The 227995-nt window shown below is 42.1% G+C and overlaps 3 protein-coding genes across 9 annotated transcripts; 2 read left to right on the top strand and 1 right to left on the bottom strand.

Moving 5' to 3' along the window:
* The first annotated feature begins 1229 nt into the window (after window positions 1-1229).
* cep112 (centrosomal protein 112) lies at window positions 1230-158343 on the top strand. Of its 5 annotated transcripts, XM_029123329.2 has the most exons (27): window positions 1230-1355; window positions 2126-2231; window positions 2351-2541; window positions 5241-5404; window positions 15660-15744; window positions 16428-16505; window positions 19564-19611; window positions 19737-19808; window positions 29146-29232; window positions 38329-38428; window positions 38936-39054; window positions 39597-39740; window positions 50212-50366; window positions 50859-50988; window positions 51527-51619; window positions 51831-51890; window positions 56710-56789; window positions 69782-69917; window positions 74764-74871; window positions 80819-81001; window positions 90915-91145; window positions 112173-112235; window positions 120191-120340; window positions 141954-142043; window positions 154727-154828; window positions 157333-157397; window positions 157953-158343. In XM_029123329.2, the coding sequence occupies exons 2-27, from the start codon at window positions 2132-2134 to the stop codon at window positions 157954-157956; spliced, it is 2838 nt and encodes a 945-aa protein (XP_028979162.2). In that variant the 5' UTR covers window positions 1230-1355; window positions 2126-2131; the 3' UTR covers window positions 157957-158343. The 5 variants fall into 5 exon arrangements, with proteins under 5 accessions (XP_028979162.2, XP_028979163.2, XP_028979164.2 ...); XM_029123330.2 differs by lacking the exon at window positions 16428-16505; XM_029123331.2 differs by lacking the exons at window positions 141954-142043; window positions 154727-154828; window positions 157333-157397; window positions 157953-158343 and adding an exon at window positions 120646-121311.
* LOC105026130 lies at window positions 34882-37281 on the bottom strand. 2 transcript variants are annotated; one of them, XM_010897384.3, is made up of 4 exons: window positions 37200-37281; window positions 36549-36583; window positions 35680-36449; window positions 34882-35543 (listed from the first exon to the last, which is right to left on the bottom strand). In XM_010897384.3, exons 1-4 carry the CDS (start codon window positions 37253-37255, stop codon window positions 35463-35465), a joined length of 942 nt encoding a protein of 313 aa, XP_010895686.2. In that variant the 5' UTR covers window positions 37256-37281; the 3' UTR covers window positions 34882-35462. The 2 variants fall into 2 exon arrangements, with proteins under 2 accessions (XP_010895686.2, XP_010895684.2); XM_010897382.3 differs by having other exon boundaries at window positions 34882-36449.
* Window positions 158344-178551: 20208 nt separating the features above from the next.
* Window positions 178552-198481, top strand: axin2 (axin 2 (conductin, axil)). Of its 2 annotated transcripts, XM_010897381.5 has the most exons (11): window positions 178552-178976; window positions 179175-179326; window positions 180522-181465; window positions 183936-184058; window positions 186914-187016; window positions 188690-188830; window positions 188951-189642; window positions 189857-190081; window positions 190187-190300; window positions 191134-191325; window positions 196742-198481. In XM_010897381.5, exons 3-11 carry the CDS (start codon window positions 180636-180638, stop codon window positions 196866-196868), a joined length of 2547 nt encoding a protein of 848 aa, XP_010895683.1. In that variant the 5' UTR covers window positions 178552-178976; window positions 179175-179326; window positions 180522-180635; the 3' UTR covers window positions 196869-198481. The 2 variants fall into 2 exon arrangements, with proteins under 2 accessions (XP_010895683.1, XP_010895682.1); XM_010897380.5 differs by lacking the exon at window positions 179175-179326.
* Window positions 198482-227995: the final 29514 nt, after the last annotated feature.

The following is a 227995-nucleotide window of genomic DNA, read 5'->3' on the forward strand; positions in this document are numbered from 1 at the left end:
GGGGTGAGGCGGAGATGACGTAGTCGTAGTACGCAGTCTGGAGGAGTCGCCTGGTGCCGACATTGATGACGTATTGTACTGTACTGATGTCGAACAGCAGTCAGCAGAGAATCGAGTATGGACGGAGGTAGCAAGGCAAAAGCTTGCTACATGTGAAGCTCACCCCAATACTGTAATATGCGTTTCTCTATCAGAATAAAAGTGCCCTCTTGAAAGTGTTGCGCACATAGTGGAATTATGCCATATTTGATCTAAGTAATGCTATCAGGTTGGAATGTTGTCACACATGTCACTTTATATCATGCACATCTGGCACTTATATCATACCTGTCCCATTTTACATTGCACTACGGTTGTATAGTTGTATAGTTATTATTATTGACATGTGTTTTTGTATAGTGTTATTATAATTACTGTTACTTTTTAACTTTTAACTGCACTGTCGGGAGTAGGAAAATCAAGCATTTCATTGCCGTAACTTGTTGTTGCAAATGACAAATAAACCTTTTGAACTTGAACTTGTTGTTATATAATTTTAACATAATACATTAATTGTATCTTATCTTACCCACCCTAACGAAAGTGTTGTAAATATGGATATAGTAGAATTATGCCATATGTGATCAATTAATGCTACCAGGTTGGAATGTTGTTATATAATTTAAACAAAATTACGAACCAAAGGAAAGAAACCTTGTGAAATTTCACTGTGGATGTACAAGACTTCAGAATTGCATTAGGTGCATACTAACAATAGGTGGTATAGCCGGATCTCTGATGGGGTATCAGTCTATTCAGTGCCACCCACAGATTACAATTCTGTACACAAATATGAACTTTATAGTTTACATTTTTGGTATCTAAAATCTAAAACAGTGGGAAATCAGACAAACATTTAGTCTATTATACATTAAATATGTATACAAGTGTGACTGAGTAGACTGATTTCCCATTTTCTTGAGACTGGATCCCTAAGCGAAGTAAAGCTATACAATCTTTTGTGCAATATCATTATGCCCCTAATTAAATGCATTATGCCCATAAAAAAATATACAAATGTTTTGATGAATTTGTATGAAGGCATTAAACATTTTTGCAAGATTTACTCCTAATTAGACATATTTTAAATCATTTGCCTCGCTTCCAATGGGGTACCTTTATTTTGAAAGCATAATGAAAATTCCACTTATCTATTGTAGACAAGTTCACAGTGGTCTAGCTGAGTAGGGCGGCTGACTCGGTTGGTTCCAACTCAACTCAGTGCATCCTCAGTTTTGGGAACCACTGTAGTCCTGGTAGTCTGTCCCCGCCTCTCCTGTATAGCAGAAGTTTGAATCGTTGGGATATAAAAACAGGTAATAAGATATAACAACCGAACATTTTAATAGTATGTTATAATGTTTGCAGTAATGCAGAATATTGCAGTTATCTAACTCGCTAATCAAATTCATACAATGCGCCAGTGATTACTAAGCGCGCTTCCACTTGTTGGCAGTCTGGAGGAGCATCTGCTGAGGAACTGAAGCTAACGCTAACGTTTTAGCGAACTTAGCGAACTAGCTAGCTTGCCAATCAGCTGTGGTCTACTAGAGCTACCGCTTGCAGTGTAGTTGCTAGCTTACTAACGTGGATAGGTAACATTATAAGTAACATTATTGGCTAAATAATTATGTTGAGTTTGGTAGGATAACTATTTAGTCCTAACTATTTATGCAAGTCAAGTGTCAACCGTTAGCCACACCGTTTTAGTTGCCTAGTTTGGTGTCTCATCCATACATTTCAGTTAGTATATTAAGAGAGAGCTCAAGATTCAGTAAACATGGTACTAGCTCGCCATCTCTAATGTTTATGTTTTCAAATGGTGTTACAGTATTCCACCCCAAATTCCCTGTTTTATAATGATATTTCCACAATGAGGTCTGTTCAGCTGGAATGAAATGGGTGTCCTCAAATAGGACTGTAGCAAGAGTTGTCATTTCTAAAAGGTGAAACCAAGATAACATACAGAACAGAACATACAGAAATTCCCTTAAAATAAAAGCTGCAAATCTACTCTTTAACCATAGTAGATACTTTATTGTAGATGAGGCCAAATCAAACGTATCTTCTTATTCCTGATGTGCAGGAAGCCATGAACAATGACGAGGAAACAATGGAGAAACTGGACTCAGAGTTTGACCATCACCTAGTTGACATGAAACCATATGTTCTTAAACTCCCCCAGAAGATAGGTAGGCACATTGTAAAATAAGTTACTGTAACTAAAAAGCTATTCTATACTTTTTAATTGATGTGTGTTAATCGTAACAAATGCAGTCATTTACAATTACTTCTCCCGATTGTATTTTAGAGCGCCAGCGATGTGCCCTGTGGATCAAAAAGTTATGTGACCCAGGTGTGTCCGGCATGGGCCCGATGGGACGGAAGAACCGCAACATGTATTCCCGTCTACTCCTGCACATGCTCAGAAGAGGGGTCCTGGAGGGCCCCTTCTGCCACAAGCCAGAGTCAGGCAGGCTCAAGACTCTACCAACATATATGGTAAACAGTCCTATATCATACTAACAAGAACTGACTTTGTCCTACTGCCAAATTGTAACCAATAACATAACTTGTAGATTACTGAAATTTACTGAGTCTAATATTTGAGCAGGAGTTGTCCATTAGGCCATCTATTTTTTGCATCTAGAAAATTTATATTGAGCGAAGAACAGCCTTGTGGTCTTCTGAAATACATCTAGGTTTTGGTAGTATGTAGATTGCAACACCACCGAACTGTCACTACTCCCTAGGGTTGCACGATATAGAAAATAACTGCGATATTTTGTTTTTCTGCAATATATATTGTGATATGAAAAAATACACTAAGTCTGTTGGACATTTGTCTGTTGTTGCTGTCTAATATTCCACTCTTGACAGGTCTGTTTCAACTTGTGCCTTGCATTTCCCATACAGCTCTGGGATGGCAACTTGAGAAAAAAAGTTGCATGTTGACATTACATACTGCTGTCAAGCGACCGGCTCATGTTTTTAAAACACTCTTTGGTAACCGTGTTAATTGGTACCATGTCTTTGGCGACGTGAAATGTTATTGAATCTGTGATTTCTCTCTGCCGCTTCGAACCTTTCTCGTATGGTGTAATTGTGGCAAATGCATCTGAAATAGATTTTTGCTTTGGACGGCATAGAGATGCTTTGCACTCGTCATACGAAGATTTGTACTGCCGCTTTAAATGATTGAACAAATTAGTCATGTGGCATGGTGTTGTGGCAAAAATTGCAAGGCACTCTCGACAAAGTACCTGTTTTTGGTCATCATCATCCTGTCTAGCCAAAATATTTCCATGTAATTGACGATGCATTTCTTTTTGCAACCAAATTCTCCATTTCGGTATTTTTTGCCTGTTCCTCGCTCATCATTTCGTCACGCGCAAGCAGAGCCTGCTTGTCAACTAAATGCAGCAACGAACTAAGTTAAAAATAATAATAAACTGTGTATCCAATAAACCATAAATCAGAGTAAATTACCTTATATCAGACAGATATAATGCTAGTTTTCCATTTGAAAAAAAAAATATTGTAGACTGATATATGTTTACCTTACTAAATCGCACGTTCTGCGATGTAACTATTGTGGATGCGTACATCGCAATGTCGATGCTGAAACGATATATCGTGCAGCCCTACTACTCCCTCAAAGATCTAGTCCCCTCAAACTCAACTCTGCTCCTTGAAATCAGTTCCACTCACATTAAAAACCCCTAATCAGACTTGTTTAGACCTGGGACACTAGGTGGGTGCAATTATTGAAACAATGAACAGAAAACAAGCAGGCTCCAAATCTTGTAGGGTAAGTTGAATACCCCTGGTCTATTCTATAGCAGCTTGGATTCAACATGCTGTTTATTTCACTGGCTGTCCACAGGTTGCAAAACAACTAATTATCAACCCCTTGGCGGCTTGATTCAGGCGGAATTATTCAGGGCTACAACAAAATTGACATCGCTGGGGTCCCACTTTTAAGTGAACCATTGATGGGTTACATATCCTACATTTAGACCTTTCAAAACTACAATAATGTACAACAAATTGAGATGGCAGCGGTACAATTTAGGTAATTGCTGTTATCAAAATAGTGATATGTGAAAAATAGGGTGGACTGTATCTTAGGTTGTAGTGAATAGTTCAGTTTAACATCCACCATGGCACGTGGGTCAGAATGTGAGAATAACAGACAGGAGCTTGGCACAAGAGTACCTTAATTTATTCATATGCACAGACAGCAACTTTACGCAAGAAGATTCTCAGTTCACAACCTAAGGCCATCAGTTTTGTCTCAGTTGTAGTTATCTAAGGAGATATCAGGGGCAAAACAAATGTGTATAAATCAGTTAATATAGTTCAACAGATGGAAAATTAGGCCGAACTGTCTACTCAGCAAAATGTCAGACTCAAAGAAAACAAAAGGGAGCACATGGTAAACCTCTAAATTGACTAATGGAAATTCTAACAGACCAACATAAAATTCTATTCACATTAGTGATGGGATGTAGGACTCCGATGCATCAAAAGGCAAGGCATTGGCATATTGACCTGCACTAAGTGATATCTTTAGCCTATTGTCTGTACTATTCCCCACCGCAAACTCCAGAATGTTGTGGTTCTAACCTTGTGTAAAAGAGAGCAGCAGTATGATTCAGATCATTGTAGGTCTTAATATAAGGCCAAGTTATATTGCTTAGCCTGATCACTCAAACTCTACAGCAGTGCTTCTCAAAACGTTTTCCTCTGCAATAACCAAAATGTTGCGTTTTAAACCGTCCTTTTGTTTCACGTGTCCATGCAATAGGGTGGGCCTTGTTTTGAAACCAGATAAACAATACAAGGGGTCTTTTTGTACACATCCTTTCAGAATTTATACATAATTTTCTGTAGTATTTTTTTCAAAAGTATCTGTATTTTGATTGCAATATTTTTGCTGGTAATGTAATAGATTATAGCTCTTTATTTTGATTCCAGACCCTGATGTATTCTCTATACTGCAAGTGCTGTTTCTAATTCAAATGTGTTTATTTAAATGCTATTTTATTTGATATTACCTAGCATGCCCTGCCCTGAATGAAAACACATGTGGTTTCATCAGGATTCTTTCATAATGTAATTCTAAATCCGAATGGCTGTTACTTATGTTTTTTACTGTTTAGATGGTTTAAATTCTCTGCCCATCTCCTTATTGCCAGTCCATCTACTTTGATGAGCCTTTGTGTGGCCGGGGCTTGGACCAGAGCACTGCAGGCCTGCCTGACTGGGTGAACGGGGAGCTTAGCCGGAGTGACGACTCATTGAGTAGCCTGCACAGAGAGAGGATGAGCTCCTCACCCACAGCTTACTCCGACACAAACCGGTATGATATTACCCCTTGCCAAAAACTATGGCTGTGGTTTTCCACTTCAGTTACAAGAGTTTTTTTGTTGTCAGGTATCTGACTACAAAAGAGATTTTTTTAATTTTTTTATCTAAAACGTATTCTAAATAATTTATTACCAGGTAGTTTCAAGATGCACTTTTGCACAATATAATGTCCTCTCAGTTGAAGAATGAACTGATTCATTGCATTGATGTACAGTACAGGACAAAAGTTTGGACACCTTCTCATTCAATGCGTTTTCTTTATTTTCATGACTATTTACATTGTAGATTCTCACTGAAGGCATCAAAACTATGAATGAACACATGGAATTATGTACTTAACAAAAAAGTGTGAAATAACTGAAAACATGTCTTATATTTTAGATTCCTCAAAGTAGCCACCCTTTGCTTTTTGATAGCGCTGCAAACCCTTGGTGTTCTCTCAATGAGCTTCATGAGGTAGTCACCTGAAATGGTTTTCATTTCACAGGTGTGCCTTGTCAGGGTTAATTAGTGGAATTTCTTCCCTTATTAATGGGGTTGGGACCATCAGTTGTGTTGTGCAGAAGTCAGGTTGATACACAGCCGACAGCCCTATTGGACAACTGTTCTAATTCATATTATGGCAAGAATCAATCAGCTAAGTAAAGAGAAACGAGTGGCCATCATTACTTTAACAAATGAAGGTCAGTCAGTCCGGAAAATTGCAAAAACTTTGAATGTGTCCCCAAGTGCAGTCTCAAAAACCATCAAGCGCAACAACGAAACTGGCTCACATGAGGACCGCCCCAGGAAAGGAAGACCAAGAGTCACCTCTGCTGCTGAGGATAAGTTTATCCGAGTCACCAGCCTTAGAAATCGCAGGTTAACAGCAGCTCAGATTAGAGACCAGCTGAATGCCACACAGATTTCTAGCAGCACATCTAGACACATCTCTAGAACAACTGTTAAGAGGAGACTGCGTGAATCAGGCCTTCATGGTCAAGTAGCTGCTAGGAAACCACTGCTAAGGAGAGGCAACAAGCAGAAGAGATTTGTTTGGGCCAAGAAACACAAGGAATGGACATTAGACCAGTGGAAATCTGTGCTTTGGTCTGATGAGTCCAAATATGAGATCTGTGGTTCCAACCGCCGTGTCTTTGTGCGACGCAGAAAAGGTGAACAGATGGCTACATGCCTGGTACCCACCGTGAAGCATGAAGGAGGAGGTGTGATGGTGTGGGGGTGCTTTGCTGGTGACACTGTTGAGGATTAATTCAAAATTGAAGGCATACTGAACCAGCATGGCTACCACAGCAACCTGCAGCGACATGTCATCCCATCTGGTTTGCCTTTAGTTGGACCATCATTTATTTTTCAACACGACAATGACCCCAAAGACACCTCCAAGCTGTGTAAGGGTTATTTGACCAAGAAGGAGAGTGATGGAGTGCTGCGCCAGATGACCTGGCGTCCACAGTCACCGGACCTGAACCCAATCGAGATGGTTTGGGGTGAGCTGGACTGCAGAGTAAAGGCAAAAGGGCCAACAAGTACTAAGCATCTCTGGGAACTCCTTCAAGACAGTTGGAAAACCATTAAAGGTGACTACCTCTTGAAGCTCATCAAGAGAATGCCAGGAGTGTGCAAAGAGTTAATCAGAGCAAAGGGTGGCTACTTTGAAGAAACTAGAATATAAGACATGTTTTCAGTTATTTCACACTTTTTTGTTAAGTACATAATTCCTCATGTGTTCATTCATAGTTTTGATGCCTTCAGTGAGAATCTACAATGTAAATAGTCATGAAAATAAAGGAAACGCATTGAATGAGAAGGTGTCCAAACTTTTGGCCTGTACTGTAGTTATTGTGGAATTTGCAAAAATAAAGATCAACAGGTTTTTGAGTCATCAGTCAGGGCTTTATGGTAGAATGGGTAGATGGTACCCACTCCTGAGTAATCCGCATACAATACCTTAAGGACTTTATGAGCATGAGGAAGCCATAATCAAACTATTAGGCCTGAATGCCAAGCCCTATGTCTGGTGTAAGTTATCGTTCATCACCTTGCTTTTACCATTTCTACATTGAAGCATGGTGGTGAGAACATTATGCTTTAGGGATGTTTGTCAGGGACTGGGAGACTTTTCAGCATCGAGGGAAGGATGAATGGAGAAAAATACTGAGAGGTCCTAAAACAAAATCTGATTCAGACTGCGTAGGACCGCAGACTGTGGCAAAGATTTAATCTTTTAGCACAACAACAACTCTACAAAGAGAATGGGAGAAACAAAGCTAGTAGCAGCATACCCAAGAAGACTTGAAGCTGTGATTGCTACCAAAAGCACTTCTACAATATATTGAATTAACACTTATGTACATGAGACTTTGTGAGGTATTGAAGGGATCTGAATGCTTTCTGTGTGCATTGTAATTATGAAAAGTTCTCCAATCATCCACTCTTGATGGTATGTGTTGATGCTGCTGCAGGACAACTTTGTACTCATCCCCAGTTGTCTTTCCTGGGTATTAGGACATTGACTGTTGTCTTTAGCTTTAATGATGTGATCGCAGTAATGGTTGTGGGATTTTCAACCAATTAATGACAACACCATAGCAGAAGCATAAATTAGTGAGTGGCTGGAGATGGAAGTTAGTGTAAGGGGAAACCATAGAAATAGAAACCCAGGGATTGTATTTCAATGGGGGAAATATAATAATGATACACACTGTTCATAGTAATCATTTAGAAAAATCTCACTAAAAAGTAAAGATTTTATTAGCTCATGTTTAATTGATGCTATTGACTCATCCAATGCTATATTTTCATCCAAAGAAAAATAAGACATGTCAAAAACCCCATCTCAAACTGAACTTTTAATAAATGGAGTATGCTTTTATTCTTCTATGAGGGATCAGCTGGCCAGTCAGAGGCTTAGAGAAGCATGAGCTTGCCAATGAATTGCTAAACATTTTCATGACATCATTATGTTGTTGCGGTATTCTCACACCATTCCAATGCAGAAATGCTGCTTTTCAACATTACTAATACAATTTAGAATTAAAAAAATGTCACTCCTGGTGTATGTAATTATCTGTCATATTTCAGAACATTTCAGGAAATATTGGGCAGGTAGTTTAATGGGGAATAACGAGGAATGTCTATTGATGTGTCTTAGTTCAAAAGTCGCTTCAAGTAATTGTTGGACTTTTTCTTTATGCATTCTTATGCAGGAAGAGAAGGGATGAGCTAGCATCAGAGGGTTATATTGCTCTTGCACCCCTAAAGCACTTTCATAGAACTTTGTGAAATAACTATTTAATTGAAAAATAAATGTTCTATCATTGTGAAAACTCTAAACTGGGCATTGTTTGTTTGATTGTTTTATATGCCAAACACAATTTGTGATGAATGTTAGGTGCGGGTTTTAACTTTTGTTTTCTCCTCCGAAGATGGTTCTTGGGCTTGTGCAGAATTGTCATATGATGCTGCATTTGCTCTAGCTCGTCCCTGCTCTCCATGAGTTAGAGTCGCTTACATAGACAGTCCAACAATTACTTAAAGCGATTTATGAAGTCATACAAATCGTAGATATTCATAGTTATTCCCATTTAATATTCATTGAGGATGAGGGAGGGATGGAATGAAGGAAAGAGAAAAATAAGTCTCTGTAATGCTTGGTTGATTAATGGTTTTTGTCTGGGCCCTAGGTAAATATAGGGACAGTGGTGAGTTTCTTAGGGAATTATCATTAATCATATACTCAATGGAATAACTAGTTGCTCCTTTGTCAGATGCTTACAATAAAGCAACATACATTTAAGCCAACAACCAACAACTCAGGAAGATTGATAATGGTTCTTTATGTTCTGAGGTCTGCATTTTTTTTTAAATAGTTTTTCTCTTAGCAAATGTATTAGTATAAATCATATAGTATTCCTGCTGAGGTGGCTTGGGCATCTGTTCCGGATGCTTCCTGAATGCCTTCCCGTTAAGGTGTTCCGGGCCCGTCCCACCGGGAGGAGACCCCAGGGAAGACCTAGGACACGCTGGAGGGACTATGTCTCCCGGCTGGCCTGGGAACGCCTCGGTGTCCCCCCGGAAGAGCTAGAGGAAGTGTCTAGGGAGAGGGAAGTCTGGGCATCTCTGCTTAGACTGCTGCCCCCGCGACCCGGCCCCGGATAAGCGGAAGAAGATGAATGAAAAAAACAAAAAACATAATATTCCCTTATAATAAAAAACAAATATATATAGCTATGTTATTTGTGTTGTTTATTTTATTAATCTCATATATTTTGTCAACAAATTGCCTTTTGACCAATTCACCAATGATAAAATGATTGGCCGATACCGATATCCGAAATTCATGTGCCGCAATCGGCTGATACCAGTGTTTTGTCCTTTCTGTACATGTGGACCCTGGCATGAATTAAATAAAATTGCTTCTGATAATGCTTCTAATTTCAACAAAAAGTAAATTCAATTATATAAGTTATCTTTCAATGTATTTTAATAAGAAAATACTCTACAAAATGTGACTGAATGAACACTTTCACTTTTCTAATTGTACATTATAAAATCCCTGGATATAAATGTATTAAATAAGATAGGTAAGGCATTTAACTCTCAAATTTGGTTTAACAATTGCCATTGTTGGTCTTTGGATAGCGAGTAATTTGCTAGGAAGTAATTTGTTCAAACTATCTGTGTTTCTGAAGGTCTTTAAGTGCTCTGACATACTTTGCAGCTTTATAAGCACTTAATTATTTTAGGTAGTTCACTTTTTGGACCACCAGCAAATGTGCAAGTTAGATTTAAAATCTAACAGTCTCTCATTTTGATTTTGGCAGCCAACACCCAAAACAATAGAACAAAAAATATAATCGATTGCTTCCGGTTGAATACTTGTTTCGCTGGAAATGTATCTTTCAGTGATCCACCCCAGGAAGGCTACGATACTGCATACAGTTTGGTCCGAAAATAATTGGACAATGACAAGTGTTGTTATTTTGGCTGTATACCAAAATGTATTCCAGTTAAATAAAGTTCAATAATGAAAATGGCCTTAACGTGCAGTCTCTCTGCTATAATTCCAGAGTATTCACTTCCATATTGGAAAAAGGGTTTAGGAAATACAGCTTTTTTTTCAAGGGATCAAAAGTAATTGGACAATTGACTCAAAAGCTGTTACATGGACAGGGCTGGGCTATTTCTTTATTTCTTCATCAATTAAACAGATAAAAGGTCTGGAGTTGATTCCAGGTGTAGCAAAGGAGTTCTCAATGCAAGTGAAACAGGCCATCCTTACGCTACAAAAAAAAAAATATACATTCCATCAGTGAGATAGCAGGAACATTAGGAGTGGCCAAATCAACAGTTTGGTACAAACCCGATTCTAAAAAAGTTGTGACACTGTACAATTGTGAATAAAAACCGAATGCAATGATGTGGAAGTTTCAAATTTCAATATTTTATTCAGAATACAACATAGATTACATATTAAATGTTTACACTGAGAAAATGTATCACTTTAAGGGAAAAATAAGTTGATTTTAAATTTAATGGCATCAACACATCTCAAAAAAGTTGGGACAAGGCCATGTTTACCACTGTGTTGCATCCCCTCTTCTTTTTATAACAGACTGCAAACGTCTGGGGACTGAGGAGACAAGTTGCTCAAGTTTATGAATAGGAATGTTGTCCCATTCTTGTCTAATACAGGCTTCTAGATGGTCAACTGTCTTAGGTCTTCTTTGTCGCACCTTCCTCTTTATGATGCGCCAAATGTTTTCCATGGGTGAAAGATCTGGACTGCAGGCTGGCCATTTCAGTACCCGGATCCTTCCTCTATGCAGCCATGACATTGTAATTGATGCAGTATGTGGTCTGGCATTGTCATATTGGAAAATGCAAGGTCTTCCCTGAAAGAGACGGATGGGAGCATATGTTGTTCTAGAACTTGGATATAACTGTCAGCATTGATGGTGCCTTTCCAGATGTGTAGGCTGCCCATGCCACACGCACTCATGCAACCCCATACCATCAGAGATGCAGGCTTCTGAACTGAGTGCTGATAGCAACTTGGGGTTTCCTTGTCCTCATTAGTCCGAATGACATGGCGTCCCAGATTTCCAAAATGAACTTTGATTCGTCTGACCACAGAACACTTTTCCACTTTGCCAAAGTCCATTTTAAATGATCCTAGGCCCAGAGAAAACGCCTGCGCTTCTGGATCCTGTTTAGATACAGCTTCTTTTATGACCTTTGTTGAAAGCAAAGCTTAAAGGACAATTCTTCAAAAATCTTTGGATGGTAGTGACTGACATATCCACTCCTACCTTCAGGAGAGGGTTCCTGATCTGTTGGACAATTTATATGTGGTTTTATTATGATGAGTGGTCATCCACTGTTAGAGGGCCTTCCTTGTCATACCAATTTCCTTTTTGTTAGCAAACCTCTATATCCAGAATTCATAGCGATATCCAGCTCTTCTTGTAATGAGCAAGTTAGAATCTGAAAAGGAGTAGCTAGGTAGCGAATCTGTAAGAACTATTTCCGTCCCAAGGGTTGGACCCATCAGGCAGTACTTTTTAAAAAGCCAGAGAAAATGTGTCAACCTTGCTATACCGCAATGTTGTGGCTGATAGGCACACTATTGAAACAAGTCCAGTGGCTCTATGAAAGTAGGACAAACATATCTATCCAGGTGTCGCATTTGCACTAATGTGAACGAGCAATCTACAAAACACAATAGGTTACAATACTTGCTAGAAAACATGACTACTTTACATTTTTTACTTGTTGACTGAGTATGCTAAAAACTAGGACATTTACACATCTGACTGGTATTAGTTCAGAATTTTGCCACTAGCTGGCGCCAATCACCTGCAGATCCCTGCTTGTTCTATTTATCTCCCTCAACTGGAGTACCACAGTGTCTGTGGATTCAGAAAAGCAGCCAAATGCTTTGATGTGTTTTCTATGTGCCAACTCCAAGCACTCATTTCAAGGTAGCTTGAGAATAACCTTATGGCAACTTAGCATGTGTGGAAGGGTTGGGTTGGTAACTGAAGAAAAGGGACATTTTTGAGAGGGATGGTGAGAATGTGGGGTTTTGCAGCAGATGTCTCCACCCCCTCTGTGTTTCTTTGCTCTCTCGGTCTCTTCTCTTGTTTTTCCACTTTCTTTTTACTTCCTCTGATTTCTGTCTACCATCTGTGTTAGTTCCACACATGAGAACTCTAACCACTTCCACTCCATCTCCCAAAGCCAAGTGTGACAATAACATTGAACTTGCAGCAGCAGACATCAAACAGCTTTTTTTAAACGACCTGTTTAGCTAGCCGTCACAGGTCTTTCCATCCAAGGCCAGACTCTCTCCGTTGACCTTGACTTTTGCCTCCAGGTGGTTTCCAGTTAAGGGAAACCACATCTTGTATGTGCCCCAGGTTTGAGCTGCTTTCTTTGGGGCGCCTGAGGGTGAGACTTTGGCCCCTGCACCTGTAGGTCATGGACAGAGTGTATCGATGTCAGGCTGTTTTAATCAGACTGGCTGCAACACACACATATGCACCCTCTGTCTATCCTAGCTCCAACCTGACTGGATGACACAGCTTTGATCTCTGGGCCTCAGACTCTAGACACATCTGATTCAATTATCCTCTTCCACCTGTTGACTTTGAGGCCCCAGATCGCACTGCTCACTTGGCCCTCGGTCTGTCTTTCACAGTTATTTGTGCGTGCGCGTGTGTGTGTGTGTGTACTTGAGGGGAAGAAGGACTGCAAACTTTCACACAAGCTACTTTTAGCCGATGGAAATGGAGACAAATGTATAATACACAGCTTTTTGGCTTGGATATGTTCATCCCTATTTGACACTTGCTAAGAACATCCAGCTTATGCATCTCTCCCTTTGGAACTGGCTGTAGAGGCATTGAGAGCTCCCTCTTTTGGCTGTGATGCTGAATTGCACTTGTGTTGGTCCACCTCATTTTTGCCCGACCGCGTAGGCGGAGCTGGCCTAGAAGAGTGCATGTCTCTTACTGATTGACTACCCATTTTTAAATAGCGAAGTGGTTAGTGACACGGACTACAGAACAATAGGTCCCGTGTTTGACTCCCGTCACAGTCAAAATACATTATGGCTTAAGATTTGTTCAGGACAGACAAAAGCTTTGCTAGCTAAACCTTCAGTAACTACGTAATAGGAAGCCTAAAATAAAAATGTTCTGGTGAATTTTAGGGTTTGTTCAGGATAGACAAAAACTTTGCTGACTACACGATTATCTCGTCTTTTCACTTGATGAAAAAGTCAGTTATCGTCACCTATATTGATAGATACTGTATCAATGTAATTCACAAATGGCTAATTATCTGTTCAAACCCCCAGTGGCAAAATACATTTTTTTCAGGATAAGCAAAAACTTCACTGGCTACAACCTTCAGTAGCTATGTTATATGAAGCCTAAAATGAAACCGTTTACTGTTATATTGTGACTCTGGATTTTTTCGAATTATGCATTAGGATTTGTTCAGAATAGACAAACTTTGCAGACTACACGATTTTCTCGTCTCTTCACTTGACGAAAAAGTCAGTTTTCGTCACCTATATTGATAGATATTGTGTCAATGGCATTTACGAATGGCAAATAAGCTGTTAAAACAGCCAGTGGCGAAAGCCTTACAGTTCATAGTGGCTATTTTTGGTGGAGGTAAACTGGATAAGAAACATTACTCAGTTTAACACAATGGTTAATGGTGTTTAACGAAATATTCAAACTTAGTGTGATGTTAATGCATGACATGACAATTATATAATATCAAGAGGCTGTACCGACACTCAGCAAATGTATTACTCTGTGGTGTAGTGGTTAAAGACACTGGGGTTTGAATCTCGGGAGGGCAACAACGATGAACACATTTTATTGGGGGCCAGCTGAACGAGGCTTGCCTGTTTTTTTGTTTCTCATGGCAGGTATGTTTTGTTAGAAAGGCAATAATCTTCAAGGATCTGTCACTGTCTTCTGACTGAGTGTTACGGACAGAAGGAAGAAAAGAGCGTAAGTTACTATCATTAAAAGTGCCCTAGAGAAAAAAAATATCAAAGCACACCTTAGTATATTACTGGTTGTTTTTATCTGGTCCTCTCCGCACTTTACTAATTGTGCAGATTTATTCAATCATCTTTAAGTCGGCGTAATTGCCTCCATTGTATGTACTTAATTAGCTGCTGGGACTAATTAATGAAGCGTAGCCTGTTGGAATCAGCAGCAGAGGTTTCCTTTGTTGTTTGTTCTAATTGAGCGCCTGTTCCTTAGGCAAGCGAGCACTCAAAAATCAGAGGTACTCTTTGGACATGTCTAAAAAGAACACTCCCTTTTCTTGTATTTTGCAGAACGTTCCCGTGGCTTGTCCAAATGTGTTACCATGCTAGCTCTGTCAGAATCAGCAAGGTTTCTGTTGACGTCCACTCTGTTGCTGGCTGCTGGGCTGTAGAGAAAATATAATTGACTTTGGTTGACAGAAGTCCCTTTCATACTTTCCAGGACTGTCAAACATGTCTGTTCTATAACGTTCTGTCACATTACATCCTATTGAACAGGGTACCCAGGCATGCACATAACACTTAGGTGCTTGTTGAGAAACTGCTTGAAGAAGTCCAGCCCCCAGACTATATGTATTTGTCCTGCTATTCTCAGATTTCTTTAGCGTATCAAGAAGAGATTGTTTTAACGTCAGTGTGAAGCCACACTGTCTGATTTGAGTATGGAAATACGTTGACAAAACAGGAACATTTATCTTATGGATCAGATGAAATGTAGTCCAGAGTGAAATCAATGGCAGGTGTAGATCACAGTGAATACAAACACGTGCACATTGCAAACTTACCAGGGTTTACTGAAACTGTTCATTGTTTGGTTTTTGAGAGGATACAACAATTAAATAGTAAAACTCTCAGTTAAAAGCAAGACTCCCCAAGTAGACCATACCTGAGATTTGATGACTTCTGCATTAGACGTGTAAATCTGTGAAGCAGTTATCCATAATGTAACCACTGAAACATGAATGTAAATCTGTGAAGCAGTTATCCATAATGTAACCACTGAAACATGAATGTAAATCTGTGAAGCAGTTATCCATAATTTCATAATTACCATTTCTCTTTTCCCACTATTTTTTTTTTAACATTCCTCCATGTCCCTCTTTTCCCTTTTCTCTTGTTCTTTGTTTTTTCTTTCAATTTCTCACTCTCTATCGCCTTCTATTTACAGGAGAAGACAGCTGTATGAGAAGTCTCCATCTCATCCCCTGTCCTCCAGTCCAGGACAAAGTTCCTCCAAACATGATAACAAAGAGGTCAGCAACACTAAAACTATCTAAACCGTTTGGCAAATTCTCTAACCTACCTATTTCTTTTTGTAATTTCTGTATTTTACATTACATCTGCTAAGACTCCAAAGGCAACCCCACCTACCACCTGATTCCAATCATGTTCAAATAATGCCTCTGCTTCTAATAAGGGAAATATTAGAGGTTTCCCTTTGTTCTATAACTCACGATTGCCAAACCTCAACCTCAAGCTAAATCATAATCCTAAAACAACAGTACCCTGGAAATGCAGTGCATATACTGAAAATGTTTACAAAACTGAATCTGAATGAACTGCATCACCCACTAGACTTTCTCATAAAATGGACTCGATGCTCAGACGATGTTCATAAAGCATTCACATTCATTATATAACATTGTATCAGGAGGGGGAGGCCCCAGAACACTGAGTAAAAAAGCAGAGGGAGAGCATTGTGACCTGACCCCTGGGCAGGAATTTCGACTGCATGGTTACTGAGCAGCCAAACATCTGGCATGGGAGGGAGAGGAGGGAGAGTGGAGGTGGGAGAGGAAGAAAGGGTTGGAGAGGATAGTAGAGGAGTGATGGAGAACCATTTGGGTGGGGCAGGCTGTTATTAATATAGAGAAACCTACTGAACAGCATGTGTACTGTTGTTCCCCACTCAGTTACATGTTCTCTGGTCACATAGGTGGTTGGGAGCAGGAAGACTGTGGTGCCCCTTGATGACTGTGAGCTGGAGGCCCGCCTCAATACCTGGAACCTGGGGGTATTTCTGTCACAGCATATCTAAACTAGATGGGCCTTTTAGGCTTCACACCAGGCTGGGGATCACTTGACTCGTGTTTAAACCAAGCTGACTGAGCCAGTGGAGAGGGAGGAGCAGGTGGGGCGAAGGTGGAGCAGAAAGGGTTGGAGGAAGATGACATGGGTGAGGTGGAGGAGAGAAGAGACAGTGAGATGGAGGAGACAGGACATCTCTCCTGTGTCCTGGGGTCCATGTCTTGGGAGACATGAGCAGCATGCTGCCATGCTTCCTCTCTCTTCCCACTCCACCCTCCCTCTTCCTGATGATGATGAAGGGACTCTTTCTCTGTGCTTTTATCTTTTCGCCAGAGCGGAGTGGAGTCTGCCAAGAAGAGTAACTGCCATGTGGGCAATTCTCGATCCTCGCTTATGCTTTAGGATTTGTTAAGGACAGACAAAAACTTGGCTACAAGTTTCAGTATCTACGTTATAGTAAGCCTAAAATAGAACTGTTTACAGTTATATTGTGACTATTTCTGGTGGCTTTTCGAAGTACGCATCTGTGCATGCTTTTTGGGGTAATATAGACCAAAACCCCTTGTGCCGTGAAAAAGGAGAGGTTTCCCCGATTCTCTTGTCTTTTTACTAGACGAAAAAGTCAGTTATCGTCACCTGTATGGATAGTTATTGTATCAATGTCATTCGTGAATTAGAGAAAAACAAGCGTGGTTGTGCCATGAAATGAAATAGCTTTGGCATTGTTAAGTTCAATTTCAGTCTTGCTAGCAATTGTTCAGTTCTTCAAAACAAATTATGCATTAGGATTTGTTCAGGATATACAAAAACCTTGCTGGCTTCAAACTTCAGTTGCTACAATATATAGTAAGCATAAATTAAAACTGTTTACGGTTATATTGCAACTATTTCTGGTGGATGTTCGAAGTACGCAATTTTATGACACGGTAGCAGCCACACAAGCCACTACCTTTATCTCTGGGAGCCCTTTTGCACCTCCTCTCTTAATCCTCTGTCAGGAGAAGGAGTGGCAATCTGTATACTTCATCTTTAAAGAACAAACTGGTCAGTGTCCCTTCTCTCTTTAATTTCTAAAACACTACACTGTGGTCTCTCTGGGGTTGTACATAAAAATATAAAAAATATACCCTACTTTCCTGCCAAATTGAACATACAAGTCCAATGCACTCAATTAGGCGCTAAATTTACATGCAATTATTTTGATTAATTTTGCATAGATCGTTTTGTATTTTGATGTGGTGTTGTAGGACCTATGTAGCTTTCCAAAATTTTTCATAAAATGTGCAAAAAAATAGTTTTGTTTAATTTCTTTACTGCTTTTTAAATGCATTTACTCTTTTGTATGTAAAAAAAAAAAAGCATATATTTTTTTTTTATTATCTGGGAAAACAATTATTTTTTTGCCCTTATTGTCCACTTTCCCACAGCCTACAGTGCTTTCCTTTACCATTGTAGATCACCCAAACCCCCAAACCACCTTGTTCCATAGACTATTGAATATCGAATATATTTTTATTGTTTTTCAGCTCTGACTGATAATTTTGAAGGACATTATTTGTAAGGGAACCTGATGGGGGTGACTCCTTAGGTTTTGTTTTTTAGCATAACTTGTGGGTGTCTTACAGCAAAGCTAAACACTACAGACTCTCTTGATTCGAATGGAGTTAATTATGTGCTCGTATCAGACAGTTTCGTTAATTTGCCCAGTTTCTTCTTTTTGTATTTATTCAAAGAAATAGTTACAAAATTATGGATGGTATTGAAAAACATCCCTTTGCTGAATCCTGGGGTACGGTATACCGCCCAAATCAATTTTACTCATTGCAGTTCCATTGTCTGTCTAATATGGGTTGACTTTAGGAAGTGATTACAGAAAACAGTTGTTTGTTTGGCTGGCGGTAGGTCTTTGATGTGGAGTGGCTCTCCTTTCTTCCCCTCCTCTCTACTGTGTGTGCGTCTGCCTGATCCATCTATTCTGGTCAGGTTGGGCAGACATCACAAGCACACAGGCACACACTGTAGTCTTGAAGCAGCCTATGATTCAGCGCTGAAGTCTAGCCTGGCTGTGCCCTGCAAACCTTGGCCTCCATTGGCTGGATTTCTTTGAAGGTACCCAGGTTATTACAAAAACAAGTGTGTCTGTCCGTTTATCTGTTGTGTGCTCATAAGGCAGAGGTTTGTCCCAGCCGCAAGCCAAGCCTTTATTATTGACTGATTGGTCATCCTGGTGTGTCGTGCCTCGCTGGATTGCCACTATTTCTAACTGAAATGGAATTAGGTTCAGACCGTTTTGGGATCTGGCTCTGGGCCATAAACAGGCCTCAGTCCTCCATTCATTTGAGATTTTTGAATGGGCATACCGACTTAAGCCTCAGTGCCCTGAAGTTTCAGTTGTCATTCCTGTTACCATTTCCTCTCCAGCCTTATGCAATCGAAAGGAACAGAGCAGGTGTTTGATGAGGGATTGTACGTAAACATCTTTGTCCTCGGGTCGATAGATGAGCCACAGAGCTTACAGAGTAACAGTTGACAAAAGGGCTGACTCTGGCAGAAAGAAGAGCCAAGTGGAAATGGGCCTAGCTGAATACAAACACAGGCAGGCTTGCAATTGCACAAGGTATTCACTTTCTCTAAACAGTGGGAGTTAATGGAAGAAACTAACCATGTGCTAAGTGCAGCCCTTTGAAATCTGTAGTCCTGCATTGTTTATGACAAATCGAGGGTGGAGGTTTGTGGGTGTTTTGTGTGTGCACTTGCTTCCCTACTTTTTCATGACTGAAACATTGCCACAATACATGCAAATTTAGTCTGGATTTTTGTCCTGACATATTTTAGGCTTAAGAGTTGGGTTTGGTTTGGAATTAAAGTAACTTTGTAAGTGTTGGGTAAGGGATTGGTTTTGGGATAAAGGTTCAGGAAAGAAAGTTTTTGAATACATAAAGTTATTCCTCAGAAGTTCTGAATACATCTTTTGGGGGGGGGGCAAACCCAGGCAACAGAAAAAACTAAGTAAATGGCTTTTTTCACATTTCGTTCTCTTGCAGATTGAGAACCCGAGATATTTGAGAGAGAATCCTATTCCCCTTTCTCCGGTAAGTGTAATGGAGGATTTCTTGTGAATTAAGGGCAGCTACAGTACCGTTGGGTGAGTTGAACATTTGATCACCTATAACTGATAGATCACTTACTCATCCATTCTTTTATTTCTATATTGTAGATTTTCCTCAAATCCAGCCTGCAGAATAGCACTCTGACTGATGAAATCCCAGTTGCAAGACAGGAGAAAGAGGTAGGCACTAATACCGCATTTCCACTGGTGCTTTACCACGGTACCAGGGCTACACCAGTGATTTATGCTAATGTTGGCTCTAGATTTTCTTGTTTCGACTGTACATTTGGTACCATGGACTTAAGGAGGGGCTCATGGGGGGGGGGAGGAGTAAACTATCAATGCGGTTTTCCGGTTATGAAAAATAAAAGGCAAACATTTTCTGGTTGTAAAATAAAATAAACAACACCATGCTCAGTTTGTTCACGATACAGTGTTTATACCTGAGTAATAAAACTAATATCTTCCTCAAACCCCTGCAACCGGCTCCTTCTGCACCTACACTCATGACCCTGCCAGTGTAAGCCAGTGTATTCATTATTTGGTTTAAGTATTTTATCAAAACTCTCTTCCTTTAATAGAAGGATTTGGGAGAAATTTGAGGTAATTTTGTGTTATAGGTTCTGCAGGCTACTTGTCCGTCTCAGTGCTCTGTTTTTCTATATAGTCAATGGCATCATATCACCTTCAGTCCTTCCAAGTCTTTCCGTTGTGAGTCTTTGCTTCCCTGTACTGTTGCTTTATTTTCTTTATTTTATCAGGGAAACCATATAACCATAAAATAAACCATTATGAGAATCCTAAAGATAACGATACACACGGCTATGCGAATAGCACAACATGCCGCGTTTTCACAGCACGTAACGCGTAAACCCGCAAACCCCGCCTTAAGTCCTAAATTCCAGGGCTTGGCACCAATTGAGAGCCAGGCTACTGGGCCACAGCCTAGTGGCTGACTGGCGCTGGTCTGTATCAAAGGAAACCGAAACATTTCTGGACTTTAAGGTGAAACACCAGTGTTTGGCACCAGTGGATACGAGGCAAAAGCCAGCCCGTTTGCCACAGCCAGACTGGGACAGGAATTTTGTCCTTACATTTTATCCACACCAGCCCAGAACTATATACACCACCAAGCTCACAATTTAAGCTGTATTTTCTACTTCCAATGTTATATTAATTTACATGAAGTCAATATCCTGCCGCTCTACCGAAATGCCGCTCTAACAGTCCCAACTGAACATACTATTTTCCATGATCTTGCTGTCAAGGCAGTACTGGTTAGGTATTGAGGGTAAGGGTAGGGTTTGATCAGAGTTAGTATTAGGTTCGGTAACATGGATTTTATGTTTTTAGATCCCAATAAGGTTAGAAATTCAAGTGTGTAAGAGATCCTGGTTTTGCTCTACCTGCTGGGACCAGACATCCCCACAATGACAGTAAAACCTGATAATTCGGTCCTCACAAGAAAAAAAGAAAAAAAGAAAAGAAAAATCTGGATTAGGGGTCTGATTTAGGTTTAGGCATTAGGGTAGGTTCAGTTTAGCCATATAGGTTTGTTTGCACACACACGTGTCTTTGTATTTATGCATGTCTGAGATTAGATTTTGCTGCTGAGCGCAAAACAATTGTCCCCGTTTTATTTCTGTTCAGTGTTTAATGAATACAACCCAGGTGTACCCATCTATCCTGTTTTTGTCCATGGAGCAACTGTTCCAGAAACAAGTTGCTTTTTTCGTGATTGTGTTTATTGCTATCTACAGTTGAAAACATCAGGGGAACCCCCTGCTAGTAAGTTCTCCATATAGAAGGAGGAAAACACCTAGTGTGGTTTGTAAGTGAATAACGGAGCCCTGTTTTACTTAGTGTCTTTGACTCCGGATGTCTTCATTCTCTCGGACCATTGTGTCATCGTTGACAATCAAAGGGTGTTGAGTAGTTTTTGGGGAAATCCAAGCCCTGAGGTTGGAGCTGTAAACACGCAGCGCACACACACATCCTTACCACACGCCACCCATCTTGACAAGATTCTCTGTGACTCAGACCAAGTCAGCCACTGCCACCTCAACCCTATCATATCCAGCAGGCTTAGTCTAACATGGTGTGACTCTATGACCACTGCCAGGAACGTCACTAAAGCCTACTGGGAAGAGACCCACGTCCAGGCATGATCTGTGCCATGACAGATTAACTGTTTTGAAGGTATTCACAAAGCTCTCACACCAAGCGCATGGGCCTGTTAAGCCACTGACTTCACTGATAAGTTGGTGAGATGACTGTACTTTTCCAATGGAATTGTTTTTTGTAGCATGGCCAGCCACCATAGAGTTGAGTCACTTTGTAATCCCTTCTAGTCACACCCTTACTGTGTTGTGCTCACTAGCAGGTGCAAAAGCATGGGTCTGTAACAGTTTAACATCCAAAACCAGTCTGTCCCACCCATAGGGTTAGGCCTATACTATGTGATTGCTTTGGCACATTATGCAGTAGGCTGACGCATGCAAAGATATTTATTTCTATTGGTACATTGAACTGCTGTCTGAGATCAGCTGTTCTGGATGAAGGATGGAGCCAGAGAGGTACTTTCCCCTGGCACTGTTGGGCTTTTTCTCTAAGGGGTTTGGAGCCGAGGCTGAGGTACAGTTTCCAGTCTGCCCTTTATTTCAAAAAGGCGTAATGATATGACTGCTTTCTTGCGGAACCAACAGGAAGACCTCTTCTGTGTGTTAGATTCCGAAGTTGGGCCTTGCGAAACACTGGGCCTTGTGAAATTCTAAAGAATCTCTGTAGTGGTTTTAAATGGGCGACAGTCCAAAGCAGTTGTTTTGTCGTCAGATTTTCTGAACGTTCTTAGATTGAATCTGTATTGTCTGAGTAACAATTTGGCCTATGCACTGTCTGTTTTTAGAAGAACACTGATGTTATATAGTAGTACATTGTTTGAGGAATACATTTTTTTTGTAATCTTTTTTTATGATGTAAAGTAACATTCAAAATGTTCTTTGAATAGTTTGTTGGTTGCAGTCGGTTTCGTTTTACCTGAATTATCACGATAAGGTACATAATCTTCTCCCATTGATGATCCTGGCTTCTTGTTGCTGTTGTTTAGTAGATAGCAAGTTTGGCACTGCATATGGAATGTTTTTCTAACATGTGTATTATGGTGAAGAGCTGTCAGCAGACATTGTGAGCGAATTCTGTCTGCTTATCTCCCTTAGTTCAATCAGCCCAATCTCTCTTGCGACTTACAGACTCAGAGACTCACAAGAAAACTATGGTTCATCAAATCGAGAACAGAAGAAAAGGGATGAGGGGAAACTTCACAGGGCCCCGATTTTGTTTAATCAGATTTAGTTTCAGGATAATGAAACAAGTCAGTTTTGGGGTTGTAAGAAAGACCTTAACAGTTACATTTATATTTCAGTCATTTTGCAGATGCTGTTATACAGAAAAACTTATTGTGAGTGCATACTGTACATTACGAAAGTCACTTGGAGCAACCCTGCAACTCAGGAGTAGTAAGTACCTCCTACTTAAGTAGGTACAATGCACATGGATTTAGCGTTGTTGTTTACATTTACATACGTATGTGCATAGTTTTGAGTGCAGTGTATGAATCTCTTAACAGTTTAGAGATGTGATGTTGTGACCATAGTCTAGCACGGTATAGTCTGTTGGTCAGGCTGGTTGCTGTGGCGTTTTAATTGGCAAGTCTTTGTTAGTCATAATCGACCTGTGCTGTGCCCCTGCCAGATGAGAATTTTGGAATAGTGGGTGATCTGGGTGGGTGAGTTATTGTTAATATTGCTGCGAAAGAGAAAAACCCTTGTTATGTTTGAGTAATGTTCTGGGTCGAAGTAACTCAGTGCTTTGTAAGTTACCTCAAATTACTTATTGTAAAAACGTTGCCTTAATGAACTCATTTATTATAATACAAACCTTCTTCTCATTACTTTTTTGTATTCCACGTTGACCTGGAGAATAATTTTGTTTAAGTTCAATTAACACATAAGAAATAATAATTTTATGGATTTTTTTCTTTTCAATAACATGAATCATTGCACTTCAGGACGGTACTGGGACAGTGCGGGAAGAAGTTAATCTGGTTGGTACTGGGACAGTGCGGGAAGAAGTTAATCTGGTTGGTACTGGGACAGTGCAGGAAGAAGTTAATCTGGTTGGTACTGGGACAGTGCGGGAAGAAGTTAGTCTGGTTGGTACTGGGACAGTGCAGGAAGAAGTTAATCTGGTTGGTACTGGGACAGTGCGGGAAGAAGTTAGTCTGGTTGGTACTGGGACAGTGCGGGAAGAAGTTAATCTGGTTGGTACTGGGACAGTGCGGGAAGAAGTTAGTCTGGTTGGTACTGGGACAGTGCGGGAAGAAGTTAATCTGGTTGGTACTGGGACAGTGCGGGAAGAAGTTAGTCTGGTTGGTACTGGGACAGTGCGGGAAGAAGTTAGTCTGGTTGGTACTGGGACAGTGCAGGAAGAAGTTAATCTGGTTGGTACTGGGACAGTGCGGGAAGAAGTTAGTCCCGAGCCCTGGTTGTATTGTGAAAGAGACATTCTTGCACATTACTGACTGAAAATGCTGATGTTTCAAAAAATATATTTTTGCTACACAGACAAAGTGAAGGTTGGGTTGGGGCCTGTGTGTAACCATTATATCCGTATTGCTCCGCCTCCTGATGTGAGGAGGTTGAGTTCCCACAAGATTGGGCTCCTCAGTCTATGTGGGAAACCTCATAATTCAGCAATGTGTTTGTGCTTACACACGTGCCTGTTTGAGTGTGTCTCCTGCTATGAGGGAGAAGTGGATGGGGATGAACACCCAAAAGATTGTTTAGTGCAAGAACACCACAAGCATACAATTTAGCAACTTGATGAAATTGACCCAGAACATCATCTATAGGGCCATCACTTTCTTCTCATTTACTGATGTTATCTACTTAATTTATAATGCTGGTGACTCTGGTGGGAATGGCAAGACCCCAAACTCATGTGTTCCTCTAACCATAATTGGGCGTGTCTAGACTTGTGTGGCGGTGCATTGTCCTGTTGGAAGAGGCCAAACCCATCAGAATGAATGCAGGACATGAACGGGTGTAACTCGGCAGAAAGGATGCACACAGCGTTCACCTGTCAGAGACGTATGTAGACGTACCAGGGGTCCCATTGAATTCCAGCTAAACAAACCCCATACCATTATGCCCTGTTGACATGGAGCCTCCACCAGCCTGTACAGTGCCCTGTTGACATGGAGCCACCACCAGCCTGTACAATGCCCTGTTGACATGGAGCCTCCACCAGCCTGTACAGTGCCCTGTTGACATGGAGCCTCCACCAGCCTGTACAATGCCCTGTTGACATGGAGCCTCCACCAGCCTGTACACAGCCCTGTTGACATGGAGCTTCCACCAGCCTGTACACAGCCCTGTTGACATGGAGCCTCCACCAGCCTGTACACAGCCCTGTTGACATGGAGCCTCCACCAGCCTGTACAATGCCCTGTTGACATAGAGCCTTTGCCAGAATTCTTGTATTCACAGTACACCCTTAATGGTAGTACGTGAATATCCCAACTTCTCCTCTACCTCCGAAATGCTATGACCCATCTCACGAGCTCCAATTATTAAACCATGTTGAAAATGTCTTAAGTCAAGATAACTTGCCATTCTCACTGTGGAAACAGCTCTAGATGCTTCCACAGATGTCTATTTCTTTATATATGCACTGGCAGATGCAACCAATGACGTGCATGGGTGGCGTTGGTATGCATTTTGTATGGGCTTGTCTGTACATTTTTTTTTGGCATTTCAGTGTACAGTGTATAGTAGATTCGTATTCATAACCTTTATTTAGTTCTATGTAGAAGCTATTTTGGCAGTGATCACTGAAGATTCTCCCATTCTTCCATGTAAATCCTCTGAAACACTGTCTGATTGCATTTCACGGACACTCCCCATCCAATCTTCAGGTTTTCCCACAGATGTTCAATGGATTCAAGTCCGGGCTTTGGCTGGGCCGTTCAAGGTCATTCACAAACTTGTCTCATGGCCACTCAAGTGTTGTTTTGGATGTGTACTTCAGGTCCTTGTTGAGTGCATTCTGGATTTGGAATCTCTGAGGACCTTGCTATATTTTGCTCTGTTGATCCTTCTTTTAATCCTGACAGTCCCTCAGTCTCTGCTGCTGAGAAACTTCTCCATAGCATGATGCTCCCACCACCGTGTTAGAGTGGTCATTAGGAAACTAACAGAAAACTATTTAGAGACTATTTACCTGTTTTTTGGGGTTTTTGGGAGTCCTGCAAAGATGCAAAGTTCACATAGCCTATTCATTTAGAGAAATGGACTTGGTTTGTTGATAACCTATTCATGTCACCTATAGACAATTCATCTCACCTATAGATTGGATGTGTAATTTTCATTTTGTACATTTGTAGGGCCTAATAAACAAATTAAAATACTATAGCCTGTGTTCTTAGAAATAATCCTCCTTTGTATTATTTTCTTAATTTTTTTTGTATGATAAGATGTTCAATACAAACACATTCTTATATTCTTCAAATTCATTAACCATTTTAAATTGTGTAATTAATATTTTTTTTGACTATTCTATATAGTTTGATGAAGACCCAGTAGATGAACTGATGCTCTGGCTGGATGGTGCTGAAGAGAATGTGTATGCAAATGAAGCCAAACGGCATTCGGCTCTGGCAGATACTGGGGGTCTGAAAGACCTGGTGGTTCAAGTGTTAACAATGAAAAAAAGTATAATTTTTTAATGATGTTCCCCAGATCTGTGCCTTGACAGGTCTGGTGAAGAGTTTCTAGGATTTATTGCTTGGTTTTTGCTCTGACATGCACTGTAAGGATTATGACCGTATATCAAGAGGTATGTACCTTTATACATCATGTCCGATCTATAGAATTTGCCACATTTGTCTCCAGGCAAGTTCTAGAGAAATCTCTGGGATAATCAAAGAACACAGGATGCATCTGAGCTCAATTTGGAGTGTCATTGCAAAGGATCTGAATATTTATTAATGTGAGCTGTTTTTCACAAACCTCTGAAAACATGATTTAATTTTGTCAGTATGTGGCATTGCATGTAGATTAATCGCAAAAAATATATTTAATAAATAACTGAATACTGTACTTTCTGAAGGAGCTTTATATATTTTTTTTCACAAATTCAAACCCCAAAGTTGAGCAATTCGTGTGACGTCACCGACTAAACCAAGGAAGGACATTAGTCTTAAAGCAACACACACACATCTTGTCACATTCCGGTTAGTGTTGACAGTGATCCCAAACTTTTTCCCTCTGGATGAAAGTTTCAAAACCCACATCTGCCAATCCTGAGCCCAACATTTTTTACAGTGACAGATTAGACTAGGGGCACATGTTATGCCCTAAGGAATCGGTCTCCTCTGTCCTCCTCCTCTCCCCGTCCCTGCCCGTGCCTCAGGAGGAATCACATAATGGAGGCACAATAAGGAGCTCCTCCCCAGTCTTATCTCCCTCTCATCAGCCTTGCCAGGGGCTAATTTGTTTGATTTTATTTGCCAGGAAATACAGGTGGATGCAGGTCTTTCATCTGGTTAAAACGAAGCTCTCGCGAATCCATGGAAAGGCAGATAGGAGAGTGCCAGCCTCAGGGTGGGAGGTATTAATATTCCATTCAACATAGGCTAAAAACCGACAATTTGACCATGGAGTCTTGTTTTTGTGTGACAAGTAAGCGAAGGGAATCGTTGCAACCAAGCCTATACATTCGTGTTCTGCTCTAAACCTAGTGATTTTTACTGAAATTGGCTATGAAATGCTTTAGTATGAAAGGAGCAGTAATGTGGCGGCGGCAATCTATAGCTAGTAATTAAGCCAGTGCTTTTGTTAGCCACCAGTAGAATATTTGGTTGTTATGCCAGTGCGCTGTTAACAATGAATGAACTATTAACATAACATAATAAGTATAATACAGCCTAACATATGTACATTTTTGCTTTGCATTTTTTGTACAATGCACATTTTTTTTTTCTCTGCTGTGTAGTTTTCCTTCTACTTGCATTTAGAAAAAAATATACCCCACATCAGCCAAAAGATATGCTTTAGTGACACACCAATTGGCTTGTGATTTGCTTGTGTAAATACTGTAGGAGGTTGAACAAACTAGACCAGACAAGATTTTCTGGGAGACATTAAACCAATGCACTAAACATGTTCTCCCAACCTGTGCTCTCCCAGAGCACTCCCATCATTTCTCATAAAGTTGCCAAAATGATAACTAGTTTGTAAGTGCTAATGTTCTTAATAAAATTCCTTACATTTACATTTGTGGATTACATGAAAATCGATTTCTTTGGCCATGCACACAGCAGTCCTTTTGGTGTCGAAATAGGACTGCGTAAGCACAAAAGATCCCACACCCATAGTAAAATATGGTATAGGATGTTTGATGTCATTGGATTATTTAGATTCCTCTGGTGCTGAGGTCCATGTTAAGGTAAATGCCCCAGTACAAAGATATTTAGCGTTCCTTTGTTGTTCGCAAAAGAGGAACTTAGTTATTGACCTTAAGGACAAATCGAAATCCACAAAGAAATAGTTAGGCCTAGTTAACATTTGGCAATAGCTGGAATCCCATTGAAAACCTTATGTTTGAATTTAAGAGGTCAGTTCATAATTGCAGGCCAAAGAATCTCAAGGAACTGGCCTTAGATCACTTATGTGCTCTCAAGTCATAAGTTATAGGAAACAGATCAGTGCTTTTATCCATGCAAGGGATTTGCTATTAGACCTGAATGCTGAACATAAGGGACAGTAGTTTTGACACATTTTGGGGAAATATATGTAGAAATTATGAAATGTAATTTGAATCATTAATTAATTGAAATTACCGCTGGGCAAAGAAGCCCAAAAGTAATATCAAACTTTATTCTAACAATAGAAGGTTTTTCTTGCTAATTTTTATAATTGATTTTAATCTTTTCAATATAATAAGTGTTTGACCACATCTGTTGTGTTGAAGAAGTATGACACATTAGGCAAATTATTTGGTAACTCATATATCATATAGCAATATTTTAGTTGTGCCACTGATTCCTTTACAAAATGCTGGTGGTTGGGTAACTGATACTTGACATCAGTTGTATTAAGTAACCATTGTATAGATGGGGATTCTTTTTTATTACATTTGAAATTACTTTAAGTTATTTCAGCCAAAGGGGGCAGTACCAGCTATGGGTGTACTTATTTTTTCCACAGTATGAAAATTAGTTTTTGTTGATTTGTAATTAATAAATGATTGCACAGTATAATCTTGAAGTTACTTTTGTTGATTAATAGCGTTGAAGTAAAGATGACAATTATGTCCACATACTGTATTGTAATAAATAAAGAACTTTCCAGGGGGTGTGCTTTTCACTGTTTATTTTATTGTAAGTTTTATACAAGCTTTTTTGCACATTTATCAGGGTGCCAATCATTTGTATATTCAAATTGTGTGTTCCTTGAAGGCTGAAATGAAGACTAAAGTCCTGGAGGCCAAACACCAGGAGGAGAAACTGAAGATGCAGCAGAAGCATGATGCAGACGTGCAAAAGGTCAGGGCTGATTGATCAATCAATGTATTTTAATTCTTTAATCACTTGGAGTAATACTCACATTACAGCTATGTACAGTATCTCACAAAAGTGAGTACACCCCTCACATTTTTGCTAATATTTGATTATATCTTTTCATGTGACAACACTGAAGAAATGACACTTTGCTACATTGTAAAGTAGTTAGTGTACAGCTTGTATAACAGTGTTCATTTGCGGTCCCCTCAAAAAAACACAACACACAACCATTAATGTCTAAACCGCTGGCAACAAAAGTGAGAACACCTAACTGAAAATGTCCAAATTGGGCCCACAATTATTTTCCAGCACTGCCTTAACCCTCTTGGGCATGGAGTTCACCAGATCATCACAGGTTGCCACTGGAGTCCTCTTCCACTCCTCCATGACGACATCACAGAGCTGGTGGATGTTAGAGACCTTGCGCTCCTCCACCTTCCGTTTGAGGATGCCCCACAGATGCTCAATAGGGTTTAGGTCTGGAGACATGCTTGGCCAGTCCATCACCTTTAACCTCAGCTTCTTTAGCAAGGCAGTGGTCGTCTTGGAGGTGTGTTTGGGGTTGTTATCATGTTGGAATACTGCCTTGCGGCCCAGTCTCTGAAGGGAGGGGATCATGCTCTGCTTCAGTATGTCACAGTACATGTTGGCATTCATGGTTCCCTCAATGTATTGTAGCACCCCAGTGCCGGCATCATTCATGCAGCCTCAGACCATGACACTCCCACCACCATGCTTGACCGTAGGCAAGACACACTTGTCTTTGTACTCATCACCTGGCTGCCGCCACACACGCTTGACACCATCTCAAACAGATATGTTTATCTTGGTCTCATCAGAGCACAGGACATGGTTCCAGTAATCCATGTCCTTAGTCTGCTTGTCTTCAGCAAACTGTTTGCAGGATTTCTTGTGCATCATCTTTAGAAGAGGCTTCCTTCTGGGAAGACAGCCATGCAGACCAATTTAATGCACTGTGCGGCATATGGTCTGAGCACTGACAGGCTGACCCCCCACTCCTTCAACCTCTGCAGCAATGCTGGCAGCACTCATACGTCTATTTCCCAAAGACAACCTCTGGGTATGACGCTGAGCATTTGCACTCAAATTCTTTGGTCATCCATGGTGTGGCCTGTTCTGAGTGTAACCTGTCCTGTTAAACCGTTGTATGGTCTTGGCCACCGTGCTGCAGCTCAGTTTCAGGGTCTTGGCAATATTCTTATAGCCTATGCCATCTTTATGTAGAGCAACATTTCTTGTTTTCAGATCCTCAGAGAGTTCTTTGCCATGAGGTGCAATGTTGAACTTCCAGTGACCAGTATGAGGGAGTGTGAGAGCGATGACACCACATTTATCACACCTACTCCCTATTCACACCTGAGACCTTGTAACACTAATGAGTCACATGACACCGGGGAGGAAAAATTGCTAATTGGGCACAATTTGGACATTTTCACTTAGGGGTGTACTCACTTTTGTTGACAGTGGTTTAGTCATTAATGGCTGTGTGTTGAGTTATTTTGAGGGGACAGCAAATGTACACTGTTATACAAGCTGTACACTCACTTTACAATGTAGCAAAGTGTCATTTCTTCAGTGTTACATGAAAAGATATAATCAAATATTTGCAACAATGTGAGGGGTGTTAAAAGAATTGTGGGATACTATAATTATCTGTAGGTTACAGTACCTCAACCACATTAATTTGGGAGGATATGCACAAACGTTACCATTTAAATGGTAGTTTAAACACACTAAAGGGAGAGCCGTGGAAATTAGTAAAGTTCCCCGCACAGTTCACCACCCCACCCTGGCACCACATCTGATGAATTAGGCTAGGCTCAAACACCATCCCTACCACTCGCTCACTAGGAACAACTCCTTCCTCTTACAAATATCCTTTTAATGTTGGTGGGGATTGAGCTGAGGTCGAAATGGCACTTAGTTTGCGAGGGGTATCAGAAGTCTGTCATGCACCTGGAATCTGTCAACTTCCTTTCAACTTCCTGAGAAAAACTTGTATCTTCATTGTTATCACAGAAGCTTTAAATGAAAAAAAGAAATAGCCCGATTTCCCCTCTGTCAATTAGCTATTTGTCTCTGACAGAGAAGACATGGTGACAGCACCACTCCCTCTCCCACCTGCATTTTCTCTATAGTGTCGTTTCAGGGAAATCCCACTAATTGCGTACAGATTGCGAGTGATGTCGGATTCAATTTAGGCCCGTTGTACCCTGCCATCAGTCTAATGTCTTCAAAGGGGAGAGGTGGAGTAGAACGTTAACAAGCCCACTCAAAAGCGCATGGGGAAGCAAGCAAGAGCTAGTTTTAAGCAACCAAGGTAGATTAATTATGTATTAGTGTGTAATGATGAAATGATGAGTAGATTACCAAAGACCAGTGCTGATCCTGGTTGGATAATGGCTGTGTATTGGCAAGAAACTTATTTCAAGCTGGTCTGTATTTGTTTCATGCATTCTATAGCATTGTTTGTGCACACACATTAAACCATATTTGTTTCTCTCGTTGTACACAATTGGACTTGCTGCTCAGGGGCAATCGTCTAAGGATCTGTGATAGCCAGGATACAACAATGGAGGAATTCTTTATCCGTTTGCAGTGTAGCCGAGATTGTAATGCACTCTTTAGACCATAAAGGATTGTTAATGTTCACTCAGATTGGCCTGTACTATCCCTTTATGTGTAATGGCCCTTCGTCCATTCTACAGTCATATAGTATTGTTGTCTGTTCCAGTCAGTCAGTCAGTCTGGTAGGAGGCTCTGCATTAGAGATGTTATAAAAGCCCTAAAATGTCTGTCCTAAAAGCTGTTCCCTCTTTGCTCTCACTCCCAGCCAAGTCCCTCTGGACCCCATCTCTGACACTATGTTATGACGACCCCCACTGTGTGCCCAAAACACACCCTCATCGGTCCTGTTTCAGGAAAGCCAATGGAAAAATTGGACGTTCCTAAATGTTCTGTGAACTTTCCTTTACCCCCCTTAATTCCCTTCCCTTTCATCTCTCCAATCCTTCTCATTCTGGCCACGACGGGTTTAGAGACAGAGTGCACTTCTAACAGACAAAACCCAGGACAAATAACCTCTGATGGTCCCCAGGACTGTTTAGGAGGTAAAATAATCTATTTTACCAGGGGTTTTGATCAAAATCTCTTCTGTGTGTATCAAAGACAAGGCAGCACTGTGAAGAGGTCCTTAGTCCTGAACTTGTGTCCTTTTTCTGTTTCTGTCATAAGCTTTGTATGAATGGAATTCAGACTGAGGTTTCATGTTCCTAAATTTAACTTTATTCCGTATGCATGTACTTTTCTCAAACATAAGCATGGGGAAACTGCCAACAATGTGTTTGTTTGTGGTGGAGATAAAATAAATTAAGGTTTAGCCAAGGTGTGTCTACAAGATGCTATATCCTTCACTTAATTCTCATCTTAAAGTGATAATTAGAACTAAATTCACATTGGGGTGACGTTTTGCTTACCCTGAGTTGTTCTTGAAGGCCCGTGGAGTTGTCACAAAGTGCTTTTACAAAACACCCAGCCTGAAACCCCCAGTAGCAAGCAACAACAGTTGAAGCACAGTGGCTAATAAAAACAGCAGCAGAATCATCAGGTATCATCTTGATCTGCAACACTTCCAGGAGGACTTTGGACAGGGACAGCAACAAGTCTTTCTAGCCTAGTACTCTGGAGGTGTGGGCCTTGACCTCACGTCCTCCTAAGTTTAAAAGGAGACAAGGAATATGTAGAGCTCAATCCTTAGATTTACAAGGATATACAACTGAGAAGGAGAACTAACCCTCCTCCAGCACAATAATATAGCAGCATAAAACCTTGAGGCTATGACTGGGGTCCAGTGACACTGTGGCCCTATCCAGGACAGGGCCCAACAGGCAGGATGTCAATCCACCCACATTGCCAAGCACCAACCAAAGGGAAACCAATCAACCGCCCTGAATGAGAGCTGAGTATTGCCAGCAGAGTTCACTCCAGTTGCACAATGGGCACAATGGAGAGACAACAACAAGCCAGTGACTCCACCCCCATCCTAGTGGCGATGAGAGCACACCTGGCAAGAAATCAAGATTGGACACTCAAGCCCTTTCGTTCACCTTCCTACCCCTGGGCCAGACTGAATTTAATCATAGACCATGCTGAATAGATGAGTCTTTAGTAGACACTTGAAGGTTTGCATTAAGTCTGCATTTCTAACCTTAATTGGCAGATCATTCCACAGTAGTGGTGCTCTATAAGAGAAAGCCCTGCCTCCAGGCTGTTTGTTCATTTAGAAGGCCTGCATCTTGCGGTCTTAGGTTACATGTAGGTATATATGGCTGGATCATTTCAGTGAGGTAAGTAGGAGCAAGTCCATGTATTTCTTTATAGGTTAACAATAAAACCTTAAAATCAGCCCTAGCCATAACATGCAGCCAGTGTAAAGAGGTTAGTACTAGAGTAATGTGTCCAAATTTTTACCGGAGAGAAGAGCATTGCAGTACAAGCAAATATCTACTTCTAAAACATAAAAAAATAGACTTACCAGCTCTGCATTGAACTGGCATTGTTAGTCCAAACTGGGTTTGTTCATAAAGTTTGAACATCAGAAGTTGACATTAAATATAATTTATGTTCAATGAAGTTCTCTACTGGTTGATTTGACTACCTGGAGAACAGGTCATTGTTGTGAGGTGTGTATAATTTCCCTTGAAGTGGTTCAAAAGTATTTTTGAGACGGTATTTTTCCCATTTCATTGTGTTACAGCATGAAATCAGATTGGATTTAATTTGTAGTTTTTGCCACTGGTCAACAGAGGCCATAAATAAAATCTATAAATTGTTCTAATAAAAAATACAAAACAAAATAGGTAAAAATTGGGTAGAGGCATCTTTGGCAGCAGATAGTCATAAGTCTCTATGAGCATTGCATATCAGAACACATCAAATGTTGCCCATTTGTCGACCTCTGCCATGTTGGATGGAGTTTTGGTGAACAACATTTGTGAACAACCACCAGGCTTCACGGTAGGAATGATGTGCAGCATTAGGCTTTTATCAAACACAGCACTGAACATTGAGGCCACAAGCTCTATTAAGCTCCAACTAGCAGAGTTTCACTCAGTTTGAGGATGGCCTGTCCTTGGCAGATTGTTGTACCATATCTCCATGTGTTAATAATGGACTTCAGTGTTATCGGGGATAGTTATTGTAGCCGATCCCAGAGTGCTTTTGAAAAATTATTTAAAATTTTATGTTGTGACAATGTTGAAAAGTCCCAGGGGTATGACTACTTTCGAGAGCCACTACATTAAGACTATATAGCTGAAACATTACTTCGACCAAAGCCGTAAGTTTCAGGATGTGGTTCTTGATTTCATCTTCAACAAAAATTCAACATGCATGTTTAAATGCTATTTTGTAATAAGGTCAATAGTCCCTCAAACCGTATTCCTCTTCTAAAGATCAAGACACATGTTCAAGTTAGATTTTTTAAAATCCTGCCATTACTAAGTAAAAGGAATATCCATCAGGTTTAAAGTCTGTTGCATTGCCAAGCTTTCAAGTCAAATGAAGAATTAACATCAGGGACTCAAGAGTAGAATAGAAATACATAAGAAGTTGATTGCAAACATTTTATTTTTAAGGGTTTCAGGCAGATATAGAACAGAATATTACCTAAGGATCGGTCACTGTTGCATTTTATGTAAGGAGAGGCTGTTTAGGCAGAGGTTTAGCCATCGGAGCGGTGTCTCTTGGAGAGTAGTGGGTGTGTGAGAAGACCACTCTTCTTCGTTCATAACGGTTATGGGTCTGAATAATACTAGGCAGAGGTAGGATTGAAGTAGGGGCAATTGGTGGGTTAACACTCCGCACAGTGTCATCACTTTGTGGCTTTTTAATGTCATGGACCAAGTCTTGTGGTTTGATGTTGTGGACCCATTTCTGGGGCTTGATCCATGGGACCAGTTCCTGTTTTGTCCCTTGTCCTTGCTGTTTTCCAGTAGTTTGGGTAATGGTCTGGCCTGGCTTGACCAATTTCCACCAGACCTGTTGAGTATGGTCCTCTGGTGTAGGTCTCTTGGTCGTTTCTGGGAGCTTTTGGCTTCTGGAGATCTGTTCTGGTTGCTCAGGGACAGAGGGGGATTTCATTCCCAGGCCATGGGAACCAGTTACTTGGTGAATGTTTTGGCCTGGCTTAATCAGCCACCAGGCCTGCGGAATATAGTCCACTGTTGGTCTCTTGGTCGTTTCTGGGAGCTTTTGGCTTCTGTAGATTTGTCCTGGTTGCAGAGGGACAGAGGGGAATTTCATTCCCAGGCCATAGGAACCAGTAGATTGTGGAATGGTTTGGCTTGGCTTGAACAACTGCCATCTGTCATGTTGGATACCGTTTACTGGTGTTGGTCTCTTGCTTACCTTCAGGCTACTGGAGACTTGTTCGGTTTGCTCAGGGACAGCAGAAAATGTTTCTTCCTGGCCTTGTGGATTACCAGTAGGCTGGGGAAAGGAAACCTCTGCAAAAACTCTTACCAAATCACCTGGTGTGTTACCATTTATGGAGTCTTCAAGCGTAGGAATACTGGGTCTGTTGGTCTTCTTTGGGAGCATCTGGTGGCTGGAGTGTTTTTGTTGCTCATGTACAAAGGGGAATTTGTTTTGACCTCGCTGGTTATTAATGTATTGTGGAATTGGTTGGCCAAACTTGACCCTTTGCCACCTTGTTTGAGAGACACTGTTTAATTGTGGGGGTCTGTTCATCTCTGGAAGATGTTGATTTGAGACTACTTCTGGCAGCTCAGGGACAAAGGGGGGTGATTTTCTCAACACCCAGTTCTTAATGTTGCCATTTGATGGTCTATCTGCATTAGGGGCCATGATTGTTTGGGAGGCCATTTTGACTGGTGTCTTGTTGAGTTTTGGGATGTTGTCATGGCCTCTGCTACGTTTGTAGGGAGGAATGATAAACCTGTCATCAGGCTTGTAGGAGTCATAGTAAGCCTGCTGTATGCCTATACCAGAATGAAGTTCTGGGGCTTCTTCACTCTGCGGGGAAGCTTCTTCACCCTGTTCTCTGGGCTGTTCACTTTGGTACCCTGGGACATATCTATACTGGCCTGACGAACTGCCACAAGTGGAATTTACTCCTCCATAACAGCCATCAACAGGTCCTGATAGGTGTCTGTAGCCTAAGGTAAAAAAGTATATCAAGATGATATCTTAAAATGGGATGCTCATTTTAAACCCATGCTGCCCTACAAGACTATGAAATTATGAACATGCCTTACCGTAACTGCCACCGTCCATCAGAAATAAACCGACACTGTAAAACAAGAGACTGATAAGGGTAGTGATGTTGGGAATGTCAGGTATGCTTATAAATCTCAAAGCGGTTCCTTTTAAAAGTAGTGTATCAAAGGTTGGGCTGCTTTCAGATGCCTGTAATCAGTGACATTTAAACTTGAGTTAAAACTGTTGATAAATGCAAATCCAACTGATTAAGCAGTTTTTTATTCTAAGCAGTTTTCAAATAACAGCTACAAGACAAACTTTAATACTAAAACCAGGAATACAAGTATGATGAGATACAAACCTGATATTCCAGATTTCTATAGGCTACTAAAGCAAACAACTTATCAAGTGTGCCACAATTGAGAAATACAGTAAGACTTTATTAAACAATGCCATTTTCATTGCTGATCAGATGTCAGTCACATGCACTGGTGATGGAAATATGCTGGGTCTCTGACAGTTCAGTTTTCAAAATACTACCAGCTCATTTACTTGAAACACACCTTTGTGCAAGTGATAAGAGCACAATTAATGAAATTTGAATCATTTCCTCAACACAATTTGAAAGACCAGAAGTCTTCAGGTTACTGTCATTAATTAGGGTAACCTTTTATAATACAACTAATTGTGGCTATCAATTTCCTTACCTTAAAGAGAGTCTAAGAACCATGAGAGCAGCTAAAGAACCCATTTGCTGTAGCATAGCAACAGCCTACTAGAACCTTCCTGATTTAACTGGCAGTGCTGCTGTCTTTTATATTGTCACCTTGTCTCCTCTTGGCAGTATTTAGACAATTAGAGACAGCTGGTGTCAATCAGTGATCCGATCAGGTGTAGTAATTAGGTGTGATTGATCCTTTGTAGGACTAGTCCAGAAGCAACACATATCCCATGAAACTGTACTTCCTATGGAATAAACTGAATAGAGGTCCTAGTGTTGTTATTTCATTTAGATTTTAACTGTTATTTTCAGTAAGTTATCTGAATTACAGGAACAGGTTCGTAATCAAACCAACTCTCCCCTTGTGTGCTCATTATATAGTCACTTTCAGTGTTGCTCGACCCGCTCTCTAAAGCTGGAAGAAAATTTAGTCTGGTATATTTTAAAAATTTAACCAAGAGATTAGCATAATGATCATGATTCAGGAAATTAGAGGGATTTCACTTTCATCTGTTGTCCATTTTTTTGTATGGGGCAGATGGAGAGGGATGGTGCACTTTTGAATGTACTTTTGTTTGCATCCAAAATAATTTCTGCTGACTATGGTTGTGAAGCAGTATTAATTTATTGATTCAACTGTTAGTGCAGTTATATATTATTGCAATTTTCTGATATTAAATGCAAATATGTACATAGTGTACCTTTTAAGGTTTCCTTGTGTTTTTGTCTCTGGTATATCTTTTTTTTTTTTTTATCTAAACCAATAAACTCATACTGCTCAGATGAATTGCTTTAGACTCAGGTGACACACGATACTCAATACATGTTTTAAAAGTCAGTACATTGTTCAATACTTTATGCACTTGAGCCTCTTGAGCATTGCATTTGACTTATGTTTTGTTGTGTACAATGTGCATAGCAGATGTGTTAAATATGAGAGTTCATTAAATGTATGAATGCATATGTCCAGATAACTAATTAAAAATATAGATGTGAAATATGGATTGTGCTGTGTATGATGCATGTTTGTTTTCAACATTCTGCAACATAGTGCAACTCTTTGAAAAACTTGAACAGTGCGTCTTGAATAACACCAGAAACAATTTTTCTTTCAGATTTTGGATCGTAAGAATGGAGAGATTGAGGAACTGAAGACCATGTACCGAGTCAAACAAAAGCAGTCGGAGGAGACTGTACGCAAGCTGGAGAAGAAAGGTTAGAGGTTGTGCGGTCATGATCGGGGTCAGGCCTTAAGGCAGACTGGAGGGGATGTTTACACTAGTGTGTCTCTGCACACTCAGAGTAAAAGCTCAGTATAACCCCAGTGTTACTGTTACAGCGGTAGACCCAACTGGTGTGCCACGACACTACCCAGCTGTGTTGGGCCTAACCACGAAGTTCACATACCCTCTGATATGTCACACTTGTGATGAACAGATTCTTTAGTGACACAGTGTGTAGTACACATGTAGTTGTAGTGGTTCCCTATACTCAACTTGACCTAACTGACACAGTATGGGATACTGGAGATATTTTTAGTGCTACCATACAAAACAACAGTGAGAACGCATAAGCATGTAGCCTTTTGACCTGTTGATGTGATGTGAAAAAACATTTATGGGGGGGGGGGGGGGGTTGCTTATGTTTGTCTCTTTACATGTGTGTGGGCGCTGAGACATGGCCTTGTTGAGTGCTCAGTCTGTGTCGTTCTTCCACCCACAGTTCAAAGCGTGGTGCGTGAGTCTCAGGTCATCCGCGAGAGTAAAGAGAAGCAGATTGCAGAGCTGAAGAAAATGGCAGACCAGAGCACTGACACCCTGAAAAACGAGTGGGAGAAAAAGGTACAGTTAAGGTGCCGTTGTTGATTTTCAATGCCTAAGCCTGAAAAAGGCTGCAGTCGAAGGTATTAGAAAGGAATGAAGTTGGGCACATCTCAACTAAACCAATTTACATTGTAGACGTTCCTTGTTTGGCTCACCTGGACAGGTATATATGTTTGACTACTGAACTATACAGCCTTTCAATTGTATTCTCAGTCCCTATAACTCCAGTTAACTTAGCTGTTGGCACTTGATGAGATCTTAATTAGATCTTTTCATGGTCATTGTGCATATAATAATGAAATCCAAAAGAAAATCTCTGCTTAGAAAGATTTCCCATCCTTGAATAAGGATAATTTGTTATGCCTTTGAAAGAAAAAGATCAAGATAGAGTGTAGTAAAGAAATAGAATATATAACTGAAGAGCAAGAAAGGCAGGAGATGGTATAGGAGAATGACTATAATTGGACACTTCGGGCAGTGCAGGTAGCTGAGGAACCACGTGTAGGAGCTGTGATTGACTGACTAACGTGGACGTTTTCGTTTGCCCTCCTCCCACACAGCTGCATACAGTGGTGGCTGGCATGGAGCAGGAAAAGTTTGATCTTCAGAAGAAGCACACAGAGAACATTCAGGAGCTGCTGGAGGAAACCAACCATAGGTTGGCCAAGATGGAGTCCGAGTATGGTGCACAGACACGGACTACCGTAAGTAGACGAGACATCCAGCAATACTCTACGTACAGTACATATTTGACCTTTGCTTTCTAAAAATCTATGGAACTAATGTAGGCGTTGTGAGCATGTTAAAATAATAATCTTAAAATGGCCTGAAATCTACTCCTTATTTAATCCACTCCAGATTTAAATAAATTCATTATTTTTTTTATCTACCTAACATAGGGAGACATTAGGTAAGACACCCTTTTGTGCACCCTAGTGTAGCAGTCCAGGGCATTTGGGAGAAGTTATTTCTTTGCGTTTCCGTGTTGATGTTGTGCTGATGCCAACGTAGTTGACGTCAAATTTACTGCCTCAGCTCTTTTTGATAGAACGCTGACTGGTATTTAACATGTGACATGTTTGACACTGGTTAGCTCAGTCAGATAGCTAGCAACCACACTAGGAGTGTTACAGTTAGGGTTAGGTTAGAAATACTGTAGGGGTTAGGGTCAGAATTAGGGACCCTTGGTTAGGGTCAGAATTAGGGTTAGGGTCTCCACCATTTCTGAAAACGTTATATCCGGGCTGCACAATCCTGTTCCTGGAGATCTACTGTCCTGTAGGTTTTCTCTTCAACCCTATTTGTGACTAACCCGGTTTTCATCCTGCTAATTATTAGAATCAGGTATGCTAAATTAGATATGGAGAGAGAACCTAAACTGCATCGTTATGCATAAGAGATCTAACAACAGGTGTAGAAGTGATCTTAGGTGTGGCGTTTGTATTTGGAGTCTGTGGCTGTTGTCTTTCATCATGGGAAGAAAATGCATGTGGATGATGGGAAGTTTGCCATTCTGAATGAAGTGATCTGTGAAATCAGAAGAAATGTATCATAGACTTAGCCAAAACACTACGTGTGTCAAGATCATACCTAATATGCAAGAACGCACTGCTAGGCTCTGCAATAGCAAATTACCTGGTATACCAGTGTGGAAAACCACTGTGGATTGTAAAGAAAAAATGTTTTAATTGTTGAACAGATCAGTAACACACTCCAGGATGTAGGCATGGATTTGTCAAACAATACCATGAAACGAAGACTACCCCAGCATAGCCTCAGAGGGTTTACCACCCAAAACCTGTAGTGTTCTGGAACACTGCCTTATGGACAGCTGAGCTGAAGATGAATCTGTACCAGAGTGATGGAGAGTGTAGACCAAGAGGAACTGCACATGATCTCAAGCATACCCCTCATCTGTGTAACATTGTGTGGTAGTGCTATGGCTAAGACATGTACGGCTGCCACTGGAACTGACACACTGGTCTTTATTGATGATGTGACTGCTGACGGCAGCAGCAGGATGACTTCTGAAGTGTACAGAAAGGTTGAACTAAGTGCCTGTTAATCATTCGACAGTGCTACATCATGCAGCAGGACCCTGACCCCAAAAACATAACTAAGGAATGTTTCAGTTGCGTTTGCCTTTTACCTGCAAAAAGACAAGACTGTCCAAAAACTGTGTTTACCCTGCAGTGAGTTGCCATGTACAACAGGTGATATTATTTCTAATTGGTCTTTTTGTCATGTCTCTCGTTAGCCACTCAGTGTGTCGGTCCGGCTCCTATGGACTAAATGGAATCTTTCAGGGCCAAAAAGGAGGAGGTTCTTGACTGGTTAAATCTATCTGAATCCAATTATGGGTGCCTTTTATCTGCACTGTCCAAAAACGTGTTTACCCTATAGTGAGGGGTTATGTAACAACAGGAGGTATCATTTCAAAATGGTATAACTTAAATTGCAGTGCTGGAAGACAGGCCCCTCTTACCCTATCTCTCCATCTTCAATCAATCAGTCAAACAATCACATTTATTTCTAAAGCCCTTTTTACATCAGCAGTTGTCATGACTAGGCCACTAATTTACCTCACCAATTTGGTTCTTTGCAAATGGAGTCAATTTCAATACATTATAATGAACAGCTATCTATGTAGGAGGAAAAGGTTGCCTTGCTTTCCTGCAGGGTTGACTAATTCCATGATAGAGAGCAGAAGATCATAGGTTTGAATCTCACTGATGTCAAAATACCAAAATAAATGTGTTTGTGTAATTAATGTGTATGGAAATTATTTCCCATAAATTTGATCTGTTCTTGCATTTTAAAATAATATGTGTGGTGTATTTCATTCTTTTTTTGTATTTTTTTTTATTACCATACCATACCATACCATCTTCTTCCGCTTATCCGGGGCCGGGTCGCGGGGGCAGCAGTCTAAGCAGGGATGCCCAGACTTCCCTCTCCCCAGACACTTCCTCTAGCTCTTCCGGGGGGACACCGAGGCGTTCCCAGGCCAGCCGGGAGACATAGTCCCTCCAGCGAGTCCTAGGTCTTCCCCGGGGTCTCCTCCCGGTGGGACGGGACCGGAACACCTTCCCAGGAAGGCGTTCCGGAGGCATCCGAAAAAGATGCCCAAGCCACCTCAGCTGACCCCTCTCGATGTGGAGGAGCAGGGGCTCTACTCTGAGCTCCTCCCGGGTGACCGAGCTTCTCACCCTATCTCTAAGGGATCGCCCGGCCACCCTGCGGAGAAAGCTCATTTCGGCCGCCTGTATCCGGGATCTTGTCCTTTCGGTCATGACCCAAAGCTCATGACCATAGGTGAGAGTAGGAACGTAGATTGACTGGTAAATCGAGAGCTTCGCCTTATGGCTCAGCTCTTTCTTCACCACGACAGACCGATACATCGACTGCATTACTGCAGAAGCTGCACCGATCCGTCTGTCAATCTCCCGTTCCATCCTTCCCTCACTCGTGAACAAGACCCCTAGATACTTAAACTCCTCCACTTGAGGCAGGCACTCTCCACCACACTCCTTGAGAGAGGATGGACTCTTATTTTTTTTTATTGCTTATTTAATTTAGCGGAGCTAATATAAGCGCAAAAGGGTTTTCTAACGATCAGTTAGCCTTTTAAAATGATAAACTTGGATTAGCAAACACAGTGTACCATTGGAACACAGGAGTGATGGTTGCTTATAATGGGCTTCTGTACGTCTATGTGGATATTCCATTGAAAATCAGCAATTTCCAGCTACAAAGTCTACAGTACACTGTATTTCTGATCTGTTTTATTTTAAAGGAAGGAATACATATTTATTCTTTCAAAAACAAGGACATTTCTAAGTGACCCTAAACTTTTGAATGGTTGTGTGTATGTATATATATTGTTTGTTGAATTTTTTTTATAGAATCTGATAGGCCTACATGCACACGTGTTTCAGAGTCTCTCTCCACCCCTCTCTCTCTCTTTTTCTCTCTCTCTCTATCTCTTGCTCTCTCTTTCTCCCACACTGACACACTACTATGGGCAGAGAACCACTCCTGGCCTTAGTCTGTCAGCAGGCAGAAATTTAAGAGGCATCAAGAATAGTCTGTGCGAGACCAGGTTTTAATAATTATGCACAGTCCATAACCAGGTGTGGCCTGCAACATTAAAGGGCCCTCTTTCTTCTAATGAAATTGCAGTGCTTTATCTCTTGTTAGTTTAGGGTGACCTCCACAAAAAAAGCACACGCAAACATTGTTTGAGACTCACAACATGGGTGCACACTAGAAGAATTGTCATTTGAGCTGTGGTAGATCTGAGGGGGTCCAACTTAGGTTGGCTCTAATTGGTCCAGAGCCTCCCGGGGTGAACGGGTGGATAGGGGGACAAGGGGTGCTTTGTCACATCTGTCGTTAGCCAATCGTTGTGTAGGTCCATGTTTTCAAATAAAACATGAATGCAATTGAATGTAACAAGGATTGATTGTGTTGTAATGTAATTGATATCTTGGGAAATGAAGATATATATAGTAAAGAAATGTGAATAAACAGGGCAAGTTGAAGACAGAAAATGCATTGGAAGAGCAATCTGATGAACAGTGCTTAAAAGTCACTTCCTTGAGAAACTGAAGAAAATCCTGTGAATTGCTTGCTGGCATAGTCATCTGCCACCAAAATACACACTTTGACTGCAACAAGTCTTATAAGAATTGCCATGTAGGATGTTGCAGGTTAAAAAAATTATTCCTTCAGTCTTCTCAAGAATGGTTTCTTGACTGCAGCATGCCCTTCAAGACCAATTATTATAAAATGTCTTCTCTTGTTTGAAACATGGTGCCATATGCATTTGACAGATGCTGAGCAAACACTATACTGGATTTCCATTCATTAAGATTAGTGGGCGCAGCCAAAACACCTGAACATACATAACAAGAAGATGAGTTTTGTTGATGCTCTGAGTGGAATGTATATTATGTTTTTCTTCATGTTCTCAGAATAGGGCTTCAAATATAACCAAGATTGTTTCTTAATGTTCTCTGAACAATGAGAACGTTCCTTGAACGTAACCATGGTTAAACCTTTAGGAAATGTTCTGTTAATAAAATATCAATACAGTATCAAATATTTTCAAGTTCTTTAAATTTTCTGAGAAGTTTCCAAAGCTGATGCATTATCTCGTGTCATACCCAGAATATTGTGGGATAGTTGTATGTAAAATTATCTTAGGAGAACCACACTCATAAAACTCTAAGAACCATATGATTCTCAGGACTTTAAGTACTTGGAACAAGATTTTCAGTTCATTCTTAAACCAATGTATGTTTTTGGACATTATTGTTATTCACCTTGATAGACAAAACATTTTAAGCAGTGATTTGTTTGGATATATCACTTGTTTGTTCTTGTCTTTCAAATACTAACTAACATTGGTAGTTCACCAAGTTTATAGATGGTTGCCAACATAGGAGTTCACATCCAAAATCAGTCCGGAATTGGAAATGCCAATCCGGAATGATAAGGTGTACACGCAAATCCTGCAAATTAAGTAAGCTGAACATTATTCACAGCAGGAAACAGTGCCAGGAGAAGCTTAAAAAATTAAAACATGTTAGTTGTTATTTACATTTGTGTTTTGCATATTTTTATTTTGCACGCACATTTTAAGAGATACCACTCAAAAGTTTGCATACCCCTGGATAATGTGCCATTTGTAAAGAAAACATGAGTGAGCAGGCAAAACACGTCTTTTATTTCTTATGGGATTCATATTCAACTGTTGGTCATAACAGAATGGCACAATCATAAAACAAAACATGGCAACAAAGAAAAAAAGGAACTGATCCCTGTCCAAAAGTCTGCATACCCTTAATACACAGTTCTTAATACTGTGTATTGCCCCCTTTGGCATCAATGACAGCGTGCAGTCTTTTGTAATAGTTGTCTATGTGGCCCCGAATTCTTGCATGTGGTATATGCCTATTTGTCTTGTCAAAATGCCTCCAGGTCATGCAAAGTCTTTGATTGTCTCGCATGAACCACACGTTTGAGATCTCCCCAGAGTGGCTTGATAATATTATGGTCATTATACTGTAATGGCCACTCCAGAACCTTCACCTTTTTCTGCTGTAACTGCTGGAGGATCAACTTGGCCTTGTGCTTAGGGTCATTGTCATGCTGGAACGTCCAAGAGCGTCCCGTGCACAGCTTTCGTGCGTAAAAATGCTAACTGTCTCCCAGTATTCTCCGATAACATGCTGCATTCATCTTGCCATCAATTTACTCAAGATTCCCTGTGCTTTTAGAGCTCACACACCCCCAAAACATCAGTGAGCCGCCACCATGCTTCACAGTGGGGATGGTATTCTGTTCACTATAGGCCTTGTTGACCCCTCTCCAAACATAGCACTTACGGTTGTGACCATCAAGCTCTATTTTGGTCTCCTCACTCCAAATTACAGTGTGCCAGAAGCTGTGAGGCATGTCAATGTGTTGTCGGGCATATTATAACTGAGCTTTTTTGTGGCATTGGTGCAGTAAAGGCTTCTTTCTGGCAACTCGAACGTGCAGCTCATTTATTTTCAAGTTTCATTGTATTGTGCTCCTTGAAACAATCACATTTTCTTGTTCCAGAGCAGCCTGTATTTCTCCTGAAGTTACCTGTGGGTTTTCCTTTGTAACCCGAAAAATTATTCTGGCAATTTTGGCTGAAATCTTTCTTGCTATACCTTACCTTGGCTTGATATCAAGAGATCCCCCAATTTTCCACTTTTCCACTTTCTAATAAGTGATTGAACAGTACTGACTGGCATTTGCAAGGCTTATCTTTTTATATCCTTTTCCATCTTTATGAAGTTCCATTACCTTGTTACGCAGGTCTTTTGACCGTTCTTTTCTGAAATTTCCATTGTAACCTGTGTGTGTCACCTTGTGTGTCTGGAACAAGGCCAAACATTCAAGGGTATGTAAACTTTTGATCAGGGCCATTTGGGTGATTTCTGTTATCATTATGTTTTAAAAAGGAGCCAAATAACTATGATGAATGGCTTCATATGATCACTCTCCTTCAATAAAATTTCCGCCAGGGTGTGCAAACGTATGAGCGCCACTGTACATAGTGTCATGAATACATGCCCTTGTGTGTCTCCATCGGACAAACACCCCAGTAAGAACCACCTGACCTGAGCGGCAGAATGGGGCCCTTGAACACAGTTCCGCTGCTATCACCTGATCAGGCACATCTGCCTCTAATCTATGGCGACAAGTCCTTCTTAAAACTTGTTTGTATGCAGATACCAATTCGAAATGCAGTGTCGTCACACTTGCAGATACCCCAAGACGAGAGAGGAGAAAATTAAGTCGAGAGCACAGAGCATATTTTTTCTACTCGAAGTGGCATGTGCCCGTGAGCAAGTTTTGAGACTGATTTGACGCCATCGCAAATAAGCCTTTTCAGGGGAAGGATCAAAGGTCTGCAGTGAGAAGCTCTTGGCATGAATTATGTCTGTCTAAGATAACGTCTTAATGTGTGCTTTTAATTTAACACTGTCATTTTTTGTCGCCCTTAGCTCACCTTTTTTGATAGAACCACATACACATCCATAATAAGTGCTTTACCTAAGTGGATGCTGCATAGCGCATGGTACCAACACTTGTTCCCATAGCATACTGGTAACTTTATTTTATGCTTGGCTTGTGCTGGAAAAAGATAGTCAAGCTCTGTTCATAGTTTAGAATAAAGCATAGCTGGTATTTAACATAATGCACTGAATCTTTTAAACAGAAATGTAATTTTAATTCTTTAATTTAAGAATTAAAATCAAACTACAGACTTAGTACTTGGTGGCAATACCCTTTTTGGCAATCACAGAGGTCAGACGTTTGTTGTAGTTGCCCACCAGGTTTGCACACATCTCAGGAGGGATTTTGTCCCACTCCTCTTTGCAGATCTTCTCCAAGTCATTAAGGTTTCGATGCTGACGTTTGGCAACTCAAACCTTCAGCTCCCTCCACAGATTTTCTATGGGATTAAGGTCTGGAGACTGGCTAGGCCACTCCAGGAACTTAATGTCTTTCTTCCTGAGGCACTCCTTTGTTGCCTTGGCCGTGTGTTTTGGGTTGAGTTGAGTTGATGCCAAAGAGCTCGATTTTCTTACGCTTATCCGGGGCCGTGTCGCGGGGGCAGCAGTCTAAGCAGGGGTCTCCTCCCAGGGTCTCCTCCCGGTGGGACGGGACCGGAACACCTTCCCAGGAAGGCGTTCCGGAGGCATCCGAAACAGATGCCCAAGCCACCTCAGCTGACCCCTCTCGATGTGGAGGAGCAGCGGTTCTACTCTGAACTCCTCCCGGGTGACCGAGCTTCTCAGCCACCCTGCGGAAAAAGCTCATTTCTGCCGCCTGTATCCGGGATCTTGTCCTTTCGGTCATGACCCAAAGCTCATGACCATAGGTGAGAGTAGGAAGTCGGAAGAGAGTAGGCTCAGCTCTTTCTTCACCACGACAGACCGATACATCGACCGCATTACTGCAGAAGCTGCACCGATCCATCTGTCAATCTCCCGATCCATCCTTCCCTCACTCGTGAACAAGACCCCTAGATACTTAAACTCCTCCACTTGAGGCAGGCACTCTCCACCAACCTGAAGTGGGCAAGCCACCCTTTTCCGACTGAGGACCATGGCCTCGGATTTGGAGGTACTGATTCTCATCCCCACCGCTTCACACTCTGCTGCAAACCGTCATGGCTTAGTGTGTTACCAATTGTTTTCTTGGTGACTATGGCCCCAGCTGCCTTGATCATTGACAAGATCCTCCCATGTAGCTTCCTCACTGTTCTCATGATCATTGCAACTCCACGAGGTGAGATCTTGCATGGAGCCCCAGACCGAGGGAGATTGACAGTTCTTTTGTGTTTCTTCCATTTGCAAATAATTCTTGGACAATTCTTTGGTCTTGGCCATGGTGGAGTGTTTGGAATCTTCTGTGGATAGGTGTCTTTTATACAGGTAACAAGCTGAGATTTGGAACCCTCCTATTAAGAGTGTGCTCTTAATCTCAGCTCGTTACCTGTATAAAAGACACCTGCGAGCCAGAAATCTTTCTGATTGAGAGGGGATCAAATACCTATTTCAATCATTAAAATGCAAATCATCTTATACATTTTTGTTTTTTTATTCCGTCTCTTCACTGATCAAATAAACCAACCATTACATTTATAGACTGATAATTTCTTTGTCAGTGGGCAAACTTACAAAATCAGCAGGGGATAAAAAAAAATTATCCTCACTGTATTTGGCATACAATCCAGCACAGTAGAAATCGGTAGTGCGTCTTTGAAGTTGCCAAAAAACATTGAAGCAACCGAATGAAAAAACAGCGGCACTGGGCAGATGAATGTCTGACAAAGAGTGAGATGCCGGACCGTGCCGCTGCTCTTCCTGTTCCACACTGGTATCAGAATAAGAGTAACTAGGCCACCGAAGAAGAGACTGTCACACCCATACCTCCTGAACCACCACCATGAGAGTGAAGCCGCCTCACCATCCCGAGTCGTTTGCATTTACATTTTACGTTTTTTTATTGTCCATTCTCTGTGTCTCTCCTCGTTACAATACACTCTGCAACCATCTAAAATCTATTCTACATGTTGCCAAGTTACAGTATAGATCATTACCTGTAATTTTACACTACCTTTTTAGCTAATCCTTTTCAAGGACGCCAATAATTCTGATGTGTGAGGAGGGAGGTGTGAGGAGAACACTCACTGACATCGAAACGTCCTTCATCATAGAATATTGAATCTGTTCCATACTTTTTGGAGGGATTTTCTTTGTTGCAGTGCCAAATGTGTATCTATCACTTCAAAGAAGACCCTCTTATCCTAGGTTCATCTATTAGGACTCAGGAGAGCAAGGCTAATATATAGCCTATCACTGCTCACTTGTCACTTTGTTACTCTCTCCTCCCTGAAGGAGCCGATTAGTGGTGCTCAGTGCAGTAATGTAATATAATGCACTGCCAACACCTGGTCCATAGAGAAGTGCTCCGAACACACAGACACATAGCTGCTTCATCACTTTATTATTCCCTGCCAGGATGCTAAGTGTCACCACGCGTCTGGACTCAGTCCCCCTTGTTCACTTTCTTAAGTCCCGCCTGCAGACAATTCACAAAGGATCCTTCTTACAGTGCTGGCCGCCGCTCTCTCCTAAAATCACACGGAGCCCTCCTGTCATCGGTCAGCTCTCTCATCGTCTAGAGAGGACTGCATGTTCCCCGTCTTTAATCAGCCAATCCGTCATCGCTTCTATTAGCCTGCGCTGCATTCCAAACTGTCACAGAAGGAGGGTTGATGGTCAAATCACCAGTTTTTATTAGGACACCACCGGAAGCATCAGTCACCATTAGCTGAACCTGAGGGACTAGTTGGGATAATACAATGTACCCAAATGAAACCTCTCCTGGACTTTGTTTGATCGCCCCTTTATAGAGTTCAGTATGAGGGTGTCTGATTTGTAATCTGGAACCGTCGTCTGGTTTATGAAGAATGGGATTAGAGGATTTCAGTAGGATTACGTAGGTCAAAAGCTATGCGTTTGAGCTCAACTTCTGTCTGCCCTTTAAACTGGTATTGTCAGGAGTTTATGGAGGAGTCAGAACTAGGGCAGAGCTTGGGGAGAGAGAAGACTGTTTTGGAAGAAGAGAGAATGCGGAGCTCTTGACGTTTGAAGTCCCACTCTGTTTTCTGCTGTTTCTCTGGGAAACTTTCTCTTTAACTTTGAGACTTTGCAGAGGGAACAGATGCATCAGATGTGCCTTTTAAAACAGTCCCAGCTGATAGGATCTCTCCCTGGTGCATTGAGGACTTTGATGTCTGACTCTTAACTGAGAATTGAAGAATCTGGTTCTGAGAAACAGAGTGGGTTCAGGCTGACTGGAATTGAGGTTGAATTCAGTTGAGTAAACTGTGGCGCTGGGATAGTGGGTTCAGGCTGAGTATGATACTGAGATTTTTTTGGGAGTGTTTTGGGATGCATCGCCTAACTTTTAAAACAGTGGGTTGAAACTGAGTATCTGAATGGTTCATCTAGATTGTAGTTAATTAAGATTTCATCTCCCATTCTCATAAACCTCTCCATTGAAATCAAATGGAATAAAAAATATATAATAACCTGCTACCCTCTCCGCCCTGTTTAGGAGCAGACAGTGCGGGAGCTTGAGCTGCGTGTGAAGCAGCTTTCAGTTGAGGTGGAAAAGGGAAATGTGCTGAGGCAGAAGGTGACGCAGGATAAGGGCCAGCTGGAGATCCACATTGCTACTATCAGCTCGGAGCTGCAGGAGGCCAATCGAAGGTGAGGGAATGAGAGACTCACTCAAACCTCGTCGATCTAGTTTCCCAGGCACTAGGAAGTGCATTAGATGGGTAAAGATGTTTGGCTACGAGAATGAGTCAGGGGTGATCAGTAATATATGCACAGCATGGAAGTTGTTTGTGAATTATGCTTTCACACTGTCCACTATAATTATTTTGCTAGGACACCTTATTTTTTTTCATCCAGGGTTTCTGATTACCTCATCGTTATGATGATTGGCCAAATCAAGCAAGAAAAATTTGGTTTTGGTCAAAGATTCAGAAGTATTTTGTGGAAACAAATTAAAATGGAGAACAATTTTGAAAAATAGACAGCATTTGACAGCACTGTGAGCACCAGCTATGTCACTGGTTCCATCCTCTGTTGGAGCTCAACAATAGGACCTTATAAGTCAGTGGTTCTGACGGTCGCTGGTGAATGAGTTAGTGGACGTGTAAAATAAGTGAGTAACTAACTTATTGGGTTGACTAGGCACTTGTCTCTGCTGAGGGACATGGAGCAGCAGAGTAAGCAGCATGAAGACACACTGCAGAAGCTCCAGGGTAAACACGAAACTGACATCAGCCACTTCCAACAGGAACATGCACTCTCCGCTGCTAAGGTAACAAACCATACATGACTGATATACTGCCCACCACTACTACTACTACTATTAATAATACTGAAAGAAAGTTAGTTTGAAAATCAAGAGTGCAGAAACGCTTGTTTCAATGCCATATAAGGATATAAAGTGGCACTGTATAAAATAATTCCCTCAATTTTTATACGGTCAGATTTTGGCAATGCTCCTTTAAAGCAAGGTAAGACATAAGTCATGTTAATATGTAAAACGTATGTATCTAAGCCAATTGCATGCAGTATGTGTTTGGAATTGTATACAGTGTGCAACATGCACTGACTCTTTTGACCATTTGCATTTTGCCACAGAATCATGCCTTAACCAACAATTTAGGCAGATCAAAGCTTTAATCTAGAAATGTAAGATGTTTAACCCTGACAGTTTTTTAGACCAATGTGAACTGCTGATTGGTCCAAGGAATGGGGGCATTATGATGTTCTATGCTCCCTCTCTTCTCGCCCCTCCTCTGTCTCCCTCTCTATTTTTTATCCAACAGTCTCTATCTCTCTCTATCCGACAGGCCTCTGATATGATTGAGGACTTGGAACAAACTGTGGCCCAGCTAAGACAGCAGTTACACGACAGCGAGCACAGGAGACAGAAACAACTTAGGGTGTGTGATTGAATTTGACCACAAATGGTATAAGTACAATCCAGACAAATGTGGCCAGAGACCCATTTGTACAAAAGACTTTACACAATATTGGAATTTGGCCAGGGTCCCATTAGCACAAAATACTTTTCATATGTAACAACAACTTGCTGTCGTTCTTTATTGTCACATACAGCGGATATGTGTCTCAGACTACTGGCTTGTTTTCCAGGACACAGAGAACAAATTCCAACAAGATAAAGCAGATCTGCAGTGTGACATTGAGAAAAAGGTACACACTCTCTTAACAGCCTCATATTAATTTCTGATTCTATAGCCAATCTCTTGACTAGCCTGGAACAAAATCAGTTTGTACTGTTTATATAACCAAACACTTCCATAGAATTAGTACAGTGTATTAGGATTTATTATTATTTATTAGGATACCCATTAGATTATACACATGCAGCAGCTACTAACCTGGAGTCCACATAAACCTTAAAAACACATGATGTGTGAAGTACAGAACAGTTATAGACAAGACAATATTGACTATATTATGTTACTAAAAATGCATTAAACATTTAAAAGAAAATTATGGAAAGACATAGAAACAACAAAACACATTTTTCATATATACAGCTCTGGAACATATTAAGAGATCACTCCTAATTCTTCTTAAATCAGCATCTCTAAATGTATGGCAGTCATTTCATTCAAGTATAAAAACCACTGCTGTGGTCATCACTATCCTCTTGCAATAGGACCAGCTGGATGGCAAAAACAGTGCAAGTAGTACCTCAAAGGTAATTTGAATATAAAAATTCCTATTCAGCATGACAAAAGGGTTGAAAAGGAAAGCTTTGAGTGAGGAAAAGAAGGGTTCAATTCTGGCTTTACTGGCAGAGGGATACAGAGAGCGTCAGGTTGCTTCCATCCTAAAAATCAAAGACGGCGGTTCATAAGAGCAAGGTCAAGCAACAGACATTGGGGACAACAAAACTACAGACTGGCAGAGGGCGAAAACGACTGTCCACTGACCGAGATGACCGTCAACTCATTCGAATGTCATTCAACAACCACAGGATGACATCAAGTGACCTACAAAAAGAATGGCAAACAGCAGCTGTGGTGAAGTGCACGGTGAGGATGGTTCGAAACAGGCTCCTAGGGGCAGGGCTGAAGTCGTGCAAAATTAGAAAAAAGCCCTTCATCAATGAGAAGAAAAGACGAGCCAGGCTGAAATACCATAAGGATTGGACTGTAGAGGAATGGAGTAAGGTCATCTTCTCTGACGAGTCAAATTTACAGCTTTGACCAACACCTGGTCGTCTAATGGTTAGATGGAGACCTGGAGAGGCCTACAACCCACAGTGTCTGGCACCCACTGGGGATGCTTCAGCAAGGCTGGAATCGGGCAGATTTGTCATTGTAAAGAACTCATGACTCAAGCCAAGTATAAGGTTATCCTGGAAGAACACCTGCTTCTTTCTGCTCTGACAATGTTCACCAACACCAAGCAGGACAATGCTCCATGCCACACAGCCAGGTCAATCAAGGTGTGGATGGAGGACCACCAGATCAAGACCCTGTCATGGCCAGCCCAATCTCCAGACCTGAACCCATTGTAAACCTCTGGAATTTGATCAAGAGGAAGATGGATGGTCACCAGCCATCAAACAAAGCCGAGCTACTGGAATTTTTGGGCCAAGAGTGGCATAAAGTCACCCAACAGCAATGTGACAGACTGGTGGAGAGCTGAAAGCTGTGATAAACAATCAGGGTTATTCCACCAACTATTTATTTCTGTACTCTTCCTAAGTTAAAACATTAGTGTTTTGTTGTTGAAAAATGAATATGAATTTGTTATCTTTGCATTATTTGAGGTCTGAAAACAATGCATATTTTCTGGGTTATTTTGACCAGTTGTTTTTTTCTACAAATAAATACTCTAAATGACCATATTTTAATTTGGAATTTGAGAGTAATGTTGTCAGTACTATAGAATAAAACAAAACTGTTCATTTTACTCAAACACATACCTATGAATAGTAAAACTGGAGAAACTGTTCATTTTGCAGTGGTCTCTTAATTATTTTCTGAGCTGTATATGTGTGGTGCATTTGTTTGATCATCAGCTGATAAGAGCCACATGGGCTAGTGTGTCCACGAGCCGTTAAGGGCCTCAGCGTGGCAACTGCACCCGCTACATAGCAAAAATAAACAGAGCGGGCCTGCCACAGTAGTATGGTAGTAGTCAAACTTTTGTAGGGATCAATTAACGCTGGTGGCAATATTTGTGAGTGGATTGAATTAACATGGAAATCTATATGTACTTTGTAAGCGTAACAAATTCAGTTTGATAATTTTATGAGGTAGACTAAAGCAAATGCTACTTTTACAGCATCTCAGGATTGTAGAGGCTGTTGGTTTACTTGTTAATGCTAGTACAATACTGAGTTCATCTTTTAAGAGTACAAAAAGCATTTCAAATCAATTGTTCCCAGTCTAAATATTAACTTCAAAATGTAGCAAATAATGGGTGTCTGTTCACTTCTTATCGTGTTCCCAAACCTTGTCAGAACTGCAAATTAGTTTTACCTTGCTGGAGTATATCATGCTTAAGTACATCTTATGTGTTAATTGTATAAGATGAAAGCAGCAGTATTGTATCATTGTATAATTCAAGTCAGATTCAAGCCCCACACATTAATGTTTCACTAGAAACCATGGGCCAGATCCAGACCTAGTTTTTATTTTCTGTGATGTGATTGGACTGCCATGCCTGTTTTGCTGTACCAGTTAAAATTCTGAATTTGGGGGGTGTAAGAAATGTTGTATTACCCTCTTTAGAGTAGGTAATGAACCCTTATTTGACCAGGTATATTGGCATAAAACTTTCTTTTGTAGTGCTTTCTTTTGTAAGGTTTTACAAAAGAAGGGAGTGAAGAATGTGCCCAGTTAAAAGCACAAAAAGAGAGTATCTCGCAACATGTTTCATCTCATGCCTAAAAAGGTTGGAGACCCCTGAAGACTTCTATGGAATTCTCAGCAAGCAAATTGAGGCTTATGAGATGTAGAAAGTCAAATTACAAATCATGTGTTGACATTATATTGTTGGTGTATTGGCTGTGAGGAATGATAGTTTTACCAGCCACAGGAATGATAGTTTTACGTTAACACAACATCCTTACATTTTAGTCAAAATGTGGGTTTCATAATTTTCACAATGAATTGACTAAATACATTTTCAAATGACAAAAATTTGACTAAAACCTTAATATATTTTAGTCAAAATGCCTAAGACTAGATTAAATTTAATAAGATGCAAAAATAGTGTATTACATTTTTGGACACAGATAAACACACTGTGTTAACTTTATTTCCTTAATGGCATGGCTCTATAAATAACTAAGAAACTCATTAAAAATAGGGCTTTCCATTGGAGATTTCATTGGTTCCTGGTTGATTTTTAAAATGTGAACAAAGAGACTTGGAAGCCGTCAATAGCCGGAGGCGAGTCTTGTGCTGTTAAAACTCATCCAGCTCACCAAGGAAATAACAGGTCTATCTGCCACACCTCTCAGTCCATTTTTACAGCTGGTCGAGTGATAAGCATACCTGGTTATCTTCAAACTAGCCAACCTCAGTTTTCTAATCTTTTTTTAACCACTAGAATTATCGATTGGTCCATGTTCTTTGGAGCAAGCAGGCAAACATTCCTGTTTTTTGTGGACAGCATCCATTTTTAGTGGCCTGTCCCTGCAAATGTCCCTGGTTAGCTTTCAGAAAGAAAATGGTAAATGTGTAATTAAATCGCTGTGGGACCAGTAGGCCTATTACTGGAGAATGTTGAGTATGTAAACATTGCCTCAGTAGTTCTGTCCCCACTGATTTTCTCTCTACGATCCAGTTATTTAGCTGACACTCTTTTCCAGAGATATAATCGTTAAAGATCACTGCATACATTTGGAAGGCTCCATTAATGAGCCAGTTGCTGGGAATGATTAGGTGTCCATAATAGGTTCCATTGGATAATAGGTCACCACCCCTGCCCACTCCTAACCACTGAGACACCAATGGGATGCAGGGTGCTGCTGGCAAACTAACTATGAAGGTCTACTGTGCTTAACGGAAACTCTGTTGATCCCAAAGCCTGATTCTGATGAAATGCTGCCTTCCTTACCAAAAGCCCCTGTCTGACATGCTGACCGAGGTTAAATGGGAGAGATAAAAGCCTTGGGCCCATGATCCTGGCTGGCCCCCTCTCTCTGCTTTTCTTTGATATTATTTGGTCCTGCTTAAGAACTCCAAACTATGATTAACAGGCAAGACTACTGCTGGACACAGGGTCCACAGGGTCCTTGGATGTAGTGTGGTGGTGGGGGGATAGGACGATCGGGGTCTAGTTTGTCTATCCGAAAAGCCACGTTTGGTCGCCCCAACTAACTGCTGCATGGATCTTAATTGCAACCAGAAAGCAACCCCTCTTTCTTTCAAGCCCCACTTCAAAGTCAGTCATGTTGTCATAAAAAAAATACCGCCATCTAATGAGTTGGTCCAGGCCAGGCTAGAGTCAGGTGGCTGAAGAATGGGTTTTAACATTTATTCAAACACCTGGTCCATCTTCAAAGGGAGGCACATGCCTGTTGAAGGGCCAGGCAGCCAGTCATGGGGTGGGGGAACTGAACTGCTACACCTGCAGACTAACTAGCTAGGTTATTAGGTTCAACCTCAGGTTCAATTCCATTTCACCTTCTGTTTAATATTTGTGTTGTTGAATTTTAACACTGGAGAAAAGGAGGCTTTGGGCCAATTTTGTAAAATGGCATCCTGTTCCCTTTATTGTTCAACTTCTGGTCTAGCAACAACTGATTGACTACAGTCTAAAGAATAGGACTTTTATTGCGGGGCTTCGGGGAGAGTGGCCTCTTTGTAGGGAGATGGGCTCTGAAGGGAGTGGGAGCTGGATGATGGTTGGAGTCGCTACCAGTGACTATGGTCACATACACGTGGGCTTGCGGAGTGAGGGGTCTTCTGTGAAAGTGTATCTGGTTTTCTCCCCCGTCTCTCACTGTTTCTCTGTCTGTCTCTTACATGTGACCTCGCAGGTGCGAGCTCTACACAATGAGGCTGAGAAGGAGAGAGAAGAGGCCGGGAAGAAGATGTCCAAACTCGAAGAGTCTCTTAGGTGAGTAGGAAAACCCTCTCCTTCAGATATCTATTTATCTCTGACATGTCATCGCTACGTGGGGAGTTGCCACTACATTTGCTTCAGAACACATCAGAAACATGGGATTTGTTCACACACATCATCCACCCACAAAGCCACGATCCCAGTTATGGAAAATGTATCACAGCGAGCCAACACTGTCTTCCATCCATGCAATTATACAATGATACAATCCTCCAAAATCACTGATTTAGAAAAAGGCTTAAGCACTCAGACGGTGGTAAGTGCTAGTTACAGGGCCTGGGATACAGCTGTAATTTGGAGAGCTTTCCCTGGTGCAGTAATTGAAAGCGGCAGTGGATATTTGAAACTATATGAAATGTTGCCCTCATCCCTTTTGGTCTCTCCCTGTGTGCCTGTCCGTCACATGCTGTAGTTTAGGAGACTCCGGAGAGCTTTCCTATCTTGGCTGTGCAGCACCTTCACAGTGTCGGGTAGAGTCCAGTTCTCTATTGCCATGCACCTGTCCAACAGTCTTATCCTCTACAACTGCCCAGGGCTGAGTGGATTTGGAATTAGACTGAAGAGGGCAAGGTTAATTAATTGACGAGATCAGACCCGGCGTTCTGGCAAGAAACAGAACACCGGGTAAAGGCAACAGGGTATGTTACGGTGTGTGTGGCTAATTCAGTTAGAGTGCGTTTGCGCGCGTGTGTGCGTGCGTGTGGAGACCTCCATGGCAGGGTATCTGTTGGCAGGCAGTGCCCCCCCCCCAGATGTGGAGTTATCAGGGGTTACAGCAGGCTGATCTCTGTGAGACATGGAAGTGGTGAGGATGCTTTTCAACACAGGCCTGCTTGGTTCACGTTCGAATTGTTTGAAACACTTCATATTAACAGGCCGCACCTGCAAGAATCCACTTTTTCAAACTGACCAACGATGGTCAGAGCTGACCCATGATGTTATTCACTGATTGCCATCAGTACGTTGTCATTTCAGTCATAATCTCAGTCATCATGTGTTTGGCCTTTGAGTTGCCCATGTAACAATGCAACAGTGCTTATCCTGTCTGACATCCCGTATCCATGCTACGAATGATGTCATTGGATCAGTTACAGGCTCCAGTCTGCAAATGTCCACACCGCCCTTTACTTTTCTGTCCTGACTTTATAATGACATGGTTTGGTCACCACCTCATTACCCAGTCTGATAACAAGCAGGTGACCTAATTGGCGATAGGACCACTGGAAGGAGTAAGGGCTTGGCTATGTCTTCATACACTTTCTTGGCCTCGTTTCATGAATCCTTTGATTTCAGGTCATTGATCGTTCAAGTATGGCTCGTTATCAGTAAACACATATGACATCATGAACTATTTTCAGCTACAATCATATCTCTCCTAGCAGATGTTAAGCTGACTTCGCTCTTTCTACCAGCCATCATCTCATCTTCGCCTGCTGTCGATCCTTGGCAACTGAGTACTGTCAGAATACTATTGACATGCTGGGCAGGACCAGGACTGATCCTGGGCCTCTGCATGCATTCCTCTCACTAATTCAGACCATACATTACCAGATTACTGGTTCATGCACACATTACAATGCTTCTGATGGAAGTATGATGTGTTCTCCATAATTAAATGCCTAAGCACAATCCTAACTGTCCCAGTCCATAACCCCAGCTCAAGTCCCATCCTCTGTCCCAGTCCATAACCCCAGCTCTAGTCCCATCCTCTGTCCCAGTCCATAACCCCAGCTCTAGTCCCATCCTAACTGTCCCAGTCCATAACCCCAGCTCAAGTCCCATCCTCTGTCCCAGTCCATAACCCCAGCTCTAGTCCCATCCTAACTGTCCCAGTCCATAACCCCAGCTCTAGTCCCATCCTAACTGTCCCAGTCCATAACCCCAGCTCTAGTCCCATCCTAACTGTCCAAGTCCATAACCCCAGCTCTAGTCCCATCCTCTGTCCCAGTCCATAACCCCAGCTCTTGTCCCATCTTCTGTCCCAGTCCATAACCCCAGATCAAGTCCCATCCTCTGTCCCAGTCCATAACTCCAGCTCTAGTCCCATCCTAACTGTCCCAGTCCATAACCCCAGCTCTAGTCCCATCTTCTGTCCCAGTCCATAACCCCAGCTCTAGTCCCATCTTCTGTCCCAGTCCATAACCCCAGCTCTAATGCCATCCTCTGTCCCAGTCCACAACCCCAGTCTCTCACATAGGTGACCTAAACCAGGCCCAATCCTGTTTACTGTTGTCTCCTTCTCTATCAATCAATCAAATCAAATGTATTTATAAAGCCCTTTTTACAACAGCAGTTGTCACAAAGTGCTTTACAGAGACACCCGGCCTTAAACCCCAAGGAGCAAACAACAGTAGTGTTGGATTTCAGTGGCTAGGAAAAACTCCCTAAGAAGGCCGGATTTTAGGAAGAAACCTAGAGAGGACCCAGGCTCAGAGGGGTGACCAGTCCTCTTCTGGCTGTGCCGGGTGAGATATTAAGAGTCCAATTAGGATAATAAATTAATTTCTCTGGGCTAAATCCAGAGTCCATTTGATTTTAGACTAGGTCAAAAATATGACCAGGTGGATAAGGACAGGGACAGCAACGGGCCCCCAAACCAGGTACTCCGCAGATGTGGACCAGGACCTCATCTCCTCCTAAAATGTAAAACTGGAGGAGACTGAGAAGTGTTAGAAAATGCATTCCTCATATCCCCCAGCACAATAATATAGCAGCGTAACACCTTGGAACTGAGACGGGGGGGTCCGGCGACACTGTGGCCCTACCCGGGGGAGGCCCCGGACAGGGCCCAACAGGCAGGAAATCAATCCACCCACATTGCCAGGCATCAACCAAAGGGACACCCACCAACCGCAACCCCCTCTAACTGTGCACTGTGTTTTTCAGTAGCAATGGACAATACATTCCACTCTATGACTGACTTTGAGTGGTCATGAAATTGCAGATTGTGTTTATGTATGTATTTTATTTCTGAGAGTTAGACAGCTATTAGCCAGGGAATTGCATACATAAAGACCATTGTCAGTTAAAAAACCCATTGATTTCTCAATCCCTTGTTACAGTCCACTAAGATGTGAATGTATACATTATTCTTATTGCTCAGTTCCAAGGACACAAATTCCCTGCGAAGACCTGACAGTGTGCTGACAGAGTAATGGAAACATCCTCCTATCATCTGTCACCAGTGACCCGGACGAGTGTGCAGCATGACAGAGGATGCCTTTGATGAAATGGCAATCAGGAATCTGGGCGCATAAATTAGGACTTCCCTCTGTAACAATCAGGCAGGCCTCTCGTTAGTAACGACTGGGAACCTCCGAGCTAATTAATGAAACTCTCAGTGTGAAGTCTGAGGAGGTCAGCCCTGCACACACAAATAGACACAGTCTGCTACCTGCTTGCCGCTGTGGAACCACTGAAGGCTTTTATAGTCCATTCAGGAGATCTTCAGAGCCAAAGTAGGTCCTATGCTGGAGTAAATATGTGTGTGTGTATGCACCTTTGTACACATATGTTAATGCTTGCTTGTTTAGGTATTTTTTTTATTTTTCCTAATGCTTTATTGTGGATACAACCAAAGAATTCTGGTGTGTGTCTGTGTTTGTACTTCAGTTAGTTCTTCTGCATAAACACTTTCTGCATGAGCGAGGGAGAGTGGCATATGTTATTTTGTTTGGGACCATAAGTGCTGTTTGTAAGAGGAAGGTGTGATCTACACCTCTGAACCCCCCCCCCCCTCCCAAAAAAAAAAAAAAAAAGACATAATTCTCCTTGCTGCCATTGCAGAGGAGAACTGCCTGTTTTTGGTTACGTTGGTTTTATTTTCACACACTTTTCACTATAGTAACGACATAAAGAACTACAAAGCGGTTAAGAAAAACAAGTTTTCTCTCAGTCCTTTCATCGCGGCCCCGCTCAGATCATCACGGAGCATTAACATAGAGAGAGAGGGATGTGCTTCGTAGACAGAGGAGAAAAGAAAGAAAGAGTGAAGGAGAGACGCGTAACTCATCTGGGGAGCAGGCTGCCTCCACAACAGTGAGCTCCAAATGGCAGTGGAACACTACAACAACATCCACTAAATGCTAATGAAAGAAGAGAGGAACAGAGCACCCTGCCTGCTTCACTGCCTCCCCTCTAACATATCCTTCTGTTTAGACGTGAGACGTCTCCTTCCTTCCCCCATTACATCTTCTCTATCCCTGTCTCCCCTTTCCCAATTTCAATTTAAAGGAGCTTTATGCACATGGTAAACATTTGTCCCAGAGCAAGGGAAAATAAGGCAGAAATATCTATCCTCATAGTAAACATTATACACAAATGTTTGAAAGTTAAAGGAAATGAACAGTTTAAGTAAGGAGTTGAAACATTGCAAACGATTAAAATATGATGACACAGGAAAATAAATGGAGATAAACATTGGTTATGGTCACAATGTACATGTTCCCTCTGTCAGACTCTATCCCTCTGTCGTAGTTTGATAGGTTGTCCAATATTTGGGCAGCATACAAAGTAGGGGCTGCATTGCAAAACATCTAATTGCAGTAGTCAGAACAAATATTGCGATTGCGATACATGGGGAAATATAGATTGGGTAAACTGCCAGAATGAGAAATAGAGAATTTTATAATGACAATTAAGTAGCAAGCATTTTTGTTTGTAACAATGTTGTCTGCATTTGACTTAACTGAACAGCACGCAAACATATGGTGGCTCTAACAATGAGGAGGAGCAACATTACTGCTTAACGGACAGGGGGAGGGGCTTGGAGCAACATTACTGCTTAACGGACAGGGGGAGGGGCTTGGAGCAACATTACTGCTTAACGGACAGGGGGAGGGGCTTGGAGCAACATTACTGCTTTACAGACATTGTGATGGGCTTGGAGCAACATTACTGCTTTACAGACATTGTGATGGGCTTGGAGCAACATTACTGCTTTACCGACATTGTGATGGGCTTGGAGCAACATTACTGTTTAACGGACAGGGGGACGGGGTTGGAGCAACATTGCTGCTTTACAGACATTGTGACGGGCTTGGAGCAACATTACTGCTTTACTGACATTGTGATGGGCTTGGAGCAACATTACTGTTTAACGGACAGGGGGACGGGGTTGGAGCAACATTACTGCCTAACGGACAGGGGGATGGGCTTGGAGCAACATTACTGCTTAACGGACAGGGGGATGGGCTTGGAGCAACATTACTGCTTAACAGACATTGTGATGGCTTGGAGCAACATTACTTTTTAACGGACTGAGGGACGGGTTTGGAGCAACATTACTGCTTAAAGGACAGTGGGACGGGCTTGGTGTGTGTGGAAGCGGCAACATGGAGAGAGAAAAAAGACATCAATAATACAATATTGATCTGAATGTAGTTAATTGAGCCGCCCGAGTACAAAGTTCCTTGAGCTACAGCACTTTGCCAAGCTCCCAGTTCTGTAGCTCTGTAGATTTAATCCAATGCTAGACACCTACACTCCTGCTCTGTGTAGTACTTGCAATCTGTTGCATTCGGCAGTTCCTTTTTTATGGACATTACTATTGAACACCTAGACTGAACTGAGCTAGACTGAATGAAGCACAGCCCAGGTTTGTTTGAACTTGAAGGCTGTGTGTGTGTCTGTGTGTGTGTTGTAGTTGTCTTATCTCTCCCTCAACATTGTGCCTAGTGAGTTCAGCTGCCAGCCAACCAAGCAGCAAGATTTACTTTGGTGTGGGTTGGGTGGATGGTGGGACCCAGGGGGTGTTAAGGGGACGTTGAAGAGAATGGTGAAGGGATGTTAAGAGAATGGGGACATTGTAGGGATGTTAAGGGAATTGGTCGGGGGATGTTAAGGGAATTGGTCGGGGGATGTTAAGGGAATTGGTCGGAGGATGTTAAGGGAATTGATCGGGGGATGTTAAGGGAATTGGTCGGGGATGTTAAGGGAATTGTTAGGGGGATGTTAAGGGAATTGGTCGGGGGATGTTAAGGGAATTGGTCGGGGGATGTTAAGGGAATTGTTAGGGGGATGTTAAGGGAATTGTTAGGGGGATGTTAAGGGAATTGTTAGGGGGATGTTAAGGGAATTGTTAGGGGGATGTTAAGGGAATTGTTAGGGGGATGTTAAGGGAATTGTTAGGGGGATGTTGAGGGAATTGTTAGGGGGATGTTAAGGGAATTGGTAGGGGGATGTTATGCAGATGTCAAGGGTATTGGTAAGAGGATGTTATGCAGATGTTAATGGAATTGGTAAGGGGATGTTATGGGGATGTAAAGTGAATTGGTAAGGGGATGTTGTGGAGGCCATATTGACATGGCTGGGCATGGCTGACTTTGCGTACTGTGACCAACGTCATGAATAATGCAACCTAGGTGTTGAGAGAGGAGGGATGGAATACCTATGTTTAGCACTTCCTGTTCCTCCCTGAGCTTGTCCATGAAGAGATATTCAACTATTTACATTGAAACACTTGAGTCACTCATCTGAGACCTATAACATATCATAACTCACAACTGGCTCACTCATCTGAGACCTATAACATGTCACGGCTGGCTCACTCAAGACTGGGCAGCACTTACACATAGACTTGGTAAGGAATGTTATCCTCTGACTGGTCAACATCTGGTCCAAGAACCTGGTTAGTTTTTGATGGAGTTTAGATTGCCATTTGTTTAGGGAAAGCCATGATTCTGATATTATTTACTCTTGGTCAGTGATGCTGTAAATGTTGAATTCATTTGGTATGGTGTGGTTTGTGGTGAATAAGTCCCCTCTTTTAATCAGTCATGACCCCAACAACACATGGCATTTAACTTAAGTGAAAGTGCAGTTCATTTTCAGTTCCCTCAGGTATTTGTTAGTGTGTTAGGGAGTGTGTAAGGACTTAGTAATAAGCAGAGGCTCCAGTTTACAGGATTTCCTAACTACGGGTCAGGGCCCACCAGGGTCGGTGAATATTAGAGGGTGACAAGCCATTCAACAAACTGTAACAACCTAACATTGGCATTGGAGTCGATTCAAAGGCTGTGCATGAAAGACTGTGACACAGAACTTGAAGAGGCCACATTTTTTAGCCATTGAGCATGCCGATGAGGGCCGACAGGACTTTGGACCACAAGATGAGTTCCTATGTAGTCTTTCTCTCTTTCTGGCTCCGTGGCCATGGCCTTTGTTTTTTTTGCTTGGCATATTTGCATGTCGGTTCTGAAGCCTCCAAGCTCGACCCTCTTCTCCTCCAACTGCAGTCTCTCTTGGGAAAAGGATGAGAAAAAAATTGACTGTTTTATTTTTTCTTCTGAGAGCGTTGAATATTTCAGTTTAGCATTTTCTCTCTTTTCATGTGCTCCTGTTTTCAGTCTTTGATGTGTCTGTGGAATCGTTATCATTCCGTTTGGATGAGCTTGAATACGCACGCTTTCACACGCACGCTCAGAAATAGAAGCACGATCACATGACGATTAATGTAGAAAGCATCTCATTCCCATACAGATTGAGTTGGCCTGGACCTACTATATTTCAGTGAGCCTAAATGGCTTCTCTTCCACAACATGTTTAATGGTGAGACAAGGTGAAAGCAAAAGACGGGTAGCTGGTAATGTTGCTAACTGAGTTGTCTTGTTTGACTGTCTCCCAGGATGATGAATGAGAGCTCTATAACTGTGTGTGTGTTGTGTTGTGTGTGTGTTTGTGTGTGAGAGGAGAGGCATACGGTACTGTGTGTGTGTGTGTGTGTGTGTGTTTGAGGCAAGGCGTCTTGTGGTTTTGGAGGTCTGGAAAAAGACCGGAGCTCTGGACCCTCCTGTCTGGCATGCGGCTAGGCGGAAGCCCTGTCACCCTCTCGTTAAGATGCTCACTCTCTTCCTCTCCCTCTATGTTCCTCTCTTTTTTTCCCTTCAAGATGGAGGGATGAGAGGATTTCCTCTTCGCCGATGGCACATCTCTAATTTGAGTCTCCTCTCCTTCCACTTCTCTGACCAGAAGCCATTTAAAGGCGTAGGCCGCCAAGGAGTTGGCATCCCCCTACTTCTCCTTCTCCTCCCTTCTCCTCCCCTCTAGGCCTTCTTCAATCATTACGCTGCCCTCTCATCTCACCCTTTTCTCTGGGATTAATGGTGACTGGCAATCTGCTGCTCTCTGTCACACACACACTCAGATATTGGGGGGCAAACACACGCCCACCCCTTCACGCACATCTGATTGCACCATACGCTAATTTAAATGCATTACACAAGTGTAAAGTATATGCTTAAAACACAAACCGCCCTAGATTCACAATAGTAGCCCCTACCTCCCCTGTCCCAACTTCCACTTTCAAACGTCCATTAATTCTAGCTATTTCTGCCACATCCTTCCTTTAGTCCTTTTTGTGTGAGCCTTGACTCTGCAGTCTTTTGTGTCTGGCTGAGTTGCTTTGCACAGCACCCTGAAGCCAGTCATATTGCCTGCCTGATTAATAATTACAGAGTACACAATGGCTGGGGGGAGAAAAACAATTTCTGCCATCTTTGATGTCTGACATGAGAGAGACCAAAATTACAAAGAGACAGAGGAGCCCTATAAAGAGCATGGAGAAAAAAAACATATTTTTTTGCCTCCTTTCTTTATTTTTTTGTTGCCTGTTTCCTTCCCTGTTGTTGTTATTATCTTGCAGTTTGGTGGTGCGTTAAATAAGGAAGTCAGTGGTGGAGGAAAAAAGGATGGCTCTCTTTTTTTAAACCTTTTTAAATGTTTTCTGTCTGCTCTTTTATTTTTGCTAGAACATAACAAAACACACACTGAGCATTAGACGTCGACTCTATTTCAAATGTGCAGTATTTCTTGTGTAGTTCAGTGTTAACTTACAGTGGGGAGAACAAGTATTTGATACACTGCCGATTTTGCAGGTTTTCCTACTTACTAAGCATGTAGAGGTCTGTAATTTTTATCACAGGTACACTTCAACTGTGAGAGACTGAATCTAAAACATGTGATTTTTTAAATAATTCATTTGCATTTTATTGCATGACATAAGTATCTGATCACCTAACAACCAGTAAGAATTCCGGCTCTCACAGACCTGTTAGTTTTCTTTAAGAAGCCCTCCTGTTCTCCACTCATTACCTGTATTAACTGCACCTGTTTGAACTCGTTACCTGTATTAAAGACACCTGTCCACACACTCATAATATTGCCATTAAGATGTTTTTCAGTTTCTGTGTACAGTAATGCCCATGCATGCAGGTGCCTCTTTTCTGTCCTTGTCGTTCGTTGAATAACAAGTGATGGGTCATTCATGATCAAACAACTCTTTTTGAAAGTGTCCCTGTCCTGTAGGTCGGGAACTGAATTACATTTCTGAAAAGAGCCTTTGATTTGGGTCCATGATTTCCAAAATGTCTTTGCTCAAACAATGATTATTTGCAAATTACAACATCATTCACTCAATATTTCATATCCACACTGCAGAACAATACACAGCTGGGATTGTGTTCCGCACACATCAGGTAAAAAATGGCAGGCATTAGGGCAGGTCGGATTTAACCTTTTTGAAAGTGCTCTAACATGATTGTCTTTTTTGTCTTTACATTGGAGATTTACACATTTGTCATGTTTAAATGAAGAGCTGTTCACAGAAAAAGATTCTGAATGGCCATTAAAATTGATGACACATTTTCCTGGGTCCTACCTATTTCCTGCATGCTAACCCCTGCAAACAAACAGATGGCAGTGCTTGGCAGGAAAAAAATTGGGTACGGACCTGTTTAATCTGCAATGCAACATGATATTGACCAGGGGTATTCAAATCTGGCCCTTTTTTTCATTGCAAACCTCTAATCATGGACTTTTTCAGGCTTAAGACACCAGGTGGGTACAATTAATGATGAGGTAGAACAGAAAACCAGCAGGTTCCGGCCCTCATAGTGTAAGATTTGAATACCCCTGATATAGACTATTGTAATAGGTGGAGGAGAAATTTGAGGCTGCTGTACACCAGAAAAGGGACCCAGGACATATATAACCCAAAACTATTTTCCACAGTAATGTCACAGGTAGCTATTAGTTAGACTTTTAAGTCCACTCGTGTGTAGTAGCGATAATGTATAGTAATGTGGCTAGCTAATGATAACATCAACAGCTACTTGATTATGGGGTTAAACCTTAGTGTCTGACCGATATATTGGTTGGCCGATAATATTGGATGATATTGGCCCTCTACAGATATATCGGTATAAGCCTTTAAACCCACCGATAAGATGCTCTTAATTTGATATGGTTTAGAAAAAACTTTTTTTGCTTTGTCTTTAAGATGGTACACTGATGAGACAGAGCAAACTCATACTTAGGCTGTCAAATTCAAATTGGACATTCAAAGTATTTGAATATAAAAAATGTATTGTTGTTTGAATGCAAAAAAATCTATATTTGAATATTAAGATTTGCAAATATCTCTGCCAATTTGTGCCCACTGGTTCTTAAATCCCCCTGCCTTGTTGTCATGGCCACTCCCAATAAGGCTTAAGATGTTAATTAGCCAACCCGGTTGTCGACACCTTATATCGGTATTGGGGATTTTCTTCCGTTAATATCAGAATTGGTATCAGTCGGGGTCTATTAAGTGTTGGGGTATGCCAGCACCACTTTCTATTCCTCAGAACATGAGCTTGTTAGCGATAGTTTTACAAATTTGGTAAATTATATCATAGTAAATCACATGTGATTATGTTGTGTTTGATTTAGCCCTAAAGACCATAAAGGCATGTATGTCTGGACTGGGTAATGTATTAATTTGACAGTTGGAACAGCCACCTCAACTGAGGTAATAGCATACCTACATAACCTGTAAGCTTTGCACCATAAAATGCAGAGGTGGGGGACTCGAGTCACATGACTTGACTCGAGTCTGACTCGAGTCATAATTTTCAGGACTTGTGACTTGCTTGATTAAAGTATCAAAATGACTTGACTTGACTTTGACTTGAGAACAAGTTACTTGAGACTTGACTTGAAGTGGAAGACTCGACAATGACTTGGACTTATAATAAACAAACAGCAATAAAATTATTTTGTGTTGTGACATCAGCACCACTAATCAGCGTATGTGCCTTTAACGCTGCACAATTCAAACCGCGCCAAACATGGCAGACAGTAACGTTAGTCGAGCTCCACAAATAGTATCGTTTGGATACAAGGACTTTGAACTGGACCGTGTGAATAAAAAAAAATTTCATTCGTCATTTTAAGAACCACAAGGAAAGGTAAGAAAGTAATCTCTTTATATTCAGTTTCACTAAGATCTATAACGATTAAGTTACTAATGTAATGAATTAATATTTTGTTTGTCATAATTTGGCCTTGGTTGCATATTATGTTTTTTTTTTCTTGTTAGAAATGTGACCATTATCATTACTGAATACGTCTGGTAAATTGATGTAAGGGAATTTGACTATAACAGTGGCATAGCCTGAATTTTAATGTTGATGTGCATCTTAAAATGAGCGGGCATGTATATTATTACACGTAGGCTATAATGTCTGTATTAAATGTGCGGACTGCGCGTGGAAACTAAAAAGCATTGTGCTTACACCATAACAGTAAACTTCACTGCATGAAAGGCTAACACGAGGCGCCGATGTGATTACTAGCACCTAAACATTTCGAAGAGTTTTATTTTTTTACTCATACAGACAAGAATAATTACAGCGTAATTACATATTAGGCAGTTTTTCAGTCACAATAATTAGTTTATAAGGTTGTTATTATTAGCTCTTATTACATGGATTGGCTGAATTCCAGTGCAGAATGCGTGTTATTTCTTGATAACAGACCGTTGCCATGAAAAACAGCGCGTTGCTATGGACGCAGCAGGATTCTAACCAGAGACGGAACGGTATTTGATTTTGAAATCGAGCTTCGCACCGAGCGCACGTCAGAAACAGAGGACAGCGTGTGTGTGTGTTCATCTCTTTAGTACTGTGACTTGACTTGAAACTTATAAGGACTCGACTTGACTCGCTTAGGGTGAACCCTTGACTTGACTTGAGTTGCTTGATTTATCTGAACTGTGACTTGAGACTTGACTCGAGACTTGATGGTTAAGACTTGAGACTTGCTTGGACTTGACCATGTGTGACTTGTCCCCATCTCTGATAAAATGTAACTGCTGTAAAATACTTTTTTTTTTAAATGCCATAAATTTTCCTAAACTAAAAATAGACTAAGACATGGAAATCTTAAAATGACTAAAATTAAATATCATTTTTGTCAAATGACTAATCCCCTTTTACATTCTGTGGTGGAGCAGAATTGTCTTGTCTGAAATGGTACAGCCGCTTCTGATTTATTTAAAATTTCGGAAAGGCTATCGGTTGCCTGTTACTGTAGCATGTAAAATAGCTTCCAACATCAAAACTGATGTAGTTCACTGCTTTTGACCAGGGTCAGTATTATTGTGTCTTGAAATTATAACTTTAACATTAACTAGTCTGTTATGCATAAGCTTAGGAGCATAAATATCATAAATGATATACATTTTGTCAAATTCCTCAGTGTTGTTGGTCTGTGTGTTGGTCTGTGTCCTGGCCAAAGGTAAAACATTTTCCATCATTCCTATCAACACTTATGCACACCCTATACATCTTCTGAAGGCAAATCAGACCGCTGCAGTGTAAGAAGTCAGTTTAATCCTGAATAAAACAGGCAGGTTTTTATACTGGTCCTCCCTGTCAGGCTGGCACACATAAGGCCCCTGTTTACTGGGGTGTCACTCCAACCATCATGTCTGCTAAACAACAGGGGAAGTTTGTGTGCTGAACATCAAAGTCCATCATATGACAGGGAGAAAAGAGAGACTCCATACTATATCATCATGTCTATCAGCTTGTGTTTGTTTGTATTAGTGTGTGCTGTCATTATGCTTGAGTGTCGGTGTAATTAACAACCTTTGTAAGGTTTGAATCCTGTGTGAATGTAAATCGGATTAGTAGATACAAATGATGTATGTAAAATGTGTGTTTCAGGGAGAAGGAGGAGCAGTTGGTCTGTCTGAGAGAGAGTCAAAGGCAACAGGCCCAGCAGGCGGAGAACGCTCTGGAACAGTTTAAGAAACAAGTGGAGATCAGCTCAGAGAAGACCTACGCTGATATGAAGCTACAGGTATACAGATCGTAAATACTACATAGACATCTGGAGTGTCTTTTAGCCCGGACTCTTCTGATTTATTGGGTTAAATATTTTAGGGACCTACCAAGGTTGAAACTGGAATGTATTTGATCTTAACTATCTTCAGTACATGTATTTTGACATTCATAACGAGATTAACAAATCAAGAATTGAGTGTCTAATGTTTGGAATTTACTCTAATATTATGACCTCAGTTAATCATAACACCAGAAAGGGCAGATTTAAAATGTACAATTGTCATAGAATAATATCAGAATCTTTCCAATTAGAGCTTTTTTGCCTTGTGACCACAGAGAGTGGAGGCTGGGTGACAGACAGTGATCAAAGCAGGACAATGCAGATGGCTACACACAAACTCAGAGAGGGAGAGATGACAGAGAGAGTCTATGAGTTTAGATGACACATCCTGGTCACAGATGTGCTGGGGCTCCATACAGACTACACACAGATTCCTCTGTCTATGTGTCTCCTCCTCATTCTTTCATTCTCTCTGTCTCTCACTGTTTTTCCCCCTTTCTCACAGCTGGTCTAAACATGTTCGTTGTGATGCCCTCTATGCATGATCTGTCCCTCCTATTTCTTTTTACAGAGAGCGTGGTGGCATAATTCACAAAGATTTCACCTTCCTGTGACCTTTGCATCTCACTCTTTGATTTTCATGCGGTTTTGCAAGATAATTGTAATACATTGTATAAAGTCCCCTGATTTAACAATCCTACAGTTTTTAGTTCACTCGATAAAACCCTTTGACCAGATGTGTTAAAAGGCCTATAGCCAGTGTGTAGTGAGTATTGTGTGTATACGAGCCTGCTCTACCCTGTGTGGGTGTGGAGTGGGCTGGGTGGTATTGATGTTGAGAGCCTGTCACAGAGGACACGGCTATAAACAGTGAAGTCATGCAGTAATTAGTCTTTTTGACTGGGCCTCTGTTCAGCAGTTGGCGCGGTGTGGGCTGCGGATTATTGAGAGATAACTAATCGATGCGGATTACGCTGTAAAATCTGACGGTGTTAATACAAAGTTAGTTTCCCCTAGGCGTTTGGGCAGAGTGGGAGCACTCCGGGCGAATTGCGTGTGTAGGCGTTATTGACAGAGCACTTGTTAAATTGTGAAGAATTGAGATGTTATATGGTAATTAGTGTGTAACTGTACACATGGAACAAGTATCTTTGTCGGCATGGTGTAGGCGGGAATATTTTCGAATAGCACCATGGAAACCAACTGACAGCACCATGGACACCAACTGACAGCACCATGGACACCAACTGACAGCAACATGGACACCAACTGACAGCACCATGGACACCAATTGACAGCACCATGGACACCAACTGACAACAACATGGACACCAACTGACAGCACCATGGACAATGTGTTATTACCAGCTGTCCTTCATTTTACTCTTCTCTCCCCTCATCTCCAGTCCCCTGGACTACCAGTGTTGTATCCCTCTCTGTTCTCTACTTAGACCAAAGTCTGCATTATTAGAATATTTTTTTAGCCAAAAGGATATTTTGTTGAGCAATACAGTTTAACTGCAAAAGTTGTGCCCGTCCATGGCAAGTTATCATCTACTTCTGTCTCTAACTTGCAGGCTGAAGTTGAAGCTGGCAGGTAGCTCCGTTAGAGCGAACATGCATTAGAAAAGGCACAAGCTGAATTGTGAGCAAGAAACGGAACGTTGACATCAGAAACAAAATCAACTGTAAGCTGTGCTTTTATGAAGACACCAACAGTTCATACAGTGGGTGGTGATGGGCACACCCTTTCTCCCATTCCAGTTTAGAACAAACACAGAGGGCAAAGAAGTGGTCCAGTCAGAGAAGTGGTCCAGTCAGAGAAGTGGTCCAGTCAGAGAAGTGGTCCAGTCTGTAGGAGAAAAACTGTCAAACTCACCCCACTATGTACTGCCACATATAAAAGCAAACATTACAGCTGGGTATGGAAATATAGCCACCAGTAGAAACTAACCAGGACAAACAACAATGTTTGAAGGAAACTAAAACACACACAGACAATGACGAAACTCAACGCAGCTATTGGAGCTTAGGAATCCACAGCAGAGAGCGGGCAACTCTACTGGGGAACGTGAGGCTCAGTCAATGGCATCAATACCATCATCATCCAGGAACTGCCTACACACTCTGGCCACATGAGGCCAGGCATTGTCCTGCAACAGGAGGAACCCAGGGCCCACTGCACCAGCGTAAGCCCTGACGATGGTTCTGAGGATTTAACCCTTGTTCCTAACAGCAGTCAGGGAACTCTTGGCTAGCACATGGAGGTCTGTGCAACTCTCCAACGATATTCCTCACTAGACCATCACTGACCCCCCCACCAAACCAGTCATGCTGGATGATTTTGCAGGCAGCCTAACGTCCACCACGGTGTCTCAAGAATGTTTGATGTCTGTCCCATGTGCTCAGTGTGAACCGGCTCTCAACTGTGAAGAGAACGGGGCACCTGATGTGGACCAGCCAATTCTGGTGTTCGAATGCCAATCGAGCTGCACGGTGCTGGGCTGTGAACACAGGTCCCTCTAGAGGAACGTCAGGTCCTCATGCCGCCCTTTTGGAGTCTGTTTCTGACAGTTTGGTCAGAAACATGCACACCAGTAGCCAGTTGCCCGCTGTCCTCATGCTACCAGTCGTGACTAGGACAAAGGACAAAAATGAGATAAGAATCAGCCAGGAAGGATAAGGAGAGAGCAATTTTCTGTGGCCACCACCTGTAAAATAATTCCCTTTTTGGGGGTTGTCTTGCTGTTGCCTCTCCAGTGCACCCGTTGTCACTTTCATTTGCACCAGAACAGGTGACATTGGTTCACAATCACTTCATTTCCTGGACAGATTTACATCCCTGAAGTTTACTTGACTTGGTGTTATACTGGGATGATTACGTGTTCCCTTCATTTTTTTTGACCAGTGTATATTTAACCATTGTGTAAGGAGTTGTTTTTCTTGCTCTCTCTTCTATCTATCTTCTTTCGCCTCTTTCTTTTTTGTCTACTTTGCTCCTCTCTATCCTTCTCTACCACCTCAGTTTATCCCCCCTTCTCTCTCTTACTTTTCTTTTTTCTCTATCCCCCGTCTCTGTCTACAGTATTTCTGCACCTTTCCTGTATCTGTATTCCTCTATATACTGGATGTCTCCCACATTAATAATGTATGAAAGTCTTTCCAACTGTCTCTCTCCATGTCTCTGTTCCTCTCCCCTCATTGCTCTTACCTTATCTCCATTCCTGTGCCTCTCCCTCCCTCCATTTCTTTCTCTCTCCGTATCTCCATTCCTCTCCCCATCATTCTTTTCATATCTCCATTCCTGTGCCTGTCCCTCCATTTCTTTCTATCTCTCCATATTTCCAGTCCTGTGCCTCTTCTCCATTTCTTTCTATCTCTCTGTATCTCCATTCCTTTGCCTGTCCATTCATTTCTTTCTATATCTATCTCCAATCCTCCCCTTGTTGTTCTCTCCATATCTCCATTACTGTGCCTCTCCCTCCCTCCATTTCTTTCTCTCCATATCTCCATTCCTTTACCCCATCATTATTTTCATATCTCCATTCCTTTGCCTCTTCCTCCCTCCATTTCTTTCTATCTCTCTCTGTCTCCAATCCTCCTCTTGTTCTTGCCGATCTCCATTCATTTGCCTCTTCCTCCCTCCATTTCTTTCAAGCTCTCCTTATCTCCATTGATGTCCCTCTTCCTCCATGTCTGTCTTTATGTTTTTGCTAGTAAACTGTGTGGATATGGATGTGTCAAAATGGATTAATGCTCATGCTGAAAGCCTTTACTCCGCTGGACGCCATTTAGAGATGTCTGCTCTATTATGTCAGTAGAATAAACACACAGCAGCATGCGGAACAGAAACAGTCTTTGCTATAGCATACAGTACTAAGAGGATTAATCACACCATATTTACTATTAAATGGTTTTATCCTGGCATTATAGCAGTACAACAAGTACATTCTCGGCCTCATTAGCTGTCATTATCTGCTTTCTATATATTGTGTACACTACCATTCAGCAGTTTGGGGTCACTTTGAAATTTTCTTATTTTTGAAAGAAAAGCAAGAAATGTTGTCCATTAAATTAAACTCAAAAATAGAATTACAGAAATATAGTGTAGAAATTGTTGATGCTGTAAATGACTGTTGTGGCTGGAAAGGCGTACAGAGGCCCATTATCAACAACCATCACTCCTGTGTTCCAATGGCACGTTTTGTTTGCTAATCCATGTTTCTAATTTTAAAAGGCAAGCTTGTCATTAGAAAACCCTTTTGCGATTATGTTTGCACCCCTGAAAACTGTTGTGCTGATTAAAGAAGGAATAAAACTGACCTTCTTTAGACTAGTTCAGTATCTTCAGCATTTGTGAGTTTGATTACAGGCTCAAAATTACCAGTAACAAAGAACTTTCTTCTGAAACGCGTCAGAATATTCTTGTTCTGTGAAATGAAGGCTATTCCATGCAAGACATTGCCAAGAAACTGAAGCTTTCATACAAAGATGTGTAGTACTCCCTTCACAGAACAGCGCTAACTGGCTCTAACCAGAACGTGGTGTGGGAGGCCCGGGTGCACAACTGAGCAAGAGGACACATACATTAGAGCGTCAAGTTTAAGAAACACACACCTCACAGGACCTCAACAGATAGTTTCATGAAATAGTACCCGCAAAACACCTTTCTCCATGTCAACAGTGACCCTAGGATGCTGGCCTTCTAGGCAGAGTTGCAAAGAAAAAGCCTAATCTCAGACTGGCAAATTATATGTATGTAGGTTTTGCTGTAATATCACTTTTTCCCTGTTCTTTCTAGATGGAGAAGGTGGAGGAGGATCTGTCCCGCTCCAAGTCTTTCAGAGAGAAACAGGCCCTGGAATTCTCTTTCCAACTGGAGGAGCTCAAACAGAGATATGAACAGCAGGTCAGTGGGAGGGCCATGGGAGGGAGACTTCATACTGTAACGTCTTTTGCAAATCACAAATCAGCTTCGCACCCACCCCCGCAGACGTTCCAACTGGTACCTTTCGGAAGATTCCTGAAGCTCCCAGCTGGGTTGGCCCTGCCCTTACACCCCTCCCTCCCCTTGGGACGTTGTCAGAGGAGGCATTTTATGGCTCCCAGGTAGTAGCTCAGGGTGGAGGCCAGTCACAAAGATGATAAAGAGAACTGGGCTGGAAGACCCAGTTGGATGAAGTCAGTCAATAGATGAGGGTGCCGGAGCCACCCCCAGAGGTACGGCCACCGCGAGCCATTCCTCCAAAACCCGATTGGGAGGCTGCCCCAGAGATGACCCTGCCTCCCCAAACATGGAGTTTGACCTTTGCTATTCCTTTCTCACTCCCCTCCTCCCCTTGAACTTCTGTTTTGGTTAATAAAACTCTCTCCAGGGCCCTGAACACACCCTTCGTGTCTGCTCCCTGCATCTCTCACCATTACAAATGTTTGGACACGCCTACTCATTCAAAATGTTTTTTTTATTTTTACTCTTTTCCAATAGCTGAATAATAGTGAAGAAATCAAAACTATGAAATAGCACATATGGAATCATGTAGTAACCAAAAAAAGATTTAAACAAATCAAAACACCTTTCATATTCTTCAAAGTATCCAGACTTTGCCTTTGTACACACTTTGCATTGTTTCAACCAGCTTTATGAGATAGTCATCTAGATTGTCTTGTTAAATCTTAATTTGTAGAATTTCTTTCCTTAATGCTATAGGGTGGGTATACCAGAGACCATCATAATGTCTATATTGTAATAGTCCTACTGGCAATAATAGCTCAACTAAGCAAAGAGAAATGACAGTCCATCACTACTTTAGGACGACATTTCAAGAACTTTGAAAGTGTCTTTAAGTTCAGTCGGACAAACCATCAAGTGCTGTGATGGCTCTCATGGAAGAATGGGAAGACCTCATGGCTCTCTTGGAACAGAAGATCCAGAGTTACCTCTGCTGCCCGAGGATCAGTTCATTAGTTACAAGCCACGGCAATTCACTGTACCTCTGATTGCAGCCCAAATGAATGTAACAGACACATCTCGACATCAGCTGTACAGAGGACAGTGTGAATACAGCCTTTATGGTTGAATTGCTGCAAAGGAACCACAACTGAAGGACACCTATAAGAAAAGACTTGCTTTGGCCAAGAAGCATTAATATTAAATAAGACTGGTGAAAATCTGTCCTTTGGTCTAATGAGCCCACATTTTTGGTTCCAACCACGGTGTCTTTGCGAGATGCAGTGTTTTGCCAATGACATACCCTTGAATGAGTAGGTGTGTCAACATTTTTGTCTGCGACTGTATACATGTATATGATTAACCGAAGCCATCTGTTTTGCCTCGTCGCAAATTACATGGTTGGAAATTATATTTAACTCACTGATGGAAAGTCTTCTTTTATCTGGACGTATTTTCAATTAATATACTGAAATGGCTCTTATCTGGTGAAAATGATCAGGTTATATAAAGAAACTGAGAAATAAAATATCTTAAAGGTATGCAACACAAGTCATATGGCAATATAAATGTACAATGGAGTTAACAGTTTATACTAGAAATGTATGTAGAGCGAAGTCAGTGTTTGAGTTGACTACAGTCCACATTGTACGTTATGCTGTTTATTTCCATGTCGTGTAACACATACATCTTGTTAACCCAGTGTACAAGTTGACGGAAATCTGTTTCAAAGATTGCAGATGTATTGGCCATACCTGCTGTGCAACTTTAATGTTGGTGCCCACGCTATGTCTGTGACACCAGGGTCCCTTCAGTCTAACACCATCTGGTCACTTGCTAGTGTATCATCTGCCAATGCAGTGTGTCAAAGACATGATTGATTTCCAGAGTCCATTAAAAAACGTTCTACCTGGCACCTAATATCCATCCTGACTCTCATTCCCCAGAGGCACACAGACTAGCGGTGTGTGACAATCCATACAGATGGTTCAAAGTGGACAACATGAGAGCAAAATTTCGCTGGCAAATACAGTAATGGTTTTCCATTACCGATTTGGTCGGTGGTGGAATTGTTGTTTTGAAGTGGTGCCTTTCCTAATAAACTATTGATGCAGGCTTAATTGAAGTGTAATTGGAATTGTATTGTGGAAAATTCCTTGTTTGTTTTTTTAAATACCTTTAAAATGTCCCGTATATTTTTGTTAAACCTAGAAGGTGCAGAAGTGGATCTCTATTGAAAGTCTGAAAGTGTTTCAACAGGACTCATTGGTGTTGTGAAAATCTATCTTTGTCAGTCCTAATGTTAATAAGAAACGCAAATGAAGCCAAAGGCACAGTTGACAATCAAATATATATTTCTGTATTTGCCGAGCACTTGCCAGAGAAATATCTGTCTGGCACTGTGTATCAACTATTTTCTAATGCCACATTTGGTGACGCTCATTGGTGACGTCCATCTAAGAAAAGAGAAGAGAAAGCGGGGTGAAAGAGAGAGCTATACACTGTTCATAGTGTGTGATGTGTTTTGTGTTTGTATGTCCCTTTGTAGGGAAGTTGGTGTGTCTCTGGGTCATCAGGTCAAGTTTTCCCATTGATCATATAACAAAGGCACATTCCCACTGAGATCACTTCAGCAAGAGTTTAAAAGAGGCTCCATGTATAGAATAGTTGTTTCCCTCTGACCTCCAGACCACTTGGACGTCATGCCGGTCCTTCACAGCCCTGCTCTTTGACATTGAACTGACGTAGGGGGGTCATGAGGCTGTTGTAGAATGGTGTCATAAACTCTGAACTCAGCAGGTTGACAAGCCAATTGGCCTGATCCCCATTTGCCACCGTTATACTGTTACCATAATTAGAAACAAAACCCAGTATTCAAATCGCAAATGAGGGAAAATTGTAGGAAAAACGGACAGTTGCCTTTGAAGATAATGTAAATGGCAAATAATTATCCTTACGTTTAGGTCACAAAGAAAGGCTTTTCCTTCAGACATATTTTTTCCTGATTTTAGGAACAGCTTAACTGGCACGTTGATTGTATCGGTGTCTGGATAGATACTTACCAGTGTTGTAATATAGGGAACAGGAAAATATATTGATTACATAAATTGTATAGCTTTGTGTGTATACTAAACTGAGTATTAACCACACCCATATATTAACCCCAGAGAATTATAACTCGTACATATATTGTACATTAATATTAAACAGCTGTCATAGGGCGCTACCAAAATTAATTTGTCGAAGAATAAAATATGTTTTTGAAAACCCTGTAGTGCCGAGTTTATCATATTTGCTACATGAGTTTCTGAGACCTCTATGTCGTCAAGCAATCTGTGAAAAGGTTTGCTAGTGGAAACTGTTTTAAAAAGGTAAACTAATGTATTAGCCGCACCTATGTATTAACTGCTTGGTTGTCGTATGTACACTTGGTTTCACATCCCTATCACACAGTCCCTCACTTTAACCTGTCTCTACAGTTAGCGGTGCCCCCGTGAGACGAGAGCGTTCCATTACCTCCTTTTCTCCCTGTCCTTCCCCATCCTGATACACAGGCCCTGGTCCTCTCCACTAGCTTTTAGGAATCCTACAATGCCACTACTGCCAGGCCTCACTGACAGGAGTCAAACTGTGGTGTTTCTCTCCTGCTGTGCTGTGTCCACAACGGCCCCTTTAAGAGCACCCAGCAGCCCCTTCTTCAGCCTGTGACGCCACTAGGATGTTTGTGTCTCCCCATCACCCGTCTCTCCTTTTCGTCTTCTATTGTGATGTTACCTTTCTAACATGGATCTAGCTCGGCTTTTGTGTCTCCCCCCAAAATGAAATCAGGACGGTCACATGAACAGTAAGCCAACGCTTCCCCACTCTCATCATGCTGTTGTAGTGTATTACAAGAATTAGCTGCTTATCAGTCTGTCCATCTCTTTGACATACTCTGGAGATATGAATCATATGGCGGGATTCTGCATGATTGTAGAATCTGGTAGCTGGATCTACAGTATGAATAATATAATAGTGAATGGAATTTAATTACTGAGCAGATATCATATCTTATTTTAATTCCGTTGAACATCTTCAGTGATAATAATAAGTGGATACTCAAATTTAAAATGTTTTCTTTGTGGATTTTCTACTAGAAACACATGCTCAGGCTGTGTTGTCGTCTTAAAAACAACGGTTTATGTCACACGTGTGTGTTTTATTAGTGTGTAGTGGCCTTAATAATAACCCTCATGTATGCAAGATGTGTGACACCAGTAAAAGAAATGCATCACTTTTTAAAATTCATTGTACATTTCCATTCTTCCCCTGTGACTTTCCCTTCCTTTTCTGTTTTGGGGGAAACCCTGAAATCCAGCATGGCAAAACAATATATGTTTAAGCAGTAAGACACGCGGGGGTGTGGTATATGGCCAATACACCACAACTAAGTGGAGTTGTAAGACTCATCTCAAACTTAGCTTTGGTATATTGGCAATATACCACAAGCCCCAAATATACAGTACATTATTGCTATTATAAACCAGTTACAAAGACGGTTAGAGCTTTAAAACTGATGTCATGTAATGGTCTTGTACCATGGCTTGTACCATGGCTTACCATCATGATTCAGGATTCGAACAACACGGTTTTCACCGTTCATAAGCAGTGTCTGGTGCTGCCGGCCTCTCTTTCTACCGACCTCTCTTTCTGTCTGTCTGTCTATGGCAGGCCCAGGTAGGGTGCCGAGGAGCACATTGTGTGGGGGATTAGCTTCAAAGCTGGATGGAGCTGGAGCCGGGCCCCAGCTCAGGGCCCCTGCTGGCCTTTCACAGCCCCTGCAAGGGAGCACCCGGCGGGGATGGGACGAGGTCACGGGTACCTCTCCATGGGGGAGTGAGAGCAGAGTGAGCAAAGCCTGGGAAAAGGCCGGCACTTGTGGTGCTTAGGATTTAGCATTCTCAACACTCCGCCACCAGGCTTTACCTCACAGCAGGTGATTCGTCTCAGATATGCAGCCCTACGCAAATGCTAGGCTAAAGGAGCTAACGCTACAAAGTGGAGCTGTCTGCATTGGTGGGGATAGCCCATATCAACTAACTGACTGCCTGGTTTGTTTGTGAAGGGTTCTTCCTTTTGGAGGGTATTTTTTGCTTTTCGTTGTCTCTCCTCCCTGTCTCTGTTTTCAGTTCATTCCATCCGGTGATGACTGCATTCATTTAGATCTGGTCAATTTGGCTTGTACTTCTTGTTAGCATGGACCCTTCTAATTTCAGTAATTTAGCAGTAATAGGCATCCAGTAGATTTGAATGTCAAAATTCGCTAGAATTGTGTAGTTTCAGTTTTGCGCCACTGTCTGTCTGGTAGAAGGAGCATATTATTTTTCCCATGGAAGTGTGTGTTTGTCTTATCCTCATGATTGGGGCATAATATACTGATGATAATAGGCATTGCCTTAACTAAGCCGATTTCCCCACACTGTCAGTTTCACGTGGCGAGGGCAGCTTCGGTAGCCAGATGGCCAACCCCTCACACCCTCCAAAGCTATCTGCTCCTTTATATACCGTTTGGAGAGGAACGAGAGGCGTCCGATTTGGGGGAGACAGATTGTGGGTTGGAATTAGCGTGACGGGTGGAAACACAGGGAGGTAATAAAGACGTAAACGAATTTCGCCGCCGTGTCGTAGAGTCATCACGTCGTGAGCTAAAACGCAAACATTACGTTTGAGTTTTTTCTCCTTTCTCTACATACGCCGTCCCGCCCTGTGCGCAGCAGCGGGGCGCATTGGCGCATGGGTAGAGATGGGAGTGCTGCATGCATGGATGGAAAGATGCATGGATGGATGGATGGACGGATTGTCATGACGACCGGGGCTGAGGCTGATGGTAGTCTTCTTTCTTTCTCCTCTCGTCCTGTTGTCCAATCAGATGTGCGAGCAGCGTGCAGGGCAGGAGCAGGAGAGGACGCGTCTGCAGCAGCAGCACAACGCGGAGAGGGACGCCCTGGTCCAGCAGCACCAGCAGGAGGTGGGCACCATGGAGAGGGAGGCGCGGGCCGCCCTGCACCAGCACCAGCTGCAGAGCCAGGAGTGGAGGCAGCGCGACGCACAGGTAGGGGGTCTCACCGATGTCCTCCGGTCCGCATCGCTGTCTTGCAGCTTCTTTTGTCTTGCCGTTGACCTTCTGCGATGTGGTGGCCGGTGCCAGTGGTACTTTCTTACCTGCTGCTAGGTGGGATTTCGGAGAGAAATGTGTTTTTGCGAGTGGGTGTGTTGAAGGGTTGCAGGTGTGCGTGACTGGAGAGAGAAAAAAGTCTGTATTTCTATCTAAATTAAAAATTCGCGAATTTGCAAAACCATTTCTTGTATTAGAAGCACAGCGGAAAAAATTAAAAAGTTAAATAGCGGATTAAAAGGAAATAAAAAATATCATGCAGAGCTGTAACTTCTAATGCGATCTAACGCAGGTTTTTGTGCTAGAAGTCAAAGAAATTGAAACGCCTGAAAACCACAGGTTGCCGGATGAAGGAAGGAGAAATCTTTTGGATGGTACACAGCAGCTCGGGCCTTTTATTTCCAAAACCCGGGGCTGCATTTTTTTCCTTTCTGTCCCGCATTCGCCTGGGTCCATATCAGCAGTGTACCAGTAGCAGCATCGCAGGGCGAGCGCCCCTGAACCCGCTACCAAGGAACAAGCTGTACAAGGCATTCTCTCCTCACCGCAGGTAGCCATCTCCCTCCCATAAGCAGCACTTACTTTCCCATTACAGCACCACAATACTGCCTCTATGGCTAAATGGCTTTAGGGGCTATATTAACCGAATCCCCATGCCCAGGCCCATATAAGACTTATGATTTCCCATCTAGAGTGTTTGGCTCTCCGTAGCCCCGCTACTTCTCCTGCTTGGATAGCATGGCGACTCTGTGGGAAGCCATTTGACAGAGCAGCCCCCGACTGGGGATTTATTTGACTCCTCAAGCCTCCAGATGAAATGTAGAATGTCAGCATGGCGAGGGCTTGTTCATTGGCGCCTAGTTGGAGACTTGGGGTCCTGCCGTGCACCATTCTGTATTTTGGACAGTTGGACAAATGGTGACTCTCAGATGTTTTTGACATAGAATGGCAAGTACAGATCGTTCCCAGGTTACACAACTCTATGTGAACAACAAAATGGAAGGGAATTTTACCCCTAACTACATTTTATTTTCGGTTGTTACGATTATTGTTTTTAAGAATTTGGCCTACAGTAGTATAGTTTAGGCCTAGATTTAAATGCGTTTAGACATTATGTAAAGTTGGAATTATGATTTGTTTCTAGTTTTTTATTTTAAATTGATTGGTTGTACATTTATTAATAGCAATATAGAGTGATAGCACTCAAAGTTTTCCCAGCTTTTCCATCGATTTGAGAGTAAGACATGGTTCTAAATACTGTAACTGGGTATAGTATACTGTAACTGGGTAAACAGGAAAGCTGTCTATGGCCTGCTGTACTGAATGGAAGGTCTCATCATCCTGAAACACACACGCACACAAAACAAACAATTATATGAACACATACACAAACACATTTACACAGGAACAGAAACACACATAGAAACACATACAAGTACTCATAAACACACTCTAAACACACTGGCAACTACTTCACTATTCTGGTTTGTCTGTCTGTCTTCTGTGGGCATAGCTCTGTGGTACGATTATGTCGGACCGCGTCAACCACAACACCCCCCACCTAAAAAATGTAAAGAAGAAATACAACACGACTGCTTTCTCTACTACTACTCCGTTTTGGCATAGATCACAAAACGTCTGAGGAATAAACCAGTCTGTGATTAGGGTTTCTGGAGAGCTACAGTCGGACTGAGTTGATATCCAGCGTTGATGACAGACAGTGAGTTGTCATTCATGTCTAAATGATGAGTCTGCTCACAAACTCCAGATCTCAACCCCCAACCCCTCCCCCCCCCGGCAAAAAACTCAATTCCCCAGACATTGATCAGAAATTCACTGCTCTGTGGACATAGCGCTGTTACAGGATCTCCATGGGGATCCATGGGTTTTATGTAAAATATGATGTGCTATAGCTTTGAAATTAAAAACCCATTTGTTTCCCACATTAGGGATGTTTTCCTAAAGAAGTGAAATATAATAGTTCATGTTTTGTTTCATTGCCGTGATACAAACTTGCTAACTAACGATCCTGATATTGTCTAAAACCGATTTACACACTTAATTTTTGAACGGCAATCACATAGCTATGCATTGCATTAAATATTGAAGAGTTAGACATTTTGAGGATTTTGCTCAAGCCAAGAATAGATGGTGGACCTTGCTGAGGAGTTATGAAGTCAGTGTAGTGAAGTCAGTGTAGTTAGATTTTTTTCATGAAAAGTGCTATAGCAGTTAAATAATTCAAACTTTTGACGATTTCATTGGTAATGGTGATTTACAGATAATTAGATGTGCTGATATACTGGTAGATGCCTATAATACAGAATTCATGTACTATACATTAAAGATGAGGCTTTTTAATATTATGTGTAAAACATGGACGCTTTCTGAAACTGTCAGACACTGCTTGACTGCCTTTATTTAATTCCTACTGCTTAGTACTTTTCAATTTTGTGAAGCTTAAGCAGTATTTTACATATGCCGTCAAAGGACTCCTTCCCACTATTTGATATGTGAGGCAGACACAGAGTAGGTCCCATGGAGGCAGCTGCTATTCAGAAATTGTCTGCCGAGGTGATTGGATTCAGGGCCTGCTGTCCTCTTTCCCTTCTCTTCCAGGAATCTGCAGATTATTTTGTTGCTTTGTCTGGCTGACTACCGCAGGCTGGCCGAGGGACTGGATGTAAGTGTCATGTCGTGACCATGAGTAACCCACACTCATCCCCTTCATGTGGTGGGACTGGGCTAATAAGTCAGAGCTGTTGTGAAGGAGAATAAATGAGTCATATCTGACATGGTGGAGGTGGAGTACGGGGATTCTCTGTCCTAGGCTTACCACCGTTTATTATTGGCCGGGATCCCTTCCCTGACCCGCAGGCTGTTACCCAACTGAATTAAGGCCTGGACATAGAGGCCTTGACACCAGTCTGAGGACAGAGGCTCCTATTGTTCTGAGGTAAAGTTAAGAGAAGGGAAGATGGGGCAATCAGTGCAGCGCTGTGACAATCTTGTTTAATGTGGCGGTTTCCTTTCCAGTTAAGGTCCCTGCACTGGTGCCTTCTTCTGGTTGCATTGGTGTTTGCCCATCAAGTAATGAGACCTTTTTATTTCCAGATTGTTGTGATGCCCTGTGAGTTTAGACTTGGCGTTCAACGTGCCAAGGAATTAGCCCAAATCCTCCTCAGCGCTGAGACTTTGGTTGTGATCCCTTTCCCATCCAAAACCTTGAACTGGGCTTTTGCCCTCTATTATTTTGGAAGATCAAAGGATGAGCTGAAAAGAGCAGCGTTAGTTGGCCATCCGTGCCACCAGGACAACAGTGCACAGTGAATGTGTTTGCCTGCAGTCAGCTCTGTAGTGTTCCACTGGAGTAGGGAACCAGAGCCCCATTGAAGAGGCAAACAAAGGGAGACACACATTTCTTATTCACCCTACCTCAGTTTTCTCTTATTTTACCTATTACCAAATTGTTTTGTCATTGCGTAGTGAATCAGTTAATCTATTCAAGCAGCTGTGATCAAGGATATCTGGTTTGGGGCCTAGAATTGGATTGAATTGACAACAGCATCATTTGAAATTAAGAAACAGATTTAGTTGAAAATTTAATTTAGATAAATTCAATGTGATAGTTTCATTCATTTGAAATATATGAATAGGATCTTCCCCTTGGTAATGATTTAGTCAGATTAGTGCCAAATGTTGCACATGCACGAGTCTGTCATTGAGCGAGCTGCCATAAACTAGCAATTAGCTTTCTCTCCCCTCCTCTCCAGCAGTCCACCGTCAGCTCCTTTGTCTTGCTGTTGTCGAGGGAGAGATGAGGGAGAGATGATCAACAAGGATCAGGTCTACCACCATTGTGTCGTCAGCAAACACAATGATGCTGCTGGAGTCGTGTGCGGCCACGCAGAACAAGCGCATACCCCTCATAGGCCTTTGTGTTGAGGTTGACCGTGGTTGATTTGTTGTTGCCTACCTTAACCTGTGAGCTGTCTGTCAGGAAGTCCACCATCCAGTAGCAGAGTGAGATGTTCAATCGCTGGGTCACAAGCTTAGTGATGATCTTGGAGGGTGTAATGCCGTTAAATACTGAGCTGTGGTCAATAAACACCATTCTCTATATGTGCTGTGGAAGGTAGTCCTAGAGGCTGAGGGTAGTGTGGATTGGAATGGAGATTGCGTCATCAGTGGTCCTGTTGGGCCTCAATAATGGGACAGTAATGTAATTCTCAATCTTATAATTATATATATAGTATAGAAATAAGGCATATATATTAAACAGAAATAAGCAATTTGAAATAGAATAATCATTTTGCATCCTGTGGAATGTGGCCACTTTAAATCCCAGTTCAAGAATAGCACTTTGCTACACAATTAACATCTAACCCAAACCTGGTGGATAAATTAAGTGATTGACTGTATGTATTTAGTTGACATTTTACTTAGTGCTCTTGTTTCTCATGTTTTGAGGGCTGTTTTTTATTGCTCCGTCCAAAATATATAACTTCAGAAACAATAGCAACATCACTAATTCATTTAAGCCTTGTCCTAAACTAATCATTTGATCATTGTATTGGCTCATCCAAAGCCGTATTTCTGTTTTCTAGACTATACTTCACATGAAACTGTTTTACGACTAATTCCATTTACTTCCAGCTCTCACATGTCCTGGCAGTATCTTCTCTTAAGAACATCTGGACTTCAAACAGCATGGGAGAAAGTCAGATCCTCAGAGTGGTCTGTCTTGAAACGGGGGATGGGCACGATTCTCCGTCAAAATATTCAAAGAACTTTATTCCCCAAGTGATTAACAAGATAGAGGAAAATGAAGGGCTTGATGACAGGAATCAGAGCTAAAGGAGGTACTCTGATGAGAGAGAAGACTGCATAGCAGACAGCTGGACACCAACACTGCGTGTGTGTCTTTGTCTGCGTACATATGTATGTGGCAGCGTGAGTTCTCAGTTCTCTGTCTTCGCATTGTCATTTTGGCCAGCCTTGTCTTGTCTCCCAGACATCCAACAGTTATGGGGATCTTTCTGTTGTCGAGGCGACACATCAGTGGCTTAGAGTTTTGCTTAGAGTTATGATTCTGAATTTGCATGTTCATTTGATCAAATATTCTTTTTATGATTTAAATACAATTGGTTGATGTTTTCATCGAGAGCTCAGTGGCTACAGATGTCTTATTAAAAATGTCCTCCACAGAAATTAAACGTTGTAGTTTTATCAAAGTCCAGAGGTTGTCTTGCAAGCGAGACAATGTTACATTATCACGATCTGTTATACATAGCTATGTGTGTTTTTGTGGTATAGGTTGTCATGACTCAAAAATGAACATTAGGACCTAAAATTTGGAGCTCCAAACTAATAAATACTTTATACTGAGTGGAGTCTCTGGGACAGGATAATCTTTAGGGTTTACTTCTGGCCTGTTCAATCTGGTATTATATTATTATTCTGCAGTATGTGCAGTTAGGTCCGGAAATAATTGGACACTGACACAAGTTTTGTTATTTTGGCTGTTTAACAAAATATATTTAAGTTGCATTTAAATAATGAACATGGGCAAAGGAGCTCTCAATGCAAGTGGAACAGGCCATCCTTAGGATGCAAAAACAAAATACATCAGAGATTGCAGTGGCCAAATCAACAATTTGATACATTCTGAGAAAAAATAACACACTGGTGAGCTCTGCAACACAAAAAGGCCTGGACGTCCACGGAAGATAACAGTAGTGGGTGAATGTAGGATCCATTCCATGATAAAGAAATACCCCTTCACGACATCCATGCCAGTGAAGAACACTCCAGGAGGTAGGCATATCATTATCCAAGTCTACCATAAAGAGAAGATTTCAGGAGAGCAAATACAGAGGGTTCACCACAAGGTGCAAACCATTCATAAGCCTCAAGAATAGGACAGATTAGACCAGATTACACTTTACCAGAAAACATCTAAAAAAGCCTGCACTGTTCTGGAACATCATTCTTTGGACAGATGAAACTAAGATCAACCTGTACCAGAATGATGGGAAGAAAAAAGTATGGAGAAGGTTTGGAACGGCTCATGATCCAAAGCATATCATCTGTAGGGTGATGGCATGGGCATGCATGGCTTCCAATGGCACTGGGTCACTAATGTTTATTGATGATGTGACAGAAGATGGAAGCAGTTGGATGAATTCTAAAGTATTTACAAATTACCTTTTTACGCAGGTCTTTTGACAATTATTTTCTTCTCCCCATGGCTCAGTATCTAGCTTTCTCAGTGCATCCACGTGAGAGTTAACAAACTCATTGACTATTTATCACAGACACTAATTGCAATTTAAAAAGCCACAGGTGTGGGATATTAACCTTTAATTGCCATTTTTACCAATGTGTTTCACCTTCAAGGGTATATAAACTTTTGATCAGGGCCATTTGGATTTCTGATATCATTATGATTTGAAAACTGAGCCAGACATCTATGTAATAATAAATGGTTTCATATGATCACTATCCTTAAATAAAAGACAAGTAATTTTTTTTGGGATGATCAGTCATATTTTCAAAATTAATGCCAACATTTCACAATTTCTGCCAGGGTATGCAAACTTATGAGCAAATCTGCATCTGCTCTTCCTGGTGGCGCCTCAGCTTCCGAACCTGGCGCCACACATTCCACGGCTCCTGCCAGGTGGTAAGGCGAAATGATGGCTGGACAGTTGTAGGTCCTTTGTTGATGGCATTGAGTGTCCTCCATGTGCTGCAGTATCACATGCTGGACCGTTGTACAGTATTCTTGTTCTGAGCAATTAAGGCAATTACTGAGTCAGTCTTGGCAATTCCAAGACTGACGCATTTCAGAAGAAAGTTCTTTGTTTCTGGCCATTTTCAAACCCACAATTGCTGATGCTCCAGATACTCAGTCTAATGAAGGCCAGTTTTATTTGCGTATTTAATCAGCACAACAGTTTTCAGCTGTGCTAACATAATTGCAAAAGGGTTATTTAATGTTTCATTTTAAAATGATATACTTTAACAAACAAACCATTGGAACACTAGAGTGATGGTTGCTGATAATGGGCCTCTGTACGCTTATGTTGATAGTCCATTAGAAACCAGCCATTTACAGCTACAACAGTCATTCACAATGTTAGCAATGTCTACACTGTATTTGTGATCAATTTGATGATATATATTAATGGACAATAAAAATTATTTTGAAAACACAGACATTTCTTAGTAACCCCAAACCTTTGAACAGTAGTTTAGGTCTTACACCTTAAAACAATAAAACATTTTTGCTTAGTAAAAACTGCAAATTAAGGCCAAAGAAGGACACATTCAAATGTTAGCATTTTTCTAATTCACATGTTAGATTTGACTTGTATTCCGAAAGCCTTTTGACTACAGAATTGATTCCTTTTTGTGGGAAACTGATTTGAATGAAAACAATGTTAGTATAGTTTTTTTTAAGTACCTTTTTTCTTACATCTACACCAGTCCTTACAGCTCTCTCTCTCTGACCCTTCTCTATTTCCCTCCTCCACCCCATTTCCCTCTCAATTGTTCACATTCCGTTATAATGGTTGGTATAAATATATACCTCAGAGAAATAATTCCATGCCAGAATAGAAGCCGCTTAACTGCTAGTCTGTTGGTTAATGGCTTTTTGAAGGCGGTTGGTTTGGTCATTAGCACTCCTGTAATGTAATGTGGCTGTAATGCTTCTCCCTCTGGAAGCAGTCTGAATCAAAGAGTGGTGCTGGGGCTAAGTCAAGGCTCTAGACCAGTTCAAAGGCAGAGGGGTCATGAGTGGGGTCAGCTCATCTCTGCACTGCAGACTCACATCTGTGGGCACACAACCTTGGGCAACACAGTAACACACACACAAACACAAGCATGAACACACATGTACACACAAGCACAGTCCCACACAAGTGCCATTACATACGCACAAACCACAGATTGACTTCCAAATAGAGGTCCCCGTCATATCCACAGTCCTAAATGTTTTCCTGGTCCTGGGATGATTTCCTTATTTAGTCATAAGAGCTCAGACTGAGGCTGACACACACACACACACAGACTCCTACTATCTAGCCCAGTTGTAGTTCTGACGAGTCTGTTCTATGTGCTTCCTGAAATGAGACATGGCAGCAGAGGGCCTGTTTTCCTCCTGAGTGAGTGACCTTTGATTTGCACTAATTTCTCTCATTAAATCAGACCGCTGACCTTCGTGGAATGCCCCTGCTTTGATGTGGGCCCTGCCTAGCCTGTGTGACTCACAGATCAGAGGGATGGCTGTGTGTGTGTCTGGGTTTGTGTCTGTTTGTGTGCCTGTCTGTGTGTCTCTGTGTGTGTGTTTTTCCTTCCTGCCCAGGCTGGCTAAGTGGGCAGACACTCCCAGTACTTGTTGTTGCTCTTCTTCTCTCTATTCCTGGCTAAAACTGGTATTCCCCATGCGTCTCTGTTCCTTGGCTAACCGTCCCAGAATACACACTTGCTGTTTCCGTTCTGATCAGAGCTCTGAATGCTGAAAGAGAGGGCCTGGTGAGACAGGTGTCCACGACTGACGCTGAGATTGTGCCTGTCTGTTTATGTCTTTCAGTATTAGTGTGTGCTTTGAATATCAGTGTGTGTTTTTGTTTTTGAATATTAGTGTGTGTTTGTGTTGTTTTAGTATTAGTTTGTGTCTTTGAATGTTTGTGTGTGTTTCTTTCTTTGAGTATTAGAATGTGTTTGTGTCTTTGAATATTAGTTTGTGTCTGTGTCTTTGAATATTAGTGTGTGTTTGTGTCTTTGAATGTTAGTGTGTGTTTGTGTCTTTGAATATTAGCATGTGTTTGTGTCTTTGAATATTAGTGTGTGTTTGTGTCTTTGAATATTAGTGTGTGTTTGTGTCTTTGAATATTAGCGTGTGTTTGTGTCTTTGAATATTAGTGTGTGTTTGTGTCTTTGAATATTAGTGTGTGTTTGTGTCTTTGAATATTAGTGTGTGTTTGTGTCTTTGAATATTAGCGTGTGTTTGTGTCTTTGAATATTAGCGTGTGTTTGTGTTTTTGAATATTAGTGTGTGTTTGTGTCTTTGAATATTAGTGTGTGTTTGAATATTAGTGTGTGTTTGTGTCTTTGAATATTAGCATGTGTTTGTGTCTTTGAATATTAGCGTGTGTTTGTGTCTTTGAATATTAGCGTGTGTTTGTGTTTTTGAATATTAGCGTGTGTTTGTGTCTTTGAATATTAGCGTGTGTTTGTGTCTTTGAATATTAGCGTGTGTTTGTGTCTTTGAATATTAGTGTGTGTTTGTGTCTTTGAATATTAGTGTGTGTTTGTGTCCTTATTTCTAAAGGCACATAACGTATTTGGATGTAATATTGCTAAACATGTTTTACATGACAGATGGTTAACCATCCACCAGGATAACTACTGGGTGTGACAGCTTTTATACCAGTCCTCCTATGACAAACAACATTTAGAAATGGTCTTCTGACGCTTCTGATCATGGATGTGGATCAAAAGCCTGCACCCAGAAGCTCTTCAGTTTGAGTGTTAGTTAGTGACCACTTCTTATACATTGCCTAACAAGTATGCAGGGGGCTTAAGTGCCTGACATAACGAAAGGAGATGTTTGGCCACATATTATCAGAGAACAGCCTCCCATTGTCCAAACCACATTTACGCTTTCTTTTTTCATATGTACTTAAAGAAGCTGCCAAATGTTGGCCCAAAGGAAATGCAGTTAAAAGTAACGGTCTTGTCAATGTGCATGAACCATGTAAGACGTATTTAGCGTGTGTTTGTGTGTGCGCGTGCGTGTCATATTCAGCGTTTGAATGCTCTGCTGTTGTCCTCCCACTAGACCGTCTCTGACCTGGAGGAGCAGGTGTCCTGTCTGAGGGATGAGCTGCAGCAGGCCCACAGCCAGAGGAAGCAGCAGCTGCTGGAGCTGGGGGTGCTCAGGGAAGAGGAGAGGCAGCGCGCGGCCCAGGACCAGGAGGCCTCCCTGGGCAGGCTGAGAGCGGAGATGGACCGCATCCGCCTGGAGCTGGAGAGGAGCCACGCCACCGACAGACAACTGGCCCAGGAGAAGGTGGGTAGGGGCTGAGGGGATGAGAGTGCTCTGCCATGCCGGGGAGACAATGTAACGGAGTGTACAAGCCCTTAGAGCTCAAAGTCGCTGTTTGACTGATTTGCTGACTGAATTGCTGGCTGACTGGCTGTCTGATCAATACGGCTAGTTGGACCTCTATCCTCCCATTGCCCGTAACAGAACCCGATGCTGGGAAATCACCCATAATCCAGTGCAGGTTAAGCAGGAAGCCTGGGGAAGGTGGTGTTGATCAGAGGCTAATCCTCAGCAGGGCCCTTCAAAGAGCCTCACTTTCTTTAAAGCTGAGCCCAGCTGCACTTCATTACCCCAGAATGCAGGTAACTCCACAGCACCCAGCGCCATTTTTGATAGATTTTGGAAGAGTTACTGGGGAAGTGAATGACAGTTGACAGAGAGTGAATGCGACAGAGAGTGCATGACTTCATAGTATTTAAAGTAAGGAAGAAACCGTTCCTCTGCTGTCTGTTTCTCTTCCCCTCGCATCAAACCAATCACAACAGACATGTAAGAGTTGTTTACCAGCCGTAACTCATTTGGTCATCCCCCTTTCCCGCACCTCTTCTTTTCTATTTGTGATGGCAGGATGATATTATGATGACCTGCAGATGTCAGAGGGACTCAAGATAAACTGGGTTTAAACATCATCTGCAATGCTATGGATATGTGGCATACTTTTTGTTAAGTTTCTGCCCAAAATCCACTTAGTCTTTTTTGTAACTGGAAATGCACATAGTGGGAAGAGAGCTCAAACATTAGGCAGAAGTTATGTGGCTACTTTTTAAAAACTTTTTTTTATCTGTAATATAAAAAAACATGGTTGACTAGGGGATGATGGGCGAAAAAAGTTAAAAGTTGTTGTGCTGTTTCAAATAACTGTTTCATTGCAGTTATTTGTGGGATTGAAGTCGAACGGTCTCAGATCCATATTGACTTGGCCGGCTGTTTTGTAAGCTGAAATTTCTTATTCATTTGATGCCGAGGCAGAAAAACGCTGTCCTCTGCAATCTGCCCCAGCCCGATCAGTCTTGAAGCTGGAAGCTGGGGCCGGTCAGAGTTTTTGAAGGCATCTCCTAGATCCTGGAGTAAAGGCAGGAGAAATCCATTAAATCCATGAATGGATTCTCATCAAAGAAGCGTGTGTTTGAGGGAGGGAGAGAGAAAGAGCTGGCAGAATGAAATAATGAGAAACAGAATATCAGAGGAGATAAGATCACACGTGAAAATGTTTCTTGCGCCCAAGACAAGAAAAGGAAAGGGAGTAAAATGGAGGTATAGGAGAAAAGAGAGCAGAGCTAGGTGTATTTCACTGTTTGGCTGCTACTGAGCTTTCTCTCCCTGTTTGTGCATGTGCGTGCATGTGTGCGTTGCGTGTGTGCGTGCGTGTGCATGCGTGCATTACACACATGCAGCCCTGGCCTCCCAATCTCCATCCTCCACTGAGGGGCCTGTGAAGCTCCCGTGTGCCTGATAACACCTCCTCTATGCTCCGGGCTGCTCAGAGTCCTGCCTCTCTCACACGTCCTTATCTCCTTCCCCTATTTCCCTCCCTCTCTCTTCCACGTCCTCGCCTTTCAGGCCTTCAAGTCATTGGTACGCAAAGAGAATCACAGCTTCTTAGAAAGAGCTTGCCTTACCAGATTCCATGGTTGTGACGATTTGTGGAAAAGGGGGAAGGTTTTTCTTAAAAATAACATACACACACACACGCGCGCGCGCGCCGCACACGCACAGGTTTCTGTTAGGAAAATGTGGTGTAAGACATTTGACTGGCGACAATTTACCTGACTTTTGAGAAATGAAATGGTCAACCATATGCGTTGGGTGTGCGACCCGTTATGGTGCCCCCTACAGACTGACACATGAAGGTCATTGTTAACACAGTAGAATGGCCTGTGATGTTTGTAACCAACCCCAACTGCTATCTGAAGCCACCACCAGTGTGCACAGCAGGACAGTCCACTGTTGTCCCTCCTGCATCTGTTTGGTTGGGACATGTTTCGTGTGTAGTGGTATCCCTCTCCTGCATATCAAAATCCTATTCTGTCATCTGGTGGGTTTCTAACAAAAAGTGAATTTGATAGGCTGTCTCGACATCTTACGTATGCAGTTTGTGAACTGTCGATTCTACACTAGGAGTACCAACCCTTCTCTTGACTAGAACGCATGACAATCGTTGTAGTCTAAATAGGCTCAATGTTAACTGGTGCTTTACACCAACTAGCGACTCTAGACTCTTAAGGCCCATTAAACCACTGTGTATGGTCCACCTCCATGCCTAATGACCTCAACCACACAGTGTCACACACACACCCACACACACGGTCTACCTAATAGTAAAAATGGACTAAGGACACACTATAACATAAGACTTGCTCAGGTTCAATTTGCAGGGTTTCTCAATATATAGATATAGGGTTGAGGGTTAACTTGTAATAATAATAATAATTTATTACATTTATAGAGTGCTTTTCATCATTTGGAATAATCTCAAAGTGCCTTAAATAAATGAATTAAAATGACAAAATAAACATTTAAGGACAAGAAAAGCATGGTTGTTAGCAAAAAGCCTTCCTATATAAAGATGTCTTTAGGCCTGTTTTAAATTAGCCCAGAGTCTGTGGTGACTTCAGGTGGTTCAGGAGGCTAGGAACCGTCGAGGTAAAAGCCTGATTCCCCAAGGAACAGAGCTTGTCCTGGGGACGTGGAGGTGCAGAGCTTGTCCTGGGGACGTGGAGGTGCAGAGCTTGTCCTGGGGACGTGGTGGTGCAGAGCTTGTCCTGGGGACGTGGTGGTGCAGAGCTTGTCCTGGGGACGTGGTGGTGCAGAGCTTGTCCTGGGGACGTGGAGGTGCAGAGCTTGTCCTGGGGACGTGGAGGTGCAGAGCTTGTCCTGGGGACGTGGAGGTGCAGAGCTTGTCCTGGGGACGTGGAGGTGCAGAGCTTGTCCTGGGGACGTGGAGGTGCAGAGCTTGTCCTGGGGACGTGGAGGTGCAGAGCTTGTCCTGGGGACGTGGTGGTGCAGAGCTTGTCCTGGGGACGTGGTGGTGCAGAGCTTGTCCTGGGGACGTGGTGGTGCAGAGCTTGTCCTGGGGACGTGGAGGTGCAGAGCTTGTCCTGGGGACATGGAGGTGCAGAGCTTGTCCTGGGGACATGGAGTCAATAGTAGGGTTCTGAATTCTATCCGTAATGAGACGGGAAGCCGGTGCAGAGATGCCAGGATGGGGGTGATGTGGGTATTTTTCCGTACTCTCCTGGCAGCGCTGTTTTGGATGTATTGGAGTTTCTGGAGACTTCTGCCAGTGATCCAGATGAAGAGTGAATTGCAACAGTCCAGCCTTGAGGAGATAAAGGCATGGACAAGCTTCTCTGCATCAGATTGAGTCAGAAGGACAGAGTTGGGCTATGTTTTTCAGGTGATAAAATGACACTTCAAACAGTTTGATGTGGCTGTCAAAAGTCAGGGAGGAATCAAACTTTACACCCATATTGGAGTCTGATGAAGAGAGAGGGATGATCTGTCCTGCTGTGGTGAGGTGTGTTATTGGGGAGTACTGGACCTGGTGTGGGGGCACCAACAAGTAGGGCCTCTGTCTTGCTGCTTTTCAATTGAAGGAGATTTTTCTTCATCCAAGCCCTTATCTCATCAAGGCAGGTGTTCAGACAGGCACACATATTAGAGGGATTTAGGGATGTTTTTACATATAGCTGGGGGTCAACCGCATAGTAGTGGAATGAGATCCCATGCTGACTGATGACACGACCAAGAGGGAGCATGTACATGACAAAAGGGATGGAACCAAGAACAGACCCTTTCTGTCTGACAGTCCTGTCTCAGTCAGGCTTGTCCAGACTGCCCAATGGTGTCCCGGAGGCATTTCATTTTCTGAATTGACAGAATTGTTATTGTTAATCTCCTGCCCTCTCACAGCACAACAACTCAATCTGGAAGAGTTGAAAATGACAGATCTGGAATCAGGCTCTATTCAGATCTTATGACCAGGCAAACTCTTAATTATAGGCTATATTCTGGCTAGATGAATTAATAAGGCACAATGCACACACCAGGCCAAAAAAAAAACTCAATTGTCCAATTACTTTTGGTCCCCTCAAATGGGGAGTGGGCTGTTCATAAAATTGGCCAAAATACCTACATGGTTTACAGTTTATGGATGTAAATACCCTCAAATGAAACCTGACTGTCTGCACCTCAACCTCTTAGTAATTGTTTGATTTTGAATCTAATGTCCTTGTTTACCGAGCCAAAAGAACAAAGCTTCTGTCACTGCTGAAATACTTGTGGATTGCACAGTATATGTTATTGCTTATTAAAAGATTGCACATGAAGGTAACTGACACTTGTTCATGGAACGTTGTTTGTAATGGGTGGTTGGATTTCCACAGCCCTTGAGCAGGGAACAAATAACTTATGTAGCTTCAATGGTTAGTGTGGTGATAGACATAGTCTAACTTTTGACAGTTAGACTATGTCTATCTCTATGTCCAGCTGTCTTTGTCTGTCTGTCTGCCTGCCTGCCTGCCTCAGTCTGCCTGCCTGGCTCAGTCTGTCTGCCTGCCTGCCTGCCTCAGTCTGCCTGCCTGGCTCAGTCTGTCTGTCTGCCTGCCTGCCTCAGCCTGTCTGTCTGCCTGCCTGCCTCAGCCTGTCTGTCTTTGTGTTGTTTGACTACTGTAGTTCTCCTCTGTATTCTCTACTCCTATCTGGCTAACGGCAATGACACCTGCCCTCCAAAGTATCTGCTTTTGCGTCACCATGGTAACAAGGTGTCTTGTACACAAACGCCATGGTTATTTTAGGTTTCCTTGGCTATTACAAAGGAAAGTGGAGAACGGTAAAGAAGACACTGGAGAAGAGAGAGCGTGGGGCCTTTCACTGTGAGCAGATGGAGTTTATTTTCTCCTCTCTCTTTCCTTCCTCTCCATCGCTCAGTTCCTCAGAAGGTAGAGCCTCAGGCCTTCAGTACATTTCACCTCACAAGTCACATCATCTTTATTTCTCATTCTCTATCTATTTCTCAGTCTATCTCTCCCTAACTCCCCACTCTCTCTCTTCTTCTTTATCTGTAGATCTCCTGTGTAGGCCTATATGTAAAGAAACAACAAAAACTTGCTTGATGTGTTTAAATGGTGTGAATCCTGTTCTTCCATCAGCCAGAAGATGGTGGTGCTGTTTGGTTGTTATTGTCATCCTAGTTGTTTCCACCTCAACCAACAACCTCTCTAATGTATTAATTTCCCTCCAAACTGGTTGTCTGCCATTTGGAGATACACCAAATCACATTATTCCTGGTCATGGATTATATGGAGCAAAACAGAGGAGGGAATGATCAAAGAAGATGTCCCACAATCACCTCAGAGTGACAAGCAGAGATTGAGGCTTAACTGCAAAACATCTGATTCCGTGAGGGGTTGTGAGTTTGTGTCTGTGTCTCTCTCTCTGTCTGTCTGTCTGTCTGTCTGTCTGTGTGTGTGTGTGTGTGTGTGTGTGTGCACGCATTTGGCGGTGCCTCTGTCTTTGCTATGGGCCCAGGTGGGAGCAGAGAGAAGAGACACAGACAGATAAAAGAGGCAGAGCATAAACTTCGGCTGGCTTCCAAAATCAGAACAGTTCTCTTCGACATGGCAGAAGTCATTCCAGAGAAGCGACACAATCTATCAATCACATTTAACCAGAGAGACAGCCCCCATCCTGTAGCTAGTGCTGTAGATTCCACTCACTGTGTTTTTGAATGGATCTCTGGAAGACACTTAGAGAGGTGGAAGAAGATGAGAGAAGAAACAAGTGATGGGTCTATAAGGGGTAGAAACATGATGGTATTATGAGGAATAAAGGAGAAACAGGATGGTACATGAGGAATACATGAGAAACCGGATGATAAATGAAGAGTAGAGTAGAAAAGTGCCACAAGAGGTTTTCACATTTCCATAATAACATACAATGTAGTTCATGTGATTAGGCTACTGTTAACAGGATGGAACCTGAGGAGTGGTGAAACAGGATGGTCCATGAGGAGTAGAGGAGAAGCAGGAGGGAACATGAGGAGAGGAGAAACAGGATTCTACATGAGGAGTATAGGGGACACAGGATTCTGCATGAGGAGTATAGGAGAAACAGGATGGTTAATGAGGAGAGGAGAAACAGGATGGTTAATGAGGAGAGGAGAAACAGGATGATCTATGAGGACTAGAGGGGAAATACGATAGGACATGAGGAGGAGGAGGATATGAGACACCGGATGGTCCATGGGGAGTAAAGGAGATGCCGGATGGTGCATCAGGAGTAGGGGAGAAACAGGATGCTACATGAGGAGTAGAGGAGAAACAGGATGCTACATGATGAGTAGAGGAGAAACAGGATGGTAAATGAGGAGAGGAGAAACAGGGTGGCACATGTGGAGGAGGAAAGGAGAAACAGAATGGTACATGAGGAGGTGATAAGGAAAAGGATGATCTATGTGGATTAGAGGAGAAACAGGATGGCACATAATCAGGATAGGAGAGAAGAGGATGGTATATGAGCAAGAGACAAACAGGATGGGGCTTGAGGATTAGAGGAGAAACAGTATGATACATGAGGAGGCGAGGAGAAACCGGAGAGGGTACATGAGAAGAGCTTCCTCCCCTTTGACTTGCATATGAGTAATAAGCAGACCTCCTCTTCCTCCTGTTCTCCTGTCCCATTGATCCTGTATAATCTCAGCTGTCCTCTGCTCAGCCAGACCTTCCCCCGCCCCCCCTGCCAGGGTTATCAAATGAAACCATCCACAGGTGGTCCCACCCACTTCAAAACATCAATGGCCGTCACAGAGGAGCTGATCAACCTTGCCCCCCAAATTCTCCCCAAATCTGCACGCAGATGCATTCATGGACCTCTGTCTAAGCCCCTCTCTTGCCCCCCCCCCCCCCCCCCCCCCTGTCACCATCTGTCTGTCCCACTGATCCCTTCTTAATAGAGGTAAGACAGATCCCCCCCTCGCGACCCTAGAAAGGCTCAAATAAGAGAGAGTTCAAAAGAAAGGGATTTAAATGACGACAGTTAAAAGGAGAGCGAGATGAAAATCAAACCCTGCAGTGCAGTCCAGCCCTGCCTCTATAAGTGGTTACACCTGTTTATGCAAACACAACAGGGAATAGAGTTAGAGAGACAGAGATTGTCTGAACACTGACATTGATCCCTAGATTAGCATAATGTCACTGTTACCAAGCATAGGACTTTAAAAAGCCTTTAAAAAGATATATTGACCAACTCACGTAAAAACGCACACTAGAGCAGTGTGTGATCACCTGAGGCTCCCTTTTTAGCACATGGTCAAACTTGAGTTGTTTTTGATAGTGCTGTTTATACTATTGCTACCATACATACAGGCTTGCCTCCTTTACCCTGGGGGCCTTTAATGATAACCATGTTGTACTGGCTGACCTTACTGGCCCATTTTACCTTCTTATGAAGTCCCACATCTCGTTAGAAGTAGGTGTAGTTTTTATTCAATAATGTGTGTTATGGTTTCTGACAGGCAGATGTTTTCAGGGATGGTGTGTTTCTGTGTATGTCTGTACGTGTGTCTGCGTGATGTCATGTATTGAGTGGGTACTGCCAGTTTGTGAAGCAGTGATGTTGAGGAGAATTTGAAGTGACAGAACTAATGATGGGAGGCTGTGAAATAGAAATAAAAACTCTTCTCATTACTGCCACTTCAAGACCCGCTTACATGTTCACACGCGCACGTACACAAACACACATACTCAACCTCACACTCACAAACCCAGACATGCAGAGTCTTGTACACAGTGATTAGAGACAAATAAGCAAATAACATAATCTGAATCCCCTCACTCGCAAATGTAATGCAAATAGCTGCCAGAGATGCGTGTTGGGTAGCTACAGATATTCTCCAACAGTCACTCACTGTATTTCCTCTACTGATGAAAGACCTGCCGATCATCTCTAGTCACTTTTCTCTGCCTAATATTTACAAATCTGCTTTTTGGTATACTTCAATCATGGTTGGCTCCTTGCAACAGCAACATAAGCGGTCGCTTGGGGACCCCGACCACTAGGGGGCCTCTGACTGCTAGGGAGCCCCCGACCAATAGAAGTGAGGGGCCACAAATAAAATGTTGCTTAGGGCCCCGAAATGGCTAGAGCCGTCACTGACTTCAATGTTCATATTTAATAGCTTTTTGCCGGACCGCGTAAGCGGAGCCAGCCAAGAAGAGTGATTACCCCATGTTAAATAGCATTCTGGTTAGAGACGCTGACACTCATGGAGGGGACCGGTGTTCAAGCCTGTTTGCAGTCAAAGCAAATTATGCATTAGGATTTGTTCAGGATAGACAAAAACTGACCACAGCTTTCAGAAGCTACATTACAGTAAGCCTAAAATAAAATTGTTCACAGTTATATTCCGCTGTTTCTGGTGGATCTAGTTATTGCATCAATGTCATTCACAAATTAAAGAAAAATGAACGTTCTTGTGCCATGAAATAAAATTACTTTGGCAGTGTAAGCAATTGCTTAAATTGTATGACTATTAAGAATTAAGTAGTGAGCCTATTACTGGCTAATAAACTGTTTAAACTGCCATTGGCAAAAGCCATACAGTTCATAGATGCTGTTTGTGGTGGAAGTAAACTTAATAAGAAACAGTTTAACACAATGTGTCTAGCAAAATGTTCAAACATGGTGTGATGTTAAGGCGTGACTAAATTATCTAATGTCGAGACGCTATACCGACACGTGACATAGGGCTGTCACGATATCGGATTATCACTACGCGATTATCGTGCCCAAAATAATTCACGGTAACGATATTGTCACGGTATCTATAGAAAATCTGAAGAAAATAAATGCTATCAGTCAAATTCATCTTCAACATGTTTAATGTGTTTCTTTTTTCTCTTTTTTGCCACAAGAATTACATAACTGTACAAATAAATAAATAAAAGCGTACAAAAAGAACGATTATACTTAATGGATATTGAAAAGGCAAACAGATTAACTGATAAACAAATGATCCACAAGGCCTAACACCAAGAGGAGTTTGTAGAAAAATACAAAACATTTTCATCTAGTGATTAGGCTACGAAAAGGCGTTAATTCAAACGCTCGTAGTTTTAGCACATGCATCTTTTGTCCATGAATGAGCTAGTTTTTGTTAAAATACAGGAGTTTTTGTAAAATACAACATACTTTTTTCCATGTGAATAGACTACAAACGCGGCACGTCTTTGCGGATCTCTCCCGTGGGTGTTAGTGGGGCTAACAAGTTGATTTCAAGCCAGTGCATAGGTCCAGTCTCCAAATCCACAAAAGCATGGCGTCACCAGAAGAAGATTAACGTTCTGGAATGGACCAGCCAGAGCCCAGACCTGAATCCAATTGAACATCTGTGGGGTGATCTGAAGAGGGCTGTGCACAGGAGAGGTCCTCGCAATCTGACAGATTTGGAGCGCTTTTGCAAAGAAGAGTGGGCAAATATTGCCACGTCAAGATGTGCCATGCTAATAGACTCCTACCCAAAAAGACTGAGTGCTGTAATAAAATCAAAATGTTATTCAACAAATTATTAGTTTAAGTCTTTTTCCCCTAAAAGATTTCAGTTAGTTTTTCAATTGAATTGTTCACTTTATAGGTCACATTAAAGATGGAAAAAGTTATGACATTATTTATCTTTGTCTCATTCTTTTACATCACAAGAACCTAGCATTTTAACTGGGGTGTGTAAACTTCTTTTATCCACCCGACTTTTAAAATCGGCATGGTCAGTTAAACTGTCCACATTGTTTGCCTACATATATTACAATTTCAGGCATAACAGTGAGCATAAGGACTATTTTCTGTAAAGGTTCAATTGGTTTGAAACCATGGGCCCAAGCCAATAGCCTATATTTCAAATAACATTTGCTTGGCATAGGTAAGCTCATGGGGAATTCCTCTATTTTTCTACAAATACACACTCTAATCTCTATACCTGATTTGTCTTTACCTTCACTGCCCTCATACACTACCCTCAGGGTTTTTCCTGGCTGAAAATTAGGCCAAGGTGGTACCCCAATCCATGCTACCCCGCACTCTACCGGACGGTCCTCTGTGATATACCTTATATAATATCTGGCCACTTGAAAAAGAAAACTATTATAGTGTTAAATCTGCCCTGTTGTTCATGTCCACTTGAGCAGCTACAATGTTCTCCCTCATAAAATAGCAACCAAAAAACAAGCAATAAATCTATTCTTTACATATTTACATGTTCCATGTTTGATATTTATTTTTTACATATGTAGGATTTTACCCTCAGGTGTTGTTTTTTGTTCTTACCTTCCTTTTTAGAACCAGTAGGCATTTTATTGGATTTAAGGGGCATGCAGACTATAGTTTCTGCTTGGCTATTTCCCTAAGTCCCAAAACACATTGGCTCCACAATGCTTCTAACATACAGAGCATGTCATTCCCTCTTCTTTATGTATGAGCCACCCAAAAATATTTAGCCATTGAGCATCCAAACTATGTTTATTAGAAGATTTAGGAAATCACTCATCAAGCTTTATAATTAATCACAGTCAATATTATTGTTGTCTATTTTTGTTGTTTTACTATGTTAAACGCATCAGAGCTGTAGGCCTATATATTACAGCCTTGTTGCATAGGTTTTTCCTCCATCCTTGCCTTGACACCACATCATTCATCCCTTTCTCTCCTCTTCCTTCAGCTGTAGGCTACTTGGCTATGCTGCTTGCGCTCATCCAGCGTATTCATGTTCATATATTTATACTGTTAGTGACTTAAATATGTTAATTGTATATTTTTTCACTGTATATGGCATATAACATTTTGTTTGGTACAGTAGCCTACATACAGTACACTAATCTAATCGTCTTTTCACCAGTCATCTTGGTCTCGGGAACTCTGTTGAAAGAAATCTGTCATTCTACTGGACGTCCTCTAAAACATTAACAACTATTATGTGGATTGGATGTAGTTTAGGCTTTGCGTGTTATTTAAATATTTTGACATGCTTAGGTGTAAAAGAAAACTGGGTTTCACTTGTTTTTCTGATGTTACTCATCTCTGTGACGCCAGGACCGGTAAGGTCTTGTTTGCAAGGTTGCCGGATCATTGACAGTAAACCGTGAAATCCACACAAACGCTATATATTCTATACACCCCTATCTGTAAATCTACCCGCCCAAGCCCATTAAAAATAGCCCAATTGTGGGAGAAACCTGCCCATCTGGCAACACTACCAATATGAAAAAGTTTCCTCCTACGGTGACATTCACTGCAGTATATAATTTGTATAAAATTATGTTTTACCATGCCGACACAGAGGCGGTGCGAGATTTTGGGAAGGCGGCCGCCGCCTTTGAGATTTATATGCAGGAATATCCCTTCATCCACATTTTGTTGTGTTATAGACTTTATTTATAAATGATAAATTACATCAGTACATGCACAATACCACATAATGACAAAGCAAAAAAGCAGTTTCTTTACTGAAGAAAAGAAAACAGACTCTTATGTATGTATGTATTCAGAACACTTGCCATGGACAATCCAAGTGGAGGCCAACTTGGATCATCATTGAGATGTCTCTTGAACTTGATTGAAGTCCATCTGTGGCAAATTCAATTGATTGTACATGATTTCAAAAGGAAAACGCCTGTTCATGTAACGACGCAAACATTGCAGAGCATATCAGAGCAAAAATCAAGATATGAAGTCCATGGAAATCTTTGTAAACCTCTGAGATAGAATTATGTCAAGGCATTGATGTGGGAAAGGTTAGATTTTTTATAGCATGGGCTCCACAATTGTGGTATGGAAGAGGTTTGAACCTCTGAGACTTAGCCTGAAGCAACAAAAAGATTCTCTGGTCTTATGAGACCAAAATTGAACTATTAGGCCTGAATGTCATGCAAAAACAAGGTACTGCTCATCACCTAGCTAATACCATCCCTAAGGTAAAGCATGGTGTTGGGAGCATGCTTCTCCAGGGCAGGGACTGGGAGACTGGTTAGCATTGAGGGAAGGATGAACAGAGCAAAATACAGAAGAAAACCTAATGCAGGACCTCAGACTATGTTAAAGATTCTTCTTTCAGAATTCCCCGGAGCACACAGAACTTTGTTCAGAATTCCCCGGAGCACACAGCCAAGACAACACTGGAGCAGCTTCGGAACAAGTCTGTTAATGTCTTTGAGTGGCCTGGCCGAAATTCGGACATGAATCCCATTGAACATCTTTTGGGGAATCTGAAGATCTTAGTTCACAGATGCTCCTTTTCAAAGTTCACAGAGCTTGAGAGGATCTAGTATGAACGATTTGGGTGAACTGCCAAATTAAACGTGTGCTAAGCTGCTAGAGGCATACCCAAGAAGACTAAAACTGGTGATCACTGCTGTAGGTACTTCTACAATGTACTGAATATTGGGTATGCATAGTTATATACATGGGATATTTAAGGGCTCTGAATACTTTCCGACGGCAATGTAAATATATTTCATAATTTAAAATGTAACAGTGTGCAAACTATTCTGTCAGTTAACCTAGTCATTTGACTAGATTTGCAAGCATAGGCACAATAAAAATAGACTAGGTTTGTAATTTAAAGATTGAAACGCAGGATGTGTACTTCCGCATGTCTATTGACATTGGAGCTGTGAGCAGTAACAGCATCATAACATTTTGAAACCAAAGACAGCAAGCGGCAAATTGACTCGAGACACCTCGGCCACTCCAAAGGAAACACGTGGACATTTTGGTACATAAATACCATTTGCTACATTAAATTCTTCTGGCCCAAATGAACACTCTGTTGTTTAAAACATTGTTCAGTTTTGCTTAAAGTCTTTAAAGTAGCACATTTATATGAAATGGGCTCCGGTCAGTTAATGAATGATTTTGCTACATTCAATTATTTCGTTTGTGTTTGAAGTCTTCATTATAGCACATTTTTATAAAGGGAGCTCTGGTTATTAAATTGTGTTTAAATGTGTAATCCATTATTGTTTCATTCGTTTATTATGAGGAAAATAATGACTGCATCTTTTTAACTGATTCGGAAAAATCACAATTTGATACATCCACCTTATAATTATATTTTTGTATGTGAAGTAAATACTAATTACTATTAATAGTTAGTTTTTCAAAATGAATGGTGTTCCAAGAATTACAAATTAACATAGGAATACAGTTATCCTAATGGTATTTAATAGAACCCCTCAGGGATGCTAATATCTGCTGCCCTTACACACACAGCATTTTTTCATATAGTGTCCAAATACAAAAAGGGTCAGGTCATACAATTATTTTTTTTAAGTTATTTTTTGGCGTATTTTGACAGTTATGACATGAGTGTATACTTTTAACACAGCCACACAAACAGAAAAGTTGGAGGGAACTGAACCAGGGTCTTCTGATTATGCATGCAACAAAATCGTGAGGATTACCACTAGACCAGCATTTTTCAAACGCCGATCCCCAAAAACACAGCTGGTCCGTCGGAAAAATCCTGCCAGTCAGTGACATCTCTCATGAAAAGTCCCATTGAGTGCATTGACACTTCCTTCATTGAACAAGAGTTAGGCACGTATTCACCACAATGTCCACTATTTAGCGGTTGACACGTGCAGAGTGCTTTCCATTTCACTTACACAGATTTTAGTCTAGATTTTGAACTGTTTAAGTTGTCAACTATTATTAACTCCTACATTAAAGGAACATAGAAATGTCATCTGTTTCTCTTCATGATACCCACAAGCTACTGTACGTAGGACACATCAATGGTGAATGTGGCATAATCGCAACTGAAAGCTATGCATGTGTCCTTTTCTACACTCAGTGATTACTATCTGTAGAATTTTTATGAACTTCCTTGTACCATTTTGCTGCAATTCATTAGCTACAAACCGTTGAGCTAAATCCTTAAAAAGTATATATTTTGATTTACCTACTTTAAAAAAGGAAATGCATGTGTTATTTAGGTGTGCTTATTATAAATCCTAGGTTCTGACCCTACAAGTGAGTTTTCCTAGCCACTGTGTGTCAATATCTTGTTGTTACTGGTTCTTTCTTTTTTCTTTTTTGGTGGGGGAAGGCTTGGAATAAGCACTATGTGACAACTGCTTATGTAAAAACTCTGATTGATTAATTCTTAATCAATGTTTTTAGTAATAAAGAAAATTAGTTGGACACTATTTTTCTCACATTAGTGGTCCCCAGAGGAATAAGGCCATGCTTTGCCAGTCCCTGGAACAAAAACGTTTGAAAAACGTTGAACTAGACCACACTCTCTGATGTAATTGAAGTCTATGAATCCTGTAATGCAACTTTACCTTTTTTCCTCCAAAACACAATGTGGACGACACAATTTATATTACAGAATAATAGAACTAAAGTGTATTCCTGTTAATCTCAAACAAGCCCTACGCACTTATTGAAGTGCCCTCCATTTTTTGTTAACAAAGCTCTAAAGTGGTAGCTAGGTTTCGATTTGGGATTTAACATTCGTTTGACTGGGAATAGAGGGTCTTTATTTGGGATCCAACAGTGGTTTCACCACACAGAAGACATTCCAGCAAGACAACAACAGCAACCCCTGTGATTAGTTAACACTGAACGTTCACAGCTAGTTATTTGCCAAATGATGACGTGTATGAAAAATTTTCACTGCCTCCCTTGCCAAGAGCGCGCAGCTTAGCAGTTATACTATTTTTCTCACTTCTTTGTTGAATGAGCAGATATATTGACCGAAAATAGTTGTTTTTGCACTTTTACCTCTGAGTGTGAAGTGTATTTAGGTAAAAACGGTACTTAGTGTGGAAAGTTTAACTGACAATGCCAAAATTAAATGTTCATGGTTAGTAAGTGCATTGGCAATCATATATGGTCTACATGTTTTACTGGGTCTTTGTAGAAAAATAATTAGAGGAATTCCCCATGCAACAATTTTTCACTTCTATGCCAAGTAAACATTTATAAAATAAAGGCTGTTGTTTTGAGGTGAATATTGAAACCATTGCTGCCTTATCTGTTTTAAATTCAAGAAAATTGGTTGGCTATGTTGTCTATATACACTCACCTAAATGATTATTAGGAACACCTGTTCAATTTCTCATTAATGCAATTATCTAATCAACCAATCACATGGCAGTTGCTTCAATGCATTTAGGGGTGTGGTCCTGGTCAAGACAATTTCCTGAACTCCAAACTGAATGTCAGAATGGGAAAGAAAGGTGATCTAAGCAATTTTGAGCGTGGCATGGTTGTTGGTGCCAGGCGGGCCGGTCTGAGTATTTCACAATCTGCTCAGTTACTGGGATTTTCACGCACAAGCATTTCTAGGGTTTACAAAGAATGGTGTGAAAAGGGAAAAACATCCAGTATGTGGCAGTCCTGAGGGCGAAAATGCCTTGTTGATGCTAGAGCTCAGAGGAGAATGGGCTGACTGATTCAAGCTGATAGAAGAGCAACTTTGACTGAAATAACCACTCGTTACAACCGAGGTATGCAGCAAAGCATTTGTGAAGCCACAACACGCACAACCTTGAGGCGGATGGGCTACAACAGCAGAAGACCCCACTGGGTACCACTCATCTCCACTACAAATAGGAAAAAGAGGCTACAATTTGCACGAGCTAATCAAAATTGGACAGTTGAAGACTGGAAGAATGTTGCCTGGTCTGATGAGTCTCGATTTCTGTTGAGACATTCAGATGGTAGAGTCAGAATTTGGCATAAACAGAATGAGAACATGGATCCATCATGCCTTGTTACCACTGTGCAGGCTGGTGGTGGTGGTGTAATGGTGTGGGGGATGTTTTGTTGGCACACTTTAGGCCCCTTAGTGCCAATTGGGCATTGTTTAAATGCCACGGCCTACCTGAGCATTGTTTCTGACCATGTCCATCCCTTTATGACCACCATGTACCCATCCTCTGATGGCTACTTCCAGCAGGATAATGCACCATGTCACAAAGCTCGAATCATTTCAAATTGGTTTCTTGAACATGACAATGAGTTCACTGTACTGAAATGGCCCCCACAGTCACCAGATCTCAACCCAATAGAGCATCTTTGGGATGTGGTGGAACGGGAGCTTCGTGCCCTGGATGTGCATCCCACAAATCTCCATCAACTGCAAGATGCTATTCTAGCAATATGGGCCAACATTTCTAAAGAATGCTTTCAGCACCTTGTTGAATCAATGCCCCATAGAATTAAGCCAGTTCTGAAGGCGAAAGGGGGTCAAACACAGTATTAGTATGGTGTTCCTAATAATCCTTTAGTTGAGTGTATATATGCCGAAAAAAATCCCAAACAAAATAGTGGAGCATCTATGATGTTATGGGGCCATTAGGGTTTCCACTGGTTATGAACTTTACCCAGTACCAGGATATCTGAGTGAGAAACCTGGTTGCCTCTGCCAGCTTCCACAAGTGGAACTTCCAGCAAGACAATAACCCAAAGCACACATCCAAAACCACTATTGACCACTAAATAAATATTTTCCAATAGTCATCTTACTCTCCAGATTTGAATATCATTGAAAAACAGTGGATTGAATTGACAAATGCAGACCAACAGCACGGATGAAAGAAATACAGGAATTGGAAAGAATATAAATTCGAATTTTATTTAAAAATACCTTCAGATGTGTTCTCTAGCCTCATACATTTTTTAGAAAAAGTGCTCAGTACCGTTATACATGCCAAGTGTGCCAACCATTTAAATCTAATCTAAACTTTAATCTTTTTGTCCAAGAAATTGTATTTGTATAATATAATTCTCTTTTTTGCACACTCTATAGCTGAATATTTGGATGATTTATTTAAACTGTTTTCATCTCTAGGACATGACTTAAAATAGTGCTGTAGACACAGAAAGAGCCTTAGTTCTGAATTCAATGGAAGTGTGTATGAGTGCACGGCGCAGGGTTGTGTGTTTGTGCGTGTGTGTGGAGTGTGATTGTCTATGTGTCTTTGAGTGTGTACACTTTAGAGCAGAATACCTGCACGGCCTGCCAACTGCGTCTTAGTGCTGAAGGCTCTTTGAGGCCATATCAGACTCTTCAATCGCTTAATAATCCTGGCCGGTGTGGAGCGCTGAGCGGCTGAGGCTGCCTTTGAAGTGTGTGTGAGGAACAGTGGAAGTGGATCTGAAGGCAGGAGCATGCACCGCTTACCAGAACTTAATTAACAATCTGCAGCTGGAAGCCGGCCAGACTCTCTCTCTCTCTCTGACACACACACAGACGCACGTGCACTAGCCAAGCAGGCCAGAAGTGAGAAAGGACAACACACATGTACAGAGAAACACACAGAAACAATCAGAAAAAAATAACATTTACAGTACACACACACACAAACGGAAACACACACACGACAGACAGGACAGGAGGTCAGCCTGTTAAACAGAGACACAGCAGATGATATATATTGGTTTGGCTTTAACCCTGGCTGGATGTGTACTGCTCTTTCTCTTTCCTTTGGTTTGTTACAATAGGAGGACAGCCTTTGGAAAATATCTACATCATAATTTGCCAGACGTTTATAATTTCCTTGTGTTTCCTTAGCTAACTATAAAAAAATGCAGTATATTGCATTATATACATCACACATTCTGAAGACAGGATACTTCTTCCATATGGGCTTTTTTCCCAAGAATGATTTAAATCTGAGATATCAGTAAAAAGAGAGATGTGGGTTTAGCTCTGATAACATCATTATATTCTATTCACTTCAAGCAGCCTAGTATGTAGCTGATGTATTTGCACATTTGATTATTGGCAGTTCAGGACTTAAAGGGTTGTGGCTAGGTCTCAGGATTCTCCAATGCCATTGCCTTTTCATGAAACAAACAACATACAATCAAACATCTTTACACTTTACTTCAGATTACATTGTGTGATAACGTTAAAATGAAAACACACAGACGTCGAGTGTTAAGGAGTCATTATTGTGCAAGAAATTTTTAACAAGGAATCTTAAATGAAGACCAACAGCATGGAAATGTGTTCTTCTTTGTTTACCTACCAATAACTAGCTTGCCTACAATTATCTTACCTTGTTATTGTTAGCCAGCTAGCTGTTGAGATTTACTCTGATAATATTGACTGATAATAAGTCAGCTTGACTGACCCAAGTTTGTTGACTATTACTTTTATATTTAATGTAAAATGTCCTAATAAAAAAATATATATACACTCACCTAAAGGATTATTAGGAACACCATACTAAGACTGTGTTTGACCCCCTTTCGCCTTCAGAACTGCCTTAATTCTACGGGGCATTGATTCAACAAGGTGCTGAAATCATTCTTTAGAAATGTTGGCCCATATTGATAGGATAGCATCTTGCAGTTGATGGAGATTTGTGGGATGCACATCCAGGGCACGAAGCTCCCGTTCCACCACATCCCAAAGATGCTCTATTGGGTTGAGATCTGGTGACTGTGGGGGCCATTTCAGTACAGTGAACTCATTGTCATGTTCAAGAAACCAATTTGAAATGATTCAAGCTTTGTGACATGGTGCATTATCCTGCTGGAAGTAGCCATCAGGGGATGGGTACATGGTGGTCATAAAGGGATGGACATGGTCAGAAACAATGCTCAGGTAGGCCGTGGCATTTAAACGATGCCCAATTGGCACTAAGGGGCCTAAAGTGTGCCAAGAAAACATCCCCCACACCATTACACCACCACCACCAGCCTGCACAGTGGTAACAAGGCATGATGGATCCATGTTCTCATTCTGTTTATGCCAAATTCTGACTCTACCATCTGAATGTCTCAACAGAAATCGAGACTCATCAGACCAGGCAACATTCTTCCAGTCTTCAACTGTCCAATTTTGATTAGCTCGTGCAAATTGTAGCCTCTTTTTCCTATTTGTAGTGGAGATGAGTGGTACCCAGTGGGGTCTTCTGCTGTTGTAGCCCATCCGCCTCAAGGTTGTGCGTGTTGTGGCTTCACAAATGCTTTGCTGCATACCTCAGTTGTAACGAGTGGTTATTTCAGTCGAAGTTGCTCTTCTATCAGCTTGAATCAGTCAGCCCATTCTCCTCTGAGCTCTAGCATCAACAAGGCATTTTCGCCCTCAGGACTGCCGCATACTGGATGTTTTTCCCTTTTCACACCATTCTTTGTAAACCCTAGAAATGGTTGTGCGTGAAAATCCCAGTAACTGAGCAGATTGTGAAATACTCAGACCGGCCCGCCTGGCACCAACAACCATGCCACGCTCAAAATTGCTTAGATCACCTTTCTTTCCCATTCTGACATTCAGTTTGGAGTTCAGGAGATTGTCTTGACCAGGACCACACCCCTAAATGCATTGAAGCAACTGCCACGTGATTGGTTGATTAGATAATTGCAATAATTAGAAATTGAACTGTTGTTCCTAATAATCCTTTAGGTGAGTGTATAAGAACTTGAAGTATTCCTATTTTCCTTTTTTTTACAAGTTGATATATTTTCGTTTGTTAGGGAAACATGTCTGACATTGTACGTTTCTTTTTAAACAGCAAACGCCACAAATTAGCATTTGAGTATCAACAACAAGGCAGTCAAATAGTGTTTTACTGTATGGTCTCAGACATACGTAAGACCATACAGTATGAGTTAAAGCTGACACTGGTCCCAACCAGTAACAGCTATGGCAGGCAGGGGGATGGATTGGCATGCCCCCCCCCCCCCCCCATAGCTTTTTTAAGGAAGAGGTGTAACAAGCCGGCGCCTTGTTTTTGTTTATCTTTCTTTCTTTGGTTCACACCAGGCTTTGTTTTCTCTCATCAGCCGCTAAGGTCCCTGGAGTGATAAAGGGAGAGGCGGGAGACAGTCAAAGCCAATGAGACAGACAGGAAGACCGCGACTGACAGCCATATCCGTGGTGATGGCTGCCTGTATTGGTGGTGACAGGTGTGTCCGTTGGAGAGTGGCCTGCTTGTCCTCGGTTGTTTGTGTGGTTTTTTATGGCCAGGCCTCCAGGTGTTGACGGAGGTTTAGGCGTGCGTTGGCTAATACCGAGCGCTGTCTGTCAGTAAGCACCATGAGAGAGCTGATCTTAAAGGCTGTTGTTTAGACAACACTGATCTGGACTGGCCTGTAGGATCTCTCCACTCCTATGCCTGTTAGTCAGCCTGTATTTGTACAGGGTTTAAACTTTCAGAGTGTGTGCATCCGTGTGCATGTGTCTTTATTAAAACAGTTTGTTAAAACAAGGAGAGTGGTAGTGGTGTGGACCAGGCAGACTGAACCAGCACAGGCATGTTGTTGACATCAAAGCTAGATAGAAAATGTGATATTAATCTGACAATGCTGTTCACCCTCGCAGTGACATGTGGGAGTCGTAATGCAGAGAAGTCTGCACGGTTCCACTTCTTCACAGTGGATCAAAAATAAAACAGAAAGCACAACTCAGAAACACGTGTGTGTGTGTGTGTGTGTGTGTGTGTGTGTGTGTGTGTGTGTGTGTGTGTGTGTGTGTGTGTGTGTGTGTGTGTGTGTGTGTGTGTGTGTGTGTGTGTGTGTGTGTGTGTGTGTGTGTGTGTGTGTGTGTGTGTGTGTGTGTGTGTGTGTGTGTGTGTGTGTGTGTGAGAGAGTCTGTGTGCGCGCGCGTGCGTGCGCATGTGTGCCTTCATCCTCCGTGATGTCTCCCCTGTCCCAGTTTCCAATTTCTCTTTGTTTTTTCCCTGATAATTGGCAGACGTGGCTAATTTCTCTCTCTCTCCCTGTTAAGTGATGAGTAGTTGGCAGAGCATCAGAGAGTGCGTCGGGCCTGGCACTGTGCCGAGGGCAACGCCAGCCCAGCGACAGGCAGGGGCAGATGCTGCCAAGAAGCAGGGGTCAACAGCTATGTGTGTGTGTGTGTGTGTGTGTGTGTTTGTGTGCGCACTTCCTACAAGCAGATCACAACAACTCTTCCACTGTGTCTCTTCTCTCTCTCCTCTCGGTCTCCCTGTTTCTATCTCCCTTTCTATATCTGTGTTGCAGACTAACAGCAGGCTGAAGCAGATTGAGAAGGAATATGGTCAGAAGCTTGCCAAGTCTGCCCAGGTAAACAGTTTTCCTTTCCTCTTATTTTTTGTTTTAAAAGGTCATGCAAACGTTCATCCAAAGCACCACCTACCTACTTCAACATGCACGACACACCCCAGTCCTGGCACACGTTCAACACCATGCTGTAGACCTACATATAAAACAGACCTGTGTTGTGTACGTAATGTCTAAATTCAGCCTAGGTTTTCTTTTTTTTTTCTTTTTTTTTTCTCCACCTCTGTCTTTCTTTCATGCCTTTGTGTAACATAAAGAGGCTGGCAGGACTTTGTGTAACATAAAGAGGCTGGCAGGACTTTGTGTAACATGAAGAGGCTGGCAGGACTTTTGTGTAACATAAAGAGGCTGGCAGGACTTTGTGTAACATGAAGAGGCTGGCAGGACTTTGTGTAACATGAAGAGGCTGGCAGGACTTTGTGTAACATGAAGAGGCTGGCAGGACTTTGGACCTGCCACCTAACAGGTGGTGTGGAAACCGGATCATGTTAGTTGCCCATTAAGAACTACACTGTTTCTAGTTGTTTTATACAACCTTCCAGTTGGCCTTCAGTCTCTGCAAAATCCTGTTCATGCGGCTGCAGAGCGCTGAATCTACACTGCCACGGTTAAACAATGTCATATTTTGGCTAAAGTGCGAGCATTCAGTCCAATTTCAACTCTGCGTTATCATGCTTTACAGTAGTTATTGGCAAACAAAACGTTCTTAAACGTTTAAGGCTCGTTTCGGTAAACTAACGAAGTTTTTATACTGTGTGCACAGGAGTGACATCTGCTGGTTAGAAGTAAGTATTACATGTTTTATCTGGATAGGTGTGGGGTGCTCTTTGATATCATGACATTCAGAATGCGTGGTTCGCCTCCCATTTACTACATCCGTAGTAATATTTAGGGTGATTTAAAAAGAAAAGTGTCATAGTATGCACAAAACAAAACAAATTATCTGAACCACAGTGGCGAGTGTGGTTTTAAAAAAGGACTTACATAATAAACTTCTACCCCCAAAAAACTGTTTACCACCAGTTATCCTGTGACACAAGATGGGATGTTTCTTTACATTTCTGAGAAGTCACTGCACCCATTGTGTAATCAGCCTGCCCAGGGCAATTTACACCCTTCATCACCTCTTTAAAAATCCTCTGGGCTTAATTTCCCATTGCTTCTAGCCTATCAATAGGATCAGTTGTTTTGTTGCGATCTGCCTTGCGATGTTTGATTCATTCTTTCAATTCTGAATAGTGATCTCTGTCGTGCCAACACACATGGCATAGGATCGTGTCAGGACCAGACATATTTCTCCCATTTCTATGAAGTCGTGCATCAGCACCCAGTTTGTGGAGTTAATACCTAGCACACATAACAGGTAAAACTCAACTACATGCCACAGATGTGCTCTGACTCTGGTTTCAGTTTGAACTTCAGTGTAAAGGCAACAGAGTGTGTGAGCTGAGTTGAGCTGTCGGAAATCCCTCTCATCGCTCATGGAGTGGTTGTTGCTCACCTCTCCACGCCAACTACCCCTGTAAAACAAAAAAAACACTATCTCTCTGAAGAAAATAAACTGCTGCTCCAAATTCACTTCATGCGTTTTCTGTTTAAAGTCGTTGTTTAAACTAAACACATCAGTTTGGTGACTGTATGTGTTGAACATTTGTTGAATGAACTTAACCATTGAAGATTTAAATGAAGCCTATGGAAATCATGAAAAGGCACCGTATCCGCACTTAGAATTTCTGTTAGGCTACATGTCATGGTTTTGACTTAATCCAGTTGAATAGGTTATGCTACATTATTAGCCTATTATTAAAAGTAATCTAAAGTAAAGAAAAAATACAATTACCAGGAGTTCCGATGCAGATGGATGTGACATCCGAAGCATTGAACATGTCGAAGATCCAGTTTCAATCATTCCATCACCACTTTGCAGACATTTGGGGTTGCCAGGCAACCTAGGTCCGATGTGCAGAGAACTAACCACAGATATGAAAACAGTAGATATGCTGATGCCCCTATATGTCAGAATGGAATAATTTGACAGCCATCTTAACTGGGATCTGATCTAAACCAGCTACAATAGAAGCACATGGTAAAAGTGGCCTTTTACATTTGTCCTTAATATTATTATTTAATAAAACACGGCATAGCATAATGTTTACAATGACTGTACTTTTCAGAATATTTACAAACAAATCCAACCACTCAACATACTGTAGGCAGCTAGCTAACTAATTTTGGTACGCTAACTATATTGTGTAAATTGACGGCCGAAGTAGCTGCACCCGAATCTAATATATTCCTGTAGGACTAACTGGTATACAGCAATATGGAATCCAGGTGGGTTTGTCTGGAAGATATAAAGGTTTTGAGGTCAATCGCAAAGATTTTTGATGCACACATAAAGATAAACTTGCAGAATTTCTTTCCAGCTCCTATCACTCTGTCTCTCACTGCTCTCTGTCCCCCCACCCCTGTCCACCTCCCTCCCTGTGGCCTCATGAGGAGTGTTGTTTGAAGGCTGTCCTCTCTCCTGCTCTCCTTTCCTCTGGCCAGGGCCATATGTTTAACATTAGACCTAATCTCCTCAGACTGAGAGCAGTTAAAGCCAGAAGAACTCTCCTCTCTGCTCATGAATCAAAACCACCAGGCCATTCCTCTTCTCCATTCCCCCCCCCATTATTCTCACTCTCTCTTTTTCGCTAAAACTCTCGCACTCTCTCCCTTTCTCACTGACTCTTGTTCTGTTTGAACATGTGGGAGGCTTTAAAGCTACAGTCTGAGATTTGTTTTTCTGGAAAAAAGATTCCTAGATTCCAGACTGTGGCTTTAAACTGTGCCTTTAGCTGTGCAGTATAAAAGATCCCAAAACACTAAACACTGTTTACATTTGAAGAAGAGAAGAGAAGCTTTATCTCTGTCTTTGTCTCTATCCTTCTGTCTCTCTTTCAGTCCCCCACTTTCAACAGCAGAAACTTTAAGCTGAAACTTTGGTTGACAAGCAGATGTTGTGAGAAAACAGGTGCTTATCAAGTTACACAATACCCTTGACATCAAATGTGTAGCGGGTGCTATGTGAAAGTAAACTCTGTGTTCTCTCGCCTTGCAGTGTAGAGCTGTAACGTTTCCGTCAGCAGACGGCCAAAAAAGATTAATCTTCTGTTTTGGGGGAACTCAACAAACACTGGCATAAGTTCAACTTAACACCCTCTGCTCTGTGCAATTCGGTTGCCTAAAACCATGAAGACATTTGTGTGTGAAAATGTCTAAAGACATATACAGGCATACGTTTCATCTGTGTAACAAGGAGGTCTTCCAACCACACATTCATGTAATACATGTTATTTATTGGTACGTTTTAGCGTGTGTTAGCAGCTTGGATTTCAAAGGTGGTGTTTAGGGACTAAATGGGCTTGAATGCGTAGGAGCCCTGGGGGTAACTGGGTCTAATGTAAACACAGGGCCTTTGAACCACTGAGGCTTCCATCGCTGTGTCTGTCAGAGGCCATGGCACTCATTGCTCTATCTCGCCGGGAGAGCACTGCTCCATGGGTAGCAGTATCCCAATTAAAAACATACCAAGCTGACGTCCATTTTCCTGAGGGGACACGCTCACGCAACACAGAATGCAGTGTAAATGTGCATACACTCACAACACACACACACACACACACACAGTGTGAACGAAAGCACACACAGCAACCCGCTGTGAATGAATGCACACAAAGACACACACATAACCATCCTCCCCCTATGACACACATAAAACACACAGGGTCCGCTGAGCTTTCCTAATTAGAATCTTTAAAATCCGGGCTGCTTAAGCGTCTTGCTGAGTGTGGCCTTCCTGGGTGACCCCTGAACCCAGCCCGGTTTGTTTCTCTTCCCCAGATAATGATGAGGCAACAGCAGAGGCCTCCGGCAGCCCCCCTGACCTTTATCTCAACACTGGTTGTTGAACACACGAAAAACATGCATATGGTTGCGAGCTGAAGACCAACATGTCCATTATTATCTCATGAGTAATACCATTTTAGTAGAAGACGGAAACTCAACGTTAATTAGTGTTAATGATTGAAATGCCAGTGATTAATGGCCCTCCTAGGTTTCGTTGACCAGTTGTTGTATCTAAAAGCTGAAAAATTATTCTTCTCTTTTTTTAAATTGTAGTTGTCATTTAGTTACTTTAAGCTTAGGATCTTTGTTAGATAAATGTCCAGTCAGCCTCTGAAAGGTCGTGCCTAATGCTAAAATACAGTATGTATTGCAATGTAAAGACAACCTAGTCTGAATAGATTACCAACCAAACAGGGAAATGAATTTGTAGTTGTAGACTGTCAAAATGTTTCACCTATATTTGAATATATGTCTATAAGAAATAATCTATTTTTTTTAGTATTTGAATATCAAGATTAAAATGTCTGTGTTAGAAATGAACTTAAACAGCATTCAGTATTATGGCCATTGTTCCTGGAATGGGCAATGTTTTACGCAGCACAATGGAAATTCTGGTTAACAATTACCATACGTTATGACACTGAACAAAATTATAAACACAACACTTTTGTTTTTGCCCCCATTCATCATGAGCTGAACTCAAAGATTTAAGACTTTCTCTGTGTAAACCAAAGGGCTATTTCTCTCAAATATTGTTCACAAATCTGTCTAAATATGTGTTAGTGAGCACCTTTGCCGAGATAATCCATCCACCTCACAGGTGTGTCATATCAAGATGCTGATTAGATGCATGATTATTGCACAGGTGTGCCTTAGGCTGGCCAGAATAAAAGGCCCCTCTAAAATCTGCAGTTCCATCACACAGCACAATGCCACAGATTTTAAAGGAGCATGCAATTGGCATGCTGACTGCAGGAATGTCCACCCATGAATTGAATGTTAATTTCTCTACCATATCCGGGTGGCTGGTCTAAGACGATCTTGGAGGTGAAGACGCTGGATGTGGAGGTCCTGGGCTGGTGTGATTACACGTGGTCTGCAGTTGTGAGGCCGGTTGGATATACTGTCAAATTCTCAAATTCTGAATGTTCATTTCTCTACTATAAGCCGTCTCAGAGAATTCTGGCCAGCCTAAGGCACACCTGTGCCATAATCATGCTGTCTAATCAGCATCTTGACATGCCACACCTGTGAGGTGGATGGATTATCTCGGCAAAGGTGCTCACTAACACATATTTAGACAGATTTGTGAACAATATTTGAGAGAAATAGGCCTTTTGTTTACGCAGAGAAAGTCTTAGATCTTTGAGTTCAGCTCATGATGAATGGGGGCAAAAACAAAAGTGTTGCGTTTATAATTTTGTTCAGTGTAGTTTTAATATTGTGGCTGGGGATGGGACAATAGACGATGTAATTACTAATTGCAATGGAAAATACTCACGATAATGAAATAGTGGAGAACTTCTACAATCAGGATAATCCTCACATGAGTGACTTGAAAAACTCTGCTAGTCACTGAAATTTTCCCTGACAGCTTGTTTTATTTTACGAGTGGAGCGCACTCGTAAAAACAAACTGCAAAAATATGAATAATATATACATTAATCTCTTTCAATTTTCTAATTATAATTTTGTTTATATTGTAGGCTAACTGTTAACGCTTTCCTACTGAAAGGGACAATAGAAGACAAATATAATATCATTTTCGGGGGCCAAAAAGCATTGTCTAGCTGCACAACACAACGGGGAGCTGTTATAATGAATTATAAAGTTATTATGAAGAATCGACACATCAAATAGGCCTATCATTAGCTAATAAGGCGCACAAAATGCCCACGGAGGTGCATGCACCCACAGGTTGGTACCAGGAAGAAATGAAATCTATGAGTGACTTGAAAAAGCTTTTGTCACCTAAGTGTTCCTGACTACTTGTTTTCTTTAACTGGTGGAGCACATATCTCACTAAATGCCACTAAACATCCTCTGCAATTAATTGTCAATTAAGCTGGCAACCATATACATTTAGAGATTCACATGTTATACTATTAGTTAATTATTAAAAACCTTCTTTGATATTATTTTATTATAATGTTTTTTAAATGCACAAGAACAAGATTTATGTATTGGAAGAATATCCGATCAGTCGTTTTGAGATAGAAACCAGAATTGTTATTGGGATTGTTATTAATTGGGATAAAATCGTAAATCGGGATAATTTTGGCCAGGATAATCGTGGCATGTAATTTTTATATCATCACATCCCTTATTGTGGCACCTATTAGATCAATTATATATAAGCGTCATTGCTTTAAGTATACCTTATTGTGACATTTTGCCATTCTGTGGATCAATAGTAGAGGGATGATAAGCTAAACATAAAGAAAAAGTTCAAACGTTGCTTACATAGAAAAGGCAGGAAGATTTTCGAAAGGTACACTATAAACATCACAGTCAGTTGCAAATCCTAATATTCGAATATTGCTTTTTGCGTTCTTATAGACATGTATTCTTATATTCGAATACCATTCAAATTTAATTTGAATAGCGAATATGACTTTGAATTGTTGTACGCTATAATCAGATTTTCATTGGCTCCTGCCAAAGCAGCAGCAATTCTTCCTGGGGACATTCCAAATACAATAATACAATTAGGATACTGGGTGTAAAGGTACAGGAATGACCAGAAAGTCAGGCTTAGCTTAGTGAGTCATTTTGCTTGAGATTCTGTATGGCAAAATAATTATTACGCCCAGAACTGATGTTCCCATAATAATGGGCCATTTGTTGCTTTCATGTGGCTGGCCCACTGACTAAATAAGCCTAATCTCTCCCTCTGTGGTCAGGCTAAGGCGCTCACTCCCATAACTCCCACTCAATGAGGATTCCAGTAATACTGTTGAATGGGGAGTTAAGTTGAACTGACGCACAGCAACAATTATCTGTCTGTCGATCTAGCCCAGAGCCAACATTTCAACTGGCCTGAGCCTGCGGTTCTCCCTTTTCCTCTTTTTGTTCTCCTCTTTTCTGTTTGGATCATCTCTTTCTTACTTTCTCTGTTTTATGCTTTTCTTATCTGTTCTTTTCTCTTTTATATTCTCCCTCTCTTCTGGCTGAGGCTTAAACAGAATGTAACTTTTTGCCTGGAGAATTTCAAAGCCATTTCTGCTTTTTATCTTGGTGTGTACTGCACGTCCACCAACATAATCACTTTGCTCTTCAGAAACTTTGCTGTGAAAATATTACTTTGCATTTGAAAAACCTGACCAACATAATATCACTCTGCTTTTCAAACCAACGTATCACTTTTCAAAATATTCATCAACATGATGTCTCTGCTTGTCACAATGTTCACAAACATTATATCACTCTGCTCTTCACAATGTTCACCAGCATCACTCTGATCTTCAAATTGTTCACCAACAGAATAATGCAGATATAATTTCAAATACAGGGTGAATAATCAAGAACCCCAAATTAACCCTGTGGAAATTTTGGAACTATTTCAAATTAATATTGCTAAGGCAGTTAAATCAACAGAACAGAACCATTTATTTTATCATCTTTGGCTTTGCCAATATAATTTACAGCCAATGTAGTAGCTGTACCCAGGTCTAAAACCAGATTAATCTTTGTTCAAAAGGCTATTTCAAGGCAAAACAGTTTAGAGAGAGAATCAAAATGATCAAGATCACTAGTATCTACCCGCTTATGTAGTGGCAAGACATTGACATTTTCCATACTTTAGGAGTTACCCAAAGATTTCAGTGTTGGATAACAAAAAATATGCGTTAGAGCTCCAAAAATAAATGGTGTTTCACTAACCAGCAGACCTGGGTCAAGTTAGTTGGCCCCTGTGCCTTTTCCAGTGTTGATAACTTGCAAAGAGTCAATGACTTCTTTTTTATGAACAGACTCCGTTGAAATCCCTTGCAGATTAGTATCCCAGTTACCATACTCCTGTCCTCCTTCCCTCCCTATCTCTCCAATCTGTCTTTTTCTCACTGTAGTTGATTGCAGAGCTGCAGACATCAGTATGTGATGCTAAGGAGGAGGCGTTGCGGCATCAGCACGAGAAGGAGAAACAGCTGGATGAGGCCATGGCTCGCTGGGACGACGAAAGGAGGCAGATGAGTCGCCATGCTGACACTAAAAACAAGGTAAGTCCACAGACAGTCTGCAAAGCGCGCTATTTACCCTGCTAAAGACCCTGTTGGCCATTGAAGCCTAGTGAAAATAAAAAAATATATATATATTATTTTAACTCATACCCAAATAATGTTTATGATTCTTCATATACTCTGATGTGTACACCAACAACATTCCTACACAGGAAAGTCTGTATTTTTTTTCTCTACAAAATAGATTTAAAACATTTGGAAGGAAAAGTACTTTACTCTGTAAACATCATTCACTGAAACCATTTCCACATTGCGTACTGTATGTATGTGTTTTCGTCATTCAGAACGAATTTGGACTACATTTGGCAGCATCTAAGGTGGTGGCCAGCCAACCCTCACTCCCTACTGCCTTGTGTTTACCAGTGAGTTGGGTTTGTGTATGGTAACGACTGGTGCTCCTCACTGGCCTAAAGCCTTCAGTTGCCTTGGCCCCCCCTCAGTCATTCTGGCCTCACTCGGTGTCAGTAACCAGCCAGGCTGGGAGGGACCGACTGGCTGCTACATTTTTACACCCCAGTCCAGACACACTCAGTGGTTTGGCCAGGAGTCTTTTATAGACGAGACACATGTCGCCTCTTCTTTGTGAGAGGGCATAAAACCTGGGGTCATGGTTGAAATGTATGTGCTTTGTCATTTTTTATGATACTTTTCAACTCTAACCCCCATCCTCTGACACATGCCTACACTTTAACCCCCGTCTAGTCTGTCCTCACACACACACACACACACTTACCCCATATTCTGTCCCTCACACACACACTCACTCCTGGGCTTGGTCGTTGGGAGGCTCTTTAAATGTCTCGTATGTTCTCTGTCTGGGGTGAAACAGGCCTTTAAACCAGTCGTCTGCTGCTGCTGGGGCGCTCTATTTAGCTCTCTGGGCAACCCCACTCTTTAGTCCTTATTTTTCTCTTTGAAGTTATTTCCAATTCCTCTCTAATTCCTCATTCCTTCCTTGTCTTTGTACTCCTTGCACCTTTTCCAAATGCCATCCATCTGCTATGGATTTCAGGGGTTTGTTCAATAAGAGGTTGCAGCTATAGATACACTTATTGAGCATTTCTTTTTATGTGTGAAGAACAATGTGTTTACTCTGTCTAGAAATGTTTTGTGTTAAATATCTTGTCTCGACAATTTCAATAAAATAAGGCTAAGGTTGAAAGGATAGGATCTACTTCCCCACAGTTGGATAAACTTTTTTGTTAATGTTCCTTGGAGTTTTGAGGTGGTTAACCTACATTAATGCATTTGCTAACTGATGTTAGCTACATGACTGGAAGCCAAACTGGTAGATAAACAGTAAAATGCCAATTTCTTGTTATGTTCTGCCCTGCTGAACTACCTTCTTGTACATATGTTATTTGAAATCTAACTTGAAAATCCAGTAGCCTGATAGTGATACTGTAGCAGTTGTCTGTGTGTTGCTTCCATCTCTCTCTAGTTAATTGCCTGTTGTGTTTGAGTACCCAGGCATTCTGCACTGTTTTTGTGAGCAGATTGGCTTTGTTGGTGTACCATATTTACTTTAAATCCTGAGATTGTTTTACCATCAATACTATTTCTTAGTTTTATTATAAATTGTAATATTTGTAGCTGTTTTTTGAGTAAATACATGCAGTCAGTTTGTGCAATATGTTATCAGATGAAGTCAAATGTGCAATATGTTATCAGATGAAGTCAAATTTTATTTCATCTGTCAAATTTTTATTAGCTTAGTTACATCGTACCAGATCCAGAATAGCAGAACTTGGTTGTTTCTTTATGCATGTTACTCAATGCATGTCTGTTTGATAATCACAACAGGAGAAACCAGGAGTTGATGAGTCAATTCATTATCTCAGTAAATGGCTGAATTAATAAGGGACCAAGCATCATACTATTTGTTTTTGGCCATGTTTGAGATGTTAAAATGTATCTTGGGTTGTAATCTGTACAGCACTTTGTCTCCCCTCTCTCCATACTTCTGCCTTCTGCTCTCTCCGCCCAGGGCACACACGCTTACAGCTACAGAATACGGCGTTCTCCTTAGGTTATTTGCAGAATGTTTCAAACCTTCACTTGTAAATGTCCAAACTCGCCAAAAATGACAATACGTAGCAAGCCAATACCCAAACTCATATACAACAAAATCAGCTGCATTGGCTTGGCACGGGATGATCAAAATCTGGATACTGTCCAATCCTAGAACAGACTACCATATAAGACATCTTTCCTCCAGACACCCAGTCTCCAATCTCCCCTTCAGCACCTTTCACTGATTTCTGGGTTAACTGTGTTGGGGGCTGGCCTGAAATGGGTTAAACAAGCCAACCTGGCTGCTCCGCACCATCCCACCTAGAATATAAGACATGACAATAACTCTGTTTTTATCCTATATCCCCTGTGATTGACTGACATTGTGGGGTAATAACGTTCTGGTCTGAACTGGTCCAGTCTCTGCCTCTGGAGTCTGGACAGGCCTGGTGATGTTGCTCAATCTGGCCAGCCAGACACACATATTAACTCTCTCGTATACCTGCAAACACACACTCGCTTGAACTCACAAAGAAACACATAACACATTAAACACACTTAATTTGTATATGAGGCAGCCTGGGACATCAGTGTTTGTCTGCTCTCTTCACCGTTAGACGCTAACAAAGCTTTTGTCTATTATGTGTCCCTGCATTATTATGTGTCCCTGCACCCAGCCGTAACTGCCAACTAATGAACCATCAATAAACCAATGTCTTGTTGATTAAATGCCCATTCCACCATGTACTTGTTCTTGCTGATATGTAACATCTGTAGCTGCAATATGCCTTGCGCATCTCTCAAAGGTACCAACACTCAAAGGAATCTAAGATAAATGGTAGCGTTGCTAGATTTGGGGATATTATATATACATTTATGATTATCTTAACACCATAATGAGTATAACTTTTTTGTATTAATATTTTCTTCAACTCAGACAGAAAATCAACGAAGTCGTTGTATTTTTTTCTGCAAACGTTGCTAATTACAGTAGACTAGTTCCTCACTGTTGTCCTATTTTAAACATGCAGTAAACCAATCAGCCATAACATTATGACCACTGACAGATGATGTGAATAACACTGATAATCTCGTTATCATGGCTCCGGTCAGTGGGTGGGATATATTAGGCAGCAAGTGAACATTCTGTCCTCAAAGTTAATAGGTTAGAAGCAGGAAAAATGGGCAAGTGTAAGGATCTGAGTGACTTTGACAATGGCCAAATTATGATGGCTAGACGATTGGGTCAGAGTATCTCCAAAACTGCAGCCCTTATGGGGTGTTCCCGGTCTGCAGTGGTCAGTACCTATCAAAAGTGGTCCAAGGAAGGAAAAGCAGTGAACCGGCGACAGGGTCATGGCGGGCCAAGGCTCATTGATGGCCGCGGGGAGCGAAGGCTGGCCGTGTGGTCAGATCGAACAGACGGGCTACCATAGCTCAAATTGCTGAAAACGGGAATGCTGGTACTGATAGAAAGGTGTCAGAACACACAGTGCATCGCAGTTTGTTGCATATGGGGCTTTGTAGCTGCAGACCTTTCAGGGTGCCCGTGCTGACCCCTGTCCACTGCCGAAACCGCCTACAATGGGCACGTGAGCATCAGAACTGGACCACGGAGCAATGGAAGAAGGTGGCCTGGTCTGATGAATCACATTTCCTTTTACATCACGGGGATGGCCGGCTGCGTGTACGTGACTTAACTGGAGAACTCATGGCATTAGGATGCACTATGGGAAGAAGGCAAGCCGGTGGGGCCGGGTGACGCTTTGGGCAATGTTCTGATGGGACACCTTGGGTCCTGCCATTCATGTGGATGTTACTTTGACACGTACCACCTACCTAAGCATTGTTGCAGACCATGTGTGCACTTGGTAAGGGTATTCCCTGATGGCATTGGCCTCTTTCAGGAGGATAATGCACCCTGCCACAAAGCAGAAATGCACGGTACAGCACGGTACATGGGGAGCGATTTTCACCGCATCTGAATTTTTTAATCTTTCAACGCCTCCTCCTTAGCATTGCACACTGTCTGCCAATAAGGGCTTGAATTAACCCGGAAGGTGATAATATCACAGCTCAACCCTAACCAAATAGATTTTTCCACTCTTTGTTGATTTGTAAGGAAGGTATAACACTTTGTAACTAACTGCCTCTGTCTTCAGCGTGTATCATGAATCTGTCTAAGCCAGGGAGCAATGAGTCCCACTAGGCTAGATGGAGACATTTTGGAGCTGGTTGGTATTTTGGAGTCAGGGCTGTTTCACATGCCTGTAGTTCTTTCAAATCCTGGACTCCTCTCATGTCATTTCACAATTAAAGTTTACTTTGCGCTATCTCAGCATGATGGAGCAACCCCAGTGCCAGAACACCTGGTTGTGCAATTATTTTGGGGGGTGCAGTCTGGCTTAGCCCGGTCTATCTTTCTCTGGCTTAGTCCGATTGCCCTGTGGACAGCACATGTATGGACCTGAGCCATTAGTTTGACTTATCAGCTCTCTGTCTGCTTTGCTAAACCTGCTCGGTATAGGGCTCGGTCTCCACTGTCTCACAGGGTTATTGAGGCTATCTCAAAGATATTTGTCGGAAAACAACAAGAGTTGCCTGGCAGGGTGCACACTCACTCCACTAGGGATGTAACACCCTCCCAGGTATTGTCTGAAGGGGTGACTGTGGCAGACAGCTGCACTTTGGCGAGCTGGGCATCACCTCACACCTGTGAGGTCTTATTGCCTCTTTCACAGTTCCCAGTCTTTCTTATAGTGTGCTCCAGTGTGGGTATTGTGCTGGAGCAATTTTCATAGATCCTCTTAAAATGCTGGGAGGATGGGTGGTACTTACATACGGTGCCATGAAAATAATTTGGCCCCTGTCAGATTGTCTGCATTTTTGTCACAATGAATTTGGTCACATTTTTTTGTGGTTTGTAGAATTATATAGAGGGAGTTTGAGAGATAAGGAAGGACATCAAATGTAGGTGATTGCTTCAATGTTTTGGTGTGACAGGTAATCAAAAATGAATTGACCCTCTAATTACCTTGGTAAATAATCAGGCTTGATATGGACTAGGCTTACCCAATATGAATCTGAATAACTTTGGCCCCGGCCATCCGATTGACGTTTTTAGCACACAGGTTCCAAAGCCACATTATGGCACAATCAAGAGAAACTACTTAACCCCTCCGGAAAATCGTTGTTGATGCCAAATCCATTGCTGAGGCTCTGGGCCTCAACCAAACCACAGTCAGAGCCATATTGCCCAACGGGAGAATATGCAGGATAGTAGTGAATCTTCCCAGGAGTGGCTGTCCTGCCAAAATCTCTCTAAGAGCAAAAATGTGATTCATGGCAGAGTAGCAATATAAAAACCACAATGTTACATGTACACTTGTCCTGAGTTTGGCAAAAAGTTCCTGGTTAAACCTGGATCAACCTTGTACAGACAGATGAGTCTAAACTAGAACGTTTTAGGCAACATGGGCCCAGTTATGTCTGAAGAGAAAGACTGGGAGAGACGGACAGAAAGGTGTGAAACAGTGATCGGAGATAGGAGAAACATGGGATGTGTGTCTGTGGATGGATGGGTGTGAATGCATTTCACACCTGTGTGGGTGTGGGTGTTGGTGTGGGTTCACGCGCAGCACAGATCTTTGGCTCATTTGGTGGAACCAGCGCCTTGTCCGTTGACACTGCTTCAGCTCTATCCACTTCAAAGGCTGCATGGATTATGAAAGCTGAAGGTAGCTGAACACAGTTGTGACAGAGAAGAAAATAGCATCAGAAAAGAACATCAAAGTGATGATTGAGTCATTTGAATATAATAAACTGAAAACAGTTGTTGATGCGCTGGTGTTATTGTATTGTCCCTTCTCTCTGATCCAGGAGAAATGAAAGCCTTGTAAGTAGTTTATCACCACTACATCCCCCACACCCATGTACACTCCAAAGTGAGGACATGTATTTGGCCAGATGATCTACTTGTTGTTTTTAATGGAAGCATCTCTTGAACCAAGTGCGGGTTATTGCCGGATGGTGTGACGGCCCATAATCAACATGTTTTTGTGAGTGCCAGCTATAAACCGTGGTGGTCATGACCACGCATGAGGATTTGGATTGGACCCCCGTCCTGTTTATTCGACTGGCCGGGAAAGACTGAACGGTGCCAAGTAGCAGATCTGTTATGGAAAGACAGTGATAGATGTCATGAGATAAGATGACAAACATTTTTGTTTCTAACTTCTTTTCAATCATTAAACTTAGACTCTCACTCAAAACCCTTCCTGCTGTTCTGTGATCAAAAGTCATTGGCACTAATTGACTGGACCAAACAACAGTTTCTGTTTTGAATATTATAACACTTCATTATTTAAAGTGGGGAGAACAAGTATTTGATACACTACCAAATTTGCAGGTTTTGCTACTTACAAAGCATGTAGAGGTCTGTAATTTTTATCATAGGTACGCTCCAACTGTGAGAGACGGAATATAAAACACAAATCCAGAAAATCACATTGTATCACATTTTATTGCATGACATAAGTATTTGATCACCTACCGACCAGTAAGAATTCCGGCTCTCACAGACCTGTTAGTTTTTCTTTAAGAAGCCCTCCTGTTCTCCACTCATTACCTGCATTAACTGCACCTGTTTGAATTTGTTACCTGTATAAAAGACACCTGTCCACACACTCAATCAAACAGACTCCAATCTCTCCACAATGGCCAAGACCAGAGAGCTGTGTAAGGACATCAGGGATAAAGTTGTGGACCTGCACAAGGCTGGGATGGGCTACAGGACAATAGGCAAGCAGTTTGGTGAGAAGGCAACAACTGTTGGCGCAATTAATAGAAAATGGAAGAAGTTCAAGATGACGGTCAACCTCCCTCGGTCTGGGGCTCCATGCAAGATCTCACCTCATGGGGCATTAATGATCATGAGGAAGGTGAGGGATCAGCCCAGAACAACACAGCAGGACCTGGTCAATGACCTGAAGAGAGCTGGGACCACAGTCTCAAAGAAAACCATTAGTAACACACTACGCCGTCATCCTGCCGCGCACGCAAGGTCCCCCTGCTCAAGCCAGCACATGTCCAGGCCAGTCTGAAGTTTGCCAATGACCATCTGGATGATCCAGAGAAGGAATGGGAGAAGGTCATGTGGTCTGATGAGACAAAAATTTAGCTTTTTGGTCTAAACTCCACTCGCCGTGTTTGGAGGAAGAAGAAGGATGAGTACAACCCCAAGAACACCATCCTAACCGTGAAGCATGGAGGTGGAAACATCAGTCTTTGGGGATGCTTTTCGGTAAAGGGGACAGGGCGACTGCACCATATTGAGGGGAGGATGGATGGGGCCATGTATCGCGAGATCTTGACCAACTACCTCCTTCCCTCAGTAAGAGCATTGAAGATGGGTCGTGGCTGGGTCTTCCAGCATGACAACGACCCGAAACACACAGCCAGGGCAACTAAGGAGTGGCTTCGTAAGAAGCATCTCAGGTTCCTGGAGTGGCCTAACCTGTCTCCAGACCTGAACCCAATAGAAAATCTCTGGAGGGAGCTGAAAGTCTGTATTGCCCAGCGACAGCCCCAAAACCCTAAGGATCTGGAAAAGGTCTGTATGGAGGAGTGGGCCAAAATCCCTGCTGCAGTGTGTGCAAACCTGGTCAAGAACTACAGGAAACGTATGATATTTGTAATTGCAAACAAAGGTTTCTGTACCAAATATTAAGTTCTGCTTTTCTGATGTATCAAATATTTATGTCATGCAATAAAATGCAAATTCATTACTTAGAAATCATACAATGTGATTTTCTGGATTTTTGTTTTACATTCCGTCACTCACAGTTGAAGAATACCTATGATAAAAATGACAGACTTCTACATGCTTTGTAAGTGGGAAAACCTGCAACATCGGCAGTGTATCAAATACTTGTTCTCCCCACTGTATATATTTGGATCTCCATTACTGTTTGCTGAAACGGCAGCTACGTTTGCCCGAAACAGCACATTCCCACACACAGTTCTTGCTGTTAGTGCAGCCACCTTTAGATGGCTTGGTGGGACAACCACACGACCCAGTAACAGTAAGTAAACCTCACTTAGTGTCTACTGCAACTGCAAGCATTAGCTCACCTGTGTTGATTTGTGTGTGAGGTAAGGTTGTATATATAATGGAGGATCATATGACACCCTACATGTTTACTGTAGCCTAGTGGTTAACAACAATATTTTTTATTGGGACCCAAATGTAACTACATTGTCATATTTGTGTTGCATATTCTTTGGGGAACAACATTCCCTACTTTTATTTTTGTCAAAATATTGCTTATATTCATGATAAAGTTGTAATTGATCCCAGCCGGACAAGCCATTAATTGTTCTCTATACGTATACACTGAACAAAATTATAAACACAACACTTTTGTTTTTGCCCCCATTTATCATGAGATGAACTCAAAGATCTAAGACTTTCTCTCTGTATACAAAAGGTCTATTTCTCTCAAATATTGTTCACAAATCTGTCTAAATCTGTGTTAGTGAGCACTTCTCCTTTTCCGAGATAATCCATCCACCTCACAGGTTTGGCATATCAAGATACTGATTAGACAGCATGATTATTGCACAGGTGTGCCTTAGGCTGGCCACAATAAAAGGCCACTCTAAACTGTGCAGTTTCACTGTATTGGGGGGGTCCGAAAACCAATCAGTATCTGGTGTGACCACCATTTGCCTCATGCAATGCAACACATCTCCTTCACATAAAGTTGATCAGGATGTTGATTGTGGCCTTTGGAATGTTGGTCCACTCCTCTTGAATGGCTGTGCGAAGTTGCTGGATATTGGCAGGACCTGGAACACGCTGTCGTATACGCCGATCCAGAGCATCCCAAACATGCTCAATGGGTGACATGTCCAGTGAGTATGCTGGCCATGCAAGAACTGGGATGTTTCCAGGTATTGTGTACAGATCCATGCAACATGGGGCCGTGCATTATCATGCTGCAACATGAGGTGATGGTCGTGGATGAATGGCACAACAATGGGCCTCAGGATCTCGTCACAAAATCTCTGTGCATTCAAAATGCCATCAATAAAATGCACCTGTGTTCGTTGTCCATAACACCCGCCTGCCCATACCATAACCCCACCACCACCATGGGCCACTCGATCCACAACATTGAATTCAGCAAACCGCTCACCCACACAACGCCATACACGCTGTCTGCCATCTGCCCTGAACAGTGAAAACCGTGATTCATCCATGAAGAGAACACCTCTCCTAAGTGCCAGACGCCATCGAATATGAGCATTTGCCCACTCAAGTCGGTTACAACGACAAACTGCAGTCAGGTCGGGACCCCGATGAGGATGATGAGCATGCAGATGAGCTTCCCTGAGACGGTTTCTGACAGTTTGTGCAGAAATTATTTGATTATGCAAACCGATTGTTGCAGCAGCTTTCCGGGTTGCTGGTCTCAGACAATCTTGGAGGTGAAGATGCTGGATGTGGAGGTCCTGGGCTGGTGTGGTTACACATGGTCTGCGGTTGTGAGGCCGTTTGGATGTGCTGCCAAAATCTCTGAAACGCCTTTGGAGACGGCTTATGGTAGAGAAATTAACATTCAATTCACGGGTGGACATTCCTGCAGTCAGCATGCCAATTGCACGCTCCCTCAAAACCTGCGACATCTGTGGCATTGTGCTGTGTGATGGAACTGCACATTTTAGAGTGGCCTTTTATTGTGGCCAGCCTAAGGCACACCTGTGTAATAATCATGCTATCTAATCAGTATCTTGATATGCCACATCTGTGAGGTGGATGGATTATCTCGGACAAGGAGAAGTGCTCACTAACACAGATTTAGACAGATTTGTGAACAATATTTGAGACAAGTAGACATTTTTTGTGTACATAGAGAAAGTCTTTCTCATGATAAATGCGGGCAAAAACAAAAGTATTGCATTTATAATTTTGTTCAGTGTACATGGCAGGCAAGGTATTTTAGCGCCAGTGGCTCAAGTCTGTAACCTACATAACCCTGAACAGCTTTTACCCCCCAGCCGTAAGACTGTTTAACTGTCTATCCACATTTGACTCCATTTTTGCCATATGCCTCTTGCATTGACTATATCTGCAACCACTACCCACTCTCACATTCACACATATTTATACTCCAAAACACACAACCACACAGGTTCATACATATGTTCACACGAACATACTCGTAACAGAGCGCACAAACACATATGTTTCTGCTCCTGCTGTTTACCTACACGCTGCTTCCCCTACGTATATAAATGAACACATCAACCTAAATGACCTTGTACTGACACATAGACTCGCTAATATTCATAGTCTGTATATTATTTGCATTTTACAACCGTGTTTCCAAAAACATTGGGACACTGCATAAATTGCAAATAAAAACAAAATTCAGTGATTGGCAAAATATGTATCCCTGTATTTAATTGAAAATAGTACATAGACAACATTTGAAATGTTGAAAATGAAAAATATGTGCCCCTTTTGAATTTGATGCCAGCAACATGTTTCAATAAAGTTGGGACAGGGGCATGTTTGCCACTGTGTTTCATCACCCCTTCTTTTAACCATACTCTGTAAGCATTTGGGAACTGAGGAGACCAATTGCTGCAGTTTTAAAAGTGAAATGTTTTCCCATTCATGCTTTCCTCAACAGTTTGGGGTCATATTTAATTGTTGTATTTTTCAAGTATTTTATTTCATAATCCACCAAATGTTTACAATGTATGACACGTTTGGAATGCAGGCAGGCCTGTTTAACACCTGGTCTCTTTTACTATGGAGCCATGCTGTTGTAATACGTGCAGAATGTGGTTTGGCATTGTCTTGCTGAAATAAGCTAGGCCTGCCCTGAAAAAGACATCACCTGGAAGCAGCAAATGTTGCTCCAAAACCTGTATCTATCTTTTTATATCCTTTTCCATATTTATTAAGTTCCATTACCTTGTTACGCAGGTCTTTTGACAGTTATTTTCTGCTCTCCATGGTTCAGTATCGAGCCTACTCAGTGCATCCACATGAGAGCTAACAAACTCCTTGAATATTTATACACAAACACTAATTGCACTAATATGTTCCTTGAGTAAAATTTATTAATTATATTTTGTATTTCCTTATAATTTTGCTTTTCCAAGTTTGTTGGTATCCAGTTTGCAGTTTAGGTTTTGCATGTTTGTCAGTGCACAAATTGCCAAGCCTTTTTGTTTTTTAGCAAACTGTTTGCTTAACCACAAAGTATTTATCGGCATATACCTGCTAAAGGAGATTGCATTCCCTGGCCAAAATACACAGTTGAGCTTGTAGACACCCGACCTACCACCAGGAGCTCCCAGAGTGCAACTGTCTAATGCTGCAATGAAGCAACTGTACTTCTAAAATGTTATCAACACCATGTCTAACTCACATGCTGTGTCACACACACACACAAACACACACACCTAGAAGTCAGGCCCTAGTAACCCAGTGAAAGAAAGTTCTGCTGTGCTGACAGGAGATACATTATAGAATAATGAGCTCTGTTTTCTTGATACTTTTTATAGCTCAGTGACACAGATGAACAAGATGAACAAAACACTATAAGGACACATTGTAAAAAAAATTTTGGGGTTACAATCAACACAGAATATTCCATAATGACAAAGTGAAAACATGTTTTTAGAAATCTGTGCCAATGTATTTACAATTTTTACAAAAATCTTCTTTTGGCATTGATCACAGCTTTAAGTCTTGATGGGTATACCTCTAATAGGTTTGCACATGTGGATTTGTGCAGTTTCTCCCATTCTTTGTTGTAGAACCTCTGTTGCCAGATTGGATGGGGAGCATCGGTGAAGTGACACACTCAGGTCTCACCACAGACGTTTAATGGGGTTCATGTCCAGGCTGTAGTTGGACAGCAAATGTCCCAAATTCCCAAAGCCACTCCAGAATTGTGTTGGTTGTGTGCGTCGGGTTGCTATCGTTCTCAAAGATGACTCTTCGCCCAAGTCTGAGGTCCGGTGCTCTCTGGATCATGTTCTACAAGGACCTCTGTTCGTTTTTCCCTCAGTCCTGGCTGGTCTCCCAGTTCCTGCCGCTTTCAAAAATCCCCATAGTGAGATGCTCCTACCAGCATTCTATAAGCCAGATGATGAGCAGTTCCTTGTTTTGGCCAGACATAACACTTGGCATTCATTCATTTGTTTGGTTTCATCAGACCAGAGAATCTTTTTCCTCATTCTCTCAGAGCCCTTCTGGTGGCATGTCATATCCCTTTTACTCAGGAGTGGCTCCATCTCTTTCTGGCAGTTTCACCCATCTCTGCAGAGAAACTACCTCAACGCAATTCTTAGGTCTACAGAGAGTTGCTTGGACTTAATGGCTTGTTTTTTTCTCTGAAATGCACTGTGAAGTACGCGACCCACGTATCTGCCTTTCTAAATCATGTTCTATCAACCAAATGTGCTACATGTGGACTCCAATCAAGGTATAGAGACATTTCAAGGATGCTCAAAAGACAGGATGTATCTGAGCTCAAATGGGAATAGGTTAGGAAACATGGTATTTATTCATATGGGTGTGCTGGTAAATTGGTAAACAACATATTTAATGAACGATATCAGGCATTTGCCGGATACAATTACAATACAATTATGAAAAAAAAATATGATTACGATCATAACTAGATTAACGTTTTTCACTGCAATGTGACCTTTTTGAGGTGTATGGTAAAATGGTGTTTGTTTGCAAAACACTATGTTGAGTATATCCATTGTTTAGGCACTAATAGAAATATTTCAAAAGTAATCACAAAATATTGCCACTTTTCTCACAATTTTGCTAATTTAGAACATCTTTCTGCTTTTTTGTATTTTCCTTTTTTATTAATATTCATGCAAATGTGTAATGCCATACTTTTTAATGTTTTATTGGGCAGTTTTATGTAAGGTTCAGATGACATACCACTGACATTAGCATAATACAAAAGCATGAAGTATAAAATGCAAATAAGGAAACTAATCCACAACGAAAGGATGGTTTGAAAACAGGCTCCTAAAGGCAGGGCTGAAGTTGTGCAAAATTAGAAAAAAGCCCTTCATCAATGAGAAGCAAAGAAGAGCCAGGCTGAAGTTTGTAAAAGACCACAAGGATTGGACCGTAGAGGAATAGAAGATCATCATCTCTGATGAGTCAAATTTTCAGCTTTGCCAAACACCTGGTCGCCTGATGGTTAGACAGGGACCTGGAGAGGCCTACAAGCGACAGTGTCTCGCACCCACTGTGAAATTTGGGTATGATCTGGGGATGATCTGGGTATGCTTCAGCAAGGCTGGGATCTGGCAGATTTGTTTTTTGTGAATCAAGCCAAGTACAAGGTTATCCTGGAATAATACCTGCTTCCTTCTGGTCTGGCAATGTTCCCCAACTCTGAGAATTGCTTTTTCCAGCAGACAATGCTCCATGCCACACAGCCAGGTCAATCAAGGTGTGGATGGAGGACCACCCGATCAAGACCCTGTCATGGCCAGTCCAATCTCCAAACCTGAACCCCATTGAAAACCACCGGAATTTGATCAAAAGGTAATTGCATGGTCACAAGCCATCAAACAAAGCCGAGCTACTTGAATTTTTGTGCCAGGAGTGGCATAAAGTCACCCAACCGCAATGTGACAAACTGGTGGAGAGCATGCCAAGACGTATGAAAGCTGTGATTCCACCAAATATTGATTTCTGACCTATTTCTAAGTTAAAACATTAGTATTTTGTTGTTGAAAAATTAATATGAATTTGTTTTCTTTGCATTATTTGAGGTCTGAAACAATGCATATTTTTTTGTTTATTTTGACCAGTTTTTTTTTTCTACAAATAAAAACTCTAAATGACAATATTTTTAAAAGATTGGAAAAGTTGTGTAATGCTAAAATAAAAACCTGGTGGAACATCTCATAACTAATTAGGTTAATTGGCAACAAGTCAGTAACATGATTGGGTGTAAAAAGAGCATCACAGAGAGGATGAGTCTTTCAGAAGTAAAAACATTTTTGAGGGGTTCACCACTCTTTGAAAGACTGTGCGGGCAAATAGTGCAACAATTTAAGAATGTTTCTCAACGTAAAATTGCAAAGAGTTTGGGGTCTCTTCATTTACAGAATATAAAAATATTCAAAGAATCTGGAGAAATCTCTGTATGCAAGGGACAAGGTTGAAAAACAGTGATGGATGTTCGTGATCATTGGCCCCTCAGGCAACACTGCATTTAAAACTGACAGGATTCTGTAGTGGACATCACTGCATGGGTTCAGGAACACGTCTGAAAACCATTGTCTGAAGTGCTTCATTTGTAAATCAGGTGGTCCCGGAACACATTGTTGTGCTTTAATCGACACAAATAAAGCACATCAAAAAACTTTCACAATCTTGTCAGGCTGTGATGAGGCTGCAGGAAAAGGCTACTTTATGAACTCTGATTGCTTCTAGTGGAATGTTTACAGTGCAAAGCGAACACAGTGATGGAAAAGATAAGTCCTAATCTGTGAAAGTAGGTGCCGGAACAAACTGAGGAAAATCTGAGAGGTGCTGGATCCTGTCCTGGATCCGGCTCAAATGAACAGAGCATGTCGCTGCATACACAAATGCAAGTTAAACTCTATCATGCAAAGAAGAAACCATATTTAAACAAGATCATATATAAAAAACGCCAGCGCCTTCTCTGGGCCCAAGCTCATTTAAGATGGACTGAGACAAAGTGGAAAACTGTCCTGTGGTCTGACGAATCAAAATGTGCAATAGTGCAAAAGCCAGCATCCATGATGCATTAGTACACATGGCATGCGTGACTTGCACATCTGTGAAGGCACCATTAATGCTGATCAGTATATACTGGTTTTGGAGCAACATATGCTGCCATCCAGACAATGTTTTATATGGGAAGGCCTTGCTTATTTCAGCAAGACAATGCCAAACCACATTCTGCACTTATTACAACAGCATGAGTCTGTAGTAAGAGTCCGGGTGCTGAACTGGCCTGCCTGCAATCCAGGACCTGTCACCCATTGAAAACATTTTGCCCATTATGAAATGCAAAATACGACAAATGCGAGCCCGAACTGTTGACCAGCTGAAATCCGATATCAAGTAAGAATGGGAAAGCATTTCACTTTTAAAACTGAAGCAATTGGTCTGCTCAGTTCCCAAATGCTTACAGAGTATTATTTAAAGAAGGGGTGATGCAACACAGTGGTAAACATGCCCCTGTCTCAACTTTTTTGAAACATGTTGTTGGCATCAAATTCAAAATGGCCATGTATTTTTCCAAAAACAATAGAATTTCTTAGTTTCAACAATTAATCTTTGGTCTTTGTACTTTTTTCAATTAAATATAAGGATTAAATGATTTTCACATCTCTGCGTTCTGTTGGGTTTTTTTTGCATTTTATGCAGCCTCACAACTTTTTTGGAAACAGAGTTGTACATATCGATATTGATTTGGACTCTAGAACAATAGAACAATATTTTGTACTGTAATGTAAATATTTTACATACAGATTATATCGCTATTGATACATTTGCTCAACAACCGAAAGTGTCTATCTTCATGTCTATCATTTATACAGTTCTTTATGAAAGAAAATATTTTTGTTATGTGCATGTACTGTGTGTGTGTGTGTGTGTGTTAAGGTGCACATGTTACACGCACATGACAAAGTCAAAGCATCTAGTTAAGGACTGCTCTATGTCAGTAGTCATGGGCAACCTTGCTGTGTGGAGAAGGCGATGCTGTACCTGTTTCCCAAGGTGTCCAGATATCACTGTTCTGACATGGTTGAAACTGTGTTTTATAAATTATGAGTTGTGGACTCAAATAAAGTATTTAAAACGTGTTTGTGGGTCTGTGTGATTGTAGCTGCCTTGAGGCAGTGCAGCCAACTTAAAGCAGTCTGCTGCAGTAGTCTTGCCCAGCTGCCCTGCTCCTTGGTGTCATTGGAATATCTCTCTTTAATCTAACTCTGGGAAAACTTCTGAAACATACTGCAAATAGAAACTCCACATGAAGAGAACTACTGCCGCTAACAAAACACGGTCAAAGTTTAAAGGGGCCCTGAGACTCCCTCCCTCCTTTTTTTTTGGTCTTCACCTGCTTTTTTCTCTCTTCTCTTGCTTTTTATTTCACCCCAGGGAAACATATTTGCCTTATCTTTGTAGGAGGAGACCACCCAGGAAACATGACTCAGGTCTCACACCAGTGTGTGTGATTTTATACTCTTTCACCTTTAGAACTTCTCTGTTAATATTAATGCATGTCTATACCTACATGAAATGCTTTGAGGAGTGTTCTTGTTTACGTGCAAGTGTGTGAGTAATGCTTTGAACCTGACTTCCACTTTAAAGAGAAATGCACTGTTGGTCCAGAGGTGAGACAGCCCATCCAGGAGGCCACGACTTCCCCTCCTCTCCTTCTACCTCCGCCTTTTTCTTCCTTTCTCCATCTTCTCCTACCTCTATTTCTCCCACCAAATCTCTCTATACTGCTTTTTCTCTTCCACCTTCCTCATCCTCCACATCTCCCCCTTCCCCTGGTCTCTCTGAGGAAATGGAAGTTTCCACATCTGTTGGTCTGTTGAGATGGATTCCAGTCTGCATGGCTGATAGAGACCATATCACCCAAACCCATCTGGAGAACCTTTGGAGTAATACTATGTAGAAACGTGCAGATCCGCTGCCGGACGCTGAGAGAAATAAAGAGGAATGGAGAGAGTGAAGGAGTGTGTGAAAGGAGGAGAGATAAAGATCCAGCAAGGAGATAGATCACAGCTGTAAATCACCTGGAATTGGCCCAACTCTACACGGTCTGGGGAAAACACGTGGTATCTAAGGTGTATTTAGGAACCACCCGGGTTGGGGGAATCTGGGAATCTTGTTGAGGTCTGGGTGAGATCCATAGAATGTGAGGAGTTGAATAGGGTTTGGGGAATAGGGATAAAATGTGTGGTTCCGTGGACCTGGCCTTGATCCGATCCTTTCAGCTTATGGTGAGTGGCTGAGGCTGCAGAGCTAGGCCCAGGGGGAGAGCCGTATCACTGGGGTAACCCTGAATGAGGAAGGCCTCCCCCTTCCTCAGGCTACGGTACAGGGGTGCAGAGTCGTGAAATCCTTAAATTCCTTTGGGCTTCATCCTATGTCCCCAGTAACAGTGTGATTGGTACAGTTAGGTCCGGAAATAATTGGACACTGACACAAGTTTTTGTTGTTTTGGCTGATTAGCAAAATATTTTCAAGTTACAGTTAAATAATGAATATGGGCTTTAATTTGAGGGTATTCACAAAGGGTTTAGGAAATACAGCTCTTTAATATGTATTTTTCAAGGGACCAAATGTAATTGGACGATTGACTCAAAAGCTATTTCATGGACAGGTGTGGGCTATTCCTTTGTTGTTTCTTCATCAATTAAGCAGGTAAAAGGTCTGCAGTTGATTCCAGGTGTGGCATTTGCATTTGGAAGCTGTTGCTGTGAACCCACTTTCATACGGTCAAAGGAGCTCTCAATGCAATTGAAACAGGCCATCCTTAGGCTGCAAAAAACCTAAAATCTATCAAAGAGATAGAAGGAACATTAGGAGTGGCCAAATCAACATTTTGGTACATTCTGAGAAGAAAAACACACTGGTGAGCTCTGCAACACAAAATTGCCTGGACATCCACAGAAGACAACAGTGGTGGATGATCGTAGGATCCTTTCACAACAAAAAACCCATTCACAACATCCAGCCAAGTGAAGAACACTCTCCAGGAGGTAGGCATATCATTATCCAAGTATACCATAAAGAGAAGACTTCACAAGAGCAAATACAGAGGGTTCACCACAAGGTGCAAAGCATTCAGATCAATCCGTACCAGAATGTTTGGAAGAAACAAGTATGGAGTAGGCTTGGAATGGCTCATGATCCGAAGCATACCACATAATCTGTAAAACATGATGGAGGCAGTGTGATGACATGGCCATGCATGGCTTCCAGTGGCACTGGGTCACTAGTATTTATTGATGATGTGACAGAAGGCAGAAGCAGCCGGATTAATTCTGAAGTGTATAGGGATGTATTGCTCAGATTCAGCCACATTCATTGACGTTTATTGGATGGCGCTTTACTTTACAGCATGCATTTAATTTGCTGAAAACAAAACTTAAAGCAGAAAGACCCATGAAAATACAACACCTCAAGACAGCTGCAGTAAAGGCCTGGCAAAGCAATACAAAGGAGGAAACCCAGCGTTTGGTGATGTCCATGCGTTCCAGACTTCAAGCAGTCATTGCTTGCTAAGGATTCTCAACAGTATTAATAAAACATTTTATTTATGATTCTGTTAATTTGTCCTATTACATTTGAGCCCCTCAAATAAGGTACTGTGTAATACAATGGTTGCAATTTCTAAATGTTTAATACAATGTTTTTGTTCAACCCTTTGAATTAAAGCTGAAAGTCTGAATTTCAATTGCATCTCGGTTGTTTACTTTCAAATCCATTGTGGTGGTGTACAGAGACAAAATGATATAAATTGTGTCAGTGTCCAAATATTTCTGGACCTGACTGTATGTTGCATTTTTCCCCTTTTTACCTGGGTTCTCTCCACCAATGACATCAAATCCAATTTTATGTTCTCATTCTACTGGAATGTCTCATCGCCAAACTCCAAACAGATTCAGGAGAATTGAAGGTCACCACAAGTGTTCCTCTTAGACATCCACTCCAAGCCATTCTAACCGCTCTTCCAACCTGGAAGTCATATGGGTCAAAGACACTTTGTTGGGACAGATTTGAAATGACAAAAGGGCTGCAGATAAGACTGATGGAAGGGTTGGAGTTGAGGATTTCACCTTATTCCCTCAGAGGTCCGTAATAGGGCTGCCCCACAGGAATTTGATGCGGTTGGAGATTTGGTGTTATTCCTTGGTGTTTTAGGAGATGATGTGGACTGATGTTGAACTCGGTGATCAGTAAAAAGGCTTGTCTGATTCATACAGTGGTTCTAATATGAAGCCATGGACTCCGTCATTATCATGTGTCTATTAATGATTCCTTCCATGACTGATGTGTATGTGCAGTGATGGTCTGGCCCTGTGGTGTTTCATTAATCAGAGATGTGTACCACATGAAAGAGAGATCAAAGATCACAATCACCACAGTCAGCACGCGCTTCATCTCTTCCCAGAAGCCTTGGTTCAGACGTTCAGAAAGCACGGCATCATGCTGTCGGGAATGGGAGAGGTGACGCCTGACAGTAGGGCTCTGATGTCTGGCTCTTGTTACAACTATGCCCCAGGGTCATGGCTGTAGTGGGGGGGTCACTGTGCCCCAGGGACAAGGGTGTAGTGGCGGGGGGGTCACTGTGCCCCAGGGAAATGGGTTTAGTGGGGGGGGGGGGTCACTGTGCCCCAGGGAAATGGGTTTAGTGGGGGGGGGGTCACTAGGCCACAGGGTTGCCGTCATTGTTGGGATTCAAGCACAGGTGATAAGGTGCAAGTGTGTGTGTGTGTGTGTGTGTGTGTGTGTGTGTGTGTGTGTGTGTGTGTGTGTGTGTGCGTCAGCTTACACTTTTTTCTCCTAAATTCCAGAAATGAGTCACCTTACCCTGTATGCCATGCATATTTATTTTTATAGTAACATTATACTACACTCCTCACTACTTATTAACCATGCTTCAAAGTCCATGTTCACTACATACTAATACAGTAGTACGTGACCAGGACAAAATGAATGCCTTAGACTCCAAATCAAACAAACTTGAACTGATGAAATGAGCAGCAAGTTGGATAGTTACAAACAAGTGAGTTTCAATGAAGAGCTTGACTTCTCCAGGAGGGATCATGCCTGGAGAAGACTAAATAATGTACTATCAACTAATGTGAATCTACCCTTAGTAGGAAATCTCATCCAATTAGTAATAAAATCAACCAGTATTGTATTTTCTCTACATTTATGAAACTCATACTGTTTTGAGCTGTAACTCATCAGTAATAATATTATCCAATATAATCCAGTATCCAAGTGTGAATATAATTTATTTACACTTACAAACTCCTGTTAGTATTTGTGTCTGTCCTAATTGGTACCGTTCCCCATTTAGTTTACTTCTTTTGACCAGGACACACAAGGATTCCAATGGGCATTGTCTGGGACACAATCTGGGGGAAAAAGACCTGTTTGGAACACAGAATTCGGCTTTTGATAGTAAACAGACAACGTTCTTGGAAACAGCTGGGTGTGTTGGTGTCCGTCCACCGTCCTGGACTTGGAAATTATGTTGAGCTTTGAAATCACATTTTGCATAGGTTTTGGTTATTTCAGTTTGTTTCCTTTGCTTTCTAATATGTGAATAAAACATTTAAAATTAAATGAAATTTTATGCTATTTTGTATGTGTTTAGATATTGCTTGAGAGAGAGAAAAAAAACTGGTGCCCCATCTTTACTCTACAAATAAACAGTGACGATCAGTTTTCGGTTGTGCTTCTCCGGAACTGCAGTAGATGGTAAACCTATATAGTGTTAGTAATGGATGTTAGGCTGAATTTCACCAGTCAATCATGGCTAGCACTTGATCTCTGTTTCCCTGATCCATCGTAATGGGTGGGAACACCTGCCTTGCTGATTCGCACACACACACACATGCACATTAGGAATTTTCATAACAATGTTTTTTTGCAGTTTTCCTGCCTCACACACAGTCCCAATCAAACCATCAACCCCAGACCAGTAGACATACCTAATTTAGATATGTCAAGTGTGTATGTGAATCTGGACGGCTGTGTGAGCCTCTGGTTCTCGTGAAGCCTAATCAAAGGCGATGGGTAGACATCTGTTCTATGGCTCATTCAGAAACCCTGCTTTCTTTCCACTGCTATCAGTTACAGCTGGAGAGGAAAACAGTCTTCTACCTGCATCTTCTCTACTTTCAGCTATGTTTTTTCTCTTTTCCTCTTTCCTCCCCTCTCCTCTGCTTTCTCCTCTCTTTCTTCTTTTCTCTGTTCTTTCTCCTCTTTCTGCTCATAGTCTTGTCCTATTCCATCTGATGTTCTACACAAAAACCTCTGCCGTCTTCAGTTTACCTACAAATAGTTCAGCAGAACACTTCATAGATTTTGACTGTCCAAACGCATCTGGTGTCAAGTCACAGGTGTGTTCAATGCTTATATCTGAAGCTGCACTACTAAAACTAAATACCAGTTGTATTTCGAAAATAATTTAAAAGTGTCTGTGACTTTTAAAGCCTAGACAGTTAACACTAGTTAATTCCCTGTGTGCTTCATTCTTTATCTCCTTCTGAAATTACTCTGAGTAATGAGCCCAGCTTTCCAATAATTACTGTCACGACTTTATCATTAGCCTTTTAACACACTTTTAATCTGATAGTAAGATCCCTCTGTCTGCTTTCTCACCCTTTCTTTTGTCTTCCTTTTCCATCTCTCTCTATCAGTTGTGCTTTTTCTCCTTTAACTTTCTCCTTTTATTTCTCCTTACCTCAATCTCTTTGGCTCAAACGTGCACTGTTTTTTCCTCTGTAGGCTCTGCAGGAAAAAGTGGAGAATCTCCAGAGGCAACTGCACTCCTTGGATAAGAAACTACTGAACAAAGAGTTGGAGAACCAGGAACAGGTAACAGAAGCCCTTTCTCACCTTCAAACCTCAGACTCACTCCAAACCCCTCAACCTTCAGGCTCACCCTGAACCCCTCAAACCTCCAGCTCAACACCTCTCACTCACACTGAACCCCTCAAACATCTGGCTCACCTCCTTCCCCTGTTCAGAGAAAAGACAGGACACTGACAAACTGACGTAGGTCTCCTCACTCTCTTCTTTCTCCCCTCTTTCTTTTCTGTTTTTTTCTATCGCCTGTCTCACCCCTCCCCAGTCTTCTTCCCAACACCTAGCTTAGAGGCAGAGATATGCCCCCTCTCAAATATTCTAAGTTCCTTGAGATGCGGCTTCAAGAGCCAGCGCCATGGGGCTGGAATGTTCTGAGGGAATCCTGAACCTACACTCTCTCACACACATACACACACACACACACATGCCCCAGCCCTGGAGCTGTGGCCCCAGCGTGCTCTGTAATCACGGGGCTGCTTTGACCTTGACACACACAGAGAAGAAAGGCAGTAATCACCACGTAGGAGGCTGGATAGCTGGCTAGCTCTCTAGTCTCTGGCTTGGCCTTTGTACCACCACCCTGCTATGCACTACTAGAGACAACTCTATATCCTGGGAACCCGCCTAGTGACCCTTACACACATCGTACACTCTACACACTTCTGGAAGCGCTCCTGATCGTACGAATATTTATCTCCCCAGAATGGGTCAGTGGTGTCAGGGCCACCTGACTCTGGAGGGACCCAGTCCTGGAGGCCCTTTCCCTTCATCCAACCTAGTTAATGAAAGGACAGAGTCTCAGGCTCTTAACCCTCGCAGGCATGGTTTTGCCAAGTTTGCACGTACTTTTGTCATGCAATTGGTCTAAGGCGTCTTAGATGTGTATGTTTTCTATGGAACATGCCCATCTCTCACCCGGGGTTAGGCCTATAGTCAGGCCTGTGCAACTGTACTAAAAAAGCAAGTGTGTTAATAAAACATGAGTCATATGAACTATGTTTCCCATTCCTACAGTTACTATGTCGTAATGTATCTTTCTCACTAAAACTGCCTCCATGACCCAGACTTCACACAGATGTTGATGGCCTGGCTCTTCCCAACCTGTTTTGAGCTGTAATGACTAGGCTGCATCTCACCATCTGGTTCAGTCTGTCTGATGACTGGGACAGAGATATCAGGACCATGATAGACAGATAGACAGACTCAATGTCCAGCCCAATGTCCAGCCTATAAGCTTCACATAGTTATTGGTTCATATTGGATACCTAAATGCTGGACTAATCACATTATATATTTTCCACACTATGTCTTTGATAGACATTTGTAGGTGCACAATCAAAAGTAGACAGGTTATTTTCAGATCAATCCGATATGGGTGTAGTTCTATGCGGAACACACTGCACAAGTAACTCATCCAGGTTTTTAGAACTTCATACACTTATCTGTTCCCTTTTCTAATCTCTCTCTTTTTAGTCTTTTTTTTTCAGCCAAGCGTTTTTGAATTCAAACCGTTTCAAACCGAGTGCAACTCAGAGATTTGGAGGCTCAAACTTTGTGAGTGGCATGGTTTTTGATGTATCCCCTTGTATCTGACAATGTTTTTGTCACTCCAGAATCTTCTAACAGCAAGCGCACTCTGCACCCCCTTCGTCATTAGCATACTTCAAGCTCTTGACGAGGCGGCGTGACAAACTTCATTTGAACGTTCAAAGTGTCGACGCCTTGTTTCTTTCGCTGGCAGCTGTCAAAAACCTTGGTGTGTGACAGTATAAAGCGCTCAGGGAAAGTCAAATCCACCAGCACAATCTAAAGACTATATATAGATGAAATTTGTCATTTTAAGAGGATGGGAGGGAAGAAAGACTCCTGCTTCTCAGGAGCTTCAAAATGGAGTCAACACTTCATCAGGAACAACAACAAAAAAGAGGGTGAGAAATGAAACAGATTTTGTTGTGTGAAAAGTCAGATTGTTCTATCTCTCTTTATGGACAGAATGCTTTGGAGAACAGTGGCTCTGTTTTTCATCCTGAGTCTGTCTTTGGCTAAAACCTGGCGCAGAGGTTTGATCAGCAACAGTCTTCAAAGGTTCCTAACATCAGTGTGGTTGGTGAGGAGCCTCTTTAAAGGCCTCACATCGCTCCATCCACCTGTCTGAAGGCAAAACAGGCCTTTACAATACAGTGAGAGATAGAAAGAGAGAGATGAACAGAGGGAATGTTAGATGAGATACCAAACAGCCTGTGAGAAACAAAGCAAAAAGAGTGTTCAGAGAAAGGCTTTCAGCTGGAGTGTTCAATGTAGTTTTTCAGTTTAGTTGGAGATTCAATGGATTTAAATTCACAATCAATCACCAAATGCACTACCACTCACCTTATATTACTTACTACACAGCTGACCATCCCAGATCCCTGCTGCCACCAAATGTGGCAGTTGCAATTGAATTTACCAGCTCCTGGCAGATGTTAGAGACTTCTGCTTTTGTGTTGAATGAGACCAACTGGGAAAATATTTGAGTAGGTTCTTTGTATGACTGTAGCATCTAAAGCGTGGCAAGAAAATGAGACAGCTATCGAAAATGGCTGCTTTGTCTTTGTCCAGTTTAATTTGTACCTGAACAACAATTAGTGAGCCTTGGGGAGACATAAGGCTTGGCCCACCAAAAAATGTAATAGGATATATTAAATACCTTTCTTTGAATATGAAATGACTATTCCTAAAGCATGATGAGCAACAATACAGGCCCTTCTCATCTTACTTGGGGGTTCAACACAATATTGCACTGCCCTGGTAAATTCACCTTCAGCCATTACATTACATAGCATTACAGCTGCAAGGTAGATCATTTGTAATGTGATTTAGAGGTCTGTGTGTCTGTCGTACAGCACAACGCCCAGGCTAATGGTGATCTAATCACTGGCCTGAACCTTATTTGGCTAGCATCCAGGTTGAACTGTTATACACAGTACCTCTCTATTGGGCCCTCCCCAGAGGAGTGAATCTCTTGGAGGCCCAGACCACGCCCAAAAAAGGAGTCTAGGGTCATAAGGTCCATTCCCTGACACTGGCAGAAATGACCAGATCTAAAACCAAAAGTCTGCCTTCAGTGTAAACATTCTTGGATATACAAGTCTTAGTTGTGAGATTTTACTCAAACGGTCATTATGTAGGAAGTTGTCATGTTATCTAAGCCAGCAAATCAGCCAGTCATTGCTACTTAACATGAAACAAAAGGGATCGGGCTCCCTAGTGCACAAAGTGAAATAGCTTCCACTAAAACGATATTGTTTAAGTTGATACGTTTGTAGCTGCTAGCTAGCATTTTGTTCACAAAGCAAGCATCTTTGGTGTCAAATGTTAGAAACACCTCCACCTTTGTGCTATGTGCGGAGGATATGTTAACTAGTGTAACCACCAGGTTCTGCCAAATTTAGGACAATACATTTATCAGGTTAAGTCAGGTTTGACACAAGCCAATTAAAGTACTTTCAGTTTATGATCATCAGTTTATAATTATTAGTTTGTCTTTGAAGTGAGGGATCTAACATCAACCTGTCCAATTTTGATATGTGAGGTATTGTGGGGTATTACCAGAGAGTTTTTTTTTCAAGTAATGACATAAAGGGGGAGAAGTCTTGGTTCTAGTAAGACTAATAAGGTTGCTAAGATGAATTCCATCATGTCTAGCTTTGCTCAACCTAGATTGAGACACGGTCGCATTCTTTATGGAGAAAACTGTGCTGACCACACAGACTGTGCTAGGGGCCAACTCCACTAGTTTGCAGTCTGGCCACCACCTGAACCTGCACCCTATCTCATGCTGAGGCTAGAGGAATTAGACTCCTGTCTTTGTTGCTGGATTGAAGGAGAGAACCAGCTTGCATGAAGACTGTCACGTTCTGTAGTCCAAACACTTTAAGCAAAGTGATATGTGAAACTTTCAATGAGCACTGGAAAAAGAAGTATTCATGCAAGGCAAGATGTCAGAGGCTATAGACATTACATTTGCATCATCCTAAAGCCATTTTTCAGCATAGAGACAGGGTTTTTTCAAAGAACAAGTTAAAGATGCATTCCCAGAATGCATCTTTTATTCAATATATGATGTTCGCAACGGATGGGTTCTATTTTTTTTACAAAACATTTCCGCCCTGTGTTTAATATGCTAGATTATATCATTAATAAATAAAAATGTTACACATCATAATCATCTATTTATTTGGAAGAAATACATTATTAACAAAAGAGTGCAAATAGATGATTTCATCAGGGTGAAATGGATATATATTTGGCAAATATATATAATTATATTATTGAATGAATGTAATATTTCATACACTTCCTTGTATGGGACATTCCAATCTAATATATATAAAAAAGTTTGAACTATGTTTGTTGACCGAATACCTAAAATGGTTTAAGGGACTCAAATTGTACAAAATACTAAGATTACTTGCTGTCAAGTAGTTTGAACCACAGTAACCTTGATAATACCGTAGTTAATATGGCTAGCTATCAAAATGGATAATGTGTAGACAGAAATTGTCCTAGGCAGCCTCTCAGTAATTCTGTCACTGCAAGTCACCTTGTCTTGTCACATTGTTGTTAACCTGGCTAGAAAAATGTAATGACATGTAAATCTTGGGACTGAAAACAGGCAGAATTAACACCAAGTGGGTTTTACTCTCAATGATTCTCAACCCTGAGTATGAGGATGCAGTTTTCTGCTTGTTTTTTATTTTGACTTTAAGTTAATTGCATTCAACTGCTGCCCCAAGTCTAAATGTGTCCCTGTTTAGATGATTAGAATAAAAACAGGCAGTACCCCAGGTCCCGAGACCTGGCGTTGATATATAGTACTTATATTTTTCACATTCAATTGAATATCTGAAGTAACACCATAATCCCTGATTTTCTATGTTGTATTATGTTATAATATAGTAAAGATCTAAGGGACTGAATAAGTTTAGTATCTTACTACAGTTTGCTTTTATACAGATTTTACATCCGTTTGTACTTTGTCTCAGCCACTTTGTTTACACTACAATATCTGTTCGAAAAGGTACCAAACCTTTGTGCACAATGTGGCACATTAAATAATAGTTAGCTTGAATTTAATTGCTGGGATGTAACATAGCGATGGAACCATCAGGATGGAGTTCAGCTTTTATATCCCTTTCTTTTCTAGTAACTTTAATTGACCATTGACACACTGTACATGCATTAAGAATGCTACCAAATAACTTGCATGGAAAACTTTCCATGATAAGAATTCCAAGATGCGGTTGAGCACTGAGTTCATTTGACCATTGTTTGTTGGCTTGGTGTTTGGTCTGAGCTTATTGAGTGTGTTTTGTCTGGGCGCCATTTTGTTATGACTGCCGAGTCTTCTATACATAGATAAAAGTTTGAAGAATGCAGTCCTTTTCTTTTAACTTGTTGGCACCCCCAAATTACAGCCTGTAAAGAACCATTTTTGCATTTTCTGTGAAAATATTATTTCAAAAATGTCCTGTGACTCCCTTTCTCACAGAAAATAAAATAGGGTAATTGATGGATATTCTTCCCTGATGATGTTATTGGCCTGATACTTTTAAATAAGGAGAGAGAGATGCTTAGAGGGAGGGTGAACATGCTTGGCAAAGTGGCAAAGGCCTAATCTACTGCACACTGTGCAGAGACAAAAAGAGCTGTTATGTTTTGGGATCATTTATACTCTCCCCCTTTGAAGTGTGTCCCAATCCCTTTCATTGTGCTCCTGAAAGATTAATTACGGAAAGCCAGAACAATCAGTTAAATCCACAACGGAAAATTATTTTAGGAAAACCAATCTTCTTCTGCTAGGCCCGAACACTTACAGATATAAAGTGGAAATGTACAGCTCACAGGCCAAGAGAAACGAGTGATATAAAACACCCCCTGCATTCATTTGACTTAACTCTTTGTATAACCACCTGTTGAACATGATACAAAATAATATATTTAACAGTCAGCCTCTGTGCAGTGCACTACACTTGTGTTGCATTCGGATTCTTTGAGAATGCATGCCATTAATTGCACCCTGAAGAAGGGATGTTGATGCTGAAACGTTGGTGTATTACCTTACAAATCACTTGGAGCTGAAACACTCTTTGCAACTGTCATTCTTTGTATTTGGACTTTACAGTGTCACAGAGATTTTGGCTCATTCTTCTTGACAGATTTGCTCTAGTTTGTTGAGGTTGGTTTAAATACACTTGTGGGCTGGAATTTTTGAATAATCCCACAGATTCTCAATGGGATTGAGGTCAGGACTTTGACTGGGCCACTGTAAGACATTCATCTTTTTGTTCTCGATCCACTCCAATGTTACTTTGGTCCTCTGCATTTGATCAGTGTCCTCAAAGGTGTATTTCACAATTTTCTCTTGCATTATGTCACTGTATTTTGTTCCCACCATTCTTTCTTTTATTAACAAGATGCTCTGATAAAGAAGTATTACTGAGAACTATCTCCACAGCATCATGTTGCCACTACTATACTTCACTGTACATGCTTTAATTTTTGGCAAAAAAGCTCTATATTGCTCTCAGTTGAGCACAAAAAAGGTTCCTTTATCGCAGCTGGATCTTTGTCATGCTGTCAAACTCCAGACATGCTTTCAGGTGGCACTACTTGAGTAACAGCTTCTTTCTTGCTACCTTCCTATACAGGCCAGTATAAGGCAAAGCACTTGATATAGTTGACTGGTACACCATTACTATAAAATTTTCAGAAAATAAAAATGTTTACATAACTATTTCAAGATTATGTCTCTCATCTCATCTTCATCCGCTTATCCGGTATCGCTCTGACTGGGGGATCCCGAGGCGTTCCCAGGCCAGTGTCGAAATATAATCTCTCCACCTAGGCCTGGGCCTACCCCAAGGTCTCCTCCCAGCTGGACGTGCCTGGAACACCTCCCTAGGGAGACATCCTGGGGGCATCCTTACCAGATGCCCGAACCACCTCAACTGGCTCCTTTCGATGCAAAGGAGCAGCGGTTCTACTCCGAGTTCCTCACGGATGGCCGAGCTTCTCACCCTATCCCTAAGGGAGAAGCCAGCCACCCTTCTGAGAAAACCCATTCCAGCCGCTTGTACTCGCTGTCTTGTTCTTTCGGTCATGACCCAGACTTCATGACCTTAGGTGAGGGTAGGAAGGAAAATTGACCGGTATATCAAGAGCTTTGCCTTCCGGCTTAGCTCTCTTTTCGTCACAACGGTGCGGTAAAGCGAATGCAATACCGCCCCCGCTGCTCCGATTCTCCAGCCAATCTCCTGCTCCATTGTTCCCTCACTCGCGAACAAGACCCCAAGATACTTAAACTCCTTTACTTGGGGTAACGCCTCATTCCCTACCCGGAGGAGGCACTCCATCGGTTTCCTGCTGAGAACCATGGCCTCAGATTTAGAGGTGCTAATCCTCATCCCAACCGCTTCGCACTCGGCTGCGAACCGGTCCAGTGAGTGCTGAAGGTCACAGACCGTTGATGCCATCAGGACCACATCATCCGCAAAAAGCAGAGATGAGATCCCCAGCCCACCGAACTGCAACCCCTCCCCACCCCGACTACGCCTCGATATCCTGTCCATAAAAGTTACAAACAGGATTGGTGACAAAGCGCAGCCCTGGCAGAGGCCAACCCCCACCTGGAACGAGTCCGACTTACTACAGAGAACCCGAACACAGCTCTCACTTTGGACGTACAGGGATTGGATAGCCCTCAGAAGGGACCTCCTCACCCCATACTCCCGCAGCACCTCCCACAGTATCTCCCGGGGGACCCGGTCATACGCCTTCTCCAGATCCACAAAACACATGTAGACAGGATGGGCATATTCCCAGGCCCCCTCCAGGATCCTTGCAAGAGTAAAGAGCTGGTTGGTTGTTCCGCGACCAGGACGGAATCCGCATTGTTCCTCTTCAATCTGAGGTTCGACTATCTGCCGAACCCTCCTTTCCAGTACCTTTGAGTAGACTTTCCCAGGGAGGCTGAGAAGTGTGATACCCCTGTAATTGGCACACACCCTCTGGTCCCCCTTTTTGAACAGGGGAACCACCGCCCCGGTCCGCCACTCCTTAGGCACTTTCCCCGACTCCCACGCAATGTTGAAGAGGCGTGTCATCCAAGACATCCCCTCCACACCCAAAGCTTTCAACATTTCTGGACGGATCTTATCAATCTCCGGAGCTTTGCCACTGTGGAGTTGTTTGACTACCTCAGTGACATCTGCCATGGAGATTGACGATGCTTCGCCATCAGCCTCCAGCTCTGCCTCCACTATAGAGGGCGTGTTAGTGGGATTTAGGAGTTCCTCAAAGTGTTCCTTCCATCGCCCAATTACCTCCTCAGTTGAGATTATGTATCAATTTTGTATCAATAAAACCATGTCAACTTTGAGGAGTTTCAATGCAGCGAGCAAAACGTTTTTCACAGAATTTGTCCAAATGATAAACTCTATTATAAATATTGTGTAGTAATGCAGCCTACTACCTACTTTTACTGTTTTCACAGTTTCTGCTGATAGTGCCCTGTTCACAAAATATTTATATATGAGGATATATTAGGTTTCTAGTAAGTTCATTATATTAGATTCAACTTTATTGTCATTGAACAGTTCAAGTACAGTACAACGAAATGCAGTTAGTATGTGCACCAGAGATGTAGAGATAGCAGCAATGAGGTCCTGAGGTAGACATGCACGTTTAACAACTGTAAAAAAAAAAATGGCAACCCAGGAATTTGAAGCTGGACCCATGCTGTACTTCAGTACCATCGATGAGGACTGGGGCAAGGCTGCAGGCTTCAGACTTCCTGTAATCCGCAATGAGATCCTTGGTTTTCTTTGCATTTAGGGCCAGGTTGTCGTCAGCGCACAATGCCACCAGGCGCTTGACCTCTTCCCTTTAGGCTGACACTAATCAGGCCTACCACAGTGGTGTCGTCTGCGAGCTTGAAAATGGTGTTGGAACTGTGTACAGGAACGCAGCCATGGGTGAAGAGGGAGTACAAGGGAGGGCGCAGCACACAGCCTTGTGGAACACCAGTGTTCAGGATCAGGGGGAGGAGGTGAAGTTGTCTAACCTGACAGACAGTTGCAGAGAAGAGGGGCTGATCCCCAGGCCATGGAGTTTGTTGACCAGCTTAGAGGGGATGACCGTGTTGAATGCTGAGCTGAGGTCTATGAATAGCATTCTCACATAGGTTTTGGTTTTGTCCAGGTGGGTCAGGCCAGAGTGTAGAGCCATGGAGATGGCATCCTCTGTAGACCCGTTCGACCAGTAGCAAACTGGTAGGGATCCAGCATTGGGGGGAGGTAGGACTTAAGGTGGGCCAGAACTAGTCTTTTGAAGCACTTCATGATTGTGCGGGTGAGTGCAATTGGTCGGAAGTCATTCAAGCTAGACATGGTCGACTGCTTCGGCACTGGCACAATGGTGGTGGTCTTGAAGCATGTTGGACCGCCTGGGCCAGTAACATGTTAAAGCTGCCCAGCACATCCTCTAAACACACGCCCGGGGACACCATCGTGACCAGCAGCCTGGCGTGCATTCACCCTACTCAGTGCAGACAATAGTGGATAGTCTAAGGGAGAGGACGTCTGGAGGGAGTTCTCTTTGTTGTCCCTGTCAAAGCATGCATAGAACTCATTGGTGAAGGAGATATCGCTGGCTGTGGGGTTTCTTTGGCCGGTAGTCAGTGATGGCTTGGATGCTCTGTCACATGTGTCGGAGTTGTTGTGGAAGTATTCTGCGATCCACAGTTTGTTAGATGTGTCTCAGTCTTTAGTTAGATGTGTCTCAATTTGCGACAGAGATCCTACATCACGGGTGGAGAACTGTTTTCTTAAATAACATTGGTCCATTACCATGTCAATCAAGCCTTAATCTGTGTAAATCATTTTTGTATATTTCAGTAATTTTATTTATGTTTTATATCCCAACATAAATCCAATGTCATGTTACAATAATTGATTTTGAGTTTGTGTTTTTAAATGAAAAAGTATAAAATATAATATAAAGGTATATGAAAATAAATTACAAAACAGAACGTGTATATGTGTATATATATATGTACTTATGTGCATGTGTGTATACGCTATGCTTTAGTTCTCACACTTTCTATTTCTGTCACTATTTAAAAGGGCATATCTCAATGAGTATGCCAAATACCTATTTACTTATACATACTATATGTGACTTCTCCCCGGCTGTAGTTGTATTCTATTTACTAACACCCACCGCTTGCTGAGTTTTTCCTGGTCAAGTCAAATGGTCAGGAAAAAGTTATGTAGATTCCACAAGAACCAACTCAATACCAATCCTCTCAGTTTGTCATTTCAGCATGTCTGCCTACTGAACGTGTGTGTTTTTGTGGGCATAAAGGAATGGCCAACCAAACATTTTAAGCTTTGTAATCAGACTATGGTTTTCTCCAGTGTAATTTAGCTCCAGACAGCCCTCTCTATGTGCCCCACATAGAGAGAGCTGGTGCGTTTGATGTGTTCTCTCTGTACAGTTTTCCCAAATCCAGCTGGGACTGGGTCTAAAAGTCAAGGGTGGTGAATTCCGGTCCTGGAAGGCTTTTGATCAAGCCCGGCATTATTAAGGCAACTGAGTCCGACGATTATGGTTTCTTCAGTGATATTGTGATTAGTTAATTTGAATTTGTTCTAACAAAAAGGTTGATGCTACAGGCAATCTATGAGACCTCTACCTTTTTATAAAACAATAGAAGCTTTTACAGCGGCTTTGGAAAGTGTTCAGACCCCTTCACTTTCTCAAGTTCTTCTTGTGTTATGGACTGAAATTATAATTGATTAAATCAGTCTACATACTACAACCAATAATGACAAACAGAAAACAGTTTTTTAGAAATGTGTGCCCGTTGATGTGCATATGTATTCCGAACCTGTGCCATAGCATTCCAAATTGAACTCAGATGCATTGTGTGTCCTTTGATCATCGTTGAGATCTCTTGAACTTGACTGGTGTCAAACTGTGGCAAATTCAGTTAATTGGACATGATTTGAAAAGGCTCACAACTGTCTATACAGGGCACCACACTTCACGGTGTGAAAAAACTATTTCCAGAAGGGTGTACGAAGCAAAATAGAGAGAGGTCCTTGAAGAAAACATGATCCAGTGCACACAGGACCTCAGACCTGGGCGAAGATTTATCTCTCAGCAATACAATGACCCAAAGCACACCCAAAGAGATAACGCTGTAGGCTTTGGGTCAAGTCTGTGAATTTGAGTGGCCCAGCCCAGTTAACATTCCCCCATTCAATCTCACAGAGTTTGAGAGGCTCTACAAGGTAGTTTGGGAGAAACTGCCCAAATGTATGTGCAAACCTGTTAAAGGCATGCCCAAGAAGATGCAAAGATGTGATCACTACCAAAGGTGCTTTTACAAAGTACTTAATAAAGGCTCTGAATACATACAGGGGATATAAAAAGTCTACACACTGTGATGTAATTTTTTTTTACAAAGATAAATCATGTCAGAACTTCTTCCACTTTTAATGTGACCTATAATATGAACAATTCAATTGAAAAACAAACTGAAATCTTCGAGGGGTAAAATTAATAATAGAAACCTTACAATAACCTGGTTGCATAGGTGTGCCCACCCACTTATAACTGGGGATGTGGCTGTGTTCAGAATTAACCAATCACATTCAAACTCATGTTAAATAGAAGTCATTACACACCTGCCATCATTTAAAGTGACTCTGATTAATCACAAATAAAGTTCAGCTGTTCTAGTAGGATTTTCCTGACATTTTCTTAGCATGCCATGATCTGCAGAGAGCTTCCAAAGCATCAGAGGGATCTCATGCTTGAAAGATATCAGTCAGGAGAATGGCACAAAATAATTTCCAAAGCATTCGATATACCATGGAACACAGTGAAGACAGTCATCATCAAGTGGAGAAAATATGTCACAACAGAGACATTACCAAAAACTGGACGTCCCTCCAAATTGATGAAAAGACGAGAAGAAAACTGGTCAAGGAGGCTTCCAAGAGGCCTACAGCAACATTAAAGGAACTGCAGGAATTTCTGGCAAGTACTGGCTGTGTGCTACATGTGACAACAATCTCCCGTATTCTTTATATGAATGGGCTATGGGGTAGGGTGGCAAGATGGAAGCCTTTTCTTACAAAGAAAAACATCCAAGCCTGGCTGAAGTTTGCAAAAACAAATATCAAGTCCCCCAAAAGCACGTGGGAAAATGTGTTATGGCCCAGCCAGAGCACAGACCTGAATCAAATTGAACATCTGTGGGGTGATCTGAAGAGGGCTGTGCACAGGAGATGTCCTCGCAATCTGACAGATTTGGAGCGCTTTTGCAAAGAAGAGTGGGCAAATATTGCCATGTCAAAATGTGCCATGCTAATAGACTCCTACCCAAAAAGACTGAGTGCTGTAAATAAATTAAAAGGTGCTTCAACAAAGTATTTTTTTAAGGGTATGCACACTTAGGCAACCAGGTTATTGTGAGTTATTGAGAGATTTCTGCAAAGTTTTTAAAATATGTTTTCACTTTGTCATTATGTATTTTGATGGGAAAAAAATATGTAAATTTCTCTTTTCATGTCATTGGAGTGATCTGATTCCCTCCTTCCTTTTTCTCCTCTTTCTTCTCCTCTGTCTTGTTTTCCCTGCAGGTGATGCTGGTGCGTCAGGAGTGTGAGATGAAGATTAAAGGCCTGATGCCAGCTGAGCTGCGACAGGAGCTCGAGGACACCATCTCCTCTCTCAAGTCTCAGGTAGTAACAAGAACAAGGCACCATACAGAACACACACAAACTTTATCTAACTCAACAAATTAAACTAACCACCATATTCACACTGCTTAGCTCAGGTGTAAATATCGTGGTTGAACAAAATACAGTAATACAAAATGATGACCCCTTATGGACTGTACATACAGTAATACAAAGGACTGTACCTACAGTAATACAGAATGATGACCCCTTATGGACTGTACATACAGTAATACAAAGGACTGTACCTACAGTAATACAGAATGATGACCCCTGATGGACTGTACATAAAGTAATACAAAGGACTGTACATACAGTAATACAGAATGATGACCCCTGATGGACTGTACATACAGTAAGACAAAGGACTGTACATACAGTAATACAGAATGATGACCCCTGATGGACTGTACATACAGTAAGACAAAGGACTGTACATACAGTAATACAGAATGATGACCCCTGATGGACTGTACATACAGTAATACCAAGGACTGTAATACAGTAATACAGAAAGGTGACCCCTGATGGACTGTACATACAGTAATACAAAATGATGACCCCTGATGGACTGTACATACTGTTATACAAAGGACTGTACGTACAGTAATACAGAATGATGACCCTCTGATGGACTGTACATACAGTAAGACAAAGGACTGTACATACAGTAATACAAAATGATGACCCCTGATGGCCTGTACATACAGTAATACAAAGGACTGTACCTACAGTAATACAGAATGATGACCCCTGATGGACTGTACATACTGTTATACAAAGGACTGTACCTACAGTAATACAGAATGATGACCCCTGATGGACTGTACATACTGTTATACAAAGGACTGTACCTACAGTAATACAGAATGATGACCCTCTGATGGACTGTACATACAGTAAGACAAAGGACTGTACATACAGTAATACAAAATGATGACCCCTGATGGACTGTACATACTGTTATACAAAGGACTGTACGTACAGTAATACAGAATGATGATCCTCTGATGGACTGTACGTACAGTAATACAGAATGATGACCCCTGATGGACTGTACATGCAGTAATACAAAGGACTGTACATACAGTAATACAGAATGATGACCCCTGATGGGCTGTACATACAATAATACAGAATGATGATTGTACATGGTCAATACACTCCATGGATCTCACATTTTAGTTCTTTCCTGCCACGTTGGTGGTGCTGACCAGACCCCAGAGCCCTGATTCTGACATGGCTTTCAGTTGAACTGGACTTTGAAGCCCTCTCTTTCTCTCCACTCTATCAGATCGCACACAATAACAGTCCACGTTTAACCGCACTAATACTGCCGTCAAGGGTTCTGCCCGGCTGCAGCGCTCCAGCTATTAGTTTCACTGGGCCTTGTTTAACATGAAAACTGTGGCAGGCGGCAGGAGGGGAATTTCTGCCTGACATTTTGAATATAAACAATAGGCCTTTGTTTCTCTAGTGGATGAGAGAAGGGAGGGTTACACTAACCAACCGTCAACAACATTCAGCGGGGCCCGCGCTTCTCAACTCAAACAGGCTCCAACGCCTGCCTTACTTGAAAAGCTCAGACTGGATCCCTTGCCAGTCCTGTGGTCACAAGCCTCTGCCATCAGATATGTTTATATGATGTAATTCGTAACCAAAACGGCCTTCCCTCTCATTGAGGATGTCTTGGGTTTTGCACATTACAACTCATTATTTTCACTGAAAGAACGAGCGGGGCAGAGCGACTCCGAGGCATCCGACCGCAGTTCCGTTTTTGCGTATTGGTGCTGTTGCTCCTCGGAAAGCAGCAGTGCCGCCTCTCCAAATGAAACACGGGATCTGTTCCTGAGGTTTCTCATCCCAGAGAACGGAATGTGGTATTGAGTTCCAGTACAGTAGTTATACAACAATTAATATTATAACCCTATTGTTTCAGAAAGATCTATAGAGAAAAATGTAATTTATCCTAGTAGTAAGTGTTTATTCAAGCCAACTCCTGTATATTTTCACACTTTGGAAGCTAACCCTTTCCCTGTTCCCCTAAAGCAGCAGTGGACTAAACTTGCTGACTTTGTCTTGCGGTCTTAAGGTGTCAGTGCAGTAACAGAATCCTAACATCTTACTCTCACTCAATCATTGTCCTTCTCCCTAATCTCCTATGAGATTAGGGAGAAGGACCATGATCCTATCTCCCGTTCTTCAACCCTTGCTCCCCCTACTCCCCCAGGCCTCCTTCCAGTGCCTTCACCCTTCTTCCCCAAGGCCCTTCTTTTCTCGGCTCCTCATAAACTGCCAAATGCCCTGAGCCCAATCCACTCTGTGTGTTGTCCCCCAATCAGGCACTTTGTGTGTGGAGGTAATACTGCTGACCCTTTACTGTGTTGACCCCTGATTGACTACTTTGTGTTGTGTGTTGACCCCGATCCATTACTTCATGTTGACCTCTGACCCACTACTGTGTGTTAACCCCTGACCTGTGATTCACTACTTTTTATTGGCTGCAGGTGAATTTCCTCCAGAAGAGAGCTTCTGTCCTACAGGAGGACCTGGATGCCTGTCGTAGCAGGAGGTTAGTGTGCGTGCGCGCGCACGTCTGTGTGGATATATGTATTGTACTAAGTGTAATCAGGCCTCCAATGGATATAGAAAGAACACGCATGTGTACACAGACATGTATATACGCTCTCAAACACTCACTTAGCCTCTCCAAAAAAAATTATCTGTTGATACCTGAGAGGGTACAGTACACTGTGGGTGCGTGCTGTTAGCGGAGGATTTTTATTTCCAGTCCATCCATCATGTTGTCACAGACACTGGATGTGTTTATGGAAACCATCTACATATACCCTGTGATAAGAGGGGCCATTAAAACAGGCTGCTGCTCTCACCTGGGGTGCTTCTCATGTATCAACAGTACATGAACTTCCCTTTGGACAACACAGGAGGAGTCCCTGACATATCCCAGACCACCCAAACTCCCCTGTCGTTCTGTTTGTTCCATGGATTTGATAGGGACATTTTTGTAATTGTGGCAGAACAACAAAACTGATTATTTGAGAGTCCCTATACCTAAACCACCATCCCTTTTCTCTCCCTGTCTTGATCCTTTACCTCCCCAATCCAGGTAACAATGGAATGGGGTTGCCTTGGCAATGTCAACTCTACAGACCCCAGATCAGATGTGTGCATCATCACCACCGTTACAAGACAACACATAGACCCTGTCATGCCATGGAAGCACCAATCACCTTTTCTAGTTCTGTTGAGTCCCAAACTGTTGTGTCTTTCACCATTTTTAACCCCTATGGATTTTTACATATTTGTAGTTTTTTTTGGTTTACATTTACTGTAGGAAATCAATCATTTTGCATGTTTTGTAAATGTTTAATTGTATCTATTGTCCATGCATATTCGTTTTGTTTGATTCCATATGACATGTGGAGGTAATACTCCAAAATCAAGTTTTGTACTGAATGTACATACAAAATGTTTTATTAAAGTATTTTCTAACCATTTTTGTTATGAATGGGCCCACCCTTTCTCTTCAAAATATAGTCTATATGATCTTGCCCTTCTACGAATTGGATTAGCAAAATCCTCAATACTCCCTCCTCCATCTTCTCTGGAATCCTTTTGAAAAGGTTTGTGTGTACAGTGAGGGAGAGTGAAAGGTGCTTGAAAAAGCTGTTGTATAAAAGAAGACTGTGCTTCTCCCACCACCTTGTCTCACTTGTCATCAAGCAAATTATGTTTACAGGGTGGATCCCACATTTCATGTGGGACAGAAATTAAGTTGTAAAATATCTCTGCATTCCTTTTCTCCATTGACAAAATAAAAGCTTATTGAAAGGGGGTGTGGACAATTCCACCGTAGATGAGACCATCCTGGTCATCTGGCAAGCTCACATTCTATTTTGCTATACCAGGGGTCGGCAACTTTTATCACTGGCAGAGCAATATAAATATACTGTAATATTACTATACATAATATTTCACATTTATTGGCACCCCTGTATTTAGTCATTGGTGGCCATTACCATCCTTATTAATATATATTCACATATCTAAGGTCAATAATGCTTACACACCCAGGTGACATATACCCATATCCAGATTTGCATACCTACATTCACACACAAATACCTCACCTGTAAGTGATCAGCTACTTGCCCAAACCCCACCCAGTCCCATACTCTAATGCCTAAAAACAAAAGTGACCCCAACACCCAACCCAGTCCCATACGCTAATGCCTAAAAACAAAAGTGACCCCAACACCCAACCCAGTCCCATACACTAATGCCTAAAAACAAAAGTGATCCCAACCCAGTCCCATACACTAATGCCTAAAAACAAAAGTGATCCCAACCCAGTCCCATACACTAATGCCTAAAAACAAAAGTGATCCCAACCCAGTCCCATACACTAATGCCTAAAAACAAAAGTGACCCCAACACCCAACGCAGTCCATTCTAACTCCATCCCTCCAAATTCCAGAGATTGAAGAATGTTTCCCAGTGATCTGCCATTTTTTCATTTTCCCCAGCAGTATATCTCGCTGTCTTGCTGTGATGCTTTACTAAATATTTTAACCTTTCCAGTCGTACCATCTCTTATGTTGCCTTAAAGATGAATGTTTTACCCAAGAGAATAACCATATTTTCCAATGATTGACCATTATTTTTTAAATCACCTATGAGTTTTATCTGTATGTTCATCTCAATAGAGATACCATGACCCAACAACCAATTCTGAACTTGATTCCAGACACAACTGGACAGTTCCAGAACATGTGATTCTATTTCATAGTGACAGTCTGCACAGTGCTGACTGTTCAGTTACCCGTATATTTCGCTTTTTCTGTTGCAAGAATTTTATATAATAGTTTCAACTGGAAGGAAATTATTGAAACATCAAAAACGGTTTTGGATATAATTCCAGACACTCATTGCCACGGAAGTGGTATAATCCTGAATGGTCCTACAACCCCGTTTCCAAAAAAGTTGGGTTGCTGTGTAAATAATTTAAACCCTAACATATCAAACGCTGAAACTGAGACATTTTATTGTTTCTTGAAAAATACATGTCCACTTTGAATTTGATGCCAGCAACATGTTTCAAAAAAGTTGGGACAGTGGCAACAAAAGATGGGAAATGTTGTGTAATGCTAAAAAAAACTAAGTGGAATTTCTCAAAACGAATTAGGTCAATTGGCAACAGGTCAGTAACATGATTGGGTATTAAAAGATCATTCCAGAGAGGTCAGAAGTGAGGATGGGGAGGGGATGGCCACACTGAAAGACTGCAGGCAAATAGTGCCACAGTTTAAAAAAAAAGTCTCAGCATAAAATTGCAAAGTTTCTCAGCATAAAACCCTAAGAGTTTGGGGTTCTCATTATCTACAGTACATAACGTCATTAAAAGATTCAGAGAATCCAGAGAAATTTCTGTATGTAAAGCACAAGGCCGAAAAAATAATGACCGTGAACTTTGGGCCCTCAGACGGCACTGCATTCAAAAACAGTCACAATTCTGTAGTGGAAATCACTACATGGGCTCAGGAACACTTCAGAGTGTTCCTGAGCATTGTCTGTGTACACAGTACATTGCTGCATCTGCAAATTCAAGTTAAAACTCTACTATGCAAAGAAGAAACCATAGATTAACAGGATCTCTGGCCCCAAGCTCAATTAAGATGTACTGAGCCAAAGTGCAAAACTGTCCTGTGGTGTGACGAATCAAAATTGAAATGATTTCTGGGAGTCCTCCAGACTAAAGAGGAGAGGGACCATCAGGCTTCTTATCTGTGCACAGTTCAAAAGCCAGCATCCATAATGGTATGGGGGTGCATTAGTGCACATGACATGGGTGACTGACATTTGTGAAGGCACTATTAATGCTGAGCAATATATACAGCTTTTGAAGCAACGTATGCTGCCATCCAGAGGATGTCTTTTTCAGGAAAGGCCTTGATTATTTCAGTAAGACAATGCCAAACCACATTCTGCATGTATTACAACAGCAAAATGTTTCAGTTTCAACATTTGACATGTACTTTTAATTAAATATAGGGATAAATTATTTGCACATCATTGCATTGTTTTTAATTGCATTTTACACAGCATCACAACATTTCTGGAAACGGGGTTGTATGTGGTGTAGTAGTAAAACCTTTTTCCCTTAAGTGGAAAATATATGTTTTTTTTCAGTGGCAGTTTTATTAGGTGGCCATCCTGTTTTGTTGTTTTAATTTCTGCTTCCATTCTTGTGGTAGTGCTGCAATGATTATACTTTTGAACCAAACATGACTCTTCCTATAACTCAAAGAGTTGCTTGTAAGAAAGCATTTTAACGTTTGTACTAGTTGTCTACATGATACCTTTCTTTTTTTTATTATATATTTTTTTTCTATGAAGGAGGACAGAAGTGGAGTTGGAACCAACTCTGTGTGGATTCATTTCAAAAGGTAGATGTTTAAAAGAGTGTTCCGTCATCTATCCATTTAAAATTATATTTCTTTAATCTGTATGGAAGATATGGTAAATAGCCCCCTTTAAACATTGCATGACCTTCTCTTATTAGCCTGCTTGAAAACCATTTTGGATTTAGATATAGTTATATAGATATAGTTTTGTTATAATTAAGGCTTTCAGAGATTTTAACCCCTAATATTTAATAATTGTACTCCTCCCTAAACTTTGTATGGTTTATCATTTAAAAATAAAACAGTTATTTTTTATGTGCCATGAATAAATAAGTGAATTGTGAGATCACTAGGGAGTTGACCAAAGCAACTTGTTAGATGTAGTCCTTTCCAAGGCTTCAGTATTGTATCTGCTTTGCCAATTTTCCAATCAAAGTTTCTAGAGGCAAGGTCTGTACATTTTTTTGGCAAGTGTATAACAAGGAGATCCACCTCACCATCAGCCCATTTGACAGGAAGGCCATATGGCAGTTTAAAGCTTTAACTTTTTTTTTACCTAATGATTAAACATGTAATATTTCTATATAGTTCGGTGAGATTAAACAAGTTATCTAAGTCCTCAACTAGAAAATTTGAGTCATCTGCATACATGGAGACCTTTTGTTTTTAGCCCCTGGATTTCTAATCCTTTGATTTTATTATTCGTTCTGATTTCAATAGCTAGCATTTTAATGGCTAGAATTAATAAATATGGGGACAATGGACATCCTTGCTTTACACACCTTGATATGTTTAAACTGTCTGAGAAATGGCCTGGGGTTACTACATGACAGATATAAAAATGCTTCAGACATTTACATATAAAATGTAGTCATACTTCAAAGTATGCATCAAAAGCTTTTTCCAAATCCCCTATGAATAATAGCCCAGCTATATTAGCCTTTTTGTATTGTTTTATTATTTCCAGTAATTGAGCTTTGTTATCTCCAACATGTCATCAGGCTTGGAATGTCGTCATTTTAGGGGCAAAGCCATTTGGCCTTCGGTATCACAAAAATATTTAGGGCACAAAATTGAGTGAAATAAGATGATTTGGACTTGAATTGCTTATAAGAATAGAAACATGCATGACATAAAAACATATACGTTATTCACTTTTTAATATCATATTTTGAATAATAACTTATTATAACTGATATGTTTTTTCCACATAAAAAGTGAATTATGTTTTAATCCTTGAAATTACGTCTACTCCTCCCTCAAAATGTTTATAGATTTGAGTGATGTCAAACCTAACGTTACTTCTCGGAGCTCTCAAACAGTGTTGAGGTGTATTCTCCCACCCGGAGCACTCAAACAGTGTTGAGGTGTATTCTCCCACCCGGAGCACTCAAACAGTGTTGAGGTGTATACTCCCACTCGTAGCTCTCAAACAGTGTTGAGGTGTATTCTCCCACTCAGAGCTCTCAAACAGTGTTGAGGTGTATTCTCCCACTCAGAGCTCTCAAACAGTGTTGAGGTGTTTTCTCCCACTCGGAGGTCGGACCTTTCCCACCTCCTAGTTGCACCTTCCAAAACAGAGAGGTTTGATTCAGGTAAGCACTAAATAAGTCATCTATCTATCGATAACTAGCTAGCTTGCTTGCCTGTATGAAGTCTGTTCTTGTGGTTGTTCTCAGTTGCAAACCACAAACAAATTTACGAACAAACTGCTGACCACGTGATTTTGGCCGTAGTAGGGGCACAAAGGCCATGGTGGCCGTAGGGCGTACAATATTTTTCAGGGCATCACAGCCAGAGTGAAGGGCAATCAAGGCCGTGGGCGTCGTGAAATTCCTATACTGCATGTCAACTAAAAATAAACCTTTCTGATCAGGATGAATAATGTCCAAAATGCAATGCATTTTTCTAGAATTTGTTTTATGATTTGGACTTCACATTCCCTATTTGCGTCCTGCTTTATTAGTACAAAAAACCTTGCTGGGTTTTGGTTAATTTTTCATTAGTTATTTCAGAAATAACTAATGAAAATGTCATAAAGAACTAATAAAAATTTCGTTAAAATGTCATAAATAACTATAAATATATTTAATAAAGGGTCCTTCAGTACATCCAAAAACTAAGATCCACGTGTGTTTTTATGCCATTGGGCCCTGGTGACTTTCCTGTCTGACATGACATGATCTTTTTGTATAATTGTACATTTTACATTATTATCCCCAAGAAATTCTATAGTTCACTTCATTCAGTGGTTTAAGTTCATATTGTACAGAGAACATTTCCACAAAATATTAAGTTTTTCAGTAAATGGTTTTGCTGCATTCCGATGCTTAAAATTTAGAAGGAATGTAGCGATCCCTATTTTCCATCCAATTAGCTTTATTTATGTAATAGATTATATTTTATCATTCTTGAATAAGTGCCTTTAGTTATTTTTGCTTCTCTTCTAACTTATTTTGAACCTCTATCTTACAGTTTTTATTGTTATCTATCTCTACTATTAATTCCATTTCTCATTTATTGTTTTTAGTCACTTTCGACAGGCATAATTTTTTCTTTGTTGCTGACTATTTTATTTTGTAGCTTCTAAAAGCACATTTGAAAGTGTCCCATACCATATGAGGATCGGCTGTATCCATGTTATCTAGAAAGAAGTTGGTTATGAATTCCCTTGGTTCTGATCTTGTTGTCATGTAGCAGTCTTTGATTACATTTCCAGTAGCTCTGTCCCTATGGAATTTCAGTAGAATTAATGGGTATGCAAATCAGATAAGAGCACATTCTTTTATATATCAATACTTTTCAGATTTTTGGGGACAAGCAGGAATGGGACAAGACAGTAGTCCACACGGCTCACTTGAGTAAGCCTCCACCTTACTGGGTCTGGGTTTTTTAGTCTCCATATAGTCTCCCCTGGTTCCTTCACGTTTTCTGGTAATACAGGCTGAAAGCTTGTTGGGCGAGAAAAGCTGTCTTTTTTTGTTTGTTTTGTTATTTTGTCTATCAAATCCCTCCAATCTAGCGCAGATGTTAAGTCCCATTATTTACCTAGGTGCTCCCAATGGGGATCTCTGAGTTTTATTCAGAATACTCTGAGTCCACAAGCTATTACAGCCTAGCAATTGGTCACATCCTCTGAAAGAGGAGGAGGTGCACTTGGATCAGGGTTTGGCCTATTAAGATGGTTGCTGGTGGTAGTGGAGTCAAGAGGAGGGGTGGGGTTGCACATTGCAATCTTGCTCACTCATATTCAGTCACTGGGCTTCAGAGAAGAACTGTCTGACACATTCTGGTCCTATGGCTAGAACTGTACTTGGTGATTAATTGCAAACTTCACTGTGGTGGTATATATATCCAAAAGCAGACAGTGACACTCATTGTTTCACTGTTGACCTTGGCCCACTTCATGCTAATTTGGAGCATTGCACAATTTTGGTCAATTTTGGCAACATATACTATCGTTAAAAAGTTTGTGGTCACTTCGAAATGTACTTTTTGTCCATTAAAATAACATCAGATTGATCAGAAATACAGTGTAGACATTTGTGATGTTTTTTTTTTTTTCTTTCATAAGTATCTACATACTGTATGTATACAGAGGCCGGTTATAAACAACCATCAGTCCTATGTTCCAATGGCACATTATGTTTGCTAATACATGTTTATAATTTTAAAAGGCAAAGGAATCATTAAAAAAACATTTTGCAATTTTGTTAGCCATAGCTGAAACTGTGCTGATTAAAGAAGCAATAAAACTGGTCTTCTTTAGACTAGTTGAGTATCTGGAGCATCTGCAATTGTGGTTTGGATTACAAGCTCAAAATGGCCCAAAACAAAGAACTTCTGAAACTAGTCCATCTATTCTTGAAATGAAGGCTATTCCATGTGAGAAATTGCCAAGAAACTGAAGATCTCATACAACATGTGTACTACTCCCATTACAGAACAGTGCAAACTCGCTCTAACCAGAATTGAAGGAGTGGGAGGCCCTGGTGCACAACTGAACAAGAGAACAAATGCATTAGAGTGTCTAGTTTAAGAAACAGGCACCTTACAGGTCCTCAATGGGCACCTTCATGAAAAAGTATGCGTAAAACACCATACTCAACGTCAACAATGAAGAGGCAATTCTGGGATGCTGGCCTTTTAGGCAGAGTTGCAAAGAAAAAGCCATACGTCAGACTGGTCAATAAAACAAAATGATTAAGATGGGCGAAAGAACACAGACACTGGACAGAGGAAGATTTGAAAGAAAGTTATGAACAGAAATCTGAGTTTGAGGTGTTCGGATCACAAAGAACACTCATTAGATGCAGACCAAATTGAAATATGCTGGAGGAGTGCTTGACGCCATCTGTCAAGAACGGTGGAGGCAATGTGATGGTCTGGGTCTGCATTGGTGGTGATAAAATTGGAGATTTTTACAGGGTAAAAGGGATCTTTAAGAAAGAAGGCTATCACTCCATTTTGCAAAATTATGCCATACCATATGGACGGCACTGGATCGGAGCCAATTTCCTCCTACAACAGGAAAATGACCCAAAGCACATCTCCAAACTATGCAACGACTATTTAGGGAAGAAGGAGTAAGCTGGTATTCGGTCTATACTACAGTGGCCAGCACAGTCAATGGATCTCAACCCTATTGAACTATTATAGAAACAGCTTGACCATATGGAACGTAAAAAAGTGCCCATCAAGCCAATCCAACGTGTGGGAGGTGCTTCAGGAAGTAATGGGGTAAAATCTCCTCAGATTACCTCAACAAATTGACACCAAGAATGCCAAAGGTGTGCAAGGCTGTAATAGCTGCAAATGGAGGATTCTTTGATGAAAGCACAGTTTGAAGGACACTTATTATTTTCATTAATTTTGTAGTCATTATTTATAACCTTTTCAATGACTATATTCCCTATTCAAAACTAATTTCTAAGTGACCCTAAACTTTTGAACAGTAGTGTATCTTTGCGGCTATTGCATCTTCAGTACAAATTTGTTATCCAGGAAGAGCTCCAGTCTTGAGAGGGGTGGCTACACCCCTGGGTGGTGTCTCAAAAATGGAAGCTGTTAAGCAAAACCAACGTTAAGCTTTACACTGCAAGAAAACTTGCACTGTCTGCTGTATTTCCTAATCGAAGCACCCTGTTACTACGGATGCTCTTGCATACAAATGCCCTCGGCCTCTTTTACAGGTTTTCCCCGGTAGACCTGATCCAGCCCCAGCTAGAATAGTAGAATAGCATTTGGAGAACCTATCGTTGGACTGTTTGACTCGCTTGAATATACCGGTTGGATGACTTCCCAATCTTAACTTGCTGAGAAACATACATCTGTATATGGAGATCTCAATCTCAATTATCTAAACCAGCTTCCTTTCCTCTTCCCCCGTTTCATCTGAATTGATGTCAAAGAAATGGGCAGGTGTCAAATTCCTGACAGACGTTTCAACATAATATCCTGTCATCTTGTGTTTAGAAAAGCCACTTCAGACTAAACTACCAATAATGTACTTCTCTATAACTGTATAGACATACAGGTACTTAGAGAACATTTAGGATAATGTTTCACTATACCTAAGCTAATTCTCTTTTCTGTGTTATTTACTCATCAAAGACTGAGGGAGTGCCAGACAGGGATATTCCATATGCTTCCACTGGGCCGCTTGGATTTGAATCACACCCAAGGAATAATCGGTAAAATAATAATTGATTCAACTTCTTTAGTGCTTGTCATTAGAGAGAGAATCTCAAAAAGATTTGCTTTGAAAATGTATTTTAAAAAATCAGCTATTATAGATTAGGTTGACTACAGTAGAGTTTTGTTGTTGTTAAAGCCTGCAACAGATAGTGACAGTCAAGGGGGAACCACATGTGACGATGGATGTGGTCAACTATGGAGATTAACTCGTCCTACCAAGGTGTGTGATATGGCAACGCTTTTGGTACAAATTAAAAACAAATGTCTTCAGACATGAGGGATATCTGTTTTGGGATAAGGTCTCTGAGGTGTTTAGTGCTAGTACAGAAAAGAGTTGTTTAGGTATCCGTGATGTGATTTGAGTTTGTCCTGCTGTTTTTGTTTAAAGGTTATGCATGGTGATGAGGCGACGCTTACAGTCATGCTCCCTCTCTTGTTGTATTGATGTCTCTGATTATGTGTGTAAGATTATGTTTGTGTCTATGTGTATTTGTCAATGTTTGTAGGATGAATGTGTGTTTGTAAATGTTTGTATGCATGTGTGAATGCATGTTTGTAAATGTTTGTAAGAACGTGTGTATGTGTATTTGTAAATGTTTGTATGAATGTGTGAATGTGAATTTGTAAATGTTTGTAAGAACGTGTGTATGTGTATTTGTAAATGTTTGTATGAATGTGTGAATGTGAATTTGTAAATGTTTGTAAGAACGTGTGTATGTGTATTTGTAAATGTTTGTATGAATGTGTGTATGTGTGTTTGTAAATGTTTGTATGAATGTGTGAATGTGTATATGTGAATGTTTGTATGAAAGTGTATATGTGAATGTGTGTTTGTAAATGTGTACACTGTGTGAATGTGCCTTACTGTGCGAGTAAAGTCATTGGATCTTTTTACAGAGCAATTCCAGGGAGGTCTGCATTTGGCTACTCCAGTCCGCAAACACTGACTGCATAAATAGCCCTGTTTAACGCAGAGCATCCCCCCCACGCACGCACACACACACACATCAGCGTCTCCTCACTCTTCATCATGTTTCACTCACAACCTGTTTTCTTTAGTTTCCTGTCATGTTTTTCCCACTCTATGTCTTGATGTGGACATGGCGCTGCAGCTGATGTTGACACACAGTGACACTCCGCTCCTAACTGAGTTGATGCAGCAATACAGTAGCTACCTGAAAGTCTGACATAAACACACACGCACACACACTCCTTATTCAGAACTACTTCAGGAGACACCAAACACACCAAACACACCTTGACATCCAGGATCATTTCAACACACACACACACACACACTGAAAGACTGTTAGTCACTGGGATAGCTGGTAGCATGGTGAGGTGTCTGTCTGAGTGACATGGGATCAATAGGCTCTGTTCATTTGTGTGATTTCAGAATGGATTTTCTGTCAGGGCTGATAGTGTGAGGTGAACTAAGGGCCAGTATAGAACACTGTGTAGGGCTAGTATATTTGTACTCCACTCTAGTCAACTCTAGGCAAAGGAAAAAGAAGGTCTGCTTCCAGTCAAGTCTGAACTGTCTGATTATCCATCTGTCTCTCCCATGTGCTCCTTCCCTTTTGCAAAACTACTAGTGATTTAAAAACTTACAGGAATCTTCTGTAATTCGGGGCAATTTTCAGGTTTATGACGATCTATGGTAACTTTGGTAGTGTATACTATAAAACTAGATGTTTTTCCATTTAACATATTTCAATGTTTCCCAACTTCAGCGCTGAGTACAACCAACAACAAACATTTGTGATGTAGCCCCTGACAAACTCACTTGAATCATCTCATTAACGGCTTGATGATTAGTTGACACGTTGAATGATGAGTGCGTTTCCAGAGCTAAACAAATATGTCTTTTTAGGGGTACTTGTAGACTGGATTTGGGAAACACTGTCATGTAGTTAAAGACAAAATAGCCTAATTAATATGAAAAATCAAATAAACAATTATATATTTTTTCTATTAAAGATGCATTCTGGGATTTTTGGCTCCTGGTTATAAAAAAAATCCAGCTGTCATGAAGAAAAAAAAGTCCCCGAAGATGCACTATGTCATGTACTGTGCTGATATGTGCTGTGCACTTTCAAACTTGGAATTTCATGGCTAACAGGAGGTATGATAGTGTTTTGACACCACTGGGGTTTTGGCCATCCCACCCCTACAGGAAGATTTGCTCAGTCAAAACTGTCTTTGCACCCCAGTGGTGGAGCCAGCTTCCCCTTGAGGCTAGGATAACATTTCCAGAAATCATCTGAAACCCTACATTTTCAAAGAGTACTTAAAATAACTGTACTCTGTTGGTATGTGAACTAAAACGTGCTATGTTTCTTATTTGTATTGTCTTCTTTCCAGTTCTGACTTCTGCTGATAACTCATTGAATATTATGTACTTACTACTACTGTGTTTTTACACGTCGTCTTAACTTACATTGCTCTGTATAAGAGCATCTCCTATATGACTAAAATGTTAATGGCGATTCTGCTTATAGATTGCACATATTAACAACATATTAAACATCCAGCCCAAAATTAACTCTTTAAGATTTTGACTTCCACCTATTGACATTCACTAGTTCAGGGCCAGTGTTAATAAGAATTAATGTGTGCAAATAACTATATAAGAAAGTACAAGGTCAAGGATATTTTTATACTCTCAAAGTTAATGGTTTGTATTTTGGATAATGTTTCACAGCCTTGTCACTCTGTATAGCAATCTAATAAATAGATTTTATTATTTTATACATTTATAATGTTTAAAGGTCACACAAGACAGTTTTGCACACCTCGATAACCTGAAGTACCTAAAAGGGCCACTAGATGTCTTTTGATAAATTACATAAATTAGAAGTTAACAATATTCTGGTAATTGACTGGTCGACTGCAAAAGTGTTTTACCTCTCTGTTCCACCCTACTCACTATGTATGCATGTTATTTATCTACATAAAATAAAGGAAAAGTAAATTAGGGATACAAATCATTTGTAAAGTAATTATTTAGACATAGAGCATTATTTTCTTTGACAAAAATATTATGTTTTTACTCCAAAATATTTTTAGGTGAAAGTATACTCAGCTTTGGAACATACCACATTATTATTTTTAGGTTGAACAGTCTGAGCATGGCTAATATATGTACGATTCATTTGTGTAATAAGGCCCATTAGATTATTTAGCTTGCATGAAACTGAGTATTAGTGTATGACTATGAAAGTCTAGTCTTGTCCATCACCATGGCAATTACTCAGATCATTTTCTTTATGACCACAGAAGTGGAGAAACAAAAATCAAGACTTCCCATTGGGAGGAAGTCACTGGACAACTATTGAATGTTAGAAAGGATTAAAACAGGGATGGGCAACTTGGATGGTGGTGGGGGCCACAGAATTTATGTACTGGTCATCAGGGGGCCACAGATTAACTTGGAACACACACACACACATCCATGTATTGTATGTAATTATTAACAAATGCATTAAAAGTATACTAGGTCTGATGCTACTTAAGGTGTATCTGGGCAATTTTAAAATATTGATCAATGTCCTGTTTTCCTGCTCTGGTCATCTCTCCCGGGATTGTTGTTAAACGCGTTAACCCTTTGCACGCTATAGGTTTTTTGGCAGTTTTCACTACTTTTATATTTTGGTGAGCTTGTGCAAATTGTAGCCGGTGGGGTCTTCTGCTGTTGTAGCCCATCCGCCTCAAGGTTGTGCGTGTTGTGGCTTCACAAATGCTTTGCTACATACCTCGGTTGTAACAAGTGGTTATTTCAGTCAAAGTTGCTCTTCAATCAGCTTGAATCAGTCGGCCCATTCTCTGACCTCTAGCATCAACAAGGCATTTTCCCCCACAGGACTGCCGCATACTGGATGTTTTTCCCTTTTCACACCATTCTTTGTGAACCCTAGAAATGGTTGTGCGTGAAAATCCCAGTAACTGAGCAGATTGTGAAATACTCAGACCGGCCCGCCTGGCACCAACAACCATGCCACGCTCAAAATTGCTTAAATCACTTTTCTTTCCCATTCTGACATTCAGTTTGGAGTTCAGGAGATTGTCTTGACCAGGACCACAATGCATTGAAGCAACTGCCATGTGATTGGTTGATTAGATAATTGCATTAATGAGAAATTGAACAGGTGTTCCTAATAATCCTTTAGGTGAGTGTACATAAATATAGCTCTGGAAAAAATTAAGAAACCACTGCAAAATTATCAGTTTCTCTGGTTTTACTATTCATAGGTATGTGTTTTAGGAACATTTACAAACTACTGACAACATTACTCCCAAATTCCCAAAAACATATTGTCATTTAGAGTATTGATTTGTAGAAAACAATAACTGGTCAAAATAACAAAACAAAAACAATTACAATACAAATTCATTTTCATTTTTCAACAACAAAATGCAAATGTTTTAACTTAGGAAGAGTTCAGAAATCAATATTTGGTAGAATAACCCAGATTTTTAATCACAGCTTTCATGCGTTTTGGCATACTCTCCACCAGTCTGTCACATTGCATTTGGGTGACTTTATGCCACTACTGGCACAAAAATTAAAGTAGCTCAGCTTTGTTTGATGGCTTGTGACCATCCATCTTCCTCTTGATCAAATTCCAGAGCTTTTCAATGGGGTTCAGATCTGGAGGTTGGGCTGGCCATGACTGGGTCTTGATCTGGTGGTCCTCCATCCACAACTTGATTGACTTGGCTGTGTGGTATGGAGCATTTTCCTGCAGGAAAAAGTTGGGGAACATTGTCAGAGCAGAAGGAAGCAGGTTATCCTTGTACTTGACTTGATTCATGCATCTTTCACAAAGACAAATCTACCCGATTCCAGCCCTGCTGAAACAGCCCCAGATCATCATCGATCCTCCACCAAATTTCACAGTGGGTGCGAGACACTGTGGCTTGTAGGCCTCTCCAGGTCTCCATCTAATCATTAGACAATCAGATGTTGGGCAAGGCTGAAAATTTGATTTGTCAGAGAAGATGAGCTTACTCCATTCCTCTACGGTCCAATCCTTATGGTCTATTGCAAACTTCAGCCTGGCTCGTCTTTGCTTCTCATTGATGAAGGGCTTTTTTCTAGCTTTGCACGACTTCAGCCCAGCCCCTAGGAGCCTGTTTCGAACCGTCCTCACCGTGTACTTCACCCCAGCTGCTGTTTGCCATTCTTTTTGTAGGTCACTTGATGTCATCCTACAGGTTGCTGAGTGGCATTTGAATGAGTTGACGGTCATCTCGGTCAGCGGACAGTCGTTTTCACCGTGTGCCAGTCTGTAGTTTTGTTGTCCCCAATGTCTGTTGCTTGACCTTGTTCTTATGAATCGCCGTCTTTGAAATGTTTAGGATGGAAGCAACCTGATGCTCACTGTATCCCTCTGCCAGTTAAGCCAGAATTGAACCCTTATTTTCTTCACTCAATGGTTTTCTTTTTAACTGTTTTGTCATGATGAATATTTTTACATTTTTATATTCAAATTACCTTTGAGGTACTACTTGCAATGTTTTTGCTATCCAGCTGGTCCTATTGCAAGAGGATAGTGATGACCACTGCAGTGGTTTTTATACTTTTCCTTGTCAAATTTGATTTGGTTTAGGTAATCACCTAATCAGTACCTCATTAAGTAAAATGAGGTGTGCCTTTGTTGGAATTTCACAGACACAGGAATGGCTGCCATACATGTAGAGATGCTGATTTAAGAAAAATGTGGAGTGGTCTCTTGTCCTTTTACTGTTTTCTAAATTTATCTGAGGGCCACACAAAGAGGGGGTGGGGGCCACCCGCGGCCCGCCAGTTGCCCATGCCTGGACTAAAGTGTGATATTGTTCATATAAATAAGTATATTTAGGCATATTTAGGGTTATAGAAATCAGGCAACAGCAATGATTTAAAGTCAAAAGCCTCCATTTATCTGTCTTTTCCCATCCCATATGTCCACATATACAGGGCACCTCCATAATAAACAAATACAATTAATAATTTCTTAGATTTTAGGTTCTACTATATATGTTTGGATTTGAAATTATCCTATCATATTCAAGTAGAATATTGATTTTATGGGGTTTTTCTTCTTTTTTAAAAGATTATGTTTTTGCCTATATTTCATATTGTTTTTACTATTATAATATTTTTTTTTGCCTAATAATGTCTTTCTTCACTTTCATTGTAAAAACCTGATTCCAAAAAAGTTGGGACACTGTACAATTGTGAATAAAAACAGAATGCAATGATGTGGAAGTTTCAAATTTCAATATTTAATTCAGAATACAACATAGATTACATATCAAATGTTTAAACTGAGAAAATGTGTCAATTCAAGGGAAAAATAAGTTGATTTTAAATTTCATGGCATCAACACATCTCAAAAAAGTTGGGACAAGGCCATGTTTACCACTGTGTGGCATCCCCTCTTCTTTTTATAACAGACTGCAAACATCTGGGGACTGAGAAGACAATTGCTCAAGTTTATAAAAAGGAATGTTGTCACATTCTTGTCTAATACAGGCTTCTAGTTGTCTTAGGTCTTCTTTGTCGCACCTTCCTTTTATGATGCGCCAAATGTTTTCTATGTGTGAAAGATCTGGACTGCAGGCTGGCCATTTCAGTACCCGGATCCTTCTTCTATGCAGCCATGACATTGTAATTGATGCAGTATGTGGTCTGGCATTGTCATGTTGGAAAATGCAAGGTCTTCCCTGAAAGAGACAATGTCTGGTTGGGAGCATATGTTGTTCTAGAACTTGGATATAACTGTCAGCATTGAGGGTGCCTTTCCAGATGTGTAGGCTGCCCATGCCACATGCACTCATGCAACCCCATACCATCAGAGCTGCAGGCTTCTGAATTGAGTGCTGATAACAACTTGGGTTGTCCTCGTCCTCTTTAGTCCGGATGACATGGCGTCCCAGTTTTCCAAAATGATCTTCAAATTTTGATTCGTCTGACCACTTTTCCACTTTTCCACAGTCCATTTTAAATGATTCTTGGCCCTGAGAAAACGCCTGTGCTTCTGGATCCTGTTTAGATACGGCATCTTTTTTGACCTATGGAGTTTTAGCCGGCAACGGCGAATGGCACGGTGGATTGTGTTCACCGACAATGTTTTCTGGAAGTATTCCTGAGCCCATGTTGTGATTTCCAGTACAGTATAATTCCTGTATGTGATGCAGTGCCGTCTGAGGGCCTGAAGATCACGGGCATCCAGTATGGATTTCCGGCCTTGACCCTTACGCACAGAGATTGTTCCAGATTCTCTGAATCTTTGGATGATATTATGCACTGTAGATGATGATAACTTCAAACTATTTGCAGTTGTTCTCTGAGAAACTCCTTTCTGATATTGCTCCACATTTAACCTTTCAGGCCTCTTATTGCTACCTGTCCCAGTTATTTTGGAATGTGTAGCTCTCATGAAATCCAAAATGAGCCAATATTTGGCATGACATTACAAAATGTCTCACTTTCAACATTCGATATGTTCTCTATATTCTATTGTGAATTAAATTTTTAAAGATTTTTAAATTATTCCATTCCTTTTTTACTCACAATTTGTACAGTGTCCCAACTTTTTTGGAATCGGGTTTGCAACCAGAAAAATCTGTCAAGTAAATTTTCCGAATACATTTGGTGCCCTGACATAGAGACAATATATAAAAGGTTTTGTGATTTTCAAATGGCAAATAAAAGCTGATCCATACTTTAACTTAATATTAATTATTTGATTTCAAATACAAACTTTCGGAATGTAGAACTAAATGACGAAACAATGCTATATTCTGCCAAGAATTACAGAGGGCCCAGCAGATGTGACAGACCACACATTTGGTTTTAGCAACCACCTCAGAAAGCACCAAGACGAATACTACATTTTGTCCTTTCCAGCATGGCCAAATCTTGACATCCTCTCTGAGACATGTCTCCATTGGCTCTACTCAGTCAGAGACAGAAAGAGGCAGCAAGAGGAAATTGAAGTCATTACAGAGGGAGAGGAGAGCTTCATGGCCCAAATGGGATTAGACTGTGCATCCCACATTGTTTCTATACATTGGTAGACTTAAAAGCCATGCGCAAAATCGGATTAAAATTGAGGGAAAAGACCAATAAATAACCTTCAATAGCCCCCCCCTTTTCTCGTCTCTTTCTCCTCTCTTTGACTTTTTTCTCCTCCTCTCACTTCTTCATTTCTCTTTACATCCTCTGCCCAGTTTCACCATTTCTCCCTCGCTCCTCATCAGAATGCACAGGTTGCCATTCGACTCCTTTACTCCTACACTACAGCTGCTGCCTCAATCTTTCTGAGGTCGTTTGGGGTGGAAATTATTCCTCAAATTGAACCCTTTAACAATACATCCTCCTCCTCTCCAAACAGCCCCATAACAAGCTGGTGAATTGTTGCCCTTCTTTAAGTCATTCTAAGGGTATTATGCACCATGTCCAACTTCAAAGCCTGTCTTAACTCCACACTTTAATTGTCTGCTCTCCCGGCTCTCTCACTGCATGCCATCTGATTCTGCTGACAACTGCACTTTTCCTGTTTCTCCTTTCATTCCATCTTTCCTCCCTCTCTTCCCCTGTTCTGCCCCCCTGTTGTTTCATTCCTTCCATCACTCTTCCCCTCCACTAACCCCCTGTCATCTTTTCTATCATTCCCCCTCTCCTCTCACTGGTCCCTGGCTGATTTGAAGACACTGTCCCCCTGTTGTCACCTCTTTAAAGGACTGAGACACCATTTCCTCTCTGGAGTTGAGCTGTCGCCTCTGGTATGTACACCACAAACAAATTTGAAACAACCAGTAATCCCCCCCGAAACAGCCCCCACCCCGCACCCACCAGCCCCCCACCCCCAAACGGACATTCACACTTCCGTGTCCTCGCAGCCCTCGTTGATGATTGCCATAAGCCCTCTCTTGGATTCATTTTCCATTGTCCTCCCCCAAATTCTTGAGTCTGGCTTGAGATAAAGGAATGATGACTTCAAAGGGAGCTGTAAGAGTTTAACCCCAAGCTGAAAGGAGAAGCAGACAATACGGTAATTGAGAGCAGTTACTGATCACAGGGCTACAGCAATGAGAGGAGAGGGGCAACTAGCACACACCCACAGTGACACACTTTCACAAGGATTTCCACACTCAGACACACTCTCACACTCATAGATATTTTCACACTTGCACACATTTGCGCACACATAGACTCTCAACTGTTGAGGTGACCACTGACAACTGTTGAGGTGTTCAGTGGGAAAGACAGGTCAGAGCTGTTCATGAACCATAAAAGACCCAAAACCTTAGTGCTAGCTCACCCAGTTCTCTCCCTGTTATATGTGTTTTTACAGGGCCACAGAAACCCTGTCCCAGGTCAGATCAGAATAGGGCCTGAATAGGCCCTAGCAACAGCAGGAGTAATGGGATACACTGATGAGTCAAAACAGTGCCGACACACCAAGGCATGGACTCTAGACCCCTGACAGTATCCTGTGATATCTGGTACCAAGACATTAGCAACAGATCCTTCAAGTCCTGTAAGTGGCAAGGTGGTGCTGCAGTGAATCGGACTTGTTGATCCGGCACATCTCACAGATGCTGAATCAGATTGAGATCTGGGGAATGTTCCTCAAACCATTCCCCAACAGTGTGTGCTGTGTGGCAAGGTGCATTATCCTGATGGAAAAGACCAATATTATTGCCATGAAGGGGTTTACTTGGTCTGCAACGATGTTTAGGTTGGTGGCGAGTGTATAAATGACATTGACATGAATGCCTGGACCCAAGATTTCCCAGCAAGACGTTGCAAAGCGCATCACACTCCCTCCACCGGCTTGTCGTCTTCCCACAACGCATCCTGATGCCATCACTTCCCCAGGTAAATGGTGCATACGTACACAGCTGTTCACGTGACGTAAAAGAAAACGGCACTCATTGGACATTGTGTTGTGACACATTCCTCACTAACATTTTCTGTTACTTGTGTGTAGTTTTCTTTCAGACCAGACGGTATAGCCTTCATTGCCCTCACACATCGATGAGACTTGGGCACCAAACACCCTGTGGGTGTAATTCATTTATTTTTTCAGACAACTGACAGCAGGTACTCACTCCTGCTGACCGGGAGCACCATAGAAGCCTTAACGTTTTAGAGATGCTCTGACCCAGTCTGGTTAATTCAATTTGGCCCTTGTCAAAGTCGCTCAGGTCTTTACTCCTGCCCATTTATCCTGCATCTAACCTGTTGTCTATGAGAATGATTGTTCACTTACCATCTAATCTACCCAGACCTTGACATGAGCCCTTGTTAGGAGATGATCAATGTTATTCGCGTCACCTGTGAGTGGTCACAATGTTTTGGCTCATCAGTGTATATGGGCTGCTTCCATGAGGATGGGGTTTTACCTTACAAAGCATTTTACTGCAAAGTAAATTGCACCTGCTAAAGTCTGTATGTGACACCAACTTGGTTAACAAAGGGTTATAGGGTTTGTTTAACATTGTGATAGATGGATATCCAAAAACACTTGCTTATGCAGGCGTCTTATTCAAAGTCCTCTCTGATGACAGGCATTTATATTTGAAAACCTCACTAACAGTTATTCCAAACATATTAAGTCAAACTTTACACAGTAGCTCTATAATTTATGGTATAGAGTCCCAGAGGAGACAAATAAGCCAGTCTTGTAAATTAACATCCAGATATCCATGACACCACTGTCTGTTCATCTGTCTTTGATAGACAAAACAAGACCACACAGCTGCATGCACTGGTCAAAGACTGCATTATGGGTAAAATATATGAGTTTTCTTTCAAAAATTCATTGCCTCGTCTCATAAAGCTGGACATTGATACCAACGTTATAAAAGGTAACATTGCGTGCCAGGGTAGTAGAGCAACTGCAACACTAGTATAAAGGAGATTATTGATATAAAAGATGAGAGGTTAATGCTGAAACAAAAGAACACTGCCTCCACTCTATACACATTACTTTAAATGGTTATTAGTCTGAGATTTATATGAAGTAAATATTTCTCTATTGTGAGATAAGGTTAAATATTGGATAAGATAATTGTTTTAAGGTCAAAGAGCTATGCTTCATACGTTATTATTATTAATAGATAGGTCAGGACTAATGTGCTGTAAATTGAAAGGGCTGTTAAACAGCAGTAACTATTGCAAATTGGACCTTAAAAATAATTTTACCTTTTCCTGATCTTGAAAGCACTGTAAAAGATGATATGCACTTCAACTTCACTATGTCACCTAAAAATTATATAATTACTTTTTTCCCCATTCAATTTTGATAGTTTTGTATTAGACTAAATTTGGGGACTTACAGACAGATTATCTATATGCAAGGTTGCGCTTTCTATGCATCCCATAGAAACGGGTTAATAAGGCACTACTCGAAAAAAGAGGCCTGCCTCTTTAAAGTTTATGTAGAAACAGAGGGATTGCAGGGATAATGCTATTGGGGCGGCAGATCAGTTACTTCTGACGTTCCAAAGCCTCGGGGAGTTGGCCCAAGATTGCTTGTCTTTGATAAGGTCCTTACAACTTTGTTGTAACTTTGTGATCTGTAAAATCGCCGTAAAAATATTACGACGCTCTTATTTATGTGCACCGCGGTCATTAGTCCCTCACCCTCAGAAAATATGAAAAGATACAGCATTAATCTGTGTGGGTGAATTTCAATGCGATGTGTTCTTTTTAAAAGGAAAAGGGAGAGTATTGTTTTCTATGTAGCTTTCGGGACTAGGCTGTCGGTTCCTTACTTTGAAGTGTGCTGTTACACCCTGAGCCCAGAACGTATTGGAATAGCCTACAGGAGAGACCTACCGTATGGCATGGCAGCCTGAAACATTTGGGAAGAAAAGGGGGAAACTAAGCAGTGTTTTTTCCCAGGAAAAAAGAAATTGCAACTAAAACGAAACAAGTCGGACTGTAAAGGTGACTGTCGAATAGTGTGATTTTTGTTTCTGTGGATATAAAACGGATACATTTAGAAGACCAAACTAATGGATCGATGGTAAGTTACAAGTGTTCCTTGCGCTGGCCCCACTGGAGTTCCTTTGATGTTCTGTTGACTTGCTTTGAAGTAAACGTTGCTGTATGGTATTGACTCCGTTTGTTATATTCTGAAGTAAAGCATGCATTGTTCGGTAGACTGTGCTATTATTTTTTCCTTGCGATTAGTATTTTGGGAGGTTTATTAAAACTTTTATAGGCTTTTTAGCGGACTATTAATCACCACAGAAGAAGCCTAGGCTACTTGGAATTCCTCCCCCATGAGATCTGAAGATGCAGTACTTGGGGTTGGATGTTGAATGGAGCAATGTATCCCATTTTACCCACGATACACGGACGTTATGGAATTAGGTAGGTAGATGTACAGTACATTGTTCTGTCTCTGGGGCAGTTGATTGAAATAAAATCTCGATTCGTTTTTGAAGACAGCGGTGTAGGCTAATGTCGATCGAGTTTAGCGAATGGAAGTCTAGGGGAAACGATTCGGATGTAGATTTTTCTGTGGCTGTATACAAAAGCTATTAAATCTGAAGGGATCATTTGATAGTGTTGTGATTTCGCTGCAAAGCAAAAGATTTGGTATATTTGTCTTCAGCCAGTCCCACTTTTGATCATCCAAGGCTACAAGCGGTAGCAGCCACCCGTAGTCGGCTCTCGGTCCATGCCTCTGACAGTAGCCGGTTTCTCCTGGAGTATAGCTATATTGTATATTTTTCATAATTGCAAGTTGTGGAGCTGTAACTGACTTTCACATAGATGTTCTAGAATTTGATAGCTTAGCCACTTTAAACGGCAATTTCAGTTGTATATCAGTTATTCCGAGCAAGACTTATAGCAGTATCGCAGTGTCTTCATAATGTGTAGTTTGTTCATTGTAACTGTTTCGCTGTTTTGTGACACCAATAAACTGAAAGTGCAGTTGCCCGCCTTGTTTGTTGGACGATAGTGCGTGTGATGGACATGTGTTGCTCGCTACGGTGTGTTGAGATTCAGAATGGGCTTGATGGTCAGGTAATTGTGTAGGTGGTCACGATAACTCAGACTCACTATCACCGCCCGCCCTATGTACAAATCTCTCTTATAAACGTATAACCTATTGTACTCAGTTGGGGCTACTTGGTATTCCCGCCCAGTAAATGTTTTTCTTTTATTGTGTCGTTAAGGATTTATTGTTTTCCTATTCAGTAATGATGTAGGTCGTGATGATTGGAGCTTGAGGTCGGTTGGGAGCACCATTCGCTAAAACTAGCTGTTTTAGGAGCATATGCTAATCCTGCTAACTTTCTGACCTGACCTGTCATGTTAATTTATTTTAATGTTTAATCCCAACATTGTTTCTGAAATATATGGAGTTTAATTTATGTCAAAGCGAGCGCGCCATAAAAATCTAATGAATGGGTTATTTATGTAAATATCCTGCAGTATTCTCATCTCTCGTTCTTGTTCAGAATGTATTTAAAGAATCTGAAAATACTTCGACTGCATGTCTGCCTTTGAAGTTTTGGGGCGGATCTGAGTTTGATTAGATCAATACTTTCTGTTTCAGAGAGAAGACGGGCAGAGAAGCTCCCCCGCTGACTAGAGAGAGTGAGGAGATTACAGTAGAGCTCAGAGGAGGCGAACAACACACAGGCTTTCTGTTGCCTCTGTCTTCGGAGCTATGAGCAGAGCGCTTATGTCGGATCATAACGCGAGTAGCTTCCGAGAAGATGCTCCCCGTCCCCCCGTCCCGGGGGAGGAGGGCGAGGCGCCGCCGTGCTTCCCCGGTAAACTCGCCATGATGAGACCCTTGGGTACCGCCACCAAAGCGCTTTTACTGGCTTCTCCCAGTTCCACTGCGAGAAGGAATGAGGATGGACTCGGGGAGCCCGAGGGGAGCGCGTCACCAGATTCTCCACTCGCCCGGTGGACCAAATCTTTGCATTCTCTTCTTGGGGATCAAGACGGTGCTCATCTGTTTAGGACATTCCTGGAGCGCGAGAAATGCGTCGACACTTTAGACTTTTGGTTCGCTTGCAATGGTTTTAGGCAGATGGACCTTAAGGACACCAAAACGCTGCGACTTGCCAAAGTTATTTACAAACGCTATATTGACACAAGCAGTATAGTTGCCAAGCAGCTCAAGCCCGCGACCAAAACATTCATTCGGGATAATATCAAGAAGCAACAGATTGATTCTGCTATGTTTGACCAGGCACAGACTGAGATCCAGTCTGCCATGGAGGAGAGCGCCTACCAGATGTTCTTGACCTCTGACATTTACCTAGAATATGTGAGAAGTGGGGGCGAGAACCCTGCTCATGTCAACCCTAATGGGCTAGGCAGTTTGAAGCTGGTGTGTGGATACCTACCCACACTTAATGAGGAAGAGGAGTGGAGTTGTAATGATTTTAAAGCCAAAGCGCTGGCTTCTGTGGTTGGACTATCTGCCAAAGCGCTGAGGGCGACTGTGTCTATGAGGACCATGGAAGTGATGGAGAAGGGGTACAGGTAAGACATTTGGCATTTTCTATCCATCTAACGAGTGTGTCTGTCGTGGAATTCAGTGACTTTAGGCTACTATGAATGGTCCTCATTTAATGTAATGGATCATAATCTAGGATCAAACACAGAGAGCCTATAGGCTGCTGTCTGAAAATGCATTTTCCAGATGCGTTTTCATCTCGCCTGGCTTTGTGTTAGCTCAGTATGGGAGCTGAGATAGTTTAAATCTTTCTGTTTTGCTCTGTCTCTGTATATATCTTTCTCTTTTCATAAATGTTCTCTAGACTACGAGCGCAGCCCTCTGTTGGCGCTCAGCTCAGCTGGCTCGCCTCTGTTTCCGGAGCTTTGAAATAGTTCCGCAGATAGAGGGATCGTCTTCCAGGGGAGGTTCAGAGCACGCCTGGCCCTGGCCCCGGCCCGAGCCTGTCAGCCAATAATGCATGATTCCACTGCTGTGCTATGCTTTGCCTCAGCCACACTCTGCTTTGGCAGTTCTTAAGGATGGGAATTAATGGCAAATAGTAGCACAATAATTGGAATTTCTTTGGAGCAGTTGTGCTGTCCCCACTTATGTGGAGCCCATGGTCATAGATCTCCAATATCCAGTAGTTGAAATGTAACCTTTGTTATGGAAAAAATAAACCACTGGTGTTCATTCATTAGACACCCCTCAGTTATAACTTGTCCTATATAGAATTGTCTGGCTTATCTTAACGAGGGTCAGATCTGACTGGTGCTGTTCCAACTACGCGTTGATTAGTGAGGACTTGCATGTGGATGAGGGTGGTAGTAGGAGGGATCTGCTGATGACACCCAACCAAAGGACTAAGGGTTGTCATGATTTAATGGCCATTGACCTTTCAGACAGTCCCCTTCGTGTGACATTGCTTAAGAGCAAGGCATGGGCTATAGTCATTCCGCCAAACTTAAATTTGTCGCGGCAAACTTTTTAGAGTTTCTATTGGACATATGCTGGTAATATCCTTTGTGTAGGCTACATGCTGTGAAACTTCAAAATGTTGTTGGTGGAATGACTACACCCCTAGAGCCAGGCTGGTTTTATGGTCTGCAGGGACAGGGATCTGGCTACCTTTGGTGTTTTTGTTGTGACTGTTGGCTCTGATTGGGCTCAATGGCATCCACAGAATTTAAGGACGTTACAGGAAAGGGGCTAGGAAGAACACCTTTACCAACTCAGCCTGCCCCATGTGTGGATTTAGAATGAGAGGATGGGTTTTTGTCCCTGTAACAAGTTCAGATCCAACAGTAAGATTGACCTCCCTATTTCCAGTATCTGCTCAGGTGTACTTGTTCTGCTTTTACTCCCACTCTGATAGCGAGTTGGGGACCTCCCTCTGTCGCTTTTTTTTTTTTTCTATTCCTGTCATGTGGAACTCATTTATCTGTCCTCTTTTGCGTCCTCTCCCCGAATCAGGTTATTCAGAGAAATAACATGGCAGCGACAGCAGGCCACAGGAGTCTCTCTGTCTGTCTCTGTCTGTTGTTTACTGCCAGAGCGGAAGAGAAGGACAGAGAGGGGGGTGGTGGTCTCATCATGAAAGAAGTAAAATAATGAATGAGGGGGTGAGAGAGAGCGGGAGAGAGGGAGGGGAAAAATGTGAGGCCAGCTGTGCTAAATACCTGAGTGTTTGCGAGCTACTCTGAAGGTCAGGTTGGAGCTGGGGCCTAAGGCTTTAGTCATGCTGGGCCTCTCTCTCTCTCCTGCCAGTGGGCCAGCTCATAAAGAAGAGGCCCCGCTTCCCCCTTTTCACTTCTCTCCTTTCTTTCCTATCCCTACACTCTCACACTTCCTCTTTTTTTCTTCCCTCTCTCATTCCTTGCTCTGTTTTCTTTTTTTTTTTTTGCCCTGGCTGTGAGGTCAGGTTCTTTCTCCTCCTCCTACCTCTACCAGGGGCAAAAATGCATCACAGCAGGACGAGATGGGCTGTGAAGTAGGTCAGGTAGAGTGACGTTTACCAGTCAGGCTCTGCATTGAGGAGGTGAGCAGTAAAGGAGGCCAGTTTTAGGGCCAGTGGGTACTGATATGGTACTAGCAGTGGGTTACAGCAGCAGGGACTCTAACACAGGCCTCTCCTGGGGTGATTGGGGGGGGGGGGGGGGGGGTGTCCTGGTCCCCCTGGCCCTGCTCACACAGCTGTACTCCTCTCCCCAGGGGGTGGGAGAGGCGGGAGGGACATGAAAGGGAAGGGGGTTGAAAGCCCCCACAGAGCGCCCTGTCACATTCCTCAAACCCTGGGGCCTGGTGGAAGTAAAGTCATTACTGACTGACACACACAATCCTCTCACATTCTTCATGCTGGATGTTTGGCAGCGTAGATTCCCAAATATCTACTACCCGGTCCTGCCGTTATTGGAGGCAGTACAGAATGAATGGTGATTACCGTGTAACCTACTGGTACTCCGTATTGAATGGATCAAGTAATCCTTCCCCTGTATTTAACTGTGTCTCCCACAGACGAGGGGGTCCGGTCAATCCATACCACGTGGGCTCGTTTGCCCCGGCCACAAGCACCAACGACAGTGAGGTGTCCAGTGACGCCATGACGGATGACTCCATGTCCATGACGGACAGCAGTGTGTAAGTACAGGTTCACCCGTTCAGTGTGTGTGTGTGTGCAGGTTCACCCGTTCAGTGTGTGTGTGTGTGCAGGTTCACCCGTTCAGTGTGTGTGTGTGTGCAGGTTCACCCGTTCAGTGTGTGTGTGTGTGTGTGTGCAGGTTCAGCCGTTCAGTGTGTGTGTGTGTGTGTGTGTGTGTGTGTGTGCAGGTTCACCCGTTCAGTGTGTGTGTGTGTGCAGGTTCACCCGTTCAGTGTGTGTGTGCGTGCAGGTTCACCCGTTCAGTGTGTGTGTGCGTGCAGGTTCACCCGTTCAGTGTGTGTGTGCGTGCAGGTTCACCCGTTCAGTGTGTGTGTGCAGGTTCACCCGTTCTGTGTGTGTGTGTGTGTGTGTGTGTGTGTGTGTGTGTGTGTGTGTGTGTGTGTGTGTGCAGGTTCACCCGTTCAGTGTGTGTGTGTGTGTGTGTGTGTGTGTGTGCAGGTTCACCCGTTCAGTGTGTGTGTGTGTGCAGGTTCACCCGTTCAGTGTGTGTGTGTGTGCAGGTTCACCCGTTCAGTGTGCGTCTCTCTGATACGAATGGGCATACTGCGAAAGCGTTACGTTTCTAGAGTTTGGAATTTCTTGGAAGCTCCCGGCCCACTGAAAGTGTACGGAGGAAGTTTCTGTCACAGTAACATAGATCCGAGTCCGGCTCTGTGTTAAAAGGGTTCTAAGGTGGTTCTTTTCCTAGGAACCATTCACCTGGAACACACAGTCAGAATTAGGGTCCCCTCTTGACCCGGCCTCCACACAAACCTGCCCACCCAACCGCCCCTCTGTCTGCACCAGCCCAGGCAGCAGTGTGAGTGGCGGACATGTGTTTGGAGTGAGAAATAAAGTGCAGTGGGATGAAAGGCTCAGCTCAATGGTTTTAGAGCCCATTGTTTGGCTGTGGAGGCTTAGCTGGAGGGATGAGAGAGGGGGGGCCGGGAGGGATGAGAGAATAGGAGCGACATATTAAAGGAGCCTGGCTGTTCCTCCCAACTAGGACGAGACCAGCGACATGCTATTCACTGGACCCACCACGCCGGCCTTAAGACGGGCGAGCCAGCCGCTGTGTGTTTGGAGTTTGCTAACATGAGAAAGTGAAGTGTCACGCTGATGTGGTTGGAGTGATGCGTCATCGATGTGGTTTCTACTCATGACAGATGACAGTAATGTCAGCTGTTTGAGATGACCTTGTACTTTTTAGTCACACTAGACAGTTTTCACGCTCTGTTATATTTGTGAACAGGGCACCAGAATGGTTAACTGGCTAAACGAAGCAGCTGTAAACCATGAGCTAGCTGAGGTATCTAGCCTGTAATATAAATTAACTGAAATAACTTTTTTATTTTTTTTAAGCCATATACGTCGTTTCAAATGTTTAATATAAAATGGCGGCTATAAAGATTTAGTGATTTGAGACTAACTCTGCACGGAAGGCGGACTTATCTATCAACCCATCTAGACGAGCCTAATCAAAGGGCCGGCATTGAGCCTAGATAGTACCAGCCCAGTATCCAGCACTGTACTTTGAGCCCGACAATGACAACAAAAGGCACACAAACCCTTCCTGGTTTGACTGGCCCCATTTATGATTAGAATATCTATCTTTATGGCGGTTAAAAGGACCAGGCGGCGCCCCAAAAAAAAAAAAAGGTTGCGGTAGGCGGAGGGGAGGTGGGGGGGGTGGGGGATTTCTGCTTATATCTTATTTATGGATTTGCTTGGACGCTGGGGAATGCAACTGCGCACAGCACAGACTTCAAACATTACCTTATCTTACAAACCAGCCTTTTGATGTGGGGAGATCAGAGGCAGGCTGCTGCGCAGCTTGCCAAATGACGATTGGAGCTGTGTGTGTGTGTGTGTGTGTGTGTGTGTGTGTTTGTGTGTGTGTGGCGCGCATGACTGGGATTTCAAAGCAACAGTGAGAAAAGCAGCAGTCAGGTGCTCTACTGCCAGGCCAGGCCAGGCTATGTCACTGACTGCAGTGTAAAGGGAAGGCCCAGCAGGTCAGGGAACACCGAGTCTTGCTGTAGGTTACTGTGAAGTGAACTGCCTCTAGGAAAAGCCCTGGATCAGATAGCTCTATTTCCACTAGGTCAGCAAAGACAGGGTTGAAATGGCTTTTTGGCGATTGCACAGGCAGATAAGCACCATAATATGGTTGCTGAATTAAGATTGTAGTGTAAATGGAGGGTGAGTGATTTTGCTTTGTATTTATTGTTGCACATACAACCATTCACTCCGCCTTTCTAATATAAATGATTTATAATAAATCAGATCTAGTGTAAAGATTTGATTTCAAAAGATGAAATGTGATTGTCACCTGTTGGGTTTTAGACCAAAGATATATCTGTATTGGGCTTCCTGTCTAAATGCATCTTGTCTCCTCCAGTTTGTTTTAATCTAACTTTTACCTTGAAGGCATTTCTGACACTCTTGTCCAGAGTAAATTACAGTAACTAATATATTGTATATTTCCATACTTTTTCGTTCTGCCCCTGTCATGATGAAACCCATGTGTTGAAGGTGCCATGCTTTACCAACTGAGCTACACAGGGCCTCCTCAATGGGTGAAGGTTTTATCTCTAGTCATTGCAGTGATATTCGAAGGCAAGCGAGTGGATAATGAATGCTAACTGCTAAAGCTTGTCCCAGTTTTGGGAGTGTTGACGGGACCTTTTCATGGAGGCAGGGACTAGATGCAGCTGAAATCTCCAAATCTACTTAAAATAGGGGGTGATTGCATATCTGTATATATCCAATGAGACGCTTCTGGATTAGATGTGTTGAGTATTGATGTGTTATTGGCTGTATGTATTGATGTGTGATTGGTTGTGGGTTTCAGAGATGGCATCCCTCCCTTCAAGCTGGGCTCCAAGAAGCACCTGCAGAGAGAGATGCACCGCAACATGAGGATGAACAGCCAAGTCTCCCTGCCTGCTTTCCCTGTAAGTACGCACGCACGCACGCGCACGCACCGCCAACATCCTATGGCCTCACATTGTAAGTGCTTTTCAATAGCACATACCACACATCCATTTCCATGTCTCTATTCTGGTCCCATTCTATGTATAGAACCAGCTACTATTCTACATCTTCCATTGAACAACAACAAAGATCTGAGAGAAAAGCAGATGTCAAAGACCCTCCCATACACACACACACACACACACACACACAGACGTACACGTGCACAGCCCTGTTGGGCTCCTTGAAGTCTGCGGGAGACTGTTTCTAAGCTGTTTATCTGGTGCATTCTAAAGACCCAGCGTATTCTCTTCACACACTGATGATGCAAATATCCGCAGAATGGAGAGATGCAGGAGATCTCTCTCACGGCTTTATCCCCAGGCTCCAGAATCAACCACCGCTTCCACATGCACACACACACACACACGTAAATGCACACACACACACACACGCGCACACGCAGAGCTTTGATCAGGAGATGAATGGAGCAAGCACAGAGGAAAGTGACAACTTCCAACAGCGCGTGCCCCCCCCCCCCAAACCCCACAACACTCTTCCCCCTCCCTCTGCCCTGTTCCGCCTCACCCCCTCCCCTAAAACAAGGCATCTGAGGGAACAGCAGTGTCATGGGCTGTGGGCTGGCAGGGTGTACTGGGGGTCTTGGTAACAGGCGGGCATTGCAAAGGCCAAAGAACAGTGAAGAGATGTTGGTGAGGGGATACCTGGGCAATGGTAGCAGCCTCCTCTTCTGGGCACTCAATTTTATAGTCATCCATAGTATACAGACCGGTCTGGGATGGATCTATAATATACAGACCGGTCTGGGATAGATGTATAATATACAGACCGGTCTGGGATAGATGTATAAAATACAGACTGGTCAGGGGTAGCTCCTCTAGATGTCCTCTCCACCTTATCTTCTTGTCTCTGGTTCCTCTGTTTGGTTGATGGCTGCCCTCTCCCATGATATAGCAGCATCCACGTCCCTCTCCGTGCGCGCCTCCCTCTCCGTGCGCGCCTCCCTCTCCGTGCGCGCCTCCCTCTCCGTGCGCGCCTCCCTCTCCGTGCGCGCCTCCCTCTCCGTGCGCGCCTCCCTCTCCGAGTCCCAACACAGAAATATCACCCACTGTTCTTCAAAGGTGCCCAGTGTGTCACGTGGAAATAAATGAACCCTGATCCTCTCTGATCTCCCTCATTTTTCTTTTTCTCTTTCACTTTGCCTCAGTCATCCCTCTCTCCTTCCCCTTCTGCCTCCATCTTCTCCTTTTAATCCCCCTTTCCTTCTTTTTCTCCTTCCTCCCCCCTGTCGATATGTGACTTTATTCCTAGATGTAAAGCCACTGCCCCTCCCCTCAGTGGGTGTTTGATATTTGACGAGCGCTCTTTGAAGTGTGCAGACTTCAGAGGGGCAGCGCTGATGGCTTGGTTGCACTACAGAGGGAGCAGGCAGATAGCCCAGGTTCCAGAGGACTGTGACCAACTGCCACCACAGACCCGGGGGCGGGCACTGCTTTGGGGGGGGGGGTGGGGTTACTGTCAGCAGGGTCCGGGACCAGGATAGGATGGCTGGCAGAGACGCGGGTAAGAGGAGAGAGGACGCAACCTGTTCTGTAGCCTTTGTAACACCCCCCCCCCCCATTTCCCTCCATAGCGGACGCAGAGATGTCCCATGGAGATGACTCCGGTTGAGCCCGCCGCCTTCGCCGCTCAGCTCATCTCCCGTCTGGAGCGGCTGAAGAGGGAGCAGGAGACCATAAGCTCCCTGGAGGAGAGGCTGCAGCAGATTCAGGAGGTGTGTATATGGGACATGGACTGGCTGGACCGCGGGGTGAATCAGGCGTGTGGTTCAGTACAGGTCTTCTGTCAGCCCCGCTGAGGTCTCTCCTAACCCTACGGTCTGTTCTTTGTCCAGGAGGAGGAGAGGGACGAGGCGGAGGTGCCAGGTAGTAGAGCACCCCACCCCCTGTCCCTCCTGCCCCCGGGATCCAGCGACGAGGACCCCCAGGCCATCCTGGATGACCACCTGTCCCGCGTCCTAAAGACCCCCGGCTGCCAGTCCCCTCCGGCAGTGGGCCGCCACTCACCCCGCTCCCGCTCCCCAGAACGCAGACCCCTTCCCCGGGGAGGCCCTGGACTCAAGCCCCTGGCCTCGCCCGGGGCCTCCAGCCCCAGTGGCTCCTCCAGCTTAGGGGGATTCCCATTGGGCTTCACCCCAGCGAGGGCCCTGACCCTGGGCAGACCCAGCACTAAGCACATCCACCACCACTACATCCACCACCACGCCACGCCTAAGAGCAAGGAGCAGATGGAGATGGAGGCGGCCCAGAAGGTGTCGTGTCTGTGTCCCGTGCGGTCTGGAGGGACAGAAGGGGGCCCCCTGTACCCACGCAGTCGCAGCTTGGGCAGGGACTCCCCATCATGTGGCAGCAGCACGGCCGAGGCCAACACGGGGCGCTCCAGTTCCCTGTCCCGGCGGGTGTGTGAGGATGGGGGCGGCGAGGTGTGGCCCCTCCAGCTGCCCTGCGACGGTACAGACCGCTCCCAGACTGTCTGGCAGTGGATCCTGGAGAGCGACCGGCAAGGCAAGCACCACAAACCCCACAGGTAGGTCAGCCTCCCCACTTCCTGTCTTAGCCCTCTCGCCGCCGCAAGAACTGCACTTCGGATCACTTCCTTTCCTCATATTGCCACTTTGTAGTCCTAAATCACTCACATTCTATTAGACATTTGTCATTTGTTTTGTACAATTCCCTACAATTGGCCCTGCCCACTCCTCTACATTCTCCCCGTTGATTGGTTGTTCGTCTCGATGCCACAGCACACAGAGCACTAAGAAGGCGTACGGCAGCAGAGCGGCGTCCAACCAGACGCACACGTGGGGAGGCGGGGGCGCCAGCGGCCACCACCGCACCCATCAGCCTGTCCACCCCTTCATCCAGGACCCGGCCATGCCCCCCCTGCCACCGCCCAACACACTGGCCCAGCTGGAGGAGGCCTGTCGTAGGTTGGAGGAGGTGTCCGTCTCCAACCCACCCAAACAGAGGTGTGTGTCCAACCCCCTACGCCTGCCGTGTTAAACAGTGCCCTACAATTGAGGGGGAAATCAGCCTTTTTCCACATTGTAATAGCGTTGTTCGTTCCCTTCCAGGCACTGTACGTCCAGCCTCCAGAGAGAGAAGAGCCAGCCGGTGCCTGTGGAGAGTGGGGTGTGTCCAGCGCTGTCACCCCTGAGCCCGGGTCCTGCCACGCACCAGTCAGAAGAGTACGCCTCCCCTCTTCCTCCTCTTCTTCTTCTCCAGTGTACTTGACCTTTTCTAACTCTACCACTGGCATGATGGTACATTTGTGTGGGGAGGGAGAAATACCACACACGCACACGCACGTGCACGCGCACCGACACCTGACACTCCCTGACTGTGTTATGAGAGTCATACCAAACTGATGCTCTCTAGTCACTGTCTTGTATACGTACAAACCTCTATTCACACTGAAGCCATTCAGTCCTGTTGCACTTCTGTCCTCACTGACCTCAGACCCGACTCGCCTAGCGGGTTATCCACCTCAGACTCGACTCGCCTAGCGGGTTATCGACCTCAGACCCGACTCGCCTAGCGGGTTATCCACCTCAGACCCGACTCGCCTAGCGGGTTATCGACCTCAGACCCGACTCGCCTAGCGGGTTATCCACCTCAAACCTGACTCGCCTAGCGGGTTATCGACCTCAGACCCGACTCGCCTAGCGGGTTATCCACCTCAGACCCGACTCGCCTAGCGGGTTATCGACCTCAGACCCGACTCGCCTAGCGGGTTATCCACCTCAGACCCGACTCGCCTAGCGGGTTATCGACCTCAGACCCTACTCGCCTAGCGGGCTATCGACCTCAGACCTGACTCACCTAGCGGGTTATCCACCTCAGACCCGACTCGCCTAGCGGGCTATCGACCTCAGACCCGACCCACCTAGCGGGTTATCGACCTCAGACCCGACTCGCCTAGCGGGCTATCGACCTCAGACCCGACTCGCCTAGCGGGTTATCGACCTCAGACCCGATCCACCTAGCAGTTAATTGACCTCATACCTGTGTTCCTCCTCAGACTGAAGGAGCCCAGCAGGTTTCAGCAGCACCAGGTGGCGGCAGGGTGTCGTGTTGCTCCAGCCATGGGAAAGGAGACGGTGGTGACCTACTTCTTCTGTGGGGAGGAGATCCCCTATCGGAGGATGATGAAGACACACCGTCTCACACTGGGACACTTCAAAGAACAGCTCCGCAAGAAGGGACACTACAGGTAAGATCAACAGGAGCTACTCCTTCAGTCACACACTAGTTCTAATGTCATACATTAGTAAGAATTATGAAATCATGCTTTAACACACACTCACACAAAACTGCCCCCAAAAATCACCTTCCTAGACAGTTATCCTTCCTCGCTAAAATATGGTAATTCCTAATATTACAGTTCTAGTAATATTTACTAGTTCTGTAGAGCTCCATCCACTCACAAGTTGCTATTATTCTGACTTAAGACAAGTTGTGTGGGTGTGTAAAGATGTGCCTGTGTTTGATGGAGGGGGAGCGAGGGGCACAGCAAAGCACTATGGGTTTGCAGGAAAGGAAATGGGAAGGGGAGGAGGAAAGAATTTTAAGCGGGATCGTTTTGGGTCCCATCTGGTATTGATTTCCATGGTAAGGCACACTTAATACGCACGGCTTTGAACCCAGCCCCTTTCATTTCAACCAACAAAGACTCACACAAACGGCCAGCCGTGCAAATTCCTCACCGATGCTATCAGGCCTGCCTTAAAGAGACACACATTAAAGTACACACGGCGAGTTTGTTTACCCACCGGGATAACAGTTTGGATATTTACTAGTCATATTTCAGGCGGAGGTTGTTTATTGAAATAGCATGTTGTCAGGCGCCGGCCATGCTTGTTGGGGATTCCACAAGCCATGTTCTAAAGCTTTAGTACTACAATTTGTTACTTTTGGTTCTTCTATCAAATGGCTTAATTGTCATAATTAATGATTAATTGATGCTCTGAATTAATATATTTTTTCAAGTTTATCAAAGTTGAACTTTAAGACGACAAAAAGTGTTAGGTTTCTCCCTCGAATGGAGCGAAAAGGTGAATAGCAGAAACAATGTATTTACAACCTAGCTACCCTGGGTTTGGAATGACTGTTTTATAGCCAATCCTGCTTATGCTATAATGATAGCCGACTGAACAAACACTTTCACTATGTATCCTATTGTAGTGGTTGTCTGAGAGGAGCTTTCTATACTTAGTCTATTAGAGATGAGTAGATAAAAGCTATGGCATTTTAGTTGTAGTTATGCTACATGTGGTTCCCATTTTTAGAACCTATCCTGCCCATGGTATCACTACAAGTGAACACTTATTTATTTTTTATTGTGTTTGTATGGTGAAAATCGTAAAATGTTCACCTTTAACAGAATGCATTAGAGATTTTGTATCCATTGCAAGTTTTTGTGGAGGCAACAACCCCCGTCTGGTTAATTTCAGATTTAACCTTAAAGAATCAATATCAGTGGCAGCTGGTATTTGACTGTTGATATTGAAATGAATGCATAAGAAAATGAATACATCTTGACAACTTTAAATCAGGGATCTGTTCTAAAAAAGCAAATCTAAACAAACAGAAATTGTTACTAATATTTTGTTAATCAGGTCAGTGCTAATTAGTGACTGGGCACTGATGTTAAAATAGGCTTGGTAACGACTCAAGCTGCTGCTGAATTTGTCCGGCTGGACCACAAGTTCGTTGTTGCTGTATAACATTCCATTTGTGACAGCTCTGTTTCAACTTGTGCCTTGCATTTCTCGTATAGCTCTGGGATGGCAACTTGAGAAAAATGGTTCCGTGATGGCACTTGTCAAGCGACTGGATAATGTTTTTAAAACCCTCTTTGGTAACCGTGTTAATTGGTACCATGTCTTTGGCGACTTGAAATGTTATTGAATCTGTGATTTCTCTCTGCCGTTTCGAATCTTTCTCGTATGGTGTAATTGTGGCAAATGCATCTGAAATAGATTTTTGCTTTGGACGGCATGGAGATGCTTTGCACTCGTCATAGGAAGATTTGTGGTGCCGTATTAAATGATTGAACAAATTGGTTGTGTGGCCTCGTGTTGTGGCAAAAATTGCAAGGCACTCTCGACAAAGTACCTGTTTTTGGTAATCATCATCCTGTCTAGCCAAAATATTTCCATGTAATTGACAATGCATTTCTTTTTGCAACCAAATTCCCCATTTCGCCCTTTTTTGCCTGTTCCTCGCTCATCATTTTGTCACGCGCAAGCAGAGCCTGCTTGTCAACTAAATGCAGCAACGAACCATGTTAAAAATAATAATAATAATTAACTGTGTATCCAATATCCCATAAATGAAAGTAAATTACCTTATCAGATATAATGCTGGTTTTCCATTTCAAAAAAATATATATTGAAGACTGATATATATATACCTTACTAAATTGCACGTTCTGCGTGGTGGCTATTGTGGATGTGTACATCACAATATCGATGCTGAAACAATATATCGTGTAGCCCTAGTTGTAACCTAAATTACATTCATTTCCAATATATATTTATACATTTCCAATATATATTGCATATTTTTTTGAACTCTCTATTTTTGTCCATAATTGTTTTGACTAATTGTCAGCGCTGTTAATTTTTAACTATATGAGGAGAGATGACACTCTGCATTTGCTTGTGGAATGTGAAGCAGAGCAAAGTTTAAATCAACCATCGAGTTTCGAACAGTTCAAAAGATGTGAGAGTGTGATAGTGGTCATTTGCCCTGATTAGGTTGGATTGCTTGATAGCCTACATTCTTGCAGTGACAGGGTGACACAGGAAGGCAGTGCTCTGCACTGTATCCTTCTGGCCCTGTCCCGCTGATTGACAGTTGAACTGGCGTTGTACCCTGGTGCTGTGTATTCTGTCACTGGCCGTTTGCATGTGGTGTACACAGTCACCATGTCCTTGTGTGGGATAGAGCAATATTAACTACAAAGTCAATATAAGCATATACCTACGTGGGTGGGTGGTGCCAGATGATGCACACTGAAATCTCTGCCACATAAAACATGTTCCAGTGGAAAGACTTCACTCTCTCTTTCTCTTCCCTCTCATTCCTGCTCTTTGAGCAAATAAGAGCAGTGCTCCTTTGAAGATTTAGGATATAGCTTTGTCTTCCCCCTCCTTCCTCTTCAGGAATAAGGCTACAATTATCTAGCCTGTCTTAGTCTCTTTCATGTCGTCTTATTTACCCATACTTGGTTTGCCAGAGAACAATGGATTATTTCCCCACACTGTTATTATTCCCACTTAAAGAGAAACTGTGAGAGCCCTGCTGTACCCCCGTTTAGTGAAGTCTTCCTGTGTGTCATTTGGAGAGCCCTGCTGTACCCCCTGTTTAGTGAAGTCTTCCTGTGTGTCATTTGGAGAGCCCTGCTGTACCCCCGTTTAGTGAAGTCTTCCTGTGTGTCATTTGGAGAGCCCTGCTGTACCCCCGTTTAGTGAAGTCTTCCTGTGTGTCATTTGGAGAGCCCAGCTGTACCCCCGTTTAGTGAAGTCTTCCTGTGTGTCATTTGGAGAGCCCTGCTCTACCCCCGTTTAGTGAAGTCTTCCTGTGTGTCATTTGGAGAGCCCTGCTCTACCCCCGTTTAGTGAAGTCTTCCTGTGTGTCATTTGGAGAGCCCTGCTGTACCCCCGTTTAGTGAAGTCTTCCTGTGTGTCATTTGGAGAGCCCTGCTCTACCCCCGTTTAGTGAAGTCTTCCTGTGTGTCATTTGGAGAGCCCTGCTGTACCCCCCACCCCCACATGGTATGGGTTTTTCTTTTGTGAGAAATTACTGTTTTTTTTAAATACTTTTCCCCTCTTTTTTTACGAGCTTTGTTTGTATGACTTCGTCAGCCCTGTAAAACCTTGTCGTAAAACAACATTCAGGAATTAAAAGGCACACAATGTGCACATCCACACCTCCACACATGGGCAAAATGAGGTATGTTTCCATTACAGAGTTAATGACTGGCCCCTACCCCCTCCGGTTCCCCTCCCCTACTGAAGTATACCCCCCCCCCCACCCTCTGGTTCCCATCCCCTCCTGAAGAATACCCCCCCAAACACACACACGCTTCCCCTACCCTAGTGCTTTCTCTTCCTCTATGAGAAGAGGTGGTTTTGGGGGAGAAATGCCATTAACAAGGCAAGTGTATTTGTAATGGCTGATGGGAAAGGCGGAGCGGAGTCCTCCACCCCCCCAACTGCTGGGTGATTAGCCAGGTCCCTTCCTTCTACAGCTTTCTACAAGTGACTAGGAGAACATTATGTCTGTGGTTGACTGAACTACTGTGCGTTTTCACGTGGGTGTATTGGAGTCTCCACCTGAAAACGGAGAGGTCCTTTCTGATGTCTCAATTCCAAACAGTCATCCAAGACCAGTATTAGTTAAGCACTAGGCCTGCAGAAAGGACCCAAGAGGAAAACATACGTTTCCTTCCTCATGATGCCATCTATTTTGTGAAGTGTACCAGTCGCTCCTGCAGCAGAGCACCCCCAGAACATGATGCATCGTGTTCTTTGGCTTGCAAGCCTCTCCCCTTTTTCCTCCAAACATAAAGATGGTCATTATGGGCAAACAGTTACATTTTTGTTTCATCAGACCAGAGGATATTTTTCCAAAAAGTATGGTCTTTGTCCCTATGTGCAGTTACAAACCATACTCTGGCTTTTTTATGGCAGTTTTGGAGCAGTGTCTTCCTTGCTGAGCAGCTTTTTAGGTTATGTCGATATGGGACTCCTTTTACTGTGTCAATATGGGGCTCCTTTTGTACCGATTTCCTCCAGCATCTTCACAAGGTCCTTTGCTGATGTTCTGGGATTGATTTGCACTTTTCGCAACAAAGTACATTCATCTCTAGGAGGAACAACATGTGTTCTTCCTTGGCATTATGACGGTTATGTGGTCCCATGGTGTTTATAATTGCAAACTATTGTTCGTACAGATGAATGTGGTAAATTCAGGTATTTAGAGATTGGATGAACCAGACTTTTGGAGGTCTAAAAAAATAATCTGAGGTCTTGCCTGATTTGTTTTGATTTTCCCATGATGTCAAGCAAAGAGGCACAGAGTTTATGCACCTTAATGTATGTAAACTTCGAACGTCCAACACTAATATCATGGATCCTTTTCATAATTACGATGTCTATGGAAAATCCCCCTGCTTCCTAAATTAAAACCCTGCGGTATTCTCATAGAAAAGAGACAGAACCAGTTGGCAACATGCTCTGCCCCCTAAAGAGACATAGCACCAAGGTGGGGAAATTAACCCATTCTGTCCATCCAATCCTAAAACCACCCCTGCATGGTAGATCACAGGCATTCTGCTGACTTCTGACCTCAGTGGCTGTCTTCCCTGACCTCTGCATGTGGCTCCTTTAGCTGGAGTGGGCAATGGGATAACCCTGTCATTACTGGAGGAGACCCACAGGAATAAATATATCATAACTCAACATGATCATGTTTTACCACATAATTTAAATGTTGTCAAGGTGACTGTGTTAGGAACTGTGGGCGTGCCATTTAATGTATGTTAAAACATCCTCTGGTTCAAATAAGAGGATGTGTTGGCAGTCACTAAGCCCCTCCCTCCTTTCCCCTCTTTGTTCCAGGTACTACTTCAAGAAGGCTAGTGATGAGTTTGAGTGCGGAGCTGTGTTCGAGGAGGTATGGGACGACAGCTCAATGCTGCCAATGTACGAGGGCAAGATCCTGGGCAAGGTGGAGCGGGTGGACTGATACCACACTTGAACGACAGAAGGAGTAGACCTGAACTAAACCTACCCAAGGACACCTAATACGCACTCTGTTGGAACAGGGACTTATTTTTTAAGACCAGGACTGAGGACCAGAGATGAATTTAAAAGAAGCCTATGAAGTATGTAGAAAGAAGATGGTGGAATAGAAAAGTCCTCCCTAACCACCAGGAGTAATGAAGATCTGAAATGGCGGGTCTGGATTCTCCATCCTTAAGGACTAATGGTTAGGGTATCTGAAATGGTGGGTCTGGACCCTCCATCCACAAGGAATCATGGTTAGAGTGTCTGAAATGGTGGGTCTGGACCCTCCATCCTCAAGGAATCATGGTTAGAGTGTCTGAAATGTTGTGGCTAGACTTGGAATGGGTTGGATTATGACCCTTTACCCTGGGACAGGAAACTTCTAATACCTTAATGCGTTCTAGAGGTAACAGTTGGGTCTGGTGCTTTATCTGAGCCTGCCTCTACCAACACCCATAGATGTAGGTGATGCCGTGTAAAGAGTTTATACTTTATTTATTGAAAATCATGATTGAATAGATTGAATTGACTCATACCGCTGTGGAAGGACATGCTGCAGGAAGGATTGGGGATGTTGTCTCCAATGTTTCAAATGAAATAACAAATCCTGTTTCAGATGTTTAGGTTCTGACCAATCAGTGATGTTCTATGTTCCCATTCTGGAGAAGCACCGGTAACACAGTGCTGTTTCCTGTCTTATCTCAGTGCCTTCGTGTCGCCCCAGCTTTGCACAGGGATAGAGCCCACACTACCCTTTGAATAATCCCCCATCTCTGTCTGCAAACTGTCCCAGAGCCCACAATACCCCAAATTGCAGAAATTATGCATATGCAGGGATACACCTGACATGAGATCCTCATGTCCAGGCTCCAGGGCAACACCAGAGGTATGAGTGTATCCATTAGACCCCACATGGAAGACAGCAAGAAAGAACCAGCTCTAGACCTGTCCAGTAAGACAGGAGGAACAAACAGGGAGGAACTACCAGTCCTGGATCTGTGCAAGACATGTTTAGTTTTTCATTGAAAAAAAGAATGACTCCCATTATGTTAGTGGTGTATGCCTGTGGTTGTGTTGATTTGAGCAGAGCGTTCTGTGTGTATTGTTAACCCTTTGCCAGAGGAAGAGGTTAGATGATGCTAACACACTATGACAGTGCCTTCTAAATAGTACCCTATTCCCTATAGGCCCTGGTGCAAGGTAGTACACTATATATGGAAAAGGGTGCCATTTAGGAGCCTGGTGTGGTGTTTAACTGAGTACAGTAGCTGTGCCTACATGGGTATGAACCGTGTTATGACTCTGATGTCAGGGTCACACTCCCTTGATTTTCAAAAGGGGCTTATGTTCAAAAGAGATTTTTATTATTATGCCTTTAGTATTGTTGGAATCATGTTTATTGTTCTATAATATTTTACATTACCTTTTGTGTTTTGGTTCCACTTGTATATAAACTGTAAATTATGCATTCTATTCTACAGAGCTCCATTGGAATGATGCCTGTGTACTTAATGTAATTATTATTATGAAGAGATGTAGCCTTTATTAAAATGTTATATTTTTCAAATGAAATATGAACACTTTGTGTTTCTTTACAACCATGAACAGCCCATGCCGATCAGACTGAGCCTAAGTGGGACAAATGGACCATGCTGTAAGTTATACTCTGCAGCATCCGAGACAATGCAGTGTTTTTTGTTATGGAATGAGTGATCTTAACAGCACCATCGTTTACATGCTTTGCTCTACCTGATGTGACTTAATGGCAAACTGTTTTAACATTTTATTCCCTGGAACCGACTAATAAGTTGGTAATTCTCTTCTTGTAACTATTCCAATTGATTATATACTAGTACTTATTATTTATTAACAAGTAACTATTCAAAATGTTAATACTTGCTATTCTGTTTTTACTAGTACTAGTTTCTTGTGCTAGCTTCCATAAAGCGTAATTAACACCAAACTTTGTAATAATACATGTCTTAGTAGTCACTAAGACATCTGTAAATATCGAACCGTTTGTGACAAATGCATGGTACACATCAATCAAAAAGGGAGAGCCAAGGGAATGCGCTGCTCATCGTAATTATTTTCATTTTAGTTTTGGGTGATCTACAATGCTAAGGGTAAGCACAGTATGCATTGGGAAAATCAATAACGGGGGTAAAAATATTTTTATCCCCAAACAATAAAATAAATAATACTTGTATGTATTAACGCGCCAACGTATGTTGGCCGGCCCTAGGCTTACATCTCTGAATGATCGTGGCAAACACACTTCTCAGAATTCCTGTGTACCGCAATGTCTGTTTAAATTGCACTTGCTGCAAAAACTTTCTGTCGAAAATGGGATTTCATGAACCTTACAGAATTATTTTCAGCAACACGCCATTTTTACCTGAAAATAATATTAGTATATTACGGTTTTCTGCAGAGTTATGGGAGTTTAATTTATTAATTTCATTTTCACTATGGGGAAGTAGTACAATGATATCTGACTGTATATCTAATAAAATTACACATCTGACATACCCAAAAGGGCAGTGCTTCTTGAGGATGGTTACCACAATTCCTCAACCCACACACTTGGTTCTTCCTGTCCCTAAGCGTTCACTAGCTGACAGCGTGTCTTATACTGCAGTCTTTCATACTGAAAGGGCATCACGATATTGTTAAAATACCTTTTTCACTGCTTTCATCAGCAAAGGTCACTGAATACACTTGAAGAACCTTTACCATCTTCACAGGCAAGTTGCTGTTTTCAGACAGGCTTTATGGATCCCAAAGACTCTGAGAGCTGTTCTTTGTGAAAAGAGCTATTTTGGATAGGGTCATCCATTAAAATGGCTGGATTGGGCTAGATAACCTCCAGATGGCTATTCAAAAAATATTCATTGTTGTTTAGTAGCTATTAAATATGGAGGTCATCTGGCATACTGAAGTATAGAAACCTGCTGTGTGAACTTCTATGGAGGGCATTTGAGGATGGTTGATGTGATGGTGTTTTTATTCTTAAGAATAGAACGTGAAGGTATTATCTGATAATCCAATGCTTAAATCAGCTCAATCAGAAGGGCAAATTGAATCAAAACGTTTCTTTGTGTTTCCATTCCAATCTAGCATTCTCCCATATTCCAAGGGAATGAATTGTTTGCACTGTGTTGTTGGGTGTTTCTCAATAATACACGTTCATAATGAATGGCCCAGCCATTATGTCAATCTACCATATCTCTCTCCAGTGTCTCTGCCTTCGTTCCGTCCCTCACTCTCATTCCATTCCTGTTTCTATCTTTTATTTTTCTACAAATACACCCTGCATCGGTTCTGTTTCCAGGCAAAGGAGAGATCAAACAGTGTGTTGGCATGACAACAGTACTAAACAGGAAGTGAAGAATCCATAACAGAGATTGCCTGTTTATTTTGATTTAAATATTATTTAACAAGCTAAGTTGAATGAGAACCAATGTAAATATTCTGGGTATACAGATTTAAACCAGCAAAATTATTGGACACGTGGTTGTGTTTTTATTTTTGAAGTAGTGAGGTGAGATGAGTGTCAAGCATTTAACAGTGAAGGTCTTCACAGAGCAGGAGAGCAAAGAAAAACACAACACATAAATACAAAGAACAACACAGCCCAATAGTGGAAAAACTTCCTGCTCACTGTCTGATATCACCAAGGTCACCCCTTATCTCCCCACTAACTCAAATGCGGGGGACCTTCAAGTTGAAATTGTTTATATTGCTGACTGTCTGAATTCTCAGAGGTCCAAGTCTTCATATCAGCCCTCCATTCAGGCATTTACCCATACAACTGTCCAGGAACTGGGCTGGATTTGGACCCCTGCCATGTCTTGTTTACATGACTAACATCATAACTTCTGCTTTTATAGCTCGGTCTGTGTTGATGACACAAACTTTTGTTTTTATTTTCACAGTATAGAACAATATAAAGCTTTCACACTGCATGGAAGGAGGCACCATATTACAGTGATCAGAGCAAGAACTTAACTGTTAAATGGTGTCAAATAGTTCAAATAATATATATATTTTTATTCTCAAAAGTATCATGATGTTGGCACCCCTATACATTTTTCTGAAGTGAATTGTTTTCATTTTCTTTTACACAGAAGACAAGGTTTTGAGGTTCAGTTCTGGCAAAACAACATTGACAGAGTAAAAAATCTATAAACAGATCCATATAAGCTACATATGGAGACAGCTCTAAGGACACATGGCAGATCCTCTGACCTCTTGGTACAAAGATTTTGGTTCTGTGTGCATGCGCAGCCCACGGCAGGAGCAAAAAGACATCTTTGAAAGATGCAGACAAGGCCAAAGACCATTGTCCTGGTATGTTTACTTGTGCCCAAGGTTTCAGCGGGGGTAAACTCGAGATGCTCTACTGAGATTTTAACCTGTAGTCAGTCACTCGTTTTCTCCCCTGGTCTCCGTCACAATCTTTTCTCTCTTTGTTTTTCTCTCCACCACACAGACAACCCTGATTGTGTTTCCTTTGCTTCTTCGTCTACTTCCTGTCGTGCTGTCTCACTAGCTCATCTCAGGCCGGATAATACCCTTGTGGGTATACAGTCAACTCAAGACATATTAGCACCATTCACAGAATTAAGCAAAAGTGAATGCAAACTACAACAAACATTGAATCATATGTTGGCCTCAAACATAATTGGGAGCAGTGTGCTTTCATTACAACACAATAATGTATCAAACACAAAACATAAGGGGGAGCAGTGTGCTTTCATTACAACACAATAATTTATCAAACACAAAACATAAAGGGGAGCAGTGGGCTTTCATGACAACACAATGATGTATCAAACACAAAACATAAGGGGGAGCAGTGGGCTTTCATGACAACACGATGTATCAAACACAAAACATATGGGGGAGCAGTGTGCTTTCATTACAACACAATGATGTATCAAACACAAAACATTTCTTTGAGTTGTAAGATTATTTCAGTCTCCGGACCTGATACCAACAGCAAATCTAAGACTATAAATGATCTTGAAATACATTGCATTGTTGAGTGGTCCTAGATCACACCAAAAGTGTGCCAACCTTTACAGACTTTACAGGATGTACCTGCTGTAATCCTCCCCAGGGGAGCCTTGACAAAATATTGATTGTAAGGGGGCCAATTCTTTTAAAACCTATGTTTTACAGAAGAAAAAAAATCATATTACTCAATAAACTGTTTGTGTTTGAGGAATTAAAGTATATGCTCGCCCACATGTTGGAGCCCAAGCTATGAATGATTGTTTGTGTTGTTTATTTTTGGCCTTAATTTTAGGTCTGTTTCACAGTGGGTGCCAATACTTCTTGAGTTATCCGTAAATGTTGGGTCGAGGGGTACAGAGAGTGCATTTGAAGTTTTATGGCTAACCACATGTTTTTGTCTATTTTGGCTTCCATGGTTCCCAGACAAAGGTTTTTTGGGGTGGGGAGGGGCAAGAAAGAGTGCAATATGTAAGGCGAGGACATGAAAGAAAAGGGGTGAGTAGAGGAATAGAGAGAGACATGTGGATCTTGTTTGGAGGGTTAAGGTGTTTGTTTGTTGGCCTACTTAATGCATCTAAACATCCTCCTGATTATTAAGAAAAATTAGACTGTCCCGGATCCTCTCAACACACAGAAGGTAACAAATATTACAACCAACACTCACCATTCTCAAATCAGAAGAGCAAAATACAGGACCTAACATTTTTTTATCATGACCAACAGTCAATAGAATTGAGTCTATGCATATGTGAATGTATTATTATTCTTTTAAATATATTTTTGGGGTATTTTAATGACAAGACAGTAGAGAGAGGCTAGGCACACAGGTATGTAGAGGGACACAGATGGGAAGAGCACAGACAGTTGGCCGTGTCGGGACTCAAACCTCCATCGCCAAGGGGCATGTGTGGTCCAGAGTTGTCAGCTTGGACAGGGCCAATTTGACATTTATGCATTTTAACAGACCTTGTGATGATGTCCCAGCTTCCCTTGTTGTTGCCGCATCTCCTGGCTCTATCTGATAGGTCATAGCACAGACATGATATGCAGTCAAGTCAGACAGGGAGCAATGTGAAAAGCAGAAATGGAATTGAAGTTGAAGGACAGGCAAAACTCCTGTTTTGAAAGATTCCAGATGATTCCAGATGACTAACTCATGAAGCTGGTTGAGAGAACGCAAAGGGTGTGCATTGCTGTCATCAAGGCAAAACGTGACTACTTTAAAAAATCTACTAAATTAAATGTATTTTGACCTGTTTATTGCTCTGGGCAATGTTCTGCAGGGAAACTTGGGTCTGGGCATTCATGTGGACGTCATTTTGACACGTGCCACCTACCTAAATACCTTTGCAGAACATGTACACCCCTGATGTAGCGTAGGTTGTTTGTGTTTAAATGCTATTGCGAAGAATTGTATTTCTGCCAAAACATTGACCGAGTTCATTAAGTTCACTGGTAGCCTGTTCATATTTTTCTGTTTGCATATTCCAGGAAATATTTGATAGCTGTGAAATTCTGGGTCATGTTTTTTATTTTTACCTGGCTCATAGATATTTTATTGTTTTTGGCGCTGGTTCACATACGCAGATTATTCAATGTAATGTTAAGTTAACATACAGAAACAGGACCTTAGGAGCTCTGATTATCTCACTACAATGGAGATAACTGAGGCCAGTGAAGGTCTGGGTCACAGCAACAATCCCTCATGCCCACATGGTGAGTGAGTCAACTAGGACTGATTTAGATAATCAGTTTAGGCCTACTTCTTTTCAGAAATGTTATAATCAAAAGGGGATGGTCCAGACTTTTCAGAATCAAAATGGGATGGTCCAGACATTTCAGAATCCAAAGGGGATGGTCCAGACATTTCGGAATCAAAAGTGTATGGTCTAGACATTTCAGAATCAAAAGGGGATGGTCCAGACATTTCAGAATCAAAAGCGTATGGTCCAGACATTTCAGAATTAAAAGTGTATGGTCCAGACATTTCAGAATCAGAAGCGGATAGGTCCAGAGATTTCAGAATCAAAAGCAAATGGTCCAGACATTTCAGAATCAGAAGCAGATGGTCCAGACATTTCAGAATCAGAAGCGGATGGTCCACACATTTCAGAATCAAAAGCGAATGATCTAGCATCATCTCAAGGGGAACAGGGGAGGGCATTTATTGCCTGTAGGTACAGAGACTGTCTCTGACTTGAGTAGTAATGTAGTATTCAGATTGTATTATTATTATTGTATGAATGTATGTTTTGTTACAATTATGCTCATTTACATGAGTTAAGGAACAAGAGAACATCTGTGTTTAGATCTCTCTCAGGAAGTCACACTCTGTCAACCTCAGGAATGTGTGACTGACCACTGGGCTTGGGAATTGTCGTGGAAGAGTGGTCTCTGGGATACAGAATGAAGCATTGTTCTAGATGGACACGCCAGTCTTGTATATATTGGTGAGAACAACCATCTAATGATGAGATGACATATGGAACATTCATGAAGACAACTATGCTGCAATTCCAATAAATAATTGAATGTACCTCTCCCTTGACTCAACCGGGTACTCTACAATTTTTCCACTATACTTAACTGTTAAAAACGTACAGTAGTAAGGAAAAACAATGTTTATCGTTACCTTTTCCAATGAATGTTCCTGCTTCTCCCTTTGCATCCAACACAGGGTGCTGTAACTGAAAAAACCCAGGTGTCGATTTATGCCATGTCATACATTTCATTACAATGATCAGATTTTGTAAAATTTCTAAAGCTATTGGGGCTTTAGAGATCATACAGAATCTGATCATTGTAATACAATGTATGCATGGAAAGAGAACCCATTCATCTATGCTCAATTCCATCAGCACAGTCATTCTGGATAGTTTGTTTACCACTTTAGTCACAAACATAACAACCTTAGAATAATTTAAAGGGTAACCGGATGTTAACTGTTAGAAATATATTCCAGTGATTGGAAGGTGTGCTCTTTTTGTCATTTCTTGTCAAATAAAGCATGTTATTTTTATGGGGACCCTAACTTTATGTAATAAGTGCATTTCTGTGTTTTGAAGGTTGCTTTGTGTTTACTCACTCAAGTACACACACACTCACACACACACATTTATTTTTCAATTCTTTTTTGGTCCTAACCTAAACCTAACCTTTATGCCTAAACCAAGCCATAAAGCCTAACTAGTAATGCCTAGGCTGCACTTAAAACTACTGCTTAGAGAAACACCTTCTGTGTAACTTTTTTAAATAATCAAAAATCAAAAGCAGCAAAACCCTTGTGTTTAAATATTGTAGTCAATTATGCACTGAAATTCTTTATTCGGTAAGAAATCTCAGGACTATTTTATAATGAAAAAATATGTTTTGTAATTTACTTTCAGTGATGTGATTTCAAAATAATTAAACTAAAATGTGCTGATGCTTGGTCATATTTGGTTATTCAGTTCCATCACAGTATTTCAAAGCCATGTCCTTTACCCAGAAATCGGCCACAGGACCCTTCTAGCAGATGTTTACCCCTCTATAATAATTATTACCCCCATACGGCCCCACCATTTCAAAGATCCTAGAATCGCCACTGTTCACAACTATCTGCACATTTTTATTACACAGTACATTGCTTATAATATAACATTCAAAAAGCCTTCTCTATTAAGTTTACTTAGTATTTCAGATATATAAAACATTTTATATATCATTTTGGTTCTACTTCCTTTTACAATGTAAACAAATGTTTCCCATTCCAGTAAAGCTCATTAAATGAAAGTTGAGAGAGGTGGGACTGTTGTAAAGTGCGAGGTAAGGGGCAGACAAAGGGTAGACAGATTAGGGAAAGTCCCAAAAGCAAGAACTTAAAGAAAAAACAAAGACGGAGGGCTTTAAAAAGTGTAAGTTGTTTGTAGAGAGAAAATGGTTAGAGAGTGTCAGAGCAGGGTCAGAGAAAATAGAAGTACATTTGTCTCTTTCTCTCCATTCATCTACCATATCTCCTATCTATATCTATCTCTCTATATTTTTCTATCTTGCACATCCACTTGGTGTGGGTTGGAGTACACAAATTCTCCGACCCACAAAAATAGGTTGTACAGAGAGAACTGTACAGCTGTGGGAAAGACAGGAACACCAGTGAGGGCATATTTTCAAGGATTTTTGGGCAGAAGCATGAATGTAAGCATCTGCTGGTCTCCTGTTTTTCAAGAGTTAATGGTCAAGATCAGATTACAAACAAAGGAATTATGATGCCTTCAAAAAGTCTTTAAGCCCTCAATAGATGCTTTATAAATAATTTATAAATCCTTTCTAATGTTATATTTCGTTACAGTGTCTCCAAGTATTCTAGCTATACAGTCTTGAAATTGTTTGATATCACGGGTTAATCCTCAGCAATAAACCAGCACACAAATTGAGATGTTGTTTTCTGATAGATGAAAGCCAGAATGAGAAGCCTTCAAAGGGACAATACAGCATTTAGCAGGACTCTGACACTGAACATCAGAGCCTTGCATGACTCTTACTGTTCCCAGTGTTCTCTGAACCTTGGCTACCTTTGAACGCTTGTTGTTTGGATAAAAAGGAAGACGTCAAGCGGAAGAATCTTAATGACGAGGCTTTGCTTTGCCTTGAAGAAGTTAAAATTAGTATTTAAAAGGGGAGAAATTCAAAGGCAGGAGCATGAGAAGGGGGGAAGAAGGGCTAAAATGTTGGTGCTGCCGTGTTAAAAGGGAGATGGGAGATGAGAGATGCTAGTGTCTGACTTTGGTGTCACTTCAAAGGGCTTGGAGCTTTAAAGCAGCCAGCCAGGGCTCTAATGCTGAGCAGGAAGACTGCTGTCGTGCCTGGGTGACCTGGGACAGTTGGGGAGAGCTGGGGACAGAGGGCACATGGCCAGGGTGTGTGTGTGTGTGTGTCTATGTCCTTGATGTGTCTTTGCCTAATTTTGCCTTTGATAGTATGTCTTCGTGGCTCTGTGTTTGAAAGCATGTGTATTTGTTTTCTTACCTTTCAGGATCACATCTAACCAAAATGTCATTACATCACAAGGAAACATTAAGTTATTTCAAAAATGTCATGATATTAATATTGGCTACTACAATAGTCACACAAGGAAACATTACCTGAAAAATACTACCTGAGGAAACCTTTTTTTTATTTATCTGCTTTTTCTAAATGTAATTTTTTTATGTCTGGGATAGTTTTAGGGTTTACGGTAGGATTAAAGTTAGGCTTAGATTTAGGCTAAGTTTATGTTGAGGTTAGAGTTAGGTTAAGGTTATGTGTGTATCTATGTATGTTTCTATGTACAGTACCAGTTTAAAGGCTGGACACCTACTCATTCATGTTTATTTTAAATTTTTATTATTTTCCATATTGTGGATTAATGGTGAAGATAATAAAATAACATATTTAGTATCATGTAGAAACCAAAAAGTATTTACATTTTTGATTCTTCAAAGTAGCCACCCCTTGACTTGACAGCACCAAACTCTCATCAGACCAAAGGAAAGATTTTCAGCTGTCCATGGACAGATTTCCATGTCTTGGCCCAAGCAAGTCTCTTCTTATCAGTGTCCTTCAGTAGGGGTTTCTTTGCTGCAGTTCCAATATGAAGGCATGATTCACACAGTCTCCTTAGAACAGTTGATGTTGAGATGTGTCTTTTACTTATACTGCACTCTGAGGTGGAGTTAATTGCCGATATCTGAGGCATGAACTTTTCCTCTGCAGCATGGGTAACTTTCCTCTGGCATTCCTCAAAAGAGACAATTTCATAATTGCTCTTGATGGGTTTTGCGAATCCTCTTGAAAAAACACTATCCATCCATCCATCATCTTCCGCTTATCCGGGGCCGGGTCGCGGGGGCAGCAGTCTAAGCAGGGATGCCCAGACTTCCCTCTCCCCAGACACTTCCTCCAGCTCTTCCGGGGGGACACCGAGGCATTCCCAGGCCAGCCGGGAGACATAGTCTCTCCAGCGAGTCCTAGGTCTTCCCCGGGGTCTCCTCCCGGTGGGATGGGACCGGAACACCTTCCCAGGAAGGCGTTCCGGAGGCATCCGAAACAGATGCCCAAGCCACCTCAGCTGACCCCTCTTGATGTGGAGGAGCAGCGGCTCTACTCTGAGCTCCTCCCGGGTGACCGAGCTTCTCACCCTATCTCTATGGGATCGCCCAGCCACCCTGCGGAGAAAGCTCATTTCAGCCGCCTGTATCCGGGATCTTGTCCTTTTGACCCAAAGCTCATGACCATAGGTGAGATTAGGAACGTAGATTGACCGGTAAATCGAGAGCTTCGCCTTGCGGCTCAGCTCTTTCTTCACCACGACAGACTGATACATCGACTGCATTAATGCAGAAGCTGCACCGATCCATCTGTCAATCTCCCGTTCCATCCTTCCCTCACTTGTGAACAAGACCCCTAGATACTTAAACTCCTCCACTTGAGGCAGGCACTCTCCACCAACCTGAAGTGGGCAAACCACCCTTTTCCGACTGAGGACCATGGCCTCGGATTTGGAGGCACTGATCTTCATCCCCACCGCTTCACACTCTGCTGCAAACCGTCCCAGTGCATGCTGAAGGTCCTGGTTAGAAGGGGCCAACACGACAACATCATCTGCAAAGAGCAGAGACGAAAGATTCTTTAAATGTTCTGGATTGACTAACGTTCATGTCTTAAAGTAACGATGGACTGTCTTTTCTCTTGGCTTATTTTAGATGTTTTGTCATAATATGGGCCACTAGATTACAGACATAATGATGGCTTCTGTATGCCAACCCTACTTTGTCACATCAAAACTACACTGCACAAATAATTAAGGAAACATGCAATCATCACAGTATAATATCAAGTAAATAAAACTTCAGGGATCTCAATCTGTCCAGTTAGGAAACATTGGCGATTGTGAATCAATGTCACTTATTTATAGTTGACACTATACACTCACCTAAAGGATTATCAGGAACACCTGTTCAATTTCTCATTAATGCAATTATCTAATCAACCAATCACATGGCAGTTGCTTCAATGCATTTAGGGGTGTGGTCCTGGTCAAGACAATCTCCTGAACTCCAAACTGAATGTCAGAATGGGAAAGAAAGGTGATTTAAGCAATTTTGAGCATGGCATGGTTGTTGATGCCAGACGCGCTGGTCTGAGTATTTCACAATCTGCTCAGTTACTGGGATTTTCACGCACAAGCATTTCTAGGGTTTACAAAGAATGGTGTGAAAAGGGGAAAACATCCAGTATGCGGCAGTCCTGTGGGCGAAAATGCCTTGTTGATGCTAGAGGTCAGAGGAGAACGGGCCGACTGATTCAAGCTGATAGAAGAGCAACTTTGACTGAAATAACCACTCGTTACAACCAAGGTATGCAGCAAAGCATTTGTGAAGCCACAACACGCACATCCTTGAGGCGGATGGGCTACAACAGCAGAAGACCCCACCGGGTACCACTCATCTCCACTACAAAAAGGAAAAAGAGGCTACAATTTGCATGAGCTCACCAAAATTGGACAGTTGAAGACTGGAAGAATGTTGCCTGCTCTGATGAGTCTCGATTTCTGTTGAGACATTCAGATGGTAGAGTCAGAATTTGGCATAAACAGAATGAGAATATGGATCCATCATGCCTTGTTACCACTGTGCAGGCTGGTGGTGGTGGTGTAATGGTGTGGGGGATGTTTTCTTGGCACACTTTAGGCCCCTTATTGCCAATTGGGCATCGTTTAAATGCCACGGCCTACCTGAGCATTGTTTCTGACCATGTCCATCCCTTTATGACCACCATGTACCCATCCTCTGATGGCTACTTCCAGCAGGATAATACACCATGTCACAAAGCTCGAATAATTTCAAATTGGTTTCTTGAACATGACAATGAGTTCACTACTGAAATGGCCCCCACAGTCACCAGATCTCAACCCAATAGAGCATCTTTGGGATGTGGTGGAACGGGAGCATCATGCCCTGGATGTGCATCACACAAATCTCCATCAACTGCAAGATGCTATCCTATCAATATGGGCCAACATTTCTAAAGAAGGCTTTCAGCACCTTGTTGAATCAATGCCACATATAATTAAGGCAGTTCTGAAGGCGAAAGGGGGTCAAACACAGTATTAGTATGGTGTTCCTAATAATCCTTTAGGTGAGTGTATATAGTTGTCGAGTGCCACGTCACAGGAATTTCATTGTGCACCATGAAACTTGAAATAGCATTAGCTTTTGCTATTAACATAAAAATCAGTAAACATATATCATGGACTACATCTTAATTGGATAGAACCACCCTTCAAATTGATCCCCAAAAGATTCTTAAAAAAATCAGGGATCACTTAAATGGGTTATTAAAATTTTTTATAGGGGTTCCCTGAAGAATCTAGTAAGGGTTCTCCAGAAACCATTTGATTTTATAGTGCTTTGCAGCCAGGCCCATCTCCCTTTGATCCTTCTCTACTTTTCCCAATACTTGGCCTGTGTATTTCTGACATCAGAGGAGATGTGGCTGGAAGCTCATTCTTTCATTACTCCTTCATCGAGATAAAGACATGAGAGTCACAAACACATTCCTTAGCCTCAGAGAGAGAGCAATGGAAATAAAATTGTCTTGTTGTTATTTCTTTAAAGGGAAAGTCCATCACTAGACACTATATATATTTATTTGCTTCCAACGTAATTATGATTGATTGGAGGTTTTTCAGACATAATTATGCACCACCGCGGTATTTTTTTAAATTCGCGCAGAGAGAGTTCAACTGATTACGTCATTGGTTGCAAATCTGTCTAATCTAAAAATGTACAGATTCACGGGAGCTTGCGAGCAAGCTAGACTTTTGGGATTACAAAATAATGACTGCTTCTGATGATTGAAAATTGCTATATAACCGCTTCGAATTTTAATTATGCTTTTTACCACCAGGCAATGCAGTTGGCCTGTTTCTACCAATGAAATGCAGAAACGTTCATATTTGCATTAAGCAGTAAAATTAATCATTTAAAATTTCAATGTCAATACCATATTAATGGATAATATGTAGGCAAATGGAGCAGAACTGACATTTCCATGTAACTACCTTTACAATGACTTCATTTTAGTTTGACCACACCACCTTCCTCTCTCTTCTCCAACACCTCCTTGGCCAGTCCTCTTCTCCCTCATCTTCCGCTCTCTCTCTTCTCCAACACCTCCTTGGCCAGTCTCCTTCTCCCTCATCTTCCGCTCTCTCTCTTCTCCAACACCTCCTTGGCCAGTCCCCTTCTCCCTCATCTTCTGCTCTCTCTCTTCTCCAACACCTCCTTGGCCAGTCCCCTTCTCCCTCATCTTCCGCTCTCTCTCTTCTCCAACACCTCCTTGGCCAGTCTCCTTCTCCCTCATCTTCCGCTCTCTCTCTTCTCCAACACCTCCTTGGCCAGTCCCCTTCTCCCTCATCTTCCGCTCTCTCTCTTCTCCAACACCTCCTTGGCCAGTCCCCTTCTCCCTCATCTTCCGCTCTCTCTCTTCTCCAACACCTCCTTGGCCAGTCCCCTTCTCCCTCATCTTCCGCTCTCTCTCTTCTCCAACACCTCCTTGGCCAGTCCCCTTCTCCCTCATCTTCCGCTCTCTCTCTTCTCCAACACCTCCTTGGCCAGTCTCCTTCTCCCTCATCTTCCGCTCTCTCTCTTCTCCAACACCTCCTTGGCCAGTCCCCTTCTCCCTCATCTTCCGCTCTCTCTCTTATCCAACACCTCCTTGGCCAGTCCCCTTCTCCCTCATCTTCCGCTCTCTCTCTTCTCCAACACCTCCTTGGCCAGTCCCCTTCTCCCTCATCTTCCGCTCTCTCTCTTCTCCAACACCTCCTTGGCCAGTCCCCTTCTCCCTCATCTTCCGCTCTCTCTCTTCTCCAACACCTCCTTGGCCAGTCCCCTTCTCCCTCATCTTCCGCTCTCTCTCTTCTCCAACACCTCCTTGGCCAGTCTCCTTCTCCCTCATCTTCCGCTCTCTCTCTTCTCCAACACCTCCTTGGCCAGTCCCCTTCTCCCTCATCTTCCGCTCTCTCTCTTCTCCAACACCTCCAAGGCCAGTCCCCTTCTCCCTCATCTTCCGCTCTCTCTCTTCTCCAACACCTCCTTGGCCAGTCCCCTTCTCCCTCATCTTCCGCTCTCTCTCTTCTCCAACACCTCCTTGGCCAGTCCCCTTCTCCCTCATCTTCCGCTCTCTCTCTTCTCCAACACCTCCTTGGCCAGTCTCCTTCTCCCTCATCTTCCGCTCTCTCTCTTCTCCAACACCTCCTTGGCCAGTCCCCTTCTCCCTCATCTTCCGCTCTCTCTCTTATCCAACACCTCCTTGGCCAGTCCCCTTCTCCCTCATCTTCCGCTCTCTCTCTTCTCCAACACCTCCTTGGCCAGTCCCCTTCTCCCTCATCTTCCGCTCTCTCTCTTCTCCAACACCTCCTTGGCCAGTCCCCTTCTCCCTCATCTTCCGCTCTCTCTCTTCTCCAACACCTCCTTGGCCAGTCCCCTTCTTACTCATCTTCCGCTCTCTCTCTTCTCCAACACCTCCTTGGCCAGTCCCCTTCTCCTTCCTCTTCCATTATCTTTAACTCCCGCTCTTCTCACTTCCTTTTCGTGTTTCTCTCCTTATCTCTGAGAGCTACTGTAGCTATAAAGGGAAAGCAATCTCCTTCCTGTTCCTGCTCTCATTTTATTAGGATTCCTGTTAGTCTCAGCCAAATCAAAGAGTAGTCTTCCCAGAATCCAAAAGTAAATACAAATATACAGAATACATAGCAAAACACAAAATGCATAACATGGTTGACAAAAGTATCTCTGACTCAAATAAAATTATTGTTTTTAAAGGAAAAAGTTGGGGATTGCAAGAATCACATCCAAGAGTTTCATGTTGCTAATGTAAAGAGCAAATTGTATTTACATGTTATGCTAATAATATTAAAATGTGTTGCATTCTAAATAAGCTCTTAACTTGGATGGTAGAGTTCCATGCATTCATAGTTTTATTTGTGACTGTGCCTCTCCTAGCCTCCATTCTGTAAAGAAACCTCTGGTGGAATGTCTTGTGTGGTAGCGCTTGGTGTCTGGGCAGTATGTTAATGGTTTGAATTGACATACCTTTGACACATTAACATGCTTCACAAATTAAAAAACAATAATGGGATCTCTCCTCTTTTCCAGTGGTCGCTACCATTAGGCAAGGTAGGCAGCCGCCTATGGCTCAAGAAAGCCAAAGGCCTTGTGAATTTTTTATAATTATTTGTCTTAAGATCTGATTGTGTTGCTCAAAATGATATTCAAATTAAATAATGCCTTCAAATACATTACTTATGTTTCAGCCCCCCCCCCCCCCACCCTTCCTCTTTTACTCCAATGGTTTGTCCCATATTTTTTCTCATGGCAGCAGCCCGAAAGGCATTTAGGGAGCTTACTCCATCAGCCTGAGCCTGCTACACTACACAAGAGATGGACAGCAAAGTTTTAAAAATATGAAACGCTGGTACGTGAGTGGGGCAGAAGGTTGGGGGAAAATAATGTGAGTGTCTATAACAGTAGTAGCTTAGCGGCTGCTGCTATTACTAAATATGATGTTTTGACAGTCACATAAAAGCGCTTTCCCTGGACCATCACGAACTGCCAACAGACAGACGTTTAGAAGACAGTGATTCAGTTCCCTCATATCATTCTTCTAACATTACGCATGTTGATTACAACGACGCCAATGTTTATTATAATGGTGATAGCAACAGTACTGATCACAAATTAGCGATGTTGACGTCTACCCTCCCCTGGCTCCCCAAGAAAGCTCTGACAGGGTTGTGAAAGTTTTGATCCAGGTATATGTGGCCTTCCCAGCTGACATAAGGAAAGGTGCAGCATAGTGAGAAAAGGAAGGTATGTGAATGATTAAGAAACTAGGCCTACACTCAAAGTGATTCACTGTAGTGGTAGTATGTGCCCTTCAGATAATTATTTTTAGACTAATTGATTTACTCTACTGAAAGGGGCTGCAATGCAAGTGTCTTCGGAAGTGGCAGTTCCATTCCACAAAAAATAAAGAAGGTATCTTAAAATTTTGCCGTCATTGATAAGGAAAATAGGTAAAAAATTGAAGATGTTGGGGACTCAATCAATCTCTGCTTTTGGTCCCCAAATCTCTAAAACCGCCAATGCTCTGTTCTGTGCTCATTTGGGGGCTGTACATGCTGCTCTGTTCTGTGCCTACTGCAGTTAGCCTGGATGCTTATTTGGGGCACTTCACCATAAATATGGACAGTGGGCTAGAATTCCTTTTCTGTGACAAAATAAGTAATAAAATAACAGAGAAATGTCTCATTTGACTTAATCATTTCCATAGTGTTTCTACTTGCATTGGCCTGTATGCCAGCTAAATCGAAAATTATGCCAGCAAATTGATCATCCCCTTATCATTTTCCACAGTCTAGACAGAGGCTTCATTAGGTATCTTTTATAAGGTGTAGCAGTACAGTCGTTGCCTTGCAATAAGCTGTCACTATAAGACCAGGATTCGAATCCTGCTAGTGGATTAGCTAAGGGGTCCCGTGGATGGTGGTCCGGGTTTGGGTAGTTAGTAATCAAACATGGTTGCCATGGCTCATTGTGTTCTAGTGACTCATTTTGGCAGCTTGGGGGCCTGTGAAGTTCAGTTAATATAGAATGCCAGAGAGCATGTTCCTTCCCGCGTGAGGATTCATGTCTAGACATCTTAGTTGAGCGACAACCCTTCCACACGTATGTGTTGCTACTTAAGACCAAACCCCCCTCTTTTACTCAAATGGTCTGTCCAATATTGTTTCTCATGGCAAGCATGGATAGCTTACTCAGCCAGCCTGAATGCCTTGTCATGACTATCTGAGAAGTAAAATCCAAGTAAAAATGAAAAATTTTGTTTAACCTGCAAACCAGCATAGTGATAAAAACTATTCGTAAACCATCGACTGAATGGAGTGAACCCTAGTGGACAGTCACTTGTAAAACAATACAGTCTCAAGGCAGAAGCCATGTTGCACATCGTACTCAGCCTGGTGGAAAATACTCTGTGTCCCATTGGCTGGCCTATTATGCACTGTACCCAGCTGGGTTTTCAATCCAGAGTGCCACCTATCCTGTTTAGGGTCCTTACACACATGCATCCATACAACGCCCCCAATGTATCCATACAACCCCCCAATGTATCCATACAACCCCCCAATGTATCCATACAACCCCCCAATGCATCCATACAACCCCCCAATGTATCCATACAACCCCCCAATGTATCCATACAACCCCCCAATGCATCCATACAACGCCCCCAATGCATCCATACAACACCCCCCATGCATCCATACAACTCCCCAATGTATCCATACAACCCCCCAATGTATCCATACAACCCCCCAATGCATCCATACAACCCCCCAATGCATCCATACAACACCCCCCATGCATCCATACAACCCCCCAATGCATCCATACAACCCCCCAATGCATCCATACAACACCCCCCATGCATCCATACAACCCCCCATGCATCCATACAACACCCCCCTTGCATCCATACAAACCCCCCAATAAATCCATACAACGCCCCCCATGCATCCATACAACACCCCCCATGCATCCATACAAACCCCCCAATAAATCCATACAACCCCCCCATGCATCCATACAACTCCACAACATGCATTATACCGTAAACTGGCAATAACCACACGCACATTAGCAACCATGACCAGATTGCAACTGCCTGTAACTTCATCAAGACTAAAAGAATATACATTATGTATGCACCACTGATGTGTTGTTTCTTTGGTGAGAAACACCCTGCTGAACAGATGCTTGGCCTGATAACATTTTCCTATGGGTCAGGATTCTGTCCACTGCCCAGTGGGAGAGTGGAGAGGGAAACATCAGGTGGCTTCCTCTGCTCCACGCCAGGTCATGCCGAGATCCTGCTTTGTGGTGTGATGAATGACTTGAAACACAACGCTATCAACCGTAAATGTCTTGGTCGCCGAGAAACTAAAATAAAACAGGCAAAGGAAGATGCCAAATAAAACAGCATTCCAACACACCTACACATTTTTTATATTATTATTATTTAATTATCATTTATTATTATTATTGATTCAGTTAATAACTTTTAATAAAACGAATTTGTCAAAGTCCATTTGAGGATGGCACTAGTGTTTTTAATGATTTGTGCACACGCGCACGTGTGTGTTTTTTCTGGTTTGTGCCAAGATTCAGTTTGGGCTGGTGAGATAATGCTAGTTCTGATATATACCACTTGGAAGTCTATTTCAGCTATTTACAGGCCCAGATTCGACACTGACTATACTTGCTCCCGTGGTGAATTTGCATCTGTCTAGGAAAAAGCAAATCCTGTTCCTTCATGAGTTGAGGAGAAGTCAGGGATGATAACGCACCAGCGTGTGCTGAGACGATGCGTAAAAGTCAGATAACCAGATTGATGACAGTATTAGACTGAATGGATTTGAATGTCTTTCTTCTACTTCCTTTATCTCCTCCTTCAGTCTGTTCTTGTTCTCTGACCTATTCATCCTCCCCTCTGTTGTTTTGATCTCTCTGTTCTCTGTTGGCATTGTGGTTAATGTACAGCTGTTTACCAGGACTTTCCTGTGATGAAGTTTTAATGTGACCATGCCTTGTGTGGCAGATGGCATGTGTTCCTTCTCTTCCTTTCTATTCTCTCTCTCTCTCCTTCTCTTTCTCCATCTGCGTGTGAATTACACTCGGATCCCTTTCTTGCCATGAAAAACATTTCCATGAATAAAACCAAAACATGAAGGTAAACAGTTGCAATGAACAACATTGTAATTAAATTATAAAATTAATAATACTAATTAAAAAGGTGCAATAAAATCGTTTTCTTTCTGTCATGTGACTTTATACGATCTGTGTGCGGTAGAGTATGGTTCCTGTTTATGCAGGGAATGAAAGAATGGGCTGAGTAAAGCGTTTGAACTCTGACTATGGTCCACTGATAACAGACAGAGTGTGTTGTGGATGTTTCATGTAGGATTGATGGGAATTTTGAATATCCTCTACATGGACGGTTGTTTGTAAGCTGAGTGCTGTAGCGTACATGTGAATCCTCCCAGTGGACGTCTGCTCCTTCTTCTGGGCCATTGATCAGAACCAGCTGGTTTCATTATAATTCCCTGAAAGGCTTGTCATCACTGTTAACATTAGACCACTTAACCTGAACCGTAGATGGACTACCTCAACTCGTCTGATGAGAAATGCCAGATTTAGATTTTCCAATTGAAAGTGTTTTGCTAGAGTGAGTGCTGATGAATGGGATATAATTCAGTTTCTTGGCCCCTCTGCTTAATGAAGGGTGGACCACTTTTATGGTCGTAGCTTTGCTTCCTCTCACCCCACTTCGCCCTTTAATATAGGCACTAACTGGGTCTTTCCTGGAATGGAGAGGGAGGTAGAGAAAGGTTTGATGGGGTAAAGAATGGGGGGGGGAAGAGACCAAAAGACAGGGGGGGAAGTGGAGGTTTCGTTTTTTTATCCTCCTTTTTTACTGCTAATGGGGAGAAAGGAGTACGTCAGGATGGCAGAGGGAATGGGGGTACCGGGAAAGAGACCACTGAGGCCTCTCTGCCAACTAAAGGGGAACAATTTGTTTGGACTATTTGGACTTGTTTGTGTGTGAGCAGAGTATGTGTGTACTCTGGTCAGGGTGCGCTCTGTGTATTCCTGATGAAAGTGATCGGGCATCATGTGCCAGCGTGGGGCCCCGCTGCTGATTAAAAATGTTAACGTTCCCTGCCGGGTCTTTGATGTGGAGCCTGGGCAGCACAATGCCAGGGAAGGTTATAGAGGGCCCATGTAATCCTTTCTGCGGGGTGGGGGTGTGGGGGTGGGGGGTGCAGAGGGAGACACCCAGCCGAGAGCGCTGACAGTCACAATCAATCATGTCAGGGGTGCGTCATGCAGGCTGTGCTGGTGTAGGGGGTAACCCCCATTGTCATGTTGCACTTTAATTAGCCAGACTACAGTCCGAGTACGAGAACATTATCTATAGGTGGCATATACATGTGTGACAATGTTTTGTGTGTGTGTGAACCTAGTTAAAAGTTTGGACAGACTTACCCATTCACAGCTTTGTGTCTTCTTTTGTATGTCTCTACCTGTTTTGCACACCTGGATTCATAGGCAGTTTCTCAAATTTTTCTTTGCAGATCCTGGGGAATGTTGGTGAACTGCAATCATCAGGTTCACCCCCAGATGTTCAGTGTGGTTTAAGCTGGAGCCTTGGCTAGGCCACAATACAATAACACTAAACAATACATATGTGCAGTGCAGCTCATATGAGATTATGTACATGAATGTGAATAAATGAAAACTAACACTAACATTAGCCTAGGGTGCTCCAAACTTTCTGTCTGAGCATCAGGGAGTGTATGGCCACCTCCAAAAGATCATCCTCTTCACATAGCAGGGGAAAGACCATGTGATTAGTAATATACTGTCACTGTTCTGGACCACCAACACCCAAGTCATGTAGAGCTGTGTGTTCGCAACCAATAAGTGGATTCTGTAACTATTGGCATTGCTGCACCATTTAAAGTTGTTTAACCTGTTGTGTAGTCCATCCAACGGATTACTATAATTTCAGACTCAAATGACTATTGTACCTGGAAACAGCCAATATTTATGGAATATCTACATAGGCGTACAGAGGCCCATTATCAACAACCATCAGTCCTGTGTTCCAATGGCATGTTGTGTTTGCTAATCCAAGGTTATCCTTTTAATAGGCTAATTGATTATTAGAAAAACCTTTTTCAATTATGTTAACACAGTTGAAAACTGTTGTTCTGATTAAAGACTAGTTCAGCATCTGGAGCATTAACAATTATGAATTAAATTGCCTGCTCAAATTGTTCAGGAACTGAAAATCGATATTCTATTCCTGTTCTGAGAAATTAAGGCTAATTCCAAAAAAACGCTATGCATTACTCCCTTCACAGAAACTGGCTCTAACCAGAACAGAAAAAGGATTGGGAGGCCCTAATGCACAACTGAGCAAGAGGACAAATACATTAGTGTGTCTAGTTTGAGAAACAGATGACTCGTAGGTCCTCAACTGGCAGCTTCATTAACCTCCTGAGACCTCCAGTTGTCCACATATGTGGACATTTTAGGCTTCCACCACAGCTCAGGTCTTAGGAGGTTATATAGTACCCCAAAACAACAGTCTCAATGTCAACAGTGAAGAGTCGACTCCATGATATTGGCCTTCTAGGCAGAATTGCAAAGAAAAAGCCATATCTCAGACAGGCCAATAAAAAGAAAAAAATACGATGGACAAAACAACACAGACACTGGACAGAGGACAATTGGAAAAAAGTGTCATGGACAGAGAAATCTGTTCGGATCACAAAGAAGAACATTTGTGAGATGCAGACCAAATGAAAAGATGCTGAATGAGGCAATGTGAAGGGCCGGGTGTGCTTTGTTGGTGGTAAAGTGGGAGATTTGTGCAGGGTAAAAGGGATCTTAAAGAAAGAAGTCTATCAATCTATTTTGCAACGCCATGCCATACCCTATGGACGTTGCTTCATTAGAGCTAATTTCCACCAACAACAGGACAATGACCCAAAGCACAGCTCTAAACTATGCAATCATTATTTAGGGAAGAAGCAGTCAGCTGGTATTCTGTCTATAATGGGGTGGCCAGCACAGCCACCAAATCTCAACCCCACATAGACTATATAGAAAGTAAGAGGTGCCCATCAAGGCAGTTAAACTTCTGGGAGGTGCTTCAGGAAGCATGGGGTGAAATCTCTCAGATTACCTCAACAAATTGACAACTAGAATGTCAAAGGTCTGCAAGGCTGTAATTGTTTCAAAGCGAGAATTCTTTGACGAAAGTAAAGTTTATTATTTCAATTAAAAACCATTTTCAATGACTGAATTTCCTATTCATTTTGCAATATTTCCTATTCAAACAAGTTTTATGAATGTTAACAAGGAAATATCTAAGTCACCCCAAACTTTTGAACAGTAGTGTACATATAATTCCAAAATGGTGGCAGTCTACGAGTTTTAAATACATTTTTGCCTAAATAATATTTTCACATTCTCACTTTATTTTTTCCTTGTTTATGTTATTAAACATATAATCACAGAATGAATTCACAGTGGGTCATTGCGTCTCAGTTCCACTTAAGATAAGGGGTGACTTCAATTACCGTAACAAAATCATTGTTATTGGTGACTTTACACATCCGCTCTTTGGATTCGCCAAAATAAAATGACCGTTGTAAAAAGTAGGATTTGTTGACCTCAAACCACTAAAGCTCCTGCAGAACTTTTCCACCCTTCCCACGCTGCAACTCTTCCTCGGCTATATTTGGTTTCCCTTAGCAGTGTTGCCCATACAGTGAACTCAAAAATAGCTAGTGGAAGGTTCAACTTAGTTATAAGTCCTGACAGTTCAAAGATGACTGTGAATGTGTATGTGCGTGTGTGTAAGAGAGAGTTCAGATATGATGAGAACAGGTGTCTCTGTGTAGCTGCAAGGACAGGGACAGGAATGGAGTGATTGGGTCCTGGGAGAGCGAATGCGTGGGCTGTCAGCCTGGCATGAAACAACCTGTTACCCTTCTTCTCCCTTCTTTTCTGTCTTCTTTCCTCTCCTCTCTTGCACACATCAGGGGAAGACAGGAATGCAGGAGCGGGGAAACAACAACAGGAGCAGTCCTTCTGCCTGGGGCTGTCTGGGAGTCGGGTTTCGCCTCAAAAAACTTGGGACCATGTAAGCCACCCTGAAAACGCACACACTCACCAACACACTTAAGACACTCAGGTATGCACTCATTCACTCACACAGACATGCAATTGCAGGCACGCACGTAAGCACAAACACACACACACATATAATACCATAATGTCTCCATTTGCATTTATCTGGGTTTGAGCTGTACAGTAGAATTATAATATGCTTATATTTATCTATTCATCTATTGAACAGATTCATACATGCCCAATAGGAATATGTGTTCTCAAACTCCATCTAGCAGATTGGGGAGGTGTACCAGAAAGTTCCCCACACAGAACTCCATCTAGCAGATTGGGGAGGTGTACCAGAAAGTTCCCCACACAGAACTCCATCTAGCAGATTGGGGAGGTGTAGCAGAAAGTTCCTCACACAGAACTCCATCTAGCAGATTGGGGAGGTGTACCAGAAATTTCCCCACACAGAACTATCTAGCAGATTGGGGAGGTGTACCAGAAAGAGCTTGGAGGTGCCATGGGAACCCACACTGTGACACCCAATACGATAATTACCTTATGTCTGCTGTGGACAGACACACAAACACATCTAGCTAAATAAAAAAAATTCTACTAACCCTAACCACAAAAACTCGACATCTCCCTAAACCCAACCCCTAATGCTCTATTCAAACATAATTATATTTTACCGAATTATATCTTTTACCCTACACATAACACTTACACATTTCTAAATGAAAACCTTTTACTAGTTTGGGGGATAACAATTCTTATTCCAAACTCTATAACATTTTAACACTACAATTGTTTATTTACAGAAATAAGATGTGTTGCCAGATTTGTGTCAGAGATGAAACAGAGTGAAAATGTGAATAGTTGCATGTCACCTTCCAAGTTGACATAAGTCACTTTACAACAGATACTGAGGTCTTAAGACAATGTCTTGGTGGTGGTGGTGACACAGGAAGTCTGGTTCAGAACTCCTTCCGGCTTTATGTATGAAAATAATCATAAAATTTAATTTGGTAGTTAACATGCAACGCAAAATATCTCACACTGGCAACTAAAATGTTTACCATCATCGTTTACAACACGTTCGACAATGTGTGCCATGTTAGTTGCCAGGTTAACAATGCTGTCAGTGAGTTTATACTCCTTCCAGGTCAGAGGTCTGACCTTGGAATGTAATTGAACTGAAATTGTTGTCTAAATAGGATCGTAGTTTCCCTAACCTATAAACCTTACCCGTAACATAACTTTAACCCATATTGTAACCTTAAAACCCAACTCCCTTAACCATAACTCTAAAACTAACACTAACTCTTAATTCTAAACCTTACCACTAACCCTAACCCATAACTCTAAAACTAACACTAACTCTTAATTCTAAACCTTACCACTAACCCTAACCCATAACTCTAAAACTAACACTAACTCTTAATTCTAAACCTTACCACTAACCCTAACCCATAACTCTAAAACTAACACTAACTCTTAATTCTAAACCTTACCACTAACCCTAACCCATAACTCTAAAACTTACACAAACTTTTAATTCTAAACCTTACCACTAACCCTAACCCATAACTCTAAAACTAACACTAACTCTTATTAAATCTGACACCTATGCCTGAAATAGCCTTTTTCCTCATGGGGAGTTGCAGAATGTCCCAACAAGGTTGACCTTTCCTTGTTTTGCTATCCTTGCTGGTATCGTTGGTCCCCACAAGCAACTATACTGTACATATATACCCTCCAGTACAGACCTGTTTGTCCAGTTGTGGGGTGTGTCACTTTTCACATTAGCTCCCATATCATCCCTCTCAGCTAAGACGTACAAGGTTTCAATATGAATATGTTTTGGGGCACATTACTGAAATATATCCTTCATTGGGGGCTTTGTGAACCTATCCTAATCAACTCTCTTATATTTGTGCCCCAAAACAACATCCATATTCAGGCCAGCTGCAACATCCCCAGGCACTAACTGGATAACATTTTACGGTTACCTTGTAGTCCTTTAGGAGACATAATTGTCCGGATCAATACAGTAAGTGTATCCATTGTAAGGTAGCTAGATTGAGACAACTATATCACTGTAGTTTTGGTTACACTTTATTTGGATAGTCAAAATTACACCTGTAGATGCCCTAAAGATATTCTTACAATTAACAATTGATAAGAAAGTGAATGTTTGCTAAGGTTAAGATTAGGTTTAGAATAGGTATTTGTGTGAGGGTTAGGGAGAGGGTTATGGTTAGTGATAGGATGAGGTTTAAGGCTCGGGTTAATGTTAGCAGATTTCAGTTAACTGAAATGTTATTGATAGTACGTAGATAGCATGTAAAGCATCTACAGATTGACTGTCCAAATAAAGTGTTGCTGTATATTTATTTTGACCTAGTCCACCACACCAGATTACCTCAGAACCTCAACCTCTTCCCCACCAGCCTTAATAGAACCACAGCCTCTTCTGCAGTAAGCCTATTCCGTCTGGCCCTCTCACCTCCATGTGGTGACTGAAGGTATCCCCTTACCAACCTCTTTGTTCCTTTCTCCAGCACAGGGGACGACCAACACCAGCACACACCTGCACCCAACAATAGAGCCCTTCTAGTCAGCACAGGCACTTGGCTGATCTGATCCTTGGGTAACATTCACTATCAGTGGTACATCTACTGACAAACAATTTAGTTTTAGTTGTTAAGCTGGGATTGGTTATTGAGGGTATTTAATAGGTCATCACCAGATCTCCGGAAGATTTTAGTGGTTCTTCAAATTGAAACGGTGTGGTAAATCTCTTTTTTTTATCGAAACCTTTAAAAAAATAAATATGGAATAACTGGTTTTCATGTTGGCGCTGTATGAATGTCGTTGCATGATCATGGGTAACATATTCTTCTGAGTTGGCTACATCTTGGGCGACTCTCACCGTTCCATAAAGAAAAGTGTGGTAAGGAAATTGCTAGGCTAGCTGAGTAATGTTTGCTAACCAAATCCCAAATGCTAACCAATACCTTAAGTTATATAACTACCTACAATAAATAGTATAGAAACCCGAGGCTCTAGTATTTACTAACTAAAGACCATCTTAGCAAACTGGTCATTTGGTTAGAATGGAAGCTTAGCAGCCCAGAACTGACCGCCATTTCTGGTGTCTTATGATTATATTTGATTTTGCTAAAGCCAGACTGAGCCATGGTCCTTCTCTTTTGGCGCCTTCCAACCTCAGACATAACACGAGTACCCAGTGCTGTGACGACGTCACTATCCTAAATGACATGTTTGCCCGGAATCTCCCTTGATTCATCCCTTTGCTCCATGGTGCGATGAAAAGCCAGGGAATGAGAGAGGAGAGAAGGGCAGAAGGCAGCAGATGCATCTTCATAGTGGGTCTGGAGCTTCAAAGGGAAACCTCAGGCACGACGCCCGCCTGGAGTCACCGGCCCCACCACCGTCACACACTGATGACGCCATCGAGACCCACCAGAGTTGATTGGCTCCAGATGCTTCCACGTCTTTTTCCAAGCCTTGTGTTAGTCCCTAGAACACAAACACATGTGAGAGAAAAAGGACAGGAAGAAAAAAACTCAAGAGATCCACAAGGATCAGCGCATTGGAGAGTTTTCCCATGTTTGTTTCTGGTGGGAAAGATAGATAATCAAGGAGCATTTGTGCAATGAGGGCAGGGAGGAGGAAATGGGAACATTGAGATACAGGAAGAGAAAATTCTGTCCATGCACTTACTCTCATGAAACAAAGCTAAACAAATCTTTTTGTGTGTGTTTACTGGCACCGGGCTACATTCTTACGGCAGTAGCAAACCGTGGGCCTTAGAAATCACTAAAAATAACTGACATCACATCTAGCTCTAATGCAAGAGAATTCATGCTTTTTGATGACATCATACATGAATCAAACAGGCCTTTGGGCAGCCGCTCAGAGAGAACAGTACTCACAGTGGTGGCTCCTGATTGACTGTGTAGTAGGGGCTATGCCAAAGGATGACAGAATTTTGATATCAATGAATACGTATTGGGGTCCCTTCAAGCAATCAATTATTGCTTAAGAAAATAAAATGTATACTAATCTATTGCTCTGTCAACATGCAAGCCAAAAATAAATAATACAGACAAGTGGCAAGAATGGGTTTATCTCACAACACAATGACAAAGACACAAACAATGGAATATCGATCATAAAGCTACAATGCAGCATACTGTACAGAGAAAAACTATGATATGTCAGGTTGACAGAAACTATAGATCTATAGCTAGAACAACTAAGTAATCAACTAGGAATTCTGATTCATACAACTTGTTTGGAGAAATAAGAGACCTTTCTCAGCAAACATTAAACATATGAAGATTTAAAAGATGAATCTAACAATCCCTCATACAACACTGTTCCCCAGGTTTGCTTGCTAGTTAGCAAAGATGTCAGCATCTCAGCAGTTTTATGTTAAAAATAAAACCGTACAACTAGCAATGACAACAAGGTGATACATTACTGCTGTGACTAGTTCTGCTGTGACATTATTTTCAGATCAAGGCTATTGCTAGGCTACTTCCAGTATTATATACTGTAGCTGAAACCAGTGGTCACCTGGAAATGTAGTTTTTCAAAGATGTCTTGGAAGTAGGTCTGCCCTGATGGCAGAAATAGGGTGATTGGTTGACTCAATAGAGAGGGCAGAGCTTGCATTTGAAACAGGCAATGTGAAACTCCATTGTGCAAACAAGAAACACAAGAGTACATTTCTTACATTATGTCTGCAGTACAACAAATGCACAGAAATCCTCAAAATATGCAGCAAGACACAACATATTTCTCAAAACTCAGAAATTCCAAAATCCTCTAAAAGTCTTGGGTTTGGTAATTCTTTGGTTGCTTGTCCCCTATAGCTGCCTAACTCAAAAAATATATATTTTACATGTGAATTTTGCTTCAACAATCATATTCCAGTCCAGTCTAACTGTATCCTATGTTAGCTTGGCTAACAGCTTTGCTAATATTTAGCTTTACTTTGCTAGAAGTTAGCTAAGCTTAGCAAATTATTCCCGAATTGTGCAGCCAGACAGCCGTGCTTTCTCTTCCATTCCCATAACAAGTGTACTTTAATTATTCCAGGTGACTTCCTCATGAAGTTGGTTGAGAGAATGCATAGAAGTGTGCAAAGCTGTCATTAACTGTTTACTACTACTGTATGTACATTGGTACTGCACTTACAATATTTAAAGTATGCCTCCCATCAGGACCAGGTATGTAAATGCCCCAGAGGGTCAACTCGAAATCTGATGCACAAGAGGAACCACAGTAAGAAGCAGAATAGTGTAAAGGCAAAATGAAGAAAGCGTTTGTGGCCTTACTTTACTGCCCCTAATGCTGCTATTCCCCAACAACGCAGGAGACAGGAAAGTAGGACATTGTCCAAGTACCAACCGCGATTCCTCCAAAACCGCAATCATGAAGCTCCACGAGTGATGCAACTTCCCCTTTACAACGACTAATCCTTTGGTTTAGAAATTTTCCCTGTTTTGTGCTGTTCTTTTGTTAGTAAAACATCCTACAGGGCCCTAAACACGTGATATATCAGTTCCAATTAACCATTACAGTAGACAACACGGCCAATGGAAAGACAGCAGTCAAAAAAATGTAAAAGCATTCAATTCAATTGAATGACAAAATTGAATAAGCTTTTTTGGGCATTTACAGTCGATATTAAACGACTATAAACTTAAATGTATTAAAAATTCTACTTTTGTTAATTTAAAGGCACAAGACAAATCATGTAATGGCGTAAAAGTGAGGCAAAAGGAGAAAAGAAACAAAACTCCTCCACTTGCCTCACCCCGTTTCAATGTGTGTTGGGATATCAGCCGGCCCTGGCACCCTGGCATCAAAGCCAGACCGAGGCCCCGGCAGTGGATGAAGGGTTCCGGCCTGCGGAGCATGTTAGGAACGCTGCACACACGCGTCTCCAGCACGCTGTGCGTCGGCACAAGGAACAGGCCGACCGCCACTGCAGCACGGCGCCTCTTTACTCTCCAGGTGACTGCGTCTGGCTCTCCACCCGGAACCTGCCTCTCCGTCAGCCTTGCCGGAAGCTGCGGTTTCTGGTCCTGAGGAGGGTTAATGAGGTGACGTAACGTCTGCGGCTCCCGGTCGATTACCGCATTAACCCAACCCTGGTACACACTGGTTGAAGTGTCCCCTCGCTGAGGCTGGGCCCAGGGGTTCCCCGCCTCCCCTCGCTGAGACTGGGCCGGCGTACTCGATCCGGGAGGTCCTGGATTCGAGGTGTCGAACGGGGCGTCTCCAGTACCTCATCGACTGGGAGGAGTATGGCCCGGAAGAGCGGTGCTGTGTTCCTGCGGTGGATGTTCTTGACGGTCTGCTTCTCAGGGACTTCCACCTTTCTGCACCCGGACCTCCGGGTTTCCCAATCTCACTGATTATTTTACCTATATATGGCCCTGTTTCCCCAGTGCTGTGTTGGTTATTATTTCCATGTCACCGTGCAGTGAGTACGACTATTCTATGCGTATGTGTAATGTATCGTTCCGGCTTTCGTCCGCGTGTTCTGTTTTGGAGGCTTTTCACCTCACTTTACTTTGGCCTTGCCCAGTCAGTTTTTTGACGTGCTTGGAGCTGGGTTATAGAAAACCTTACCACATTTCCTGCGTCTGTCTCCACTCCCTACAACACTGTGACTTCTCCTTCCAAAAGAAACAGTGATTTTGTTTAGATCATTCCAATTATTTAAACCATGAATTATTAAATAAATGAACAAATAACAAAAACGATTATATACAACCCGCCTCAAAAAAGTTGGGACATTACAATAACATTTCTCAGTTTCAACAATTAAATATAGGGATTAAATGATTTGCACATTATTGCATTCAGTTTTTATATGCATTTTACACAGTGTTCCATCATTTTTGGAAACAGGGTTGTACTTCTAAATCCTTAGAAGTAGCTTGTCATCAACTAACATGACCTTCCATCATTAGAATATGGTTGCCATGATATAATTGAAGTATGTTGCTGTTGCATGAACTATGATGAATTGTTGTTTGTTATACCACACTTCTGCAATGTTTTCAATCTGACTTCTCACTGAAATATATCCCTCTGAACAAGAAATTAGAAGAAAACAATAACTAATTTGTATTTTTGTTTGTGCATCTCATCACTTCCTTAGCATTATGGATGCTAAACCAATGCCAAGAATGCCCAACAATTTCAAACATTCCACAGTCCATCATTCCCCTGTTTCTCTTTCCTC

The sequence above is a fragment of the Esox lucius genome, chromosome 11 (genome assembly GCF_011004845.1).
Source record: "Esox lucius isolate fEsoLuc1 chromosome 11, fEsoLuc1.pri, whole genome shotgun sequence".
Taxonomy (NCBI): Eukaryota; Metazoa; Chordata; class Actinopteri; order Esociformes; family Esocidae; genus Esox; species Esox lucius.

Coding starts and splice junctions, on each gene's coding strand:
- cep112 (XM_029123329.2), top strand. CDS start 2,132: ATGAACAATGACGAGGAAACAATGGAGAAACTGGACTCAGAGTTTGAC. Junction 50,367..50,858: donor CTGCAGGAGGCCAATCGAAG/GTGAGGGAATGA, acceptor TGGGTTGACTAG/GCACTTGTCTCTGCTGAGGG. Junction 154,829..157,332: donor TCTCCTCTCTCAAGTCTCAG/GTAGTAACAAGA, acceptor TATTGGCTGCAG/GTGAATTTCCTCCAGAAGAG.
- LOC105026130 (XM_010897382.3), bottom strand. CDS start 37,255: ATGCTACAGCAAATGGGTTCTTTAGCTGCTCTCATGGTTCTTAGACTC. Junction 36,584..37,199: donor GTTCTTAGACTCTCTTTAAG/GTAAGGAAATTG, acceptor CTTGTTTTACAG/TGTCGGTTTATTTCTGATGG. Junction 36,450..36,548: donor GATGGACGGTGGCAGTTACG/GTAAGGCATGTT, acceptor TTTTTACCTTAG/GCTACAGACACCTATCAGGA.
- axin2 (XM_010897381.5), top strand. CDS start 180,636: ATGAGCAGAGCGCTTATGTCGGATCATAACGCGAGTAGCTTCCGAGAA. Junction 187,017..188,689: donor TCTCCCTGCCTGCTTTCCCT/GTAAGTACGCAC, acceptor TTCCCTCCATAG/CGGACGCAGAGATGTCCCAT. Junction 190,301..191,133: donor GCCACGCACCAGTCAGAAGA/GTACGCCTCCCC, acceptor GTTCCTCCTCAG/ACTGAAGGAGCCCAGCAGGT.